General features: G+C 46.9%; 1 protein-coding gene, 1 non-coding gene and 1 pseudogene across 2 annotated transcripts; 1 reads left to right on the top strand and 2 right to left on the bottom strand.

Annotated features, from left to right (window-relative positions):
• Window positions 1-27,620: 27,620 nt before the first annotated feature.
• Window positions 27,621-27,715, top strand: LOC130491841 (U2 spliceosomal RNA; annotated as a pseudogene).
• A 66,301-nt stretch (window positions 27,716-94,016) lies between these two features.
• Window positions 94,017-231,158, bottom strand: AJAP1 (adherens junctions associated protein 1). The gene is made up of 6 exons (XM_056864895.1): window positions 231,105-231,158; window positions 174,430-175,127; window positions 125,389-125,476; window positions 118,116-118,358; window positions 112,897-113,027; window positions 94,017-94,182 (listed from the first exon to the last, which is right to left on the bottom strand). The coding sequence occupies exons 1-5, from the start codon at window positions 231,131-231,133 to the stop codon at window positions 112,955-112,957; spliced, it is 1,131 nt and encodes a 376-aa protein (XP_056720873.1). The 5' UTR covers window positions 231,134-231,158; the 3' UTR covers window positions 94,017-94,182; window positions 112,897-112,954.
• Window positions 211,259-211,330, bottom strand: TRNAE-CUC (transfer RNA glutamic acid (anticodon CUC)). The gene has a single exon. It is a non-coding gene; the product is annotated as a tRNA-Glu (tRNA).
• Window positions 231,159-288,358: the final 57,200 nt, after the last annotated feature.

Genomic DNA, 288,358 nt, shown 5'->3' with positions numbered 1-288,358 from the left:
GGCCTTTGTCTGAGCCAGCAGGGCTTTTCTTATGTTCTTATGGGATGACAACTTCATGCTATATAGCCAACCTCACTGAGGACGGATGGAGTCAATTGAGGGGAGAACAATAAATAAACCTTTTTGCAAGCAACAGCAAAAAAAAAAAAAAAAAAGTCGTGGAAGGGGGCAGACATCTCACTGCTGCTGTAAAAGTTCTCCCAAATGGTGAGTAGTTTGAGCTCAGCCATAAAAATAATAATAGATGTCATTTTGCATGAAAATCATGCTTGGTTGCTATTTTAGCACTTCTTCCTCAAAGCCATTAATGGGAACGGGGAATAGTCAGATTTCCCCTTCTTAATGCAAATATGATCTGCAATCCGATTCAAATGAAATTATAAGAAACAGAATCTGCAGCCATGGAGATAGATATGGTAATAATGCTCAGCATTTCGCTGTGAATTCCCTCTGTTGAAATTTGCTCCGTGCGCCATTTATTGCGCCGGGAAGCCGTTCGCTCCCAAGCCGTGCATGAGGCAGCTGGGTACTACTTGCCAAAAAATTGATAAAAATAGGTCTGCCACTGTTATAAACAAAACATATCTTGTAAGCAGCTGTGCTGCCAAGGAATGGGGCACACCGTGGATCAGGTCCGCAGGTGCCCTTTCAGAATAAGCATTCTTCTCCTAGATCCAGTATGGTGTAGTGGTGAAGGGCAGGGGTTTGGAGCAGTGGACTCTAATCTGGAGAACCAGGTTTGATTCCCCATTCCTCCACATGAAGGCAGATGCTAATCTGGTGAACCCAGTTGGTTTCTCCACTCCTACACATGAAGCCAGCCCACCTCAGGCTCCACCCCCAAAACCTCCAGCTGGTGGCAAAGAGGGACTTGACAACCCTATTTATACACTATTACTGCCCCCCCCCCCAAAAAGGCAGTCATTCCAATAGCAATGTTTTTCTTGAGTTTTGTTTTGTGGCCATCCCAAGCATGGATACTGCAAAAAAGAGCCTTGAGCGTTCACATCAGACCTTTCCACTTCAAGGCCTGATGCCAATACACCAACCGAAGCCATAACGGGACCTTGAGCAGATGTGGAATTTGATAGCGTTTCGGAAGGCGACAAGTCGAATCCTCGGAGTATCGCTTTCCCTGCAGTCCTCTCTCACCCTGCCTGGCATCTCAATCGTGCTTGCGAATAAATATGTGGGTCAAGTAACAGGCGGAGATCCAGATCTCTTCTCTCCTTGAGCGTGAGGGGGACACCGGAGCGCTAGAAAAGAGAGTGCCGGGGCGACAATCTGAAAACATCTTGTCACGGTGCCCCGGACCACCCTCGGAAAGTATCGCAGCAATGCAGAAACTGATTTGCCAAGTTGTCCAGGTCACTCGCCCCATGCTGTGGATGTGATTGAAATGTCTGCTGTGGATATCGCAAGGGGAAGACCAAGGAGAGTGGCCCAGAATGCTAATTCTTTTGGGTCAGCGCACACCGGGGTGCATCTTGTTCAGAGAGAACGCTCATAATTTTCATGTCTCTCTCTCTTTCTCCTATCTCTCTCATTTTTTTCCTCCAAGGATTCTTCTGTAAAAGGATATGTTCCACAGGTAACCTTTCTGAAAGTAATTGCCAAGCTGCTGTTTTTCACAGAGGTGGGACCCAGCAGGAAAGTCAGACAGCTGCTCACCCTAGAAAAGGAAATCCTTTTAGGGAGGTCAGCCTGCTCTTTGGGAAAAACGGACATTTATCCAAAACATATGTTCAGGGGTATCTGGCATGCTGGCCATAGAAGGAAGGAAGGAAGGAAAAGAAGAGTTGGCTTTTATACCCCATTTTTCTCTACCTTGAAGGAGTCTCAAAGTGGCTTACAATCGCCTTTCCTTCCCCTCCGCACAACAGACACCTTGGCCATTTATACATGGCTGTTTTCTTGCAGTCACCTCGCCGACTACTGGGGCTTTGCTTAGATTATCCTTGCATTTTCTGACCATCAGAGGTCGCCTCTCCTCCCACGTTCCTAGGCATTTTGCCCGCGTTTTCTGGATTTATGTTTAGCCAGCATCCAGGAAACCTGGGGGAAACGTGCGGAAACATGGGGGGGAGAGCGAGGCGACCTCTGACGGTCGGAAAATGCACGCATAATCCAAGCAAAGCCCTGAAGTAGTTGGCTAGGTGATCATGAGGAAACAGCCTATGGGTAAAGGGCCTTTGTGAGGTCGGCGGGGCTGAGAGAGTTCTGAAAGAACTGTGACTAGCCCAAGGTCACCCAGCAGGCTTCATGTGGAGGACTAAGGAAACCAACCCGGTTCTCCAGATTAGAGACCACCGCTCTTAACCGCTTCACCACAGTGGTTCTCACTGGTTTATAGCAGCATTTAAGGGTGGGAGGGGAAAAGACTAGAACTGTGCCAGATATGCTCCAGTTTTTTATTTGAAGTTGTAACTTGCAATGTCGGAGAGGTAGAAATGATTCCCAGGCAAAATATACACTGTGCACTATTGAAGGGTTAGTATTCCACAGTCTATTGTAAGCAGAATGGATACTGAGATTATCTTACATAGTGCTACTTTTTCTCCGCAAGCAAAATCCTCCAATTATGTTTACTTGGAAGTGAATCCAACTCAGCCAAAGTCCTACTTCTCCTTGCAATTTTCCTTTTGCTACTTTGTCTTACAATTGAATCATTTACTATTTTGTCTGTTCGAAGCTGAGCACAATATTCATGAAACAATTGTTAACTGACAATTCTTGTTTTGGGAATGGGGATTTTAAAATAACAGTATAGTCTTGAGAATTCTCTATGGTATTTTAACTCTCCCCATATTATGGCCAATGTGGCAGTTGTATTTTTGTACTTAAAAAAAACACGACAAATCAGATATGAATAGGCCTGTGATTATCAATAAACCCAAAACCGAAAATAAACCCCAAATTAGCCGTTTCAGCAATATTTGGGTTTTGTTTCCACCAAATACCAAAACCTGGGAATTACCCAAAGCCGAATAGTTGATTCCTGAAAAGCGGAATAGATATTCAGCTTTTTCAGGTTTTGGCTATTTGCCGTTGCTCAGATGCATGGCTCGGTGCTTTCTCCCATGTTTTTATCTTTGCCAGGTTTTGTTAGGTAGGGCTTTGTTAGGGCCCCTCTAAGCTAGGGTTGCCAGCTCCAGGTTGGAAAATATTTGGAGATTTTCAGGGCAGAGCTTGAAGAGGGTGAAGTTTGGGGAGGGGAGGGACTTCAATGGGATACAGTGTTTTAGAATCCACCTTCCAAAGTGAGCATTTTCTCCATGTGAACTGATCTTTATTGGATGGTGATCACTTGTAATCCCAGGAGATCTCCAGCTACTATCCTCTTTGGTGTTGCCATCTGGATTACAGTCATCAATGAATCTATAGATCGTCCACTGCTTCAGTTCTTACGAAAACTTCTAAATGCCCCTCGATGTGTTGCTGGCGTTACTCTTCGTTCCGAGTTTGGCCAAATGTCACTTGAAGCTAGGGCGTGGTTGGCCGCCTTTAAACTACACCTTAAACTGTGCTTTAGCACTGAGGGGTTCCTAGCTACTCTGAAGCATGACCCTTTTAAATCCTCATGGCAAAAAATCTTAGATGAGAAACTGGCGTTGTTGGGCTTTTCGCAGGATATGTTATCAGATCTTGGGAAAACTGAAGCTTTTGCCAAAATTAAAAAGCGCATTAAAGAGCTTGATTATAACAGCACTACTTTTCGTGCTCGTCGCGTCTGTTCATCCCAGTTCTTCGGAATACCCCCTCCACGTGGTCTGCCTGCCTATACATATTATCTAACAACTCCTCGTCTCTGTAGAGCTTTTTGCTTGGCTAGATTGAATGCTAACCCTTCTATGGTAATGCAGGGCAGATTTCTGAATATACCATACTCTGACAGGATCTGCCCTTGCTCTTCTGGCTCTATTGACTCATTAGCCCATGCCCTTTTGGAATGCCGCTTTTACGAGGAGCTTCGATCGCACTATATTTCCCCCCTTTTAATACACAAATCCAATGCCTCTGTGACTGACATAATGCCTTTTTTACTAAGTGATAGGGACCCCAAGGCTACATTGTCAGTGGCAAGATTTGTTTCAGTCCTTATATCCCTCCAACACTAGATATATGCTGCTCAAGATCAATTGATCAAGGAGCTTCTAAGGGATAAAAGGAAAGGGGGAAAAAAAGGACTATCTGGAGGTTGTCAACTTCCCAAGGCACTGGTGGGCAGCAAGAAGGAATGTCAGGAGGCCTCCCTGTCATCCTTGCCCATGAGTAGGGGAGGGGCCGTGGCTCAGTAGTAGAGCCTCTGCTTGGCATGCAGAAGGTCCCAGGTTCAATCCCTGGCATCCCCAGTTAAAAGGACTAGGCAAGTAGGTGATGTGAAAGATCTCTGCCTGAGACCCTGGAAAGCCACTGCCAGTCTGAGTAGACAATACTGACTTTGATGGACCAAGGGTCTGGATCAGTATAAGGCAGCTTCATGTGTTCATGTGTCAATGAAGCAGTGCACTCAGGGACCCTGGTGGAGTGGGACCCAAACTCAATCCTGTCCCTCAAGAACAAAGCCTGGTACAGTTATTGCAGTCCCACCTCTTCATCTGCGGAGCCCAGTTCTGGATTTCATTCCTTCCTCATGAGTAAACACAGCAGGATGTTTCCAATGGCCTTCTAGGGGCAGAGGCGGCCTCCATTGGCCATTGCCCCTGTTTACGCACCAGGCCGAACCATCTGCCAGGAAGGCAGCACGGTGTCCCAACCACCTTGGAACGAGCTTCCTGGAAGTGGGTGGGGGAGAATTGTCTTTGCGATGGCCAGGCAGCTGTCCTCCCCTGGGGTACGCATTAGAGATGCTCAAGCAAATTAGCCCAAAATAGAAAGTGGAACATATGGGTCTGTAGATAATGTTTCATTATAAATTATCACATTCTGCAGGGAGCTACGCCTGTTCTCTTCACACCAATGATGTGAAGAATGGGCTCCCCCCACCACCACCACTTCTGTGTATGCAGTTTTAGAAACAAAACACTTGAACTTCTTCACTAGTTCCTGTGACTGTTTTTTTAAATGGCTGGACACTATAGTCAGTTCCTAAACTGGTGTGTGGGGAGGAGGGGGAGAGAAATAGAAATGCCCCGATACTACAAATCTTAAAAGGTATAATATCTGCATTTGCCCCGAATTGCTTGCAGTGCATCTCCTGTTTGGCATACATCCTTTGTATTACCAACACTCGGTAGAATGCATTGCCAAGACTGTCAGCAGCATCTGTTTGAGAAGTGATTGCAAGAACCGATTGCAAGATTAGCTGGGTTTATGGACAGACACCAAAGGCATACCGAGACACTTAAGTAATAAGTTTCAACTCAAAACTCAACTCCCCCCTTTTTAGTATTTGCCTTTTAATATGGAAGACAGAAGCAAATTAGTGAGGCGGGGGAAATGCTGTGAAAAAGCCATTTAATCATGTGATAAAGCTATGTAATCATGCATATGGAAACATCCAAATTCATCTTGACTCATCCAAACAGAATACTAGATGATCAGCTCCCTGCTTGTGCCTGGTGTGGAGGATGTGAGCCAACCTGGTATTTGTTTCAACTGTAGAGTGTAGAGATGGAAGTCCCAACAGAAGGAAGAGGGAAAAACAGGATGAAGGAAAGAAACGTGAGATAAAGTAAGCTGTGCAGGGAAGCTGGGGCCGGCACTCACCCTCTTTATGTACACACATACTCAGCTACACCCCATCTGCAATCAGCTTGAAACAAATCCCACCATCTCTGGAGCATCCCATGAGGTGTCTCTCTGTCTGTCTGTCTCCCTGTCTGTCTGTCTCTCTCTCTGTCTATCTCTATCCATCTATCTATATCCATCCAGCCATCTATCTATCTACCTATCTATAATATCACACATGCATTCCCTGTGTTAAAATATCTTGGGCTACTTTAAATGAGTTTTTTTTTAATAGGCTGGGTAATTTGACTGCCTTAATTAAGAAAAAAAACCTTGGCATTCACACCATGAAGCTAATTGGCACCATCAAAGCACTGAATGATCCCTAATTTTCCTAGTTAGAGACACACCTGTTACCTGCGTCTCTGAGTAATATCCAGAGATTAAGAGGAAAGACTATATAAAAAAGTAGCAGCTGCTGCAATGTAAACAGGCAGAGGATGCTTGGAACGGCCCACCTTCCCCGCAGCCCCCGCCTGTGCGTAAAATCAGCCAGCCGGGTTTCCTAATATCTTCTTGCAGCTGCCAGAGAAAACGCTTAGAGGAAACACGAAAGAAAGGGGTCGCAACGGATAGAGATGAATGAGAGGTCGCTTATCTCATGGCAGGACGATCGACATTAGAACCCCGAGCACGTCACTGTGACCTACAAATTAATCCACATGTCTTTAAGTGTACAGCAGAACCGCAGGGTGTACCACCTGCTCTCCTGCCGTGGCTCCTTCTAGACGAGAGGATGTAGTTAGCAAATGGCGCAGACAAGTGAATCCAGGCACATATTCCAGGACAAGGCAAGAGCACCCTGGAAATCCAGCCCATGAACGTACCAGAGATGTTGTGGAGGAGAGGAGGAGGAGAAGAAGAGGAAGAGGAAGAAGAAGAAGAGTTGGTTTTTATATGCTGACTTTCTCTACCTCTTAAGGAAGAATCAAACTGACTTACAATCACCTTCCCGTCCCCTCCCCACAACAAACACCCTGTGAGGTAGGTGGGGCTGAGAGTGTTGTGACTACCCCAAGGTCACCCAGCTGGCTTCATGTGTAGGAGTGGGGAAACAAATCCAGTCCACCAGATTAGCCTCTGCCACTCATGTGGAGGAGTGGGGCAACCAACCCAGTTCACCAGATTAGCGTCCACCACTCATACGGAGGAGTGAGGAAAAATCCCGGTTCTCCAGATTAGACTCCACCACTCCAAACCACCACTCTTAACCACTATGCCACACTGGTAAGCAGGTTACCTCTGCTTGGGTCACTCACAGAGCCTTAGTTGGGTACACAAGATTCTATTCTATTTTTTTTTATTTTGTTCCAATTTCTAGCCTGCCTTCTAAATCCACAGCCAAGGCCAGGCTCAGGGTGGGTTACAACAGATTACTCACAATACCAAGATAAAAACAGTCAATCTCATGATTAAAAGAATTAAAACAATAACAATACAGTTCTGTATAATAAAATAAGTAGGGTTACTAGGTCCCTCTTCGCCACCGGCAGGAGGTTTTTTTGGGTGGAGCCTGAGTAGGGCAGTGTTTGGGGAGGGGAGGGACTTCAATGCCATAGAGTCCAATTGCCAAAGCGGCCATTTTCTCCAGGTGAGCTGATCTTTATTGGCTGGAGATCAGTTGTAATAGCAGGAGATCTCCAGCTAGTACCTGGAGGTTGGCAACCCTATTAGTAGATCTGTATTTTGGACTTGTATTGATACAGGGCATAAATGACAGTGCTTAGAACAGTGTGATTATATATGTGTTATACTTACCTGCACTGTACATAGTTCTCCCAAAGCAAAGCACTGGCCTATCAAGGTCAACATTGATCATGACGGGTAGCCGGGTTAGTCTGTCTGTAGCAGGAGAAACTAGCAAGAGTCCAGTAGTGCCTTTAACAACATTTCTGGCAGGGTAGGAGCTTGTCTGCCCTGACTGGCAGTGGCTTTCCCAGGTCTTTCCTGCCACCCACCACCAGATCTTTAGAGGTGATTTAGAGGGTGGTGAAAATGATGACATTGTCAACTGTCCAGCACTCAGTTGTTACACACATACGTGAGTCAGTTACAGTGGATCGCTCATTAGTCAAATGCTTATCAACATGATGCCATCAGCAGTGGAAGAAAGAGCCGCACAGCTACAAAAGAGAAGGCAATCAATCAATCTTTATTGTTACAGTCAAAAGACCAGCATATATACAAACTACCATTGTTATAAAAAGAGGAAAAACTGTATAAAATCAAAAACTAAAAACCCTGATTGAATAAATAAGCTCAGGATAACTATATAGCTGTCATAAGTGAATTATGCGAACTTCAGCTACGATATAAATTAGTACTGTGTATATAAGACAATTAATCCACCCCCTTACTTATGAGTGCATTTCTCTTCTCAGTGGCTAAAAAGCAGAATTTTGCCATTGCATGGGATATGGCTGCCTCCTTATCCTCAAGCAATAGTTTGACCCGGGCTAACTCCGTACACCCCTGAAAAAAAGATGCTTAAAATGAGAAAGTAGAGGGGAAATAGAGAAAGCAGAGGGGGAAGAAGAAGAAGAAGAAGAAGAGTTGGTTTTTATATGCCGACTTTCTCTACCACATAAGGGAGACTCAAACCGGCTTACAATCACTTTCCCTTCCCCTCCCCACAACAGACACCCTGTGAGGAAGGTGGGGTTGAGAGCGCTCTAATAGAGCTGTAACTTGCCCAAGGTCACCCAGCTGGCTTTGTGTGTAGGAGTGGGGAAACCAACCTGGTTCACCAGATTAGCCTCCGCCGCTCATGTGGAGGAGTGGGGAATCAAACCTGGTTCTCCAGATCAGACACCACTACTCCAAACCACTGCTCTTAACCACTACACCACGCTGGCTCCACAGAAGGCAGACCCAAGGGCTGTGTGAGGAGGTCCCGAGACACCCTCTCTGCCAACGGCATGTGGGAAAGAAAGCAGCTGGCTGATGGGAAAGGTAAAGGTGCTTCTGAACACTGACATGTTCCATTCGAGCCATGTGTTCATGGGCTGAAAAACTCTGAACCACTGTGCAGTTAGTGAAATGGAAGCTGCTGTTCTCTGCTATCGGTTTTCATGTAGAAACAATTTATTTCAGTGGGCATAGAAAGTTTCCCCAAATAACATATAGATTGTGAAAACAAGTGCCTTTTAAAAATCCACTCTGGCATTGTTGCATGCAGCCTGCCATTCATTGCCATTTCCCATCACCTTCCTGGCTCCTACTGCCCTCCTCCTTTCCTCTTCCCTTTTCTTCTCTCCCCCCCCCCTTTATATAGGTGAGGCCTTCCAGTCAGGGAGTGTCCAGTGAACAGAACAATACAACCCATTAGATGCAGCTACATGATGATGTCTCTAAGGGCAAGTGATGGCAATTGAGAGTACGGGTAAGTGAGGGCAATGTAAACAGATACACAATCGTTTTCACTAGCCGCGCTGCAAAATCCCTGAAAGCAGTGGCATATTTAATACAGTTGAAAATGTTTCTGAAAAAAACTGAGAATATCTTTCTGCTCTGCCCTAGTAAGACCAAAATCTAATTTCAGGACATCTGTTCTGCAGGTTTAAAAACCACCCTGGTAGTTATTTGTATTAGGGGAACAATCTGGATATTTTAAATCTGTATCAGAAGAATTCCATCGGAACAGGATGACCTAGATTGGATAACAGATGAGCATCCACTGGATTTTTTTCTGAGAACCCATAAACTTTGCAAATACACAGAACAAGAGGAGAGACACTTGTTATCTTTAGAATCACTTTTGAGGGGAAGCATGACAATTTGTAACTACATCACATCTGTCTTTTACTAGCCTTTGGGTGCTAATTCTGCTATTCATGCTAAGAAGTAGATGGCATACATGGCTGTATGATTATCGTGTCACCCTGTGCAGAGATACTCCAGTCGAATCCCAAAGACTTCAGTGAATGCCGACAGAGTGATGGCAAAGGAGGAATTTGAACCCAGTTACCCCAGATTCTAGTTCAACACCTAACCACTGCATTGCATTGACTTTCTAGCATGTATCTTAGTCATAAATAGCAATAAATAACCAAACAGCTGCCCTGATGACTGGGAAAGCTCAGTATGCCAGGTTCCTAGAGTTGTAATACTGCCTGCTCACTGTAGGGGCCGATATTGCACACCTGTAGAGAGCAACAGACCTGAGCATACACAGTCTAGAGTAGTCTGAATTACAATTGGATTGCAAATTGTGAGAAGCAAGCTTAAACACTGGAAAAAAATGATTGCGTTTTTATGCCTCAAATTGTTCCCCAAGTGTTTTGCAAACGTTTTGCACATTTCTCGCACTGCTTTTCTGTGACTCCCCTTTCTTCCCATCCCTCCATTTGTCCTCTGCCAAACCAACAGAAACAAAAACAGCTTTCGAAAGAGTTTTCCTTAGTTGTCTTAAGCATGTTATGAGGGTGAAGGGAAAGAACTATCTATTATACCAACTCTGCTCATTTTGTCTACCGGACAAACTGGGTGTTTTACACTAATTCTCAAATACGAATACAAAGAAGAAGAAGAAGAAGAAGAAGCAAGAGGAGGAGGAGGAGGAGGAGGAGGAGGAGGAGGAGGAAGAGAGTTGGTTTTTATATGCCAACTTTCTCTACCACTTAAGGGAGAATCAAACCAGCTTACAATCACCTTCCCTTCCCCTCCCCATGACAGACACCCTGTGAGGTAGGTGAGGCTGAGAGAGTGTAACTAGCCCAAGGTCACCCAGCTGGCTTCATGTGGAGGAGTGGGGAAACAAATCCACTTCACCAGATTAGCCTCCGCCTCTCATGTGGAGACGTGGGGAAACGAGCTCGCTTCTCCAGATTAGAGTCCACCGCTCCAAACCACTGCTCTTAACCACTACACCACGCTGGCTCTCAGCACATTCTTGCGTGGGTATCTGGGGACAGTACTTCAGTCCAGTAAGTTCTGAGAACTCGCCCATGTGCTAAATGCTGTGGACTGCATAGGAGCAACAACATGTGAAATGTAGCTATTTTAAACGCATGCTTGACCTATCCATGGTGACCCTGAGACATATGTAACGCTAAATTGTGAGGATGTGCCAACAGCAGATGCCAACTAACCAACTTGCTGGATGCCAAGGCTGTTCATAAACAACATATTTATTTCTTTAATTGCAAACAAATTATCAATGTGATCTTATGTGATGCTCAACTCGGCAAAAAACAAACACTGTGGATAAACTACATTTCATCTGTCTTCGCCTTATTTGCAAACAATGACATCATCCCAATCTAGGGTTGCCAACCTCCAGGAGGTGGCTGGAGGTCTCCTGCTATTATAACTGATCTCCAGACGATAGATCACCTGGAGAAAATGGCCGCTTTGGCAACTGGACTCTATGGCAATGAAGTCCCTCCCGTCCCTAAACCCCGCCCTCAGGCTCCGCCCCAAAAATCTCCAGGTATTTCCCAACCCAGAGCTGGCAATGCATTTGGGAAACCAGCATTGTGCAACTCTCTAGGACAGGTGTTTCGAACCCAATTGTTACGAGGGCCAGATATGACATAAATGTTACTTGGTTTGGCTCCCGCTACCAGGGTTGTCAGGTTCCTCTTCGCCTAAGGTTTTCAGAGAGGAGCCTGAGGGGGTGGGGTTTGGGGAGGAGCGGGACTTCAATGCCATAGAGTCCAATTGCCAAAGTGGCCATTTTCTCCAGGGGAACTGATCTCTATTGACTGGAGATCAGTTGTAATAGCAGGAGATCTCCAGCTGGAGGATGGCAACCCTACCTGCTACTCCAACTGAGCAAGGGTGAAGGCTGGCTTGGCAGGCAAACAGGTAAGTCTACCCCAGCCTCCCGCCATGAGTTCAAGCCCCCCGATGCCAAAACGCTGGTGCTTCTCATGTCTCTTGCTAAAACCAACCTGCTCACTCATTCCCAATGATGATTAATCAAAAGTTTGCGGCCGTAAATGTTCAAAGGCATGATGTATTGCTCTCGCTGCAATTTAATTATAGATTTGAAGACTTGGAAATGAACAGGAGAGGAAAGTGCCGGGATGACAATAGCACATCTTGCAGGAGCGCAGCTGTTTCTGGCTGAAGGAGAGGAGGCTCTTTCATCCCTCCCTCCTGACATTAAAGAAAATGGCCCTTTCTCTGATGATCTCCGGGACCTTGTAGAGCAATCAGCATCCAAAAGGCCACCAGCATCCCTCCTCCTTGTTGCCCCGGAGTTGCAACTCTTCTACATCTGGTTTGTCTGAATTAAGGTTGCCAGGTCCCCTCTTGGCCACTGTCACGGGATGGTAAGGTTGCCAACTCCAGTTTGGGAAATTCCTGGAAATTTGGGGGTGGAGCCTAGGGTTGCCAACCTCCTGGAGAATGGGCTGGAGAATTCTCTATGAATCCTGCCATAGGAACCCTTTTGGGGATACTGATACCTACATTTAGGAAATTTGGGCTGATGAAGCCAACTGGCGAAAATGTTTCCGGATAGAACGTTCCCTTCTATCTTAGCTACGTGATTCCCCGGGGCTACACCGGGATCTCCCGGTCCCCCAACCTTACCTAGCGCCAAGAGGCGAAGAACTCCAGCAGCCTTTGGGTGGACATTGTGATAAAGGACGCTTCTGTTGAATCATTACTGACGCTGCTGCGCTTTTTAGAGCGTCCTTCACAGATTTTGCACTTACCAACTTTTTTGGGATCTTCTTATTGCGTTCTCTTTTTGTTCATAGGCACTATTAAAGTCATACAATTTGTATTGTTTATAAAGTAATATTATCATATTATTGAATACTATTTGAGAATTTCATGAATTATTATAAGATCGTTGTTACATACTGAGCTTGTGTGTTGTTTCTTTTCTAACCTCCAGGTTGTAGCTGGAGATCTCCTGCTATTACAACTGATCTCCGGCTAGGGTTGCCAGGTCCCTCTTCACCACTGGCGGGAGGTTTTTTGGGCAGAGCCTGAGGAAGGTAGGGTTTGAGGAGGGCAGGGGCTTCAATGCCATAGAGTCCAATTGCCAAAGCGGCCATTTTCTCCAGGGGAACTGATCTCTAACGGCTGGAGATCAGTTGTAATAGCAGGAAATCTCCAGCTAGTACCTGGAGGTTGGCAACCCTATTTTTGGGGCTTTGGTAGGGTAGCCAGCTCTGGGTTGGGCAATACCTGGGGATTTGGGGGGTGGATCCTGAGGAGAGCCGGGTTTGGAGAGGGGGCAGACTTCAATGCCATAGATTCCAATTGCCAAGGCAGCCAGTTTCTCCAGGGGAACTGACCTCTGTCACTTGGAGATCAGTTGTAATAGCGGGAGATCTCCAGCCACCAACTGGAGGTTGGCACCCTAGCCTTTGGGGAAACTGGGAAGCCACCATATGACCCTGGATTCTGCTTTAGATGGACAACTGGTCTGATCCAGCATGGCGCTCTCTTTCATTCTAAACCAGGTGTGTAAAATCCTGTCCAAGCTAAGCTCTACAAAGCCAATTACCTTTAACTGGGGCCATCAAAAAGGTTTTTTAGGAGAGTAATAGGCAAGTCATGGCAATTTAAAGCGAGAAGGACACGACTTCGAAAGAAAAGCCAATCTCTCGCGTTTTCGTTTTAGTTCTCTGAAAACTAATTTTGCTTCCGTGTGAATTCTTTACATATTGCTCAGATTCAGGACCCTCCCAAGTCATGCTAAAATTAAATTATACTTCAGTGAAATTGAGCAGCAATTCACAATCAAACACCCACAACTGATGTGCAATGAAAACACTGACAGGGCAATCAAAGGCAACAGCAGCGGAAGAAATGGGAGGGGAGAAACAGAGAAACCCACACCGCTCAGTACGTTCAACTGACTTCAATCATAAGTTAAGTTGCAAACTTAAACGTCTGGGAAAATCTATTTGAATGGAATTCAGGCTTTTGGATTGGCCTGGAGGGGCTACCTTGGGAGGTGGTTCCCTAGCAATGGTATCACCACCAAGAAAGTCCGGTTGTAGGGCCCCATTCGGTGTGGCCAGCTTCCAGATGGGGCCTGGAGATCTTCCAAAATTACACCTGATCCGGACTGCAGAGATCAATTCCGTTGGAGAAAATGGCAGCTTCAGAGGGTTAACTCTATGGGATCACATCCCTACCGTGCTCACTTCCCACTCCAACTCTGACCTCCCTGGCACGGCCCCCAGCATGTCTCAGTGGTTGAGAGCGTTGGACTCTAATCTGGAGAACGGAGTTTGATTCCCAGCTCCTCCACATGAGCAGCGGACTCTAATCTGGAGAACCGGGTTTGATTCCCTGCTCCTCCACATGAAGCCTGCTGGGTGACCTTGGGCTAGACACACTTCTCTCTCTGAACTCTCTCAGCCCCACCTACCTCACAAGGTGTTTGCTGCGAGGAGGGGAAGGTGATCATAAGCAACTTTGAGACTCCTCTTGGTAGAGAAAACCAGGGTATAAAAAACCAACCCTCCTCCTCCTCACCACCAGGTGAAAGAAGGAAGGAAGGAAGGAAGGAAGGAAGGAAGGAAGGAAGGAAGGAAGGAAGGAAGGAAGGAAGGAAGGAAGGAAGGAAGGAAGGAAGGAAAAGGGAAAAATATTTCTCACTGGCTCCGGCTTTTTCCACTGGTCAAGTCTGGAGACCCAGGCACAGCATCCATGACATACATTTAAGGTTGCCAATCTCCAGGTTGTAGCTGGAGATGCTATTACAACTGATCTCCCGCCAATAGAGATCAGTTCCCCTGGAGAAAATGGCCACTTTCACCATTGGACTCTATGGCATTGAAGTCCCTCCCCTCCCCAAACCTCACCCTCCTCAGGCTCCACCCCAAAAACCTCCCGCTGATGGCTAAGAGAGACCTGGCAACCCTACTCTACCCCCATATCTCCAGGAATTTCCCAGCATGAAATTGGCAACTTGGTGTCCCTAATGGGTCAAACTTCTAAATGTCAGCAAAGCAGCAAGCAATTTTCCTTATACTGAGTCAGAAGAACATCGGTCCATCAAGGTCAATATTGTCTACTTCGACTTGCAAGGGATCTCCAGGGTCTCATTTTGCAGTCTTTCACATCATCTACTACTTGGATCCTCCTCTTCGTAGTAGTAATAGTAGTAGTATAGGTTTACAGGATTGGTAATTAGAATCCTTGCAAATCTGTTTTCACCAAGAAAAAATGTAGAAAGCCTGTTTTTTTTTCTTCAAAAAAAGGTTTTATTGTAAATAATCTGGGTTTTAATAACCCGCTCATTAGCACATCCAAACATGTCACAATGTTTGTTTTATCATTCCCTTGCAAACAGAAGAGGCAACACCTTCCATTGGCAAAACAAAGCCAAGTGGGGTGGAGAGAAAGAAAAATATGGTAATCTTTTTTGTTGTTTTTGTTTTAAATAATTGAGTTCACACTAAACAAATCATTAAGGCAGTTTGAAATTGTCTTCGGCAGAAACCTGTTTGTCGAAAGCTTTGGCATGGAGAAGAGTTGACAAATAACACTGACCCGAATGTTTTCAGAGGTTGCAAATTAATTCATTCAGATTTCATTGATTAAAAACTGTGGGTGTGGTCCAGCACCTCCCTGTAAGGTTGCCAGGTCCCTCTTCATGACCGGCGGGAAGTTTTGGGGGTGGAGCCTGAGGAGGGTGTGGTTTGGAAAGGGGAGGGACTTCAATGCCATAGAGTCCAATTGCCAAAGCAACCGTTTTCTCCTGGTGAACCGATCTCTATCGGCTGGAAATCAGTTGTAATAGCAGGAGATCTCCAGACACCACCTGGAAGTTGGCAGCCCTACCTCCCCATCCCTAGACAAAGAAGCATGTACAATTAGGGTTGCCATCCTCCAGGTGGTAGCTGGAGATCTCCTGGTGACAGAGATCAGTTCACCTGGAGAAAATGGCCGCTTTGGAAAGTGGACTCTATGGCATTGAAGCCTCTCCCCTCCCCAAACCCCGCCCTTCTCAGGCTCCACCCCAAAAATCTCCAGATATTTCCCAACCTGGACCTCACAACTCTATGTACAACGGATGACTTACAAAGTTGTCCATGAACTAGAGTTCTCTTCCCTCCCTTCTCCCTGCATTGGTGTGCATACATTACAACACACCAGTTATCACATTCAACGAGAGACCCATGTCCACTTCCCATATCACACAACTACCACTTTTCTCCCCAGAGGCCTGGTCTGTATGATCTTCCTGGTAAAGGGAGGGGGAAATGGCTTCTCTGTCCCTTGTTGATACTTCTCTGCTTCTCTGACTGCCAAGATACTGGCAAAGGGTAAGAATGAAATACAGGTGTGGGCATCTGGATTAGGTCATCACCAGCTACTACCAGAAAACTGAGTTCTGAGCCATCTGGATGACTTTTGCAACATCTGTGTATAGGTTTGCCAACCTATAGGTGGTGGCTGGATATCTCCCGCGATTACAGTTGATCTCCAGGTGACAGAGATCAGTTCACCTGAAAAAAACAGCCGCTTTGGATGGTGGACCCTATGGCATTATGACCAATTGAAGCCCTTCCTCTATTCAAGCTCCGCCCTCCTCAGGCTCCACCCCTAACATCTCCAGGTATTACCCAACCTGGAGCTGGCAAACCTATCTTGAGCCCTTCCTGAACTAGCTACCTTGACAGAGAAATTTAAGTCTCTGAAAGAAACACATTTAGTTCCCTCCTCCCTTCTCTAACATCTGGTCTACCCAACTTGTGTTCTGATACCCTGGTTGGGTGTGTTTTCCCCTACTCAGCTGGTGGCAACCAATTACATGAGCCAAGGAGATATGCAGTGCCATGGTATTACCACATGGGCTGCTGATTCTAGATGTTCGAGAGAGAGAAATTAAACACCTCATTTCTGGATTTTGTGGAGGCAGCTCCAGTCATGTGGAACCAGAGCTGAACTCAATGAGACTTGAATGCATTTAAGTGGCTGGGTCACAAAGGCGACATTCGCTGCAGACTAATAAATATTTACTGTCGGGTCTCCACTTCTCTCTGATGAACATTAGAAGAATGAGCTTGGAGATAACATTGCTGTTGATATATGCCCCAGAAAGCAAGCAGGGCCCAGATTTCCTGGAACTTCAATGGCTGCCGTCCTCAGAAATCCATCTTGTGTTTGCTAGAAAGAGATATATTTGCGTAGCTCAGACATTGGAGAAACCCAGATGGAAACAAATATGCAAACGGCATCCACCAACTCACCCCCTTCAATTAAAATAAGTGTGCAGGGAGAAGCCCTCCTAGAGTAGGGGAGGATATTGGGAAGAGATTCTACAGCAGCTGAGGATTTTAGGTAATGTTGATGGAGAAAACAAAGGGATATTTCTGCAATTTCTCACATCCAAAGTTCAAACTTCCAAATGACCCGGTCTTGTGTTTGAAGCGGAAGTGATGAATTGGGGATCCTCCAGTGGAGCGTTTCATACTCCCAAGCGTCGTGCAGACCTGTGCACCGTTTGCCACCATTTTTGGTTTATTCGAGTCATTTTTCTCTCCACCACATCAGCGATGCGTGTTGATAAAGCATTGCAAATGAGCCAACTGGATGTAATTGTGCATATAATGGGGAGAGCATAGAAATATTTTTCACCCCAAAATGCCTTGAGAAAGAGAAGTAGGGTCATGGATATGTTAAAGACCTGGATTCCATGCATCTATCCTAGGGTTGCCAAGCCTCTCTTTGCCACCAGCGGGAGGTTTTTTGGGAGGAGCCTGAGGAGGGAGGGGTTTGGGGAGGGGCTTCAATGCCATAGAGTCCAATTGCCAAAGTGGCCATTTTCTCCAGGGGAACTGATCTCTATCGGCTGGAGATCAGTTGTAATAGCAGAAGATCTCCAGCTAGTACCTCAAGGTTGGCAACCCTAATCCAAAGCAGAGGGGCATTTTTTGACACTGCTGAAAATGCCCCCCCCCCCAAATAGTAGCATTGGCTCGGGGCTGAGTATTTCTGAGTTGTCTGGGGAAGAATTTCAGCCTCCAACATGCTGAGCATTGCTAGTTACTGGAAATCACGTTGGGACACAACATTTAATTTCAGAATATTTATGGACTGATGTTCATCTTTCATTAGGCTGGAACCTTCTCTTTATCTTCTCCGTTCTTTCACAAATTGATATTATCTTCCCAGCCCAAGAAGGTTTGGCAGCTCCCCCTGCCTCCGATCCCTTCCCCCCCTCCCCAATTGGGCCACTTGATTTAGCTTTTCACGCAGAATCCATTTTCTCTCCTTGTTATGGCTTTTATTACTTTCATTTTCAGCATTCGCCTCCAAATGGCACGATCCATCTCGCACTCCTTAGTGCTTGAGATTCCAGATTTTAAATTAGCTGCTGTTTCCTTACCTGGAAACATTGCAGCCTCGGCATAATTTGTTTATGAATCAACCTGTCTTTTGTGTTTGCGGCTGTAATTCATTCATTAACGAGCCAGCCGGTCATTTCGTAGCTTGGGAGAGTTGGCCGAGATATTGCAATCAAACAATGGGCAAAATCCTGGCACTTCTTTCTGGCACCCTTCCTTTGGGACTCACTTCATTCAAAGTTGAACTCTTTCTCAATGGCAGGGGTCACTGTGGTAGAATTGCCAATGCCAACTGCCAGGTAGTACCAGGAGATCTCCTGCTAATACAACTGATCTCCAGCTGATAGAGATCAGATCACCTGGAGAAAAATGGCCTCTTTGGCATTGAAGTCCCTCCCCTCCCCAAACCCCGCCCTCCTCAGGTTCCACCCCAAAAATCTCCTGCCAGTGGTGAAGAGTGACCTGGCAACCCTACACTGTGGGCAAGGAGAAGATTTAGCCTTGTTCTGTAATGGTGCCCAGACTAGCCTGATCTCATCCGATCTCAGAAGCTAAGAACATAAGAAAAGCCATGCTGTCTAGCATAATTTACCCTAACTTGCAGCTTGGGTTCTGCAAAGCTTATTTTATTTGCCGCATTGCTGAATTCCTGTGTAAGCTAAACTTTGTAAGTAAACTTTGAAGTAAGTTAACGTTGAAGTTATTGGAGCAGGCTGGGATGGCTTGTCTTAACTTCCAGTAGCCAGGGCAGGTAAAAATGACCAGAACAAAGGCAAAGGTTGGGAGATTTCGAAGTGGGAGGAAGTCTGTCTCGCCTTTGATCTGGCCGCCATTTGCTTTTGAAATCGTTTTGCAAATGGGCTGGCTTGGTGTGGTGACTAAGAGAGCTGTGGGCAGGAAAGTCCCTGGTTCATGTGTCAACCCGACCGCGATGTCTCTCCGTGTTATCTTTGGTCGAGTCGTTCTGCCTCCAATCTGTTCTGCGGGAACAATGAGGCTAATACTGGCCCGTTTTGTAAAGTTGGTGCAAAGGTTTCTCAGGTTAAGTGCTTTGAACGCGCTGATAAATTGCTTTCGAGCGGGTTTTTTTGTTTTGTTTTTGCTCATTAATTTGGTTTGTTTGAATAAAAGTGCATTTGTTTCCAGCGACCCACCTCCCCACTACACACACACACACACACACACACAACAAAAAATGGGAAAAGAGATTCTGCTAGAATCTTGAGTGTGTTTGCCCAGAGCAGGTGGGCTCAGCTGTTTTGACAAAACCAGGGCCTCGAAAATCCTGGGGAAATGACAGGACAATCCGCTGGACTTCAGCGGCGTCAGCACAGTAGGGTCCAGATCGGCTGACTGTGCACGTCGCCTCCCCATCCTGGCCCGGTTGAGGCTGGCCAGAATTCGGAACAATCGGAAGGGCCAAAGAGAGGTTATCCATCCCCTGCTGGCTGGCCCTGCCTTCTCATGCCAATCCACCCCTTAAGAATATAGGAAAGGCCCTGCTGGATCAGACCAAGGCCCATCAAGTCCAGCCATCTGTTCACACAGTGGCCAACCAGGGGCCTCTAGGAAGCCCACAATTAAGACGACTGCAGCAGCATTGTCCTGCCTGTGTTCCACGGCACCTAAAATAACAGGCATGCTTCACTGATCCTGGAGAGAATAGGCATGCATCATGACCAGTATCCATTTTTACCAGTAGCCATTAACACTCCTCTCCTCCATGAACATGTCCACTCCCCTCTTAAAGCCTTCCAAGTTGGCAGCCATCACCACATCCTGGGGCAGGGAGTCCCACAATCCAACTATGTGTTGTGTAAAGAAATATTTCACTTTATCAGTTTTGAATCTCTCACTCTCCAGCTTCAGCAGATGACCCCACGTTCTAGCATTATGAGAGAGGGAGAAAAGCTTCTTCCTGTCCACTCTCTCCAAACCGTGCATGATTTTATAGACCTCTATCATGTCTCCCCTTAACCGCCTTCTTTCCAGGCTAAACGACCCTAAGCATTTTAACTGCTCCTCATAGGGCAGTTGCTCTAATCAACCCATACTAGTATTTGGATGGGAGACCTGCAAAAAATACTAAAGGCATGATGCTGAGCCGGACAATGGCAAACCACCTCTGAACATCTCTAGCCTTGAAAACTCTACAAGGTTGCCATAAATCAGCTGTGACTTGATGGTATTTTCCTCCACCACCACCGTAATGGTATCTCTCAGCTGGAGTTGCCAGCTCCAGGTTGGGAAATACCTGGAGATTTTGGGGGTAGAGTCTGAGGAGGGCAGGGTTTGGAGATGGGAGGGACTTCAATGCCATAGTCCAATTGCCAAAGCAGCCATTTTCTCCAGGGTAACTGATCTCTGTCGCCTGGAGATTAATTGTAATGCAGGAAATCTCCAGCAACGCTAACCTCAGTGGACTTCTTTACTTTCTCTGATACAAACAAATGACTAAAAGAAACTTGTGGCTTCCTAAAAGCTGACCATTTTTTTAATGCTAGCACAAACCTTTCTGGTCTAGAGCCCCCTTCATCAGATGCATGTAGTAGGGTTCTTGCCAGACAGATGTACACACATTGATGAAGTTATAAAGACAAAAGTCATCATCAGTGTCCAAGAGCCAAAGTAGTATCGTTTTTTAAAAAAAAAAATAGGGTTGAATGGCCTCAAGAATACCTGCATTTTGGCAAGCTGATGAAGGATATGAAATGTGGTTTTGGGATCGATCACACGTCCTTGCCTTGTGGACTACAGATGGCGTTGCTGCTTAGCAGAAGAACGTAGACTTTACCTGACAAACTGTGTGCCTGACTGATTTATCATGGAATTGTGGAATAGTCGCAGTTGCATTTACATTCCACATTGACGGCTGTATGCTGATTTGGTCTAGTGCGATTTAGCTAAGTCTAGCTTATGTATAATTGTGTAGTTGTGTATTTTGTGTATTTGGTGTGGGATTTAGATAAGTTTAGGCATGCGGTTAATGCCTGAATATATTGATTGATATAAGGAGTAAATAATTTATGCGGTACTAATAATTTGTTGAGAATTTGTATTGGTTGAACTTTGCATTGGTTATAGTATACTGAGTCTACGTGCTGATCTTTATTTAGCGTTAACTACCAGGTACTAGGTGGAGATCTGCTCTTATGGCTGATCTCCAGCCGATAATTAGTTCACCTGGAGAAAATGGCCGCTTTGGCAATTGGACTCTATGGCATTGAAGTCCCTCCCATCCCCAAACCCCGCCCTCCTCAAGCCTCACCCCAAGAACCTCCAGGTATTTCCCAACCCAGAACTGGCTACGCATTTGGGAACTCCCTCCTCAGTCTCCGCCCCAAAATCCTCCCACCGGTGGGAAAGAGGGACCTGGTAACCCTATGTAAAATGTTTAGAACTGGAGGGAGAAATTAAGTTCCCTGACTGTGTGCTGACTACTAGAGGGGAGGTAGGCAGACCACACTTGGATGCCACTTGGCTGTTTTTCAGTCCCTGATGCCTTGGATCACGACAGGATTTAAATTCACGTTCCCCGAATTTATTTTCACAGCTCCCTTCCACCAGTGCCCCACCAAGCATTCTCCCGCAGGAAACATTTTGATTGATAATAACAAACTTACCCTTCTGCTCATTAGGTAACAATTTTTGATATGCAAATGCTCCTTTAATATGCTGTAATAAAAATACCGTTAAATACTAATCCGATTGCTATTTATAAATGTATACATAATTAAAGAGAGATAATTCATGTAGACAGGGTTTGTTAAAATGTATTTTTTAAAAAATATATTGGAGTAATGAGAGGCAATTATGGTTGAATAGGAAAATGTCAGAAAAAAATATTGAAGTATCTATTTGCATTATTTAAATCTGAACAGTTGGATGAGAAATATTCTTGTCAGACACAGGCAAGAAAGGCATGTTGCAATCTTATTTATTTATTTATTATAGCTAGGGTTGCCACTGGTGGGGTTTTTTTGGGGTGGAGTCTTAGGAGGGCGGGGTTTGGGGAGGGGAGGGACTTCAATGCCATAGAGTCCAATGGCCAAAGCAGCCATTTTCTCCAGGGGAACTGATCTCTATCGGCTGGAGATCAGTTGTAATAGCAGGAGATCTCCAGCTACTACCTGGAGATTGTCAACCCTACTTATAGCTCGCCCTTCCCGGCAAAAGCCTGGCAGTTTGCACCAGTAGCAGGGCCGGATTTAGGTTTGATGAGGCCCTAAGCTATTGAAGGTAATGGGGCCCTTTATATGTCCAGCTGTCCTTTGTCAACAACAACTTGTCGCTGTTTTTTGTGTTGAATATATGCTATATGGTAATTTATGGACCTAATAGGTATCTAAAGCCATTTGCACATAACAAAATATGCAGGCGGGGCCCATTACTTACATCATAGGAGCCTACACAACACAAAACACTGTTGCTGTATGTAGGTTTTATTTTATTGGTTTTATCTTATATTTTGGAAATGTACATCCAGTTTTTTTTCCTTTAAATTTTTTTGGGGCCCCCAAGAGAGTGGGGCCTAAGCTATAGCTTGTTTAGCTTATACGTAAATCCGGCACTGACCAGTAGCCAGGAAGGAGTGATCCAAACATGGCAAAAGAACTCTCCCTGAACCAAACTAGAATTTTAGGAACATGTCTGTTCCTGGGTCATCAGATACCTGTAAAGCATTGGAGGTATTTGAACCCATATCTCCTAGATCCTAGTCCAACGTTCAAACCACTACAGGTTGTGAGCTCCCTAAAAGCCTGCTTCTGCTGTGTTTTTGCCCAGTTTCACACTAGGGACCTTTCGAGTGTATGGTGGTGAGCATGATAACTACTATGATACAGAAACAATCTAGAAACTAATATCTGAGATTAAGATTCCCAGGGTGAAAGCAGTTATGTCCATGAAGTGGTCTTACCCTACCAACCTTTCCATTGGTGAAAGAGAGAGGGGAGCTTTTGACCACTACTAGAGGTATGCGAGAGATAATGGGGCCTGTGAAGACGCAAAAGTCACCACCAGATGATGGAAAGGGGGAAGTGGAAGAGATCAAGCAGGAAAACTTGTTGAGTCCAACCTTGTATCTCTTGTTGCATAACAGTTATGGAATCTGCAATCACTCCAAAGTTCCCAATCCTAGCTTGAGTGAGAACGTAACCCAAGTGAGTGTCCTAGAAGATATAATGGCAGCTGAAGTGGAGGACAGCTCTCCTTAGCAGTCTTTGCAAATACCCAACCCTGAAACTATGTAATGTCACATAAAGTTGCCTTTGAACACATGAACACATGAAGCTGCCTTATACTGAATCAGACCCTCAGTCCATCAAAGTCAGTATTGTCTACTCAGACCGGCAGCAGCTCTCCAGGGTCTCAGGCTGAGGTCTTTCACATCACCTACTTGCCTAGTCCTTTTAACTGGAGATGCAGGGGATTGAACCTGGGCCCTTCTGCATGCCAAGCAGATGCCCTACCACTGAGCCACAGCCTTTCACAGAGTTGTATCTTTGGTCAATCAATTCCAGCGATATCTACTCTTCAGGATCTCATATCAGCTACTACCCTGATGGTTTTTAACTGGAGATGCTTCTGATGATCGATCTTAGGGTGTGAAAAGCATGAGGCTCTATTCTTGAGCCAAGGCCCCTCCCAAACTTGGCTACAAACTACATTGCAGCTATTTCCATGGTGACCTGAGGTTCCCAGATCTGGGTCAGTCTGTGAATCTCAACATCAGCCTGCGTATTCTTAGGTTTTAATCGGTGATGGATCCACCAGGGGATGGACTTCAAAATCTAGTTTAACATCTAAACTTTGTAAGCCACCCTAGTAACAGGCAAGATGATCAAGGACATAACTCAATAAAGAAGAAGAAGAAGAAGAAGAAGAAGAAGAAGAAGAAGAAGAAGAAGAAGATTTTATACCCCACTTTTCTCTACCTTTAGGGAGTATCAAAACAGCTTACAATTCCCTTCCCTTCCCCTCCCTACAACAGACAACTTGTGAGGTAGGTGGGGCTGAGAGAGTTCAGAGAGAACTGTGACTAGCACAAGGGCACCCAGCAGTGGAGGAGTGGAGAATCCATCCTGATTCTCCAAATTAGAGTGTTCCGCTCAAGTGGAGGAGTGTGGAATCAAACCCAGTTCTCCAGATTAGAATTCACCGCTCCAAACCACTGCTCTTAACCACTACACCATGCTGGCTCAAGATCAAGATAATGTAAAAGACCTCTACTTGAGACCCTGTAGAGCTGCTGCCAGTCTGAGTAGACAATACTGAACTTGATGGAATTCGCCGCTCTTAACCACTACACCATGCTAAATCCAGCTACATGGATCCAAACAGAACTAGTTCAGTTAGCCAAGCTTATGGAAAATTCAGCAATGTCCTTTTCTTTGAGGATATTTCACTTGCAAAGGGCCCAGCTGCCCTGGCATGAGCTTGGCCGGATGGTATATGGTGTGTTCTGATGGGATTTCCTGTGCCCGTGAACTGTGAAATGGGAAAGTAGCACAAATCGTCTATTACAAGGGTCATTAAGAACCACGGACCATTCGGGACCATCTGTTCTCTTGTGTTTGCTTCCCAAAGTTACAACTGCAAGCAGTACTCATGCAGGACACCTCTTCCCCCACTGACAGAATTGGCTTTATGGAAATCTCGTCCTTAAAACAGAGGGCCATCGATTAAGCTATGGTCAAGTGTTTACAGTATAGAGGCTTGGTAGGAAGAATGCCAACTGGAAACCAACTGGAGCCAGCGTGGTATAGTGGTTTAGAGTGGTGGTTTGGAGTGACAGACTCTAATCTGTGGAGAGCTGTGTTTGATTCCCCACATGAGCGGCGGATGCTAATCTGGTGAATTGGGTTCGATTCCCCACTCCTACACATGAAGCCATCTGGGTGACCTTGGGCTGGTCACAGTTCTCTTACTCTCTCAGCTCCACCTACCACACAAAGTATCTGTTGTGGGGAGGGGAAGGGGATTGTAAGCCGGTTTGATTCTTCCTTAAGTGGTAGAGAAAGTCGGGATATAAAAACCAACTCCTACTCCTCCTTCTTCTCCTCCTCCTCCTTCTCCTCCTCCTCCTTCTCCTCGGTTTGGACTGGGAGACATTTTATTGGAAGGACAAAAAAAGCAAAGTCTGCCATAAACAGACAGCAAACCCCTTTGAGAACGAGGCTGAAATGAGCAAGATCCACCCGTAATGGGATGCCACGTATGCCATGAATCCACAGTCAGAAAAGGGTGAGGAAGGAGCTGATCATCTCAGTGTGGAAGAAACTGCTGATTTCAGGAAGTGAGATCTCTCTCCCATGTCTTTATTTAAAATAGCTGCAGCCAAAACGACCTAATAGATAAAGGTGCTAGTAAACCAAGATGGGAGAGGACCAAGATATTTCCATATTAAAGAAATCAGTTGTCTCCCCCACCGACCAGGCACATGGAATACAAAAGTCTGCTAGAGCCATTGAAAACCAGGTGTGTCACATAGGCCTTTTATGCAGGGACATTTCCCTGCAGTTATCCCGCCGACTTCTTCAGGGCTTCCTTTCGATTATGCATGCCTTATCTGCCCATCAGAGGTCACCTCACTCTCCCCATGTGTTTTGCTCATTTTTTCCAGATGCTGTTTTAGCTAGAAGCCACCCTGCACCTGGCCTTTGGGCTGGGGAGGACGGGGTAGAAATGTAATAAAATAAATGCGAGCAAAACATGCGGGGAGAGCGAGGCAACCTCTGACGGGTGGATAAGGCATGCATAATTGAAAGGAAGCCCCAAAGCAGTCGGTGGGGTGAGCACGGGGAAATGTCCATAGAAGGCCATATGCTCAAGAGCAATGTGTAATTTCTTCACATGGTCCAGAAAAATAACATTTAGCACCAGGGGGAAAAACAGTAAAATGGGGGATTCAGTTTACTGTACTATTTGAGTTTGATACCTCTGATTTCAGGACAACTATTTTACAACCTCCATAATTTCACAGTTAAAAACTTGTGTACCAATAACATTCCCTGTTCTCCTATCAAGGACCATGGAAGGGTGCACCCGTCACTGTTATAAATGGCCCATGGCTTTTCAGCTGTCTGCTGTATTCATTTACTTTGCAATAACTTGTCCCGCACTGATATAAAAGCAAAACGGATGTTTGTTCTTTTGGCTAATGATGTACTAGAAAGACTCATTTGTCATTCAGAACAAACCTCGCCACCAGGAGCAGGAGAAATTGCAGGCTGTGCGCCACATTGTGCCTTAGTGTTCATGCATGTACACTGACAGGCACGCACGGACGTTAAAGATAAATTTATCTAATCTGCTCCTAGAGATGTAACTTCTAGAGACACAATGGAGGGGGCTGGAACTTGACTATTTTAACTTAACAGCTGGTACACTGTAAAAAAAAAAAAGCTTACCATAACATCCCTAAAATCTTGCTTGAAGACAGAACAGGGACAACAGTTGGTACCTGGAAATTGGGACAATCTCTGGCAAATAGACTTTGTTAGACTTATTCCATCTTTCTCAACACCATTGTTTAGTTTGTTTTGCTTTTTTTCCTGTGTGAACTGGAACCGAATAAATCCCAAAAGCATTCCCAACCAGTTAGCAAACCCTGATTAGTCGGGACACAATCCAAACTGGATCCCATTGAACAAAATCGTTGAATGATTTCACTCCCTTTGAAAAACATGTATTCTCCACTGCCTGGAATACCTATAAATAATGCCACCCACTTCTAGGTGGGAGATGGAAGAAAATACAACTTTTGAAAATTGTACCTCAAGACTGGAACGTGATCCTGTGGAGAACGTGTGCCTGCCTGCTCCTGAAAATAGCAGCTCCGTGTCACCTCCTCCTCCTCACTCCCCTATAGTGTACAAAATATGCCCCGATAGCCCCCTGAGGTTTCCTAGTCCTATGAGAAATTGCCAGTGAATTTCAGTGTTGGTATAGAAATGTCACATGGATGTTGCAGCGGAAGGCTAAGGCAGGTAGGCGGGGCTGCCATTTTCTGCAGAAGCGACGTGTCGTCCCTGTAATGTGTGGATCCATCCAAAGGTGTTGCTGAATTTGTCACCAAAGGCAAAACAGATGTCAACAGCTTCCCCAAAGAGTCCGCTCTGCTACCAAGCCTATTGGAGCACTTTCTCTTCTGCGTCGGATCTGTTAGTTTTTCCATGGATGATATAGCTGAATATCTTGTGACAGAGATAGTGGCTTTGGGATACTTCAACATCTGTCTGAAATTACTATCACCTGACAGATTTATTTATAAAACCACAAGAAAAGGAGAGGGGGGGGGAGCTGATTCAAATGCACTCTTTATCCACAGATCTTTATCTGTGGGGATCACCAATCATAACTGTTTCTGGGAGGGGCTAGGGAAGAGCTGCCCCAGAATGTGGACAACTTCTCTCGTCCTAAGGTATTATTGTTAAATTTTTCTTTTTTGTTAACTGCACTCCCTGTATAGAGCTCTATGTGTATTTGAGCTAACACCAAGTATGTGTATGTATGTATGTATATAGTCAATTTATTAATACGGTTGACTGACCAATCGTGTGACAATAAATCAAAATTTCCAGACACAATAGTTTTGCACCGCAGAATCAAAGACTGCCCGTCGCTTCTCGGCCTTTTGGCTAAGATCAAGTGTAGTATGCATGTATGCATGCATGCATGCATGTATGTATGTATTAGGGTTGCCAGGTCCCTCTTCACTATCGGCGGGATATTTTGGGGCGGAGCCTGAGGAGGGCGGGGTTTGGGAGGGGAGGGACTTCAATGCCATTGAGTTCAATGGCCGAAGCGGCCATTTCTCCAGGTGAACTGATCTCTATCGGCTGGAGATCAGTTGAATTAGCAAAAGATCTTCTGCTATTACCTGGCAGTTGGCAACCCTAGTATGTATGTATGTAGGTAGGTAGGTAGGTAGGTAGGTAGGTAGGTAGGTAGATAGATAGATAGATAGATAGATAGATAGATAGATAGATAGATAGATAGGTAGGTAGATAGGTAGGTAGGTAGACAGACAGACAGACAGACAGACAGACAGACAGACAGAAATATGTATGTATGTATGTATGTATGTATGTATATAGATATGACTATGCCTGTAATGTTGGAGCAGCACCTAATAGCCTATGCATTTAGATCAGGGAATTATTATTTTAAAGTATTAATAATATTAGACAGTTTTATCACATTTTTGGTATTGTTTCAGATTCTGCTGGTCTTTGACTGTAAATCAATTTGAATTTGACAACTCCTCTGCAGGGGCAACCTCAACTGCTCACACAGGATAAATTCTCAGAGAATAGGGTTGCCAGCTCCAGGTTGGGGAATACTTGGAGATTTTGGGGGTGCAGTCTGAGGAGGGTGGGGTTTGGAGGGGGAGGGACTACAATGCCATAGAGTCCAATTTAGGGTTGCCAACTACCAGTTAATAGCTGGAGATCTCCTGCCAATAGAGATCTCTGGAGATCTCCTGCCAATATTATAACTGATCTCCAGCCAATAGAGATCAGTTCACCTGGAGAAAATGGCCACTCTGGCCATTGCACTCTATGGCATTGAAGTCCCTCCCCATCTCAAACCCCGCCCTCCTCAGGCTCCGCCCCAAAAACCTCCCGCCGGTTTCGAAAAGGGACCTGGCAACCCTAGTCCAATTACCAAAGGGACCATTTTCTCCAGGGGAGCTGATCTCTATCGGCTGGCAATCAGTTGTAATAACAGGAGATCTCCTGCTAGTTCCTTTAGGTTGGCAACCCTATCAGAGAGCCACACTTCAGCTCAGGCCCAAAGGCAGATCCTCAGTCCCCGTAGGAAGACTCTTGGCTATTTATCTTCTCCCCCATTCTCTCCCACCTCCATCTCTTAGGGACCCCACCAGGCCTCCTACTTCCATGTTGCTAGGCAACACCTCATAGAGGCTTTCCACAAAAACCCTTCCTTTCTCCCACTCTCAGGAGAGCAGAATGCTTTAACCTGTGTTTTATTAAAGGCTTACATTCTCCACCAGCTAAACACTCGACATCCGAACACATTCTCTAGTGCGTCCATTTCTACTTGGTATGAGTCCTGAATCCTCCATTTTAGGCAGAATGTTGTCACAATTGTCCCTAACTGGACTGCGCGCGTGTGTAGAAAGTGAATGCTTTCTTGTTGCCCCTGCCAATGATACATTGTGAGTTTCCTTTCCTGTTCTCCTCTGTTTAAGACTCAATGGCCATTTATTCATGGAAGGTTTTGCATTGGCTTTGCCACTCTTTAGATGCACTTTTCCCCCATCCTTATTCTCAAAACTCAACAATAAGCCACCATGCAGAGTTTTGAGAATTCAGATGGGGAAAATGTGCATCTATAGAGTGACAAATCCAATGCAAAACCTTCCATGAATAAATGGCCAATGACTTAACTCCACTAGCTGTTGCTTCCTTAGTCTGCTAAGAATGTAAGATAAAGGAGATCTGGACTTCGCTCCCCATAGAGTCCATCTTTACTAGGGGACATCTTCACAAGGGTGCATAAATGCTTGAGAGTGAAAACATCCGATGGTGGATTTGGGCCTCTCAGCTTCTCTGGATGGGATGTTCAAGATACGAATCTCTGCTCTGTTCTGTATAGCACAGACTGGGCTGTCTTATCTCCAAGTTTCATGATCTCCAAGTTTCATGAACTACTGAGGCCTGCATCTCTTTTCTGGGGAAATGGGTGCTGAAGAACCCACCAGCCTTCTGACTAGTCTTGTTAACAGCAGAGATCTCTTCTGGTGTATTGTTACATCAACCTTCTAGCTATTGCAATGTCCTCTTATATCTATCAATCTTCTACATTTTTAATCCTGGCCTTCCTTCCTTCCTTCCTCCAAGGAGCAAAAAGTAACATAGATGGCTCTTTTTCTCAATTTCACCCTCAACCCTGTAAAGTAGGTTGGAGAGCCAGCGTGGTGTAGTGGTGAACAGGGGTGGGTTGGAGTGGTGGTCTCTGGTCTGGAGAACTGGGTTTGAATCCCCACTCCTCCACATGGGCAGCGGACGCTAAAATGGTGAACTGGGTTAGTTTCCCCACTCCTACACACGAAGCCAGCCGGGTGACCTCGGGCAAGTCATAGTTCTCTTAGAGCTCTCTCAGCCCCACCTACCTCACAGGGTCTCTGTTGTGAGGAGGGGAAGGGAAGGTGATTGTAAGATGGTTTGATTCTTCCTTCAGTGGTAGAGAAAGTCGGCATAAAAAACCAACTCTTCTTCTTAGGCTGAGAGAGCGGAAATGCCCCCTAGTCACCCAGCAAGCTTCTTCATCTGGGTCTCCCAGATCCTAATCCTACAGTTCAACTGCTACACAACACTGGTTGTTGATCACTGTGTGGCAGTTGCCCAGTAAAAGTACAACAACCAGCAAATCTCTTTTTTTGAAATGGCAAAGTGCAAATGGCACAGCGCAAGTGGTTTTTTGGGGGGGGAAATTCTACGCTAACGAATTGCAGAACTGAACCTTGATAATATTTGGTGCTGCTCCATTTAAAAACATGGTTGTGATTTTGTCTCTTCACTTCCCCCCACCCAATTTTTTAAAGTTTGAAAGCATTCATCATAGGTGGTGGCTCCCAGTGTGAAACATACCGCTTGGATGCGACTGGAACACTTCTGTTAAAGCAACGTTAAGTGGTAGCATCTGTCTTGGGTGCTGCCTCCTCTCTGGCTGCGAAGCATATGACTTTGGCCAAGTCTTGTAGGGATGACGGGTGGCGGCTGATCCATTGTGAAAAGAACAGCGATTAATACTGACCCGACCTCCCATGAATCTCTGTGCAGTGGATGCAGCTACAGACCTGACAACAGCCGGAAGGTAGGCAAAGTGTTTGACTGCTGACGCTAAGCAGGTTCATCTCTGTAAGCTGCCCAGATGGGAGGCCGAGTCTGAACGAAGAAGAAGATGAAGATGATGAAGATGATGATGAAGAAGAAGAAGAAGGAAAAGGAGGAGAAGGAGAAGAAAGAAGAGGAAGAGGAGGAGGAGGAAGAAGGAGAAGGAGGAGAAGAAGAATTGGTTTTTATATGCCTATTTTCTCTACTTTTTAAGGAGAATCAAACCCGCTTACAATCTCCTTCCCTTCCTTTCCCTGCAACAGACACCTTGTGAGGTAGGTGAGGCTGAGAGAGTTCGAAGAGAACTGTGACTAGCCCAAGGTCATCCAGCTGGCTTCATGTGGGGAAACCAACCCAGGTGAACTGATCTCTGTCACCTGGAGATCAGTTGTAATGCGGGGGATCTCCAGCCACCACCTGGAAGTTGGCAACCCTAGCTCACAGAAGACGTTAATTCCGTCCCTTCTGAGAATGTACTCTACCCACCTGCATGTAATTTTGCATACCAGAAAATTTGGGGACTCTAATGGCCTAGCAATTGTGTAGAGGGTTGAAGTCTTGGTTTATTTACTTTCTCTCTCAGTTTCTATTTGATTAAATGAGGTTTTTCTGTCAAACTGCATTTGAGCTGGTAACAAATGCATTGTTGGCTTTCTCTTATCCTTTCCTCTTTGTGTGTGTCTGTTACTTCTATTTAATTCAGCAGGATAATTAGAAATGAGCTATCTTGAACTCACTTGTCATCCATCAGTTTGCCAGTGTGTAGGAAAATGTTAAATGCAGCAGAGGATTCTTTCTTGACACCCAAGCTTTGACTGTTTGAAAACAACAGTCTGTTTGCTTTATTTTTTTTGATTACTGGGGGTGGTTCTTCTTCTTGATATGATCGAGAGTTCTCCACTTCTCAATAAGCCTGGCATTTATCCACCTGACATGGGGATTTACCCACCACTAACCCCAATTTTCTGTCCCCGAAGAATTAAAGAAAAGGAGAAAAAAATGGCCTTCAGATAGTGACTGTCTAGGAATTTCTCCTAGTCTCTGTTTTAAAGACCATAGAGATTACATGAAGATGCCTAGAGCAGCACCTTGAAGTGGCATTGCATCACTATGAACTCTGCTCCCTACCATGGCTAGTAGCCACCGGAAGACCTCTCCTCCACAGTTCTGTTGCATCTGCTTTTAAAGCTGTCTATGCCTGTGGCGATCACTACAATTTTGGGAATGTCCACTGCCACAGATATCTCGCCCAGATCTCACATGAGACATGAAAGCTCTGATTCAAAATTTTTAAGAAGACTAAATTTTAAAAAATCTCATGTGGGACAAATGTCCCAAATGGGTAGGGTTGCCAGCCTCCAGATGGGGCCCGGAGATTTCCATCTACAATTGATCTCCAGATGATACAGATCCATTCTTCTGGAGAAAATGGCTCCTTTGGAGGGTGGCCTCTATGGCATTGTACCCTGCTGAGGTCCCTCCCCTCCTCAAACCTTGCACTCCCCAGGCTCCACCCCCCACAAATCTCCAGGTGTTTCCCAACCCAGAGTGGGCAACCCTACAAATGAGGGAGCAGTGACTTACCCACCTCTGACTAAGGCCCTGCCTCTGGAAGATAAACTCACCATCTTCCCCTTAGCTCTCATCTTCCACTTCCTGCCTCTTGATTCAACTATCCCGACACCAACAGTATGATGACGAAGTCTCCAACTTCGACGCAGAGGGAAAGCCCAAGAGCGCCGGCTCCTTCTAATCATATATCTTTAGTTAAAATACAAGTTGGATCCACTTCGCCACGAACCTCTCCAAACAGAGGCGACCTTTGCACAAATCAGGAGCGACCTTTGTCAGTCTGATCATCCGTCACGTCCATCCCTTTCCCCGCTCCTGACAGAAACTTTCCCCAAACCGCGTTTAATATATGTGAGTTTTAAAGAGTCTCATTTTCAACCAGAGCAGCGGGAGACCCAGAGGATTCCAGCCTCTGCTAAGCGCCAACTGCAAATTGCCATAAGGGTAATATATATAGTGTAATATTTATGATTTTGTTGCGTTTTTCTCCCCCATGCTCTTTTCTAAACTCTTTGTGTTTTATGGCGCCTGGCTCTCTGGAAGTACTTTCTTGCCGCAAATCACTGTAGCCAGCTGCCTCGCTAATATTAGCGGATCAATGGGAGAAGAAATGCAAGCTTGCGGTATAAGTGCTATAAATGCAAAAGCCAGCCCTCAGTTATAGCATAACTGTGGGACAGAACCAAGAATGGCACTATGAAGACAGGGGATGACTTGCTTCTCAATAGTTAGAAACAGTAGAGTCAGGGCAAAGACAAAGTCCCCACCGGAGTTTCATAGAGTTGGAAGGGGTCTTATCAGCCATCGAGTCAAACTGCTCTCCTCCGTGAACATGTCCACTCCCCTCTTAAAGCCTTCCAAGTTGGCAGCCCTCACCACATCCTGGGGCAGGGAGTTCCACAATTTAACTATGTGTTGTGTGAAGAAATACTTCCTTTTATCCGTTTTGAATCTCTCACCCTCCAGCTTCAGCAGATGACCCCGCATTCTAATATTATGAGAGAGGGAGAAAAGCTTCTCCCTGTCCACTCTCTCCATACCATGCATAATTTTATATACCTCTTTCATGTCTCCCCTTAACCGCCTTCTTTCCAAGCTAAACAGCCCTAAGCGTTTTAATCGCTCCTCATAGGGTAGTTGCTCTAGTCCCCTGATCATTTTGGTTGCACTTTTCTGCATTAGCTTTAGTCTTGCCCTCTGGAACAGCAGACAACACACCTTTGTCCTTTCTCAAGTGACAGCCTTTCAGGTATTTGATGAGTTGAACTGATAAGAGGGGGAGGAAATGGGCGGATGCTCATGAGTGATTGGCAGGTTCCTAAGGCTATGATTCTACTTGGGCAACAATACCACGGGTTGAATCCAGACTGGTTTTTCCATGAGTGGGTACAAACTGTTCTTTCTTCTCCACCCCAGTGCAGCCCACTGATCTCCATGAAATGCTGCTCTGGTGAGATAGGAGAACCTAAAGGACAACATGACAGTATAGTGTAGTGTAGTATAGCCCATCTCATCAGATCTCAGAAGCTAAGCAGGGACAGTAGTTGAAAGGGAGTCCACCAAGGAAGACATCACAAAGGAAGGCAATGGCAAACCACCTCTGCTTAATCACTTGCCTTGAAACCGCTAACGTACATGTATTAATGTATTTAGATATTTATACGTCTTCTCCACATTCAGGGACAGCTGGAGCCATTCCAGAGTGCTGGTCCAGTCCAAGGGTATGAAGCCATTTAGGAAATGTTGCTCTTGAGATTCCTTTCAGTATTCACTAGGGCTGTTGGAAAAAAAAATTCGGTAAAATTTGGATTCGGCAAAATTTGGCCCATTTTGATTTGGGAAATGCCGAAGTTCGAACTCCCCCGATTCGGATCCGTGGAATTCGGCACTAAGTTTAGAGTTCGGGGAAAAATTCGGCCTAATAAAGCCATTAAAACCACATTTGAGCCTTTCCGCGGCTCCGGGGGGCATGTTTGGAGGTAGAGGTCCCAAACTTTCCGTGCAGCTTGAGGGGACCCTTCTTGCAAGAACCCCCAAGTTTTGTAAAGATTGGGTCAGGGGCTTCCGAGTTATGGGGCCCGGAAGGGGTCCCCCCATCTGCCCATTGGAATAAAGCCATTAAAAGGGATGTACTAAAACGAATGACAAGTCAGCACATTGGAAGCAATGGGAGAGGGTGCCCAGCCCATTGAAGATAATGGGAGATGGGAATGTCGGTTGACTTGCATTGACTCCACTGAAATACATTACAGGGGGTGTACTAAAACGAATGACAGGCTAGCCCATTCAAAACAGCAGGAGCTGCTGCACAGCCCATTGAAAACAATAGGAACCAGCTGGGGTAATGGTACGGCCCAACTGCCGAGGCAACCAGACCCTGGGCCGGGGTAATGGTATGGCCCAACTGCCGAGGCAACCAGACCCCCGGGCCGGGGTAATGGTATGGCCCAATGCAAATGTGTTTTTAAAGGCTGTATTCCAATGGGCAGGTGGGCGGGGGGACCCCTTCCAGGCCCCATAATTCAGCACCCCCTGACCCAATCTTCACAAAACCTGGGGGTTCTTGCAAGAAGGGTCCCCTCAAGCTACACTGAAAGTTTGGGACCTCTACCTCCAAACATGCCCCCCCAGAGCCGCGGAAAGGCGTGAATGTGCACAAGCACCCCCCCTCCCACGGGGATCTCTCGCACACACAAACAGACACTCTCTCTTTCTTGCCCCGGGCCGCGCAGCAGCTGGGTTCACGCACTCAACTGCGACTGATTGGCCAGAAGAAGACCCGGCTTGGTCACCATTGTCCACGGGAGAATGCTGCTAGTTGCTTACTAACTGACGGTTATGCTACTGATTTGGAGCCCCCGAATTTGCCAAATTTATTCAGCGATCGCCCCGAACTTGCCGAATTCAGCTCGTCGTTTTCCTGTCTTTTTTTGAATTTGGTTCCATCTGAACTGAAAACCACCGAATCGGGGGAAATTCGGCTGTTTTTTGGTTCAGGATGAACTGAATCGACAGCCCCAGTATTCACAGCATAACATACAGGGAATTTATGGAGGGAAAAAAAAAAAGAAATCCCACTTTCATTGGCTGCTTTTGCAGTTTATTTCCGGCAGCCAAACACCAGCTGTGAGGTGCCTGATTCATGTTAACTCCTAATTGAAAATGAAATGGTTATTCGCTTTAAATGCCACTTCTTCATATAAAAATGCTCCGAGCAGAGCCGCAAGTAAACCCATTAATGGCTTCAATTGTACTCAGCCCTTTGAAGAGCGGTGTGTGTGTGTGTGTGGGGGGCTTCTCCCTGGAATAGTCTTTTAATTCTACCCCTCCCAAATCTCCTTGCGCCATTGACGTGTCATGCAGTCATTTCCTAATTTTTTTTAACAACATTGCTTCCCAGAGTAAGAGTTCTTCTAGACCAGGGGTGCCAAACATATGGCCCATGGGCTGGATCTGGCCCTTTGAGAGCTCTTACCCGGCCCGTGAACCAGACGGGGCAGCCACCCCCCCTTGATCTGAGCTAATGAAGCATGGCTCAGCGCCCACCAAGTGACATTTATGGCATATCCGGCCCTCATAACAAATGAGTTCAACATCTCTGTTCTAGACCTTTTCTTTCTCAGATTGGTGTTTTTTATCAATTGCAAAGAATACTGTACACACAAGATGGGAGAGTACAAACCAACACCTGTAAATGGAGAGTTGGGTAATGTACATGGGACATAATCCTGCCTGGGATGGAGTGCTCTGGTTCCACCCCTACCTGCAAACTGGGAAAAGGTCAATTCAAGTCAAGCTGAACCTGGAAAAGTGCTGAATAGGACAACCACAATGGTTAAAGGATTGGAGAACCTCTGGGTTTTTTCAGTTTAGAAAGAAAAGGCCAACAGGAGACATCACAGAGGTCAATAAAATTATGCCCAGTGTGGAAAAAATTAAGATTTTAAGATCAATGCATTTCCTGGCATGCACTTGCTTCTTTTCCAAAGCAAAGAGCCAATCCTGGCTTTCCTCCACCTCATTTTTCCTCCACCTCATTTTTCCTCCACCTCCATCCAGAAAGTATTCTGGACTAGCCATGATTATCAAGAACCAGCATTTGAAGGCTCACTTGGCCATTTTTTCTTTCACCCCCCCCCCCCCCCATGTGTCTTTGTCTTCCAGGGTTTGGTATTGGCTTGCTGCATTGGTTTTGCTTTGAGTCTATCCTTTTCAATTGGTTTTGTTGGCCTTGCAAAATTGCATTCTTTGCACAAGCTGGTTTCTGTTGGTTTTTTGGGAGGATTCTCAGGTTCAGTATTGCCTTTGATTACAGATTGTATGCTGCACAGATTCTCTGATTTTACATTTGTTAGGCTTGTTACTGTGTTCCTATTTGGGTTTGCTGGACAATTGTCTGGATTGACATTGGGTTGGATTCTCGGATTGTACATTTGTTGTGTCAGGCTTGCCACATTGTCTTACAGTTCTGCCAGGGTTCCCTGGTTCTGTATTGGTTATTCAGGTTTCTTGGGTCTGTCTGCTTTGAGAGGCTTTTAGCCAGGGGTTGCTTTACTTGCTTTTGTGTTTGTGGCTAGACTTTGCCCTGGAGGAAGCATGGAATTCCCTCCCCTTCATAGAAAGCAATGGAGGATGGCTCCCCCAGCCATCCTTGTTCAGGGACTCATAGAATTGGACCTCTTGGTGCAACTTGGTTGAAACTGGGGGGTTATTTTTAGGACAGGCAACAGCATCTCTGCTGCAATTTTGGTACAATTTGGTAAACAACAACAACAAAACAGCCCCTCCAGCTCTCCAGAAATATTCCCCATAGGGAATAATGGAGCTAAATAATATTGGAAACCCCCCACCCCAAAAAAAACAAACCCAGATCCAAATACAAAACAGGTATTTGGAACCTGGAAAAACCAACATTTTTCCACTCCCTGAAAACTGCACATCCCTAATTGGCTTGAAAAATTCTCTTGGGCATTTAGATGATTAGAAATGTCCCAGTCTCTTAGAGTAACAGCCCATTCCTGAGCTGCGCCAGCAGTCTGACCCAAAGGCCTTTGGAAGCCGACGAAGGCCTCCGCTGGCGCAAGTGCCCACAACACCAGCGCCCGAAAGACACACGCGGCATTAGTGTCCCCAGCGCCGGCGTGCAGGCCCCAGCACCATGCAGGCCCGGACACCGGTCCCTAGCTGCCGCGGCAGTGTGGGCCCAGACACCGCCAGAGCTTCCCGCCAGCATCCAGACGCAGGCACAGGCCGCAGCTGCTACCCGAGAGGCGTTCCGATGCCCCGGGAGGCATTCCTGGGGCGTAACAGCGGTGCCCGGGGGCGGGGCCAATGTTGGTTGGCCTCCTGAGCCATTTTGGCTCAGGAACGCCCCCCTTTTTTGCTGAGATACGCCACCTTTTAGGTGGTGTATCTCTTGTGCAACCCTATGAGGGTTGTATGGTTTTTTTGCGCCACTGCGTTGCCTCCTAAACCCGGCGCAGGCATTCCTCTCAGGAATGCGCTGTAAGTGGGGCATTTCGGAATGGAGACTGTTAACCAAAGTGCAAAAACATGTATCATCTTTCCCAGCAAAATTACAGTGCAAACTCATGTAAAAGAGTTCCTTTGGAAGAAAAAAAGGCTCCCATTTCTAACAAGCATCGTTTGGTATGCATGTCCAGCTCACTGTAACCCTTGTTTCTTCCTTTGTGGTACACTAGAGAACATGGGGCCCAATTCACGCTGGATAATTCAACATTTGTTAATGGAGTGATGGCACAACGGTGTTCCCTTAACTGAACACAACTGCCGTTGATGCCGGAGGGATCAAGAAGAACCTGGGTCATTTATTACACATGTTCTCCACAGTCTAGACCATTATAGCTGGACTTTAAAGAATGTATGCTTGTGTTAGTCATAGAAATTCCCACTTCAAATGCAACCCAGGAGGTGAGTGAGCAAAGGAAGCAATTATTGTGGACTCTGCCTAAAATGGGGTTTGGTTTGGCTGATTGCATATTTCTTTTAAAGAAATGACCTGGAAGACCACAATGCATGGCTGGGAGGGACTGTTTCTCACTTCTGTTTCCACCTCTCCTGAGTAATCACCCTTCACCGGGCTATTTTATTTAGTGGGTAAATGGGCCTGTTGCCAAAGGCTCATCCCCATCAAGAGGGCCCTCTGATCTGGTGCTTGTAGAGCCATGGTTTAAATTGAATATCTGCCACCATTTGGCTGGTTTTCCCTTTAATGGGTTTTTCATTTAATGCCTACTGCTAGGACCTGATAGGATTCTACTGCCAGCCCCCCTCTTTCCCAGACTTAGAATCACAGAATCATAGAGTTGGAAGGGGCTATACAGGCCATCTAGTCCAACCCCCTGCTCAATGCAGGATCAGTCTAGAGCATCCCTGACAAGTGTTTGTCCAGCCTCTGCTTAAAGATTGCCAGTGAGGGGAAGCTCACCACCTCCCTAGGTAGCTGATTCCACTGTTGAACAACTCTTACCATAAAACATTTTTCCTAATATCCAGCCGGTACCTTTCTGCCCTCAGTTTAAACCAGGGATGGGGAACCCCTCTTGTCACCTGTCAGCTGTTGAGTGGCGAGAGGGGTTTTTAAAGTATGCCATGGCGTTCCTGCATGCCGCGGCACATGCACATGCATTTGGCAGCGCATGCAACACCGCACAACTGGGCTTCAACCTTCCCGCCTTCCCCCCCCCCCGCCAGAGTCCACAAAAGGCCTTCCAAAGCCTCCACCTAATCAACTCCCGTGCGCATGCTCCGCTGCCGGGAGCGGCTGGCTTCTTCTTCTTCCCTCCTTCCTCTCACCGCTCAACAGCTGACAGGTGGTGAGAGGTTGCCAACCTCCAGGTAGTAGCTGGAGATCTCCTGCTATTACAAGTGATCTCCAGCCGATAGAAATCAGTTCACCTGGAGAAATTGGCCGCTTTGGCAATTGGACTCTATGGCATTGAAGTCCCTCTCCTCTCCAAACCCTGCCCTCCTCAGGCTCTACCCCCAAAACATCCTACCGGTGTTGAAGAGGGACCTATCAACCCTAGTCTGTTGTGGGGAGGAGAAGGGAAGGTGATTGATTGTAAGCTGCTTTGAGACTCCTTTGAGAGCCAGTGTGGTGTTGAGAACCAGCGTGGTGTAGTGGTTAAGAGCAGTGGTTTGGAGTGGTGGATTCTGATCTGGAGAACCAGGTTTGATTCCCCACTCTTCCACATGAGCGGCGGAGGCTAAACTGGTGAACTGGATTGGTTTCCCCACTCCTACACACGAAGCCAGCTGGGTGACCTTGGGTAAGTTACAGTTCTCTTAGAGCTTTCTCAGCCTCACCTACCTCACAAGGTGTCTGTTGTGGGGAGGGGAAGGGAAGGTGATTGTAAGCCAGTTTGAGTCTCCCTTAAGTGGTAGAGAAAGTCGGCATATAAAAACCAACTCTTATTCTTCCTCCTTAAAGGTAGAGAAAAAAGCAGGGTATAAAAACCAACTCCTCGTCTTCTTATTCTGATCATTGGCCTCCTGAAGCTGTCATTTTACACAGATACCTGTGCGGCTGAGGTGTCATTTCACTAGGAGCCCACCCTCGGTTCACCCTCGAGAAACACCAGGAAGGACTCGCTGCCTGCTGCCCTAACACTGTAATTAAAACAAAGGAAAAGAGAGTCATAAAGTTGATCTATATGAAACACAAAGGAGCATCTGTTTGGTCTTTAACCAATGAACTTCCAGAAACAGAAGCGGTGTAATTAAGCACATAAATCAGTTGACTCAAGTTACAGAAAAGCCAAGGTGTGATGAAGGTCAAACGGCTTTTCTCCCCCGTCGGTTCGTGTGTGGCAAAACCGGGAGAGCAGCTGCAGATTTTATTAATTTACTTTGTGAGGACGTTCGTTAATAATTGAATATTTTTTTTCTCCCCCTTCTCCTGACCTCACAAACATTTCATGGCGTGTGTGTGTGTGTGCATGGTTGTTTGAATCATACATTCACTTCACCCCATCTTAGTGGCCCTGAGGGAATGCCAGGCCGAAGCCGCAATAACAATAAAAGACACTCCTGGCAGAGGTCTCCTTTTTGTGTCGCTCTTAGAGGTACAAGAATAATTTCAGAAGCTCAAACTAGGAAACAGAAGCAACCATTTGGCTTCCCAAGCCAGCTGCCAAGTATGGCGTAGTGATTAAGAGCGGTGGACTCTGATCTGGAGAACTGGGTTCAATTCCCCACTCCTCCACATGAGTGGTGGACTCTAATCTGGTGAACCGGGTTGGTTTCCCCACTCCTACGCATGAAGCCAGATGGGGGACCTTGGGCCAGTCACAATTCTCTTCAAGCTCTCTCAGCCTCACCTACCTCCTAAGGTGCCTGTTGTGGGGAGAGGAAGAAGATTATAAGCCGGTTTGATTCTCCTTTAAAAGGTAGAGAAAATTGCAATATAAAAACCAACTATTTCTCTTCTAGGCCTGGGGGCGGGGGGGGGGGATAACTAGCCCAGGGTCACCTAGTGAGCTACATGGCTGATTGGGGATTTGGAGCTGCCCAGATCACACATGAAGCTGCTTTATACTGAATCAGACCCTGAATCAGTATTGACTACTCAGACTGGCAGCAGCTCTCCAGGGTGTCAGGATGATGCCTTTCACATCATCTATTGCCAGATTCTTTAATTGGAGATGCCAAGGATTAAACCAGGGACCTTCTGCATGCAGAGCAAATGCACTGCTACTGAGCCATGGCTCCTCCACAGATTCTAGTCCAATACGGTAACCATTACACCACTGGCTCCCCCTTCTCTTTGTGCAACTCCCAGAAAGACAAAGGCCACAGACGCGGTTAGAGGGGTGGTCTTGGCTGTGACATTCTTAATGACCAGGCCTGTTGGGTGGGGAAGGTTAATTACTAATTTAAATGCCTCTTCAAGTCATAAGCCGCTCAGGACTTAATTCTTGTTTGTCCCTCCCCCTGCAGCTAATAGGGGGAAAAAATCAAGAGGATTAATAAGAAAACACAAACACAATAGAACCCTGTGCTGCCAAATCAATTGTTCTTAATCCCACATCTCCAGCCACCAGGGCGGTTCTAATGGGAAGAGTATTTGGAGACTTCTATATTCAGCTTATCCCAATTGCAACAGTAAGCAGATTACAGAGGGAAGGCATGCCTTGAAGGGTTCCATAGAGGTTTGCATGGAAATAAGGGGGGGGACCCCTAAAATAACAGTTCATACTAACCATGCTTTTATCAGATGAAACAGGCTTGTAGGCACACCATGACGTCATTTCTTTCCGTTTGTTTAAACTCCCCCCCCCCGCAACTTATGGTATGACCCCCAAATCGCAAATAATGGAAACAAATGCAGTGGAATTGGCATGGAAACAAGAATGGAGCGATAAAACACACATGCACGCGCACCTCAAGCCACCTTTTTTCAAGCTGCTAAAATCCATGGGCTTAGAAAGGAGTAACTCTGCTTAGGACTGCACTGGAAAAAAAGACTTTGGTAGGCATGGATGTTCCAGACAGAAGGGACTTCATCTTCCAGAGAAAAATAAACAGTGAGGGGAATGCATAGCTTTCCTGGGAGGCCTGATGTGCAAAGAAGAAGACAAAGAAGAAGCGTTGGCTTTTATACCAGGCTTTTCTCCAGTGAAAGGATTCTCAAAGCAGCTTACAATTGCCTTCCCTTCCCCTCCCCACAACAGGCACCTTGTGAGGCAGGTGGAGCTGAGAGAGTTCTGAGAGAACTGTGACTTGCCCAAGGTCACCCAGCAGGCTTCATTGGGAGGAGTGGGGAATCAAACCCGGTTCTCCAGATTACAGTCCTCTGCACTTAGCCACTACGCCACGTTGGCTCTTGGTAGGAGCCATTCACCCGTACTCAGGGGCATTGAAACTTTTGAAAGTCTCTAAAAGATGGCAGGCGAAACAGGAATTCCTCTCTTGATGTAAGAGTGCAGAGAAGAACATCTAGGAGAAGCACACCGCTAGCTTGGGGTCATCTGTTCTGACTAGCAGAGCTTCCAGGGTCATGGGCAGAGAAAGGTCTTTCCTGACTCCTACATATCGAAGAACCCTGACCTGGATGGTCCAGGCTAACCTGATCTCATTAGAACTTCTGCATGCCAAGCAGATGCTCTGCCATAGTCCCTCCCAACCTCCTGAAGTTGGCTTACCCTCAAACAACATAGGATTTTAAAGCAAAGATGCCACTGAAATGCATTATCACCTGGTTCCAAATACGAATTTCCATTGTGTCCCAACGGGCTATGTAGCAAATCAAGGACCCTTTCCCCTCAGAGATTCTCCTTGTTGGAACGGTGAACGTCGTGGCTGGTCCTATTCCCACAGAATGCTAGATGAGATGCAGCTCTCGAGGCATTTTCAGAGGCAGCCCCGCAGTGAGATCAACTGCCCTGCAGCTTTTTTCTAACATAGGGCTGGATCCTAAATCGAATTTATGAATTCTGACTCTTTATTACTCATGTTCCTTGATTCATCACAATGTTAACGAAATTAACACAATGGTGTTTGGTTTTTTTTTCTGTTGCCATCCACCTCTCTCCGTATTGTTAGTCACTCAACGTGACTCCCACATAAATGCCTGCTGAAAAGTATCTGTGTGACAGACGTATTTGGAAGGATCCCAGTGGGTAACTGTCTCAGATGAGCCCACCTTGCAGGGATGTTGTGAGGAGTGTCTGATCCTGCATTGAGCAGGGGATTGGACTAGATGGCCCCTACCTGTATGGCCCCTACCAACTCCATGATTCTATGAGTGGTGGCGGCAAATCTCCATGTATGTCATCCTGGGCCACTCGGTGAATGAATGGGGGTCCAGATAAGAATGGAAGGGGTTTTCCGAGAGTTACCAAACATTTTCCAGGGGATGATTCATTCTGCAAAGCAGTAAAACCATCCTGGGTTGCCCCAGTGGCTTCGTCCCTCTTTTGTAACACTGGAAAGAGGATTGCTCATTAGTTATCATATTGAAAAACTGTACCTGAGAATTATGGATTGTTTTACTAGTACTAAAATTTACTCTCCTGGGAGCCAAGGATAAAACTCGGAAGGGCCGTCACTTTTGTTATTGACCAGTTTATGGGAGAAAGGGGGGATGTAAATGCCAATCCATAAATTGCAGGCGCTCTCCTGCCACCAAGGACTTAATTACTTTGACAGCCCTCATCCTTTATCTAGGCTTTATTATAGCTGAGGTTTTCAAAATCTGGAGGGAGTTTGGTGGCGACTTTCTTTCATGTCAGGCACAAGAGACTTCAGTGACGTGAGCCAGGACAGCTTAAGCCCCAAGCCACAGAATTTCTTTAAAATTCAAAGACGCTCTGGAGAACTTAGCCAAACTGAGCTGAGTGGCCTCGCTTGACCCTGTTGCAAACATCTGTGATTTCCCCTTCCAATGTAAGTACCGCATCTTTGTAACTGCTGCTGTAACGTATGCCAGCAGTTGTCCCCTCTTGGGATGCTCGGGTACCCACCAGTTGGGTCCATGTCATGCTCATCTGTCATGAGCCGAGAACCGATGATTCAGCAAGCAGTTTGGGTTGCTCGTGGGCAGCTTGAGCATGTCCAGCTCAGCTCACAAGCAAGCGTGGCTGTCAAAAACAGGATGTTCACATGTCAGACATGTTTGCTGACAACAAGTCCTCAGAATCCCTAGTCTCCACAGCCCTGGATTATACCGCTTTCTTGACTTATTACAGTGTTGTTGTTGTTCTGAGAGCAATCTGATTTGTGGGCAGCAGTGTCTTGCTCTTATGGCAGTCTTTGGCCCCCATGCCTCCATGGCACCCCTTAATGGGAGGAGGGGTCCGACTGCTTACACCCCCCACACTCATCTGCCACTACCTCCAATTTGAAAAGGTACATTATTAAAAGAAAAGAAAAATGGTTTGGTTTTTTAAATGAGACTTATCACTAGTGTTTCTGTGTACCTTCTGTATCTGGCCCTGAACTCAGCAATTTTTAAAATTAGATTTCCCTGATTGTGCAGGTGCAAAAAAGCAGGTAATATAACCTTGCCAGTATCAGCCAGTTACAGGATATGCCTGACTTACACAAGCTCAAAGAGGGGATGGACTACAAAGCAATACAGGTCAGTTCACTTTAATTTCCCCATTGTGATAAAGGGGAATACAGGCCTCGGTTGTCAGTGGAAAAAAATTAGTTCACAGTAGGGTTGTGCAAAAAGAAAAAAAAGAATTCAATGAATTTTGGGTTGCTTGGGCCTAAATTTTTTCGGTAAACCTGAAATAAGCTGAATATCCATACCAATAAATGGGTATTTGGCTTTATTTCCTGATTTACTGAAAAAAATTGGGTCCATTATACTCTATGGGGATTTTTTTAAAGCTCCTGTGGGGGTATTTTTGGAGGTAGAGTCACCAAATTTGCAGCATAGCCTCAAGGGACTCTCCTTAGATAGACACTGAAGTTTGGTGAACTTTGGGACAAGGGGTCCAATTTTATGGGCCTGCAAAGGGGTCACCCTCATCCTCCAGGCATTTGTGACCCGAGCTGTCAATAGGTTTTCAGGTTCAGAAGGTCTGTGTTGCCAAGGTCTGGCAGAAAGAGCCGATTGGCAGGCTGATGTCTCAAAGTCTGGGGGCTCCGTTCGTATCTGGGGTGCATAACATGATGTCCATGCAAATTAGCTTTCAAACTGAGGGAAACAGCTTAAATGCAAGAGAGATCAGGCATGGAAAACATTTCTTTTGGAGGCAAATGACTTCCTGTGAACTGTCCTTTATTATAGTCATTAAAAAATCTGATTTGAAGAGATGGTCATGGTGCGGGGAAACGAAGCCACTATTTGGGGCGACCTTCAGTTTGAGAGCAGGTTTTCATTGGGAGTGAGGTGATATCGGAGCCAGCTGAAGTCATGACCTAGGCAGCTCTTGTAAAGGAGATTGCTCATCCACACAGGTGAGGATTCTTCTTCAGAACAAAGCCTGCTCAGCAGCTGTTGAAGCTAGCACTTTGTAGTTAGAGGGTATATCCCTCTGGATGGGTAAGCTCCGTCTTTTAAAATGACCCTTCCAGACTAAGGATGACAGGTAGTTTGGTCTGACCAAGTTGGCTCCTATTACAAAACCTGTACCTCAGAAGGCCCCCAACAAGATAGAAAAATGGGAGAAAGCACAGGGCTGTGCATCTGAGAAAAAGTAAATAGCCAACACCCGAAAAAGCCGAATATGTATTCAGCTTTTCAGGAATCGCCTATTCGGCTTCTGATCCCCAGGTTTTGGTATTAGGCTGAAACAAAACCCGAATATTATCAAAACGGCTAATTTCAGGTTTATTTTCAGTTCGAGTTTCTCAATATGCAAAGCCTTAGTTCACAGGCACAAGCAAAAGCAGTTGCAAGCTGCAATCATTTGGCTCTGGAGAGCAAGTGGCTACCGGGCATGTGCGAAGCTTCTTGAGAGGAACTCGAACAACTGCCATCAAGGCAATCTGATCAGGAACTCATGCCGCTAGGCATCAAGGGTGTCGGGCAAGGGAAGTGCACTTAGTGATCACATTCATGCGGAAGCTCGCAGCCAGCCTGGTCCTCTTGCGTGAGTAAGTTGTCAGAGGTTCGATGGAACACAATTCCCTTCCACCCCCCGTTAGGCATCGAGGGAAACAGCTCATTTTCAATTCTTTTCCATTCCGCACGGCTCATTGTCATTGGGATCCATTTGCCTCCTTTCCCTCCCTGCTGCCAATGCTTCTTTTGTTTCCTTCGCACATTTGCTACGCCATTTATACTCGATGCAAAAAATAACATTGGAAATGTGTTCATTTTAACAGCCAGAATTCAGTGCTAGGGAAATGATATGGGTGTGAAAATTAAGACTCACAGGTTTGTCTCCCGCAAGAAAGAAAAGAAATCAGAATTGGGAGATGGGAATCAAACCAGCTGTCTTTTGAAAGTTTCCCTGCACTTCAGCGCCTTGAGATGTTCATCGCCGTCTCATTTATTTCCTCTCCAAAATATGTCGACTAGGCCAGCATTCTGCTGTAGTCTGAGTGTCGTAGCAGCACCTGGAAAGCCTGTGTTCAAATCCCCACCCTGCTTGCTTCCAGTTACTCTTTGTCAACCTAAGCTACCTTGGAGGGTTGTTTTGAGGAACAAAATTGATCGCAACAAGTCCTCAGAGTGAACAGACTAAGGCGGTGCTGACAGTATCTAAGGGAGAGGTGTGAGGCAACAACCTCTCAGCCAGTGTGGTGTAGTGGTTAAGAGCGGCGGACTCCAATCTGGTGAACTGGGTTCGATTCCCTGCTCTTCCACATGAAGCCTGCTGGGTGACCTTGGGCTAGTCACAGTTTTCTCAGAAGTCTTTCGGCTCCACCTACCACACAAGGTGCCTGTTGTGGTGGTGGGGAGGCAATTGTAAGCCGCTTTGAGACTCCTTATGGTAAAGAAAAAGATGGGTATAAAAACTAACTCTTCTTCTTCTCCATTTGCAAGGACTGGTGAAGAGTAAAATGCATGTTCCTCTGAAAAGCTTTGGGTTGGGCAACTGGTAGGCTTCTTGCCTATATAATATTGCCAGCTTTGGCTTGGGAAGTTCCTGGAATTTGGAGGTGGAGTGTATGGATTGCATGGTTCTGGAAGTGGAGGGAACTCGGCAGGGTTCATCCAGCGTTCGCCATCCAATGGAGCCATTTCCTCCAGGGAAACTGATCTCTCTAGTCTGGAGATCAGTTGTAATTCAAGGAGGCCCCACTTAGAGGTTGGCAACCCGACTCCTTCTGGCAGCCTTATCTGTGGACTCAGAAATATTACATGGTGTGGTCTTCTGCGCAGGTAGGGTTGCCACCCGTCAGGTGGCACCTGGAGATCTCCTGCTATTACAAATTGACCTCCAGACTACAGAGATTAAACTCCCTGGACAAAATGGTGGCTTTGAAGGGTGGATTCTATGGCACTGTACCCCGCTGAGGTCCTTCCCCTCCCCAAACCCCACCATCCTCAGGCTTCACCCCCAAAATATCCCGGTATTTCCTAAACCAGAGCTGGCAACCCTATGCACAGGCCTGGAGTGGATTACAGAAGCCATTCAGATTTTGAAATCCTTTCCAAAGTTTGGGTGCTGTGGATTGCAACCACAGTGCTGTCCTCCAAAACATTTAGCATGGAATCAGGTGTTTCCACCCAACACCAGCCACCTTTGTTTTGTTTTTAATATTCTGGGGCATAATTGCTATAAATTTGAGATTTCCAAATATAACTTCCGTTTCTCTCCAGGCAAATGGCTTCTCAAAGGTATCCCCTGCTTCATTGAAATCCATATTTTGTTGCTCGCGCTCCCACAGAGCCCTTCGCCCCGACGACATTTTCTTGAATGATCCCTTCAACAACTTATTAAACACGGCGCTTCTCCTTTTGAAAAATCAGTAAAAGGCTTTGAACATTGATTTTTACCTTAAGGCAAGCATGTTACATTGGGGAAATGACTGTGTGCAGGGGGAAAAGGTTTTGATCTGTTTTCCTTTCCATTTTTTAAAAACAAGCCTCTGAAGTCACAAAGGCTGACATCTCGCTCATTAGATGTTTTTTTTTTCTCTTCCTCTCGAATACATTTGTTTAGAAGGACAGAGAAGGCGCACAAGGCACACCTGCAACCCAATTTCTTTGCTTGAAGAACTGGACCGTCTCAGCTGTTTGTCCCCTTTTGCATCTCGTCGCTGGCAACCTTTGATGCTTATCACTACTTGGGCATCGAGAAGGATAGACCTCCATCCTTTTTTAGCTGGAAAATTGAAATGGGCAGGTGGTAACTAGTTTCTACAACACCTACCTGGCACCATCTCTCTTCCTTCCTTGAATCTCATCAGATGCTGTTACTACAACCCACACACTGGCATCAACAGATATTGCTGTTTTGCTGCTAGGGGAGGACCCAAGTAGGAGGACTATAGTGGAAGAACTCCTAGCTAGGTCCCCAGGTGCTGCTACCACTTAACAGGTCCGTCAGGGGGGGGGATTAAGAGGGCTTGCTGGGGTCATGCCAATGCACAACATCACTTCCAGCAAAAAACAACAACAACCCGAAAGTGACAGCATCATGCTGGGGTGATGGTCTAGGATTCACATAAAACTCTATGGTAAACCATAGAGTTTTGAATGAATCCTAGAACATCACCTGATGTGATAACATCATTTCTGCTTCCTCACTGGAAGTGACATTGTGCATCAGCAGACTCTGGGAAGTTTAGGCCGACCCCCAAACTCTCCAGACCTGCTGGCGACCTTACTTATTGGGCTATTGCAAACATGACAATGGAATTAAGGCAAGCTAGAGTTGCCAACTCTGGTTTAGGAAATTCCTCGAGATTTGGGGGTGGGGCCTGGGGAGGAGGGTTTGTGGAGGGGACAGACCTCAGCAAGATATAATTCCATAGAATCAAATCCTCCAAAGCAGAATGTAGATAGTTGTAGTTCTGCCTAAGGTCACAGAATCAGGGTCAGCCCTGGTTAGTACTTGGATTGGAGCCCACCAAGAGGTCCAGGGTTGCTATGTGGACAATGGCAAGTCACCTCTGTTCATCCCTTGCCTTGAAAACCCTACAGGGTCACCATGAGATGGCTGCAACTTGACCGCACTTGCCAAGCCTTGATGGATCACCACCAAATTTTATTCTAGAACTAATGATGGTCATTCATCTTTGAGCAAATCCGTTGACTACCATTTCCCTATCACTGTAAGGGAACATCTCTACATTATAAATTCTATCATTATATAGGGTTGCCATGTGCCTGTGGCAAAACATTCACCAGTGCTTCCTGTCCCTTGCTAGCAGTCAATACACAATGGGGAAGAAAATGCAATGTCTCTTCCAGCTAGGATGTTCCCAATCTCTATGGTTTTTATCATAGAGTTCGGGAGAAATCCTAGAGCATGCTGCTGTTGGGCCAGGTCTGGCAATCCTGCATTATACACAAGAGGTCTGTGGTCCTGCGAGATGGAGAGAGCAGAAAACAAGACATAGGATGAAGATGTCTCCCAACTGGAATGGAATCTAGACTTTCCCTTTATGAACTCAGACACTACCACACCACACCTTCCAGAATGACAAGTGATCTCCAGACTACAGAGATCAGTTCCCCTGGAGAAAATGGCTGCTTCGAAGGATAGACTAACATCATCGTATCCCTACCTATCTACTTATCTATCTACTTATCTACCTATCTACTTGTCTGTCTGTCTGTCTGTCTGTCTGTCTATCTATCTAGTACTGCTCATACAGCTATAGCCTTGAGCAGAAAATCATATCCTACAGAGTAACTTCCCCTCCCCAATCTTCACCCTTCCCAGCCTCCGCCTCAAATCTCCAGGAATTTCCCAGTCAGGAGCTGACAACTCTAAGTCCCTTGTGCCACCCAAAGGAGCCTATCTCCACAAATCAACAGCAGCATTTGGCTGCTCAAGATCTAGCAGAGATTCACGCGGCCTTTTGGCAAGAAGAAATTTGTCATGCTATCTCCTCCCCCATCAGCAAGGAGAAGACAGACAGAGCGCCGATAACAAAAAAGGAGGCAGTCTGAAATCGGCAAGTTCCCACATGGCTAATGCCAGCAGGGAAAACACAAGTGGGTGGACAGACGCCCCCCCATGAAAAAAGCGTCAAAGCATTAATTAGTTTTCTCTCCCCGTACACACTCAAAACGGAGGCACGAGAACAAAAATTGGCAGGATCGAGAACTCCCGCTCAAAGCCTGTCTGAGCATAGCTCTGAATTAATAGTGGGAATTTTGTGACAGTAAGAGATTAGATGACATACCTAAAACACTGAAGAAGGGGGGGGGAGGGCTATCAGGGTGCTCGTTGTTATCAACCACGTATCTGCTGCCAAAAGGTGATGCGTAACTACCTCTCTGTGTTTGCAAGTCCCAGATCAGTTGTGAATGTTTATAATGAGTCTGTATGGTACTCCTTTGTGGGTTTGTGGTTAATAGGAAGATAAGGGCTCCTAACAGATACAAGCTTTCCCCTTTGCTTGCAGCTATTTAATTACTTGTTGGTAGAATGGATTTGCAGATACTGAACAAAGCGTGGGGGGGGGTAGGGAGGATTGGAAGAAATGTACTCTAGGTTTTTTTTGGGGGGTGTTCTTATTTTTCACTCGAACTTTATCTGATTCGTGCAGCTCAGAATCCACACATTGCACAAACAAGAAAAAAGGCCAGACATGGTGGGATGGGGTTATTTAGTGCTGACGTAAATGCGTTTGCTTCTCCAGTGTCAATCATTATAGGCAGATGAGTGGCGTCAACGTTTTTCAAATGTTTTTCTTGAGGACTGCTAGAGTTGCCGGTCCTTGGATTCTGGCCTGCAGAGGATAAATCTGCAAGGATATATGGATGGGGAGGGGTGAATTCCTCTTGGGCATGATCCAACGGACATTCGTCACTGTGACATTCCCTTGATTGCATTGGAACATGTGCTTATAACGGTATGCCAGATTTCCCAGCCTGAAACAGTCCAGGAGAAGGGGCATTCCATTAGATCTGTTGTGGAAACCCTTGTATATCAAGGGATCCCTAAGGGGCACACGAGATGGGTGGAAGAAGAATGATGTGGCCAGAAGAGAAGGTGACCTAAATCTCATAACACTGAGAACAGGCCAGTGAGCATCTTGGCCAGGCGTATCAGGAAAAAGGTGATAAGGAAACTAAAAACACGAACACATGAAGCTGCCCTAAACTGAAACAGACCAATGGTCCATAAAGTTCAGTATTGTCTACTCAGACTGGCAGCAGCTCTCCAGTGGAGGTCTTTTACATTATCTTGATCTTGAGCCAGTGTGGTGTAATGGTTAAAAGCAGTGGTTTGGAGCGGTGGACTCTAATCTGGAGAACCAGGTTTGATTCCCTACTCCTCCACATGAGCGGCCGATGCTAATCTGGTGAACCGGGTTTGTTTCCCCACACCTCCACATTAAGCCAGCTGGGTGACCTTGGGCTAGTCACACTCTCTCAGTCCCACCTACCTCACAGGGTGTCTGTTGTGGGGAGGGGAAGGGAAGGTGGTTGTAAGCTGGTTTGAGTCTTCCTTAAGTGGTAGAGAAAGTCGGCATATAAAAACCAATGCTGCTGTTTCTTCCTTTTCACAGGAGATGCTGGGGATTGAACCTGGGACCTTCTACAGGCCAAGCAGATGCTCAACCACTGAGCCATGGCCTCTGCCCTTGTCCAAATAACCTTGGTAAGTCAACAGCTTTTGTGCTGAAGCTTAATCACAGCATCTGGTGATTATCTATGGACCCTGTGTGTGTGTGGTCAAATCACAGCTGACTTATGGCAACCCCTTAGAGTTTTCAAGGTAAGAGATGTTCAGAGGTGGTTTGCCATTGCCTGCCTCTGTGTGGGCTGAGAGAGTTCTGAGAGAGCTGTGACTGGCCCAAGGTCACCCAGCAGGCTTCATGTGGAGGAGTGGGGAATCGAACCTGGCTCTCCAGATTAGAGTCTGATGTTCTTAACCGCTTTGTCATGCTGGCTCTGCTGTGGACCCTCCATGGTTGAATGTACTGGTCTCGTCAAGTGAGAAGATCCTAGTCTTCAAGTCCAGATCAGCAGCCTCGATGGGATCCAAGCTTACCTTCAGGGCCTTCAAGGTACTTATGCCCAGGGGGTATATCTGACTTGTTCATCACATCTGCTTTAAATCCCAGCTGTGAAAGCTAAAAAAAATCTAAGCGTGTCAGAAATTTCTGTAATGAAAATTGCTTGACAAATTGAAAATGGTAGTTGATGACTCCAGGGAGCCAACAAGCCAGGCATGACGGTTCCTCACCACCTCACCATCGATGCCCCTTCTGGGATTTGTGGACATTTTTCCAGGCCTCCAAAAATGGTAATCAATTAGACCCAAAATATGAATCAAATCCTACGCAGATAACCCCCCACCTCTTGAGCACAACAACTGCCTGTTTAGTCAGCTGGTTTCTGATTCTAGCGGCACTCTGGAGGGATAACTGCATTTGCAGTGAAGTGCAGGGGAAAGTGAAATTGCACAAAATGAATATTGATTCCAATTAAGGCATTTATCTCCCTGTGCTTTTCGACTCCGCGTCAAACGCAATTGTTGCTCAAGTATATTCCCCAGCAAACAAAATTACGCTCATCTGTATCGGACGGATTTTTATTTTTTTTTAAACCCACTTTTTAAAACCCCATCTTTTGTTACCAAGATAAAAACATTAAACTGGAACCTACCTGAGTAGGAGAGATCTTGTAACTTAACAAAAATGATAAGTCGAATAGCATTGAGTGCTACTGTGTTAAATTTTCATGAAGTTCAATTTTCAGTCTTCAAAGTAAGCTTTTGGAGGAGTGTGAAAGATCCATCTTCTTGGACTGTTGCTTTTTTCTGCCTTTCTTTACAGCCATTCAGGGATGATAACCAGATCTGGCTACACGATAGGGCCACTGGGGGCAAATAAAACCTTTTCATTGTGCTCACCGTGAAAGCAGAGGAGAGGGAATATTTTCTCCTTAGCCTGGCAACCAGCCAATGCTCCCTGTCTTACCACACTGTGCTGGCAGTTTACCTGCTTGCCAGTGCTGCGTGGCAAGCCTTTCACCATGTCCGAACTCTAATTTCACAGGCCTAATTAAGGCAGTGTACAAAAAGCGTTACTTTGCTCAGGATTAGGAATGCTGCTGAATTTTCTCAGTCCTAGCTCAAAAATCCCTCTTTTTGCAGTTTCAGCTCGAAAACCCCTCATTCAACTTTATTTTATCCTTATGGAAACTGTACACCAGCCTTTATTTTCAGTACCATTTTCTGTTCCCTCGCGTCCAGTTTTTCCCGTTCAAAATCAGGCAATTTACATTTCAGTGGCATCTTAACTGAGCATAAATGATGTCTAAAGTATGCAAAATGACTTCACACTGAGTCAAGCCATGTGTCCATCAAGGTCCGCATCATCTACTATGACTGGCAGCGGCTTGCTAGAGTCTTAGGCAAAGGTCTTTCACATCACTTACCACTTGATCCTTTTAACTGGATATACTACAGGCTGAACCTGAGGCCTGGGACCTCCTGCATACAAAGCAGATGCCATGGTTCTTTGGCTCTTCTCCTTGGCAAGTATTTGGATATAATCCAACTAAAAGTATACAGTTCCCAACCACAGGGAAAACATCCTGAACTTTCACTGGCAGCTAAGGCCTAAGCACAAGTGTTTGCCTCTAGGACAATCTTGTGGGTCATGGCGTTTGAGAGAAAACAGTCCTCACCATTGATGGCACTTCCTAAGAAGCTCCCCCAATGTTACTATACCATTAATAGGGTTGCCAGGTCCCACTTTGCCACCGGTGGAATGTTTTTGGGACGGAGCCTGAGGAGGGCGGGGTTTGGGGAGGGGAGGGACCTCAATGCCATAGAGTCCAATTGCCAAAGTGGCCATTTTCTCCAGGTGAACTGATCTCTGTCGGCTGGAGGTCAGCTGTAATAGCAGGAGATCGCTAGCTAGTACCTGGAGCTTGGCAACCCTAACCATTAACAAGTACTAAAAGCAAGACCTGAGAATGGATCACATGGCTGACAATATGCCGAGAAAATAGATCCAAAGTGAACATGATGGACTATGACCTGAGAACTCCGGGGCAAGGGGTGGGGAAGAGACCCATCTTGCTTCTGTCTCTTTGACATTAAGCAGTACAAGCTGTTGAAGCTTTTACTCCAAGCCAAAAGGGTATAAACGTCTGCGGTTTTTTACTATAGCTGTAAACAGTGAAGCAGCCTGAATAGCCCAGCCTAGCCCAAGGCTGTCAGAGCTTGGAAGCTAAGTAGGGTCAACTGTGTATAGTACTTGGATGGGAGACCACCAAGACCGACCAGGGTTGCTACACAAAGGAAGGCAATGGCAAACCACCTCTGATCATCTCTTGCCTGGAACGCCCGGTGGATGCGGTCGTCATGGGTTGGTTGCCATTTCAAAAGCACAAAGCCTTGTTATTTCCAAAACAAGGAAGAAACAAGGGTCTGCTAACAACTGTTAATATGCACTCCAGCTATAACCAGCTGAGGTTATAAAGAAATATAAGAAAAGAAACCACCCACGAGTGTGGGTTTTTTTCTTCCTGTTTTCAAAGTTATTTATTTAAATCTTAGCACTTACAACAGAGTAATAAAAAATAATCATGTAATTTAAAGCTAAAGGGAGGAAAAAAATCTTGTACATAGTGTTCTTAGAGACAAGTGCAGAAGACAAATATTCCCAAATTATTAAACAAGATTCAACCATTCGTAATAATTATCTGCTGCAGAAATTGATTCATTAGCTACGCTGCAATTGGACTCCAAATATCTCTTAACGTTATCAATTTAACTCATGATCCTCGGTAAGCTGTTAGCTTGACAAGAAGCATTACTACCCACACTTTTCACAATCATTTCTGTTTCGGAGGAGCTGTTTTTATTTCCCGGCATGTAGCAAAGACCCGACTTGCGGCTACCAATAGATTTAAAAGCAGTTCATGCAGCCTTTCAGGGACAGTCTATTTTCATGTATTTATTTAACATGCTTCTATACTAGGGTTGCCAGGTCCCCCTTCACCACCAGTGGGAGGTTTTTGGAGCAGAACCTGAGGAGGGTGGGGTTTGGAGAGGGGAGGGACTTCAATGCCATAAAGTCCAATTGTCAAAACGGCTATTTTCTCCAGGCGAACTGATCTCTATCGGCTGGAGATCAGTTGTAATAGCAGGAGATCTCCAGCTAGTACCTAGAGGTTGGCAACCCTACATGGGACCCTGACTGCTTTTGGGCCAACCTTGCCCCCTGTGTGCTGGTAAATGAGTGCCATCTGTTTTTTTTTTTAACTAGTGATTGATTCATTTTTAATTGTATGTTCTTCCTAGGTTTTTATGCTGCCTTTCTTGTTGTGACAGCTTTGATCAGGAGAAAGGTGGGATATAAGATTAAATATAAATTTAAAAATGGGAGAAGACAGTCCTTCAGAGATCCTGGTCCCACACCACATAGCCTAAGAGAGGGAACCAGAAGGAGACGGCTTGTATTCAGTGTTAATCAGACACCACTTCAGATCAAATGACTGTGGTGAGGGGAGAACACCTAGGGTTGCCAGCTCCCTCTTCGCCACTGGTGGGAGGTTTTTGGGGGGAGCCTGAGGAGGGTGGCATTTGGGGAGGGGAGAGGCGTCAATGGCATAGAGTCCAATTGCCAAAGCGGCCATTTTCTCCAGGTGAACTGATCTCTATCAGCTGGAAGGCTGGCAACCCTAAGAACAGCTTACCTCTGGGAACTCCAACACTTTTACATCTCAGTCTTGGAAAAGGGGACCCTCAGCCTCCTCTTCCCCTCTGTTTGCTCACTTTTTGCTTCCCAGGATTCACCACCAGCTGAACAGGGAGGGAGTCCTCCTCAGCCTCTGTCTGAGAAGAGTCATATAGCAGACAGTGCCCTGCCACTGATCTTGGCCATTCAGATTTCCATTCCAGCTCCAGGCATCTCTGTTTCTCCGGCATTGAGGATTCGGTCCCATACAGGCACAGTTTACCACACAAAACGACGAACAAGCCAACAATCGCATTGCTCGCTATTGTTTCCAAACGGAAAGCTTGCTGCTGACGTTGGCCCGCCCTCCTCCTCGATGGAAATCTGCCAGATGGCGGCCAAGTCTATCAACAGAGCTACAGCTGCCACTGTGAAAAATTAATTTTATTTCAAATTAGCACCATGTCCCATCTCTCTGCTTCCTGGGATGGAGACAGCAGCTGTGTGAAAGATCTGTGTGGAAGCACACCCGCCCCGTTGATGAAGACGTTAGAAACAATCTGTACCGAAAGAGGCAACGGGACTATTTTTCTGGAAAGGAAGCAGGTAAAAAGTGAGATAAAAAGCTGTGGGGATTCTTCTCGGCTAGCTTGATCACTGCCTTCCATTGAAAGCAAAGCTGAAGCTGATATTTGGGGTTCCGTGAATGTAAAAGTCTTTCATGTTAATGTTGAAGTCTGTAAAATGCATTCTGTTCAAGTGAAACCCATGATGCAGTGTAACTGGGAGGAAAAGATTTCTTCTAGACTTCTCGTCATCTGAATCTTCCTCTAGATTTTGGAGTTCTGAATTAACTGGTTTTATTTCCAAAGGAAAACGGATGGATTAGGAATCCTCCATTGTTCTCTTTAAAAAAAATCTAAATTTTGTACAGGGGGCTTTGCATGTGCAATGTGCCAAAGCTTTCAGTTCCATTCATTCATTTCCATTTTCACAACCTGCATTACCAACCTAGTGCACCAGAGATGGATTTATGCACAAGCTAAGTAAGCTACAGCTTAAGGGCCTTAGACTATGAGAGACTTGAAATACAACAAATCACTAAATTACCATTTTATTTTATTTTTGTTACGAGACCTTGACACTTTGCATAGCTTAGGGCCTCCTCATCTTTGTCTGGTCTTCATGCACATCGATAAAGCACTACTAGATCGCAATCTTGATGTGATCAGATCTTGCATGTATGGTTGTATCAAGATGCTTTTGCCATGACGTTTCACCAATGTGCAGGAGTACATGTGTGTATCAGCACAGTGCGCATCTGACATTTTCTCCCCTCCTTTTCCTTTTGTCGTTGCTGCGTTTGGAATGTGGCTGGGTGGAACTGAACATGGAAATGAGAAACAAACCCCAGAATAATGAAGTGCCACCACAAATGCCCTGAGAGACTATAAATTCCAGCCATGAGCAATGGTATGGTTTGTTAGACGCAAACAGGAGAATTACTTATGTTCTTCTTTCCATAAATAACTCCCGCTGCACTCCACCCCCCGCCCCCAGCAAATGTTTCTCGGTTGGCACCAACATCTCCCTGAGGACATAAATGTACGAGGGATTGTGCTCCATCAAGAACGGATGGTGTTTCCCCCCTAGTAGTTTTATATGTTTTCCCCAGCCTTGGCACTTAATTATTACTCATGACTTTTTCGGTGATCTAACGCTACAACGCCAGCCACAGGAATGAAAATAGACCTGAAGTCTGCCCTTTGTTGGAAATGAATTCTACCTTGATGTGCAGGATGGGCCTACTACCAATGTGATCCTCAGACATTTCGTTGTGGAGCATCCCTTCTTCAACACCATTTAGAAGGAAATTTGACATTCCAAATTCCCCTTGTAGACGGAGTGAAAGAGGAAAGAAGTGCAGTAAGAAGAAGAAGAGTTGGTTTTTATATGCCAACTTTCTCCACCACTTCAAGGAGAATCAAACTGGCTTACAATCACTTTCCCTCCCCCTCCCCACAACAGACACCCTGTGGGGTAGGTGGGGCTGAGAGAGTATGACTAGCCCAAGGTCACCTAGCTGGCTTCATGTGGAGGAGTAAGGAAACAAATCCAGATCACCAGATTAGCCTCCACCACTCATGTGGAGGAGTGGGGAATGAAACTCAGTTCTCCAGATCAGAGTCCACTGCTCCAAACCACCACTCTTAACCACTACACCATGCTGGGTCTCCAAGCATCAAGAACAGGAGCTGCTTATTTCTTGGGATAACTCAACCCCCCTGGTTCCACACCTTTCTTGTTCCAGAATTTCTCTTCAAACTGTATTTTGCTCCTCCTTATTTCCAGTTTGGCTAAGACAATTTCTAAAACCACTGATGGTATTGGCACATGGACAGTTTGCCACAGCTTTCATGGAGCCGGCTCATGTGCACTTTGCCATAGCTTTCCGTTTCTTCCATTCATTTGCCTCTTTTTTTCTGGCTTCATTTATGATGTGTACCTGCACATTGATAAACATAACACCGATGTGTTTGCACATATAATTGCATGAAGGTTATTTTGTGTGTGATGCTCACGTGCACATGTGTGTTTCTAAACCCTGGAAAATCACCTCTATGTCGAGCCCCAGCTCATCTTCGATGACCTTCCTGGGGGTGTTTTATTGACTGGATAGAGACAGCCTTGGCTCTCTCTGAAAATGTGCACTAAAGCATCTTTGAAAACTCTGGATTATCTCTAGGAATAGGCCTTAGTGGGCCTTTCCAAAGTGGTATATGATCTGTGGTCTAAATATCGCAACTAAAGAGTGAAGGGATTTCTTAATGAGCGTTATTGACTAAATTTCTATAAATGACTCCATATCCTAGTAAGCTACCATCTCACAGATAGTCATTTAACAAATAAAAATTCAGATAAGATGGATTCGTCTTTGATATTCCTTATACTAGAATTTCTAGAAATTGTTTTTAAGAACAAAGGTACTCTGCTGGTTTATTCTCACTGCTTTCTCCAGCATGACTGTTGGGGGAAAATGTTTCCCACCGTATTTCATGACCCCAGTAAACCATGCAGCTGTTGGCCTGTTCCGATGATGTATTTTTCTCTACAGTAAACATGCCCATGAAAAAATGATATGTCAGAGAACCAAAATTCACCAAGAAGATGGGCAAGCTACATTAAATAAAGGTAAGGGTCCCCTGTGCAAGCACCGGGTCATTACTGAGCCATGGGGTGACGTCACATCCCAACGTTTCCTAGGCAGACTTTGTTTACGGGGTGGTTTGCCAGTACCTTCTCTAGTCACCTACACTTTACCCCCAGCAAGCTGGGTACTCATTTGACCGACCTCGGAAGGATGGAAGGCTGAGTCAACCTTGAGCCGGCTACCCAAACTTCCGTCGGGATCGAACTCAGGTCGTGAGCAGAGCTTTTGACTGCAGTACTGCAGCTTACCACTCTGCGCCACGGGGCTCCTAAGCTACATTAAACAAAGCTTTAAATGGAGCTCAGCTGTATTTGTAGGTTATCATGTTCCTGTAAGAAAGGCCATGAAGTAAGTTGTCCTTCTTGTCTACAGTCCTTGTTGCATCGTATGGGTTGCATCCAGCACAAGGGTAGTGTGAGGCCTCTGAGCAAGGGCTCCATATCGTCTAGGCTTTTCTTTCCCCCTTGCATCCATTTCTGACCCTGGGAATATTTATTCCTGGGATCATGTGACCCATGTGGAGTAACAGCCATGCAGGTCTGGCTGCTGCAGTGGGGAGGGAGGGAAAATCTCTCCCTTCTTCCACCAGCAGAGCTCTGCTCCAACACGAAGCAGAAGGGAGTGTTTTTTCCCCTTCCCCTCTCCCTAGCGTCCATCACTAGCCCAGGCTAGCCTGATCTCATCAGATCTCAGAAGCTAAGCAGGGTCAGCCCTGGTTAGTATTTGGATGGGAGACCACCAAGGAATACCAGGGTTGCTGTGCAGAGGAAGGCACTGGCAAACCACCTCTGTTAGTCTCTTACCATGAAAACCCCAAAAGGGGTTGCCATAAGTCGTCTGCGACTTGACAGCACTTTACACACACACACAGTGTCCATCAGCATGGATATTAACCCCATGGGGGTCCCACAGACCCAGGAATAATCTTTCCTGGGGTAAGAAGTAGCTGTTCCGAGAAGGGGAAACCTGGGGACATTGATTACCATACCCCTTCCACCAACAGGTCACAGGCTCCAATCTTACATCTTCATGAGGGTCTCAGGACACTAAGCATGGCCTACACGAGATTGATCTGGAGTTGGACTTATAGTGGAAAGCAGGTAGCACGGTCACTGTCAGCACCTGGGAGAGCTCCCCAGGGAAGGCAGACATTGCTTGGAAAATAGCAAGAGCCTGCAATATCTTTCTAAAGTAGATTGAATGACTTCTGGAGCCCCACCACTCATGAAATTGCAGGGAAATGAAAGGAATTTGGAGCCAAGAATGGCAGCACCCTTAAAATGACAGAGTCTTCTCTCTGCGTCCTACAATGTGGATCCCATGTACAGCCCTGGGTGGTTGTGTTGGAGAATTAGACGCCTCGCTTGAAAAATATGAGCTGCTACTCCTATGTTCAAAGCCACTAACTCATCCTCCTTCTCTGTTGGTTTCTCTCTTCGCTCTCTGCACTGTTTACAACTTCACAGTTCTGCATTTGCTGGGGAATATGAAAACACGCATCACTGTGATTCTCTCTTTTCTCTCTCAGACAAAAGAGCTTAGTTGTCCGTCAGAGTTTATATAATTTCCCAAGTCAGAAAGCCAAGAAGGGAGCCACTGCAAAGGGCAATGGTACTTTTTGTGCCTTTATCATGCATCGAGCTATGTTTGAAAGCAACACCCGCCACTTAGGCAATCAGGCAATCATGAATAGTTAATACAGGGCCCCCTACTTGACCTGCCCTCCACTCTTGCTGTCTCTCATTTGCAATGCACAGAGGATTAAGCAAAAACCTCTGCCTTCGAGGCACATTAACTACAAGACGGAGAATCAAACACGAGCAGCTTTGAATGGGAACATTTTTCTCTCCTGTGAACAGGAAGAGTAGAATTTCATCACGATGGACCAATCTGCCGCTGCAGGCACCGGAACCCTTGCAACCCCACAGCACAAGCCGTCCCCAAATGTATCGATTTGGACTGTATAAAATGCCCTGATACAGTTTATACACGCAAATGAACATGGAGACATGATGCTGCCTTATTCGGAGGCAGATCATTGGTCTCATCAAGGTCATTATTGGGAGATCATATGTGTACATTAATGCCACTGAGTCACAACAGACTTATGAGAAGAAGAAGAGTTGGTTTGTATATGCTGACTTTATCACTTAAGAAGAATCAAACCGGCTTACAATCACCTTCCCTTCCCCTCCCCACAACAGACACCCTGTGAAGTAGGTGGGGCTGAGAGAGTGTAACTAGCCCAAGGTAGTTATGTGTAGGAGTGGGGAAACAAACCTAGTTCACCAGATGAACATCCGACTCTCATGTGGAGGAGAGGGGAATCAAACCCGGTTCTCCAGATCAGAGTCCACCTCTCCAAACCACGGCTCTTAACCACTATGCCACGCTGGCGACCCCTGCAAGGAGCTTTCAAAGCAAGTGAAAAGCAGAGGTGATTTGCCATTGCCTTCCTTATGGTGGAGATTGACATAGGGTTCAATGGAGCCCTCTTCCTTCCCTGGCAGTCTACCTGGCCCTTGGACATGAAACAGCCTAGTCGTTATTGGGGGACTATAGCCTGGTCATCTATGTTAGCTGCTTAGAGCCAAGAGTATGTCAGAATCTATACAGAAAATACAGTTGTCATGGTTCCTTCTCATTCTTCACAGTTATACACTGCATATGGCCATGGAGAGTGGCATTTAGGTATAAATAGCAAATACTCAGAGCAATCAACAAGGGAGCAACTATTGTCAGGGTAACAATAAGGAAACACTATTGTGGGACTAACAGTAAGGCTCCATTGTTGACTTGAGGCTCTGCTTTTGGTTTTCTGAGTCATCCAGCTTTCTAGACTCGATGAACCTTGATCCAATCCAGCAGGGCTCCTCTTAAGTATGTTATGTAATCAGTCAACAATCTTAATAAATCCTAAAGTTCTTAAGGTCTTCAGGGAGATGTTTTTGGAGTTAATGGAGGGGAGCAAATTATGACACCATTTAATAGAGTGATAAATTTTGCAGCCAATTTATCGCCTATAATACCAACATGAATATTAAGGTCCTGAGTGAGTCATGAATCTGTCAAATGTCAATAAAAATTATGCCAGAAAAATAATCTCATTAAGAGAGCCTAAATGAGCGCTTAGGGCGGGTCTATATATAACATCCAGAGGCAACATTTGTGGTGTGATCGACCAAATTAAAAGAGTCAAATTCTCTTAAACGGCGGCAATCAAAATTGGTGCAAACTCTGACTTTCCCAGCTTTGTCAAGACTTTGCCACTGGTTTCCCTGGAATGCCGGGAAGGACCTCAGGGGAGCCTCTGCTTCCAGCTCTCCTCTTAGCTGTGACCCATCCTGCTGGGAAGAAGAAGAGGTGGGGTAGTTAAGCTAGATGGACCTTTGGTCTGACCCATCAGGGTTGTCTTATGTTCTTACATAACTGAAAATGGTCTATGGCATGGTTGACCCCCGCAAGGTACTTCTCTGGCCATTAAACATGATGCTGCCTCATTGAAGAGGTTGTTTACCAGAAGCCTTTCCTTCTATCTTGTCCTCACCAGATGCCAAGTCTAGAAAGGTAACAGACAAGAGCTGCCAACCTCCAGGTGGACCTGCAGTACTCCCAGTATTCCTTTCCTTTCCCTAGATTTAACAGCCATTGGCTATTCATCTACCATTTCACACTTTTAAAAAGGGGGGGAATGAAATTTAATTTTTCCTTGACACTATATATAGAAAAGTTGCCACATCTCACACAATTGACTGATCTACTTGCCAGCAGATAACGCAGTATCTGCTTCTCAGAAAGTGTCCTTAGCTGCTTTATCCAGGGAGTGATATATTTATTTCATGCAGTATTATTTTGTGGACATGATAAAACAATGTGGGCTAGGGAGTCTGCTTGATCCGGACAAAAGGGGCATTTGCGTTCTTCTGCGATAATTTTATTGTATCGCCCTTGTGTCTCTCGGCTGAGTCTAAGGCATTACAACTCACCAATAAGAAAGCTCATCTAAATTTATGGATTTCTAACCAGCAGAAATCCTTCTGTTAAAGGGTATCTGGAAGAAGCGAGGTGAACGTTCACTATTTATGTCTGTATACACTAAGGACCAATCCTCATGTAAGATCTTATTTTGTGACTGGTACTCCCAGAATTATACCTGATCTCCAGACTACAGAGATCAGTTCCCCTGGAGAAAATAGCAGCTTCAGAGGGCAAGTTCTGTGGTATAACCATGGGTTCTAGGTCAAATCCCTCCCCAAATTCCCCTCTCGAAGGTAAAGGTCCCCTGTGCAAGCACAGGTCATTCCTGACCCATGGGGTGATGTCACATCCCGACGTTTCCTAGGCAGACTTTGTTTAGGGGGTGGTTTGCCAGTGCCTTCCCCAGTCATTTTCCTTTTACCCCCAGCAAGCTGGGTACTCATTTGACCGACCTCGGAAGGATGGAAGGCTGAGTCAACCTTGAGCAGGCTACCTGAAACCGACTTCTGTCGGGATCGAACTCAGGTCATGAGCAGAGCTTCAACTGCAGTACTGCAGCTTACCACTCTGCGCCACAGGGCTCCTCTCTCCAAGGTACAACACCCAAATCTCTAGGAATTTCCCAAGTCAAGGTTGACAGCCATAGGAGAGACATGAAGTGTTGTCTTTTCCAAGTTTTCCACAAATCAACAGTACTTTACAACCCCCCTGTGATAGCACAAGGGGTTTCTGGGGTGCTCCTGTTATGAAAGGAATGAAGGGACCCTTAATAGACATACAACGGCAAAGTCTGTGCAAAGGGAAAATGTCAAAAGCAAGGCTGGACTAAATTTACCAAGCGCGCTGCCATTAATCTTCGCACGACAGGTTTCTGTGGTCGCGTGTGGATGGATCTTGTCAGGTCACATCAATTTGCATTGACTGACATTGTGAAAGAAGTCCAGCCTGATGGATACGATGTGGCACGTCACTTTATGGAGAGACACGACAGCTGGGAAAGATGCGATTCTCCTCCCATCGACAGGCTCTGCTGTGTCTTCTGAGTTCAGGCACCATTCATGGCTCAAAGTAGGAGAGCAAGGTAAGCAAAGGGTGAAAGGGTGAGCAAGGTAAGCAAAAGCAGCAGCAGAAACTTTTGCATGCCACTTCAGCCCACTGTAGTATATTTCAACTGAACTGATGTGCTTAAGTGCCAGCAAGTTGCAACCGACTCATGGCAACTCCTGACTTTCAGAGCAAGTGAGAAGCAGAGGTGGTTTGCCATTGCCTTCCTCTGCAGGTACTTGGGAGACTCGGTGGTCTCCCAAGTACTGACTTAATGGTGGTAAATGACAGGTGGTAGCTGACTGAGGACTGACACAAAGATGCACTTTGGCATACATTGCAATCTTACAGAATTCACCAAGGACAACCACTGGTTTGGACAGCTTTTTTCCGAATTGCTCAGATTTATGGAGGAGGACCGGTCTGCAAATGGATCTCAGCATTGAGGACTTAATGCCCCAAGGTTCCAAGGCTGGGGTGCAGTTCCTTAGAAGAAAGTTATACTGGACACAGACCACAAAGGAAAATCTCTAGCTTTGCAGCTTGCTTGATGGCTTCTTCGAGGCATCTGGCTGGCCGCTAATGGAAACAGGATGCTGGTCTAGATGGATCTCTGGTTTGATTCAGCCAGGGAATTCTTCAGTCTTGGATTGTGTGGACTGGAAACAAATGAAACTGTCCTCCTTAAGTTGCCCCTTGCCCCCATGAGAAGAACTATATAAACATACCTTGATCTACAGCAAGAAGGGGGAAAAACTATTTGCATGATCCAGAGAATGTGTCTCTCACATTTGCACTGAGGCTAGAGAACAAGCAAGAATCGTTTACAACATTTATATTTTATAGCCAGGTAAATGAAGTACCGAAAGAGATCTCTCATGACCAGAGGGTACCTTCAGGGTAAAGATGGACTTTCAAATCGCCAAACACTTAAAACAAATTTGCAAGAGCCTTTAGCATCTATGTTGGAGTCATCGGTAATGCTTGTCTGTGGGTTCAATCCTGAAAGGTTCTTTTCCATCTCTGCCCCATCCCCTTGGCCAAAGACTTGAAGTGATTTCTTTAAGTCAAGATTGAGAAAGCAGTAGATCCAAGAGAGGGCTTCTCTGCTTGCCTTCCAGCCGAAATTCAGGATTTTTGGAATTTTGTTAACTGGTTGTGAGCAAGCATGATCTGCCTCTAGTATCAAAACAAGAGAAAAGCTATTCTATATGCAAACTTTTACATTTATTCTAAACAGTTCTTCAGGGGCACACCATAGCACAATAATCTGGGTTAAATTGCTCTAAAAATGTTTGAAAGAACAAACAAACGAGTGAGTGAATGGCTATCTGAAGCACCATCTCCTTCTGCACCATCCTAACTACTAGTTAAGATATATTTTTTAGCAGGGAAGGGCTGAAGAAGAGGAAGAGTTGGTTTTTATATTCCGACTTTCTGTACCACTTAAGAATGTATCAAGCTGGCTTACAATCACCTTCCCTTCCCCACAATAGACACCCTGTGAGGTAGGTGGGGATGAGAGAGCTCTAAGAGAGCTGTGACTCGCCCAAGGTCACCCAGCTGGCTTCATGTGTAGGAGTGGAGAAACCAACCTAGTTCACCAGATTAGAGTCCACTGCTCGTGTGGAGGAGTGGGGAATCAAACCCGGTTCTCCAGACTAGCCTCCGCCGCTCATGGGGAGGAGTGGGGACTCAAACGCGGTTCTCCAGTTCAGAGTCCCCCGCTCCAAACCACCGCTCTTAAACACCACGCCACGCTGGCTCTCATTTGGTTTGCACGCCAAAGGTCTCAGATTCAATCCCGGGCACGTTGAGTTAAAAGGTCCAGGCAGTACGTGATGTGTAAGGCCTCCACTTGAGATCCTGGAGAGCTGCTGCCAATCTGAGTGGACAGAACCGATTTTGATGGACCAATGGTCTGTTTCAGAATAAGGCAGCTTCATGTACTTAGGTGTTCATCTTAACCCTCGCTCTACTTTCCCCACCCATGGAGACGACAAGGCTAGCAGCCAAATGCAGGGCTTTTATGGGGAGTTGCCTCCTTTGTGGGATCCATTCCTTCAAAAATGTTTGCTTCACATTTTTCTACTGTCTTTGAAGCTCCAGATCGCTAATTTCATTTGTTCAGCCTTGACCTGATTTCTCCTAATCTGTTTTCACTCCGCACCGTCTAACCCGTGTTGAGATTTTTATCAGTTTTGCTTTTATTTGACTGGGTCTTTGTATAAATAAAAGACACAACTTCTTTATATGCTTGCTTTAGACTAGTACTGCAGTATTTTAAGCCATGATGTATGATTATATTGAATTGCTGTTTATCATTTTCTGTTCTTAAGTTGTTAATTGTTTGAAGGATTTTGTTTTAGCTGTTAATTGTTTGGGTGGTTTAAAAAAAAAAGTTGTTAATTTTTCGGGAGTGTTTTATTGTTCTGCTGTTTTAATCAGTATTGTTTGGAGTGGGTTTCAAGAGAGGCAGCCAAGTAAAAATCCCCCAAAAGTTAAAAAAAATTGACAGCGAAGAGACTTTTAAAACAGATCAGTAGCTTCGTGAACGCATAGTTTTACTTCTAGAACAGCCTTCCTGTGAGAAGAATTTTTTGACCCGAAAGATGTTCATTTAAAGGTGCATTCTGGAAATTAATATCATAATTTGTTAATTCTTTTTTTTTTTAACAATTCTGTAGGAGGGCAATTGCTGTCCTGCAGCACTGAGAAATCAGTGTTTCAAAACCCATTCTGTAAGTGTGCAATTAATTAATTCCGCTCTTTTTGATTGGGTTTTAAATGCCAGAAGTTTTTCTTCTTCTTTATCACAGGAGCACAATTGTACAATTGCTCTCCTGCACTTTTATTTAAACCAGGAGTCCCCAACGGCAGCTTTGGAGGATGGACTCTGTGACACAATACCCGACTGATGTCCCGCTCCAGGCTCCACCCCTCCCAAATGTCCAAATATTTCCCAACCCAGAGCTGTCAATCCTACAGATAACCAACTAGACCCTTCTTCCAGCTGGTGGGGACAGTAGCGTTCTTCTCTTCCAGCTCCGATGAGCACCTGGCCAAAGCCTTCTCCTGATACTTCACTTAAGGGCCAGTGGTCCATCTAGTCCAGCATCCTGTCTCACACAGGGGCCAACCAGTTATCCTAGACAGACAAGAGGGCATGGAGGCTATGGCCTTCCCCTAGTGCTGACTTCCAGCACTGGCATTTAGAGGCTTCCTGATGGGAAGAGTGGAGCTCTCCTGTTCCAGCTCTGGTGAGCACTTGGCCAAAGCCTTCTCCTGATACTTCACTTAAGGGCCAGTGGTCCATCTAGAATGGTGAGAAATTTATTGGTATGTGGCCATAGGCCTTCACAAAACATCACCCACAAAGTAATACAATATTTAAAAAAGACATGTACACGAAAATAAAACCTAGTAGGGTTAACATGGATACGAAGCACCAAAAACAACATCATTTGTGGGATTCTGCTCTAGAGCTAACTATCTTAGCTCTTATTTTCCTTGCTGCCAGAGCAAACAATGATGTTCTATGAGAAATATACTCATTGGAGTCAGGCAGCAAGAATATGATTTTCTCGTTTTCTGAGTGGGGGCTTGTACCCACTAGTAGCCCATCCAAAAACTTAGTCCTGGGCTGTGCATAGAGTGGGCAATGGAGTAAATAATGGGGTAAATCCTCCTGCACATGGGGATTGCAGATACACAAGCATTGATCCTTGGGGATTTGTTTGTACCGCCCATCTAAAACAGCCGTTGGCATGGTTTCAAAGCGTAGAGCAGAAAACGCTGCTCTAAGGTTATAATTTGAAATCTTAGCTAGATACTGGGCTCTAAGGTGGTCACTTTTAAGTAATTTGAACCATGGTGCAGACTGTGCCTTCTGAATTAACGCCCTGTCAAACAGGGCATCCCACCTAAAGACCCAGTCTCTTAATTGTGTATTCGCTGCTGAAGTTCTTAGAAGGTAATCGGGGATGGAGTACTGGGTTAATAGTTTGTTTATAAAACCTGATCGTGCTGGGTCCCTTGAGAGCATGACATCAAAGGACAGTTTGCTAAATGAGTTTGATCTGTCCACTCTATTTTTTAAAAATAGTTTTAGAACCTCAAGATGGATGCGGGCCCTAAGAGATGGTAAGATCTAGTCCAGCATTCTGTCTCACACAGGGGCCAACCAGTTATCCTAGACAGACAACAACAGGGCATAGAGGCTATGGCCTTCCCTGTTCCAGCTCCGATGAGCACTTGGCCAAAGCCATCTCCTGATACTTCACTTAATGGCCAGTGGTCCATCTAGTCCAGCATCCTGTCTCACACAGAGGCCAACCAGTTATCCTAGACAGACAACAACAGGGCATAGAGGTCATTGCCTCCCAGTAGTGCCGACTCCCAGCACTGGCATTTAGAGGCTGCCTGGTGGGAAGAGTGGAGCGTTTCTCTTCCAGCTCCAATGAGCACTTGGCCAAGGCCATCTCCTGATACTTCACTTAAGGGCCAGTGGTCCATCTAGTCCAGCATCCACAGGGGCTAGCCAGTTATCCTAGACAGACAACAACAGAGCATAGAGGCTATGGTCTTCCCCTAGTGCTGACTCCCAGAACTAGCATTTAGAGGCTGCCTGGTGGGGAGAGTGGAGTTCTCCTCTTCCAGCTCCGATGAGCACTTGGCCAGTGGTCCATCTAGTCCAGCATCCTGTCTCACACAGAGGGCAACCAGTTATCCTGGAGAGACAAAAACAGGGCTTAGAGGCTATGGCCTTCTCCTAGTGCTGACTCTTAGCACTGGCATTTAGAGCAGGGGTGTCAAACATAAGTCCTGTGGGCTGGATTTGGCCCCTTGAGAGCTCTTATCCAACCCACAAGCCAGGTGAGGCAGCCACCTCCCCCCAACTCTCGAACTAGGTTGGCGAGGCATGGCCCGGCCTGACCAAGGGGCATTTATGTAAGACCCGGCCCTCGTAATAATTCACATCCCTGATTTAGAGGCTTCCTGGTGAGGAGAAGGGTGCTCTCCTCTTCCAGCACTGGTGAGCACTTGGCCAAAGCAATCTCCTGATACTTAAGGCCCATTGAGGGGGTTATATATGACCATTAAGAAGCATCACCATTCCTTGTGGCAGGAGCTCTCGTTCCTTCAAGCATGCCACTTTTAGAATAGAGTCGAGCTTGCAGTATCCGTACCATCCCGAACCATCAAGCTGACCGTGGTATATTCAAGTTGGCTGCAGCTCTTCATGGTCTTAGACAGAAAGGGACCTTCCCTACAGCTAGTACCCACTATCCTTGAACTAGAGATGCCAGGGATTGAAACGGAGACCTTCTGCACACAAGGCATTGGTGCTACCAATGGGCCGCAGCTTCCAGAGGTTTTAACGTTGGGCCAACCATTGGACAAAAGAACATCTAGGTCAGGTTGCACCTTCCTATCATCTAGCGCTTCACCTGTCTACTCTGGTATTCATCCATCCTTTCAAGGACTCATCAGCATTGCAAATTGAAAAAGATGTGCTGACTCGCACACTGACGCAACGTCTCTAATTGTACTAAAACACTTTTGACTTCCCTCGTAAATTCCTGCAGGTGTTTCCCCTGATCTTCTGGGCCTTCCAAATCGACTTCAACATTTTGCTCCAGGCAAAACTGAGCGACATTCCTAATTCAAACAAATCTCTCCCTGACTGACAAGGCTTGCTGGAGTCAGCAACCCTCCCAGCTAGTAGCAGAAGAAGGAATCAACCCACAAGGTGGGGGTCCAGAAGCAAGCAAAACATCTGTTCCCAGATGCAGGGCGATGACACAGAGTGGCACAACCAGTGAAACCTGGTCTACACTACATGGTAGTGGTTAAGAGAGTCGAACTAGGACTAGGAAACCCAGCTTTGAATCCCCACTTTGCCATGGAAGCTTGCTAGGAAGCTTGGGCCAGCCACACATTCACTGGCTAACCTACCTCACAGGGCTGTTGTGAGGATAATATGGAGAAGGGGTGAATCTTGTCAGACACTTGGGGTCCCCATTGGGGAGAAAAGTGGGGTATATATGAAGTAAAGCCAGCATGGTGTAGAGGTTAAGAGCAGTGGTTTGGAGTGGTGGATTCTGAACTGGAGAACCAGGTCGGATTCCCCACAACTCCACATGAGTGGCAAAGGCTAATCCAATGAACTGGATTTGTTTCCCCACTCCTCCACATGAAGCCAGCTGGGTGACCTTGGGCTAGTCACACTCTCTCAGCCCCACCTACCTCACGGGGTGTCTGTTGTGGGGAGGAAAAGGGAAGGTGATTGTAAGCCGGTTTGAGTCTCCCTTAACTGGTAGAGAAAATCGGCATATAAAAACCAACTCTCCTGGGCACAGATACAGACTGAAATGTCATATTTTCCCCACCGGTTTTCCCCCTTTTACTTTTCTGTACCCCCCAGATTAATAATAATAATAATAATAATAATAATAATAATAATAATAATAATAATAATAATAATAATAATAATAATAAACAAACAACCTTCTTATAAAAATAAATAATAAAAAACCTTGCTCAACCTCCACTGGCTAGCCATCACTGCCCATTTATTAGGCAAAGGATGGTCCATCGCTTGCCATTCTGCTCCATTATTCCCACTTCAGCATTTGGAACAGATTGTCACGGCTTCCAATGGGATAGCAGCTCTGCAGCTTACAAAGCATCTGTGCCGTTCTCCTCCTTGATGCATCGTTGAATTGCTAGCCCCTTGGGGGCTGGTGATAAAACCTAGAAATCTGCACCGGTGGCCAGAGTTTCCAGGTGCAGTACAAATAAATAGTAAATAATCATAAAAGCTCTTTGCATTGCCAAGAGAAGACTAGCAGACTGGTAGAATGAGAGCCGTTTCTCTGCTCCGTTGAACATAAGCATGCGGTTATAGCAGCAACCCTTCTGGTTTGACATGTCAATGGGCCCCATAGGAAGTATTCATCTTTGGATTATTGGCAAGGTTGGGGGAAGTTAATCATATCAACAGGAGCTTGCGTCATTCCCAAGCAATCTCTCACGGGATCCCGCTACACCACCGGGAAGAAATCCAGGAGGAGACTTAAGTGGATCACGGAGGTATAAGGAAAGGAAAAGAAGATGGAAAATCAACACCCACAATGGCAGAAGGCCAGCTAAATGGAAAGTGATCTCTGTGCCCAAAGAAGGGGGAAAGAGGAGTCATCATTCACCAGTATTCTCCCCACTCTCCCAAGTGGTAGGGACCATTCCTCCAAACCTCTGCGAGCTGAGACAGATGCTTTCTTTTCTGAATTAAAATTGGCAGCACACTTCAGAAGAAGAAGAATTGGTTTTTATACCTCACTTTTCTCTACAGAAAGGAGTCTCAAAGCGGCTTACAATCACCTTCCCCCCTTCACAACAGGCACCTTATAAGGTAGGTGGGGCTGAGAGAGCTCCGAGAGAACTGTTACCGGCCCAAGGTCACCTAGCAGGCTGCATGTGTAGGAGGGTAAAAACCCACCCGGTTCACCAGATTTGAGTCTGCCTCTCATGTGGAGGAGTGGGGAATCAAACCCGGTTCTCCAAATTAAAGTCCGCTGCTCTTAACCACTACACCACGCTGGCTCTCTGTTAAACAATTCACTCATCTGTGTGTGATCCTGATAAGGTTCTCAACATCCCTGGTCTCTAATGGCATTTTCCTTCTTTCCACTGTGCCTCCTCCCTAGTAATTCAACAAGGTGGGGAAAGGAAGGAGACAGACATACTTGTGAGTTCCACTTTTCCACCATGCACATGCATTTAGCTCAAGGTTAATAGATAATGCAAGTCTTGATAATCCTATAAATTGCCTCTATTTGGGTTTTTTAAGTGGTCTTTTCTTCAGGTGGTCCACAACCCCCTTAACTTGTTCTGGGGCACATTTGCACCATAGTCTAGATGGGCGCAGGCTCCCTGCCCTTCCTCCATGCTCTCTCACAGCAGAACATAGCTGTTTTTCACCACAAATGTGTTAAGCACTTGCTCCATCATGCTATTATCTGTGCCTAATTTGCCATCCTGTCCCCTAACATTCAATTTCCCCCTTCGCTGATCACACACACTTTAATAGCCCTTGCAAACTTTTTTCTCCGAGATTGTAAGGGAAATTGTCCGATTTATATCTGGATCCGCAGTCCTCCTTCATCGCCAGCCTCCCATTCACTCTGGGCTTGCTAACCAGCCAATAGTTCACTTTTTGTCCGAGAATAAGATCCAATGCCACTTACAAAAAACAACAACAACAACACCAATTCATAACAGAACATATGAACACATTAAGCTGCCTCATACTGAGTCAGACTTTTTGGTTCATTAAGATCAGTACTGTCTATTCAAACTGGTTGCGGCTCTCCAGCATCTTAGTTCTTTGTTAGGGTTGTGCATATTGATATACCCAAACCAAAAATAAACCTGAAATTAGCCATTTTGGCAATATTTGGGTTTCAGGTAGACCTAATACCAAAACCTGTGAATCTGCCCGAAGCCGAATAGGCAATTCCTAAAAAAAGCTGAATAGCCAAAAAAGCCAAATAAAAAGCCTCTTGCTGAGGTTGCCATAAGTCGGTTGCAACTGGATGGCACTCATATACATATAGAAATAAGAGACAGACAATACACCAGCCGACACCCCTATCACTAATTACCAATCCCTCCAACCCACTTTGACGGTCAGCTAGGTGAAGGAGGGCTGGGTTGCGGCGCGGACATCTCCAGTTCGCTAGGCTCTCTCTTCCCCGGCTCCAGGCTGTTCCTCCGGCAGTGTCTCTGCTGCTGCCACCGCCCGCCCCCCTCTGCACGCTGTCCAGGGCAGGTGTCCCCCCCTGCCCCCTTCCTAGATCTGGCCCTGTGCGCATGTCCCAGTCACAGGGCTCAGCCAGGGACAAAAGGAAGAATACAGCAGCCAAATTCTACAAAAGGTGCCATGAGCAGAATACATTATGTTCCATTTGGCAAATTATGCAAATGTCATTTGATTGATTATTTGATTGGGAACACTGCTGATGGGCTGTCACCGTTTATCGCCTCCCGAAGATATGTGAGGAGCTCTTGTATAAGTGGAAAATTGACATTTATCTCTGCTTGCTGAGCTGACTCATCGCATTCATTCAATCATACCTTGCGGGGGGGGGACGACCCCTACCTTAGATGTCCATTAACTTAAAATATGAAAGGGTTCCTAAGAGTAGAAAATGTACAGAAGCTCAGCAGAGAAAATGGTTACCAAGACAATGTTAAAGCAACAGCCATAGTTACTGCATACTCCTTGACACTCCTACTCTTCTTAAGTACCAGTCAAAGTTTCTGCAAGTCCCTGGTAAATCTTTGACAGGGACTTTGTCCAACCAGAAGTTTAGCCCATGTTGTCCTCAGTTGCATCCCTGCACGCAAAAAGGTTCCTCCCAATCACTGCATTGACTCAGGGACTTGGGAGGGCTTTCTCAATGAAGCATGTATACTTAAATTATCTCAAGCTGCTTAATACTAGGACAAAAGCTTTACGGCCGCAGAAGCCCAGGTTTTGCCCGTTCTGGGAATAGATAGACCAGCTGCCCTGCTGAAGGGACAGAGTCTTCAAATTCCCCTGTACAGAAAAGAGTAGGAGAGAGAGCTCTAAGAGTGTTGAAAAATAGGCTTCTCCTTGGAATGTCATGCTCAAAATTGAGCCACATTTCACAAAACAAACATTGCTTTCATCAGGGAGGTATTGTTTATGTGGCCTTGGGACTATAATGTCCCATGGTACACAATGCAAGTCAGGAAAAATTATGCATGTGCAAGAATCAGTCTTCATGCCGTCTTACAACTGTAATACGTATGCTGCTGTGTGACCATTGGTGGAGTACAGTATATGCAAAATCATCCAAGGCTTATAACTGAAGTGCACCTATTGAGACAAGTGAAAATGGATTTTTCTTAGCTGCGATGCTAAGAGATCTGGTAGCAGGATATCTTCCAAGGGAAATGCAGATCCCTATTCAAAGCAGAGAAGACATATTGTCCCCCAAAAAATTTAAAAAAAAAAAAAACTATTCATTTTTTCCCTTTCCAAATCAGAAATAGTGTAATGTTAAAATTATTTAAACAAACAAAAAACGGCCAAAGGGCATTCTGCCATAAAGTCCACCTTCCAACGTGGCCATTTTGCCCAGATGGATAGATCTCTGTCACACGGAGATCAGTTGTAATAGCAGGAGATCTCCAGCCACCATCTGGAGATTCGCAACACTATTTGTTCAACTCTAATCTTCATCTGGGGGGGGGGGGGTCCTGCCTGCCTTCAGCTTCCTAGGCAGTGGGAGGGGCAGTAATGGGAAAATGTATTTCAGCAGAGATGTGCCTGACAGGGACGTTGTCCAATCAGAACAATCAGCACATGCTGGGGTTGATTTTGCATTTCTTATTCCTGCCCCGTCTCCATTTCACTTTCGCTGTTACTTCCTGGCTTTGCAAGTAAAGCTCAAGCTATAAAGCTGCAAAGGTCCAGAAAACGAAAGTAGTCAGCAAGCAGCTCATGACAACGCCACTTTTGTTTATACTTCAATAAGGTGGGTGGTTAATGCTAGCTTTTGTGCATGGGTGTGTGTGTGTGTGTGTGTGTGTGTGTGTGTGAAGGAACAAAAGGACAGAGAAATTAAAGTCTCCTTCAAATAGCATATTGACAGAACCTTAAAAGCTGGCAATTATTCTCCCCTTGGTATCGCTGAAAACAAAACATTCACTGTGCTTATCGAGTGTCGACGCTGCTTCACTTTTTGCTCTTTGGGCATATTTACACTTTGTCCGTGGGCTTTATTCAGTTAAAAGATGTGGGGGGACCCACAACAAAAGCCAAAGTGTGCCACACTTTGGAGTATCCTTCGAGGAACCAGTGAATTAACCTGATGATGTATTAGGCAGAGAATTAATATGGAAACATAAAAGTTGATTGGATTTGGGGCTGAAGGAAAGACTGTGAAACGGCCGTCCCCCCCATCTTTTTCCCATTAATTGTGTTATTGGGATTACTCTGATTATATACCATTTACTGGATTATTTTAAGAACTTGTCAATATCAAGAAGAATATACACCAAGAAGACTTCTGTTGCATTTGAGAGTGTTTGGTGCCAAGGCTTGGGTGGATATACCCAAGCTTCCTGTCCTTTGGCTTCAAAGGCCTTAAGCTCCACCCACCCCTCTCAAGCCAACTGGTTTTGTCTTGTAAGGAACCAATGCCTGATTCTCAGAGCAGCTTGAAGCTTAACTGAGCTTCTTAAATAGAGATCAGTTTTATACGTGCATCTGAATGAGATGTTAGATTGGACTACACCGGTAAAGGTGTTGGGGGGGGCATGTTGAAAAGAAATTAAGGAGGGTCTGTGGCTCACTGTTAGAGCTCCTGCTTTGCATACAAGAGGTCCCAAGTTCAATCCTCGGTATCCCCACGTAAAGGGATTGCAGGTTGTAGGTAATAAGAAACACCTGACTGATGGATAGGGTTGCCAGGTCCCTCTTCACCACCAGTGAGAGGTTTTTGGGGTGGAGCCTCTGGAGGGCGGGGTTTGGGGAGGGACTTCAGTGCCATAGAGTCCAATTGCCAAAGCAAAGGTGAGCTGATCTCTATCAGCTGGAGGTCAGTTGTAATATCAGGTGATCTCCAGCTAGTACCTGGAGGTTGGCAACCCTAGGAATGGGGGAGGGAAAAGGCAGTGGGAGGGGCCAAAATGATTTGGTCATTAATTTATCGACTGCTTTCCTCTCTTGCTTTTGTTAACAGACCCATTGAGAGTGCTTTGTTTTTGCTTTCACTTGGTAGCAAAGGATACCCTTTAATAAAAGCACTCGTTCCCATAAAAGAGGGAGACTGCTCAGTCTTCACACAGGCCATGTCCACGGAAACATATACTTGAGTCTGAGACACAAGACACCGAGTGAACGCGTGGTGTGCTTCCTGCTTGGAAACCATTCCAGCCGCGTGGTATTTATCTAGCGCGGACTCCCAGCTGTTCACTGTTAGATGCAAAACTGGTACCCACGCCTGGAAGATTCTGTCTCGACTCCCTGCACACTTTTTCTCCCCCTCCTTGTCTGGCTGAATTATGAACATGGAGCCTGCAATCAATCACTGTCTCCTCGACCCCACGACAAGGGGAGAGAGGAAAGATTGGTTTGGTGACAGGGAGGCCTTTATCAAGGGGGAAATGAGCTGGGAATTCAAGAAGGCCTGCGGGTCATGCGTGCAGCCTTCCCCATCCTGTGGGTGAAGAACTGTAGGTGCGGGAAGATATCCTCATTTGATATTTAGACTCCTTTCTTCCAGTGGACTGGATAGACGGAGTTAAGAGAGGGCTGCCACCAAGCACATTTTAAAGTAAATGTTCATATGACTTTTGATTTGATTTGATTAAATGTATTCTCCGCTCTGACCCCAGCTGAAGCTGAGCCCAGGGCGGCTCACAACATTTAAAATACATTACGGTAAAGTATAAAATGATAAAAATATAATATCTCCCAATAAAATCCCAATTCTAAAACTAGTTGGCGCGCAGGTTGCCGACAGGTCTGTGGAAGCATTTGGGTGGGGAAATACCTGGAGATTTAGAGGTGGTGCCTGAGGAGGGTGGGGTTTGGGGAGAGGAGTGACTTCAATGCCATAGAGTTCAATTCCCAAAGCAGCTATTTTCTCCAGGGTTAACTGATCTCTATTGCCTGGAGATCAGATGAAACAGAAGGAGATCTCCAGCCACCACTTGGAAGTTGGCAGCCCTAGACATCACATAGCTTGTCAATGTTTCATCCAGGTGACATCAGCTTGTCAGGCAATGCTCAAGACTTCTCCCAAATCTCTATGGCAATGCCACAGAATTTGCGGGGAAATTCCAGAGCATTGGCTGACGCTCTGATGTCAAGTCTGGGTAGGGTTGCCAGTTCCCTCTTCACCTCCTATGGGAGGTTTTTGGGGTGGAGCCTGAGGAGAGCAGGGTTTGGGGAGGGGAGGGACCGGTGCCATAGAGCCCAATTGCCAAAGCGGCCCTTTTCTCCAGGTGAACTGATCTCTATTGGCTGGAGATCAGTTGTAATAGCAGGAGATCTCCAGCTAGTACCTGGAGGTTGCAAGGCTAGAAAAATCTCACCAGTGCTGCAAATGTGTGGAAACTAGGCAAAGAGATACAGCATTAAACATGACTGTATTGTCATGCAATTTAAATACAATAAACAAAAGTGTAATGATACTGAAACACACAACTACAAATACTATTACAACATGTGAAATTCTGATCTATCTATATAATTAAACCTATTACTACAAAAAGTCTATTGTCTAAGCTTGGTCAAACCGACTGTAAAAGTCCATTTATAGTGTGTGTGGGGGAAATCCTCTTAACTCGGTTATATCTGTCCTTGAGCAGTGCTCTCCACTGATGCGGGTATCCTTTCGATGTTGACTCCACTCCGAGAGGAATGGCAAGGCAAAAAAGGAGATCTCCAGCTAGTACCTGGAGGCTAAGCAACCAAAATAAACACCTCTGTACTACTACCACAGGTAAGGAATTAAATACAGGAAAGGCTGATGATATCGAAGCAATCACAATATTAAATCAATCTCAAAATTATCACAATGAGGTGTATTAAGTGCAGTGACTAACATACAACACACAAATCTATATACAATACTCTGTTAACAATCCTGAAAGGTACAAGTCTCAAAAGTTCAACTATGAGCAATCTTCATAGAAGAATGACAAGAGAGTTTGATACAAATAGTCCCATATAGGTACAAGTATCCAAAGTTGCAGAAAAATCTTCATAGAAGAGTAGCAAGGGGGACGATCGTTTTTGTTCTTCTTCAGCCTCGTTTAGTTAAGATCAGTTTGTATGTATTCTCGTATCATTTCTTTTCTCCCATAAGGGATGAGAAACGCAGCTATGCCAAATATATATTATAATGTTCCCATCAGGGATACTTCATTTCCAAGCATAGTTGCACAGATGCTTGTTTCTGTCTTGACATTAGGAAGAATTTTCTAACTGTTAGAGTGGTTCCTCAGTGGAACAGGCTTCCTCGGGAGGTGGTAAGCTCTCCTTCCCTGGAGGTTTTTAAGAAGAGGTTAGATGGTCATTTGTCACTCAGCAATGCTGATTCTGTGACCTTAGGCAGATGATGAGAGGGAAGGCATCATGGCCATCTTCTGGACATGGTGTGTGTGGGGGGAGATAGTTGTGAATATCCTGCATTGTGCGAGGGTTGGACTAGATGACCCTGGTGGTCCCTTCCAACTCTATAATTCTATGATTCTATGTCATAGAATCATAGAATCATAGAGTTGGAAGGGACCACCAGGGCCATCAAGTCCAACCCCCTGCAAAATGCAGGGAATTCACAACTACCTCCCCCCTCCACACCCCTAGTGACCAGAAGATGTCCAAGATGCCCTCCCTCTCATCATTTGCCTAAGGTCACAGAATCAGCATTGCTGACAGATGGCCATCTAACCTCTTCTTAAAAACCTCCAGGGAAGGAGAGCTCACCACCTCCCGAGGAAGCCTGTTCCACTGAGGAACTGCTCTAACTGTTAGAAAATTCTTCCTAATGTCTAGACGGAAACTCTTTTGATTTAGTTTCAACCCATTGGTTTTGGTCCGATCTTCTGTGGCAACAGAAAACAACCCGGCACCCTCCTCTATATGACAGCCCTTCAAGTACTTGAACATGGTTATCATATCCCCTCTCAGTCTTCTCCTCTTCAGGCTAAACATACCCAGCTCCTTCAACCTTTCCTCTCATAGGACTTCGTCTCCAGACCCCCTCACCATCTTTGTTGCCCTTCTCTGGACACGTTCCAGCTTGTCTACATCTTTCTTAAATTGTGGTGCCCAAAACTGAACACAGTACTCTAGTTGAGGTCTAACCAGAGCAGAGTATGTCCACCCTTTCCCTGCCCCCAAAGTTCTGGGGGTTGCTGGATGGCAGCCTAGCCACCCTAGTCTAACTAGATGCCCTTTAAATATCAGTTTAAGCTCCAGCAAATACACAGTTGATACGATTTCCTTTTCATGCCTTGCAAAGCTTCAAGTGCCCATTTCCACACATTCCACAGGACATTTTCCTCCTGGCCTTTTGACAACTCTAGAAGCTTGGCATCTCTCAGCGCAGTTTTCTGTGCAGGCTAGGATAAACCAGACCAGAAACAGTGCCAGCTGAGACTGGAGCCAGGGTGCTCATGCCCAGAAGAAGTGGCAGCCAGCAGGGCTGCCTCTAATGTGCCCTACCCTAGAATGAAATTATCAACAACAGGCAGAACAGCCATTTAAGAACAGTTTAAGCCTTTAACCCATTCTGGGTGCCTCGTGCTTCATTTTGTACAGCGGCGTAGTAGAGGGCTATAGAGACATGCCCCTTCTTTCTTCCCTTGCATTCATGGCTCATTACCAATGCTGATTTCTCCACACCCATCTCTCCCCTGGACATCACAGTCTCTTCTGCATACCACACCTAAACCCATCACGTCTGCTATTCAAATTTACATACTGTTAACATCTACATACTAATGCTTGTCTGAATTCACTCTCCTCTACTTAAAGACAGATGGATTCACATTCTAGCTGTATCTGAAGAAGTGAGCTGTGGCTCACGAAAGCTCATACCCTACCAGAAAATATTTTTGTTAGTCTTTAAGGTGCTACTGGACTCTTGCCCTTTTCTATTACCAATATTGTGTGTATATAGAATTTATGTTTAGTTGTGTTTAAGTTTTTGTTTGCACTTCACTATTGTCTTCACTTTATTGTAATACACTGTTTTGATACTTTTGCATATAGAGTTACGTGCTGTCTTTTCTTTAGCATTACATACTATACAGTACAAGTGATCATTGTATTGGACCAGTACCTGGAGGATGGCAACCCTATCTTGCCACCTCCCTCTTAGCCTTGTTATTATTTTAAGGGGGGGTGGTTAGGGTTGCCAGCCCATGGTTTTTGCACTTCCTGGGAGACTTCGGAGGTGGAGACTCATCGGAACAGCATCCCATAATGTGATGACATCATTTTTGGCCTCATAACTAGAAGTGACATCACCATGTCGCCAGCCTCTCTTCGAGTGAATGCTAGAGCGTTCCGTGACATGGATATGTCACTTCAGCGTGGTGTAGCCAGCGTGGTGTAGAGGTTAAGAGTGGTAGACTCTAATCTGGAGAACCAGGTCTTAATCTCCAAAATCGATTCCGGTCTAGGCAGGCAGTACAGTTCTTCTATATGTGATATTTGGCACGTGGAGGTCACCAAATGAACCTGATCAGCAAAAGGTTCTGAACACACAAAGCAAAGTAACAGTTCCATGGAATGCATAATGAATTTATGGAACTCACTGCCCTATGATGTAGCAGGGGCCATTAGCCAAGAAGGCGTTAAAAAGGAAGTAACCAAAATTCATAAGAGGATAAGTCTATCAACATGTAGAAGCCTTGATGGCTAAGCTTTACATTCAGTATACTTTAGAGTACCAGATGCTGAGAGTAAAAATAATAAAGAATAGTTTATTATTTTTGACAGCCCTTTGACTGATGCCTTTGTGCACCATGTAGTCTTAGCAGAGAAGTCCGGTTGTTGGAAACAGTTGTGACCTTGATGGACTCTTGGTCTGATCCAGTAAGATAATTTTTACGTCCTTCTGTGAAAGAATGTTGGAAGCGACTGTTTCCCCCGCAGATCCTTTTGTCCCCGACCAATAAATTCCATGTAAAATAATTTGAGTCTGGCTTGGCGTAGGGTTTTTTTTTTCCTTGTATTTTTAATAGCAACATTGGGATACTAAATATACACAGGGAAAGAGGTTTGCCTTTACAATGCTTTCCAAATACATAGCGCTGAAATACAGAACCCTGATTGACTGATTTTATTTTAAAAGAGAGAAAACTCAGAATCAAAAATAGTTGCATTTGCCTGGGATCGCCATTTGCCGCTCTCTTTGCCTTCCCCATTTCCCCCCATCCGTCGCACAGATGTAACATTTCCAGAATGATTTCCCTCCCTCCCTTGGATCAGTAACTGGATGAAGAAGGACAGCCTTATGGTAAGAAAAGCGACAGCTTTAAAAATAAATCAAGCTTACTTCCAGAGATGCAGAGAGGAAAGGGAACATGTTCTGTCGGGTGGCAGAAGGTTTCTGAAAGACCAACACCAAAAGTAGACACAGGGAGAAGGATTCTGTAGAGCTACCGGCATAAAACATTAGTTTCAAGACATCCAGAGCTGGAGAGGAGGTCGTTGTATCTTGAGATGCCACTGATGTGAAATGAAAGGAAAAAATGAGGAGATGACAGAGGTTGCAGCCCTTTTAGATGTTACAGCCATGGTTTCCAGGCGCCCACAAATAGGAGCACACACTACCCACAAAGCTCCTGATATGTACAATTATCATTACGTGTGAATAGAAGGGGGGTTAGGGTCGCCAAGTCCCTCTTCATACCTGGAGATTTTGGGGGTGGAGCCTGAGGAGGGCGGTGTTTGAAGAGGGGAGGGATTCAATGCCATAGAGTCTAATTGCCAAAGTGGCCATTTTCTTAATGTGAACTGATCTCTATTGGCTGGAGATCGGTTGTAATACCAGGAGATTGCCAAATAGCACCTGCAGCTTGGCAACCCTACAAACACCAAGTGGGCCAGCACTGGAAAAAGGTCACCATCTTTCTTCCTCTGTCTCTTGTTTGCTCCACTTGCTCTTTCATGCCATCTCCTGCAGCAGGAGCAGAGTTATGTACATGTCCACCATGACTCTTTCCAAGGTTGCCCATCTCTTCATTTCAGGCTGCCAGCCAGGCAAGATGCTTGATGGTGTCAGATGCAGTAGAATCAAGAACTGTACATGAAGGCAGATGCCTTCTATACGATCCCAGAGCCACACATGTGGTTTATGCGCCTTTGCATCCATCCTTTATTTTAACACTCAAGAAAAATAGAATATTATCCCAGGAAATGAGGGGAGGGGGATTTTGGTTAGAGGGGTTTTGTACCACTTCCTTGTGCAAAAAAGACACACATCAGAGAAGGGATTTTGCTGAAATGTTCTACCAATGGTGCTATACGGAGAAGAGTTTTTTTTTTAAATGGGGAGCATCCAGAAATGTCTGACATGGGATTGAATTCAGCCAGCTTTTTTATCCAATCTCGTCCAGTGACCCTCCTTACTATAGCCCCTGTCCCCAGTGGCTCTTGTACATGCAGGTCTCATGATCCTCAGTATAACTTAAAAAAAAATATATTTAAAGGGGACCCCACCTTCATTTTTCACCAAAAGAAAAGCTGGTTGCATCCAATCCATGGTACTAATGACAACTCTGCCACCTTCATCTGATACTTCAATCTACACAAGGTATAAAGAGTGGCTTTGACTTGGCTTCAGTGAAGTCACAGGCACTAGCCAATAGACAATCGTAACAGTCACACACAAAAGAAGTCGAATTCCTGTGTCCTTTCTGGGAGGAGAAATTGGGTTTTCCTTCTTCTGCTTCAAGCACACAAAACACCTCTAAAACTGGTACGATGAGAATGTTGAAAAGCAATGTCTTGTGGGAATGGATGTTGCCATCTTACCATTAACCCCACTCTGAAAATGTTGCATCTGTACACCACCTATGTAGCAGGACAAAAGATATGTTTTCAAAAGAAAGGTACAACACTAATCAAAGTCATTATTTCCAACCTGTGGGAGATCAAGCAGCTTCACATGGGTGTGGGCATCTCTCTATGTACCTATATAGGCGCATATGCAATATGTGGCATTGCACTTCTAATTGAAACAAAAGTCAGACTTACTCCAGAATGCAAAATGATAATTAAAAACAGCGGGTTCCTCCTTTTTGGCACCTCTCCCACACAATCCAGCCCAGCGTTAAGCACATAGATTAACACTGTGTTAGACTGTGATCACAAGAACGGAATTGTTGTTAAAAAAATAACCTTGTAAAGTTTATTATATATAATCTAGGAAATTAAAAACCCGCCTAAATATCCCACAAAAGCAGAAATAAAATGACTTTGTTAAGAAACAGAGCTGAAATTAAACATCCAATTTTGGGACATATTTTTAGAAGTTTATCATTTGGATTTTGAAATTGCTTCCTTGCTTGAATGAATGGGGGTAATATAAATTTGACAAATCCTGCAGTCAGATACTATCAGTTATTTGCTACATATTGCACACTATCAAATATCAAATAGCGTTTGGAGAACACTCACGATCAAAACTGGCATTGGAGAAGTTTCTAGGAGAACTGGAGTGGGAGGAAGATTGATGTCAGCTCTAGCCAGTGTTGGATATTTTGTGCAGGTCACTATATTATTGTATCTTGTAACCTCGTGTGTGTGTGTGTGTGTGTGTGTGTGTGTGTGTGTGTGTAAAGTGCCGTCAAGTCGCACCCGACTCATGGCGACCCCTTATGGGGTTTTCAAGGCAAGAGACTAACAGAGGTGGTTTGCCAGTGCCTTCCTCTGTATAGCAACCCTGGAATTCCTTGGTGGTCTCCAATCCAAAATACTAACCAGGGCTGACCCTGCTTAGCTTCTGAGATCTGACGAGATCAGGCTAGCCTGGGCCATCCAGGCCAGGGCTGTAACTTCACTGCCAGTGTGTTTTATTTTTCTTTATCAACCACTTTGAACAATGCATTTGGAAAGGCAGTATCCTCATTGTTAAAATAGATAATAAAATAACGAATTGTAATCACCCATTCATAGCACCATTAATAAAGCGATCAGAATGGAATGATCATTTTTTAAAATATCTATGTCTAGAGATGCTGCGTTCGTTCTTAAAAGGACTGGAGTGACTTGTTTTTTCAAGAAGGTATTTGATTGACTCGAGTGGTGCTTGAAAGCATCACTTTGCATCAGGAACTGAGCAGCAGAGAGAATTGATTTTATTTTGCCATGCAGCATGGGGAACATGTGCATAGAGGATGTTCCTGTGCACAGATTCCCTTGCTGGTCTCAGATCTTTGTGTATAGGCTGGTTGTGGATGCAACACCCACAATGCGATTTGCATTTGGACATCAGGTATCTATTTCAGCCCTCATAACTTCCCCTGAAAATCTCTCCTCTCTCTTCTCCCTCTCCCTCTCCCTCTCCCTCTCCCTCTCCCTCTCCCTCTCCCTCTCCCTCTCCCTCTCCCTCCCTCCCTCCCTCTCTCTCTCTCTCTCTCTCTCTCTCTCTCTCTCTCTTCCCTGACTGCAACCTACTAATTTCAGGTGAAATTTTTGACAATAGAAGTATACTGCTCTGGTATTCTTCCACAAAAAGTCCTTAGACATTACGAGGTTTCCACTTATTTTGGGCACAGTTCAAATACAAACAGTTGTTTTTTTAACGGGGGTCAGCCCTTGGGAGGAGGAACTATGTTCTTGCTAGTCTACCTTCCAATTCTGAGGTGTTTACACAGCCCAGAGTGTGAGTAAAATGTGTGAGGTGAATGGAGGGGCCGTGGCTCAGTGGTAGAGCATCTGCTTTGCATGCAGGTCTAAGATTCGATCCATGGCATCTCCAGTTTAAAAGATAAGGTGGTAAATGATGTGAAAGGCCTTCACCTGAGACCCTGGAGGGCCTATGAATTAAGGACCTCCAAAACATTATATCGTTAACAGCCCTGCTCAGGTCTTGCAAATGGAGGGCTGTGGCTTCCTTGATGGAGTCAGTCCATCTCGTGTTGGCTTTTCCTGTTGCCTTTTCCTAGCGTTATCGTCTTTTCCAGTGAGTCTTGTCTTCTCACGATGGGATCAAAGTATGATAGCCTCACTTTAACTTCTAGGGAGAGTTCAGGGCTGAATAGGGACATAGGATTCTTATCTCGCTACAGATGCTAATTGTCTGTCCCCAGCATTTCCCCCCTGCTTTAATCAAGCTGATTACACTTTGCATTGTACCTTTGCATCCTGACTCCCTTCTTTGCAACACCCCTCCCATCTTCTGACTGGGATAGAAGGGCTCAGGGATCTCCATTCCTGCTCATATCTGACGAAGGGAGCTCTGATTCTCCAAAGCTCATATCCCGAAAGTCTTGTCAGCCCCTAAACTGCTACTGGACTCGATTCTAGCTCTTCTCCAGCAGACCAACACGGCCCCCCTCCCAAAACTGTGCCTCCATCGACGCAGATCTCCCAGGTATCAATATTCAAAACCATGTCGGAAGGAGGGTTTGGAAACTTTATATAATAATATCTTTATGATGTTCAAACTTCCATGAGGAATACATTGGAAATACCCACAAGAACTACACAGTGCAGCCGACAGGTACAAAGAAATAGAAAATCCAGGGGAGAAAGTACAACGGGTAACGAGGTCTTCACACAGCCAAAGGCCAGGTCTTGGGATCATAAATGAGAACCAAATCACAAATACTTCGCAATGGCAAGTGTGGAAAGCAACCCTTTGTGGCCTGCACCGTTTACATTGGTTAAAAAATTGGGGGGGGAGGGGGGAATAAAGTGAGAGGACAGATTACACCAACGTAACCACCCCAAAATATCACATCGATCAGCGTGCAAATTTTGGTTTAACTGCTTGCTTCGGAAAAGAGTAATAAGTAAATTAAAAAGAGAGAATGAGAGACAGTGTTCCTTAGTTGGCGACGGGAGCCTCTGCCCCAAGCACCAACAATGCTATTGGGGGCTGGATCCAGCCCTCGTCAATGTTTTGTTCGGCCTAAGGTTGCCAACTACGGGTTGTGAAATTCCTGGAGATTTAGAGGTGGAGTGCAGGGATGGCCGGGTTTGGGGGGGAGGGACTTCAGTGAGGGACAGTGCCATAGAGTCCAGCCTCCAAAGCTGCCATTTTTTCCCCAGGGGAACTGAGCTCTGCAGTCTGGAGATGAGTTGCAATTCCGGGAGATCTCCAGGCCCCACCTGGAGGTTGGCAACTCTATTTTTGCCTGCCTTTTGGAAACCCCATTGCATTGAACTGGGCTACCACTTTCTGAGCCCTAATTCCAATGCTAACTTCTCCATTTGAAACTACTGTACACAGGAATTGGACTGAACTGTCAAAGCAGGTGGGATAACAGAGTTTTTGTAGTTTGAGAATATGCAATTTTAATGTTTGCACGAAAGCTTTTTTTCCCCAAGAAGGGCATTGTGGGGTCAATCACAAATAAGTTATCCAAGAGCAACTGGCTAATCCCTGGGAGCAACTGGGGGCCAGGACAGGTGCGCCATAACCATACCAGGGCACGACATCACTTCTGGTGCCAGAAGTGACATCATCACGCTGAGGACAGTACTCTAGGATTCACCCCAAACACTAGATTTTTTGACTAAATTGTACAGCATTGCTCCCCATCTAATAACGTCACTTCTAGTGTGGTGCCAGAAGTAACATCATATGCTGGTGCATTGCTGGCACCATTTTTCATCCATTTTTTCCCACTGGCCTGATAAGTACTGGTGGGAGATGGGAGAAATACCAGCAAGATCTACCACTATAGCACTAACTGACGGTGCTCCATGTTAGGCTATATTGAAAGAGGGGGGACTCTTCAAACCCGAAACTCATTGGCCACAATCTGACCTAGTGTTCACTCATAATTTTGTGTTGGATTGTGAACTTTGTATGTGGCTGAAAAAGAGAACTGGGGGAGGGATAGTGGACCGACAGAAGAAGAAGAAGAAGAAGAAGAAGAAGAAGAAGAAGAAGAAGAAGAAGAAGAAGAAGAAGAAGAGTTGGTTTTTATATGCTGACTTTCTCTACCACTTAAGGAAGAATCAAACCACCTTGCAATCACCTTCCCTTCCCCTCCCCACAACAGACACCCTGTGAGGTAGGTGAGGCTGAGAAACTGTGACTAGCCCAAGGTCACCCAACTGGCTTCATGTGTAGGAGTGGGGAATCAAACATGTTTTCCGGGAACCATGTGCATTGCTGCCTGAGCTCACAGGTGGAAGGATGGAATAAAAACAGAAAGATGAAAACATGTTCATGGTAGACATAAATTGGGTTTCCAGAATGGCCCCCTCCAGGGATCCAGCTCCAGCCACTTCTAAGTATGCCTCATGCACAACAGCTAATGGGTCGCAAAGGGAATCCCCACATTTTCAACCATCTCAAAAGCCACAGCTCAAAGGAATTGGGATGCATATCGCGACACACTAAAAGGTGTTTCTCTGCAGACACATTGGCTGAAAGCATGGAAGACCAAATGGACATCTCCCTTGCTGAACCAGGATGAATGGGCATGAAGGCGCGATTTATCTGCACAGTGGCAGAAAGCTCTCCAGCCAAACAACATCCTCACAGCACATGGGAAGAAAGTCCATTGTCTTTGGGGTGGGAGCAAGTCTTGGCTTCACTTGTTTTCACTGGCTTGCAAGGGAAAGGGGCATCACATCTCATTCCCTTCAACTGGATCGATGGCGTTGTGCTTCCTGCGTTCACGGTGCTGGGCCACAGGCTGCTTAAAGAGCTGGCAGAGTGAAGGACTGAAAGATGAGTCACCTCCGGACCAAGCCTGAGGGGATAAAGGGCTGTGGCTTAGTGGCAGAGCATCTGCCTGGCACACAGAAACCCCCAGGTTCAATTCTCAGCATCTCCTGTTAAAAGGATCAGGTAGCAGGCAATGTGAAAGCCCTGAAGAGCTGCTGCCGATCAGAGTAGACAATACTGACCTCGATGGACCAAAGGTCTGGCACAGTATAAGGCAGCTTCATGGGTGTTCATGTGGAAATCCCAGAAGGAAGGTAGGCAAACCCAGGAAGACAAAAGCAATACCAGCAAAACCCTACTGATAAACTGATCGGGTCACCTTGGTGTCATCTTGGCTTGCTCTCTGTATAAAAAGGTAAAGATCCCCTGTGCAAGCACCGGGTCATTCGTGACCCATGGGGTGACATCACATCCCGACATTTACTAGGCAGACTTTGTTTTAAGGGGTGGTTTGCCGGTGCCTTCCCCAGTCGTCTTCCCTTTACCCCCAGCAAGCCGGGTACTCATTTTTACCCACCTGAGAAGGATGGAAGGCTGAGTCAACCTTGAGCTGGCTACCTGAAACCAACTTCCGTAGGGATCGAACTCAGGTTGTGAGCAGAGCTTGGACTGCAGTACTGCAGCTTACCACTCTGCACCACGGGGCTCCTAGCTCTCTGTATAGGATGGCTGAGCCCAGATCTCAAAGCTTGCCTGTTCTAGCTTCTTTGACTCCCGATCTCCATCATGATCAGTCACTAGACAGAAACATGAACAGATTCCACAGTGACGTAAGACTTTAAGGTGTCTTACAAAACACAGAACATCCACCAAATATTTGAAGATTAAAAAAAAAAGAGTGTATCAGTAAACTCGATAATTTTGGTATTGACTAACCCCCCCACCACCACCCAAAAGATCCAGATATACTATTTCTGTTGAAGCAATTTGCATTTGGAAATCTTTGGTGCTCCTACAGGGTCTCTTAAGACTCCAGACTTCTCTTAAAAATTGGCGGATTTTGTTCAGCTGGCTACTTCTGTGAGTTCTACCAAGATTCAGTTCAATGATGTGTGGGTGACGTTCTTTTATATGTTGGTACTGAAAAATGCTATTATCCAAAATAGAAAGGATGCTCCTAGGAACATCCTTACTCTTTCATCTGGATATTTCCCCCCAAAAAAGCCTGAAACAATCCATTTTTGGAAAGGGAATAAGGCTGTATCACCACGAACGTGTTCTTTTGGTAAAGGGGAGGGCTCAACATTCTCTGGTTGTGTTCCCCAGCCCTTGCAGGAAAAATACAAATCCCAGGATTCCTTGGGGTGTGGAAACCACCAAATCAGTTTGAACATGATGACATAGATCTTCTCCAATGCTCCTGGAAAAAATGTTGAGGATCTTGGAAGCCAGGGCTCAAACTGACACATAAGATTGCGTCTTTCCATCCTTTAATGAATGGAAGATGTCATGTTTGTTCGCCGTGGCTCACTGGAGCTAACAGAATTCTGGACACTGATCAATTTCAATCCAACCCCCACACTCAAATTGCTCCTCCGTCTCCTTTCTATGTCACTGCAGCTGGGTGGAAATTGGAATTATCTTTCTCTCTCTCTATTGAATGGCTCTAATTGTATCAATGCTGGTAATGCTTCCCTTTTGGGTGTAATCTAACTTCGGAAGTTCCTTTATTTCTTGTAGTATCAGAAACTGTACTGGGGAGATATTTCTTTTTAGCCACAGCTAGGCAGGGTCCGAGAGCAGCTGTGCTTAAATCCCTGGCTATAGTTTCCAGTTTAGGGACCCAAAAACCAATTGCTGAAGCTGGAAGCTCCAGCTTTGGACTGGATGTCAGTACCTGAAAACCCAGGGCAGAGGACCAGACTCCCTAATAGGCTGACGCAGGGCAGATGACTGGGCTCCCTAATAGGCAGATGCAGGGCAGAAGACCAGGCTCCCTGGTAGTTATAAAAGGCCTAAGAAATCCAGAAGACCCAGAATAAATGGGTCTCTCTCATTGAGGACAGCATCTGGTAATCATCCCTGCTTCTAACCTAATAACACTAGTAAAATGTTGGTTGTTATGGTGTGGGGAGTGAGCATATGGGTATTAGCTTCTGGGGGGAAAAACTCCTAACCTGGGGAGGGGGAGGAAGACCTTGTCACTGAAGATCAGGGAGAGCAGGCAGATGCCCTGCCCTACCTGCCACGGTGCTTCCAAAGGCTGTGTTTGCCTTTTCCCACTGAAATGAATGGGAGCCATTCAGTTACATGGGAGGAAGTAACTGGGGATGGGGCTAAACCGGATGCCTGCCCTGTTGATCCCCACCGAAGAAGCAAGCTCGTTCACATCTGCATAGCCCAGCCCCTTCATTTGCATAGCCCCCGCCCTGGGCTACACCTCTTTTATCACTGTAGTACAGAAGGGCCCAGTTTTAGCTCATGAACAATACATGTCATTGTATGGCCTGCCGACACATTTGCCAACTTCCAGGTGGGGGCTGGATATCTCCTGGCGTCCGCTTCCCTGGAGGAAACGGCCACTTTGGAAGGTGGACTCCGTGGCATTATGCCCCAAACCCAGCCCTTCCTAGGCTCCACCCCTAAAATCTCCAGGTATTTCCCAAATGGGAGTTTGCAATCCTACCTGCCGAGGTCGCACAGGCTGGCTCTTCCTGGCAAGCCAGCAAATGGCGCGGTGGGATGAGAGCTCTCTGAATTGCAGCCTCAAAGGAGGTTGCTGCTAACAATGCCAAAATCTGATGCTATTAACCATGCCAAAATCTGCGGGTTGCCGGCGCCATTAATACATGGAGGCTTGTTAAAGCCAGATTTGGGGAGATTGCCCAGCACAGGAGTTTCTTACTGCACTGGCAAATTCTTTCCTGACATAGAAGGGAAGGGATTTCTATTAGAATCATAGAGTTGGAAGGTACCACCAGGGTCATCTAGTCCAACCCCCTGCACAATGCAGGAAATTCACAACTACCTCCCCGCCCCCAGTGACCCCCTACTCCATGCCCAGAAGATGGCCAAGATGCCCTCCCTCTCATGAACTGCCTAAGTTCAAAGAATCAGCATTGCTGACAGATGGCCACCTAGCCTCTGCTTAAAAACCTCCGGGGAAGGAGAGCTCACTACCTCCCGAGGAAGCCTGCTCCACTGAGTAATGTAGTCCCACCCCTCCACGTGACAGCGTACATGACCACATGGTTGGGATGGGGTGGAGTGGGAGGGCTGACGACTCTCTACGATCCCTGCAGCTAGAAACAACAAATCCTCCAGCAGAGCTGAGGGTGCTAGTCAGAGGCAAAGGAAGATGGCCGGGTTCCTGTGTATTCATTCGCTCTGCACCAGAGAGACTGCAGCTCCCCTGCATGCCTGCGTGGCAAGCTTAGCGCCGCCAACATTTCCCATTCTGATGTTGCGTCAGGAAGTCAACGGTTGAAACATCACCTTTTTCAGGAACATAACTGGATTTTCTCAGCCCCACCAATGTCTGTACTTACAGGCGAAATTAACAGATTGCAACAACATGTGGTATGTAATGCAACTCTACTAGTAGTAACATTTGAGTCACAGGAGCCCAGTCCATTTTCTTTTGCATCCGGTCCTCTGGCTACCATCTCACACATCCTGGTTTGCTCGCCTTTCTCCATGGGGCCGAGACGGCTCTGGTGTTTGAAATGCCTAAATCTGAGGGACCGTTTCTGCCCCGTGGGACATCCCAAAAGATCTGGAAGCAAGTTCTCCGGGAGGCACAGAGCAAGAATAGAGTAGGGAAGTTAAAATGGCTCGTGAGCCATCCAAGAGCGGCCCCGGCGGCACTACAAATTGGCATCACGGGACCGCTTGGTTGGGAGACTTACCAGACTCCGAGGGGAGGGGAAGGGAGGCTGAAAGGGTGTCATGCAATGTCGTTTTCGTTCCCTCTCCCCCAAATTGATGGCACCACATTACATAAGGTTGCCAAGTCCAGGTTGGGAAATACCTGGAGATTTTGGGGGCGGAGCCTAGGAAGGGCGGGGTTTGGAGAGGGGAGGGACTTCAGTGCCATAGAGTCCAATTGCCAAAGCGGTCGTTTTCTCAAGGGGAACTGATCTCTATCGGCTGGAGTTCAGTTGTAATAGCGGGAGTTGTCCAGCTAGTACCTGGAGGTTAGTACAGGAGCGACACAGCAAGTAATCAAAGTGCAAAATTATTCTATTAGACAGCTACCATTGTGTATATGACTGTGAGGAACATGGAGACTATCCTGAGTTTTTGAATACAGTCATGAATTATTGAAGTTGGAATAAGATTGATATTTTAGGGGACTGAGGAAGAATTGGATATAAGAATTTTGAAACGGCCGTATCCCCTTTCTACTTGAACTTCAGGATCACACCAACTTTATACCATTGGAAACAATATATGCAAGAACTTGATATCATTGAAGAAATATATGCAAGAACTTTTTTGCTTTGACCATATAGACATAGGATATTGATGTATAGATTGTAGAACATTTGTATTATGTGATGTTATTTTGGTAGCTCACTAATAGATTAATTTTGCACTTTGATTACTTGCTGTGTCGCTCCTGAACTTATTTCCTTACTGTATAGGACTAGTACAGTGGTGTCTGTTTTTTCTGTCAGTTCCTGGAGGTTCGCAACCCTAGACATTGTGCAGTACATGGCACCATTTCCCCCCTCCCCATTTTCTCCTACTGCCCATTTAAACAGAAGTGGGAGAACAGGAAGGACTGGCATGGGCCTTCCCGCTGGAAATGGGTAAGTGGCACCCCTCTGCTTGGCTCTGACCTGCCAAGTCGCATGCCAGCTCACACGTTGCCTCCTTCTGAACTGCCAACGTTGGGTGAGCTGGCACCCTCCATGGGCATCGCTGACATGGCCTGAGCCAAGTCGCCCCTGCAGTGCTGGCAGAGTAGCTGAAGCCTGGCTCTAGTCGCTGCTGGCCCTGTCAATTAAAAGGCCGCCCTGACTCTTATGCAGAAAGAGTGCCAGCCGCGGGACTAGGGCTGCCAAGCCCCCGGTGGGGCAGGTGTTTCCCTGCCCCCAGGTCCCATTTTCCCGGTGCCACTCTGAGCAACAACCAGAGAAAAAATAAGGGAAAAAAGCAGCCACATCCACTTACCGGAAGCTCATACAGGAAATGACAAAGGATAGCTCTAGGAATTAATAGACACTGTATGGTTTTACCATAGAGTCTCCGGCAATTCCTAGGACTACCGTTGTCACTTCCTATATGATCTTCTGGAAAGTACAGGAATTTGTATTGGTTTTTTAGAAAAATCTTCTCCTTCTATGCATGTCTAGGGTTGCCAGGTCCCTCTTTGCTACCGGTGGGAGGTTTTGGGGGTGGAGCCTGAGGAGGGCAAGGTTTGGGAAGGGGAGGGACTTCAATGCCATAGAGTCCAATTGCCAAAGCAGCCATTTTATCGAGGTGAACTGGTCTCTACCGGCTGGAGATCAGTCATAACAGCAGGAGATCCCCAGCTAGTACGTGGAGGTTGGCAACTCTAGCTGTGTCCTCCCTAACGCTCCTTACGTGGAGCACCAGGGGGACCGGGAGTGCATCCTAGAACACGCCTATTGCAGGGGAAGATTGGCAGTGATAGGGAAGCTTGTCTGCAAGGGGCTTCTCCTTCAGGAACCCCTGCTCAGTTTCCACGGCTCCCCAGAATGCAATCTGAAAAGAACTTGTTGGGAGGACTGCGGTTATCTGAACCAGCCACACTTGTACGCAACCCCCTTGCGTTCCCGTCAGATCCACCGGGGATGAAAACGCAGCATGCTCCGCGCTGGATCGGCACCAGCTGTCGAGAGCAGGGCCACGCCCAGGGTTGCCAAGTCCCTCGACACCACCGGCGGGAGGTTTTTGGGGTGGAGCCTGAGGAGGGCGGGGTTTGAGGAGGGGAGGGACTTCAATGCCAAAGAGCCCAATGGCCAAAGCGGCCCTTTTCCACAGGGGGACTGATCTCCATCAGCCGAAGAGCAGATGTAACAGCAGGAGACCTCCAGCTACTACCTGGAGGTTGGCAAGCTTAGCCACGCCCATCATCCCCAAATATTTCTAACTCGATTCCCTAGGGGAAAAGGATTTCCAAATGTGTGCCTGTGTGTGTGTGTGTGTGTGTGAGACAACTAATTTCTGAAATGGAAAACACCCATTTGTTTAAGTCCATACTAAGCGTGTTAATGAAGTCATATGTATAGCCCACAACACCCATGGTCTTTGTTTCTTAAAAAAAGAACGGAACATTTACGAGTTTCAAAAATTTGCTACCGTACAAAAAGTGTTTGTGTGTTCATATATATATCTATATATATATATATATAATTTTATATATATGTATAGTAACCAGAAATACTGACTTTATTAGAAGAGGTACCCCTACCCCCCGGTTTCGGTTTTGACATGAAATCCACTTAGCTTCGGTTTCTCGAGCAGTCTTCCCCCAGGTTCATGGCACATAATGGTATTATTGGCAAAGGTTCAGAAAAACAATCACAGTCCGTATGTCCCAGACGTCCGCAGCGGCTGCGACCGACTCTCTTCGCTCTTCTTTCTCTCTTGACTTGCATGTTGATTTTGTTCCGAATCTCCCCCCACCCCACCCTACCCCGCCCGCACACTTCTCCCACGAAAAATAATGCACTCTTTGAAAATGCAGTCGCTTGTCGGGGCAAGTCCCTTCTTCTTATATAAAAATATATTTGGCTGTTCTTTGAGTCTTCCGTCGGTAAACATTAAAAGTAGGTATGGATTACCCATTATTTTTTTTATTATTTTTTTACAGGTTCACCAGTGGAATCCTGTTTAGGATAAAAGAGAGAGAAAATAATTACCGTAAGTAATATACCATCTGAATCTATAAACTATTTTAAAAAAATATCTCAGTCGCATGCTGTTTTTAAGGTCATTGCTTAGTGTTTTTTTTTGGGGAGGGGGTGTATTTTCTATCTTTTAAATGTATGCACATAAAGAAAAAAATGCACACACACCCCAAAAAAACACAACCAGATGCATAAGAAAAAGAAAAGACAGAAATATTTCATTCTTCTGTTGCTTTTTAATATATTTAAATAAAAAGGTGAAATTACAAAGTTCTGGGCATGCACAAAGCAAAAGAACACACCGTTTAAAAAGGATTGTTCTCTAGCTTTGTCTTTGTCTTTGGAAGATCACAGCAGGGGCCAAGACGTTTGACACAGTTGTGCAAATGAAATGGCCAAAGTTGCTAGCCTGTACATTTTGCCAACTTCGTCACCGGCCCTCGGGTGCCTGTGCAATTCCTTCCTGGCATAACAAAAGAAAACCCAGAAGAAGCTCTCTCCTAATTTGCAGCATAAAGCTTCCCTGCCTGGTCTCCTGGAGATCTTTGTTCAGCACTGGACAACAAGCAGATGAACGCTTACAGGCCTGGTTAAAAAAAAATCCAACACATCCCCAACAAAGTATCCATTATTATGCCGGATTAGGGTTGCCAGGTCCCTCTTCACCACCTGTGGGAGGTTTTTGGGGGTGGAGCCTGAGGAGGGCGGGGTTTGGGAAGGGGAAGGGCTTCAATGTCATAGAGTCCAATGGCCAAAGTGGCCATTTTCTACAGGTGAACTAATCTCTATCAGCTGGAGGTCAGCTGTAATAGCAGGAGATCTCCAGCTAGTACCTGGAGGTTGGTAACCCTATGCCGGGTGGAGCATTCTGCATTGGAGAGACCCCGTGAGGTGGTGTTTGTAGTTTCTCTCTGTATGCTCTGAACAGAAGGACACATTCCACCATCCTCTATGGGATACCTGATGATGAGGCCAGGACACCCCCAAGGATAGGAAAGTATTGTTCCATTGCCACAGTATTCACAAGTGTCCCCCCCCCCATAGGAGTCTTTCATTGACACAGGAGTGCATTCAGGGGTATCTTTAAAGCCCGCTTAGACCTGCCCTTATCCGTGTGGATGAGTGTATGGGTTATGTCTCCCATACTCTCGAGTGAAGCCCAGATTGTGGTTCATCACATCATCTCATAAAATGGAAGTCACTGAGGAATGGAGATGTCCCATTTCCATATAAACCGACCTCCGAACTCAGATTCTTGCCCTGGGTTCTATTGGTTGTTGTGATTCTAATCTGTGATGGAACTTTTTTTAAAGAGAGGAGAAACTGGCTGTTCTGTAGAAGGTAGATGATGGATGGATGTTGGAAGGAAGGAATGAAGCGATGGATGGATGGATGGATGGATGGATGGATGGATGGAGAGAGAGAGAGAGAAAGAGAGAGAGAGATCTTTATATGATATCAAAGCAGAATGGGTTGGGAAGATCATGGCGATGCATGGTCCTGATTGGTAGCTCAAATAAGAGATTATGGGAACCAGTTAGAGAAGATATAATCCCTAGCAGCAACAGCATTTCTGTATCTTATCAGATCACCAACACTTATCAAGACCAATGGGGGTCGATCTTTTTAGCCCTCCCTGTTTCGCTCCTTCAGCCACCCCCACTTGTCAATCGGATGTAGCCAGATCAGCTTCTGGGGCTCTTCAGTAAGCCTCCTGGGAAAACCAGGCAAGATTTGACCCATGAGTCCAACATGCTTGTGTAAGGGGGCTGGCCTCCATCTGTCCAGAGGTCAATCCATGCTGGTTTCATAGAACTACCACTGAATCTAAAAGGCTTCCTGGAGCACCGGGCTTCATTTGGTTTGGCTGGAACCCCTGGGACATCACTCTGAGAAGGCTAGAAATTGAGAAGTTCTGATTGAGGTACATTTGCTTTAGGGATCCTGGAATCCATAAGGACATATAAAGCAAATGCAAAGCTTGCAAGAATTTGTCTCAACATACCATGAGGGGATTTGAAGATTTAAGAGAGAGCATGTTCTAACAAGCAGGCTCTCTCTTCTGGCATGTGAGGCTTGAGGTAGCATTCAACGTGCAACTCTTGACATCACTCCATTACTCAGCACATGGTGATTTTGCAGCAGTGAAATGTGTAAAAATTGCCATCTTGTGCAGTTTCAATTTGCCTTGGGGCCATGTAGAGAAGGGTTTAACCCTTCAGCCTCCATTAGGTTTCACTATTGAAACCCAGCTCCCCCTTCCTGCTGTTAGCATCAGGACTGTGTTTATCAATAAACCAGAACCGAAAATAAGCTCCCAAAAGGCATTTCGGTAATTTTCAGGTTTGGGTTTACTGAATTTCAAAATCTGGGAGGGAGGCCAAAGCCAAAGTGGCCATTCCCGTGAAAAAAATGGTAATTTTCCGGCTTTTTCTCTCTCCCCGGGCTTTGTGAAGCTCCTGGGGGGCATTTTTGAGGTAGAGTCCTTGAACTTGCATGGTAGCTTGCAGGGACTCTCCTTGCAAGAACCCCCAAGTTTGGTGATGATTGGGTTGGGGGGTCCGAAGTTATGGGGTCTGGAAGAGGTCGCCCCCTCCTCCCTCCATACACAAGCAGGAAGGTAAGAGTCAGATTCTCTGTTTGTTTGCTAATCTGCTAATGCTTGGAGGAGGGAGTGGGCGACCTCTCCAGAGCCCATAACACCAGACCCCCTGACCCAATCTTCACTAAACTTTGGGGTTCATGCAAGGAGAGTCCTTAAAAGCTACCCTGAAAATTTGGGACCTCCACCCCCTAAAATACCTCCACACGAGCTTTGCAAAAAATCCCCTTTGTTTGCTATTGCAGGAACTTTCAATCAGTCTACTTCCGCAGGATTGTGTCTATGTAGCGACAGTAGGCTGATTGAAAGTTCCCACAATAGCAAAAAAAAGGGTTTTTTTTGCAAAGCTCTACCTCAAAAAATGCCCCCCCAAGGCTGAATTTTTTAGGGAAACTTGAAAATAAACCGAATCCCCATATTTGGGAATTCTGGTTCCCTGAAACTAATCGGGCACAATAAACCCAAACCCGAATTTTACCAGATTTTTTTTTTGCACACCCCTAGTTGGCATCCATCAGTTTTAGCTGTTTTACTGTCTGCTTCTAGCCTGTTCTATGAATATCATTTTAGGATGCTGTATTGTTTTATGCTGTTTTCCTGTCTTGAGTTATTTTTAATGCTGCGTTTGGCTTTATTGTATTATTTTCATTGTGAGCCACCTTGAGCAGGCCACTGGAACATCCGGTGGCATATACACTTTCCAAATGAATAAATACATATTAAAGCAAATGCTATTTTTTAAAAAAAATTTCCCTTGAATATGCTAATAACAAAAGACAGGACCACAGTATGAGTTAGTCAAACTAATGGTGGTTCAATGGTTAAGCCCTGTTCTCTGTATTGTCCCAAGGCAAACTGAAGCAGCATAAGATTGCAATTTTCATTTTACAGACCTGCAGAGATGTGAGATCTTTATTATGTGTGAACATTGAACAGCAGTGCCATGAACTCGGTCTCTGGCCTGACGCCATCCCCTCACTGAACAGAAGTGGACCGGTTCTGGAACTCTCTCGCTAAAGAGCGGCCCGGTCCCCATTTGGGTTTCTCATCTCACAAATGTACCCGCTCCAAGCCCACTGTATATGTGTGAATCCGGGAAAGGCAGGGTCTTTTAGTAATGCTCTGAATACTTCACATTTAATTTAGATTAAAGGAGACAAGGTTGTGTATTAGCAAAACAGTAAATCATCATTAGACGTACATCTTGCTGAGGATTAGCTGACAGGCAGGAGATAAGCACCCCGTGTTACAGCTAAACCTTAATTACATTTTTAAGTTAATTGGTGTCCGTGCCAAACACAAGAACTATCACATGGAAATCAAGGGGATTTCCCCTTCCTTCCACTCTGCAGCCCACAGATTATTCTGGGAACGGTGATGGCTTCTCAGACTTCTACAGGTCAGGGATCCTTCACATGAACACATGAAGCTGCCTTATACTGAATCAGAGCCTCGGTCCATCCAAGTCAGTATTGTCTACTCAGACCAGCAGCAGCTCTCCAGGGTCTCAGGCAGGGGTCTTTCACATCTCCTCCTTGCCTAGTCCCTTTAGCTGGAAATGAGAGGGGTTGAACCTGGGACCTTCTGCATGCCAAGCAGATGCTCTACCACTGAGCCACAGCCCCTCCCCTTCCTTTTCTCGTGCTTCCCTGTCCTGCTTTGACAGGGAGGTGGAGCATGCTACCTGCAGGGCACGGAAGAATGCAAACAGACTCCAGATGTGTGTCTGTGCAAAAAAACAACAACCCAGCTACTACCTGGAGGTTGGCAATCCTTCTGCAGCATCATGCATAGTGTCATGTCACTTCTGATTAAAAAAACCAGAAGCGACATAGGGTAGCTCTAGGAATTGCCAGAAACTCTATAGTCATAGTGATTCCTAGAGCAATAGAGTTTCCAGCAATCCCTAGAGCTACCCGTGTCACTTCTGGTTTTCTTTACTGGAAGTGACATGGCACCACAGCCAGCATCATGCTACCCCTGTCCCCACCCACAGCCTTTCCACCGGTTTGCCAGTCACTGCCTGGCAACCTTATGTCAATCCCAACATCTCCACTTAAAAGGATCAGGTAGTAGGCGATGAGAAAGATCTCTTGAACACATGAACACATGGAGCTGCCTTATACTGAATCAGACCCTCGGTCCATCAAAGTCAGTATTGTCTACTCAGACTGGCAGCGGCTCTCCAGGGTCTCAGGCAGGGGTCTTTCCCATCACCTACTTGCCTAGTCCCTTTAACTGGAGATGCCGGGGATTGAACCTGGGACCTTCTGCATGCCGAGCAGACGCTCTACCACTGAGCCACGGCCCCTCTCCTGAGACCTTGGAGACCGGCTGCCAGTCAGTCACCACTGACCTTGCTAGACCAAGGGTATGACTCAGCAGAAGGCTGCCTCGTGTACGTTAAGTGTTTCAGTCTATCATATCCGACCGGCAGGCAGACTGCAGGGGGAAATGGACTGTGAGGGGCCATCTGTCTTTCAAGGTAGCTCATTTGGTCATCGCTGACATCCTCATTGAGGAAAATGTCCAAGGAACTCTAGGATTCCCTGGCACCATGGTTGGAAAGCCACCGCTCGGAAACACAGCATTGCCCACAGGCTATTTGGTTTCTACGTTCCCTGTTCCCCCCTGCCACCCATGTACTGCTCTGAAGTCTTAATTAAATGCATTCTTCCTGATACTTAATCTCTGGCCCCACAGCGGGTATGCACCGTGATCCTGCCTATTCCCCCCTCCCCGAGATGAACAGTTTTACAGTGACTCATTAGCCCTTAATATGAAAACAGACAGCATTTGCTAGAGTCAGGCATAGGGTTGCCAGGTCCCTCTTTGCTATTAGCGGGAAATTTTGGGGGCGGAGCCTGAGGAGGGCAGGGTTTGGGGAGGGGAGGGACTTCAATGCCACAGAGTCCAATTGCCAAAGCAGCCTTTTTCTCCAGGGGAACTGATCTCCATCGGCTGGAGATCAGTTGTAATAGCAGGAGATCTCCCGCTACTACCTGGAGGATGGCAACCCTAGTCAGGCAGAATGAGGCCAGAAAATCAGCTGCCTTCGTCTGCTCCCCCAGTAGGCACAGATCGTTTCTGTGCTAGGCCAGGCTCGTAGCTATTTCTGATGCCCTACAACGCTGCCGCCACATGCACCCCTTTTAGACGATTTGGTCCGATCCAGCTACCTATATACCAACAGAGAGCAACCCACACGCACACACCCCTCTGAGTGCAAACACTACCTGGTAATGATTCGGTAGCAAAAACACCGAGGCGAGGAAATATATTATTATGCCTGTGTGTTTTTTCCCCCCTTGCACGGCCTCGATTTGCAAACTAGGTCAGTCCTTGATGTGCCTCGTGGAATCTTCGGTGACCTCATTCCACGTCTTCAGAGTCAAAGAGGGAAGAGGAACAGACCCCAGGATGGGAGCCCCAGGAGAAATTAATCATGGGAGGCCCTCAGAACTCATCTTGGCTCTTGTGTGCCCCCCCTGTCATCCCAAATGCATATATCAGGGAGCACATAGAATCACGGAAATCGTAGAAGCATAGAGTTGGAAGGGCCCTCCAGGGTCATCTAGACAAACCCCCTGCACAATGCAGGAAATAACAACTACCTCCCCCCCACACACACGCACACACAGGGTTGCCAATGTGTGTGTGTGTGGGGGGGGCTGAGGTGAGGCAAAGATTTATATTTATATTAAAGTATAATCTGGGAATATACCCAGACACTTGAATTATTGGAACTTATGTCCTTTGGGGTGGCTGAAGAAGATTGGAAACCGGCAAAAGTAACCGGCATCCTGTTCTGCCCTTTAATCTACAAGGACATTCAAAGAGAAATTATCTCTACATTAAAGAAGACAACAACTCAAGGACTTTGCTGTTGAAAAACACTTTTATTTAATTTTTCATTTGTTGCTGTATGAATCTTAAAAAAATATTTGTACTCTGTTGCACTTCAAAAATTGCAACTACTATATTATGAATTGCCCTGACCTGGATGGCCCAGGCTAGCCTGATCTCGTCAGATCTCAGAAGCTAAGCAGGGTCAGCCCTGGTTAGTATTTGGATGGGAGACCACCAAGGATTACCAGGGTTGATGTGCAGAGGAAGGCACTGGCAAACCACCTCTGTAGTCTCTTGCCCTGAAAACCCCAAAAGGGGTCGCCATAAGTCGGCTGCGACTTGAAGGCACTTTACACACACACATATTATGAATTAATAATATGGTACAATTGTAACTATATGGCTGTGAATATATGAAGTATAATATATCACAATATAGACTTTTCTAACTATAACTGGAGCCTACAACTGTGCTTTGTGATTACTACCACCTGGCACTTGGCAACCCTACACACACACACTGCCTGTGACTCCTACTCCATGCCCAGAAGATGGCAAAAAAAAAAAAATCTTCGAAGGAACCCTAGCCAATTTGGCCAGGAGGAACATTGCTTCCTGACCCCAAAGTGGCGATCGGCATTTCCCTGGGCATGTAATAAAGGGCCACGAAAGGTGAGCGCTGACTCACCCATTCCTGCCCTCCCTCTCATGATCTGCCTATGTTCACCTACATCCCTCCATGTCCCTCTTAGAGAAACAAAACCAGCCCTTGCTGTATGTTTCCTCTAAGAGAACGACTGTTCTTCCAGAACACGGTCAGCAGGGTCGAAAAGCACCCGCACCCCGTTTTAACACGTTTGGGCAACGCCCGCAAAAAATATTCCATCTCTTCATTTCTCCTGCTGTCTCTCTTTCTCTCCCTCTGTTGCCCTGATAAGCCCTGAGGCATAACACACAATTCTATAGCAATGTGTTAAATATTATTAAAGCGCTAATCTTCCTCGTGAAGCAATGGTATAGATTCCGTACAGCGTGTCTATAGATTTCATATACACTTTCTCAGGGGTGTGATGAAAATAAATCAATGGACCATTTTTTTAATATATATTTTGGCAGAACCAGCGGGGAGTGAGAAGTTCATGATTGGGAATTTTATTTTTTTTATTTCAAAAAGAGTATGCTGAATTAACTAGAAATTTGGTCTCCGTGGTGGGATATTTGATAAAAAATCCTAATGGCTAACAACAGATGGTCTATAGATTTTCCACAGAGGCCAATGTTCTAGCAGAGCTTCATTTGCTGAGCTCTTCGTTAATATTTTGCAATGACAGACCTATCCAGTCATAACCTATGGGATTGGTGATCTCTGTAATGTAGCTGTTAAACGGCATGAGGGAGTTCTCCGTTTTCATGGCTTTGTGGCAAGGACCAATGAACTCCGCTGGCAGATTTTTTGCAGCTCAGAAAATCATGCCCAATATCAGAGGAAACCTGGGGGGGGGGATCTTTAACCAGCATAAGGAGAGGGGTTATTTTTCATCTTTGTCTTTTCCCATCAAGTCACAGCTGACTTATAGTGACCCCTTAGGGTTTTCAAGGCAAGAGATGTTCAGAGGTGGTTTTGCCATTTCCTGCTTCTGTGTAGCTACTCTGGACTTCCTTGGTGGTGTCCCATCCAAGTACTAACCAGGGCCAACCCTACTTAGCTTCCAAAGTCTGATGAGATCAGGCTAACCTGGGCATAAGGAGTGACGGTATAACAAAACAAACATTAAGTGCAAGCGCTGTAATGCTATAGTGCTCATCTTTGTTTTTTTTCCCATCAAGTCACAGCTGACTTATGGTGACCTCTTGGGTTTTTTAGGGCAAGAGACGTTCAGAGAAGGTTTGTCATTGCCTGCCTCTGCATAGAGACCCTGGACTTCCTTGGTGGTCTCCCATCCAAGTACTAACCAGGGCCGACCCTGCTTAGCCTCCAAGATCTGATGACATCAGGCTAGCCTGGGCATAAAGAGTTATAGTATAACAAAGCAAACATAAGTGCAAGCGCTCTAATGCTATAGTGCTCAACTTTGGTTTTTTTCCATCAAGTCACAGCTGACTTATGGTGACCCCTTGGGGTTTTTAGGGCAAGAGATGTTCAATTATGGTTTGCCATTGCCTGCCTCTGCATAGCAACCCTGGACTTCCTTGGTGGTCTGCCATCCAAGTAACAACTAGGGCCAACCCTGCTTAGCTGCCAAGGTCTGATGAGATCAGGCTAGCCTGGGCATAAGAAATGACGGTATAACAAAACAAACACATGTGCATGCGCTGGAATGCTGCAGTGCTTGTGCTTGTCCGAAGAGCTCTTTGCACTGCAAGATTGCAGGAATTGTCCAAACTGTCAAGAAAGAAGGGAAGTTGTTCAAAGCTTGTTGTTCAAAGCTTGCAAGTAGCCACATTGGCTCACAGACAGACTCTAAAAGTTATCTGATAGCTTTTCTTGGGACCGACTAAAGCATCGTAAAAAGGTGTGCATCACAAAAAAACAATGTGCAAACTTTGAAATCTTCTAGGACTCTTCATGGGGCTGGATGTACAGTACAAAAAAAGAAGGGGAAATAGAGGAAATAAGTGGCTTTTAAGGATGATGGCAAAGCCTAAAGACTCCAGTCACAGCCATCTGTTGGAAAACCGGCCGTGGTTTCGATAGTGCTAGAAAAGTTGAAGGCAGCAGGAGAAGAGGACCCAAGATAAGATGGACTGACGCAACAAAGGAAGCCACGGCTTTCAGTTTGCAAGACCTGAGCAAGGCTGTTAACGATAGGACGTTTTGGAGGACATTGACTCATAGGGTCGCCATGAGTTGGAAGCGACTTGACGGCACTTAACACTCACATACAGATTTGTGTAGCTGGTGCTGGGTCCAAAGCAGATTTTCAAGTTGTATCAAGATTCTAGGGCAAAACCTGCACAACGAAGAATTTGGTTTTGATTTTACCTGCGCAGCCAATCAGGTCAATGGATAACTTGATTTTATATTTGAATTGTTATACGTGTCTGAATTTTTATTCCCATCTCCTCCCAAATCAGCATTGTTCTGACAGCAGTCTCCATTAACAGTCCTTAAAGGGCTGTCATATAGAGGATGGTGCCGAGTTGTTTTCTGTTGCCCCAGAAGGTCGGACCAGAACTAATGGGTTGAAGTTAAATCAAAAGAGTTTCCATCTAGACATTAGGAAGAATTTTCTAACAGTTCGAGCGGTTCCTCAGTGGAACAGGCTTCCTTAGAAGGTAGTAAGTGCTCCTTCCCTGGAGGTTTTTAAGCAGAGGCTAGATGGCCATCTGTCAGCAATGCTGATTCTATGACCTTAGGCAGTTCATGAGAGGGAGGGCATCTTGACCATCTTCTGGGAATGGAGTAAGGGTCACTGGGTGTGTGTGGGGGAGGTAGTTGTGAAATTCCTGCATTGTGCAGGTGGTTGGACTGGATGACCCTGATGGTCCCTTCCAACCCTATGACTCTATGATTAATTTTATTGGTGGTGGGAGAATGAATCCTTAGAAACAGAAAAATAAAGCACTGTTTCCTTCGTGGAAAACATTTCAACCCACATCTCTGAGTATGATTTTTTGATGCTTCTGTATATAGTTTGGTCAATATATGTTTGTGTTTTCCTCTACGTGTTTGATATTGTAAGCTGATATTAATAATAGAATCTTTTTAAAAAAAGATTCGAGGACAAAGGAGAAGGTATTCTCCCTTTGTGAATCTGACAGGCAGCTGCTGGTCAAACTGCTTAAATAATATCTACAGGACATCACGCATTCTGCACTGGTGAGAATTTATTTGCATTTAATGCCTTTCCATCTCTCTTCTTTCCGCAAGCAAACTCAAAGCAGCTAAGTGTTCAGATCTGTGCATCACAGAGGAGGAAGGGGACATATTGCAAAGGAGGATTCCAAGGAGTTCGGCAAAGATGATGAAAGAGATCCCTAGTAAGTCTGCATATATACTTGCAGAGGAGAAGGTTCGAGCAAGGAGCCCCAGTGATTGCCTTTCACTCCACGCTTGCATTCAGTCTAACCAACTGCTTCCGACAAGTTCACGTTTCATCCCAGTGGCCAAGAAACAGCCACGTGGAGCCTCCACAAAGGCCGTTAACGTTTTTAGTCTCTTTTTCTGTTCTAATCTAATTACCTTTTTTGTACTGCACAGTGGCTGGGCATAATGTCAAACGGGCAATTCTGAGCAAGTCACAGTTAGCGGAGACTGGGAAATTTCCCTTAGAGTGGATCCGTGATTCATTACGACAGGGGGTGGGGGACTGAAGACTGACCAATTAACTCGTTTGAATGCTTGGCTTAGATCTGGCATGGCTGCCCTACAGTGAAATGCCGAGTTATTTCTAATCGCTTTTTTCCTAGCATGGCAGCCTGCAAAGGCCACCTTCAAAGATGGGAAAGAACTGAAACCAGCTATGGGGGCGGAAAAGGGAGACTGCTAAAGTATTTCTAGCATGCTTGGATGTTCAGGTGCTGCAACTTAATTGGCTTGTTTATTTACCACAACCTTTTAGACTGACTGGTAGACCTCTATGCAGATAATCGGAGAGGCATTCTTGTTGTCCACTCCTCAACTACAGAATGCCCCCACGAGAGACAGAATTACACCCCCCAGCCCTCTGTTTGCATGTCTTCTGGAAGCACTGAAGGAGATTTTAATCATAGTGGCTTACAGAAGAGACAAATAACGAGACGCAGAGTAGCAACATCATATAGTTAAGTCTGAATTTGGCCCCAGAGCATGGATCAAAACATCCGCACAAAGAGGCCAAGAACAGAAAGGGGATACGTTTCGATAAACCTGAAGAAATCCCTAGGTTTGCTGAAAAATCCACATAGAAAAAAATGGGGGTTAATGCCCACACATGGAGAATCGAGGAATATGCCTTTTTAAAAGACCATGCTCAGCTTTAAGTGGCTGCTCAGACTCTGCATACAACCAGGTGTTTTTTTTTTAAAGTAAGAAGTAGCCCAGGATACAGAGAGAAAGCAGGGGCAGGAGTGTTGGGGGTCAAGGGACCGAGAAGCTGGCAGCAGGGAGGAGCCGGTGGAGGAGGCAGTGACTAAATTATGGCAGAAGGAAGAGGAGACAGTAGCAGGTGGCAAGCAATAGGAGAGGAAGTGGGGACCAGCAGTAGATGGGATTTCCCCTCCTGTAGGAGTTCCTTGCAGGACCCCCTCTTGTATAATTAACATTCATGCCCAGAGCCCTTGATAGGGATGCCAGGTTCCTCTTCGCCACTGGTGGGAGGTTTTTGAAGTGGAGCCTGAGGAGGGCGGGGTTTAGGGAGGGGAGGGACTTCAATGCCACAGAGTTCAAATGCCAAAGCAGCTATTTTCTCCAGTGAACTGATATCTATTGGCTGGAGATCAGTTGTAATAGCAGGAGATCTCCAGCTAGTACCTGGAGGTTGGCAACCCTAGCCCTTGGGATGGGGTGGGTTTAGGGATGCGATCAAAATTCGTTAGCCAGTGTGGTGTAATGGTTAAGAGCAATGGACTCGAATCTGGAGAACAGGGTTTGATTTCCCACTCTTCCACATGAGCGGCAGACTCTAATCTGGTGAACTGGGTTGGTTTCTCCACTCCTACACTTGAAGCCTGCTGGATGACCTTGGGCTAGTCACATTTCTCTTCAAACTCTCTCAGCCTCACCTACCTCACAAAGTGTCTGTTGTGGGGAGAGGAAGGGAAGGCGATTGTAAGCTGGTTTGATTCTCCGTTAATTCTGAGCACAAAATCATGAATGTAGTAAATTTCATCTCAAGAAGATTATTATGAGAGAAGAGGATCTGAGACTGACCAATTTGATTGCAGGTTTGGGTGGAAAAACTATCTTGCCTCTTCTCAGAGATGCTTCTGACAAATGCCTAAAAAGAGGGAGCACCTGTCACAAGGCTGTGACATCATTAGGATGACAGGATGTCTTCCCCCTGCCCCCAACCTTAATTTCCCTCCGAAGAAGTGAAGCAAGACTGTGACTTTATTAGATTCTGATACCCTGGATTATCCTCATCAATTTGATAGCATTTGAGCTGTGCAAACGGCTTCAGAAATACATATTTAGGACAATTTCACATACCAGTACCTCTATCCTGTTTTAAAAAATCGGATTTATTTATTTAGATTCACACCGGTTGACGCGTTCCAAAAGCTGGAGGCGGATTTTTTTTTTAAAAAAAATAATCTATTCAAATATTATTGAAAATGTATCCTTGATCCTAAAACCCGAAATGGCCAAATCAAACAGGGAGACTGTACAGAGCTTCTTGCCAGCCAAGTCCGGCTGTGCCTGGGGTGGGTTTCCATGCGTGTTTTTAAGCCACTGTTTCTCAAATCCAATTTTTTTATAACCACCCAAACAAAAGGCGATCATCAGTTCTTGTAGGTTATCCGGGCTGTGTGACCGTGGTCTTGTTATTTTCTTTCCTGACGTTTCGCCAGCAGCTGTGGCAGGCATCTTCAGAGGAGTAACACTGAAGGACAGCGTCTCTCAGTGTCAAAGTGTGTTGGAAGAGTAATATATATAGTCAGAAGGGGGTTGGGTTTGAGCTGAGTCATTGTCCTGCAAAAGAATCAAAGGTAATGTGCTGATCATTGTCCTGTAAGTATCAAGATAATGTGCTAATGAGGGTGTGGTATGTTAATGTGGAGCCATTGTATCCTGAAGTGATCTGTTAACATGTGGAATCCGAAGCTAATCTGCATGGCTATTGTGGACTGTAGTCTTTGTTAGTCTGGAGTTTTTGGGGACAGGAAGCTAAGCCTTATTCATTCTTAAACTTTCTTCTTTTCTGTTAAAGTTGTGCTGATGTTTATGAATTTCAATGGCTTCTCTGTGCAATCGGAAAAAATAGTGGGTAGAATTGTCATGTATTTCAGTGTCTTGGAATAAGACCCTGTGTCCTGTTTGTGTCAGTCCATGTTCAGACACTGCTGATTTCTCAGGTTGGCCAAGTCTGCAGTATTTTTCATGTTCTTTTATTCTTGTTTGTATGCTGCGTTGTGTGGTCCCGATGTAAACTTGTCCTGAACTGCAAGGTATACGATATACTCCTGCAGAGATGAGGGGGTCTCTTTTGTCTTTTGCTGATCGTAGCATCTGTTGTATTTTCTTGGTGGGTTTAAACACTGTTTGTAGGTTATGTTTTTTCAAACGTTTCTCCATCCTATCAGTGACTCCTTTAATAAAAGGCGATCAGCTTGTCGTCTTTTGCTCCCTGTTTCACAGGTTTAAAAGACTCATTAATCACTAGCATGAAGTTAATTTAACACAACCGGGGGGACCCACAAGGGCTTGCAGGGAGGCATCTCATGTTCCCTTCCTCAACTATTTCCTCTTTCCCTTCCCCGAAAGCCCTTATATCAGGGGTGGGGAACCTTTTTTCTGCCAAGGGGCCATTTGGATATTTATAATATCATTCATGGGCCATACAAAATGATCAACTTAAAAATTAGCCTGCTATATTTGGTCAAACATTTAGCCAACATTTAACATTCCTGCATTGTGCAGGGGGTTGGACTAGATGGCCCTGGTGGTCCCTTCCAACTCTATGATTCTATTCTATGAATAGGGCTCCCTCTGCAAGATTGGTTGATTTATACCCTATTGAAACCTCTGGTAAGTGGCTTTTCCTGATTACCTTTTGGTCCTTTCTGAAAGCGAATGGCTAAATTTTTATGGAGAACAGCCTGGGAGAGTTCAGCAGCGGTCACTATGAATGTCGGTCATTCTACACACACACACCCTGTCGCTGCGTTTCGCTGGAGTGCGCAATTTGCTCTCATTGTTTACCGCCTATTTGGCTTTGGGTTATCTACACAGCTAGATGGTGCTATTAGGGTAACTGGGCCATTCTAGCGGAGGAAGTGAAAGGTTTTGTCTCTGAGAGCCACCTTTGTAGATAACAATTAACAACCTTTTGTTATCTACCAGGAGCTTTCCCTAAGCACTGGAGGCTCTGTATGTATCTCAGCCATCTTTTTACACCCCTATAAAGTAAGCCAAGATGGGGAACCTGTGATAGAGTGAATAGCAGGAGACGGCTCCGAGTGTCTGCCACATAGTTTCTCCATGGCCTGGTGGGAAAGGGTTAACACAGTGTCTTGGGTGGTCCTAGCAGCTCCATAGCTAACGACTCTTCTGCAAGGCAGGGTGAAAAGGTTCCTTTTCTCAGCAAAACAAACTCACATCTGCCTTGAATAGAGGCTATTCCTGTCCACGGGAGGGGGTGGATTGCCAGTCTTAGATCCTTCTGAGCTAGAAATATGCCAGGACCCACGAAGGGCCAGACCAAACTATTTCGCGGGCCTTATACGGCCCCCAGGCCTGATGTTCCCCACCCCTGCCTTATATCCTCTCCCTTTTTCTTGACTTTTTCCTCTACTTAATCCCTGGGAAAAGTCTGGCTGAGTTGGGTGCCAGCTGCCGTGCCAGGCCCAATTGCATGGTGGGGAACCCCCCAAGGACTTGCAGGGGGTATCTCATAGAATCATAGAGTTGGAAGGGACCACCAGGGTCATCTAGTCCAACCCTCTGCACAATGTAGGAAATTCACAACTACCTCCCCGCCCCACACACACCCAGTGACTCCTACTCGATGACAAGAAGATGGCCAAGATGCCCTCCCTCTCATGATCTGCCTAATGTCACAGAATCAGCATTGCTGACAGATGGCCATCTATCCTTTGCTTAAAAACCTCCAGGGAAGGAGAGCTCACCACCTCCCAAGGAGGCCTGTTCCACAGAGGAACCGCTCTAACTGTTAGAAAATTCTTCCTAATGCCTAGATGGAAACTCTTTTGATTTAATTATCACCCATTGGTTCTGGTCCAACCTTCTGGAGCAACAGAAAACAACTTGGCACCATCCTCTATATATCTCATTTTCCCCTTCCTCAGTTTCCCTGCTCCTGGTGACTTCACCACTTAGAGACACCGATCATCACCCCCTGAACCTGTCTCCGAACATCTCCCGCTGGTTGTCAAGAGGGACCTGGCAACCCTATCTCAACAAGACCCTTCCTTCCTTCTTTCCAAGTACTAAAAACAGACAGGATACACCTTGCTGATAACAGGGGCTAAGAAAGACCCTTTGAACCCAACACTTTGCATTTATATACCAATTCCAAATGCTTCCAAATGCTTTGCATATATTATCCTGTTGCTGTCCTTACAAAAATCCTGCAAGGTCGACCAGTTTGCTTATCCCACTGTCACAAGTAGGGAAGGAAATATTACTGACCTAAGGCCAGTGGGTGAGAGAAGAGACTAGGGCTTCTTGGTCACTGGTACTGCGTCACACTACCTGAATCCTGTTCTTCTGCCAAAGAGTCTCCCCCTCCCCTCATCTACCTTACTGGAGTCTGAAATGATATCGCTGCAGCAGAGAGATGAAGGAGAAGCAAGTGGGTTGCGAAGAATAGAGAAGGGTTTCCTATGATGTTGGAAAAGAGAATGGAATGTTCACGGGGGAAGGGGATATATATATTTTTCTCCTTGCCTTTGTGCCTTCACCGTAATTTATAGTTGGGTTACCAACCTCCAAGGAGCCCCGTGGCGCAGAGTGTTAAGCTGCAGTCCTGCAGTCAAAAGCTCTGCTCACAACCTGAGTTCGATCCCGAAGGAAATCGGTTCCAGGTAGCCGGCTCAAGGTTGACTCAGCCTTCCATCCTTCTGAGGTCGGTGAAATGAGTACCCAGCTCGCTGGGGGTAAAGGGAAGATGACTGGGGAAGGCAGTGGCAAACCACCCCATAAACAAAGTCTGCCTTGGAAACGTTGGGATGTGACGTCACCCCACGGGTCAGGAATGATCCAGTGCTTGCACAGGGGACCTTTACCTTTACCTTACCAACCTCCAAGTGGGGCCTCAAGTTCCCTCAGAATTACAGTTGATCTGCAGACTGCTGAGATCAGTTCCCTTGGGAAAAAATGGCAGCCTCTGAAGGCAGACAGTAGAGTCGCCAACTCTGGCTTAGTACATTCCGGGAGATTTGACGGTGGAGCCTGGGGAGGGTAGAGTTTGGGGAAGGGAGGGAGTTCAGCTAGGGTTGCCGGGTGGGAGGTTTCGGCGGGCCATTGCTTGCCAGTCCACCCGCTTGCTCTGGAGCGGCGATTGTGTGCGTGTGTGGTTGTGTGCACACATGATGACTCAAACCAATTTGGAGGTTTGAGTGCTAAAGCGGCCGCAGCGATGTGGCGCTTCCGGAAATAAATCCGGAAGTGACGTCATTGCGTGGGGGCGGCCGCGCACATGCGGCCGCCCCCGCCCCGCCCCCTGAAACCTCCCGCCGATCGAGAGGTTGGACCTGGCAACCCTAAGTTCAGCCAGGATGTGCTGTCACAGTGTCTGCCCTATGAAGCTGACGTTTCCTTCAGGGGAACTGATCTCTGTAGTCTGAAGATCAGCCGTAATTCTGGGAGAACTCCATGCCCCACCAGGAGGATGGTAACCCTAGGCAGGTTCTATGGTATACCATAGAGTCTAGGAGAAATGGAAGGCCTAGAGCAGAGGTGTCGATTGAACTCAATTGTTACGAGGGCCGGATATGACATAAAGGTCACTTGGTCAGGCCGGGCCATGCCTCGCCAGCCCAGATCGAGAATGGGGGTGTGTGGTTGCTGCGGCATCTTGCGAGTAGGATAAGAGCTCTCCAGGGGCCAGATCCAGCCCATGGGCCTTATGTTTGACACCCCTGGCCTAGAGTCACATCACATCTCCAAAATGCCCCCTCCTTTCCCCAGGAACCACCCCTAAGGAATTTACCAAGCAGGATTTGGCAGCCCCAATTACACCATCTGCTTTTTAAAGTATTGTTACCTACCTCATACAAAGGCACGCATGCGCATGTGTGGTTCTTTCTTTTTTTTTTAACCAGGCCTCTCTCTTTAGACAAAAGGAGACATTTGATGGCTAATTACCGTATTAATTATTAATCCCCCCCTTCTAATCAACTCAAAGCAGCTTGAAGGAATAGCAGAACAGAAGAGAACAAGAAGAAATATCAAAGTCAACCAGTGCAATCGCTTAAATGAATAGGAAATCATAGTTCGTCGGGCATTAAATCACTGCGCAATCCATTCCAGCCCTGATGTGAGGGATGAGGGTCTGGTATAACTGTGATAATCCACATGGACATTCAGGGGAGGAATGCTCGGTAGCATCTGTGGAAAGTAGGCAAGGCCCTTATTGAGAGCTGCCAGCTCCAAGTTGGGAAATTCCTAGAGATTTGGGGGTAGACCCCGAGGAAGGCATGGTGTGGTAGGGTTGCCAGGTCCCTCTTCGCCGCCAGAGGGAGGTATTTGGGGCGGAGCCTGAGAAGGGCAGGGTTTGGGGATGGGAGGGACTTCAATGCCATAGAGTCCAAGGGTCAAAGCAGCCATTTTCTCCAGGTGAACTGATCTCTATCGGCTGGAGATCAGTTGTAATAACAGGAGATCTCCAGCTGCTACCTGGAGGTTGGCAACCCTATGGTTTGGCGAAGGGAGAGGCATCAGCTGGGTATAATGGCATTGAGTCCATCCTCCAAAAGAAGGCATTTTCTTCAGGGGAACTGATCTCTATCATCTGGAGATCAGTTGTAATTATGGGAGATCTCCAGGTAGGATTGCCAATCTCCAGTTGGTGGCTGGAGATCTCCCGCTATTACAACTGATGTCCAGGTGACAGAGATCTGTCCCCTGGAGAAAAATGGCTGCTTTGGCAATTGGACTCTATGGCATTGAAGTCTCTCCCCTCTCCAAACGTCGCCCTTCTCGGGTTGCCAGGTCCCTCTTCACTACCGGTGGGAGGTATTTGGGGTGGACCGTGAGGAGGGTGGGGTTTGGGGAGGGGAGGGACTTCAATGCCATAGAGTCCAATTGCCAAAGCAGCCATTTTCTCCAGGTGAACTGATCTCTATCGGCTGGAGATAAGCTGTAACAGCAGGAGATCTCCAGCTATTACCTGGAGGATGGCAACCCTATGCCCTCCTCAGGCTCCACCTCCAAAATCTCCAGGTATTTCCCAACCCGCAGCTCATAACCCTATCTGCAAACGTCACCTGGAGGCTGGCATCCCTACTGGTGCCAGCTGAGCTTGTGCATGCACACGAGGGCGATCTTGTCTCACAAACGTGCTCCCTAGGCAGATGGATCAGGGATTTGGGATTTTTTTCCTTTATTAAAAAAAAAGGGCTGAAGAGAAGGTACGTACCAGGAAATAGAACATGGCGTCTGCCCTGCCCCCAAGAAGTAAAACAGACTTCAGCCGGTCAGCAGGAGATTTCAAACCATTTCTCAGACACAAAGGCCACAGGAATTAGATGCCGATCGGAAGAGGAGGGTCTGCAGCGAGCAGAAAAAGGGACTTGCACGGGCCCATACGTGACATACAGGAAGCAAGCCTGCCTAGGTAGGCCTGCAGCCAAAAACCAGCTTTTATCATAGTGTATTTTGAGAGAGGGGGGAAATGAAGGTTAAAATAATGCTTTGCATGGGTGTATTGGTTTCTGCGCGAAAGGACTTGGTAAAGAGGAAAGAGGAACGGACCCCTCCCTGCCCCGATAAAATAAACTGTATTGGTGTATTAACAACAACAACAAAAACACTGAGATGTCTCGAATATAGGCCAAACTACAGGAAAGAAAGAAAGGAAGGAAGGAAGGAAGGAAGGAAGGAAGGAAGGAAGGAAGGAAGGAAGGAAGGAAGGAAGGAAGGAAGGAAGGAAGGAAGGAAGGAAGGAAGGAAGAAAGAAAGAAAGAAAGAAAGAAAGAAAGAAAGAAAGAAAGAAAGAAAGAAAGAAAGAAAGAAAGAAAGAAAGAAAGAAAGAAAGAAAGAAGAGATAGAGGAAGGAAGGAAGGAAGGAAGGAAGGAAGGAAGGAAGGAAGGAAGGAAGGAAGGAAGGAAGAAAGAAAGAAAGAAAGAAAGAAAGAAAGAAAGAAAGAAAGAAAGAAGAGATAGAGGAAGGAAGGAAGGAAGGAAGGAAGGAAGGAAGGAAGGAAGGAAGGAAGAAAGAAAGAAAGAAAGAAAGAAAGAAAGAAAGAAAGAAAGAAAGAAAGAAAGAAAGAAAGAAAGAAAGAAGAGATAGAGGAAGGAAGGAAGGAAGGAAGGAAGGAAGGAAGAAAGAAAGAAAGAAAGAAAGAAAGAAAGAAAGAAAGAAAGAAAGAAAGAAAGAAAGAAAGAAAGAAAGAAAGAAAGAAGGAAGGAAGGAAGGGAGAGATAGAGAAAGGAAGGAAGGAAGGAAGGAAGGAAGGAAGGAAGGAAGGAAGGAAGAAAGAAAGAAAAAGAAAGAAAGAAAGAAAGAAAGAAAGAAAGAAAGAAAGAAAGAAAGAAAGAAAGAAAGAAAGAAAGAAAGAAAGAAAGAAAGAAAGAAAGATTTCTCACTTGCTCCGGATTTTTCCACTTATCAAGTCTGGAGACCCAGGCACAGCATCCATGACATACACTTAAGGTTGCCAACCTCCAGGTACCAGCTGGCGATCTCCTGCTATTACAACTGATCTCCCGCCAATACAGATCAGTTCACCTGGAGAAAATGGCCGCTTGGGTAATTGGACTCTATGGCAATGAAGTCCCTCCCCTCCCCAAACTGCTTCCTCCTCAGGCTTCGCCCCCAAAATCTCCAGGTATTTCCCAACCCGGAACTGACAACCCTAGTTTGCAACCAAGTGTCAGGTTGCCAGCGCTAGGTTGGGAAACTCCTGGATATTTAGGGGTGGAGCGTGGGAAAGGTGGGGTTTAGTGATGGGAGGGACCTCAGTGGGGTATAATGCCACAAATGGGAGGGACCTCAGTGGGGTATAATGCCCTCCAAAGCTGCCATTTTCTCCAGGGGAACTCATCTCTGTAGTCTGGAGATCAATTGAAATCCTGGGAGATCTCTAGATCCCACCTGGAGGTTGGAAACCCTAGCTGAGAGGCTGTAGTACCCTACAGTTTTCATCAGTCCCAAAGCCTAATTTCCTTGGGGATAAATCTGGAAGGGTTGTGCGGAGACCAATAATGCCCAGCAAAGCATCACCTTAAGGCAAAAATCATATTTAAAAAAAAAAAAAAATTAGCAATGGACCCTGTCCAGCCAACGCGCACCTGCCAAGGAACAATACAGAAAGAGGAGCAAACACGGAAAAACAGCAACGTGGACGAGTTCTCCACAGTTCACAGAAAGGACGGGGACGCACACTTAACATATGTCTTTCAAATCGCCACCCCATGGCTGCCCCGGCATTGGTTGGCTGGGGCTCATGGTCAAAGATCACAAGCACAGACATTCAATGAAATGGTTTGAAAATCCTGGCCAATTATCGGTCTCCCAGGAAGCCCACCAGACATGGCCCTGAGCCAGCAGCCATAGCAGCCCCTCACAGATTTCCAGAGATTGCATTTTTTGAATGGTTTACTAACACCCCTGTTTTTGTGTGTGTTTTGGAGGTGGGGAGGGAGGGAAATTCTGCAGATACAGTGTCCTGTTTTCCTCATGCAGGTTAGTTCCAAAGTTTGGACCAGAACTAAAAGTTGGGTCACTAGGCTTGCGTTGGAAGATGCTGTTTTCTTTTTCTCGCATGCAGGCAGTTCTGGTTGAAAAATCACTGCACTGGCCATCAGTGAGAATTGTCCAGGTCTTCCCAAATTTTGCAAGATAGAGCTTCCTTGAGAGAGGGGGGGAATGGTCTCAGCATTTCCAAAACATGCAAACTTAACTAGCAATGACTCTTAACTCTTATATGCCAACTTTCTGTGCCACTTACGGACGAATCAAACCAGCTTACAATGACCTTCTCTTCCCCTTCCCACAACAGACACCCTGTGAGATAGGTGGGGTTGAGACAGCTCAATGCCATAGAGTCCAATTGCCAAAGCGGCCATTTCCTCCTGGTGAGCTGATCTCTATCTGCTAGAAATCACTTGTAATAGCAGGAGATCTCCAGCTAGTACCTCAAGGATGGCAGCCCTAGGCAGGTGAGGCTGAGAGAGCTCTAAGAGAGCTGTGACTAGCCCAAGGCCACTCAGCTGGCTTCATGTGTAGGAGTGGGGAAACCAACCCGGTTCACCAGATTAGAGTCCACTGCTCATGTGGAGGAGTGGGGAATCAAACCCAGTTCTTCAGATTAGTCCACCGCTCCAAACCACCACTCTTAATCACTACACTGTGCTGGCTCACACTGTAGTAATCAAGAAACCCACGTTACTTAGGACTTCAGATTTTATCAGTGAGATCTAATTGACACTTAGGGGTGCCAGCTCTTGGCTGGGAAATTCCTGGAGATTTCAGGGTGCACCCTAGGGTGGGCAGGGTTTGGGGAGGGGAGGAATCTCAATAGGGTTCCTCCAAATCAGTAACTTTCTCCAGGGGAACTGACCTTTGTGGTGTGCAGATCAGTTGTAATTCTGCGCCAATCATACTTCAAAGCTAGTCCGTAAATTGGACCTGAAAGCATGGAGAACGCTAAGGGACAGACATGGGGAAGCTGATAAACTGAAAGAAAGAGGACAGGGCTTCCTAAGTGATTCTTGGCATGAGCAATTAGTAGTGCTTCAATTAGAGAAGAACACAACCCATGGGATCTCAACCATAAGGCTTAGCCAAGGCACCCAAAATCAGGGCTAGGGGATGGTTCTAGAGAGGATCTAGTGGCTCCCTGGAGTACCAGCTGTCCTGAACTTAGGGAATCGTGATTGAAACACACACATACACATGGGTGCACAACACTAACAAAAACCTCAGAGCCCCCATGCAAACCGGCCCTTTGGAAGCAGACTGATATTTCATGGTGAACGAAAGCTACTTTGGCGAGAAGCAGCCTTTCATCGGACACATTTTCCATACAGACAACAGATAACGCAGATCCGTGGCCCCAAATCTCACCCGGACGTCTCTCCGGCCCTCCCCTATACAGAGGGTGATGCAATTTCAAGCCAGGCAGGACTCGGAAGAGTTTGTTTGTTTGCTTGTTACATGCACTCCCTTCTCACATTGATCAAATGGCGAAACTCAGCTTAGTTAAGACTTGCTGGACCAAACCTCTAGAGTAGGGTTGCCAGGTCCTTCTTTGCCACTGGCGGGAATTTTTTGGGGCTCAGACTGAGGAGGGTGGGGTTTGGGGAGGGGAGAGAGTTCAATGGTATTTCCCAACCTGGAGTTGGGAAATACCTGGAGATTTTTGTGGCAGTTTGGGGAAGGGAGGGACTTCAATGCCATAGAGTCCAATTGCCAAAGCGGCCATTTTCTCCAGGGGAACTGATCTCTATCGGCTGGAGATCAGTTGTAATAACGGGAGATCAGCTAGTATCTGGAGGTTGGCAACTCTACTCTAGAGTGAGATTTAGATAGGGAAGGTGGGAGGGAATCAGGTGACCACAGAGATCTTCAGCCAGGGAAGAAACAGGTCAGTGGTGAATCCCCCCCATTAAAATTTAGGCAACGTGTTAGAAGGTGGTATTTCCTCCCACCAAGGTCAAGTTCTGCAGAAAGAAATGGGTGTGGCCCACAGGGTGGTTGCCAAACTAAGGGTTAGGCCCATCATTACCACCACTCGAGGGTCACACAGAAAGGGTCACCTAGGGTTTGCCAGAAGTCTGAGTTGTATGAGATGGAATGGGAGGTGGGGAGGGGAGGTCTGTCCTCTGCTTGTTGGATCACTCATGGGATCCCCAAAAGCTGGTCTGAAGTTCCAGGAAGGACTTCCCCAACTTCACACCGAACTGCTCCTTTTTGAAGACTTGCCTTGTCTTTTGGAAATTCGATTTCAGTGGAGCGGCTGAGAGGGCATTTTCATGGTGGATTTAGAGTTGCCAATTTTCATGGTAGATTTAGAGTTGCCAATTGGTGAATTCCTGGAAATTTGGGTGTGAAGCATGGGGAGGGTGGGGGGAGAGGGAGGTTGGGAGGGGAGGGACCTCAGCGGGGTAAAATGTCATAGAGTCCACCCTCCAAAGAAGCCATTTTCCCCCCAATGGATTTGGAGATCAGTCATAATTCCAGGAGATCTCCAGGCCCCACCTGGAGGTTGGCAACCCTAATTGCCCGACCATTCTCCAAACAATGCCAAGCCTGAGAAAGGGGGGGGACGGGCCGATCACTGGACTCTTTTCACATAATCGGCAAACACGCATACAACAAGATGATCACATATGCTGAGAACTGTAATGTGGGTGCGTCTACACAATTACTGCCCAGGATATCATGATGACTTTCAACCCTAAATACATAAAAGACATGGGGTAGCAATCAATAAACTTCAGATCGTACACTATATTCCCCTTCTCCTTTAATTTTGCACCCTCTTGTACAGGCAAACACAATGTCTAAGCCACCTAGAACATACCCAGGGGGCAGATACATAAACAGAGACCAATCTCAGGGTCAGCAACAAAACCTCTTCAGCGTAAAAGGATTCAACTGCAGCCTGCAAGACCAAGCTGCGACGCCCTTACCTATTTCCGTTGAAGGATGTCTTATAATCCCCCGGAGGAAGTATCGTCTCCTCGGTATAGACTGGAACGGGCGTCCGAACGCACTCATGGGAGCACTGTAGCGTTTCGTTGTAGGCCGTGAATATGTCCAAGTTACTGGGCACTCTGGCCGGAGTGAAGTCCGTCAGGTTCTGACAACTCTCCTCCTGCTGGTTGATCTTGCGCTGGTGGCTGTTTCTCCTGGTATTCCCGCTTTGCGCGCAACTGGAAGGGAAGAGGAGGAGGGAAGTTAGAGCTGCGATGGCCGACCTGCGGCAGGTAGAGACTTCATGAGAGAGGGCTTCCTGGCAATTAGCCCCATTCCTCACCACCGCTTCAGAAGTCAGAGTGAATGGGGCGGGGGAGAGAAAGGAATTCTCTGGTGTAATGCCAGCGCATGACATAGAGTCGCCAACCTCCAGGAGATCTCCTGCTGTTGCAACTGATCTCCAGCCGATAGAGGTCAGTTCACCTGGGGAAAATGGCCGATTTGGCCATTGGACTCTATGGCATTGAAGTCCCTCCCCTCCCCAAACCCCACCCTCCTCAGGCTCCACCCCAAAAATGTCCAGGTATTTCCCAACTTGGGGATGACAACCTCGAGTTGCCAACCACCAGGTACTAGCCGGAGGTTTCCATTATAATTGATCTCCAGCCGATAGAAATCAGTTCCCCTGGAGAAAATGGCTGCTTTGCCAATTGGACTCTATGGCACTGAAGTCCCTCCCCTCCCCAAAGCCCGCCCTCCGCAGGCTCCGCCCCCAAAACCTCCCGCCGGCTACAAAGAGGGACCCTACGGCAACCGTGGCGTGACATCGCTTCTGGCCTGAAGACAGTTTTATGGATACTTTTCAGATTGCTCGGTGGCTCCTTTACTCCGCTTTTATGCCCGTGGCGTGTTTCGAGTGGCTTGTTCTTAATACTGTTAATATTGTTGATTGATGTTGTTGTTGTTTTGTGATATTGTTTTTACTTATGAGCGACCTCGAGCAGCTCTCTGGAGATGTGGCTCTTAAATTCCCCAAATAAATAAATAAATAAACAAACAAACAAACAAATAAAATCTCATTCCATTGCAAAGCATTGCCCCTTTAATGAGGATTGCTCCGACTTCAGGATATATATATATGGTTGGGAGAGGAAACAATTCAGATTCCCGTGAGAGGAAACTTTATTATCCCCCACTAATTATACCTGTGATTTCAAATTTAATTATCCTTCTCAAGTATCCGAGAAACATTGCCCTCAATCAAGCCATCAGGCGTGAGCTATATTTTATGCATGTATTTATTTATCTAGCATAATCAAATTTGAATTTTAAATGGGGGCTTTTTTATAATGAAGGGGAAATTGCTGATGTTAAGTGGGAAGTCCATGCGTGCGAGAAGAATTCGGAGCTTTGTGTTCGCAGCAGGATTTCAGCACGTTTTGTAGCCTCCAGTTCTCCCCCCTTTTTTATCCAGGAAGAAGAAGAGTTGGTTTTTATATGCCGACTTTCTCTGTCACTTAAGGGAGAATCAAACCGGCTTACAATCCCCTTCCCTTCCCCTCCCCACAACAGACACCCTGGGAGGTAGGTGGGGCTGAGAGAGAGTGACTTGCCCAAGGTCACCCAGCTGGCTTCATGTGTAGGAGTGGGGAAACCAATCCAGTTCACCAGATTAGCCTCCGCCGCTCATGTGGAGGAGTGGGGAATCAAACCCGGTTCTCCAGATTAGAGTCCACCGCTCCAAGCTGATCCCTGGTCTTCTTGCATTACCTTTGTGCCATGGAACTGCTTAACTTATAGGAGAAGCCCTTGACCAAGTTTGAGAAGCCCTGGGCAAGCAGTATAAGGATGTGAACGTATATAGGGGTGGGAAGAAATTACAATCCCCGGCAGGAAATGATATCACCAAGCACAGGGGCATTATTTCCTGTTAAGGAGAATTACAAGCCTCTCTGGTCTCAAAGTGCTCTTTGCTGCGGATAACCCCTGCCTGTTAAGGTTAAGGGGTTTCCCCCTTTTTTGGAATGGGGAGGACAGCCATCCACGGACACTCCCTCCCATTAGGGTTGCCAACCTCCAGGTTGCTTGGAAATTAGCACGGGATTATGGTACACAAATGCACATAAACAGGTAGTAAATAACAAATGTGTAATAAGTGCTGAAAAACAAGACAAGTGCAGAACATGAAAAATAAGCAACTAAGTATATACAAATTCACAGGTAAATATGAAACAGTCCTTGATATGTATCTGAAGGTAACATATTAAAAAAAGGGGGAGAACTGAGGGCTACAAAACATATTTAAATAATATGTTTAAATGTAGGATGTATTTTGGGGCTGAAGAAACTTATGTGTAATGGCAGTCTCCCATATCTTTGGATTTAAACCAATATTGGATATCCTGTGGAATTGATTATCTTGAAATCCAGAAGAGGACTGTTACCTTCAGATACATATCAAGGACTGTTTCATACTTACCTGTGAATTTGTATATACTTAGTTGCTTATTTTTCATGTTCTGCACTTGTCTTGTTTTTCAGCACTTATTACACACTTGTTATTTACTACCTGTTTATGTGCATTTGTGTACCAAAATCCCGTGCTAATTCCCAAACCTATTGGTACAGGCACGGAGGTGCCCTATTTTTTGTTGCTCAACCTCCAGGTTGTGGCTGGAGATCTCCTGCTATTACAACTGATCTCCAGCCGATAGAGAGATCAGCTGGAGATCAGCTGTAATAGCAGGAGATCTCCAGCTACTACCTGGAGGTTTGAATTCAAAACCAAAGCACAAGCAAAGTCAACCCAAAATAAGGCTACTATAATATAATATTGCTGTTTAGAAAAAATATATTGGAATCTCACGAACACAACCGCAGTTGAGAAATCAAGAATTTTACAAACTGGTCTATTATAGACCCAATGGTGCACTAGGAGTTACAAAGTAGTAAATATAGGCGTGAACGCTCAAATCATCTCAAGTCCATACATATAAAGTGCAACTATCAAGCAACGGAATCAAGTATAGTTCCATTTCATGTAAGACTTTCTCAAGCTTCTAGTCCTTCCGTGCAAGGTTCATTCATGAGACGAAGGAGTGTACCTTCCCTGTATGCGTTCACGCCTATATTTACTACTTTGTAACGCCTAGTGCGCCATTATATTGGGTCTATAATAGACCAGTTTGTAAAATTCTTGATTTCTCAACTGCGGTTGTGTGTGTGAGATCCCAATATATTTTTCTAAACAGCAATATTGTATCATAGTAGCCTTATTTTGGGTTGCCTTTGCTTGCGCTTTGGTTTTGAATTCAGAACTCCTGAGTAGCACTTGTTGCCGGTTTTTGACAAGTACCTGGAGGTTGGCAACCCTAGCCTGAGGACGGGTAACAAAGATGTTTCTTCCGATCTTTCTCCCAGAAAGCACCTGGATGACTGCAAGCCTGAGTAATGTGTGTAATTAACCTGCAGTGTTCAAAATATGAAAATTAGGCCACCTGGCTTTAGGGAACCGGTCTTTGGCAACCCTTGCGGTGAAGCTGATTAGGAGGCAGGAGGACAGAGGGAACATATTATTTGTCTTTTTGGTGGCCCACGGCATCTATAAAACTCTCCTCCAACATGACAGTTCAAAGGAATCAATTTTCTTCCTATCAGTTTTCTTCATTGTCCAACTTTCATACCCATACATAGTAATGGGGGGAATACTATGGCATGAAGTGACTTGATCTTGGTTGCCAGTATCACACCCTTATATTTAAAGGGTTGCTAATTCCACCCCCCTCCACACACACAATCTGCAGCAGTTTGGGGTAAGCCTAGCAGCTCCTCCTACTGGCTGCTTGCTAGCATGGCAAGCATCTCCAAACAGGAAGAATTGGTCCGCTGTCCTCCATAGCAGAACTGCCTTTAGAAACGGAATCTTGTTTTGTTCTTGTTTTGAAAGAGCTGCTTTCATTCTGCTCTAATTCCATTTAAAGGTTGGAACGTCAGGCCCACTGTGTTACGGGATTAAAAGACTAATCGTTCCCATTTATAGAACCGTCCCTGTTCATCGAAATAGGAACGTTACCTAATGTGATTAAAAGTTATAATCGTCCCCTGGAATTTTGAAAAGTTAGTTGCATTGTTTCACAACAGCGAAGTAATTTCCTTTTGTAATCGACATCGGTATGAAGCCTGCTCACGATTAAAGCGTTTCGTTGTTGTTGCAATGAAGTTAATGCTTTAAAAGATGTTTGATTGTCTAAATGTTTTGCTGTCAGCTGAACCGGGGAGCCTGATCTCTGATCCCCTTGCCTTCTTTTCCCCTACTTTCCTCTCCTTGCTCATGTCCTTATGAGCATATGTAGTTGATCCAAGCATATCAAGGTCAGCATTGTCTGCTTTGCCTGGCAGCAGCTCTCCAGATCCACAGGTGGTAGGGTTGCCAGGTCCCTCTTCACCATCAATGGGAGGTTTTTGGGGCGGAGCCTGAGGAGGGCGGGGTTTAGGGAGCGGAGGGACTTTGATGCCATAGAGTCCAATTGCTAAAGCGGTCTGTTTCTCCAGGTGAACTGATCTCTGTCGGCTGGAGATCAGTTGTAATAGCAGGAGATCTCCAGTTAGTCCCTGGAGTTTGGCAACCCTAACAGGTAGACATCTTTTTTATCACCTACTACCTGTCTCTTTTCATCTCCAGATGCCAGGATTGAACCTGGGACCTTCCGCATGCCAAGCATATACTCTAGCACAAAGCCACCGCCCCTTCCCAAATAATGAACACACATGAGCATGCCTTATCTTGAGACAAACTATTTTTTAAAAGTTATTTTACTGGTGTTATTTATAGTTCATCTTTCTCGCTTGGACTCAAGGTGGATTGCACAGAGTGAGTCAATGTAATCCACAGGGTAGGACATTCCGTAAACAATACAGTAGGGTAAGGGTTGTAAAACCCATCAGAAATCTAAACACAGAACTGACATTGGTATTTCCAGGTCAGTATCATCTATTCTGACTGACAGCAGCTTTCTGGGGTCTCACCCACCACCTATGACCGGACCGCTTTAACTGGTGATGCCTGGGATTGAACCTGGGACCTTCTGCATGCCAAGCAGATGCTCTGTCACTTGCCCACAGCCCCTCCTGCTCCTGTAGGCTAGGATGAGAGCCAACCATTTTTTATCCACTGCATTTTTATCGCTGTTCCTTCGAGGAACTCAGGGGGACAAATCTGGTTCTCCTTTCCCACATTTTATCTTCACAACAGCCTTGGGAAGTAGGCTAGGCTGCGGAAACAGCTCCAGCAGCCACGGACCACTGGGAGTGAGCTGGTGAGCATAACCTCTGCTTCTGAGCCATTAGGGTTGCCCACTCCAGGTTGGGAAATACCTGGAGATTTTGGGGGCAGAGCCTGAGGAGGACGGGGTTTGGAGAGGGGAGGGACTTCAATGCCATCGAGTCCAATGGCCAAAGTGGCCATTTTCTCCAGTGGTACCAATCTCTAACGGCTGGAGATCAGTTGTAATAGTGGGAGATCTCCAACTATCACCTGGAGGTTGGCAACCCCATGAATTGTAGCCCCATGAATTGTAGCTTGGCCTGCCTGATACCTGGGCAGTGTGTCCACTAGTTTTAGCTATTAGGGCCTTTGTGGCCGCACGAGCCGCAACTGGTATCACGTGGGTATTTCTGCTCATCTACAGGGAACGACTCTGAAGGCTCTGGCATTTTGAAAACTGCTAGCGCAGCTTTCTTAGGGATATTGAATTAGGGACTCCGCTGAGAAATGCCTTCGCAAAAGCAGAAGGTGTTTGGGAAATGCACGCTGGCTTCCAAATGAGCTTTGCTCTTTAATCCTTTTGGACAAAGCGGAGCGGGGATCTTTCCGAAACCCCTTTCCAATTTTCTCGCCGACTCTGTATCTGATCGGGCCCAATCGCCAGGAGGGGAGTCTCAGAACCACCCGGGCAAACGCTGCTGCAAAAATGCCTCGGATTGGAAGCGATTATTCAGCATGCTCAAGCTGACCCGAGACCTGTAAGCTGCCTGGGAGACAAGCAAAGCCACCCGGCCCTCTTTGCTCCCCGACTTCCCCCCAGAGCTGCCGGAGTATTATTACAGCTAGCAAAGCTGACCTCAAAGTAGGTCAATTTGACTAAAAAAACAGGGAAAGGCAGGAATGCCCAGAGCGGAGAAGTAACCTATTTAACTATATGCAGAGCTGATGCAAACGAAGAAAGGAGAGACGATGACCGGCCGAGCACAGGGAGTCTTGGAAACTCTGAGCAAGGGAAAAGGGCTGCTCCTTTTAAGAGTCTCAGAGCATGGGTGCTAAGCCCATGCGTAGGGTTGCCAACCTCCAGGTACTAGCTGGAGATCTCCCGCTATTAACACTGATCACCAGCCAATAGAGATCAGTTCCCCTGGAGAAAATGGCCGCTTTGGCCATTGGACTCTATGGCATTGAAGTCCCTCCCCTCCCCAAACACCACCCTCCTCAGGCACTGCCCCAAAAACCTCCCGCCGGTGGCTAAGAGGGACCTGGCAACCCTACCCATGTGCAGTCTAAGCCCATTCATTCTAACCCCCGTTTTGGTGCTGTGCATGTGTGTCCAGAGATCAGTAGCATAAAAGGGGAAAGATGCAAATGGAATACAAGAAGAAGAAGATGAAGAGATGGTTTTTATAAGCCAATTTTCTCTACCTTTTAAGGAGAATCAAAGCAGCTTACAATCTCCTTCCCTTCCTCTCTCCACAACAGGCACTTTGTGAGGTAGGTGTGGCTGAGAAAGCTTGAAGAGAACTGTGACTAGCCCAAGGTCACCCAGCTGGCTTCATGTGGAGGAGCAGGGAAACCAAACTGATTCACCAGATTAGCGTCCACCGCTCATGTGGAGGAGTGGGGAATCCAACCCGGTTCTCCAGATTAGAGTCCGCCACTCTTAACCACTACACCACGGTGGCTCTCAAGAAGGGGGACCTCGGACTAACTGCCCCTATTCCAATTCCAAAACTGGTTTTAGAAATTCTCCTAATTCTACCAGAAATTCTGAGAAGACTGGAACTCAAAGCAAAAGAAAATGATAGATAAATTTAAAAAATGGAACAAGGAGAAATCCTCCCAACTCTAATACTAAATTAATTAATGACAACCTCTTCTGGGATTTGCTGCTCATAAAGTTTGTGGTCTCTTTTGCATCCAAAAAGAAACCCAACATCCTTGTTGACCAAGGCACAATCCCCACCACCGCCAGATATTGGCAACCACACCCTGATCCTTACCAATTTTTTAAGACGAGCGTCGTTATCAGAGCAGCTATGACCATGATGAGAGAGACTGTGATGGTGATAATCTGATGGACGGCCAGACCTGTAGAGGAAATAAAAATAAAGGATGGAGATGTATATTGGGAACAAAAACAAATCCTGGGTATGCTGTGAGAGAACCAGCCTTGCTCACTGCAAGCCATTAGACCCAAAGTGGAGTGAGATATCCCATCAGGAATCATCAGGAGTATATCACACCAGAGTTCCAGTATCTACTCTGGCTATTTGTTTCCAAGCTCAGTAAGAAATGCTGGTGATCCAAAGAGCCCTGATCCACTGGTGGTCCATGTGCCTCCCACCTTATGCTCCATTAAAATAATAGAATCATAGAGTTGGAAGAGACAACCAGGGACATCTAGTCCAACCCCTTGCACAATGCGGGAAATTCAGAACTACCTCCCACCCCACACCACCAGTGACCCCTACTCCATGCTCAGAAGATGGCCAAGGTGCCCTCCCTCTCATCACCTGCCTAAGGTCATAGAATCAGCATTGCTGACAGATGGCCATCTAACCTCTTCTTAAAAACCTCCAAGGAAGGAGAGCTTACCACCTCCCAAGGAAGCTGTTCCACTGAGGAACCGCTCTAATTGTTAGAAAATTCTTCCCAATGTCTAAACGGAAACTCTTTTGATTTAATTTCAGCCCATTGGTTCTGGTCCGACCTTCTGGGGCAACAGAAAACAACTCGGCACCTTCCTCCATATGACCGCCCTTCAAGTACATGAAGATGGTTATCGTATCCCCTGTCAGTCTTCTCCCCTTCAGGCTAAACATACCCAATTGGGAATGCTCTGTAAAATGCACCATCTACGCGCCAGACCAGAAATACAATGATGTGCAGAGGAGGCAGTCTCAGCGACTGCCTTGGAATCACTTTCCCTTGAAGCTGTATAAGACAAAAGCCTTTTTTTAAAGAATTCAAAACTGATTTATTAAGGGCCTCAGGATGGGGAAGAATTAGCATACAGTGTTCCAAGCTCGGAGTCATTCCTATGGGGTGGCTACAAGCCCATTGCAATGAACAATAAATGGTTGCCTCTGTGATCACAATGAATAGCTGCTGCTCCTCCATGAATCCGACCAATGCCTTTCAAAAGCCTCCTAAACTACTTTAACTCATTCTATCTTGTGGTACTGAATTGTACCAAGTAATTGTGTGTAGCCACCAAGATTAAGTTAATTCATGCCATCATATTTCCTGTTACTATGTATGGGTGTGAAAGCTGGACATTGAAGAAAGCTGATAGGAAGAAAATAGATTCCTTTGAAATGTGGTGTTGGAGGAGAGGGTTACGGATTCCGTGGACGGCCAAAAAAACAAACCAGTGGGTTCTAGATCAAATCAAGCCTGAACTGACCCTAGAAGCTAAAATGACTAAACTTAGGCTATTGTATTTTGGTCACGTCATGAGACAACAAGAGTCACTGGAAAAGACAGTCATTCTAGGAAAAGTTGAGGGCAGCAGGAAAAGAGGAAGACTCAACAAGAGATGGATGGACTCAATAAAGGAAGCCACAGCCCTCAGTAAGCTCAATAAGTTCGGCGTACTTGCCATCCCCAGTCCGGGATTTCTTGTCTTTGCCATCTCCAGTCCAGGATTTCTTGTTACCTTTGGGGAGTTGATGCCTTTTGAACTTTGTACTCAGGCACACCCCGAATTTCTGTATGAACTTATTGCGCTGACAATTGCTTGATTCCCTTTGAATATGGAATAGAAGAATGTTATAAGCACCCAAGGATTGAGTAGTTATCAACCTGTTGAGGTGTCTAAAGAAAAATTATAATAAAAGTATGTAAATCGGTAGATATAGTTGTATATGTATTAGAATTTGTAGAGCCCCATGCTTGCTGTTGTTTGCAGTTTCTACTATAGCAGCATAGGTTTTTTGTTTGTTAAATTACCTGGAGGTTGGCAACCCTACTTTGTATGTGTAATGGGTTTGGTGTTCCTCACTGTTTCAGTTTCACATTAGTCCCCCAGTGCTATCCTGCATTGTGATTAAGGCTGCCAACTCCAGGATGGGAAATTCCTGGAGTTTTGGTGGTGGAGCTTGAGTAGGGGGGGAGTGAAGGACCTCAACAAGGTATAACGCTTCAGAGTCCACTCTCCAACTCAGCCATTTTCTCCAAGGGAACTGCAGATCTCTAGTCTGCAGATCTGTTTTAATTCCGGCAGATCTCCAGGCCCCGCCTGGAGGCTGGCAACCTCAATCAAGATCCTAATAACAGGAAAAATGGAGGAAAACTCATCCCTTTCTCTCCATGTACCGGCTTTGCAAGGAAGGATCTTCCCTGCCCATAAAACAGGGCCTCTTTGCCTTCTCTGCCTGTTGGGAAGATCCCGTGGGTTATGGCTACAATCTCGTAGAATGTCACGCAAATGTCACCCATAACATTACCTAAAACTCATCTTGCTGACAGCAGAAGCAGCTGTGTCCCAATTGCAGGCAGCTATTAGACAAGAATCATCTCTCGGCTTGTGTTGGGAGGGGATAGTTTTCTGATGGGTCACCCCACGCAGAGCTTTACCCATATCCTGTGAGGTCAATGGGTATCTGAGGATAATCCAGAGATAGTTCCTAGGTTCAATGCATGCATGAACCTTGCTTATGAATTATCAGAAGTGCCAGGAATCTCTCAGGGCATTCTCAACTTCCAGACCCTCCAGCTTCTTTTCTTTTGATTTGTTTTCCCAAAGTAGAGCCCGAGAATATGTTAAACACTGTATTTGTAACCAGAAATTACCAAGACAATCCCACATTGTGCGATTATGGGAGGGTATGCATTGCACCTCTAAAATATTTAGGAGGAGGCACCATGGGGCACACGTTCTGAACACAGAATTTCCCAGATTTTAAAGTCCCATCTCTAATTAAATGGATCTGAAATTTCAGGGTTGGGAAGAATCTCTGCACGAGTTCTTGGAAGTTTCCATCAGTCCGAGCTGACAATATCAAGCTAGTTGGGTCAATGGTCTGACTCGGTAGCAGGCATCTAAGTGTTTCCAAAAGATGGAGCCCTCTCAGAGGCAGGTAAGACTGGGCTATGCCACAAGGCTACGAAGCTGCAGCTGAAGCTGCAGCTGTTGGCCGCTGGTGGCTGTTGTGACAGGTCTTGACTTCCGAGGATAGATGAGAAGTGTCCTCCGCGTGCCGCTCAGGCGAAGAAGTGTCATAATAGCAGCTATTGTGTCGCTTGCGTCTTCCTTTGTCTTGAAGCGGTGGGCCAGCATCGGCAGCCGTCATTCACATTGATTAACTCCATTCAGGCCGTCAGGGATCTAACTTGTTCTGCTGAACACAGAAAACCGTGGCGACGTAGGTCCCGATGAATGTTAGAGCTGGGCCGAATCTTCCAGCAGGTTCGCAAGAACATAATAACATAAGAAAGGCCGTGCTGGATCAGACCAAGGTCCATCATGTCCAGCAGTCTGTTCATACAGTGGCCAACCAGGTGCCGCTAGGAAGCCCACAAGCAAGACGACTGCAGCAGCACCATCCTGCCTGTGTTCCACCGAACCCAAAATAATAGGCATGCTCCTCTGATACTAGAGAGAATAGGTATGCAGCATGACTAGTACCCATTTTTACTAGTAGCCATGAATACCCCTCTCCTCCATGCACATGTCCACTCCCCTCTTAAAGCCTTCCAAGTTGGCTTGGAATTGTTAGTTCCAAACTAGCAATTTCAGTGGAGGGTTTTTCCTACTCTGGAAAAGGCTATTGTGCGAATATTTGTCTAGTTTCGAGACCATTTGGTATCATTGTTACCCTTGTCTGCTGGTGCTTCCGCGACATTTTCCTTCTGACTACTGCTTCTTCCATCTTCTTGGTTTAGCCACATGGGTAGTCCCATTCCATCAGGGCTAGGGTTGCCAATCTCCAGGTGGGGCCTGGATTTCTCCTGGAATTACGACTGACCTCCAGACTAAAGAGATCAGTTCCCCTGGAGAAAATGGCTGCTTTGGAGAGTGGACTTTGTGGTATTATACCATGCTGAGGTCTCTCATACCCTGCCCTCCCCAGACTCCACCTCACAAATTTCCAGGCATTTCCCAACCGGTGTTGGCTACCCTAATCAAGGCTCACTCCCTGATAACACTGTAACAACCCATAGCCAATCAGGGCTGGTCAAGTGAGGGCAACAGTGAAGGCAAGCGAGGGCAATAACACCGAGGGAAAATGTAAAGGAATAAGCAAATGTATTTGCAACAGGCCTGCATCACTGAAAAGAAAGCATTTTTTTCAGGAAAACGCCAAAAATGTCCCCTAAGCCATGAGCTGCAAATTCATTGCAGCTCCTGATAAAGCAAAGACAGAGAGAGAGAGAGAGAGAGAGAGAGAGAGAGAGAGAGAGAGAAGGATTCTGGGACTTGGGCCACATTCTTTGTAGTCCGGCTGTTCATTCTAGCTTTCCTCCTTCATTCTCGATGCCGGTTGTGATTACTCCCTGGCAACAGCAATGCTGTAAGGGAACCTCAGTGAACAACGGCAACTTGTTGGCATCCCCTGAATGGGGCAGGCCTAAATTCAATGCCCTCTGAGGCGGAAGCCCAAGTCTGCAGTCTACAATTCCACCATCCCAATTGTCTCCACGCGCTCAGCCTTGGCCCAGTCATTCATCACGGTTAATAAAAGCGTTGGCAAAAGCCCACCTGCATGTGTGCCCACCCCGCCAAGCCCAAGGATTGGTTGGCCGTGCTGAGAGTGGGCATGGCCCTTTGTGCAACTGCAGGAGATGCCAACTGAGGAGAGAAGTGGGAGTGTGTTGGGGGGTTAAGAAGAAGAAGAAGAGTTGGTTTTTATATGCCGACTTTCTCTACCACTTAAGGGAGACTCAAACCGGCTTACAATCGCCTTCCTTTCCCCTCCCCACAACAGACACCCTGTGAGGTGGGTGGGGCTGAGAGAGCACAAACAGAGTTGTAACTTGCCCAAGGTCACCCAGCTGGCTTTGTGTGTAGGAGTGGGGAAACTAACCCAGTTCACCAGGTTAGCCTCCACAGCTCATGTGGAGGAGTGGGGAATCAAACCCGGTTCTCCAGATCAGAGTCCACCTCTCTTAACCACTACACCAACATTGTGAAATCTTCCCCTGTGCTCATATATCCCACAAAGCCATTGGCATAGTTGCCAAATTCATCTTGGGAATTTTTTTTGAGATGGGGGGTTGGTGCTTGGAGAGGGAAGAGTTTGGAGGGAGAAGGGAACTTGGCGAAGATGTGAGGCCATAGAGTCTGGCCTCCAAAGATGCCGTTTCTTTTAGGAGAACTGGTGTCTGTACCGTGCAAATCAGTTGTAATTCCGGGAGAACGCCAGACCTCCACCTTGGCTGATAACCCTCACACTCAGAATAGACAGGACTAGAAACCTGCATTCAGTCTGTGCAGACTTTGCATTAACATAAATAGGCAAAGTTCTGTGCCAAAATCAGCCAAATGCTGCACCCAGAAACAGTTGGAGGCTGCAACCTGAACCTAATGCATCTAATATCAGTTATGAGCTGCAAACCTTTTTTAAAAAAAGGAAATCTAAAATTGACCACTGTGTATGTGTGTGTGTAAAGTGCTGTCAAGTTGCTCTGACTTTTGACAACCCCAGCAAGGGATTTTCAAGGTAAGAGAGGAACAGAGGTGGTTTGCCATTGCCTTCCTCTGCAAAGTCTGCCTTTGAGGCCTCCCTTCTAAGTACCGACCCTGCTTAGTTTCCAAGATCTGACGAGATCGGGTTATACCATGCTGTCTTTCCTCCCTACTGAATTCCCTACCCAGTAGCATTTTTTCTCCCCCTCAACCCATGTGTGGAATCAAGACCTATATACATCTTGTGGCACCTTTGTCCTTCCTTCCTTCCTTCCATTCATTCATTCCGTTTGTTCGCTCGTTCGTTCATTCATTCATTCATTCATTCATTCATTCATTATCTTTATTTACAGATGTCTTTTGGCCATCAATAAAAACAAATGAAAGTAACTTACAGTTTTTTTAAAAAAATCCAGTATAACAACAACCAAGTAAGACAATCAAAAGCAAAGCATTGGAATAAGAAATAAATACGTTTCTAGCCCTTATGACATGCTTCAAAGCACACAGCTGATTCATGCTACAATTTCAGAAGCCAGAGGAACTTCTGCAGAAGGACCGTAGTCGTTTCAGGGGGGAAGGGCAAAGATTTGGCACCCGGATTGTTTCTTTCCCACAGCTAGCAAAAGCAGCCTATGGAAGCAACCCTATGCAGGTGTACTGGGAAGTCAGTCCCCAGAAAGCATTCTCAGGATTGCAACCGACGTTATGCAAATAGAAAACTGCCGGATAAATGTTGCAAAATAAGAGCAGAAATTTGAGTGCCGTGTTTTTATTATTATTATTAGCGTAAAATAGAATCTCACAATGAAAAAGAATTCATACAATTCATACACAGAAGCGAAGAGGAAAAAATATGTGAGACCCCTGAAAATGCCAACCGGCTGAGACGCTTTTTCGGAAAAGCCACGGGTTCTTCTGCCGAGACATACTCTTAAGTATCAATCAAAGGCTCAAGGAGACGGACACTGACAATCTCATATAATGAAACCAAGGTCACCTTTGTCAGCTTGATTCACTAAGACGGCCGCTGCCAAGCTCCCCGGGTAATGATAGCCTGCAGCCCAGCCTTTATTTTCTAACTCTCCTTCGGGGTTGTTTTGTTAGCGCCGACAGACCCGAGGAATCAATCGGAGCTGCGAGGATGCTGCCAGGTAGAGACTCGACCCCTGCTGCGAAGAGGCATCAGGGGATAGAACAACAGGAGAAAATAAAAAGAGCCAGACTAGAGAATCCACCATGATCACAGGGGGGGGGGGGCGGTAGAGATGCTGCTGAGCTTGGAACTATGAGCTTGGGTAGCTTCAGGATACAAGTCTTCAGGATGGAAGGCTGAGTCAACCTCGAGCTGACTACCTAAAACCGGCTTCCGTCGGGATCGAACAAGTCGTGAGCAGAGCTTGGATTGCAGTACTGCAGCTTACCACTCTGCGCCACGGGGCTCTCCCCTTAGTGGTCTCTTTTCTAAACTGAAGTGTCCCAAACTCTTCAGCCTTTCCTCATAGGGAAGGTGCTCCAACCCCCTAATCATCTTGGTTGCCCTCTTCTGTACTTTTCCCAGCTCTGCGATGTCCTTTTTGAGATACAGTGACCAGAATACACAGTATTCCAAATGAGACCGCACCATAGATCTATACAGGAATCTATAATCCCTGTATAATATAACACCATGATATAATATTACAATATTATTATAATATTATAATAATATAATACCATGATGAACTCGGATTGGGGAATGACCTGGGCTCCACTGCCACAAAGCGTGGCGATGGTCACACATGAACACATGAAGCTGCCTTATACTGAATCAGGTCCTTGGTCTATCAATGTCAGTCTTGTCTACTCAGACCGGCAGCAGCTCTCCAGGGTCTCAGGCTGAGGTCTTTCCCATCACCTACTTGCCTGGTTCCTCTAACTGGAGATGCCGGGGATGGGACCTGGGACCTTCTGCATGCCAAGCAGAGGCTCTGCCACTGAGCCACGGCCCCTCCGCTGCTTTTGCGGCGCGCGCGCACAAGGCGTTGGTGCATTGCTTGCTTTCTCAAAGCAAATTCCCATCTAAGCCCAAAGCAGGGAGAACATCTCTCTCGCCAATTGACTAAAACAACAACAACATCCCAGCTGGTTATTTTTTTTTTCATCTGCTTCTAGGCCGCTTGCCAAAATTTGGGAATTGTTGCCAAACATTTTTTTTTTTTGAGCAACAGCATCCATTTCAGCAGCAGCTGGCCCCTGATTGGGCCCAGACTCCCCTCCCCCCATGCCAACATGCCTTACCTGGCCCTGCCTGAGCCCTCCCTGCCCTGAGATGGGGTGACGTCCATCAGCTTAGACAGCGTTCAAAGGGGGGAGGGGTTGGCAGACAGAGGGAGGAGAGATCCATAGGGGCCATTAGCCACAAGTCGGGTTGCCAACCTCCAGGTAGTAGCTGGAGCTCTCCTGCTATTACAACTGACCTCCAGCCAACAGAGATCAGTTCACCTGGAAAAAAAAGGGCCGCTTTGGCAATTGGGCTCTATGGCATTGAAGTCCCTCCCCTCACCACACCCCTCCCTCCTCAGGCTCCGCCCTAAAAATCTCCAGGTAACATGGAACCTTCACCTTTAGAGCAGCGATGCCACCACGTTCACCACTGCTTTTGTAGGGTTGCCAACTCTGAGTTGGGAAATTACTTGAGATTTGTAGGTGGAACCGGGGAGGGAGGGACCTCAGCAGGGAGTCCACCGTTCAGCCATTTTCTCCCAGGGAAATGATTTCTCTCATCTGGAGAACTATTGTAGTTCCAGAAGAAGAAGAGTTGGTTTTTATATGCCAACTCTCTCTACCTTTTAAGGAGAATCAAACCGGCTTACAATCTCCTTCCCTTCCTCTCCCCACAACAGACGCCTTGTGAGGTAGGCAGAGTTGAGAGAGTTCAGAGAGAACTGTGACTGGCCCAAGGTCACCCAGCTGGCTTCATGTGTAGGAGTGAGGAAACAAATCCAGTTCACCAGATTTGCCTCCGCCACTCATGTGGAGGAGTGGGGAATCGAACCTGGTTCTCCAGATTAGAGTCTGCTGCTCATGTAGAGGAGTGGGGAATCAAAACCGTTTCTCCAGATTAGAATCTGCCGCTCCTAACCACTACACCATGCTGGCTCTTGCTCCTAACCACTACACCATGCTGCAAGATCTCCAAGCATCACCTTGAGCTTGGCAACTAGGGTTCCCAAACTCCAGGTTGGGAAATTCCTGGAGATTTTGGAGTGGAGACTAGGAGGGTGAGGTTGGGCAAGGGGGGGGGGAACCTCAGTGGGGTATAATACCATACAGTCCACTCTGCAAATGTTCCATTTTCTTCTAGGGAGCTGATCTCTGTCACCTGGAGATCAGTTGTAATTCCAGGCTGGCAGTTTTACCTGCTTGCAAACTTCTTTGAAGTGCTGCGGTAGCCACTAGGGTTGCCAGGTCCCTTTTCACCACCAACAGAGTTTTTTGGGGTGGAGCCTGAGGAGGGCAGGGTTTGTGGAGGGGAGGGACTTCAATGCCAAAGCGGCCATTTTCTCCAGGGGAACTGATCTCTGTCGGCTGGAGATCAGTTGTAATAGCAGGAGATCTCCAGTTCGTACCTGGAGGTTGGCAACCCTAGTAGCCACTGCTGGAAACCAAACTGTGTTATGTTGCTGGTGCAGGACCGTCTGCTCTTCACGAAGGTCTTTCTTGAGCATCCTGGCAGTTCTGCCTTCTTCCCCCACCCCACCGTGCTTCTGAAAATACTGGCTTTTTTACAGCGCCACACTTTGGATTTTATTACCCTAATTGAACATCCTGCAGGCACAGCCAGCCAGATCAGAGACTGTCCATAAAACCCTCAATTTGTTTCCAAATCCAGAGGGTGGGGGGACACGGTACATTCTGTCTCCATCTTGAGTCTTTTAAAGTTTGGCTGCTTGTTCAAAGCAACCTGGAGCCAAAAGGGCACAGTATGCAGCACAGAAAATGGGGGGGGGGGGTCTGGAAGCCTTCCTTCACACCCTTCACTCAGCTGCTTTTCCCCAGTCCAAGATACAAACTTGGGTTTCCATTGGGTCTGGAGCCTGAGCCAGGAGGGCATGGGGATGGGGAGGACACCAATAAATGGTGGTTTAAAGGGACTTTCTCCTTCTTAAAATCTTTCCAACGCAGCCTCCCAACAAAGGAAGGTGTACAGTGCCATAGAGTCCACCCTCTAAAAGCATACCCTTTCTCCAGGAGGTCTGATCTCTGCAGTCTGGAGATCAACTGTAATTCCACTGTCATCACCTGTAATTCCAGGGGATCCCCAGGTCCCACCTGGAGCTTGGCATCCTGAGCTGGAAGATTTCAGGGCAGTTGAGGGCTAGGGGCAGCTGGCTGCAGGATGGGTGGTGGTGGTGGGTTCTCCAGTGTGGGTACTGGGGCAGCTGACAGTTCCCTCTGAACTCTCTCAGCCCCACCTACCTCACAGGGTGTCTGTTGTGGGGAGAGGAAGGGAAGGAGATTGTAAGCCGGTTTGATTCTCCTTAAAAGGTAGAGAAAGTCAGCATATAAAAACAAATTCTTCTTCCCTTAAGCGGAGGAGAAAGCTGGCATATCAAAACCAACTCTTGTTTTCTTCTTCTTCCTCTTCCTCTTCTTCTCCCTCCCCTGTTTACTCTTTCACCACCTCTCTAGCTCCGACTTAAAACCAAAGAAGCCTTTTATTCATATGGTTAAAGATATACTGGTGAGTAGGTGGGTGGAATCCATAATTGTCTTCTAATATGCCATCACCCATTCCAAGTGACCTTTGCAAGCTGCAGTGTGCAAAAATGTCAGAACATGCCTCCCAGAGCACCTCAGTGTTCGTGCCCTTGCACCGACACGCCTTTGCATGGTAGACAAGATGCGTCCCTGTTCGAGAGTCAACATCTAGTGACCTGCAAGAGGGGGCTGAAACCCAGAGGAAAGCAGCGACAGCAACTTCCGAGGATAAACGTTTTCATGGGATTCCAGCCTCCTGTTGTCCCCCCACCTCAAGCCAAACAGGAACAAATTAGCCAGTGATTTACCAGGGAGAAATACAAGAACAGTGGTCAAATTCCAGTGGGGGGGGGGAAGCTGTGTTAGTTTGCGGCGGTTAAATATCACAACAGATGCTGTAATGAATGTGCTAGTTTTTAAGGTACTGCAGGACTCTTTTGTCATTAAGAAATCTAGACTGCATTATCTTTAGAGGGATCAGGAGGAAGAAGAAGAAGAAGAAGAGTTGCTTTTTATATCCCGATTTTCTTTACCTTTTAAGGAGTCTCAGACAGGCACCTTGTAAGGTAGGTGATGCTGAGAGAGCTCCGAGTGAACTGTGACCAGCCCAAGGTCACCCGGCTGGCTTCATGTGGAGGAGTCGGGAAACCAACCCAGTTCTCCAGATTAGAGTCCACCACTCCTAACCACTACACCATGCTGGCATGCCAGTGTGGTGAGAGAGGGAGAGAGACTAACCCAAGGTCACCCAGTAAACATACCAGAGCTGGGACTCAAGCATAGGTCTCCTACCTCCTAGTCAGACACTCTAACCACTACGCACAAAAATTACAGAGGTCAACCATATTCTAAGCTTCTCAAGGTGGCTCCAACTCAGTTTGCAAGAAATTTGAAAACAGGAGAGCATTTAGAGTATGTGATAAGTCTAATCATGGACACGGCGTGGAGTTGTTTTCTGTTGCCCCAGAAGGTCGGACCAGAACCAATGGGTTGAAATTAGATCCAAACAGCTGCCGTCTAAACATTAGGAAGAACTTTCTAACAGTTAGAGTGGTTCCTCAGTGGAACAGGCTTCCTCGGGAGGTGGTGAGCTCTCCTTCCCTGGAGATTTTTAAGCAGAGGCTAGATGGCCATCTGTCAGCAATGCTGATTCTATTACCTTAGGCAGTTCATGAGAGGGAGGGCATCTTGGCCATCTTCTGGGCATGGAGGAGGGGTAACTGGGGGTGGGTGGGGAGGTAGTTGTGAATTTCCTGTATTGTGAAGGGGGTTGGACTAGATGACCCTGGTGATCCCTTCCAACTCTATGATTCTACGATCTTTGCAGAAGACAGAGAATGGAAAGGGAGCAGTTTACCAGGGCATTTAAGGTGAATAGCAGTGAACACCTTGCAAGCCAACTCAATTTGCAAGAACGGAAACTTTCTGTAAACAGTTTCACACATTTAAGAACTAGCTGTCATAGCATCTAACAGAGGTGGCTGCAACAACCCCTTTCAGTTTCCAAATAGGATGTTTCCTGCGTCGTCGTGCAAGGAAAACAGAACAGAACAGAAGGAGGCCCCTCCAAAATGACTGAAGGCTGTTTAAAGAATATAAAAGCCAATCAAAGTCGCGAGGCTTGGATCCGAAACCTGGCTTCTCTTCATGTCTTTCTTCATCCAGGGTCATCAGTGTACCTCTGTGGTGAAGCCCTTTCCTACGTAGGGTTGCCAACCTACAGGTAATAGCTGGTAATCTCCTGCTATTACAACTGATCTCCAACCGATAAGAGACCTGTTCACCTGGAGAAAATGGCCGCTTCGGCAACTGGATTCTATGGCATTGAAGTCCCTTCCCTGCCCAAACCCTGCCCTCCTCAGGCTCTGCCCCAAAAATCTCCTGCCAGTGGCAAAGAGGGACCTGGCAACCCTATTCCTAGGGTATTAAATTCTTTCTGGCTCATTTAAAGATGCTGTTGTAGAGTTGCCAGGTCCCTCTTCGCCACCAGTGGAAGGTTTTTGGGGCGGAGCCTGAGGAGGGCAGGGTTTGGGGAGGGACTTCAATGCCATAGAGTCCAATTGCCAAAGCGGTCATTTTCTCCAGGTGAACTGTTCCCTATCAGCTGGAGGTCGGTTGCCAGCCCAGGAACACAGGCAGGATGCTGCTGTCGTCATCTTGTTTGGGGGCTTCCTAGAGGCCCCTGGTTGGCCACTGTGTGAACAGACTGCTGGACTTGATGGGCCTTGGTCTGATCCAGCAGGGCCTTTCTTATGTTCTTATGTTGGGTTGCCAACTTCCAGGTGTGGCCTGGAGTTCACCTGGAATTACAGTTGATCTCCAGACCACAGAGATTGATTCCTTAGGAGAAAATAGCCGATTCAGAGGGTGGACTCTAGGGCACTATACCCCACTGAGGTACCTCCCCTCCCCATGCCCCGCTCTTTCCAAGCTCTACCTCCATATCTCCAGGAATTTTATAACTCAGAGTTGGCAATCCTAGGTTTGAACTAGTAGAGCACAATGGACACAATTATCTTTGAAGAATACTTGAAATATGGTGGGTTACAGGTTCGCTTATAGGCACTGACGATTATTTGTACACCTCTGAGAAACCATGTAACTCTAACTTTGCAGAACGTATTTCATGTACCCCTGACATCCCTATGTCAGTTCCATCCTCCCCTTTTACCAGGCTGCACTCCAAAAACTACTTTTCCAGGTCACAGATCCTGAACGCCACACATTTTGAACACATGAAGCTGCCCTATACTGAATCAGACCCCTGGTCCATCAAAGTCAGTATTGTCTACTCAGACTGGCAGTGGCTCTCCAAAGTCTCAGACAGAGGTCTTTCACATCACCTACTTGCCTAGTCCCTTTAACTGGAGATGCTGGGGGTTGAACTTGGGACCTTCTGCATGCCAAGCTGATGTTCTGCCACTGAGCCATGCCCCCTTTCCATGGCTCTCCAGGGTCTCAGGCAGAGGTCTTTCCCATCACCTGCTTGCCTAGTCCCTTTAACTGGAGATGCCGGGGATTGAACCTGGGACCTTCTGAATGCCAAGCAGATGCTCTACCACTGAGCCATGGCCCCTCTCCATGGCTCTCCAGGGTCTCAGGCAGAGGTCTTTCACATCACCTACTTGCCTAGTCTCTTTAACTGGAGATGCCAGGGATTGAATCTGGGACCTTCTGCATGCCAAGCTGATGCCCTACCACTGAGCCACAGCCTTTTGTAAGACAAGAGACAGAATCAAAAAGCAGACACATTTCCTGCAGTTCCAAAAGTCTACCGAGAAGCAGGCACATCAGGAGGACTAAAGCATGGGTGCATTTTCAGAGAAGGAAAGCGGTTTGCGGTTTCTGTGGATTTGGCAACAGGGCTTTCCCACAGCTGGCATGATGCTTGCTGGCATTTCCTCCACTCACCCAGGGTCCAGCACAGCAGACGTCCAGACAGGGCACCAAAAACAAAACAAAAAACATTGCTCTCATCTGAGGACTCAGTGAGATAGAGTCGAAGCTAAATCCAGACTGAACAGGCTTTCTCCCTTCTCTAAATAACTTGAATAACTGGGTGGGCATCAACATGGAAATGTTATGCTGGAATGTGCTTTTAGCATTCCAGGCAACATAGAGTGCAACCACAAGGCACTGCTCCCAAAAAAAAAAAAAAAAAGGTTTGGCAGAGCACCGATCGGATGCATTCCAGAGTGGATTGTGGAATCTGAAATGGCTCCTTCAATCCGAAGCATGCCCAGAGCCTCACAGGACTTTTTAACCCTGGTAGCAACCGTCCCAGCCTTTCGGTCCCCTTTTTCCATACAGCCCCCAACACTGTTGTTTTTTTCATCCTCTCAACTACCCCCCTCAGCAACAGGGATGGGTTAAAAAGAGGTCCATATGCTTCCCAGACTGATCATAGCGAAGGGCCGTGGGGAGGGGCTGATCATGGGGAGGGGCCGAGGCTCAGTGGTAGAGCATCTGCTTGGCTTGCAGAAGGTCCCAGGTTCAATCCCTGGCATCTCCAGTTAAAGGGACTAGGCAAGTAGGTGATGGGAAAGACCTCTTCCTGAGACCCTGGAGAGCTATGGAGAGGGGCAGTGGCTCAGTTGTAGAACATCTGCTTGGCTTGCAGAAAGTCCCAGGTTCAATCCCTGGCATCTCCAGTTAAAGGGACTAGGAAAGTAGATGATGTGAAAGACCTCTACCTGAGTCCCTGGAGAGCCTCTGCCGGTCTGAGTTGAGAATACTGATTTTGATGGACCGAGGGTTTGATCCAGTATTAGGCAGCTTCATGTGTTCATGTGAAGAGACAATGCCTCTAGACAGAGGTAGGCTCTGCCAAATTTCAGTCTTGGAGGGCTAGGTGGCGGAGAGCCCTGAATGCAATCTAGGGGTGCTCTCTTCCCGGTGGGTCCATTAGTTATCCCAGAATTACATATCTCCAGACTATAGAAATCAGTTCCCCTGGAGAAAATGGCAGGTTTGGAGGGTAGATTCTGTTGCGTCACATCCCTCCTGAGCTCACCTCAAATCCCACCTCAAATCCCACCCACCCCAGGCTTCATCCCCAAACCTCCAGGAATTGTCCAATAAATAGTGCTTACTTAGAAATTGAAACCAATGGCATTTTCTCATCATTAGCTAAACCACAGTTTCCAATCCTGGCTCAACGGACCCTAGCTAACCACAGGTAGTGGAGGGCCTTAAATTCAGATATTGACATTAACCATAGTTTAATTAAACCATGTTTTTGTGTGATGTCTGAACCGACCCAATGAGTACATCCCCCGAGTCAAAGACCATCAGCGCCATCCTAAGCAGAGTTATACTCTTCAAAGCTCATTGACTTCAGTAGAAGGGTATAATTCTGTTTAGGATGGCTATGCAAATGTCCCTATGTGTACCAAAGTTACCCACCAAGAAAAGAACTAGGTTGGGATCTTTGATGCCTATTTTACTAGCTTTCTGCATGCAGAGAGATCCCCCCCCATGGAGTAACACTGAAACATCGAAAAATGTGCCCTCTCACCTATAATTATGGTTGCCAACTGCCAGATAACGGAAGGAGATCGCCTGCTAATTCAACTGATCTCCAGCTGATAGAGATCAGATCACCTGGAGAAAAATGGCCGCTTTGGCAATTGAACTCTATGGCATTGAAGTCCCTCCCCTCCCCAAATTCTGCCCTCTTCAGGCTACGCCCCCAAAATCTCCCGCCGGTTGCGAAGAGGGACCTGGCAACCCTACCTACAATTTCTGGTACAATCCAGGAATTATCCTGCCATGTTGTTTTAGGGCTTCTAGAACAACCCTTAGACACAAAAAATAAAGATGCTACAACTGCCCAGTGGACTCTAATCTGGAGAACTGGATTTGATTCCCCGCTTGCTAATCTGGTGAACTGGTTTTGTTTCCCCACTCCTACACATGAAGCCAGCTGGGTGACCTTGGGCTAGTCACAGCTCTCTTAGAGCTCTCTCAGCCCCACCTACCTAGGGTTGCCAACCTTCAGGTACTAGCTGGAGATCTCCTGCTATTACAATGGATCTCCAGCCGATAGAAATCCATTCACCAGGAGGAAATGGCCGCTTTGGCAATTGGACTCTATGGAAATGAAGTCTTTCCCCTTCCCAAACCCTGCCTTCCTCAGGCACCACCCCAAAAACCTCCCAGGGACCTGGCAACCCTACACCTGTCTCACAGGGTGTCTGTTGCGGGGAGGGGAAGGAAGGTGATTGTAAGCCGGTTTGATTCTTCCCTAAGTGGTAGAGAAAGTTGGCATACAAAAACCAACTCTTCTTCTTCTAAACAGAGATGTGCAAATCTTTACTGCTGCAGATATTTCTGCTTTACCAAAAACCCGCATTGTATGTTGCCCCAAATGTGGACATACAAAGTTGTGAATGAAGGATTTTTTCAAATGGCTGTTTTGCATGTTATTTAGGATGCAGATGTAATTGTACATTGTCCCCCTTTTCAATGTAAAGAGATTTTGGGTTCATTACGCACAATTCCTCATTCAAAGTCCAACTATTACAGATCAGTCATCATCTGGAGTAATAGCCTTAATTGCGCAAAAACTGCTCCGGTGCCCAGAAATGTACTGTTTTGTTCAGGACGTTTACCCACAATTCAGAATATACAACTGTCACTCCTGGAAATGAAAATTATGGATATTTGCAGCATTCGAAGAAGAATGAAAATTATGGATATTTGCAGCAGCAGCAGCAGCAGCAGCAGCAGCAGCAGCAGCAGCAGCAGCAGAAGAAGAAGAAGAAGAAGAAGAAGAAGAAGAAGAAGAAGAAGAAGAAGAAGAAGAGATTTGGGAAGAAGAGTCCTCATTGGGGTATAATGCCAAAGAGTCTACTCTCCAAAGCAGCCATTTTCTCCAGGGGAAGTTATCTCTGAAGATCAGTTGTAATTCTAGAAGATCCCCAGGCCCCACCTGGAGATTGGCAACCCTAATACGTCTGCAGCTATTCTTAACATGCCAGTTCTTAGGAAATAAATGAGGTGTCCAATTGGGAGCTTTGTCTAGAGACATGGCCAACCTAAGATGCTGGTTTGAAGATACTGTCACTGTCTCTGAACTCTCAAAGTGATGGGCGGTGTCTCCGGATAAACCTTTATCAAGCAAAGAACTTTCCAGACACCTTTTGCCTTTATTCAGCACCCGGCTGGTACAGCTCAGTCGCCGCGCTGTGTCAAATCCACTGCTGTAATTTACTCCCAGGAGTGAAACGGCCAAAGAGCCTCATCTGTAAACAGCGAAAGACGTCCAGGCCGACTCTGGTCCCAGCCATCTCGCACCAACTGTGGTTTTAATACAGGCAGCAGCAGGGAGAAGGCAGTTATCTCTGCGGTTCATTAGAGTCTCCATAGACTGAGAAAAGTTTGGTGAAATTGCTCTGTTGCTTTGCAAGCAGGGAGCAAAACGGACACCCGCTTGGCAGCCAGGAGCTATTTTGTCCCCGTTGCGGCTCCGCAGAGATCCTGTACGGCAACTCCAGAGGGACGAGGCTATTATGCATCAGGAGCGGCTTTTCTCCCCCCCCCCCACCAACTGCTGTTCATTAAAAGAAACTCATTAAAACAGCAACCATCCCAGAAGGCTGAAGGCATCTGGTCTGGGTTATGGAGCAAGTCAACTTCCTGCGGACTCGTTAATGGACCAAGAGCTTGCGATCCGGTAGGTCTCCGAGCTCGGAGGGAGCCGCTTCCCTTGGCTGCACTGCTGTGCCACAGAAGAACGCGTACCAATTCCACAAATATGCGAACAGGGCAACAATCACTGCAAAAGAACATAAGAAAAGCCATGCTGGAACAGACCAAGGCCCATCAACTCCAGCAGTCTGTTCACACAGTGGCCAACCAGGTGCCTCTAGGAAGCCCACAAACAAGATGACTGCCGCAGCATTGTCCTGCCTGTGTTCCACAACACCTAATACAATAGGCATGCTCCTCTGTTCCTGGAGAGCATAGGAATGTATCATGACTAGTATCCATTTTGACCAGTAGCCACGGATACCCCTCTTCTCCATGAACATGTCCACTCCCCTCTTCAAGCCTTCCAAGTTGGCAGCCATTAAGAGCCATGCTGGATCAGACCCAGGCCCATCAAGTCCAACAGTCTGTTCACACAGTGGCCAACCAGGTGCCTCTAGGAAGCCCACAAACAAGACAACTGCAGCAGCACCATCCTGCCTGTGTTCCACAGCCCCAATATAATAGGCATGCTCATCTGATCCTGGAGAGAATAGGTATGCATCATGACTTGTCTCCTTTTTTCATTTCCCCTACATATGGTTGCCCGCTCCGGCTCGGGAAAGTGCTGGAGATTTGGGGTTGGCGTAGGGTTGCCAGCTCCGGGTTGTAAAATACCTGGAGACTTTGGGGGCAGAGCCTGAGGAGGGCGGGGTTTGCCCACCTTCCAAGGCAGCCATTTTCTCCAGGTGAACTGATCTCTGTCGTCTGGAGATCAGTTGTAATCCTCGGAGGTCTCTAGCCAACACTTGGAGGTTGGCAACCGTAAGGTGGTGCTTGGGGAGGGAAGAGTTTGGGGAGCTTAGCAGGCATATTTATTTATTCAAAATATTTATTCCACTTCTCCTGGAGAAAATGGTGACTTTGGAAGGTGAACTGCATGGCATTATACCCTTCCAAGGTCCCTCCCTACCCTAAACCCCACTCTCCCAGGCTCCCCCCTCAAACCTCCACGTATTTCCAAACCTGGAGTTGGCAACCCTAGACCAACTTGGGAATCCCAAGCTCACCTGGAGTTTTTTCTATACCACCTAGTTCCCCCCCTGGTGCTGGGGTTGCCAACCTCCAGGTATGAGCTGGAGATCTCATATAATCAAAGAATCATAGAGTTGGAAGGGACCACCAGGGTCATCTAGTCCAACCCCCTGCTCAATGCAAGAATTTCACAACTACCTCCCCCACACACACCCAGCGACCCCTACTCCATGCCCAGAAGATGGCCAAGATGCCCTCCCTCTCATAAGCTGCCTCTCATGAACTGCCTAAGGGCATAGAATCAGTGTTGCTAACAGATGGCCATCTAGTCTCTGCTTAAAAACCTCCAGGGAAGGAGCACTTACATTTCCTCCCCCCCCCCACACACACACAGTTGCCAACCTCCAGGTTAGGGTTGCCAACCTCCAGGTACTAGCTGGAGATCTCCTGCTATTACAACTCATCTCCGGCTGATAGAGATCAGTTCCCCTGGAGAAAATGGAAGCTTTGCCAATTGGGCTCTATGGCATTGAAGTCCCTCCCTCCCCAAACCCTGCCCTCCTCAGGCTCCGCCCCCAAAACCTCCTGCCAGTGGCAAAGAGAGACCTGGAAACCCTACCTGGATCCCCACCTCCAGAGGTCCTGGCTACTTGGCCCCTTTCGTAACTGTCAGAAGAACATTTTTTTTTACCATAGAGGATTTCCTCAAGTAATTACAGTACGAGTGGCAAGAGACCCGTGAAGCTACTTGGCTTCATTTTATGTCTGGATGAGTTACGGGCTCCTGTCCTGCTTCATTTTTGCCGTATCAAATTGACAAGGCAGTAAAAGTAATGGAGACTTCAGGAGCAACTTTTACAAGGTACTTCCTTCTCCTCTTAAAAAGTACCATCAAACCCTCCATTTAGTAACTCGCTAAAGGCTTTTTTTTTTGGGGTAGATGGCAAATCCATTAAACTCACCAATGGGTTTTTCTTCCACCCAGGAATGAAAAAGCACTTTTAGAAGTCCCCTGACACTGGGAAAATCACAGGAAAAATCAGGATGCAGCAAAACAGAAGTGAACAATAAGATGACACAAACAAGAATGGTTCAATTTGGGTTAAAGAGACATTTAAACCGAATTGCATGCTGATATTACTTCTTAAAACCGGAACTGGTGTCATGATATGCTCTAGGATTTACAAAAAAAACCTCTATGGTAAAACCATAGAGCTTTTGCAAATCCTAGAGGGTCCGTGACATCATTTCCAGTGTTTACCAGAAGTGATGTCAGCACACCAGTGTGATGCCAGTGCATGCTCCAGCCCCCCTCCATTTCCTCCCACCAGCACTTCAGGTGCCAGCAGGCAAAAGAAAAGGTTGCCAGGAGATAGGGTTGCCAACCTCCAGCTATCAGCTGGAGATCTCCTGCTATTACAACTGATCTCCAGCCGACAGAGTTAGTTCACTTGGCGAAAATGGCTGCTTGGGCAATTGGACTCTATGGCATTGAAGTCCCTCCCCTCCCCAAACCCCGCCCTCCTCACGCTCCACCCCCAAAATCTCCAGGTATTTTCCAACCCTGAGCTGGCAGCCCTCCCAATTGGAAACCTTAGTTCTTCTGCAAATAAAGATCGGCTTCATAACATTTGAGTGGGTTAGTTAAACTAGGTCCTCCAAAGGAGACCATGTTTGAAAGGTTGACGTATCTGACTCCCGTATGCTTCCAGAATATTAATTCAATGTGTCTTCCTAGCCTTGCGCCAGAAGGGGACTTCCTTGTCAGGAAAGCTCTGTTCTGCTTCTTTAAACCGCATTATATTCACGGACTCACAACCTGTCAGTTTGACTCTCAGTGAGCAAAGCCCCGACCACTGAGTCGGAAATGGCAGGGCAGCCCTCCATATGCCGCCATTTTGCCCTGAGACATCTGCAGGCCAAATCAGCAAGCATCATTGCATAAGCAATCAGATATTTACCAGAATGGCCTTCAGACTGGATTAAGCTATCTTTACTCAGGAAAAAGGATTCCAGTTTTGCTCTCAGTTCCTAGCAGAAATTATTGATCTTGGACTTGCAAAAGGGAACAGGAGGTATGCACATTTCTTGGTGGCATTTATTTATTTTGGGTATTTATACCCCGTTTTTCTCCTCAATGGGAACCCAAAAGGGCTTACAACATCTTCCTCCCCTCCATTTTATTTTCACAACAGCAACCCTGGAAGGTGAAGGCCATCGTAGGGTTGCCAACCTCCAGGTGGTAGCTGGAGATCTCCCACTTTACGACTAATCTCCAGCCGTTAAGAGATCAGTTCACCTGGAGACAATGGCCCTTTGGCAATTAGACTCTATGGCACTGAAGTCTCCTCCCCTCCCCAAACCCCGCCCTCCTCAGGCTCCACCCCCAAAATCTCCAGGTATTTCCCAACCCGGAGCTGACAACCTTGACGTTCACCCATGGCATAGTGGAGATTCAAGCCTGGGCATCCTAGATGCTTGTCTGGCTCTCTAACCCAGGGGTCCCAACTTGGGGCCTGTGAACACCATGGTACCCACCAACTACTTTCTTGGCTCCCACCAAGTGTTTTTAGAAGTGGGTAGGTACACTTGGGGCTCTTACCCAACAGGGCTTCTGATTGGCCCCTGGAGAACTGATTGGCAGTGCAGATTAAAAATAATATTATTTCAGAGGCAGTTACCACCAGTGTTAAGGAGCCCTGTGGCGCAGAGTGTTAAGCTGCAGTACTGCAGTCAAAAGCTCTGCTCACGGCCTGAGTTTGATCCTGACGGGAGTCGTTTTCAGGTAGCCGGCTCAAGGTCGACTCAGCCTTCCATCCTTCCGAGGTCGGTAAAATGAGTACCCAGCTTGCTGGGGGTCAAGGGAAGACGACTGGGGAAGGCACTGGCAAACCACCCCATAAACAAAGTCTGCCTAGTAAACGTCAGGATGTGATGTCACCCCATGGGTCAGGAATGACCCGGTGCTTGCACAGGGGACCTTTGCCTTTACCTTTTACCACCAGTGTTGGTTTTATTCTCTCTCACTACTCTTTCCCAGTGTATTTTTTTAAAATTACCCTTCTTCTCCTTAACACGAGGGCTTCCTCTGAGTGTATGGTTCCGCCTAGGGTTGCCAACTCCGGGTTGTGAAATAGCCGAAGAATTTGAGGGCGGCGCCTGAGGAGGGTGGGGTTTGAAGAGGGGAGGGACTTCAATGCCATAGGGTCCAATTGCCAAAGCAGCCATTTTCTCCAGGGGAACTGATCTCTGTCACCTGGAGATCTGTTGTAATAGCAGGAGATCTCCAGCCACCACCTGGATGTCGGCATCCCTAGTCCCTTCGGACATACTCTTTCTTGCCATTATCTGCAGCAACCATTTCGTAGTTGTGCCCACCGCCATGTGTCAGAATTCCAAAGGTGTCCACATGCTCAAAAAAGGTTGAAGGTCCCTTTTCCAAGCACCACAGCACCCTGTCATCAAGGTACTTAGACAAACACACAAGCCAGCCCGACTTGAATTCGACCCACTGGACTCTGGACAGCAGTCTGGGTATCTCTGCAGCAACTTATACACTTAAGAGAGAAAACCCAATTAACAGAGGAGGATCGGTGTGTTGAGCTTCAGGACCAAAGAATCTCCCGGCTTCCAGTCCATAAGATTGGGGAAGGGCCGTAGCTCAGTGGTAGAGCATCTGCTTGGCATGAAGACAGTCCCAGGTTCAATCCCTGGCATCTCCAGTTAAAGGGACTAGGCAAGTAGGTGATGTGAAAGACCTCAGCATGAGACCCTGGAGAGCCGCTGCCGGTCTGAGTAGACAATACTGACTTTGATGGACCAAGAGTCTGATTCAGTATAAGGTAGCTTAATGTGTTCATGTGTCCCCAGCATCTCCAGTTAAAGGGACTAGGCATGTAGGTGATGTGAAAGACCTCTGCCTGAGACCCTGGAGAGCCGCTACCAGTCTGAGTAGACAGTACTGACTTTGATGGACCATGGGTCTGATTCAGTATAAGGCAGCTTCATGTGTTCATGTGGCTATGTGATTGTGGCTATGTGAGTCACTCACTATGATTTTGTTGATGGACTTCATCGTTATGGTGTTCATCATCCTCAATCCTGCACTGTGACATTGTTTACAAACAGTACTGGATGCCCTGAGCCGACTGTATTAAATGGCTAGAGAGGGCAAATGGGGTTGAGAACAGTGAGAGAGAAGAAAAAAGGCACTGAGAAGAAAAACCAGGTGCAAAAAGGTGCCAGACGGTATGGAATCAATGAAAATATGTTCTCGCTAAGCATCAAAACCCAGAAAAAACAAGTTTTTCAACACTCACGAAAAAACAGGTAAGCTATTCTAGCAGAGCCCTGCAATTTACCTCCTTTTGTACACAACACACAAATGCACAGAGAAACCACAGCTTCGTCACATACATAGGTGGCTTTAAGACACAACCGACTTGGTCTTTGAAGGCCAGTGAGAAACAGGGGTGGATTGCCACTGACTTCCTCTGCAGAGCCTTTCCTGGTGGTCTCCCATTCAAGTAACCACCCTCCTTAGCTGCCAAAGTTATGATGAGCTCAGACTATACCATGCTGCCTTCCTTTCCTCCTTCCTCCTTAACCAGTTCCAGAAGAAGAAGAAGAGGAGGAGGAGGAGGAGGAAGAGGAGTTGGTTTTTATAGGCCAACTTTCTCTCCCACTTAAGGGAGACTCAAACCGTCTTACAATAACCTTCCCTTCCCCTCCCCACAGCAGACACCCTGTGAAGTAGGTGGGGCTGAGAGAGCGCTAACAGAGCTGTGACTAGCCCAAGGTCACCCAGCTGGCTTCATGTGTAGGAGTGGGGAACCAACCTGGTTCACCAGATTAGTGTCCGCCGCTCATGTGGAGGAGTGGGGAATCAAACCCAGCTCTCCAGATTAGAGTCCATGGCTCCAAACCACCGCTCTTAACCACTACACCATGCAGGTTCTCTTAAGAAGAAATATGGGATCTTGCTGTTGACAAGAGATGGACCACATGACCCTCAACCCCCTTGGAAATCTGGAGTTCTCCAACAAGTATAAAGCCCGAACTGAACTTGATTTCAGCAGCCATGAGCAGTATTTACAAGTACCTACCCTGATAATTTCATGCACTGTTTTTCCCACTAGCTTTTGGAGAAACAGATTGGATGCTTCTGTAATGAAGACCCCAATATGGTCTTTGTTAAAAAGGATGTAACACAAAGACACAGAAAGGAACCTTGTCGGTATCTTTTCCACAGGATCATGCAGATGGCACGCTTCATCAGAGAAACAGCCACATGGTCCTCATCACAACAAATTGGGATGATGTTCCTGTTCTGAAGGAACAGTGTGTGCTATCGTTTCAAAGCTGCTCTGGCACAAGACATGTGTCATTTTGAGATTTGCTACCAAGCGTTTGGTTAATGTAAACTTTGAAGCCAAAACAATTGAGGATTACTCTTCGGGGAAACCCTTGAAGCTTTTGGAGATAAGCCAGAACATTTTTGGTAAGCCTGTGTGGAACACCTACAGGAAGCGACTGTGGCTTGGTGGTAGAACATCTGCTTGGCATGCAGAAGGTTCCAAGTTCAATCCCAAGCATCTCAGCTAGAAGAAGAAGAGGAAGAGTTGGTTTTTATATGCCGACTTTCTCTACCACTTAAGGGAGACTCAAACCGGCTTACCATCACCTTCCCCTCCCCACAACAGACACCCTGTGAGGTAGGTGGGGCTGAGAGTGTGTGTCTAGCCCAAGGTCACCCAGCTGGCTTAGTGTGGAGGAGTGGGGAAACAAATCCAGTTCACCCAATTAGCCTCCACCGCTCATGTGGAGGAATGGGGAATCAAACCCAGTTCTCTAGATCAGAGTCCACCGCTCCAAACCACTGCTCTTAACCACTACCCCATGCTTGCTCTGGAACAGGAAGTAGCTGATGTGGAAGACCTCTCTACCCAAACCTCTGAAAAACTACTGCCAGAGTAGGCAAATGCTGACCTTGATAGACCAAGGGTCTCATTTGTGTTCAACTGCTTGGAGGGGCGGTTGTGCAATAAAACAGACAATTTGAATGATGGTCTGAAGAACAGGGCAGCCCCCAACGACTTGGTGGTGGAAAGTGCCAACAAGTCGCAGCCAACTTATGGTGACCCTGTAGGGTTATCAAGGCAAGAGATGAACAGAGACGGGTTGCCGTTGCCTGCCTCTGCGTAGCCACTGTATACTTCCTTGGTGGTCTCCCATCCAAGGGCTAACCAGGGCGGACTCTGCTTAGCTTCTGAGATTTGACAAGATTAGGACAGTCTGGGCCATCCAAGGACGCAGAAGCCACAGGTCCTGGGTTGGACCACATGGGTTAACAGTTAACTCGAATGTGAGCTGGAGGAAAAGACAGAGAATTGGGTAAATGATTCTGAAGAGCGCACTGATTCGCAAGAGTGCTTCATTACATCTTAATTACCAGGCGATAGATTGCCTCCGGAAATTATACCCGACCGACCATATCATCACTGGAACACCTCGAGGATGTCACTTTTCAAGCACAGAGGCAGAAGTGCCGTCAACTCTCCAAATGTCAGGACCCTGATAATCACAGAGGGAAGACGGAAGCATTCTCTATTTACCTGTCAAACCTGATGGACAGAACATGCTATTCCCGGAGGGGTGCAGGATGTGAAGGCTAAAAGACATAATCCTTGAACAGTTTACGGCTTCCCACGTAACAATGAATTTAACAAACTCGGTCTCCAAAAATTCGGTCTGCGAAAATGTGTGTATGTGCAATGAAAGATCTCCCTCTTTTCAATTATATTTCCCTTTTTTAGAATATGTTTGCCCATTTATTTCTATTGCCCTCGCCGTCATATGCCCTCCCTCGTCCTCTGTGATGTCATCACACAGCCAAATATAACTGCAGCCGCCATGACACTTATCCCCATTCACTGACTCAACACTGATTGGTTGGAGGGGGCATCACCCACGTGACTAATCCAGGAAAGAAAGAACGGCCCGGGAAAACAAAGAAATCACACGGGATCAAACGCAGGTCAATATTCACTGCAATATTCTGGAAATTATATATTTCGCAGGAAAGAAAGACTAGTTCAGAGGCAGCTAACTCGGAGAACCAGAATGGTGTGATGACTCAGGTGTCAGACTAGGACCTGGAAGGCCCCAGGTGTGGATTACCATTCTGATATGAAGCTTACTGGTGACTTTGAGCCCGTCACACTCTCTGTTGTCCAAAAGTCAATGTTTTTTTTTAACAATTCCCAAATAAAGTATGTATGCACTCTTTCAGCCTAACCTACCTAACAGGTAGGGTTGACAGGCCCAGGAGGGTTGGGGAGTGGGGACATGGGGATGCATCGTCAGCTACTTCACTATGTCACTTTCAGGAAAAACTCGGGAGTGATGTAGGGTAGATCTAGGAATCACCATAGAGTTCCCAGCGATCCCTACAGCTACTATATGTCACTTCCAGATTTTTCCCAGAAGTGACGTGGTGGAGCTGTGGCCATTGCTTTAAAAAAAATTCCCCTGTTGCTGCTCAGAGCAGCTGTGGGCAATTCGGGCTGCCGGGGGAAGGACTCCCACAATAGCAAGAGGTATGGCAGCCTAACTCGCAGGGTTGTTGTGAAGGTAAAGTTGAGAGGGGAGACGTGTGCTTCTCTGTTCTCCTTGGAGGAAAGGAGTCAATGTCCTAAAGAAAGAAGTAACCTCCAACATGTGTCTATCAGACGCCACAGCCTTTTGGGGCGGGGTCTCCACCTCAGGGATCCAACTGAGTCTTCAATTAGTAGGGTTTCCAGTAGGATTACCAGAGGGAGGTTTTTGGGGCGGAGCCTGGGGAGGGCAGAGTTTGGGGAGGGGAGGGACTTCAATGCCATAGACTCCAATTGCCCAAGCTACCATTTTCTCCAGGTGAACTGATCTCTATCGGCTGGAGATCCATTGTAATGGCAGGAGATCTCCAGCTACTACCTGGAGGGTGGCAACCCTAGTTGTCAGCTCCAGGTTGAGAAATATCTGGAGATTTGGGGGGGTGGAGCCTGAAGAGGGTATGGTTTGGAGACGGAGGGACTTCAGTGCCGTGGAGTCCACTTACCAAAGCTGCCCTTTTCTCCAGGTGAACTGATCTGTATCGGCCGGAGACCAGTCGTAATGGCAACCCTACCAATGAGCTGGCAGGGCTTCTGGGGCTCAGCTTGGTCCCCCTATTTCTGACCAAGTACCTTCTCCACATCCCCCCTCCACGCCCACTCCTTGTGTTTGCTGACACGCCAGCATCTTCACAGGTAGAAGCGGTGGGGGGAGGCGCAAAGGTTGCCTCCCCCTGTGCTAATTTCCACCTGAAAATTAAAAACGTAAGCAGCAAGCCTCTCTAATTACTGCACCGCAGGGCACGGCTGCTCCGTACACTCGGCAGCTTCATGAACGTTCTGGGGGCCACGCTCGCCACCGGTGTAATTCATTGCGGATGAAAATTGATTTGGGACTAGGGTTTCGCTGAGCCGTGGCCATAAAAGCTAGTGTTGCGATAGCAGGATGTGGGAAGCCGGAGCTCCTAATTAAAAACAAAGAAAACCTCAGTTCCCCCAAGGCCTCTTTTTCAAAAGTGTTGGGTTAGGAAAACCAGACTTGGTGCTTTTCCCCAAGAATGAAAATAAAAAAGCCGACTCTGATGTGCAATGCCTTGCTAGACGCTGTTTCTTTGTGTCAAGCTGGGGTCAAAGGCACTGGATTTTTTTAAAAAGTTGGCCATTCTGGATTTTGCTCAGTTTCTTTACTGCAGAGCTATTTGGGGGGAGCGTCCAAATAGGGCCACCGTCAGGGCTGCTCCATGTGGCAGCAGAAGAAAAATTATATATTTCACTTTTTTAAAAGAATATGTTTGCCAATTTTTTTCTATTCCATTTATTTCTATATCTATTTTTTTCCCTCCTGTTGGTGCTCAGAGCAGCTGTGGGCAGAGTGGTAAGTTGCAGTCCTGCAGTCAAAAGCTCTGCTCACGACCTGAGTTCAATCCCGACAGAAGTCGGTTTCAGGTAGCCGGCTCAAGGTTGACTCAGCCTTCCATCCTTCCGAGGTTGGTCAAATGAGTACCCAGATTGCTGGGGGTAAAGGGAAGATGACTGGGGAAGGCACTGGCAAACCACCCCGTAAACACAAGTCTGCCTAGTAAACATGCCGATGACGTCACTTCTGATTTATGCGGAAGTGCCGGCATCGCACTGGGGGGGTCGCTCTAGCACTCACAAAAAAAAACTCTGTGGCTTCTCCACTCCCCCACATGAAGCCTGCTGGGTGACCTTGGGCTAGTCACAGTTCTCTCCGAACTCTCCCAGCCCACCTACCTCACAATGTGTCTGTTGAGAGGAGGGGAAGGGAAGGCGATTGTAACTGCTTAAGGTAAAAAAAAAAGCGGGATATAAAAAATGACTCTTCTTCTTCCATGACAGAGTGGAGATTTGAACCTGGGTCTTACAGGGCCTCGTCCCAAATCTGACCATTACACCACAGTGACTCTTGGCCTGAGATTCAGTGACTCTGCCAATGACCTCCTCCTGGATTCAAGTAGAGTTGCCAGGTCCCTCTTCGCCACCGGCGGGAGGTTTTTTTGGGGGGTTGGGGGAGCTTGAAAAGGACGGGGTTTAGGGAGGGGAGGGACTTCAATGCCATAGAGTCCAATGGCCAAAGCAGCCATTTTCTCCTGGAGAACTGATCCCTGTTGCCTGCAGATCAGTTGTAATAGCAGGAGATCTCCAGCCACCACCTGGAGGCTGGCAACCCTAGCCATGGTGCCCCCAGGCACCTCATTGGGGACTCCTGCCATACATTCCATTTGAAACTCCTCCCCCTTTTCCCCTCTCCACAGGCACTGCCCCCAAACTATGGTTGCCAGCTCTAGGTTGGGAAATACCTGGAGATTTTTGGGGTGGAGCCTGAGGAAAGCGGGGTTTGGGGAGGGGAGGGACTTCAATGCCATAGAGCCCAATTGCCGAAGTGGCTATTTCCTCCACATGAACTGATCTCTATCGGCTTGTAATAATGGGAGATCTCCAGCTAGTACCTGGAGGTTGGCAACCCTATTCACAAGAAGGTCAGAATTAAACCTAACATTACTTGGCTCACGCCAGATCAATGGAACCCTTTGCTTTTAAAATCCTACTAGCAAGGAACTGGTTTGAAGTTACTGAGCAAAACCCCACTGTTTCTTGCCAGGCTGACTGCCATGCAAATAATGAAGGATCCTGTGGGAACTGGCCTTTGTGACTTGCGTTGGGGGGGGGGGTGTTAATGATGGATCATTACCGAGAGGACTCCTTTGCACGCCCTGCTCCTCCCTTTCCCAAATGCCTCAAGCATATTCGCTGCGCTGGGAAGCAGGGAGTAAAAGTTCATCCCTGCCAGAGCAGTGTCCAGGGCTCCAGCAGCCGCAAGACGAGTGTAATTCACTCTAACAGAAGATGTCAAAATAATCAGAAAGGTTGCAATTGAAAGAGCAGGTGCTTCAGGGACCCTTGGGCTTCACCATGTTTGAACAAATTCATTTGGTGTTAGACGGGGCCTCCCTAGGCCTCTTTCGCTTCTTCCCCCAGACCTCTCTCCTGCTCCTTCCGTGATTTTCATGCTATTTTTTTTTTGCTAAGTCGCAGCTGACTTAGGGCACCCCTGTAGGATTTTCAAGACAAAACATGTTCCGAGGCGGCTTTGCCATCGCCTGCCTCTCTGGCACGACCCTGGTAGTCCTTGGCGGTCTCCCGTCCAAATGCTAGTCAGGGTCGAGGCGGAGAGTGTGTGACTGGCAGGGTTGCCACAGGTCCCTCTTTGCCACTGGTGGGAGGTTTTGGTGGCAGAGCCTGAGGAGGGCAGGGTTTGGGGAGGGGGCTTCAATGCCATAGAGTCCAATTGCCATTTTCTCCAGGTGAACTGACCTCTGTAGGCTGGAGATCAGTTGTACTAGCAGGAGATCTCCAGCTTGCACCTGGAGATTGGCAACCCTAGTGACTGGCCGAGGGTTGCCAGTTCTGGGTTGGGAATTTCCTGGAGATTTGGGGGGTGGAGCCTGAGGAGGGCAAGGTTTGGAGAGGGGAGAGACTTCAACGGGGTATAATGCCATGGAGTCCGCCTTCCAACGCCACTATTTTCTCCAAGTGAACTGATCTCTGTCACCTGGAGATCAGTCGTAATCCCAGGAGATTTCCAGCCACCACCTGGAGGTTGTGTAGCTTTCAGCAAAGCAGCCAGCCAGGCGCCTAGAGAGACGAGACATTTTGACTAATTATTCTACCATTACTTTGTAAGGAACATTGATATATAAGAAGCTGACGGATGAAGAAGCTGCCTCACAGCAGTGAAAGCGCAAAAGTACATCCGGATGGCGTTTCCATCTTTTCCTATGCTTCATTTAAGTTCCTTGAATACTTTGAAGATAGAAATCATATCTACCATAAGAGAAAAATATTTACTGTAATACCAACTTATTGTGATACTGTTGTAGCATCGCATTCAGCTACAATCTTGTTGTTTTTCGTCTTGTATAGTTTTGTGTCACATTGTATCTTCACTTGTTCTTGGTGATTGATGTTTGCTTAGCACTTTACACTTGTTAGTAGTGAATAATATATTTTGTTGAATTATAGTGAGCCTCGTACTATTCTTTGATACAGCTTGACTATTTAGTATTAGTGCTTATTTTCTCTTGTTACCGCCTGGAGGCTGGCAACCCTGGACTGGCCCAAGGTCACCCAGCGAGTTTCCATGGCAAAGGGTCTAGTCCGACACCTTAACCACTACACCACACTGGCTCTCTTTTCATGCTATCCATGGGGATTTTTGAAAGTATTCCACGAGCCATCAGCCCTCTCTTCCACACCTTTCAAATTGTGAGGGAAGGGGGATTCCAAAGCAATGCCATGCCTCTTTCTCTAAATCCCCAAGGTCAAAGCCTGCTACGTACCTTGCCGTGACGCAAAACCCCCAGCCCCAATAGCAAGAGCCTTAAAAATGTGTCCCTACCTGGAGGTGAATCAAGGGGAAAATGAGTCAGTTGACCAGTCAATAAATGGCCCGCTCTTTTACAGTTAACTCAAGCATGAAAAGAGCTATCTTAAGCCTCCGATGGAGGTTTCAATCAGTGGAGTATACAGCCTTTTAAAAGCGGCAGAATCAATAGGCTTTCTAACCAGCACTGAACAGAGTTATTCTTCCTTTCCTCTTTTCCCCTCTTTTCTGCACATTTGGCCACTCCACTACTGATGGGCGAGAGCAGAGAGAACAAGCTTTTAACATGCCACTTACATTAAAACTGATCATGAGGGTCCCATCACAGTGGGGATGGATGCCGTATCCCCACCCCTGGGGTGTTTTTCCTGGGTTTAGGTACATTCAGCATAGCAGGTGCCTCTTTGGCTACCAGCGGAAGGTTTTTGAAGGCAGAGCCTGAGGAGGGCAGGGTTTGGGGAGGGGAGGGACTTCCATGCCACAGTCCAATTGCCAAAGCAGGGGAACTGATCTCTGTCGGCTGGAGATCCGTTGTAATAGCAGGAGATCTCCAGCTAGTACCTGGAGGCTGGCAACCCTAGCAATCAGACGTCAGTTGGCTCTATCTGCAGTCTGGAAAATTAACTCTCATCATCTCCTACTAATGGTATCATGCGAGAAGGGACTCTGCTGAAGGGCAGTCCGTGCCACGGCAATTATCAGCAGTCATTCGGTGACGGCTCAAACAGAAACGCAGTGTGCTCCCCGCCTCCTCCATGCGCTACTCAGAGCCGTCAGATATCACAAGTAGGGTTTCCAGGTCCCTCTTTGCCACTGGTGGGAGGTTTTTTTTTGGGGGGGGGAGCCTGAAGAGGACAGGGTTTGGGGACGGGAGGGACTTCAATGCCATAGAGTCCCCAAACCCCGCCCTCCTCAGGCTCCGCCCCCCCAAATCTCCAGGTCTTTCCCAGCCCAGAGCTGCCAACCCTAAGCATTGCTCACCTGTGATAGTCTCACTATTGAATTCCTACCCAAAGCCTAGGAAAGCGTGGTGTAGTGGTTAAGAGTGGTGGTTTGGAGCGGCGGACTCTGATCTGGAGAACCAGGTTTGATTCCCCACTCCTCCACATGAGTGGTGGAGGCTAATCTGGTGAACTGGATTTGTTTCCCCACCCCTCCACACTAAGCCAGCTGGGTGACCTTGGGCTAGACACAGCTCCCTCAGCCCCACCTTCCTCACAGGGTGTCTGTTGTGGGGAGGGGAAGAGAAGGTGATTGTAAGCAGGTTTGATTCTTCCTTAAGAGGTAGAGAAAGTCGGCATATAAAAAAACCCAACTCTTCTTCTCTCTTCCTTCCGGGGATCCTGTCTCCCTCTTTCCTTTCTAGTACCTTCTTCCAGCACTTGATTTCAGCACATTGCAGGACTGATTATGTCAATTAGGCAGTAACACCTGTGCTGGCTTCTGCAACACTAATCAGCCCAGCCAGACGGCTTTCATGGTCGGGGCCATTACTTTTCCCGTTGCCCAACGGGGGGTGAAAGATGACACCCCATTGCTTTTATTAATAATAATAATCAGACCAGGACAGCAATGGATCTTTTTTTTAACTGATTTTTTTCTCAGAATCTGAATCGTAGGCAGTCTTTTTTGATCAAACCTTTGCAAAAAAAAAAAAGGGGGGGGGTAAACATGTGTTTCTTGCAACTAGGATATATAAAAGGACCGGCATACTCATCTGCTCTCGTGGCTAAGAAAATGTTAGAATCATAGAGTTGGAAGGGACCACCAGGGTCATCTAGTCCAACCCCCTGCACAATACAGGAAATTCACAACTACCTCCCCACCCACCCCCAGTGACCCCTCCTCCATGCCCAGAAGATGGCCAAGATGCCCTCCCTCTCATGATCGGCCTAAGGTCATAGCATCAGCATTGCTGACAGAAGGCCATCTAGCCTCTGCTTAAAACCATCCAGGGAAGGAGAGCTTACCACCTCCCGAGGAAGCCTGTTCTGCTGAGGAACCGCTCTAGCTGTTAGAAAATTTTTCCTAATGTCTAGATGGGAACTCTTTCGATTTAATTTCAATCTGTTGGTTCTGGTCTGACCTTCTGGGGCAACAGAAAACAATTCCTCTCCAGGCTAAACATACTCAATTTCCTCTCGATGATGATTACAACCCCCCCCCCCAAAAAAAAGAAAGAAGTGATTCTTTGGAAAGCCAAATATATGCCAGGATGATCATGCAGAGAATGTCATCAGCGCATCAGGAAGCCACATCATCACGGCAGAGGAAGGAAGGGACACACCTGGCACAAATTTTCCGAGAAGTGAAACGAAAGAACCTCCAGCTGCTCCTGACCCTGCCTACTCTACCTGATTATTCCTTCTAGGATTTGGCTCAACAGCAAGACTTGTCAGGCAAAGAAATGTTTAGCCTGAAGAGGAGAAGATGGAGAGGGGATATGATGACCATCTTCAAGTACTTGAAGGGCTGTCCTATAGAGGAGGGTGCCGAGTTGTCCCTCCCCCAGAAGAGCATGATGCGAAATCTATCCAAATAAGCTTCCAAGAAGGACATCTTCTTAGCCTTCCGGTACAACTTCATACCACCTGACATTCCATGTTATCTTTGGGATATCTTTTTTTTGAAGCTTTTGATCTCACCTTGCGTGCATCAAAAAAGAAAGAAAAGAAAATTCAAGCTTTAAAAACAGCCGCCCAGCCTGATATGGATATTTCTCTTTGGTTATTGTTACACTAAATTTAACAAGATGAACACAGTGAATTTTAATACTCAATCAACCAGATTAAGAGGGACTGAAGCGTCGCCTCATCTTCGTTGCTGAGCATATGGTATCTCCGGGTGGAACGCAAAGCCTTTTGCATCCGAGAACAGCATTTTATGGGATGTGTGCAGCCTGCCACACCTTTATTAGAACCAGAGATCAGAAGTAAAAGATCTGGCTAGCTATTCCAAATTGTCTGCCAAATGGAAAGAGGGCTTTAAAGACGGGCTGTAGCTAAATGGGTGGATGAGTTCTGTCCTCATCACCCTTTATCAGCAGACTCTGCTTAGAGCTGATCCAAAACTACAACTCATTTTTCAGGATCGTTTCCTGCAGCACCAAACAGAATCCCACCCTACCTCTTTCTTTTGAGCATCACAACAATGATACTTATTCATTTAAGTTGATTGAAAAACATATTCATTTAAATTGCTTCCTGTTTGACGAGGAAGAGGAGTTGGTTTTTCGATGCCGACTTTCTCTACCACTTAAGGGAGACTCAAACCGGCTTACAGTCACCTTCCCTGCCCCTCCCCACAACAGACACCTTGTGAGGTGGGTGGGGCTGAGAGAGCTCTTAATAGAACTGTGACTACCCCGAGGTCACCCAGCTGGCTTCGTGTGTAGGAGCAGGGAAACAAATCCAGTTCACCAGATTAGCCTCCGCTGCTCATGTGGAGGAGTGGGGAATCAAGCCCGGTTCTCCAGATCAGAGTCCACCCCTCCAAACCACTGGTCTTAACCACTACACGATTGAACTCATTTGTACCTACTGACACAGTACCCTAAATCCAATTGGCTATGAAATATGGGGACATCTGTAAAGTGATCCCTTACTGGGTGAGATCATCCATGTGACTTTCCTGGAATCACTGTTTCTTGCTTCAATGGGAATAATGGCAACATATGAATGAAAACTGGGAATAGGCCCGTATAGATGGAGACAATGCAATAGTTTTCATATGTTGTTAATATTTGTGCGATGAAAATCTTAATGCATTTTATAGGGGAAAGGTCATTTCCAATAACAAATATAAAAGGAATGTGCCCCTTTGTCCTCTCCTGTTACCCAATATTTCCACTTGTAACAGGTTTCCTTGACTTTGACTTTAATTAGATGCCCCCCTTTCCTGTGGTGGTACCAGCGTCATCAAACCGTTCTCGGTGGAATTGTGTGAATGTCAGCAATTGAAGGAATCCAAAAAGGTTCTGTATTGAAAAGGACAAAGGAGACGGAAAACACGTCCTTGGAAGCACATACGCAAAACAGCAACATTTAAAACAAAAAACAAAAAACGGGCTCCATCCTTAGGCTTTGATTGATCTCAGCTAGAGAGCAACCTATGAATAGCTACAGAGATCAAAGGCTATCATCTTTTCTTCGTTTGTTTTTATGCAGTACACAGTGCAGCATGTTTAAAACTGGTATAGGGAACCGAATGTTGAAGACTGGGCCAGCAAGCTAACTGGTTGACCTTGGGCTAAACTAGAACTAGTGCCACAAACAGACCGAAGGTAGACCTCACATTCTTTGACCAAGGCAGCTTCGAGTCCAGTATAGGGTTGCCAACCACCAGTTACTAGGATGTTCAATTAGGGTAATAAAATCCAAAGTGTGGCGCTGTAAAAAAACCAGTGTTTTCAGAAGAGCTGTGGGGTGGGGTGGGGGAAGAAGGCAGAACTGCCAGGATGCTCAAGGAAGACCTTCGTGAAGAGCAGACGGTCCTGTTTAAGTGTGGTGTTGCACCAGCAGCCTAGCAGAGTTTGGTTTCCAGCAGTGGCTACTAGGGTTGCCAATGTCCAGGTACAAGCTGGAAATCTCCCGCTATTACAACTGATCTCCAGCCGACAGAGGCCAGTTCCCCTGGAGAAAATGGCTGCTTTGGCAATTGGACTCTATGGCATTGAAGTCCCTCCCCTCCCCAAACCCCGCCCTCCTCAGGCTCCACCCCAAAACCACCCACTGGTTGCAAAGAGGGACCTGGCAGTAGCACCTTACAGTCCAACAACATTGTTGGTAAGGAGGGTTGGCAGCTCTGCTTTGGAAATATCTGGAGATTTGGGGGGGTGGAGCCTGGAGAGGGCAGGATTTGAGCAGGGGAGTGACCTCAGTAAGGTATAATGCCATAGAGTCCGCCCTCCACAACAGCCATTTTCTCCAGGGAAACTGATCTTGGTCGCCTGGAGATCAATTGTAATAGCGGGAGGGGTGGAAACCCTAATGATAAGGAATAGGGTTGCCAGCTCCAGGTTGGGAAATACTTGGAGATTTTGGGGGAGGAGCCTGAGGAGAATGGGGTTTGGGGAGGGGAGGGACCACAGTGGGGTATAATGCCATAGAGTCCACCTTCCAAAGCGGCCATTTCCTCCAGGTGAACTGATCTCTGATGGCTGGAGATCAGTTGTAATAGCAGGACAGCCAGTGTGGTGTAGTGGCTAAGAGCGGAGGTTTGGAGCGGTGGAGTCTGGAGAACCAGGTTTGATTCCCCACTCCTTAGGGTTGCCAACTGCCAGGTAGTAGCAGGAGATCTCCTGCTAATTCAACTGATCTCCAGCCGATAGAGATCACATTACCTGGAGAAAAATGGCCGCTTTGGCAATTGAACTCTATGACATTGAAGTCCCTCCCCTCCCCAAACCCCACCCTCCTCAGGCTCCAACCCAAAAATCTCCTGCCGATGGCAAAGAGGGACCTGGCAACCCTACCACTCCTCCACATGAGCGGCGGAGGCTAATCTGGTGAACTGGATTTGTTTCCCTACTCCTACACACGAAGCCAGCTGGGTGACCTTAGGCTAGTCACACTCTCTCATTCCCACCTACCTCTCAGGGTGTATGTTGTAAGGAGGGGAAGGTGATTGTAAGCCGGTTGGCATATAAAAACCAACTCTTCTTCTTCTCCAGCTAGTACCTGGAGGTTACAACCAAAAAAAACCCACAGACCTATTCAATTGAATGCAAAATTTCAATATCAATATCAAATGCTATTGATATTGACATTTAGCATCCAATTGAATAAGTCTGTGGGGTTTTTTTGGTTGTAACTAACTAGTACACAGAAGTGTCTATTTTTGCTAAGTACCTGGAGGTTGGCAACCCTACCAATCAGACATCAGTTGGCCCTATCTGCAGTCCAGAAAATTAACTCTCATCATCTCCTACTAATGGTATCAAGCGAGAAGGGACGCTGCTGAAAGCCAGTTCGTGCCAGGGCAATTATCAGCGGTCATTTGGTGATGGTTCAAACAGAAACGCAGTGCGCTCCCCCCCCTCCTCCATGTGCTACTCAGAGCCGTCAGATATCATTATTGAACAGCGGGATTATCTTTCTCCTCAAACTTAACCCTTGGATCAAGCAATAATTAGCCGGCTCTCGTGGTATTTGCCTACAGAAGACGGGGAGGGGGGTGACAGAAAAGGGAGTCAGGAGAGGCTGAAGACCCATTTGCAGAATCGCAGCGAGGAGTCTTTTTTTACTATAGAAGATATAGATTGAGTATCCCTTATCCGGAAATCCGATATCCAAAATATTCCAAAATCCAAAACTGAACGCTCACAAAGGGTAATACAATGGCATGTGTGCAGGCTGGATGTGCCAACAGCAGGTTCTCCACGATGCCCCACATGCACAAAATTATTAAAAATATTGTATAAAATTACCTTCAGGCTAGGTGTATAGGGTCTATAAAAACATAAATAAATTTTGTGTTTAGACTTGTGTCCCATCCCCAAGGTATTTCATTATGTATATGCAAATGTTTCAAAATGTAAAAAAAATCCGAAATCTGAAACGCTTCTGGTCCCAATCATTTCAGATAAGGGATACTCAACCTGGATCATAGAAGCTTAGTTTTACACTTCTCAAAACTGAATTTGTGTCTGCAGAGATAACATGCCTCTTCTTCACAGAAAAAATGCTATAAAATAGACATACAGAGAAGGGGGGGATAATATTTGAGAAGGGGGGAATAATATTCCTAGTTGTGGAAAGCAGGAGAAAACCTTTGGGGAAACGTAAAAAAAAGATTAATCCCCGTCAAGAGTCCATGGGTGACAACGGGGAACGTATAATCGGGCCTCCGTTCGCACTCCGAGGAACTCGGTCGGCGCTTCCTTCACAGGCAATTGCGCTCGCCTGACAGCTCTTCCAGGCCGGCTGCGTTTATCCACTCTCCCATAACCTGTCTTGCACTTCTCCGAAAGAAATGAGGTGCTCTTTTGGTTACAGATAGCCCGGCAGAATGTCACGGACCCCATCGCGTGGTGTTAACAGCCCGAAACAAAGATCGCCCACTGCGGCGTGCGTGGAAGGGAAGTCTGGGAATTAAAGGGGATCTCGGATTCAAACGACGGGTTTGTTTCAAGAATGGGAGAGATTTCTCTACGGGATCTGTTTTAACACCAAAGTCATCCTAGACAGGATGGGAGAAAATCAGCAGAGATGGAGGGACAGACAGACGGAAGGAGGGAGGGTTGCCAACCTCCAGGTAATGAATCTCAAATAAACACCCTATGCTGTGATGAGAGTAACTCAAAACAAGAAAACAGCACGTCGCTCAAAATTATTCAATATATTACCAACATACAGCAAGGACAAAACCTAACTCTAAATTTCCCAATTTACTGAATTTATATTGAATAATTTTGAGCGACGTGCTGTGTCTTGTCTTGAGTTAACCTCCAGGTTAACTCTCCTGCTGTTACAACTGATCTCCAGTCAAGATCTGGGAGACCCTGGTTCAAATCCCCACTCTGCCATAGAAGCTGGCTGGATGACCTTAGGCCAGTCACACAAACACACCTCGAACTACCTCACAGGATTGCTGTGAGGAGAAAATGGAGAAGGAGAGAATGTTGTAAAGCCTCTTGAGGTCCCCACTGGGGAGAAAAGAGGGGAATGAATGAATGAATGAATGAATGAATGAATGAATGAATGAAATCTTAGACAAACTTGAAATCCTTCAAAGCTCTTTCTCTCGGAGGAGAAACAACTTGAGGGAGGCTGCTTTTGAGCGGACAACCAACCAGAGGTGGAAATGTTAAGCAATCTCTGTCTACCCTGAATCTGCCTTGTTTGAGCTGATTTTAAAACTGGTTTGTGGGGTGGGGGGAACAAAATTCTATGCAACATGTAGTTTGAGCCTTAATTTTCAGATAACACGATTTACATACATGTTCCATCCGGTCAAACTGCACACATCTCCCACTCAGAATTATTTTTAAGACCTGGGCAAAGAACGCCACTTGAGCGCCACACAACTGCTACGTTTTTAAATGACCCTAAATCCCTCCTGCTGAAGTGCCTGGTTGTCTCATAGAGTCCAATAAAGACAACTAGGAGGAGGTTAAAAGAAGAACAGTTCTTTATTTAGCTAAACAGAGACCCTGGGATGAAATAACCCACAAATAAGATGCAGAGTTACTCACCAAAGAAACAAAGGAAGCTTACTATCGTTTATGCATTCGCATGGGGTAGGCCCATGTCTGCTGACAAGCAGATTGATGCACAAAAGCACCAATGAACATTAGGTGTCTACCCCACTCTAATTAGAATAGCCTATAGATATTGCCCGAAGGCGTCTCTAGGTCTTGTGATCTTGGAAGTGGAAAACACATTCCTAAGGATGAAGGTAATTTAGAGCTCTCTACTGGTGAAAGGCCGTACCAGGCACAGAGAGCATGATTTGTTGGTTCATGGCTCCCGGATGCCAACTTCCCCAAAGCTTCCATGTGTGTGTATATGAGTACATAGTATTTTATACCAGCACTTATATCTGGGCATTACACTGCCCTCACCCCCCACGTCAAATAAAAATAAGAACAAAACAAGGACAATAGCCTACCAGGGGTGAGAGCTATAAAACTGGGTCTTTCCCTGAGAAACAGGGATCCTTAAGGTTCACAACATGATGAATAAACACTAGCTCTTAATTTGCTAAATTCAAAATAAACCAGAGCAGAACCTTTCCCCATTGTGGCTATTTCTGGCTCATTAGAAATAACACTGGGACACAGACCCAATTTTTTTTCCCTTCAAGAGCCAACTGCAGCATTGGAGAAGCATTTTAAATTATGGAAGGGGGACAGGAGGCGAACATCTTAACCCCTCCCCGGAGACTCTCTCCCCCCCTAAAGCCAACTCTGGTGCTGCAAATTAGCATTTTGAAAACCACAGACGCTCCACGTACAGGGGTCTTTTGCATCAATTCTGAATTAGCCATTTCTCATAATCCTGGAAAGGCTGCCTTCCCAAGCAAGGTTCTGGGGGATTTGCTGAGAGTGCATGAACACACAGCCATATGCCTTATGCATAGCATTGCCAGGTCCCTCTTTGCAACTGGCGGGAGGTTTAGGGGGTGGAGCCTGAGGAGGGTGGGGTTTGGGGAGGGGAGGGACTTCAATGCCATAGAGTCCAATTGCCAAAGGGGCCATTTTCTCCACGGGAACTGATAGGGTTGCCAGGTCCCCCTTTCCCACCGAGGAGGTTTTGGGGGCAGAGCCTGAGGAGGGCGGGGTTTAGGGAGGGGAGGGACTTCAATGCCATAGAGTCCAATTGCCAAAGCTGCCATTTTCTCCTGGTGAACTGATCTTTATCAGCTGGAGATCAGTTGTAACAGCAGGATATGCCCAGTTATTACCTGGAGGTTAGGAAATCAGCACAGAAGCGAATGTTATAACAAGGTACAAAACGTGTACTGAATGCTACACAAACATACAATGAACAATACTATCACAAGCTACTACTAATACTATACCTATCCTAAACTGATATATAACAAAAATAAGAGTTCTTATATAATAATCCAATACAATACAAAGTTAATAATAACCCCACAGGTAAACTTTGAATGTCCAATGCTGATGCAACTTATTGTTCTTATTTTCATCCACAGCGATCCTTCCAAGAGGTATCACAAAAGTAGAGACATCATCCAGAAGGGGATACGGCCGTTTCAAATTCTTCAACAGTACCACTTCTGATCAATACAAAATCCCAAAGTTCCTTCTAGTCTCCAGGTTTCAAGTCACCATCATCACGTAAGATAACACTCCATCTTCCTACATTAGAATAGCTCTCTGAGTTCCCATCTTGTTATAACATTCGCTTCTGTGCTGATTTCCTAATCCCAGTGATATATGAGCAGTGGTGTCTACTTTCCACCAACCATTACCTGGAGGTTGACAATCCTACTTATGCATTGGAAGGAAGGAAGGAAGGAAGGAAGGAAGGAAGGAAGGAAGGAAGGAAGGAAGGAAGGAAGGAAGGAAGGAAGGAAGGAAGGAAGGGAGTTGGTTTTTATACGCTTACTTTATCTTTTAGCAGTCTCAGCCCGGCTTCCCTTCCCCTCCCCACAAGAGGTAGGTGAGGCTGAGAGCGTTCGGAGAGAACTGTGACTAGCCCAAGGTCACCCAGCAGGCTTCATGTGTAGGACTGGGGAAACCAACCTGATTCACCAGTTTAGAGTCCCCTCTCCAAACCCCACCCTCCCAGGCTCCACCCCCAAAATCTCCAGGTATTTCCCAACCTAGACCTGGCAACCCTACCCACCAGGTTTCATGTGGAGGAGTGGGGAATCGAACCCAGTTCTCCAGATTAGAATCTGCTGCTCTTCACCACTACACCACGCTGGCTCTTCCTAGAAGCTACTTCTTCTTAATTACCATTTTCGCAACAACGGTCATAAACAGCGAATCTAGAAACTAAGCATTCAGGCTCCTGATTAGTACAGGTCTTGTGCAAAGACACTGCAGAAGGACCTCGGAATATGATTGAAACAATAGAGTAGGAGAGATTTCCTTTCTTGTTAAAATCAAGTAGTCCCACCCAGTTTCCAAAAGCTGAAGAAATCACTCACTCCTAACCCCAACAGATTTATTTTAAACAAAGGTAAGAGTAAAACTCTCCACCCTCACAGAAGCCCACCTCACGTTTCGGCAAGCTTTCAGTGTGCCTACTGACTAGAAAAGTTCAATCCCAGACTGGGGACTCGCACAGTGATACAACAAGCAGCCTCTTGGTGAGATCTGCCAAACCGCCACTCAGAAGAAACTGAACGCTCCATTCACAACTGATAAAGAGTCGGGACACCCAGAGAAAGCTGCCTCAAAGGAGAGAAAGCCAGAGCAGTAACTCATCCAGAGACGTAGTGGGATGCCTCTTCTGCAGGTGGATCCTTCCGATTTGCCGGAATCTCTAGTTTGTTTCTTATGCCACTACCAATACTGCAGAGTACACTTGTGGTGCACTAACAGAATAAAAGGTAGAAGATGTAACATCAGCAGACCGAAGTCAAGATTGTAAATAATGCATTATCTATTGGCTGTAAGACTTAGAAAGTTTTACTAAAATAAGGCTTTTTTTAAAAAAAAAAAGCAAGGAAGGAAGAAAGAAAAGCCTTGTCATTTTCTCAGGGTCAGGGAGAAAAGTCTAGCAACTTGTGTCTTTCTCTCTGCTCTTAGCTGCCGAGAAGGGCTCTGTAAAACTTGCCCTTTCTGGTTTATTCCCAAGGATACATGGGTGTTTTCTCAGCATTAATGTGTGTGGGTGGATCCCGTTCCACTTCAAGCTCACGTCGAAACATGTTGCTAATAGCAACGGAGCTTGGGGGAAAACCTACATCGCCACGGTTCACATGGCGGGGGGAAAAACATGCGCCTCCCGCAGGAGAAGGGGTGGCCACAGCTGGCAGCTGGGAGCCTTTGTCAGGAGCACGGTCCTTTTGCCCTTCCCCCAAACCTCCCCGACTCAACCAGAACTGCAACAGGAAACCTCCCCGTCTGAACTGCTCAAGTCTGAAAAGATGAGGCTGAACCGGTTGGACTATCCTTTCCAGTCCCGCTCGCCTTCACCCTTCAGACAGCCCACAGTGACCCAACCTGGCTGCAAATGCTTCTGGGTGCAAATGCTTCTGAGCCAGCACGGTGCAGTGGTTAAGAGCGGTGGTTTAGAGCTAGGATAGCCAGGTCCCTCTTCGCCCCTGGTGGGGGGTTTTGGGGGCAGAGCCTTAGGAGGGCGTTGTTTGGGGAGGGAATTCAATGCAATAGAGTCCAATTGCCAAAGCAGCCACTTTCTCCAGGCGAACTGATCTCTATCGGCCGGAGTTCAGTTGTAATAGCAGGAGATCTCCAGCTAGTACCGGAGGTTGGCAACCCTATCTGGAGCAGTAGACTCTAAATTGGAGAACCAGGTTTGAGTCCCCATTCCTCCACACAAGCGGTGGAGGCTAATCTGGTGAACTGGGTTGGTTTCCCCACTCCGACACATGAAGCCAGCTGGGTGACCTTGGGCTAGTCACAGCTGTTTCAGCCTAACCTACCTCACAGGGTGTCTGTTGTGGGGAGGGGAAGGTTTGATAAGCCAGTTTGATTCTTCCAGCATGCCTGTTTTTCACCATCACCTCTTTGATGACTTCGGGTCTTCGTGTTGATTATGCCTACCATTTCCAACCGTCCGAGGCCACCTCGCTGTCCCCCTGTGTTTCCCTGCATTTTCAAATTCAAGATAAAACAGGTCCTTGAAAACACGGGCAAAATGCGGGGAAACGCAGAGGGAGAGCGAGGCGACCTCTGAGGATCGGAAACGGCATGCATGGTCCAAACAAAGACCTGAAGTCCTCAGAGGGGTGACGGCGAGGGAAACAGCCGTAAATAAAAGACCCTTGACTCCATTTGATTGTGGAGGCCAGCAGTTCTCCAGGGCAGTGGCCCACCGGGAATGTTCCCAGAGAGTTAAATGGCCAGTCCACCCCTGGATATGATGTCGCCACTTGATGTCACCACAATGTTTAGTTGGTTAAAAACTAGCCCTCTCATGTTTCGTAGCGCTATTACTTTTGGAGGGAGAGATGAGGAGGAGACGCAGGGTTGCCGACTGCAGTGGCAGCCATGTGGTTCCTGTAGTGTCTAGTTCTGGCCTGAGAGATAGGAACAAGTTAATATGTCCTCTTTCCAAAGATGAGTCCATTAGAGAAATTAACCTGGCTCCAGATTAGAATGCAAAATCTCGTAACTCCTTTCTCTGTGTCTTTTTAAAAAGATGAGTATCTTTCTTGCCGTACGAGCCGCAACCAACGTTCTGTGGATTTAATTTGCTCAAAGCGCACCCAGCAGCCTCCCAATTTAACTTTAGAAATCGCAACCATAATTTGCAGTAAATGGAAAGTCCACTTCCTCCTCCATATCTGCTGAGCAAATGACAGCAGTGGGGAGCGTTGCAAGGAATGAGCCCGGCGCTTAAATTTGATTATGCCGACGCGGCACAGTTTTACTTCGTTTACAGACAAGCCCCCATTAAACCTCCAAGGAACAACCTCGCATTAAAAAAAAAAATGATCAGGAAGAGACCCAATTGGTTCATTTGCTAAACATTTTCTTGGAACTCCTGTTTTACTCCACAGTCAACTGTGATCTTTTCCTTGACTGGTGAACTGCTCTCAACAAAGGTCTCTATGGCCATTTATGCATGGGTACTTTCACTCACTTTCGCCTCCCATCTGTCTCGGTTGTTCCTTGGAGTTATGCATAGGATTGACAAGTGCCCGGTGGTGGCGGGTAAAATACCGCCAATCCACTGGGCTGCCCGCCGACCAGCTGAGGGCCGGCGGGCACCGCGGGCACGCTCACATGCACAACGAGCCTATGTCGCTTCTGGGTTTACCCAGAATGTGGATGTGGATGCTCTAGCAACTTTTTTTTGTTTCCATAGAGTTTCGGCCGAGATTGATAGAGCGTCCGCATCACTTCCGAGTAAACTGGAAGTGACGAAGATGCGCGGGCACGTGGGTGCATCTTACCAGGCACGCACCACATGCTCCAAAACACGCCCATGGACCAACAGGACCTGGTAAGCCTAGTTATGCATGAGTTGTCCCTCCATTCGAGATGACCTCACTGCCAGACCTCACAAAACCTGGGACTCCCCATCTCTCTGTTAACCCGATTCTTCCCTCTCCCCTGAGCTCAGCCCGCTTAAAATCCCCATGCATAAGGCAAAGCTTGGGACACAGAAGCTTGGTTTCTCTCAAAGCAAGTAAACCGCCAATTACAAAACAGCATATCAAGGGGCAGGGATTTGAATACTCCCTGCTTCCTCAGAGTTCTTTCTGAGCAGAAGGCTTTTAAAACCAAGGCTTGGGTCCCCACCCCACCCCGTTCCTTTCAAATGGTTCCGGCTTTTGTTCTTAAAATTCCCTTAAAATGCTTTTTTATGTGGCAATTGGGTTTTTTTTGGGGGGGGACTTTTCTCTCACTACAGCCAATTATAAAGCATCATTTCAAGGGGCAGAGATTCAAATACTCCCTCATTTGAGCTTGGAGACTGCTGGTGCATAGACTCCCAACAGGAAAGTGTGGGTCCAGCAAGCAACGAACCACAGGTAAAACTCCTAGGCATACCTATGGGGATTGGGGAGATCACTTAGGAGATGAGAAGTGGTTTTAGAATCATAGAATCATAGAGTTGGAAGGAACCACCAGGGTCATCTAGTCCAACCCCCTACACAATGCAGGAAATTCCAAATTACCCCCCCCACACACACACACACACAGTGACCCCCTACATACCCAGAAGATGGCCAAGGTACCCTCCCTCTCATGATCTGCCTAAGGTCATAGACACAGCATTGCTGACAGATGGCCATCTAGCCTCTGCTTAAAAACCTCCAGGGAAGGAAAGCTCACCACCTCCAGAAGAAGCCTGTTCCACTGAGGACCTGTTAGAAAATTCTTCCTAATGTCTAGATGGAAACTCTTTTGATTTAATTTCAACCATGTTTGGGACTTTTGTTTTGGGCTGAGGAGAATCTGGGGTTGGTTTGGGTTGGGTAGGTTCTCCAAAGGCAGGAAAGGGGTGGTGGGATACACAGCAGAACCACACCCGACTGAGAGAACATAATAGCATAACAAAGGCCCTGCTGGATCAGACCAAGGCCCATCAAGTCCAGCAGTCTGTTCACACAGTGGCCAACCAGGTGCCTCTAGGAAGCCCACAAACAAGACAGCTGCAGCAGCACCATCCTGCCTGTGTTCCACCGCACCCATAGGCATACTCCTCTGATACTAGAGAGAATAGGTATGCAGCATGACTAGTATCCATTCTAACAGCCATGAATACCCCTGTCCTCCATGAATATGTCCACTCCCCTCTTAAAGAGAGGGACTGTTAGAATTTATCAGTGGAGGTGATTTTCCCTTGAGCAGGCAGAGCCTTGGATGGGGGTACAGGGCTTGGAAGTAGGATTGATTTGAGGATAGGCAGGGGAATGGGACAGGGTAGCATATTATAAGGCAAAGTTGTGGCTTTCAAACTGTTCTGGAGAATCCTGGAGTTCCTTGCAAGTTCAATAGGGGTTCCTCGATTAGAAGGTGTGTGTGTGTGTGTGTGTGTGTGCGCACGCACGCGTGTGTGTGTGTGTGTGCAAAGTGCCGTCAAGTCACAGCCAACTTACGGTGGTCCCATAGAGTTTTCAAGGCAAGTGATAGGGTTGCCAGCTCCAAGTTAGGAAATACCTGGAGATTTTGGGGGCAGATCCTGAGGAGGGAAGGGTTTGGGGGGCGGAGGGCCTTCAGTGGGGTACAGTGCCCTAGAGTCCACCTTCCAAAGCCGCCATTTTCTCCAGGTGAACTGATCTCTGTCAGCAGGAGATCTCCAGCCACCACCTGGAGGCTGGCAACCACATTCGTACTCCACCTTAACCCCCTGCTCAGATTCTAACTGCAGCTACCCAGGCTACTGGAAAAAAGACTTGCAGAGAATATATCACTGGCTCTACTTGCATTTTCGCTCATTTGGGACAGACAGTTTACAAGCTCAGGAACTGCACAGTTCCCTGGAGCTGGGGGCGGGGGGGAAATCCGCCTCCAGGAGTTTTGTACAGGTCTCTTCGAGTTGCAGTTCAAATCCCAGCCTGGGACTAAAAGCAGAGCAACGTTATTCATTTCCGTGCCATTTGCTTAAGCGTTTGCTGAAAGGTTCTCCCTCATTGGGCATGCAAACTTTGACAGCCAAACTTTAAAATGCTCCAGAATGCGGCTGGTTGCTGTCTAGGCATCTACGAGCATTCCTGTAAAGAGAAGGCAGCTATGACAGATGGGATTCGGAAGGTCTTTCCTCAAACCGTTGGCCCCCTTGCCCACTCTGCTATGTGCTCACAAGTCATGCTGTTGGCATGCTTGAAAGTTAACTGCAGAATAGAGCTGGGCAGGCCAGTGTAGGGATGCTGGCCTCCAGGCGGGATAGGGTTGCCAAGTGCCAGGTGGTGGCGGGCAAGCCCCCTCCAATCCACCAGCTGAAAGTCGGCGAGCAACGCATGCATGCATGCCTGCCCACCGCGCCACATCACTTCCAGTTTACACCCGGAAACACCGCATCGCAAGGGACCTTTTACTATTCAAACTTTCAGTTTGAGTGGTAAAGGCCCCTTGCGATGTGGCAACTCCAAGTATAAACCGGAAGTGACGCGATCGCGTCGGCACGGCTACGTGCGTGTGCGATCTTGCTCACCTCTGCCCCAAAAACCTCCCGTTGGAGGAGAGGAGGGTCCTGGTAAGCCTAAGGTGGGACCTGGGGATCTCCACCCCCAAACCTCCAGGAATTTCCCAACACAGAGTTGGCATCCATATTAGGAAGGCATATTCCACTAATATTCCAAAATGAAAGTATGCCTTCCACTGTAAGCTTGAACATATGAACACATGAAGCTGCCTTCTACTGAATTAGACCCTTGGTCCATCAAATTCAGTATTGTCTACCCAGACTGGCAGCGGCTCTCCAGGGTCTTAGGTAGCAGTCTTTCACATCACCTACTTGCCTAGTCCCTTTAACTGTAGATGTTGGGGATTAAACCTGGGACCTTCTGCACGCCCAGCAGGTGCTCTACCACTGAGCCATGCCCCCTCCCCTGCTTGAGCAGGTATGGAACCTTTCCTCACAAAGAGATATTTCTTTGCTGTTCTTTCACAGTCTCTGGGACATGCATACAAGAATTGAGAACCTTCCCCACAAGTATTCACAGAGAGCTGTTGTTGTTGTGTTTTATGGCTTGGATTCACTTTGGAAACCAAGTTTGGGCTGCATGGCACAGTGAAGACATAATAGATTACTCAAAAAATAATAAGAGAGCCCCCCCACGTAGTCATCCAACCATATCCAATATGGTCACAGATTCGTTGTGGATGAATATATGTTTCAAATTAACACAGAGAAATGAAAAGGATCCTCACTTTGTCCTGGTTCTATTTCCCACCAAAATAGGTTGTAATAATGCACTGTGAAATTTGCGAGAGGCGCTCAGCTCTCGTTGATAAAAATAACCCAACAGTTAAATTTATTTTCATTACTGAAACTGCCATGGAATAGGCTTTTCCATGATCAACTATTGTGTAGCTGGTTGTACAAGCTTCAAATTGTCCCCACGAAACTATTATGTTGCTGGAATTATATTGACAATAAGTTGCCATGAAGATGTTTTATGAGATTTTAATACATAATTGTCTTATACCAATTGGCTTCGTCATTCATGGGTTTCCTACCAGGTGGTGCATCTCTCCTTCTGACCACCATTACCTAAAGGTCCAGCCTGCCTATCTATCTGTCTGTTGGTTGGTCTGTCTGTCTGTGTATCTATATATCAAAACCTTTATTAGCATAAACAACATCCGCAAAGAGTGTAATCATACAATTTCACTCAACAGAGTTTACCTGTTCCTGTTTACAATAACGTTCATGAATCCACATTGCTTGTTGCAAAAACTTGACTACATGGTCAATTGTGGCCATATCCTGGGTAGACAAAGGAAAAGCTGCCTTGCACTCAACCAGATGCCACTCCCTGTCTGTCTGTCTGTCTGTCGGTCCGTCCATCCATCCATCCATCCATCCATCCATCCATCCATCTATCTACTGGAATGGAATCTAGACTTTCCCTGTATGAACTCAGACCCTACCACACCACACCTTCCAGAATGACAAGTGATCTCCAGACTACAGAGATCAGTTCCCTTGGAGAAAATGGCTGCCTCAAAGGATAGACTAACATCATCTGTCTGTCTGTCTGTCTGTCTGTCTGTCTGTCTGTCTGTCTGTCTGTCTGTCTATCTATCTATCTATCTATCTATCTATCTATCTATCACTGCTCATACCACTATAGCCTTGAGCAGAAAATAAATGAATAAAATAATGCCTTACTGAGTACTATGGTATTTAACTATTGCCCCTATAAATTTTGCAACAGACGATCCGATAACAGCCATGTTGCTTGCACCCTCGTACAGCCAGATTCCTCAATGGACATTTCCATATTTTAAAATAAAGGAGTAATTAAACTGGCCCTCAGCTCTTTAAATACGGGACACTCCATGAATACATGCTCAATAGTTTCAACTTTGTCATGTGAGCATCTACATGTTCTGTTTGAGTATGGCGCTTTTTAAATATCTGCCCTCCAAACCGCCGAAGGAAGGGCATTCATTCTTGCCAAAGGAAAAGCTCTTCCGAGCTTTGGTATTGTCAGGCGACAGAAATACTTCGGCAGTTGCGTCGGAAGGGCAACACCCCGACAGGACGCCGCGCACACCCTACGGGAAGTACAGGCTGTCTTTTCTTTCCCCCTCCCAGTTGCTAAGCATCGACAATTCGAATGGAACATTAACCCGCCTACACGGAAATATATTTATATCTACCTGAAGTCTCCCCCGGTAGCTTAGGCGGAGGAGCGTCAACATCTTTTCCATTGCCACCGGGAGTGGCGGGCGGTTCCATTGTGCTAACCCTAGTACCGGGGTTGTTCTTGTGTGTGCCGGTCCCTGGCCCGGGCCCTTTGGGCGGTACTGTTGTGGAAGCAGCAGTGGTGGTGGTGGTAACAATGGTGGTGGTAGTGATGGTTGGCGTACTCCTTTTGGTGCTGGTGTGAGGGAGCGTATCCGCGTCCACGGACTCCAAAGGGCTCGTCGACCCCCACACAATCACCCCGTTCTCCACAGTGGGGTTGACGATTCCCGGGACATTCCTTTTCCTCCGTTTCAAATAAGTCTGATACTCTGCCAAGGAAGGGTTGGATTCCACAAAGTGCTTGGGCCGGCCGCTTTTCCAGAGGAGGTCCACGGCTTTGTGCAGCCTTTTGGAACGAGAAGTTGGCGTTTGTCCCTTAGACTGTTCCAAATAGGGGAACGGGCGGCTCCCTGGAAGCCCACGAATCCTCGCTTGCTGCCCGCCTTTAAGGTGCCACAAAGAACTAGGGGGGAATCCGTACAAGTTAGCGGGTCTCTGCAAGAGCTGGAGCCGATGCCCTTGGCTCAACGATTCGCAGGAAGTGAAATCCATGGCAAGTCGAAACATGGCTATTAAAATCCAAGCATGGCTTCGTACGGGGCAACCTGACCTGCAGATGGACACAGGACCGTGTTAGACAAACCATAACATAAACAGTTGGTGAAGCAAACAAGTGAACATAAGAATATAAGAAAAGCCATGATGGATCAGATCAAGGCCCATCAAGTCCAGCAGTCTGTTCACACAGTGGCCAACCAGGTACCTCTAGGAAGCCCACCAACAAGATGACTGCAGCAGCATTATCCTGCCTGTGTTCCACAGCACCTAATATATTTGGCATGCTCCTCTGATCCTGGAGAGAAGAGGTATGCATCATGACTAGTACCCATTTTTACTAGTACCCTTGAATACTTCTCTCTTCCATGAACATGTCCACTCCCCTCTTAAAGCCTTCCAAGTTGGCATCACCCCATCCTGGGGTAGGGAGTTCCACAATTTAACTATGTGTTGCGTGAAGAAATACTTCCTTTTACCAGTTTTGAATCTGTCACCCTCCAGCTTCAGCAGATGACCCACCATTCTAGTATTATGAGAGAGGGAGAAAAGAGCATTAATAGATCCTGATGTTAACCCTATAAGGGTTTCCTTTCTCACCTTTGCGGTTCCAGACCAAGCTCCCTGCCTCCCACCCCACCACAAATCTCCTTTCTCTTACGTTTGACCTTCTTTTGTTGGGATCAGCCAGCACTCAACAGGGAACCTCCTGGGTTGTACATTGGTGACCTCTTGCAGTGAGTCTCCAAAGGCTGAACATAAAAGGGCAGTATTGTCCTCCCAGGTCCCAGCATGGTTTCACCACCTCAGGAAGCCCACTGACTACTTCTTGGCATATAAATACTTCCAGGTAATGTCTAACATCCATTGAGCATTTCCCTGGTTCTCCTTAGCAACAACCGGGCTGACTCATAACCCAATACCGTAATCTAGACCTCCTGAGATAAACCTGCTCCGCCGTCCAACAGGCTATAAAACTTTGCCCTTAAATGAAATGAAAGAGAGCTAGACGAGGCAGGAGAATCGCTGCACTGGGGCCTGCTGACTGGGCATGACGCACAAGCAGATCTGGCATGATCAAAAGGACCATCACAAGCAGCCCTAGGACTTCCAGGAACCTGACAGTGTTCTATGGAACCACAAATTTCTTTTATGAAAATGCAGTCCCAGCACCATTATCCAGGAAACTAGAGATTAACTGTTTCCATTCCATTTATCTCTGGAGCAGTAACACAACTCCCTTATATGAGGTTCATAAGAAATGGTGTGGTGGAAGTGAAACGAGCCACAGTCTATTCTCCACCAGCTAATCTGCAATGTTTGATCATCCTGAGCCTCGTCCTTGGGGGGGGGGGTAAGATACTGCGGACTCATTAGAAGAGGGAGCTGCTCCTTGTTGCTCTACAGTGCCACCACTGGGGATGGGCCGATGGTGGTACTGCAACCAACTCAGCAAGGTTTTTTTTCTCAGCGAGTTTTCTGTTGCCCCAGAAGGTCGGACCAGAACCAATGGGTTGAAATTAAATCAAAAGAGTTTCCGTCTAGACATTAGGAAGAATTTTCTAACAGAGCGGTTCCTCAGTGGAACAGGCTTCCTCGGGAGGTGGTGAGCGCTCCTTCCCTGGAGGTTTTTAAGCAGAGGCTAGATGGCCATCTGTCAGCAATGCTGATGCTATGAACTTAGGCAGTTCATGAGAGGGGGGGCATCTTGGCCATCTTCTGAGCATGGAGTAGGGCTCACTGGGGTGTGGGGGGGGGTAGTTTTGAATTTCTTGCATTGTGCAGAGGGTTGGACTAGATGACCCTGGTGGTCCCTTCCAACTCTATGATTCTATGATTATGTGACACAAGGGACCAACGCAATCCCACGTGTACCTAAAAAGCCTCTGACAAGTGCCCAGCATTGCCCCCATCAGACCCACCTGCTCTTCCTGACCCCTCATCATCAAACCCTCCACCCCACATGTCACCGTTTGGTAATGTCAAGGGGAGAGGAGGAGAGGGCAGGGCTTGGGGAAGGCGTTGCATGGACCTCAAGATGTTACTTCCAGGGAATAACCTGTGATAATGTCACTGGGTCAGTGTGATGCTCTAGGATTTCCTGGGGGCATCCTAGAATGTCACATCAATGCAGTGACATCACTTCAGGTTGTCTGCCAGCAGTAGGGTTGCCAACTTCCAGTAGTTGGACATCTCCTGCTATTACAACTCCTCCCCAGCCGATAGAGATCAGATCACCTGGAGAAAAGGGCCGCTCTGGCAACTGGACTCTAGGGCTTTGAAGTCCCTCCCCTCCCCAAACCCCACCCTCTGCAGGCTCCACCCCAAAAACCTCCTGCCAGTGGCGAAGAGGGACCTGGCAACCTGGCACTCCCCTAACACCCTTGGCTGCAAATTTTATCCCCAGCACCCTCCTGGTGGCCTGCACTGCCCGCATTGATGAAATGGAAAGAAGCCATTGCTACAGCAGGCAGTGGAAGTCATCAGTCAAGAAACCTCTCTGCCTCCCCCACCAAGTGCATCGCTTCCTAGCCCCGAAGATTCAGCCGTTTGGAGCGGAGCGCTGTAGGAGCACCGCGCAACCAACTGGGAACCCCCAAAGGGCCTGCTCACATCCCCCAAGCTTTGTGTTTGACATCCCTCGCTCTGCTTTCTGAGCAAAAGCAATTGAGAGTCAACACAGGGATGCATTCCCATCTGCCACACATCAGCAGGTAACTCCCAGACGCCGCTGGGGAGAAGGCAGGAGTTCAGGTTTCCAAGGAGCACATGAAAGTGAGACTCTCCCTTAATAAAAACCCTTGGCCTGGCTGTCATGTATAATGGCATGTCAGACTCAATCTCCAGCACCGGCTGATTCTTTTAATACAATTTGAAATTTCCTCTCCCAGGAGAAAGAGGTAGCGATGTGCAGGAGCCATAGGGTTGCCAGGTCCCTTTTCGCCACCGGTGGGAGGTTTTTGGGGTGGAGCCTGAGGAGGGCGGAGTCTGGAGGAGGGGAGGGACTTCAATGCCATAGAGTCCAATTGCCAAAGTGGCCATTTTCTCCAGGGGAACTGGTCTCTATCGGCTAGAGATCAGTTGTAATAGCAAGACATCTTCTGGAGGTTGGCAACCCTATTCCTTAGCCAGACATCTGAACTAAGGTTAATGATATTTAGGTGACACTAATAACTGGTTTGTCTTGACCTGGATGGCCCATGCTACTCCGCTTGTATTAGATCTCAGAAGCTAAGCAGGGTTGGCTCTGGTTAGTGCTTGGATGGAAGACCACCACAGAAGTCCAGGGTTGCAATGCAGAAACAAGAAATGGCAAACCACCTCTATTCATGACTTGCCTTGAAAACCCTACAGGGTCGCCATAAGTTGGCTGCGACTTGATGATGCTTTCCACCACCAATAACTGACTTTGATTCCCACCAATACCTGACTTTGATTTCCATGTGGGGGTTTTGTCATGACCTGGATGGTTTTGTCCTGACCTGGGGGTTCCTTGAGCATTTCAATTAGCCTCACATTTCATGATTCCCACATGTTGGTCAGACATGGAAGCACAAGACCAGAAGACCCAACCAACAAATGAAAATCCCAGATGATCCCGTGGTTCTAAGGCAAGAAGACCTATGGGCCATGAAGGTCAGATAGGGTTGCCAACCTCTGGGTACTAGCTGGAGATCTCCTGCTATTACAACTGATCTCCAGCCAAAAGAGATCAGTTCACCTGGAGGAAATGGCCGCTTTGGCAATTTGACTTTATGGCATTGAAATCCCTCCCCAAATCCCGCCCTCCTCAGGCTCTGCCCCAAAATCCTTTACCGGTGGTGAAGAGGGACCTGGCAACCCTAAGAATGGAGGACCTGTGGAAAGTATCTCAGATGACATCAACATCTTCTCTCTCTCTCTCTCTCTCTCTCTCTCTCTCTCTCTCTCTGTGTGTGTGTGTGTGAGAGAGAGAGAGGTGCAGATAACAGCAGAATGTCTTTTGGAATAAAACAGCAATGTGTGGGAGTTCTGGTTGTCTAGGCAACACACTACTAAATTGTTTGGAGACAGCAAAAGGAAATGCTGTGCTCCCCAGGAGCCAGCTTCCAGTGGCATGAAGAAAAGGAAGCCCTTTGGGCATCAATAGCTGTGCTATATCCTTGGTCCATCTATCTTGGTCCATCTCCAGGATCTCAGGCAGAGGTAGGTCTTTCCCAGAACCTGTTACCTGAGATCCTTTGATTATCATTGTCAGGGATTATCATTGCCAGGGATTGAATCGCATGTGCTCTGTCAGTGAGCTACGGTCCTTACTTGTCAGATACATAGGGTTGCCAACCTCCAGGTACTAGCTGGAGGTCTCCTGCTAGTACAACTGATCTCCAGCCGACAGAGATCAGTTCACCTGGAGAAAAATGGCCGCTTTGGCAATTGGACTCTATGACATTGAAGTCCCTCCCCTCCCCAAACCCTGCCCTCCTCAGGCTCCACCCCAAAAACATCCTATTAGTGACGAAGAGGGATATAACACTTCACAGGGACTCTTCAATAAAGAGACCAGGGCTCAGTCACAATGCTTACTGGGAGCACACTGCAATTTGCATAGAGGGAAGGGGACCATATGGACAGCTGCCCTGGCCTTCATGCCCTGGCCCCTTCTACGAGGATGAAGAAACAAACCAATCAGCACATATGCGCTGCCACATGGAACAACCACCCTGCGGGTTGTGCTATCTGCACAGTGAGTGGAAGTCTACAGGCCCCCTCATGCGCCATGCAAATGGCAGGCCTTGTTAAAAATGTGTGAAACTAGGGCTGCCTGCCAACCTCCAGGTGGTTGCTGGAAAAATAGACACCACTGTGCAAGTAACACAAAGTTTTGGAAATTAGCACAGACAAGAAAAATGTAACGAAGTGCAAAAGGTATATTAATATGCTACACAATTATACAATGAAAAGGATTCTAACACACTATTATAACAACTACGTCTATCCTAAACTAAAGTGCAATGATTCATCACAATGGACATGAAAGTCTTACTAGTACAAGGTTCAAGTCTCCATACAGGTAAGATGGTAGAATATTCACTGTAATGAGATATAGTGCTGATATAACAATATATTCTTATTTTCTAGGATCCTTCATCAAGGTATCTGAACAGGAGAAATATCATCCGGAAGGGGATACGGCCGTTTCGGAGTCTTCAACAGTCCCACTTCTGATCAATGCAGATTTTCACAATTCATTCTCATCTTCAAATGTCAGAGTCTCAGCATCACATAAGGTCATGTTCCATCTTACTACTTTCGGATAGCTTTCTGAGTCCCCTGGGAATATGTTGTTATTGAATATATTATATTACTGAATATATTATATTACTGAATATATTATATTATTATATTCCCTGGGAACTCAGAAAGCTATCCTAAAGTAGGAAGATGGAACATGACCTTATGTGACTCTGACATTTGAAGATGAGAATGAATTGTGAAAATCTGCATTGATCAGAAGCGGGACTGTTGAAGACTCCGAAATGGCCGTATCCCCTTCTGGATGAAATTTCTCTTCTTCAGATACCTTGATGAAGGATCCTAGAAAATAAGAAGAATATATTGTTATATCAGCACTATATCTCATTACAGTAAATATTCTACCATCTTACCTGTATGGAGACTTGAACCTTGTACTATTGAGACTTTCATGTCCATTGTGATGAATCATTGCACTTTAGTTTAGGATAGATGTAGTTGTTATAATAGTGTGTTAGAATCCTTTTCATTGTATAATTGTGTAGCATATTAATATACCTTTTGCACTTCGTTACGTTTTTCGTGTCTGTGCTAATTTCCAAAACCTCCAGGTGGTGGCTGGAGATCTCCCGGTATTACAACTGCTCTCCAGGCGACAGAGATCAGTTCCCCTGGAGAAAACGGCCGCTTTGGCACTTGGACTCTATGGCATTGAAGTCCCTCCCCTCTCCAAACCCCACCCTCCTCAGGCTCCACCCCCAAAATCTCCAGGTATTTCCCAACCCGGAGCTGGCGACCCTAGACTCACCGCTATGAGTTCTCCCACTGGGAACCCTTCACATTTTGGAATCATGACGAAACAACATTTTAAAATACATAGGCACTCTGAGCCTTGCAGTCCATTGCCTGTCTTTCCGCTAGGACTCTCATTGGTAAAGTCTATTCTTGGCCTTTGCACTTGAAAAATAAAAGCAGGAGAATTAACCTAGAAGTGCTCTCTTCTGGCTCAGGGCCTTTTACCCTCTCCGTATACACACACAACACCAACACACAAAGGCGTTGCTTTTTCGACGGCGTATCATGAAACTAGGTGTTTTCCCTGCAACGCATTAGCGATAGAGCAGGCCATCAACCCGAGGCTTTTTCGGCGAGAGCATTTAGTGGCAATAACTATAATCAGCGAGATTCAGGGTCCCTCGCCACGCAGGAGGGATATTTACTTATTTTACTGTGGATTTTCCCTTTTGAAAAGAAGCGCACCGCGCCCCCCTTCGAGTTGGGAGAGAGTTCCTTTCTTTCCTTCCCTAAGCCTCAAATGTTCCCTTTTTTCCCCTCCCCACGGATAACTACTCTCCAGAATGCTTGAGCGGGGTTGAGGTGGCACTCGAAATATAATGAACCTCCTGGCATAAGATTTTTTCCTGCCCTCTCGGAAAGCCCGACCACAGGGTAATAGCAGAACAAATTGGTTGCATGTCTGTTTCTGTAAGAGCTAAAAAGCACCACCCAGCTGGGGCCTTTTCGGCCCATTTAGTTACTTACTTAGTTACTTGAAATGCTTTTTAACTTTCTGCCAAGTATCAGGACCCCGAGGGAAGCAACAACAGAGCACAAAAATGATATTTGTATCCATTTTAAATAAATCAGAAAAAGCACGATTGAAAAAAATGAAACCATTCCCTCAAAGGACAGTTACCAAATTGCACCGTCCATTCATCAAATTGACTTCCTTTTGCAAACACATCCTGGTAGGAAGGCTGCCAGCTCCAACCTGGAAAATTCCTAGGGATCTGGAGGCAGAGCCTGGGGAGGGGAGGATTTAGGGAGGGGAGTGGTTATTATAGTTATTGCCACTAAATGCTCTCACCGAAAAAGGCTCGGGTTGATTGCCTGCTCTATCGCTAATGTGTTGCACGGAAAACACCTAGTTTCATGATTAGCCGTCGAAAAAGCAACGCCTTATGTAGTTACTGAAGTGCTGTCCTCTACTGCCATCTTGCCCTGACCTGGATGGCCCAGGCTAGCCTGATCTCGTCAGATCTCAGAAGCTAAGCAGGGTCGGCCCTGGTTAGTATTTGGATGGGAGACCGCCAAGGAATACCAGGGTTGTTGTGCAGAGGAAGGCACTGGCAAACCACCTCTGTTAGTCTCTTGCCATGAAAACCCCCCAAAAGGAGTCGCCATAAGTCAGCTGTGACTTGACGGCACTATTCACACACACACAAGTTTCACAGTAGTAAGCACGAAGTATGGTAGCACAGATATAATGCACAAACTGTCATCCTAGATAATGTACCATTTCAACTTTTCTTCAGTGCACACTATGAGAAGAATCCAATGGATATTGATATGGTATAGTTTGTCTTATCTCGCTGATGACAGTGCACACTGAAGAAAAGTTGAAACGGTACATTAACTAGGATTCCTTTTGAATGTGATACAATGTTTTGCCTATACTCACTTTTGTATACCTGTTTGAGTATAGAGGCGTTTATTTTCTATTATAACTGCCAGGTAATAGCAGAAGAAAGAGCCCCGTGGTGCAGAGTGGTAAGCTGCAGTACTGCAGTCCAAGCTCTGCTCACGACCTAAGTTCGATCCCAAAGGAAGTTGGTTACAGGTGGCCGGCTCAAGGTTGACTCACCCTTCCATCCTTCTGAGGTCGGTTAAATGAGGACCCAGCTTGCTGGGGGGTAAAGGGAAGATGACTGGGGAAGGCACTGGCAAACCACCCTGCAAACAAAGTCTGCCTAGGAAACGTCGGGATGTGACGTCACCCCATGGGTCAGGAATGACCTGGTGCTTGCGCAGGGGACCTTTACCGTTAATACCAGAAGATCTCCTGCTATTACAACTGATCTCCAGCCGATAGAGATCAGTTCACCTGGAGAAAATGGTCACTTTGGCAATTGGGCTCTATGGCATTGAAGTCCCTCCCCTCCCCAAACCCTGCCTTCCCCAGGCTCCGCCCCCAAAACCAAACCGGTTCTACAGATTAGAGTCCGCTGCTCTTAACCACTACACCACACTTGCTCTCAACTGTCCTGACTTATTCTAGTGACATCTAGTGTAGGCACATATCCTGTTCATAGCCTGATGCTAATCTGATGTCATCACTCAGATGGTTGAGTTTGAAAGGAGGAAGCAGTCAGAGAGGAAAGGTAACTCAGAAGTAGAAACAAGCAGAGGAAATGATGGTGCCCAACATGAGTTTTAAAGGCTGAATATTTACATATTCTGGTTGGGGGGGGTAAATTTATTACCCTTCCGTAGTATACAGCTCCTGCCACAGTATTTCAATTTCAATTTCTCTTTCAATTCAATTTATTTACAGTCAAAGACCAGCAAAATCTGATATAATACCCCCCCAAAAAAGTTAAAACTATCAGATATTATTACTACAGTAAAATGATAACCCCCTGATCTAAAATGATAAATCCCTGATCTAAATACATGGCTAATAAATGCTACTCCCAACACTACAGTCATAAACATATCCACATACATATACCTACTTACGTACAGATATACATATTGTATATATGTATATATACTACAGTATATCTTTTCTACTCCAAATCAAAAATGGCAGGTTAATGGCAGAGCCCCAGAAGTGACTGCATGTATTCATATATTTCTTGGTGAAATACCCATGCACGGAGTACTTTGCTATGCAAATGAATGTGAATTGCAATGTCAATTTTCCAGCAAAGCAAACAAAATTGGAGGAAGAAGGGATCTCGGCAGGCTGCCTTAATTAGCCAGAAAAGGTTATTTCACCAGGCGAACTTCCACTCTGAAAACAGTGTGCGCTGCAACACTTCAACAAAAACGGAATTTGCAAGTGTAATGTCCTCAGGCTGTAGCTTGATCACATAAAGTGTGACGCCACTTGATAAGGTGACTCCACCGCTCTCTTCCCTCGTTCGATGTCAGAAGCCACTGGAGGCTTAAGAAGTTCACTCTCCAAAGTAACCACTTTCTCTTGTTTCCCGTTCATTGATCGTCCTGATCGGTTCCCGCGACGGATGAGCAGATTCCAGCAGTTCGGTCTCCTTTAGGGTTTGAGCTCTCTCCTATCCTGGAGGGTGTGACCTAAATAGCTTGCGTTAATGTTTGCAAAGGACAAACGTCTGGGCTTTAAGACATGATCCGGGCGCTAATAGAACAATCTCAAAGTGCCAAGATTGCATTTCAGACTCAGGTCATTTATGCATGGTCGCTTTAACCTCCTTTATTCCCTGTTTCAGCCAGGATCAAATTTTTCTGTATGCACATTACCCCATTCCTTGTCAGCTCAACCCTGTTTCAACTAAAAATGAACCTGGCTTTTCCCATTCCTCTTCTGGCCCAAATTTAATCGTTCATCCTGGCTCATTCCAGAATCACTGAGCGAGCATACAACATTCTCGGGTTGAGCAAGTTCGCCCCACCTTTTTCCAAACCCCTCTTCAAGGCAGCATGCGGATAGCCCAACAGGGGAAGCACAGAAGATTGGCTTCTCTCACAGCCAATCATGAAGCAGTGTGTAAAGAGGCAGGGATTCAAGTGCTTCCTGCTACCTCGGAGCTCTTTCTGAGCAAAAGAAAGGCTTTTTAAAAGTGAGGCTTGGATTCCCCCCCCCCCCTTCTTTCAGATTGCTCCGTTTTTTGTTCTTAGTTCTTAAAATGCTTTTTTATGCGGCAGTTGGGTTTGGGGGGAAGGAAATCTCTTGCGAGGAAAGCCAGTTACAAAGCAGCATTTAAAGGGGTGGGACTTGATTTGAACTTGGGAGACTGCTTGTCTGTATTCATGCTTCCATAAGCACACAGTTTCGTCCCTGATCATTCCAGCCAATTCATACAGTTTCTCCCAACCCGGGTTACTTTGATCCTGGCTGAAACAGGGAATGAAGGAGGTTAAAGCGATCGTGCCTAAATGACCTGAGACTTGGCCAGATCAAAAGTCCCTTGGAACGGGGGGGCATCCTATGAGCAGTACAGAGGGGGGCCTTATTTCGATTGCAAAATCCAATCTGACTGGATTTTGCAGCTCTCCCTAGTTCGTTTAAGAATTTGCATCCTGCTTTGAAAGAGGGTGTTGCAAGGGAGGCCCGCCCCCAACTGCGACCCCTGTAATCGTGTCCCCCAAAAGACCCTCTGATATAACTGCCAGAGGCTTGGATAAAATAATCCAGGTTGATATTAAAACAGGGTTCCCTAAACTAGCAGGGATTTCCTCTGGACGCTCCCAGTTTCCTGGAATGCCCCAAAGGGCACATTGATTAAAGGCCTACTGTCCTCAGCCTCCAGAAGATTCATCACTAGGGTTGCAAGCTCCGGGTTGGGAAATACCTGGAGCCAATTACGAAGCAGCATTTCAAGGGGCAGGGATACAAATACTTCCCGATTTGAGCTTGGAGACTGCTGGTGCATAGACTCCCGACAGGAAAGTGTGAGTCCAGCGAGCAACGAACCTCAGGTCAAACTCACATGCGTAAACAGCCTATATCAGCCCTTCCACATTTCAGCAGAACACTGCTCCTGAATCCTCCAGAAAGCCCCTCCACATTAGCCAGCCTAAATGAGCCTCTTCTTATTAAAAGGGCCAGACACGCAGCACCGCACACTCCGCTGACCGTGCGATTTTACAAAGAATTCGCCGGGCACCCGGGCTTAGCAGACAGAAGCATCTGCTGTTCTGCGGCACCGACCTGCATTGAGATTCTCTGGACCGCATCCTGCTGACCTCTCCTTGGCGGAAGGAAGACTGCCAACCTAACAAGGCTTAGAGAAAAAGGGAGGGGAATCGCAGCATGTGCCGCCCTCCTGCCATTCCGGAGGTTCCTCTGCCTTCTTTGATTTGCGCTTGGCTGGTCCGAAAGCAGAGGGGTTGCAATCGGCCGGGAGCAGCGGCCACCGGGCAAGGGAAAAAAGCTTCTTGTCAGAAAGGCGGCCGTCCTGGGGAGGCGCCTGGATTGTAATTCCCTGGCTAACACTCTTCGGAGGCTCCAAAGCCCAGGCTCCCTTGGTGGAACCCAGACAGGCTGGGAAAGGTTCCATCTCTCCAAAGCCAAAGCCGTCTCCAGCTCCCAACCATGCAGGCAGCATGAAGCCAAGCGGGTTGTCAGTCAGTCAGTCTGGGCAATTATTTGCGCAGGAAATACTCGGGCTGGCTCACGCACGCTGTGAGATTCTTCCAGGGGTGCGCAACCACTACTGAGAACAGTTTCTTTTTTAAAAAATGTGAAGCTCTTTTGAACATTGGAAGCGCTATAGAAATAGGTACATGAAGCGGCTTTCTAGGGAGCCTGCCCATAGGTTCATCAATAGGGTTGCCAACCTCCAGGTGGTGGAAAAGATCCAAACAGCACTACAAGGTAAAATAAACGCAAGATAAATTTATAAAGGTGCAGGTAAGTGCAAGGAGTGAACATATGTACGAAAATTAAGGGGAACACAATCAGGGTTTTTTTTAAACAATTAGCATAAATAGTCCAGCAAGATTGTCCAATTGTACTATTTATGCTAATTGTTTAAAAAAAAACCTGATTGTGTTTCCCTTAATTTTTGTACATATGTTCACTCCTTGCACTTACCTGCACCTTTATAAATTTATCTTGCGTTTATTTTACCTTGTAGTGCTGTTTGGATCTTTTCCATCATCTATACAGCACTGAGCCTTCATTCTCTCCAACCTCCAGGTGGTGGCAGAAGATCTCCTGCTCTTACAACTGATCTCCAGCCAATAGAGATCAGTTCACCTGGAGAAAAATGGCTGCCGTGGCAATTGGACTCTATGGCATTGAAGTCCCTCCCCTCCCCAAACCCCGCCTTCATCAGGCTCTGCCCCAAAAATCTCCCGCTGGTGGCGAAGACGGACCTGCCAATCAAAATTCAAAAATACCCTTTCCCCACCACCCACCATAAAAAGTGACCCATCACCAGACTTCCGGAGAAGTGTCTGAACAGTTTAAAAATTACGATATTAACAATAACATAAAAGTATAAATCTTATTTCTATAACTCATTAACTAAAGTACTAAAATCCATTTTTGCCAGTTTATCCCAATATGTGATAGCCTTCATCCATGTTTTTTTTTTATTCTTCCATATCTTTTCCATGTAGGAATTCTGTTAGTTTGGCCAACCTGGTTTATCAGATTAGAGTCCACCACTCATGCGGAGGAATGGGGAATCAAACCTGGTTCTCCACATTAGAGTCCACTGCTCTTAACCACTACACCACACTAATTTAACAGGGCAAAGATTCCATTACCACTTCGATCACAGCATTGCATAAGACCGAGACCCCATCTGGTCCATCTCTTCTTTAGAAAACATTAAGGTTTCAGAGAGCATCGGATTAATGGAAGAGGACATGAGGAAATGAGAGAAGCGGTCGGAGGCTGGCCATCCGTAAAAAAAGAAAAAGAAAAGATGAAGGCAAAACAATGCACCCAACCCAGCTGCAAAATTGTGTTTGGCTGGGGCAGGGAATGGATGATATAATCGAGAAGACATAACCCATATGGTGAACAGTGGGGTGGAAATGAGGGCAGCAGGGGGCAGGTCTGACTGGAGCTCCAGCAATCTGGCTTTCCAAGTCCATCTTCATTAGCGGATATCCATCACTACGCACATTTCCACTCCAGAGGGAGACCTAAGTGATGGAGCAGTCACAGGGTCAACAGCGAAACACGCTGGGAGGGAGTACTGAAGGTATGGTGTGAGTGGGAATTTGAAGGTGCAGCCCAGAGCATCTTGGCAAAGACTTCTATGTCACAAAAGGGAATCATGGTATGCAACTCTCTCCAGTGCACTGAAAAATGTTGACGGTATTCCGTTGGAGGACAAAAAAGGAATAATCTGAGCAGGACCTGCATTAAGCAGGAGGTTGGACTAGATGGCCTGTATGGCCCCTTCCAACCCTGTGAGAGCCAGCATGGTGTAGTGGTTAAGGGCGGTGGTTTGGAGCGGTGGACTCGGATCTGGAGAACTGGGTTTGATTCCCCACTCCTCCACATGAGCGGTGGAGGCTAATCTGGTGAACTGGATTTGTTTCCCCATCCCTACACATGAAGCCAGCTGGGTGACCTTGGGCTAGTCACAGCTCTCTCAGCTCCTCCTACATCACAGAGTGTCTGTTGTGGGGAGGGGAAGGCGATTGTAAGCTGGTTTGATTTTTCCTTAAGTGATAGAAAATGGACCCCTGATTACTTACCATTAGGGTTCTGTCTACTCAGAGGTAAGGAGGGCGTTCTTCTCCTGCCTACCCTGACTACAAGAAGGGGAATCACCTGTCTATCCAGATGCCCTCCCTTTCAGAGTGAGAAAGTCAGCATATAAAAACCAACTCTTCTTCTTCTTCTTCTTCTTCTCCTTCTCCTTCTTCAGAGCTGTTTGATGAACAGCATTTCAGTGGTAGGGCTTGTGTGTTCTTGAATGCTGATATAATGGTTCTTCCTTTCTGTGACTGCCTTAGGCAATGCATTGATACTGCAGGGAGAATCAAGGTTATGTCCTTGTTCCCGATGATTTATTTCCTTTGCAACATTTTACAAGTCCAGGAACTGCGTACAACCCAATAAAAACAAACTACCCCCAGAAGTGTGAGGGCAACCAGCGCTTACTCAAATGGGAGCCAGTGAAAAAGAAAGTTTGCTGAACTCCAGCCAACTGTAGAGTCTTTGTGAAATTTTTTGCCCTTAGCATGGGTACCATTGTGAATTATGGGAGCATAAAGTTAGGATGTCATGGGCATTTGTGCCAAGAGTTTCTGGGAAAGTAGAGTCTCTTTTGTACAGGGCCAATTTCTTTCTTGATAGCCACCCAGTTTCACATTGGTGCCTAGTGTGGCTTGAGAATGTTGCCAACTCTATGTTGGGAAACTCCTGGAGATTTTGGGGGTGGAGCCTAGGGAGGGGACCGAGCTCACCAGGGTATAACTCCATAGATTTCACCTTCCAAAGCAACCATTTTCTCCATGATCTCTGTAGTCTGGAGATCAGTTGTAACTCCAGAAGATCTCCAGGCACCACCTGGAGGTTGGCAATCTGACCCTTACCCGTTATTGTCACCCACCTGAAGGGGCCATGGCTCAGTGACAGAGCGTCTGCTTTGCATGCAGGAGGTCCCAGGTTCCATACTGAGAAGCTCCAGTTTTTTTAAAAAAATAATCAACCTGCCTAGCAATCCTGGACTTCCTCGGTGGTCTCCCATCCTAGTACTAACCAGGACTGACCCTTGTTAGCTTCCAAGATCTGATGAGATTGGCCTAGGCTAGGCTATGACAATCTTTAAAAAAGTAAAGGTCCCCTGTGCAAGCACCATGGTGCAGAATGGTAAGCTGCAGTGCTGCAGTCCAAGCTCTGCTCACGACCTGAGTTCGATCCCGACGGAAGTTGATTGCAGGTAGCCGGCTCAAGATGGACTCAGCCTTCCAAGGTCGGTAAAACAAGTGCCCAGCTTGCTGGGGGTAAAGAGAAGACAACTGGGGGAGGCACTGGCAAACCACCCTGTAAAACAAAGTCTGCCTAGAAAATTTCGGGATCTGACGTCACCCCCATGGGTCAGGAATGACAATCTTACAATGGGATTAACGAACCTAACCCTATCAATAGACCTGACCGTTGTCAGATTTTCATTGCAAAGAGGATTATTTGTGTGGTAACCTCTCTGAATTTCCTATACCAAGCAGTTGTATGTAACGGTTACATACAACTTGTGGGGCAGGAATGCCCCCTTTTCAAATCTCAGTCAGCCACAAACTTACTGTGCGGCCTTGAGGCAAGGCACACCACAGGAACACATAAAGCTGCCTTGTACCGAGTTAGAATAGAATCATAGAATCATAGAGTTGGAAGGGACCACCAGGGTCATCAAGTCCAACCCCCTGCACAATGCAGGAAACTCACAACTACCTCTCCCATACACCTAGTGACCAGAAGATGGCCAAGATGCCCTCCCTCTCATCATCTGCCTAAGGTCACAGAATCAGCATTGCTGACAGATGGCCATCTAACCTCTTCTTAAAAACCTCCAGGGAAGGAACGCTTACTACCTCCCGAGGAAGCCTGTTCCACCGAGGAACCGCTCTAACTGTTAGAAAATTAATCCTAATGTCTTGACGGAAACTCTTTTGATTTAATTTCAACCCGTTGGTTCTGGTCCGACCTTTTTGGGCAACAGAAAACAACTCGGCACCATCCTCAATATGACAGCCCCTCAAGTACTTGAAGATGGTTATCATATCCCCTCTCAGTCTTCTCCTCTTTAGGCTAAGCATACCCAGCCCCTTCAACCTTTCCTCATAGGACTTGGTCTCCAGACCCCTCACCATCTTTGTTGCCCTCCTCTGGGCACATTCCAGGTTGTCTACATCTTTTTTCCCATGATGGAGTTGGTCCATCATGGTCAGTATTGTCTGCTCTGACTGGCAGCAGCTCTCCAGAGTCTCAGTCGGAGGTCTTTCACCTCACCACCTGTTCCTTTTTTTAAAAAACTGGAGATTGAACATGAGGGAAGGAAGGCAGCATGGTACAGCCCAATCTTGTCAGATCTGAGAAGCTAAGCAGAGTCAGCCCTGGTTAGTGTTTGGATGGGAGACCACCAAGGAAGCCCAGGGTTGCTGTGCAGAGGAAGGCAATGGCAAACCACCCTTGCTCTTCTCTTGCCTTGAAAATAGGGTTGCCATCTTCAAAGAGGTGGCTGAAGATCTGTTATTACAACTGATCTCCAGCCGATAGAGATCACTTCACTTTGAAGCTGGATTTCACTGTGTGAAAGAGCGAAATTACTGTTAAAGTGCATTGAAAGAGGATTGAAAGTGCATTATTCGGCATGTGTGAAAGTGCTACAGAGAAAATGGCCGCTTTGGCATTTGGACTCTATGGCATTGAAGTCCCTCCCCTCTCCAAACCCCGCCCTCCTCAGTCTTCGCCCCCAAAAATCTCCAGGTATTTCCCAACCTGAAGCTGGCAACCCTACTTGAAAACCCCATAGAAGGTCACCATACAACTTGATGGCACTTTAAACCCACACAAGTACACACACAGATTGAACATGGGAACTTGTGCATGGCAATTCTACCATTTGGCCACCTCCCCCCACCCCCACCCACACACCCATCTGTAATGGAGGAGTTATAATCCTGTCTCCCTTCTATGGATGTCTTCAGGGCTACCCAAGATAATATATGTGGCATTTCTGGGCTCGAAGGGCGGGTGGGGGGGTGAGAAAGCATTATGTAAATATTAAATATGAGAGCTGTCAAAGGGAATATTGGAATTCAGCTGGGAAGAGATGAGTTGATGCCTCTGCCGAGCCCTGATGCTCACTAGGGAGTCTTGGGCAAGGCCTTCTGACTCAGCCTAAACTATCCGCAGGGTTGCTGGGAACATAAACCTGCTTTGCTTGCTATATGAATGTGCCCAGAGAACGTATCTTCAGCCTCTTCAGCAACCCCTGCTCTTAAGCCAATATCTAGGGTTGCCAGGTCCCCCTTTGCCACCGGTGGGAGGTTTTAGGGGCAGAGACTGAGGAGGGTGGGGTTTGGGGAGGGGCCGTTTTCTCCAGGTGACCAGATCTCTGTCGGATGGAGATCAGTTGTAATAGAGGGAGATCTCCAGCTAGTACCTGGAGGTTGGCAACCCTACCAATATCTGTCCTCTTGTAAAAGAGCATTCAGATGTTATCAACAACCTACATGCATGGTGAAGTGGTTAAGAGCGGCGGACTCTAATCTGGAGAACTGGGTTTGATTCCCCACTCCTCCACATGCGCGGCGGAGGCTAATCTGGTGAACCAGGTTGGTTTCCCCACTCCTACACATGAAGCCAGCTGGGTGGCCTTGGGCCAGTCACAGTTCTCTCAGAACTGTCTCAGCCCCGCCTACCTCATAAGGTGTCTGTTGTGGGGAGGGGAAGGCAATTGTAAGCCGCTTTGAGACTTCTTAAAGGTAGAGAAAAACGGGGTATAAAAACCAACTCTTCTTCTTAACAAGGAGGAAATTGCACATGCAGACGTGTTTCGAATCCTGTTTTCAATTGTCATCAATGGGGACATTGGAAGGGGCAGTGGGAAGATCAGATCGTGCTTTGATCCAATTCCATTCATCTTGAGTGCTCATATTTGTTCTTAAGAACATAAGATGAGTGCAGATGGATCAGATCAAAACATCCATCCAATGCAGGCCAACCAGATGCCTCTGAGAAGTCCACAAGCAAAGCATTATGACCACAGTTTTCTCATATATGCACACTGCCACCCTTTCCAACAACATTCAGAGGTGCACCGATTCTTTAAATGACTAACATTGGCTAAATTGCACTGGCTGCTTTTTGCACCTGCACAATCAGCAGCATCTCATTGAGAACTGAGCAAGAGGAGCTGGTTCGTAAATAAAAAGAACTTTAAAAAAAAAAGAGGAGCTGGTTCGTGGACAGACACTGAAGGCACACAGAGACTCTAAGTAATAAGTCTCATCTCAAAAATATCAAAATGATTTCTTCCCCCCTCCCCTTAACTACGTGGAGTTTTTTTTAATGTTGGAGATGGCAGCAGCAGATGGGTAGCCAGGGTGGAAGTCTCATCCCATGATAAAATAGTCGTGATCATGCAAACGGACACATCCAGATTCTTTTGAGTGCATTAAACCAGCTCGCTGGATTATTAGATCCCTGCTCCCAACCAGTGAGCAGGATGTGAGTGGAACCAGCAGGTGCTGGAGCATAATTAATCGCTACGTCTCACAGCAATGAATTCTGTAAGTTAATTATGTGCGGGGCTAAGAAAGGCTTCCTTCTCAGATATTAGTTTTTATGTATTACAATGTTTTAATTGTATTAGCTTTTCCAGGTGACCCGCTGACAGAATGTTTGCATTTGAAAATCAGCATTATAAATATAATTTCAGATTGAGGGAATGGTGCAGAGGGAAGGCTTAAGCTCTCTCTTCTTATGCCTCATGGTCCTGAGCTAAATCGTACTCACATACACTGGGGAATCACAGAACATTAGGGAGGGGAGGTGCTGTGGCTCAGTGGTAGAGCATCTGCTTGGCATGCAGAAGGTCCCATGTTCAATCCCCGGCATCTCCAGTTAAAGGGACCAGGCAAGTAGGTGATGTGAGAGATCTCAGACTGAGACCCTGGAGAGCCGCTGCCGGTCTGAGTAGATAATACTGACTTTGATGGACCAAGGGTCTGATTCAGTATAAGGCAGCCTCATGTATTCATGTAGAACATGTCTGCTCAGACGTTGTCCTGGTAGCCACAAAGACTTTATAATGTGCATGAATAGATTCTTAGTGCATGAATAGATTCTTTGGGTGAAGTGGATGGAAGGAAGGAAGGAAGGAAGGAAGGAAGGAAGGAAGGAAGGAAGGAAAGAAAGAAAGAAAGAAAGAAAGAAAGAAAGAAAGAAAGAAAGAAAGAAAGAAAGAAAGAAAGAAAGAAAGAAAGAAGGAAGGAAGGAAGGAAGGAAGCATACCTATTCTCTCCAGGATCAGAGGAGCATGTCTATTATCTTGGGTGCTGTGGAACACAGGCAGGATGGTGCTGCTGCAGTCGTCTTGTTTGGGGGCTTCCTAGAGGCACCTGGTTGGCCACTGTGTGAACAGACTGCTGGACTTGATGGGCTTTGGTCTGATCCTGCAGGGCTTTTCTTATGTTATTATGAAGGAATGAGGGAAGTGAAACAAGCAAGTAAACATGCCTAAGAGCCTTCTGTCTTCTAGATCTAACAAAGTGGATTCTACACCACAAAAGCGGATGGTGAAATAAAATCTTGTTAGTTTTGAGTTATCACGAGGCACTGTGGCTCAGTGGTAGAGCATCTGCTTGGCATGCACAAGGTCCCAGGTTCAATCCCCGACATCTCCAGTTAAAAAGGAACCAGGTAGATGATGTGAAATACCTGTACCTGAGATCCTGGAGAGCCACTGCTAGTCTAAGTAGACAAAACTAAATTTGAAGGACTAAGGGGTTTGATTCAGCATAAGGCAGCTTCATATGTTCACATGTGTCCACACGACTCCTGATTATTTTTGCTGCAGAAGACTCTCATGGCTATGAGGAGCAGTTAAAATGCTTAGGGTTGTTTAGCTTGATGGCTTTAAGAGGGGAGTGGACATGTTCATGGAGGAGAGAGCTATCCATGGCCACTAGTCAAAATGAATACTAGTCATGATGCATGTCTATTCTCTCCAGGATCAGAGGCTTATTAGATTAGGTGCTGTGGAACACAAGCAGGATAATAATGCTGCTGCAGTTGTCTTTCTTGTGGGCTTCCTAGAGGCACCTGGTTGGCCACTGTGTGAACTGATGGCTGGACTTGATGGTCCTTGGTCTGATCCAGCATGGCTTTTCTAATGTTCTTATGTTCTTAATTCTGGACCTTGTTCAGATGTTGGACTGCTTGGGTGAAGTGAGAATCAGATCCAGGTGATCATTGGGGAAGCTTTTGTAGACAGCATCATCCATGTGCCTAGCATGTCACATGGTAATGAACATCGCCCAGGGAATGGCCAATGGAAACACCAACAGAGAGGGAAAGGGAAGGGCTGGGAAAGTTTCTTCATAAGAACATAAGAAAAGCCCTGCTGGATCAGACCGAGGTCCATGAAGTCCAGCAGTCTGTTCACACAGTGGCCAACCAGGTGCCTCTAGGAAGCCCCCAAACAAGACAACTGCAGCAGCATTACCCTGCCTGTGTTCCACAGCACCTAATATATTTGATTAAAAGCTGCAAACCACACACACACATACACTACGTGGGCCAGTCACCAGTGGTTGTGGGTTATTGACGTGAGTAGGCTTCCTTTACAAAGCTGATGCTGATGCAATATCCCTCTTCTAACCAACGCTTAGGGAGCGCCTCCCCCTTCTAGAATGGTTGTCATGAAAAAAAGTCATTAAGGAGAAGTCGTTAAAGAGATCTCTTCTTTCTTTCCCCATGCCCCCCCCTCCTCTCTTCTCTATCTTCCTTCCATTTAATCAGCCAGGCTCGCTGGCCCACAGTTGATAGGTTTGAATAAGGAGAGTTAACAGACAGTGAAATAGCTTCCTCTTCGTCAATGCTGGGAGGGTAGCAAGAGGGTGTCAGTTCTCCCCTTGATTGTCAGGTGACAGAAGTAAAGGAGAACAAAGGAGACACCACGTGCTTCTGCACAGAGTACGGGCCAAAGGATGGTCCTCCCATAGGGACCTCCTTGTCCTTTGAGACTGAACAGCCGCAGAAGGTCTAGGGTTGCCAGGCCCCTCTTTGCCACCAGCGGGAAGATTTTGGGGTGGAGCCCGAGCAGGGCAAAGTTTGGGGAGGGTCTTCAACACCATCGAGTCCAATTGCCAAAGCGGCCATTTTCTCCAGGTGAACTGCTCTCTATTAGCTGGAGATCAGTTGTAATAGCAGGAGATCTCCAGCTAGTACCTGGAGGTCGTCAACCCTAAGAAGGTGTACTGATGATTTTTTTCATCCATTACAATTGTGGTCACCGTAGAGCCAGGACAGTGTTGCCTGTTTATAACCCATCAGGGATCCTTGTCTGATTCTCCCAACACACACACACACACACACACACACACACCACCTTTGAGAAATTGCCAAATGCACTACATGGACACCCGTACGCATGAGAAGAAGAGTTGGTTTTGACATGCCAATTTTCTCTACCTTTTAAAAGGAGAATCAAGCTGGCTTACAATTGCCTTCCCTTCCTCTCCCCACAATGGACATTTTGTGAGGTAGGTGAGGCTGAGAGAGCTTGAAGAGAAATGTGACTAGTCCAAGGTTACCCGGATGGCTTCATGTGTAGGAGTAAGGAAACCAACCCGTTTCACCAGAGGAGGAGGAGGAGGAGGAGGAGGAGGAGGAGGAGGAGGAGGAGGAGGAGAAGAAGAAGAAGAAGAAGAAGAAGAAGAAGAAGAAGAAGCAGGCCACTGCTTGAAATGCACAAGATTAGGAATGGTTGATCCCCACCCCCTCGGAGACAGGCCCCAGTTCTATTATTTGGCCATTGTTTTGATCCATCGCCGGGGCTCTGGATTGTCTGCACCACCACATCAGAGGAGCCTTGCTGTTCGGCCCAGCTCCCCCACAGACAGCCCTCGCTTTACAGTTTCATCCTCTGGAAATCACAGAGCAGGAATGGCCCGGCTTTAGAACTCGGCTTTCGCTGCATCAGCTCCTCTTTTATTCTGGCGCTCGCAGGCAAAGAAGGAGGGGAGAGCAATTTGGCAGCGGCCACCCGCTGGGCCCAGAACACCGGAAAGAGCTTGGGAAACCAGAGGGAGTGAGCTGTCTCCCTGCGAGAGAAGAAGCAAGCGCGCCGAAGGAGAACTGCAGGATGCTCAGGCCTACAGTTGAAATTGTAACCAGAGAGCGCTAATGTGTCTTGGAGTCTCATGGGTTATATATTTTAGATGCAGGGCTGTGACACCTAAAACTGTAACTGTGGAACTCTCTGTCAAGTGAGACTTGTGCCCTGCGGGGCCTGGCTCAGTCCTCCATGCCTTGCAAGACAGAGATGTTTTGCCAGTAGGGTTGCCAGGTCCCTCTTCGCCACTGGTGGGATGTTTTGGGGGCAGAGCCTGAGGAGGGCAGGGTTTGGGGAGGGGAGGGACTTCAATGCCATAGAGTCCAATTGTGGCAATTTTCTCCAGGTGAACTGATCTATGTCGGCTGGAGATCAGTTGTAAAAGCAGGAGATCTCCGGCTAGTACCTGGAGGTTGGCAACCCTATGAAGAAGTCCCTATGGGCTGAAACATGTATTGGTCTCCATATGAGCAGCAGACACTAATCTGGTGAACTGGATTGGTTTCCCCGATACAACATATGAAGCCATCTGGGTGACCTTGGGCTACCCTCAGTTCTATCAGAACTCTCTCAGCCCCACCTACCTCTCAAGGTGCCTGTCGTGGGGAGAGGAAGGGAAGGAGATTGTAAACCGGTTTGATTCTCCTTAAAAGGTAGAGAAATCGGCATATAAAAACCAACTCTTCTTCTTCCTCATCCTCTTCCTCTTTTCATTTCTTGTAGGAAAAGTCATTCCACAGCATGTTCCGCCCTGGGAATACTCTCAGTAACAAACATGCATGTCTGTATCATATGTAAAACCAATGGCTCTCTGGTAGGATCTGTTCACAGAAACAGGAAACACACACACACAAACACACATACCACGACTATCAGAGTTCCTGAGCACAGTCTGTTTTTTTAAAAAAGTGATCCTGGCTAACTTATTACTTATCCAGGATGAATCTCCTCCTCCTCCTCCACCTCCTACTTTGACAATGATGAGTAGGGTTGCCAACCTCCAGGTGGGGCCTGGAGATCTCCCAGAATGATAACTGATCTCCAGAATAGAAAGATTAGTCCCTAGAGTTGCCAGGTCCCTCTTCACCACCGACGAGAGGTTTTTGGGACGGAGCCTGAGGAGGGTGGGTGGGGTTTGGGGAGGGACTTCAATGCCATAGAGTCCAATGGCCAAAGCAGCCATTTTCTCCAGGTGAACTGATCTCTATCGGCTGGAGATCAGTTGTGATAGAGGGAGATTTCCAACTAGTACCTGGAGGTTAGCAACCCTATTAGTCCCCCTGGAGAAAATGGCTGATTTGGAGGGTGGACTCTGTGACATTAGACCCCGCTGTGGTCTCTCCCCTCCCCAAACCCTCCCCTCTCCAGTCTCCACTCCCTAATCTCCAAACGCTCCCCATCCCAGAGCTGGCAACGCTAAAACTGAGGCCTGGGAGGATTTCACACGCTGCCCGTGCTTCGAAAGAAGCCTGGCTTCCAGAGGAGTTTTCCCCCCAAACACTGCAGGCATTATCACAGTGAGAGCAAACAGAAGGGGTTTTCATCCAGCAGTCGGCCACGTCCCCTCCCCAACACTCAAGAGCTTGTCTGGTTGAGACAAAGGGATCTTGTGCGGGCGGAAATGAGCACCTGCTTCATGGGCTGAATTCACCCTGCCCGCTCGCAGGCCCTCCTTGCAAACACGCTCCCCCCCCCCCATCAGAGCCTTCCATCACAAGGAAGTTTGTCAAACATTAAAAAATGAATGTTGCCGACTATATATTTTCCAGGGATCACCGATAGCCGGAATAAATTCACTTCCAAAGAATTTCTCCTAGAATCCTCCTCTAGGGTTGCCAAGATTCTTGACCGTCCATGCTAAAATTACAGCGACAGTGAGACTTTTTACTGATCCACCGACATGGATGTTGACGGTCTTTCCTACTTCACTCTTAATTTGCATTGTTGGATATTGAGTTCTTTCGAACCACTCATAGAGTCTAATTGTATTATTGGTCATGTATGTACTGTACGTACAGTGTCTTGTTCTATATTGCATCGTTTGTTACTTTGGTGTGCAATTGATTTGTATATATTATAACCTTGTGCATTTTTTGCAATATGTTGTGAGCCGGCTACTGGTTTTTTTGCGAGAACCTCCAGGTACTAGCTGGAGATCTCCTGCTGTGACAACTGATCTCCAGCCGATAGAGATCAGGTCACCTGGAGGAGGGAATTCAACAGCTCTTTGCCTCATTTTAGCTGGAGATATTGGATGTGTAAACTGGCAATGGACCCTAGGGCTAGAAGCTATGCTGGGGCCACACACAGAGGAGCTTTATGAAGTGGAACTGATGAAGGACATCGAAACAGAGTAACTCGAGAACCGTCTTCCTTCTGAATATGTCTGACTTCCTTCTGAATACATCTGACCACTCCCTGGAATGACAACCTGAGTTGTTGGGGACTACGTTTACGAATCTTGAACCCGTGCTCAGTGAGAACTATTGAGTTCCATTATAAGATTATTTAATCTGAACTGATTGATTGTGATATTTTGTTGTTATCGGTTAAGTTGTTGCTGAATTTGTGATTTTGTATGATAATATTAGATTATAGTTTTGTGATTATTGAATGCCTATCTGTGTTGGATTTTTGTGTGACTACAACCTCCAGGTACTAGCTGGAGATCTCCTGCTATTACAATTGGTCTCCAGCAGATAGAGAGAAGTTCACCTGGAGACAACGGCAGCTTTGGCCATTGGGCTCTATGGCACTGAAGTCCCTTCCCTCTGCAAACCCCACCCTCCTCAGGCTCCACCCCAAAAACCTCCCGCTGGGGGTGAAGAGGGACCTAGCAACCCTATTCCTGACTTTGGTGTTGCATCTGCCATGGCTTATCCAGGCACGTGTGAACCAGACCCCACAGTATAGTAATTAAGTGTAGAACAACCAAGGGTTAAGCGTTAGGGATAAGTGGATTCCCTCTATTCCAGTCCTGTATTATTGTTTGAGGGGAGGGGCTGTGGCTCAGGGGTAGAGCATCTGCTTGGCATGCAGAAGGTCCCAGTTTCAATCCCTGGCATCTCCACTTAAAGGGACTAGGCAAGTGGGTGATGGGAAAGACCTCTGCCTGAGACCCTGGAGAGCCGCTGCCGGTCTTAGTAGACAATGCTGACTTTGATGGACCAAGGGTCTGATTCAGTATAAGGCAGCTTCATGTGTTCATGTGTTCATGTGAATTCCAATTCTCCCCCCTGCCACCCTACCTTCCTTCTAATTTAATATGTTTATTTCTAAAATGATTGCCTGAATTGCACAAATTGATCTCAGAATTCATTTCCTTCCGTTCATCTCCATCTCTCTCTTTTTATATATATAGCACTTATGCTCATTGGTATCCTTGATGGGGAAAAAGAAGGCTGGCAAACAGAAGGAAAGGAAGACTGAGTCCAATTGAGCGTGCACAGCAGTCTGTACCAAATCTGGCCCTCGAAAATAAGAGAAGAGCAGCTTGCTAACGCAGAAACAAAAACTGGGTCGAATCCAGGGAGAAATCCAGATGGGGAACATTCTTAAACACCGGAATATGCACACCTGTCAGAACAAGACCAAAGCAGCTGAGCTTTCATGCGGCGTGAAGCATTTGGTCTCCGGCAGCCCCAAATCCCGGCACGCACACAAAGACACCCATCCCGAGACCAACCACGCCTGTGCGTTTGCACGAGAGGGTTTGGCTGGGCATGTTATTACAACTGTGCCATTTTTATCCCCCGAGCAGAATCAATTCGGTGCGTCTGAAAACACACAGCGTCACTCATGCGTGCCCTTGCAGGGGTTCCTAGAGGAGAGGAACCAGATTCCTCTCCGTCTTGTAGCTGCGGCATCTGATTGCTCTGTCCTTGGATAGTCTGCCCGGAAGGCTTGCTAGGCAAGGAGAAAGCCCAGACAAAAGTGACTTTCAGCAAAGGGGGCTGCCGGCTTCCCGCTCACCCCTTGATTGGCTCGCCAGCCTTACATAATTGTTTTTGCTTTTAAGCAGCAGGAGATGCAACCTTTAGAACGATGGTTGTTTTTTTTTTTTTTTTTTAGAAAAGGCTCCCAATAATCGTGCGAGCTTAAACCGAGGGCAAGCAGAGACATTAATGCAAATGTTGGCCAACAGCCCAGAGAATGCCCGGCACATGCAAATAATCACACGTTTTGGATTTATGGGCTGCAAAGGAGTAAAGCAAGAAAGCGCCGCTCTGGGCTAGAGCCATGTACATTCTGTCTTGTTTAAAAGAACCCCGAACAGCTATGGCTAGGGTTGCCAGCTGCAGGTGGGGAAATTCTGCTGAAGCTCCAGGTGGGGGAATACTGCTAAAGCTGGAGGGCGAGAGATTCAGAACAGATAAAAGGAAGCATTTCTTCACACAACGCATAGTTAAATTGTGGCACTACCTGCCCCAGGATGTGGTGATGGCTGCCAACTTGGAAGGCTTTAAGAGGGGAGTGGACATGTTCATGGAGGAGAGGGCTACCCATGGCTACTAGTCGAAATGAATACTAGTCATGATGCATCCCTATTCTCTCCAGGATCAGAGGAGCATGCCTATTATCTTAGGTGCTGTGGAAAACAGGCAGGACAATGCTGCTGTTGTCCTGTTTGTGGGCTTCCTAGAGGCACCTGGTTGGCCACTGTGTGAACAGGCTGCTGGACTTGATGCACTTGGTCTGATCCAGCATGGCCTTTCATATGTTCTTATGAGATTTTGGGGGTGGAGCCTGTGGGGACAGGGTTTTGGAAGGAGAGGGATTTCAATGGGGTATAATGCTACAGAGTCCACCTTTGAAAGCAGCCATTTCCTCCAGGTGAACAGATCACTATCATCTGGAGATCACTTGTAATAGCGGGAGATCTCCAGCTGCCATCTGGAGGTTGGCAACCCTCCCTATGGCCCAGAACATGGGCCAGGGAACGCCACATTTTCTACTGCTTATACAAAATACACAAGCCCTCATCTTCCAAACCCAACAGATACCTGAACCTCTGATACGGGCTGTATCCCAATGCTGGTATCCATCTATTCCAGGAGTGAACGGAAATGCATATATTTCATTGGATATTTATGCCCAAAGTCCTCAAGTAGAGATATTTTCCAGCAACTTGGAACCATCACACAGGCAATAGGGCTATACTTTAGTGAAAGGGTGCTGAAAAATGCTTTAATAAAGGGAAAGAGACTGTGGCCTGTCCTATCGTGTATAGCGCATACTATCTGTTAATGTATGTACAATCCTATTATGTAATTTCTGCATCATTTAACTTGTCAGGTTAATACTTATGCTTTGTTTCAGCTTGGTTTGCAGGTTTCTGCTAATCCTATTCCATTGCTTGCTGGATGCCCCATCCTGTTGACTGTATCCACTTAGATTGTGTAATTCGCGTCTCAGTGACATTAACACAGGAAACGTGTTAACTCTGGGTTGGGAAATTCCTGGAAATTTAAGGGGTGGATCTGGGGAGGGTGGTGTTTGGGGAGGGGAGGGGGCTCAGTAGTCTACCCTCCAAAGCAGCCCTTCTCCCCCCTCCCCCCGGGAATTGGCCTCTGTCATCTGGGGAGAAGCGGCAATTCTGGGAGATCTCCGGGCCCCACCTGGAGTTTGGAAACCCTGTTTGGCAGACCAACAGGAGGTGATATATGGTGCGTTATAGGTAGGGTTGCCAACCTCCAGGTAGTAGCTGGAGATCTCCTGCTATTTCAGCTGTTCTCCAGCAGACAGAGATCAGTTCAACCGGAGAAAAGGGCCACTTTGGCCTTTGGACTCTGTGGCATTGAAGCCCCTCCCCAAACCCTGCCCTTTTTAGGCTCCACCCCCAAAAAGCAGTGGCAAAGAAGGACCTGGCAACCCTAATTATAGGCATCCTCAGAAATGACACCTCTCTCCAAAAGCTCTTCCAATTCCTGAGGGGGGGAAATTACAGTTTGCAGCCTTAGTTACACGGATGTTTATTTTCTGTACTCTTTCCAAATATAAGGGGATTTTTTTCCCCCTGGAAAACACCAGCTGCTTGGGGAGGAGACTCTTTCTAAACTCAGATAATTAAAAACTTCCTTTCATTTACTGCAATGTTCATGGCTTCTATTTTCAACTCTCTTTTCCCTCCCTTTCCCCCCCCCTCACCAAACACATTTAGAGTGAAGCAGCCTGATCTCTTACACAAGGGTAATAGGGTTGCCACCCGCCTCTTGGGGGGCAGAGGATCTCCTGCCCTCAGCTTACTACGTGTAACTTTTCTAATAGAATCTTTTTGCATTTTGTAACTACATTGTCGTGTCGCTCCTGTGCTTACCACCTGGAGGTTGGCAACCCTAGTTAAAACCCTGTTGGTCTGAGGCTGACATCAGTCCATGGAGCCCTGCCACCCATACGGTCCTGCTGCTCAGGCCAGCATCCTATTATCCACTGCCTCTGGAAGGTAACCATGTGCTCCTGAAGTCAGGTATTCCCCCCCTGGAATGTAACAGCCGGCTGCAGAGGTAACACTGGATTTGGCCTGTGTTCAGGAAGGGCCTCAGGGACTTTCTTGCATTACTCTCTCACTCCTTTTCTGGAATTAAGCTGCTGAGCCACTCAAGTTCATTGCCGTATTGATCCGCCTAACCTGACTCAGAGGCATTTTCCTTCACAAGTGACTGGGGTGTAAATTACAGATTACGGACCAACGGCTCGTCGACAGGCTCTGAGTTCTAGCGCTCTCCTCAGCCTACAGAATTTACTTGAGTGGTGTAGTGGTTGAGAGTGGTGGTTTGGAGCGGTGGACTCTAATCTGGAGAGCCGGGTTCGATTCCCCACTCCTCCCCATGAGCGGCGGAGGCTAATCTGGCGAACTGGATTTGTTTCTTCACTCCTCCACATGAAGCCAGCTGAGTGACCTTGGGCTGGTCACACTCTCTCAGCCCCACCTACCTCACAGGGTGTCTGTTGTGGGGAGGGGAAGGGAAGGAGATTGTAAGCCGGTTTGATTCTTCCTTAAGTGGTAGAGAAAGTTGGCATATAAAAACCAACTCTTCTTCTTCTTCTAAATGAGGGGATCCTGAGGTTCACACTGGGCTGGAAACCTCCCCTTCAGATTTATCACAGGCCCTGGTTTTACTTGGCAGTCTCCCAACCAAGAACTGTGGTGTGTGTAAAGTGCTGTGAAGTCACAGCCAACTTACAGCAACTCAGTAGGGTTTTCAAGGCAAGAGACTAACAGAGGTGGTTTGCCATTGCCTTCCTCAGCATAGCAACCCTGGTATTCCTTGGTGGCTTCCCATCCAACTGGACTGACCCTGCTTAGCTTCTGAGCTCTAATGAGATCAGTAGGGTTGCCAACCTCAAGGTACTAGCCAGAGATCTCCTGCTATTACAACTGATCTCCAGCCGAGAGAGATCATTTCACCTTAAAACGACTTGTAAACTGTACATACTTCTCTATGGAGGAAGGGGGCACCCCTTCCAGACCCCATCAAATTTGCCCCCCTGACCCAATCTTCACCAAACTTTGGCGTTCATGCAAGGAGAGTCCTGTCAAGCTACCCTGAAAATTTGGGAACTCTACCTTCAAAAACGCCCCCACAGGAGCTTCGAGATAAATCCCCATAGACTTCAATTGGCCCAATTTTTTCAGTAAACCCGGAAATAAACCAAATGCTGAAATTTACCAGTATGGATATTCGGCTTATTCCAAGTTTACCAAAAAAAAATTTGGGCCCAGTAAACCCGAACCCGAAATTTACCCTCCCCCCCAAAAATTTGCACAACCCTACCCAAGGCAGAGAACTTAGCAAGGTTCTTCAGCGTGAAGATCCAATGTGGGCAGACAAGCTTCCTTGAAGCTTTCCCATTAAAACTAGGGTTGCCAGCTCTGGGTTGGAAAATGCCTGCAGATCCTGGGGGTGGAGCCTGAGGAGGCAGGGTTTGGGGAGGGGAGGGACTTCGATGCCATAGAGTCCAATGGCCAAAGTGGCCATTTTCTCCAGAGGAACTGATCTCTATTGGCTGGAGATCAGTTGTAATAGCAGGAGATCTCCAGCTATTACCTGGAGGTCGGCAACCCTAATGACAACTCAGTTCTGCAGTGGGCAGTAACTAGACTGTGGCCATGTGGACCAACAGTGAAGCCCAGGAGGCCAAGTTGGTATCCCAGAATGCACCTGAGAATATCCCCCAGAATCCTCTGCAACACAAAAAGGTTCCCAACAGGCACACCAGGGTTCATTTGCAAACAAATCAAAGCGGAAAGGCGTACATTTGGAAAACACTGCCCTAAACATCGCTTAAGTTCTGTTTAGGAAAGTGTGAAATGCTCAGAGTCATTTCTCAAACCTCCCATGAAAACAATTTTATCTTCATTTCTCCTTTCTCTGGGACTTTACGACAAAGGCCTCTACGACGGCTGTCAGGACTTCAAATTGGTGTCCTGACAGTATTGTATTAATATTAATTTTGGAAGGGAGGTTTTACTGCCCCTCTCCACACACACCTCTTGATGAACAAAACAGACATTGCCAGCTTTTAGTGCCTCGGCATCCTTGAGGCTGACGCTGATAGATGTCTCTTGCTTGAGGAAGGAGCGTTTTCCCTGGAGCCAGCCGATGAAAAATGAGCCGGCTCTCTCTGACAGGTCGCTCTGCCCTCCTTGAGAAGCCCTCTGCCTTCTGTCACATGTTGATCGTCTGCCGAATCAATTCAGGAGCCAACCTGATTTTGGGGGAAGGAACTGTCCAGCTCTGTTTGTTGTGTCCAAAATAGAAGAAGAAGAAGAGGAAGAAGAAGAAGAAGAAGAAGAAGAAGAGTTGGTTTTTATATGCCAACTTTCTCTGTCACTTAAGGACGAATCAAACCAGCTTACAATGACCTTCTCTTCCCCTTCCCACAACAGACACCCTGTGAGATAGGTGGGGCTGAGAGAGTTCTGAGAGAACTGTGACTAGCCCAAGGTCACCCAGCTGGCTTCATGTGGAGGAGTGGGGAAACAAATCCAGTTCACCAGATTAGCCTCCACCGTTCATGTGGAGGAGTGGGGAATCAAACTCGGTTCTCCACATCAGAGTCCGCAACTCCAAACCACCTCTCTAAACCACTACACCACACTGGCCTTTAGCAGGCAGGAGCTCAGTCGGAGTGACAGTTTGACCGTGAGGGCTTTGGGAGCTTGCTTTCCATAGACTCAAAATTCTACGGCAGGGGAAATTAGCCTGTAGAAAACACCATGTTTTGCCTAAACCCAAAATCCAGACAAATTGAGGCAAAATGTCTGACATGGGCAGCACTAAACACTCTTCAACTTTGATTTTTTTCTTGCCAAAAACAGCAACTGGAAAGTGCACATGTAACAATTTGATTGTGTGAATGTTTACTCTTTTTTTGCTCCTATTTAGTGCTGTTGGATCACTTGGCTGCTCTTTTTCCTGTTCACTGCTTCTTTCTCCACCCAGACTAGGCACATGGGGAATCCCAGCCAATCAGGGACCACACAGTCAAAGACATGACATCATTAGGCTGCAGAAACAATTCAATTTGTCTACATAGTGACATCACTGAGGACAAATGAAGTCAAGTAGGCAGGGAGGGGGTGTAGGGTAAGTCAACATTTTCCCGAGTAGAGCCAAAAATCCTCAAAAAGGAGGCAGTTTTAATGCTGGAGAACTTGTCTGTGAAAAATAGGCAGGAGATTTGGCTCAGCCATAAGGATGCTGAGGAAAGTTAAATAGTTGTGCTAAGGCAAGTGAAATTTCCCTGTAGGATTTTGTCCAATCTTGAACCGCCGCATAACTTAGCCAGAGGTTTCTTCCTGAGCTATGCATTCAAGAAAGCCCATTTTGATAACACTGGTGAAATTTCGGGGGCAGCTTTTGACATCCTTAACCTGAATGAAATGCAGGAGATATTCCTGAGTTGTGTCCAGCTCTCTCCCCAGACTGACTTTTTTTGACTGAGTTAAGATTATGCAGTAAGCTGATAGGAAGAAAGTAGATTCTTTTGAAATGTGGTGTTGGAGGAGAGTGTTACGGATACCCTGGACCGCCAAAAAAAACAAATCAGTGGGTTTTAGATCAAATCAAGCCTGAACTGACCCTAGAAGCTAAAATGACCTAAACTGAGGCTGTCGTACTTTGGACATATTATGAGAAGCCAAGAGACACTGGAAAAGACAAACATGCTAGGAAAAGTTGAAGGCAGCAGGAAAAGAGGAAGACCCAACAAGAGATGGATTGACTCTATAAAGGAAGTCACGGCCCTCAGTTTGCAAGATCTGAGCAAGGCTGTTAAGGATAGGACACTTTGGAGGACATCGATTCACAGGGTCGCCATGAGTCGGAAGCGACTTGACGGCACTTAACACACACACAAAGATTATGCACAAGCTTGCCACCCCTTGTATACTGACATCGTGTTCAAATTGCAAGATCAGAGAGTCCACGACCCAGCTGATGTGCCACCCAGTCAAACCAACAAGCTTTTATCGTAAGGACAATGAAACTTCACCAAGGTGATACAAAGACCTTATTTTCTGGAAACGTTCCATGGTACAGGACTGAACTTCAGGTTAACCTCACCATCCACGTTCTATCAGCATTAAAAAATTTCAATCATGTGCACACTGGCAGCATTATGAGACATGGAGACTATTTTATAAGTATGTCAAGGCTCATGGTTAACAACGAGAAAGTGGAAGATGAGATGTCAGATAAAAATGTAATTTTAATTTTATTTATAGATAATCATTAGCCCTGTATACACAGTAACCAGACATAGATAATGATTATTCTCTTTATATGTTACTTATATAGTCAGCCCAAGTGATGAAAAATAATGGTAACGTTATCTGTCTGTCCGGCATTAGAATTATTATCTTCAGTTTTTCTGTTACCATACGTTTGATGTTCCCATTTTTTCCCTTCCCCGTTTTCCTTCTGTACCCATTATATAATTAAAAAAAAATTAAAAAGAGAGAAAAGAAGAAGACATCTGTGCAGCCCTGAAGCTTGCACTTCCAGTATCCTGGAAAAAATGAGATCCAGGTGTATCATACCTTACTTTCTTCATGGCCTTTGATCTGTGGGAGCAACACACAATCTAACTTTCAACCAGGCTTCATTTTGGTAGGAAAATAGTAAAGTCTAGCTCAAAAAGCCTGCATGTTTTTATATCAGCAAATGCTGGCCCATTAAAATACTGTTTTGGAAACCTTGCAGTGTGCTTCAAAACGTCAAGGATTTCATGGGCTCAATGTTCTCCAACAAGGGAAGTGGACTGCCTAGGGAATGCACGGCCAGTTGGCAGACTTCACCCCGATTCTTCCCTGAAGCTTCTTTCCGGTCGGCTGGCCAGCTATCATGATGGTGGGAGGTGCCATCAAGTTACAGCCGATTTGAGAGCCAGCGTGGTGTAGTGGTTAAGAGTGATGGACCCTAATCTGGAGAACCGGGGTTGATTCCCCACTCCTCCACATGAGCGGTGGACTCTAATCTGGAGAACCGGGCTTGATTCCCCACTCCTCCACGTGAGTGGTGGACTCTAATCTGACGAACTGGGTTTGATACCCCACTTCTCTACATGAAGCCTGCTGGGTGACCTTGGGCTAGTCACAGTTCTCTCCGAACTCTCTCAGCCCCATCTATTTCACAAGGTATCTTGTCTGTTCTGGGGAGGGGAAGGGAAGGTGATTGTAAGCCACTTTGAGAGCCATTAAAGGTAGAGAAAAGGGGGTATAAAAACCAACTCTTCTTCTCCTTCTTCTTCTTCTACCCCATAGGGTTTCAATGCAGGAGCTGAACAAAGCTGGTTTGCCATTGCCTGCCTCTGCACAGCAACCTTGAACTTCCTTGGTGGTCTCCCATCCCAATAGCAACCAGGGCTTAGCTTCTGATAACTGGTGAGATCAGGCTAGCTTGATGCATCCGAGGCCAGGGCACCAGCTATCCTAGCTGGCAAATTCATTGCTGCCTGGCCAACATCACCAGAAAACCAACAAGGGTCTCTCCGCATGAGCTGGCCAATGGGAACAAATGTCTATATTCCAGTATGCCATTCCTCTAGTATTTGCACACCCCTTTTTTTCCTGGAAGAGGGGGGAAGTGTGTTGCTCTGTTTATCCTTAGTTCAGCATTGAAAACCGTGCAATGCAAAAACATCTTGCTGAATTGCAGCTGTGCCAAAGATCTTGCTTGAAAATTCCTGGTTTAGGCCAATCCTCCAAAGCCCATTTTACAACTCAGGGGTTTTTCAGAGTCTCAGGTATTCCCCAGTGGAAATCCAGGGAAGGGGGGTGGAACCTTCAGCTGGCTCCGAATCTCAGGAATGAAACAGAGGCAGTTTCGTGATGTTCTGTGCCTTGGGGGTTATATAATTTAATTAGTCTTCCAAACCCCGCAGGGGATCACATGTCAGCCATTATCTCCTTCCTGCTGATCAAGTGGGGTGTCACGGGTATTTGAAGGTGTCCCCAAGGCATGACAAGCAAATTTGTTTCCCAACCAGGAGTGGAAGGCCAAAATTGGCAGATTTTAAAGAGTGAAGAGATGTCAAGAAGGAAGGGGGTAGCCTGAAGCAAATGGCTTCCAAAAGATCCTGCCCCGTGGTCATGCAGCATGCCTCTTTGGTTACCTGCGGATCTCTCTAAGTCATTAATTCCCCTGTGAATCCCCTGACACCGCCCACTGAAGAGGCTATCTGTTGCATCTCTGCATGATCCCAGCTTCTCCCTTTTCAATCAACCCCTGTTTGATAGTGGGTATTTGTGATGCATCTCTGCATTCGGCGTTTCCATACCGTTCAATCGCTCCTGATGCAGAGATGCCTGTGGCACCTGTGCATGAGTGATTGATCTGGGTTGGCCTCATTCCAACCAGGAGGCACATTGTGATCTGCAAGAACTGGTTTCCCAAACGGACAATCGCTGAAATAAATCAGAGTTCTGTTCGACGTCCAAACAGGGCCTTAGAATGGCAAACTCTCTATACAGAGGGACAAGAGAATGAGCCCCTCCTGATGAACAGATTAGGACATTTTATGGGGTGTGTGTATGTGCGACTGTCACTTAGAGGAGGTCAGGGAGCTGTTCCTTTTGGCAGCAGAGGATAGGACTCGCAATAATGGGTTTAAATTACGGGCGGAAAGGTACTGGCTGAATATTAGGGAGGAAAGTTTTACAGTAAGAGTTGTTCGGCAGTGGAATCAGCTACCTAGGGAGGCAGTGAGCTCCCCCCTCACTGGCAGTCTTTACGCAGCAGTTGGACAAACACTTGTCAGGTGCTCTAGGCTGATCCTGCATTAAGCAGGGGGTTGGACTAGATGGCCTTTATGGTTCCTTCCAACTCTATAATTCTATGCTGCTATGAGATCTCCAGCTCCCCCCCCCCAAAAAAAAACCTGGAAGTTGGCGACCTTAAGCAGCTCTCAAGAACATAGGAGCTGGGAAAAGGGGAAAAGTTGGCAACCTTGGTCCCTGATTGCTAGGCAAGTAAATGCAAGAGAGGATAGCCTGGCTTGAGCTGCCTCATTCTGTTCAGGGCTGAAGCCGGCAGCCGCCTCCTGGTGTTGTGTGGGTTTTTTTTTCCCCAAGCAAAGATCATCTCTGTTACGGCAGCAGAATAAAGGTGAACATGAGTCACCAATGCTCTTCTTTCTTTTCCTCTTGTTTCCCCCCGCCCCCTATTTGTCAGAAGCCTCAAAAATATTGTGCCGGTTTGTTGGGCACACAACTTTGGGGAATCTAATTGCTTTGTGAGTCAGACTTGCTGGTGTTATCTGCATCTCATTAACAGCAGTCAAAGGAAGAAATTAAAATGGGAGCTAACGCTTTCTCCACCAAATGAAAGGTTTTAGCAGAATGGAATAATAATAATTTAAAAAGGCTCTGCAGCAACCATTGATCTTAGACAATATAGCTCCACCCCTTTTGCTCTACCTATCGGATGATGAAGAAGAAGAAGAAGAGGAAGAGGAAGAAGAATGGGGAAACAAATCCAGTTCACCAGATTAGCCTCCGCCACTCATGTGGAGGAGTGGAGAATCAAACCCGGTTCTCCAGATCAGACTCCACTGCTCTAAACCACTGCTGTTAACCACTACACCATGCTGGCTCCTCTGCCAATCCACATCTGCCTTCTATGAGTTATCACAAGCAGGGGACCCACAAGGACTTATAGGGGATGGAGAAATCCCTGTTCTCCCAACTGGCCCTGGCTCAGCTGATACTCCAGTCTGCCTGCCTCCGAACACTCACACTTCCCTTCCTTCCCCTCGTCAACTATTTATCCCTTTCGCCTTGGCTGGGGGGGAAAGCAGATATTTGAAGGAGGGAAATTCACTCTCTCGCCTCCCCCCCTTGACTCAACCGAGAGGGCTTGGTCCATGCATGTGGGGGTATCCAACACATAGTTACATTGTGGAACTCCCTGCCCCAGGATGTGGTGATGGCAGCCAACTTGGTAAAGAAAGTCGGCCTAAAACCAACTCCTTCTTCTTCATCATCATTGCCTGCCTCTCCATAGCAGCTCTGGACTCCCTTGAGGAACACAGGAACACATGAAGCTGCCTTGTACTGAATCATCAGACCCTTGGTCCATCAAAGACAGTATTGTCTGCTCAAACCGGCAATGGCTCTCCAGAGGTCTTTCACATCACCTATTTGCCCAGTCCCTTTAACTGGAGATGCCGGGGCTTGAACCTGGGACCTTCTGCATGAGAAGCAGATGTTCTACCACTGAGCCACAGCCCCTCCTATCCAAGTACTAACCAGGGCCAACCTTGCTTAACTTACGTGATCTGATGAGATTAGGCGAGATCTCCTGCTATTACTGCTGATCTCCAGGTGAAAGAGATCAGTTCACCTGGAGAAAATGGCCACTTTGGAGAGGGAACTCTATGGCATAATACCCCCACTGAAGTCCCTCCCCTCCCCACATCCCGCCTACCTCAGGCTCCACTCCCAAAAGCTCCAGGTATTTCCCAATTTGAAGCTGACAGCCCTATTTTACCTACAGTATTTCGGGTTACTACAGTTACCCAATCTGCCCATTGCAACTCTGAAATGGGGGTCTTTCTTTCTTGAAGGAGTTCACCCCCCAAAAAAAATGTTTTGAGTTTTAGATATGTAAGAGCTGTGGGGGTAGTTGGAAAATAATTTGCAATGGTATACTTCATCATACTCTGTCCAGTAAATCTACCTGGCTAGCAAGAACCCCCTGGTCACCTTGAGGGCAGTTGGAGGGGAGGGCCCATGGCTCAGTGGTGGAGCCTCTGCTTGGCATGCAGAAGGTCCCAGGCTCAATACCCGGCATCTCCAGTTAAAGGGACTAGGCAAGTAGGTGATGTGAAAGACTTCTGCCTGAGACCCTGGAGAGTCACTGCCGGTCTGAATAGACAAGACTGACTTTGATGGACCAAGGATCTGATTCAGTATAAGGCAGCGTCATGTGTGTTCATGTGTTCATCCCAGAATGGAACTGTTCCAGGCGGAAACGGTCTTCTAAGGAGATGCACTTCAGTTTCCTTGTTGATAGAGCTATAAACTACCGCCCATGAGCCAGTTCTAGACAACTCTCTTCCTTAAATCCCACTCCTGTGGCAGAGATGGATTCTCTGCTAAAGCGCTTGGCGGAGGGCAACAGCTGATTGCAGAGAGACTGAGGCTAAATTCCATAAAACTCCTATTTTTATTTGCCTATAATAAAAAGCCTCCAAAAGTGGATGCAGTTACAGCCTGGCAGGCCCGCCTGGAACGCCTGGCAAAGACATATGCTTGCGTGGCATTTGTGCGCTGGCTCGGTTTAAACCCTCGCGTGCTGCAGAGAGAAGCAATGGCTGGGTTTATTAGGAACCGGGAAAGCTTTGCTCTTTATTTCCATGGAAATGTTTTGCTGGTATCACACCTTTGGGATGCCGACCGACCCAAATGGAAATGCAGTTTTCGCAGTCCGAATCCCCGTCGGATGCAGCGGTCATTTTCAACGAATGGGTCATGACCCTCAGATGGGTCATGGATAGGGTTGCCAACCTCCAGGTAGTCCAAAATCCAACACAGAAAGACAAAATTAGCTATAAACTCTATATTCTTGCTTTTCATAATTGCCCATGTACCAAAGAATCTAAACATAACCTGTAATGTGCAATACAAATCTTGTTGTTATCACATGTACAAGTCCACAGACAGTGTTAATATTCCATACACTTCTATTCAAAGATTATGACTCAACCAGGGGAGGGGCTGTAGCTCAATGGCAGAGCATCTGCTTGGCATGCAGAAGGTCCCAGGTTCAATCCCCAGCATCTCCAGTTAAAGGGACTAGGCCAGGAGGTGATGTGAAAGACCTCTGCTTGAGACCGCTGCTGATCAGAGTAGACAATACTGACTTTGATGGCCCAAGGGTCTGATTCAGTATAAGGCAGCTTCATGTGTTCATGTGTTCAGTTCATCTGTGTCTTTGCAGGAGAGTGTAACGGCGAATCTGGAAGACGATGCCTCTAGAGATCACTTCGTTTCAAACTTCTTCAGTTCCACTTTAAGGAACTCTTCTTTATAATTGTAAATTATAACACTGTTGTGGACTTGTACATGGACTCTTGGATGTGATAACAACAAGATTTGTATTGCACATTATAGGTTATGTTTAGATTCTTTGGTACATGAACAATTATAAAAAGCAAGAATATAGAGATTATAGCTAATTTTGTCTTTCTGTGTTGGATTTTGGATCTGCTTCAGTATATTACACAGAGGCACCATATTTTTACCCAACCTCCAGGTGGTGGCTGGAGATCTCCAGCTGTTACAACTCATCTCCAGCCAACAGAGATCAGTTCCCCTGGAGAAAAGGGTCGCTTTGGCAATTGGACTCTATGGCACTGAAGTTCCTACCCTCTCCAAACCCCGCCCTCCTCAAGCTCCGCCTCCCAACTCTCCAGCTATTTCCCAACCTGGAGCTGGCAACCCTAGTCACAGAGCCCCATTGGCTGGCTCATAACACCCTTTAGAGCTGCCTTTGGGGATCTGCTTTTTAGACAGACCGGCTGCTAGTGCGCATGTGTGGAGAGCAAATGTGCCCTCTCTTGTCATTAGGGTTGCCAGCTCCAGGATGGGAAATACCTGACAATCCTAGAGGGACGTGGGGAGTGACTGGCAGTGTTCTGGCATGATGACACCACTTCTTTCATGACCAGGAGAGGCCACCATGTCACCCGTGATGCCACGGCGTTCAATCAGAACGGATTCCCTTGATGGTCTCTCTTCAAGCCCCCCCCCCAAAAAAAAAACAGGTTACCGGTACTCTCTCGCAGGTTCGCAGCCTGGTGCTGGCAACCCTATTGATGTGTCACTAGCTGAATATGCCTTAATAGCACATCTCTCCCATCTTTTATTTCACACATCTGACAATGTTTTCAAATCTGTGCCTGCTTGAGTCACTTCTCCACGATGGCAAATAAGCTGTTTTGACATCCAGAAGTGGAAAATCACAGCTATCCCTGCTGAACCCCGGCCCGTTGTTTTATTGTCTGCTGCTTAATTGGCTTCATCGGCTGTTTTCATCGTTCATTTGGCGGTTGTGCTTTGTGGTGATTTTTATTGCCTCTTTCGCCTTTTTCGGAAGCCACCCTAAACATCAATCTTCTTGGGAAAGATGGAGCGGCAACAGTTGAAATACATACACTGACTTTTAAAGGGGCGTCTAAAATCGTAAGGATGTGTCTGAACTTGTTGAAAGTGTATATTTAGAACCACTGAGTGGGGAGAATCAGAATTTTTAATACTTGGTTTCCCCCCATGGGTAGGGTTGCCAACTCCAGGTTGGAAATACCTAGAGATTTTAGGGTGGTGCCTGAGAGAGTGGGATTTTGGTAGGGGAGGGCCCTCGGTACGGTATAATGCCATACAATCCACCTTCCAAAGCAGCCATTTTCACCTGGAGAAGAAGAATAAATGTTTAAAATAAATCATAAATAAACAAGCAATGTATGTAGCCTGGAGAGCAGTTGTAATTCTGGGAGATCTCCAGGCCTCACCTAGAGGTTGGCAACCCTACCAATGGGCCAAATAGCACCATCCAAACTGTTTCAGGATGAAAAAAATGGCTTGTGATGGGAAGGATGAAGGACTTTCTCCACATGTGCCACAGTTCTGATCCAAATCAGGAGAGCCAGTGTGGTGTAGTGGTTAAGAGCAGTGGTTGAAAGCGGTGGACTCTGATTTGGAGAACAGGTTTGATTCCCCACTCTTCCACATGAGCGGCGGAGGCTAATCTGGTGAACGGGATTTGTTTCCCCACTCCTACACATGAAGCCAGCTCGGTGACCTTGGGCTAGTCACATCTCTCTTAGAGGTCTCCCAGCCTCATCTACCTCACAGGGTGTCTGTCGTGGAGAGGGAAGGTGATTGTAAGCTAGTTTGATTCTTCCTTAAGTAGGGCTGCCAGCCTCCAGGAACTAGCTGGAGATCTCCTGCTATTACAACTGATCTCCAGCTGATACAGATCAGTTCACCTGGAGAAAATGACCGCTTTGGCCATTGGACTCTATGGCATTGAGTCTCTCCCCTCTCCAAACCCCACCCTCCTCAGGCTCCACCCCCAAAACCTCCCGCCAGTGGTGAAGAGGGACCTGGTAACCCTATCCTTAAGTGGTAGAAAAGTCGTCATATAAAAAACCACCTCTTCTCTTCTTCAAATTGGACATTGCGGGTTTAAGAACTGAGGGGATCCGGCAAGTCCAGCTTGACTTTTAGATAGGGTGGGGACCCCAGACCCACTGTAATGTGTGCATCGCCCAGAATCGGATTCAGAAGGGGGGCTGGCCGGTCACGCCGGAGTCCATAAAAAGCGCCTTTTACAACAAAGGAATTAAAGCCTGGAAAGAATGCTGAGGAACGGCCTCCTCTCCCCCGCTGCCCCACACCGAAACCAAAAAGGTGCCTGGCCCCCTACAGCCTTCCACTGCAGCTCATTGGAATTTTGAGCTATCAGCTTCCCTCACAAAGGACACAATGCAGTTGGCGATAAGATCGGCTGTCCATAAAATTACAGCTTGCCTGCCGAGCAGCGTGAGCTGCAGTTTCTTCCCCAGATCTCTCTGTGGCTCTGGCATTTTGCAGATCAAAGCTGGAAGCAAATATTAGGGCTGAAACCATGTAAGGTTGCAGTTTGTGTGTGTGTGTGTGTTGTGAGACATGCCGGTGGCTGCAATATTCTTAGACAACAATTATCTGCAATGGTACAACTGAGCCCACAGCCAATCCTGGTCCAAATAGCCAAATCCACCTAGATTTCTCCTGGAGGTGGGCAAAAGCTCAGGGTTCAATTAGAATCATAGAATCCTAGCGTTGGAAGGGACCACCAAGGTCATCTAATCCAACCCCCTGCACAATGCAGGAAATTCACAACTACCTCCCCCACACACACCCTCAGTGACCCAGTGGCTCATACTCCATGCCCAGAAGATGGCCAAGATGCCCTCAATCTCATGATCTGCCTAAGGCCATTGCTCACATGGCTCACCAAGTCACCAGACACCATATGGAAAACCATATGGGTGCAGTGCCTCAGTTTCCCTTGTGGCACATCCATGGTGCAATGAATATGGTCAAAGTTCTCAATGTATGTCAAGGGATCTTTTCAGGGGAGAGGTTAAATTGGATTGGCGCTATCTCCACAGTAGAATCAGAGAATCATAGAGTTGGAAGAGGCCATACAGGCCATCTAGTCCAACCCTCTACTTAATGCAGGATCAGCAGAAAGCATCCCTGACAAGTGCTTGTCCAGCTTCTGCTTAAAGACTGCCAGAAAGGGGGAGCTCACCACCTCCCTAGGTAGCTGATTCCAATGCCGAAAAACTTTTACTGCAAAACAATTTTTTCCTAATATCCAGCTGGAACCTTTCTGACCGCAATTTAAACCCATTATTGCGAGTCCTCTCCTCTGCTGCCAACAGGAACGGCTCCCTGTCCTCCTCTAAGTGGCAGCCCTTCAAATACTTCAAGAGAGCAATCATGTCCCCCCTCAACCTCCTCTTCTCCAGACTAAACATTCCCAGGTCCCTCAACCTTTCCTCATTAGGCTTCGTCTCCAGGCCCCTGGTCATCCTTGTATCTCTCCTTGCTAGTCCTTTCGACACACAAAATAGGTTCCTAGTGCAAAACCTCTCCTCCAAAAACAGGCCTCTGATCATCTCTGCCCTCAGTGTTACTTGCCGGATATATTTAACTGTATTGGGCTGGATGCACAAAGGCGATGAGAAGGTGTCATTCTGCCTGGCCCACTGCCCCCACTAAGCCTCTGAGCAAACTGAGCTTTATGTTGTTAACACTGTTTTTGGCTCCAGTCCTAGCTATACTACCCCAACGTTGTTACGCTACTGTCTCCACATAGGTCCATGAGAGCTATTGGTGCCTCTAGGAGAAGAATGGGGAATGTGAGAACTGCCTTCTGGGGATGGTGAAGTAATTAGTCTAACTGCCTTCTGGGGATGGTGTAGGAATTGGTCTAACTGCAGGATCTTTGCCTTAAAAGAATTCCAGAAGTGTGCCCAGAAGCCCTTTGGGTCCAAGAGAAGCAGGCATTTACAGGCCCCTTGGATACAGCCCGCTTACCTGTGGTGAGGATGACCCAGCTCTAGATGACCAGCAGTGGGGATACATTTTTTAAAAATTGTATTTTTTCAGATTCAGATTTCAGGAAGGGCATAAATACCATTATCTGGGGGTATGCTGTTTCTGCAATACCATTTTGGGATTTGGATTCTAGAATTATTTGGACTCCATTTGTCTGGGACGCTCTAGGCTGATCCTGCATTAAACAGGGGACTGGACTAGATGGCCTGTATGGCCCATTCCAACTCTATGATTCTATTCCCTATAATGCACTTTTTCCAGGGAGGCTGGAGTAGCTTTTCCCCCACCAAATGACACTAAACCCATGAGGATACTTAGTGTTGCCGGTCTGCTGAAGACCTCCAAGTTTCAAGCAAATTTGACCAAGGAGTTCAATCCTACGGACCCCTGAACAAGGTGCCCCCAACCATCCGACTTGTCTCCATTGTTTCCTATGGGGAGGAATTCAAGGAAGCCAACAGCCAAACACACAAGAGCAACCATTTGCAAAAAGCCTCCAAGTGCAAACAGAGCCAACAAGCCCAACCGACCCATTGTCAAACCAGAGAATCCCAGCAGAACCACAGGCCAATGTGACACATCCACCAGAACCAATGTCAAACCAAAGAATCTAAGCCAAAACTGTTGACAGTGTACGCTAAGCACACAGTGAAGAGCAGTGTCACTGATTAAAGTTAAAGTTGCTTTTATTGAAGGAACTACATTTAGGATAGGAAAGCTAAGAGACAGAGCCTCTAGCTTGTTAACTGACTAAGGAGGGAGGGAGGGAGGGAGGGAGGGAGGGAGGGAGGGAGGGAGAGAGAGAGAGAGAGAGAGAGAGAGAGAGAGAGAGAGAGAGAGAGAGAGAGAGAGAGAGAGAGAGAGAGAGAGAGAGAGAGAGAGAGAGAGAGTGTTCCGAGAAGAAGGAGGAAATTGCCCTAAGAATATCAGTCTAAGGACAGACAAGAGGTGTGGAAGGAGGGGTGGAAAGGTGTCTAACTTCACGGCCCTATCTAGCTGACCAGTTGCCCGCCCCCCGCGGGGTCTTCTTCTCAGTTCCTTTGCACACCAGACATTGCAACTCTTCCAACAAAAACAACCTCGTGTCTTTAAAATTCCTAATCCCGCACCTGCAGTTAACTGTTTTTTAAAACAATTTTCTTCAGAAACCTTCAGAATTTTCTTCAGCAATTTTCTTCAGAACCTGCCGCAACAATTATTTAAAAAAAAAAAAAAACTTAACAGGAACACCCCAAAACTCCACAAAACGACTCCCCCGAAAACACAGAAACATGTTTAAAGCAACTATAGAAGAATGACTGTAAAACCAGAAATGGATGAAAGCAAAAAAGAAAAGAAAAAGAAAAACTTTTAAAAACAGGAACAATGTGGACAATCCCCCTTTCAAAAGCACAAACCCGTTAATTAAAAAAGCAACATGACATGGAGTCCAGCTGCATGCCTTCTATCCTCTTTGCCCATGCTCAGAAAGCCATGGAGGGATGAGAGTATCATCACGACTGGGCAAACAGTTTGCACTCCCCCTAATGTCTGATCCTATTGCCTGGGAGAGCTGTCTCCCTCTCACATCCTTCCAGTTGCTTGGGAATCCTATAAGCATGTGGAAAAACATAAGAAAAACAGCCCTGAGAGCCTTAAATTTTGGCCCCGAACATTCCCCAATGTCCCCGAATATTTTCAGATTTTTTGGGACCTGGTTAATCAGTTTCCTGAAAAACCCTTAATACCCTCTGTATGTTAAGTGCCGTCAAGTCGCTTCCGACTCATGGCGACCCTGTGAATCAATGTCGTCCAAAACGTCCTATCCTTAACAGCTTTGCTCAGATCTTGCAAACTGAAGGCCGTGGCTTTCTTTATAGAGTCAATCCATCTCATGTTGGGTCTTCCTCTTTTCCTGCTGCTTTCAACTTTTCCTAGCAAGATTGTCTTTTCCACTGACTCTCGTCTTCTCATAATGTGACCAAAGTACAGCAGCCTCAGTTTAGTCATTTTAGCTTCTAGGGTCAGTTCAGGCTTGATTTGATCTAGAACCCACTAATTTATGTTTATTTTTTGGCCGTCCAGGGTATCCGTAACACTCTCCTCCAACACCACATTTCAAAGGCATCTTCTTTCTTCCTGTCAGCTTTCTTCATTGTCCAGCTTTCACACCCATACATAGTAATAGGGAATACAATGGCATGAATTAACTTGATCTTGGTTGCCAACGACACATCCCTCTACCCAAATATTCCCCGAAAAAATATAGTAAGGTATTTGGGGGATATATATTTGGACCTGACATATCCGAGTGCATCTCTCTACCAGGCAGCCTCATCTGTGAACGAGAAGAGCTGTGTTGGGCTCCGTTCCCCCTCCCCCATTTAGACTATCCCAAGTGCTTAAAAAATGACTTTAGCAGATGTGCGGGCAGATGGCTAGTAAAAGCTTCTGTGGGCTTATTTGCATAGTTGGTTTATAGAATATGATGAGGATGTTAATCACTTCCAAAAATGCCTTCCCATAGCAGGGAAAGCACTTTACCATTCCTACGTGGTATATCTTCCCAACAAACTTGAACACATGAACACATGAAGCTGCCTTCTACTGAATCAGACCCTTGGTCCATCAAAATCAGTCTTGTCTCCTCAGCCTGGCAGCAGCTCTCCAGGGTCTCAGGTGGGGTTTCACATCACCTACTTGCCTGGTCCCTTTAACTGGAGATGCTGGGGATTGAACCTGGGATCTTCTGCATGCCAAGCAGATGCTCTACCACTGAGCCATGGCCCTTTGAGAGAGAGCAGTGAGATCACAGGGCCCCTCCCTCAACCTGCCTGGAACCAACCACCATTTTCCCATCTGGGAACCCTCTCCTGCAGCAGCGGTTATTACAAAGCAGAATTGTGTAGCGGTTAGAGGGGCACTCAGAGATTGAGCTGTAAATCCCCACCTGACAGGGTTGTTGTGAGGATTCTTTATCGATTCAGGTTTTATACCCCTCTTTCCTCCCAAATGTTGCCACAAAGCTGATTCCAACTTCACTTCCGCTTTATCCTTGAAGCGACAACCCTGTGAGGCAGGTTAGTAGGGTTGCCAGGTGGCTCGTCCCAGCGGGCAATTGGCCGCTAATCTACCGGCCTGCAAGGAGTGGGAATCACGCGCCCGCGCAGCCAAAGGTGATGCAATTGCATCACTTCCGGGTTTATCCCTGGAAGTGCCACATTACTACGGGACACTTGGGGGCTTGAGTGCTAAAGCATCCCGTCGCAATGTGGCACTTCTGGGGTAAACCCGGAAGTGATGTAATTGCATCGCAAGTGGCCACGCAGGGGATCGCCACCCCCGGCCCCACCCCGAAAACCTCCCGCTGGTGGAGAGGGGGGAGGACCTGGCAACCCTACAGCTTAGGTTGAGAGAGAGAGTGAGTAGTCGAAGACTCCCATGCACGGTCCTAATCCATTATGCGCTGCAATGTGCTTGAGTGTTTTGCTGATCGAGTGCCATCTCCCATATAAAGACACGAGCACTGTCATCTCCGCAGCAACTTATGTGACCCTTGTCTCTCGTATCCTTGGGGAAAGAACTGTAGCAACTGCCTGCTTTAATCAGACGGCGGCTCGACGAGACATGCTGCTGCCCTTAGCAGATGGGTAGCCAGGCCAATGGATCCGATATCTTCTGTGTATACAGGCGCACAACAATCCACGGTGTAATTGTTATTGACACGGATGAGTAGGAACGCATTCTTGCAAGAGGCCGCTGCCTGGAAAAATCCCTGCATCAGCGGGCCAAAACGGAAAGCACATGTTGCAAGGTCTGGGAGCTAGTTTCGTGGTAGGGGGAGGGAAGTGGTCCAGTGTGGGGGGGGGATTGAACAGCACTCCACTCTGGCATGCATAACGCAGCCACCGCTTGACCGCTGGAGGAGAGAAGAGAAAACTGCACAGCCAGCGTTTCTCCGGAGATCGAGAAAAAGGGAATCTCTCAGTAGCAGTCTCAGCTTTCTCTGCCCAGGGGCTGGGCGCTTCTGAATAAAAGATAGTGAGGGGAAATGCAGCCGGCTAAGCCACTGAGTCAGCTTCCCATCCGTCACCTCATCTCATCGAGCGCATATGTGCGCATACAACGTGAAGCAAGAGTGTGCTGATTCTAAGAATTATTGCAGGGAATTATTCATGCTACAAGGAGTGGGTGGGGGGTGGGGGGGTTGCTCCTGAAGCTCTGAACGTCTCCTCTCTTGTCAGCTGTGTAATTGTGGTCTCCTTAAAAGCGGGAGCTCCAGCGAAGAAAAACTGGTTCAATTGTGCGCCCTGAAAAGTGCTCCAAGCAGTAAAGCTGGAGGAATGGGGATTTCAGACATCGGCACGCTGTAGCGGTTAAAATGTCGGACTATGGTACTGGGAGACCCCGGTTCGAATCTCAGCTCTGTCATGGAAGCTTACTGAGTGGCCATGGGCCAGTGACTCTCTTGCAGCCTGACCTACCTTGCAGGGTTGTTATTACAAAGATAAAATGGATGAGGGGGGACAATGTCGTAAACCATTTTGATTCCCATTGGCAAGTAGGGCAAGATATGAATCTCTAAACAAAAATAATAAGACTAGCCTCTCTCTCATCCAGCGTGGTGTAGTGGTTAACTGTTTTGTAGTAGCCAGCATGGTGTAGAGGTTAAGAGCGGTGGTTTGAAGTGGTGGAGTCCGATCTGGAGAACCGGGTTTGATTCCCCACGCCTCCACATGAGCGGCGGAGGCTAATCTGGTGAACCGGGTTGGTTTCCCCACTCCTACACCTGAAGCCAGCTGGGTGACCTTGGGCTAGTCACAGCACTTAGAGCTCTCTCAGCCTCCCCTTCCCAAAAGCCTCCCACCGATGGCGAAGAGGGACCTGGCAACCATAACGGGGTGCCATAGATTCCCCTATCTGAAGCTGCCATTTCCTCCTGGGCAACTCATCTCTCTAATCTTGACAGCAGTTGTAATTCCAGAAGAACTCCAGGCTCCACTCGGAGGTTGGCAACCCTGCTTGTGAGTTGTTTTATCTCTTGTTGTTGTTTTTTGTCTTGGGAAACTGCCTGCAATTGATTTTATGATAATGTTGTATGTGTCTGTTTTAGTTTCTTGAGTACTTTCTTTTTTTTATGAAACGGTGCAGAAATGATGGTGTTATTATTATTATTTACCAGAAATGCAAATGATTGCTGATATTATATCACTCACGACCATCCTACCACTGTGTTTCAGTGTGCGGAACTGATTGAATCCACTTACAGCGCATTCCTGAAAGGAACACCTGCGCTGGGCTTAGGAGGCAATCCAGTGGCATTGCCTCCTAAGGAGGTTTCGGCTGGGCCGAAACCTCTACCCTGCGCCAAAAATCCGTGCAACGGGAGATACACCAGCAAAAAGCTGGCATATCTTCACAATAACGAAAACGGGCGTTCCCAAGCCGAAACGGCTCAGGAGGCCGACTAACATTGGCCCCGTCCTCTGGCCGGCGCACCTCCTAGGACGCCGGAATGTCCCTGGAATGCCTTCCGGGGCACTGGAACGCCACCCAGGGTGCCGCCGCGGCCTCTGCCGGCTGCTGGAGGCCGGCGGGAGGCTGCGGCGGTGGCCAGGGACCAGCAGCTGGGCCTGCACACCAGTGTTGGGGCCACTCATGCTGGCGTGTGCTGTCCGGCCGCTGGCGTTGTGGGCCCCTGCGCCGGCGGAGGCCTTAGTTGGCCTCCAAAGGCCTTTCAGTCAAGCCGCCGGCGCATTTCAGGCATGCGCTGTTAATGCAACTTCCAAAATATATCCATGAAGAATAAACTACCCCTAGTCATAGCGTTCATGGGCCTTAGCATGAGAATTTTCTCAACTAACCCAGCCATATTTAGCTTGTTCGTGCAAAACTCGAATACAACAAAGCCAGAGAGAGGCAATCCAATGCTCTGGATATGAGTGTTGGTCTTGTACAGAGGAAGCCTGACTTCAAATTCCCACTCAGCCAAGGAACTTACTAGCCAGGACAAATTGCTCCTTCTCAACCTAATCTACGCCACAAGGGTCTCGTGTGGCTTCCTCTGGGTTGCCACCCTCCAGGTGGTGGCAGGAGACCTCCCGCTATTACAACTGACCTCCAGCCAACAGAGATCAGTTCCCCTGGAGAAAATGGCCACTTTGGCAATTGGGACTCTATGGAATTGATGTACCTCCCCTCCCCAAACCCCGCCCTCCTCAGACTCTGCCCCCAAAATCTCCAAGTGGTTCCCAACCTGGAGCTGGCAACTCTAGATGACCCCCAAGGTATACCATTGGGATCATTTCAAAGAAATGGTGGGAAACAAGTGTGGCAGAGAAAGAGACAGACACACGGTGTGGTATAGTTTGGTCGCCAACATGCAGGTGGTGCCCAGAGATCTCCCAGGAGGATTACAACTGATCTCCAAACTACAGAGGTCAGTTCTCCCAGAGAAAATGGCTGCTTTGGAGGGTGAACTCTATGCCATTGTATCCTACTGGGGTCCCTCCCCTCCACAAACCCTTGCCTCCACTTCCAAATCTCCAGGAATTTCCCAACCCCAAGTTGGCAACCCTATGTATAGTGGTCATGGTTAGACTACAACTAGGATACCACCCCAGTTTCTAGTCCTCACGCAGCCAGGCACTCTCTCTGTTGGCATATCCTACCTCCCAAGCTCACTACGAGGATAAAGTGGAGGAAAGGAGAATCCTGTTTCTCACATTGGGGACCTTCAAACAAGTATAATCTGGGATCAATAAAGAAAAGTGAGTGTATTTCTACAGGACAAATTTTCGCTGATTCCAAGCCATCTTGACTACTAGGGGTTCTCCCAAGACCCAGAGTTTGTTATTAAACCCACCCCCAACTAGAGTGGCCATCCTCCAGGCGGGGCCAGGAGATCTCCAGACATAGAATCATAGAACGATAGCATTGGAAGGGACCACCAGGGTCATCTAGTCCAACCCCCTGCACATTGCAGGAAATTCACAACTACCTCTCCCCCCTATCCCCAGTGACCCCCTATTCCATGCCCAGAAGATGGCCAAGATGCCCTCCCTCTCAACACCTGCTTAAAGTCAGAGAATCAGCACTGCTGACAGATGGCCATCGAGATCAGTTCCCTCAGAGAAAATGGCTGGACTGTAAGGCATCATACCCTGCTGAGGTCCCTCCCCTTTCCAAACCACACTCTCTCCAGGCTCCACCTCCACATCTCCAGGAATTTCCCAACCCAGAGTTGGTAACCCTACCCCCAACACGCACACACTGTCTCCCTGTCCACCCTGTCCACCAGCAAGGGATTGGGGGTAGGGTTGCCAGATCCAGGATGGGAAACCCCTGGGGATTTGGGGATGGGGCCTGGGGAGGACAGGGACCTCAGTGGCGTACAATGCCGTAGAATCCACCCTCCAAAGCATCCATTTTCTCCAGGAGAACTGATCTATGTAGTCTGGAGATGAGCTGTAATTCCAGGGGATCCCCACATACCACCAGGTAGTTGCCCTCCCTACACGCACCTAACCTATCTGCAGAATGACAAAGGAACAGTCAATAAAATCTGGGTTGCTCTGACTAAAAGGCCAGTGAAACTGGTATATGTTTGCAGTGTAGATGTGCCCTAGGAGGAAAGATGACATACTGCTCTGAGAGGAGACGGAACACGGAGGTAATCAAAGGCTGTAAAATGATGAGAATGGTAAAAAAAAAAAAAACCTCATTTCTGCCTCTCTCTGTTTCTCCATTTCTCTCCCTCTCTCTCTCCTGCTGCTTTCATAATGCATTCTTAGCAACACCAAACAAACATTCGAGCAACGGAAATCTGGCCCCAAGGTACCATCCCATTAGCTCTACAATAATGAATAATATTTGGGGTGGTTTATGTTCTTGTTCTGTTTTTCCTAATAAGTTTCATCAGGGGGCTCGTTCCTCGGCAGCCACAGGGGGCTCGGAACTGCCATTAATACGCCAGGGAATCTCAATTCTGATGTATCCCCATGCCTCAAGGATGTTACAACTTTTAAGAACACCTTCAAACACTAAGTACCATGAGAAATGTGTACATATCATAAATGTCTCGGTGTATAGGCTCTGACATGGCTAGATCATAGAATCATAGAGTTGGAAGGGACCACCAGGGTCATCTAGTCCAACCCCCTGCACAATGCAGGAAATTTACAACTACCGCCCACACACACACCCAGTGACCCCCTACTCCATGCCCAGAGATGGCCAAGATGCCCTCCCTCTCACTATCTGCCTAAGAATTAGCATTGCTGACAGATGGCCATATAACCTCTTCTTAAAAACCTCCAGGGAAGGAGAGCTTACCACCTCCTGAAGAAGCCTGTTCCACTGAGGAACCGCTCTAACTGTTAGAAAATTCTTCCTAATGTCTTCCTAATGTCTAGACGGAAACTCAAATATATAATCAATTATATTGGCCATCTTCTGGCCATGGAGTAGGGGTCACTGGGGTGTGGGGAGAGGTAGTTGTGAATTTCCTGCATTGTGCAGGGGGTTGGACTAGATGACCCTGGTGGTCCCTTCCAACTCTATGATACAATGATTTCTACTGTATGTATACTGCTATACATACTTCTAACGGCTTCCAGTGGCAATGTACTCAGGCCTCCAGAATTTAGATCGCTAGTCAGCCCCCCCAACCCCACGGCCCATCCTTTTTAAGAAGGAGTAATCGGATTCACATCTGAATGGCGCTTCACCACACATTTCTATTAAGGCCCTTTGTTACTGGCTGTTTGATTTCCAATCCCTTTCTGAATCATCCATGTCATGGGATCTGCTTTTTTCCACCATATATCACAGCTTGGGTGTTTACAAGCATGTATGAACAGGCTCATGGCCTCCCAATAAAGTGAACACACACGAAAGCTGAGAAAGCTGCAACACAGACCCATGAGACTCCAGTTCACGTGAGCAGATGAAATTAACTCCTACAAATCTAGCCAGGGCCTAGGGTTGCCAACCTCCAGGTAGGTCCTGGCAATCTCCTGGAATGCAACTGATCTCCAGACTACAGAGGTCAGTTCCCCTGGAGAAAAAAGGCCACTTTGGAGGGTTGGCTATATACCCTCTCTCATAAGACTAGAATACGGGGACATCTGCTGAAAGTGGAGGGTGAGAGATTCAAAACTGATCAAAGGAAGTATTTCTTCACACAACGCAGAGTTAAATTGTGGAACTCCCTGCCCCAGGATGTGGGGATGGCTGCCAACCTGGAAGGTTTGAAGTGGGGAGTGGACATGTTCATGGAGGAGAGGGCTATCCATGGCTACTAGTCCAAATGAATACTAATCTGCATTGGTCAGACCTCACTTGGAATACTGTGTCCAGTTTTGGGCTCCACAATTTAAGAAGGATGTTGACAAGTTGGAGAGTGTCCAGAGGAGGGTGACCAGAATGGTCTAAGGTCTGGAATCCATGCCCTATGAGGAGAGACTTAGGGAGTTGGGTTTGTTTAGTTTGGAGAAGAGAAGGTTGAGGGGAGACATGATAGTCATGTTTAAATATTTGAAGGGATGTCCTGTTGATGAGGTAACTAGCTTGTTCTCTTTTGCTCAAGAGACTAGGACACGGAGTAATGGATTTAAACTAATAGAAAAGCGATTCTACCTAAACATTAGAAAGAATTTTCTGACGGTGAGGGCTGTTCGACGGTGGAATGTGCTGCCTCGGAGGGTGGTGGAGTCCCCGTCTTTGGAGATCTTTAAGCAGAGGCTAGATGGCCATCTGTCAGGAGTGCTTTGGTTGTGGGATCCTGCATGGCAGGGGGAGGGTTGGGGTCCCTGGGGATGTGAGGGGAGGTAGTTGTTAATTTCCTGCATTGTGCAGTGGGTTGGACTAGATGACCCTGGTGGACCCTTCTAACTCTTTGATTTTATGATTATAATCATGATGCATGCCTATTATTTCCAGTATCAGAGGAGCATGCCTATTGTATTAGGTGCTGTGGAACACAGGCAGGATGGTGCTGCTGCACTCATCTTGTTTGTGGGCTTCCTAGAGGCACCTGGTTGGCCACTGTGTGAACAGACTGCTGGACTTGATGGGCCTTTGTATGATCCAGCATGGCCTTTCTTATGTTCTTATGCTCGTACATACCCCAAAGAAGTCCTTTCCCTGCCCTCCCCAGGATGCATCCCCAAATCTCCAGGAATTCCCCAACCCAGAATTGGCAACTCTATAGGGCACACCAGAGGAGTATTTTCATGTTCTGGATCAGTTAAGGCATGCAGAAATTGGCACGGTGACTGCAATTTCCTGGGCACAGTCAGGGCTACACATGAATACCTTCTTTTTAAAAAACCAAATGCCAGTGATCAGAAGGGACAGCGGGAGCTCGATGCAGTGTCTGTCCCGCTGCTACCCTTTGGCTTGATTTCAGCTCCGTGTGTATTCTGTTGGGGGAGAGCCAATACCCTCTACTTGTGACCTCCTAGACTCCACCACAATTGACCCCTACTGTCTGTATCACAGCTGCAATTTCCTGCTCCTAAAAAAAAGCAGGGACAGCAAACATCTGAACAAACACGCAGGCTTATCCCGTATTCTGTGCACCCAGCTGCAGCCACCAAAGGCAGACACACAAATCTCACAACATCACAAAGAAAACACTGCTGTCCGCTGTGGAATAACTTTGCCCTCTAATGTCATGCGATCATTTGCTAAGAAAGAACAGGCAGGTATTTCTTCCACTTTGTGCACCATTTCGACATTGAAAGGAACGCTTTTTCAGTGTACTGATGATAGATGTCATACGTCTAGGGTTGCCAAACTCCAGGTACCAGCTGGAGATCTCTTGCTATTCCAACTGATCTCCAGCCGATAGAGGTCAGTTCACCTGGATAAAAGGGCCACTTTGGCAATTGGACTCGATGGCGTTGAAGTCACTCCTCAGGCTCTGCCCCCAAAACCTCCCGTCGGTGCGGAAGAGGCAACCCTATATACGTTGGGCTGCCTTTTCATTCTTTTTTGCCAGTTGTTTTTATTTATCCAGGAACATCGTCCTGAATTATTGTTAAGCCTTCTGATTGAGATGAGAAAATGACTTACTCCGACTGCCCCCACATCTAAGAGAAACTGCTCCCTCGTGAACTCTTCATATGTGAAGGTTTGGGGGAAAGGAGTTCTGAACAACACGCACACCCCTTCCAGCAGCCGAGGGACAAAAAAATCAAACATCAGTGTTATATGACTTTGCAGCAACCATTTTTTGGAAAAGTCACCTAATACCTCTACACCAGCACTCTTAAAGAAGGGACACAATTAGCTTCAGCATCTGGAGATGATTTCTTGCTCTGTCACTCCTAGCCACAAGAGGACCGCGAAGCACATCCCACACTGGGCTAAGAGAACCGCGGACAGATTCCACCACAGCAAGGCTTCCTACTTTCCGCGCGTCTACGCACGAGATTTGCAAACAGCCCCAAACCCAAAGCGCCCTCCAGTGTGAGGAGAAACAAGCACAAAGGAGCAAGAAAGGTGAGCCTGATGGTTCAGGAGAGGCCCGTAGAGCAGCCCCAAAGGAGCTTCTTCACATTACAGGGCCCTGCACACCGCACATTAGTCTCACGCGTGCCGAGCAATTCACCTTTCCTAGCCAGAGGACAGATGGGCCGAAAACGAGAGCCAACTGGCTCAACCCATCCCATGAAGGAGGAAAACGGCCTCGAGGATCTTAATGCAAACAACATCCCTTGCAGCAAGCAGGATCGGTACGGTTTAGCACAGCATCACACGCGGAAGGTCCTGGGGTCGATCCCTGCCATGTCCAGTTCGAAGGGTCTTAAGTAGCCAAGTGTTGAGCAAGACTTTGCAGAACTGCAGTTAGTACAGTATACCAAGCTAGATGGCCCCATTGTCTGATTTAATATAAGGCAGTTCCTTGTAACAATAATCTTCAGTCATGCCCGTTTCTGATGCTGGGAAGTAGGAGGAGAGTGTGTGAGAGAGCAAGATTTCAGGAGGCCATACCAAGGCATCAAATTCGACATAAGGCTTCATTCATTCATCCATTCATTCATCAGTTTCATGGATCACACCAGGGTTCAAGGGAAGGCCATAACATGATTCTGAACCTCTAAAATGCCAGGGAGTCTGTCAACCGTCAAGAACCAGTTCCAGAATTATCTGGGAATCAACAGCCATCACTCATCCATGCTCAAATCAGCATCCCCCTTAAGTCAGCTTGGGTTTTTTTTTTTTTAACTCCTTGAGTTCCACAAGATCAGTTCAAATGGGGTTTGAACCCTGAATACACATTGCCCAAGTACACATCCCTCGGTACTGGAGGAAGGCAGAGAAATGAAGGCAGGACGTAACCTGCTGGAACAGTCCTTTGCCCCTTTTGCCTGAACACATGGTGTGTCCATCACCCCCACACTCCGAAAGACAACAAATGGGGCCTGCTCCTCTCTCGTCGCAAAACATTCAAACACTTGCAAGGGCTTCATCTTCTTCTGTGGAAGAGGGAGTTATTTTGTTCACAGGTGGAAGCCAAAAAAAAAAAAAAAAAAAGCACACACACCCTACTTTGGTTCCACATTTCCTTTCTCCACAAACCGGGAGTTTGCTGCATCCCAGTGGAGAACATGAAGAACAGCTCTGCCTTCACTATCCACCCCCCCCCCCCGCGCACACACACTTTCCGTCTTGTAGCGACATCTGATCTTCAAGGAACAGCAAACCCCTCCGCCCACAAGTCAAGCTACCAAACTGAGAGCATGTCGAAGTGACATTTATACATGCGTGTTCTTCCCGAAGCCAAAGGCGTAGGCTGGAGGAGCTCAGCATCCCCCCCCCCAGTATGCTCGTTCCCAGCCAGTAGGTGGAGAGATCACACAGTCCTTAACAAAAGCAAAAATCCTAATAATTTTAAGATGCACCACAATGAAGTCTCATCCTTTATTATTATTTTTTAAAATCGACTTTCTACCCTTTCGCGTTCCCCTGATTCAAGCGCACGAGATGCAAACGGCAGGCACATGTTTTTCCGTGTGTGCGAGAGGGCTGTTGCATAAAACTCCCCATGCAACTTAAAGAGTTACATTCGCACTTGCCTGTACATGTCGATCTATTAACCAATGGCAGGCAAGTTTGCACAGGCTGAAAGGCACATGCCACACTGATGCGCGGATACCGCTCCTCGGCAAATCTTCCAGGAGCTGACCAGCATGTCTGCAGCCGGCTGGAATCCGGTCTGTCCTCCCCTTACCTTTCCCCGAAAGGCTGCAATCCCCTGCACACTTTCTTGGGAGTAGGTCCAGGGTAAACATGCCTCCGGCTCGAAGCCTGGAGGGGGGAGAGAACCGATCTGTACCAACGCACTCACCTAGGGAGCGACTCTCGACCCACATAAAAGCACACGCCTGGGCAAAAGCGCTGTGCAGTCTGGTTGGACTGACCCCAATACGAGATCGGAGGGAGGGGGGATACCAAGGCAGCCTGAACTTGAAGGGCAGGATCCTGGGCAGACCCAGCGGGGCCCAGTCCGGTTTGGAAGGAGGTTGGCCAAGGTCCTTCCTCCAGCATCTCTCCCTTCCAGAACCAGCAAAAGCGAGTCTCCTTGGTACCACTGAGCCTGTTTAACCCAAGCGCGAAAGAAGCGAGTTCGATCCCGCTTTAGGGGTCTGGGGTGTGGGCAGCCGGACCCCCACCCGTCCTCTCTTTTGCGAGCAGAAGTTAAGCAGAAGGTCATCTGCATGGTGCATCCCCACCAACTCTTCAGGAGAAACCTTGGGAACCAGGGACCGGTCGGAGCGTCCCTCGACCTCCCCAATTCCCCCTGCACGAATGCATGAATGCCCCCCGCCCACGTCCGACTTACAGCTTTCTCCCCAGCACCCCCATCTCAAAGGATAACCCCTCCCCCCACGCCGAGATCTCTTACCTGGTAACTAAAAACCGATGTATCCACATTGTCACGTCTTGGATCCCAGGAGGGGGGGGGATCAGATGCTCACAGCCCCGCCATGTGTGCTACTGGGGGGGGGGGGTACATGGGGGAGCGCAGTCCTGGGGGGGCGATGGAGAGGAGGCTCCTTCGCTTTGGCACAAGTCGGGGGTGGGGGGTAGGTCGGAGGGAGCGGGGCTCGAAGAGTTGGCAGGGGACCCAAGCGGGGGTTCCCGATCCCAGCCCCTGCAGGGGAGGGCTACCACCGTCCCCCCATGGCGGCCCCCCCAAAGTGGGTGCGCGAGTTGGGAGGAGGGAGGGAGGGAGGCGGGAGGGCCGGGGCTCCCCCCGAGTCCTCCCCCGGCCGGGGGGGGGGCTCCCTACGCTGCTCCCCCTCCGAGAGACCCCCGGGGACCCATGGATCTCCCCTCCTCCAAGAGCCCGGCGGCGGTGATGGAGGTCCTGGCCCGGGCTCCGGCCGGCTGGGAGCTCCCCGGGCAGCGCGGGTTGACCTGGGCTCCGTCCGTCCGCTCGCTCCGCTGCAGCGCGATGCTGCCGCCGAGTCGCTCCTCCGCTCCGCCGCCGCCGCCGCCGCCGCGTGGTCCAGCCCTGCCTGACGTCACCCCCGGAGCCGGGGGGGGGACGTTCGAACCCCGGTCTCGGCCTTCCCCCCCCCCCCAATTGGCCGGGAGAGCGAGGAGGGGGAGGCGGGGAGGGGGCGGCAGTGCGCCGTAAAGGTTAGAGCGGCGCGCGCTAGAGCGCAGAGCCATCGGCTCCCCCGTTCCGGTTGTTGGTGGTTAGGGCTCGGAGGTAGACTGCCCCTATGCCTGGAGGTTCTGTTGTGGCAAAACCCGGGGGTTCGGGGGGGGGGGAGAGACCCAAGACCCTTGTTTCAAGAAACAGTTATTTATGGAGTCAATGCAAGTCAACCGACACTCTTTCCCCCCATTATCTTCAATGGGCTGTGCAGCCTCTCCCATTGCTTCTAATGGGCTGACTTGTCATTCGTTTTCGTACATCCCATTTATTTGGAGCAGCTGCGACCCAGAGGCCCTAACGGGCGGAAATCTCTGAGCCCCGATGGTACCGAGGGAGAGAGATTTCTCCAAATTCTAGATAGGACAACCCATCGACATTCAGGGTGAAGCTGGTAGCGCTACAGACATAAGGGCGAAAACGCACGGCCGCTTGAGCCTCCTTTCTTCCCTGTTCCAGCCAGGATCCAGCCAGGATCGAACGCACGAAGGTGCGTTCGATCCTGGCTGGATCCTGGCTGGAACAGGGAAGAAAGGAGGCTCAAGCGGCCGTGCGTTTTCGCCCTATAGAGGCGGCAGTAAAGTAACAGTTTCACCCAGTTCTTCTTATGGTCCACTGTAACCCTCCGTGGCTCTTGCCCCAGTTACTAGCACACAGACACACAGAGATACCCTGCCCAGCAACAAGCTATTGCGTTGCTGTCCTAATACATTTACAGAAAGGAAAAGAGATTATTACAAATTGCTAAATCAGTCGATCTTCCATAGTCAGGGGAAGTCTACCTTGCTGTCTCAGTTCCATAAGACCATAAGAAAAGCCATGCTTAGGGTTGCCAGGTCCCTCTTCGCCACCGGTGGGAGGTTTTTGGGGCGGAGCCTGAGGAGGGCGGGGTTTGGGGAGGGGAGGGACTTCAATGCCACTGAGTCCAATGGCCAAAGTGGCCATTATCTCCAGGGGAACAGATCTCGATCTGCTGGAGATCAGTTGTAATGGCAAGAGATTTCCAGCAGGTACCTGGAGGTTGGCAACCCTATCCATGCTGGGTCAGACCAAGGCCCATCAATTCCAGCAGTAGGGTTGCCAAGTCCCTCTTCGCCACCAGCGGGAGGTTTTTGGGGAGGAGCCTGAAGAGGGCGGGATTTGGGGAGGGACTTCAGTGCCATAGAGTCCAATGGCCAAAGCAGTCATTTTTTCCAGGGGAACTGATCTCTGTCGGCTGGAGATCAGTTGTAATAGCAGGAGCCCTCCAGCTACTACCTGGAGGTTGGCAACCCTATCCAGCAGCCTGTTCACACAGTGGCCAACCAGGTGCCTCTACGAAGCCCACAAGCAAGACGACTGCAGCAGCATTATCCTGCCTGTGTGCCAAAGCACTTAATCTATTAGGCATGCTCCTCTGATCCTGGAGAGAATAGGTATGCATCAAGACTAGTATCCATTTTGACTAGTAGCCATGAATACCCCTCTCCTCCATGAACACGTCCACTCCCCTCGTAAAGCCTTCCAAGTTCAAGTTCCCTTGAACAAACATGGCTAGTAGATCTATAGCTTTTAAAATATATATAATGGCTGGTGGATATTACTACATCTTGTGGCGGTGAGTTCCATTAGTTAATGCTCCGCACCATGAAGAGGGGGTGTACTGTCTTTTGTACTATACAAATCTGGGCCAGGTGTTCAAGGGATTCAGTTTCCCAGCAGCCCTGAAAGAGAGATCCCCGTGACTAAAGAGGCCATCGCTTTTGAGAGCAGGTTCCCTTGAACACAGTGGGTCTGACATTTACATAAATGTACACAGATCTGGGCAGTAAGGGAGGGGCAGTGCTGGGTAGTGGGTAGAGTGCTGGACTGAAATGGACTTCTGAGCCCGGAAATTCATTGGGGCTGCCATTAGGGTTGCCAATCTCCAGGTGGTGGCTGGGGACCTCCAGCTATTACATCTGATCTCTGGATGACAGAGATCAGTTCTGCTGGAGAAAACGGCCACTTTGGAAGGTTGGCTCTATGGCATTACACCCCACGGAAATATTTCCCTTCCTCAAACCCCGTCCTCCTCAGACTCCACCTCCAAAATCTCCAGATATTTCTCAAGCCAGAGCTGGCGACCCTGGCTGCCATCCTTAGCACTCCTACCTTGAGATTTATGCTCGACTACACATGGTTAAGGTAGCAGGATGGATGGCCCTGGGCCTCCCTCCCCTCAGCTCAGCCCACCTCACAGGGTTGTTGTAAGGATGGTTTTGGAGAACAGCCAGCGGGGTGTAGTGGTTAAGAGCAGTGGTTTTGAACATTGGAGTCAGATCTGGAGAACCAGGTTTGGTTCCCAACTCCTTCACATGAGCGGCGGAGGCTAATCTGGTGAACTGGATTTGTTTCCCCACTCCTACACACGAAGCCAGCTTGGTGACCTTGGGCAAGTCACGCTCTCTCAGCCTCATCTACCTCACAGGGTGTCTGTTGTGGGGAGGGGAAGGGAAGGTGATTGTAAGCCGGTTTGATTCTTCCTTAAGAAAGTTGGCATATAAAAACCAACTCTTCTTCGTCTGTTAATGTGATGGAGAAAAGGGCAGAGAAGAAAGGGCAGAGAAGAGGCGGAGAAGCCGCAGTCATTTCCTTTCTCCTTATTATCCGGTCAAAGGACCTCTTTCAAGAATACAATGCAGCCATTAAAACAAATAGCTTGTTGCATTTGCACATGTTTAGTTAACCAAATGCCTTTGTCATCTAAAATCTAGTGTCAATGGTCACATTAAAAAGTAGCCACTTTCCCAATAATATCAAGCATGTCTCCCGCAAGAAAAAGAATAACTAGATCTTCCACTGGTCAGCCTAGGAGAGATGCCCAGAGTGGTAGGATTCCTGCAGATTGAACTCTCTGGGGCAATCTACGGGACCGCCTCTCCTGGTATGTTCCCCAGAGAAGCTTACGTTCATGTAATACTGACTTGCTGGTGATCCCTGGCCCAAGGAGTATCCGGCTGGCCTCGAGCAGGGCCAGGGCTTTTTCGGCCCTGGCCAATGCCTGTGGAATAGCTTCCCTAATGAGATCAGGGCCCTGCGGGGCCTTCAGGAGTTCCCCAGGGCCTGCAAGACGGAGCTATTCCGCCAGGCTTATGGTTGAGGCTGGCGATGGTTCTCATTATAACTCCTGGCCTCCCTAGTCCTCCCCCCCCTTTTGCTGCTGCTGAGCACCACCCCTTCTATACTACCTTAGGGTGTGGTTAGATTAATTTTATTACAAATTTCTGTCTCTTGAGTTTTGGCGCCCTTGAGGGGCATTATTGGGCAATTTTAAATTGTATTGTAAACTATTTTAATGGGTTATTGCTTTATTGTGTTTTTAGACTGTGTAAGCCGCTCAGAGCCTGACCTTCGGGTTGGGGAGAGCGGGGTAGAAATGTAATAATAATTAATAATAATAATAATAATAATAATAATGCAGGGTTGGAGGGAAAAAAACCAGATCTGCACTGGATGGATCATGATATTTAGTGGTGAGACTGGGTGCTAGGGTTGCCAACTTCCAGTGTTTGGGGGAGGGAACACAGGGACTTAATTAGTAGAGTTACCAACTGCCAGGTACTAGCTGGAGATCTCTTGCTGTTACAACTGATCTCCAGCCAATAGAGATCAGTTCCCCTGGAGAAAATGGCTGCTTTGGCAATTGGACTCTATGGCATTGAAGTCCCTCTCCTCCCCAAACCCCGCCCTCCTCAGGCTTCGCCTCAAAAACCTCCCGCCGGTGGCAAAGAAGGACCTGACGACCCTAATTTCAACTCCTGCTGGTTGCTGGTGGGGAAGGGAGACCTGGCAACCCTACTGGGGTGGGGTGGGGTGGGGGGTTGAGTTGCATGTACTTGTTCACATAGCAGATGAGGCTCTGGGACACCCAGATTCGAATCCTGGATAAGGGTTGAACCCCCCCAGGACTGGCATAGAATTGCGTACAAACCCCTGCAAGGTGGAACAAGATGGACTGAAAAGGGATCAAACTACAAGGGCCCAGGGATCATGGGTTATAATGCCTGGAGTTCCCAACCATGGCCAGCTGTTCTGTTTCAGAATTATAACCCCTGATCCCTGGGCCATTGCTCGGACTGTGGACTTCTCTGCCCCAGAAAGTATGTCTGGGGCACTTGCTCTGACTTTCCAGTACTTTGCTAAAACTTTCCTGGTTTTCCGGGCATTCAGTAAGTTCTTGCCCTGTTATCAAAGACATTTTCTAATCTCACTTTTCCTCTAACGGGGCTCAGGGTGGCAAACGTGGTTTCCCCTCCATAGAAGAAGGAGAAGGAGAAGGAGTTGGTTTTTCTATGCCGACTTTCTCTACCACTTAAGGAAGAATCAAAGCAGTTTACAATCACCTTCCCTTTCCCTCCCCTCAACAGGCACCCTGTGAGGTACGTGGGGCTGAGAGAGCTGAGAGAACTGTGACTAGCCCAAGGTCACCTGGCTGGCTTTATGTGGAGGAATGGGGAAATCAACCTTGTTCACCAATTTCGAGTCTGCAGCTCATGGGGAGGAGTGGGGAATTAAACCTGGTTCTCCAGATTAGAGTCCCCCACTCCTAACCATTGCTCTTAACCACTACAACAACCCTGCAAGGTAGGTTAAGTTGGTCCAAGGTTCATGAGCTTCATGAAGGGATGAGGATTTGAATCTTGGTCTCCCAGGGCCTAGCTCAACAAGCTAACCACTACACCGCACTTCTCCTGCTGCTGCTGTCGGTAGTGGTAATTTCCCCTGGCTATTTTTTTCATAGATTTTTATCTCTGTTCTGTTATGTCTCTTGGTACTGCTGTTGTTCGGTTCTTATTTCATTATGGTACATTTCTAAATTGGAATAACTGGAGTCCTGTGGCGTCTTAAAAATTAACAGATCTGCTATCGCAGAAGCATTTTTGCAAAAAATAAAACGTTATTTGTTGCAATGGGCTATAACTGGTTGCTTCCTCTGGTATTTGCACATTGTTGTACTTTTTAACCATCTCGGGTGCCATCTATGCAGGAAATCAGGAGGTAAGCTTCCTAAATATATGAAGTGATCTAAGTTAAGGAGTTGCCACCACATCCTGTGGCAGTGAGTTCCACATACATGTTGCATGAAGAATGGAGCAACTGCCAATCTATTAGGCGACCCTGAGTGGTAGTATTATAAGAGAGGGCAAAAGAAGAAGAAACCTCTCTTTTTCATGCCATTCACAATTTAGCAAAGTTTTCTCATGTCTGTCCCACCTTACATTCATTTATTTTTTTCCGCACTAAAACAATTCTTCGGCTTGTTCTCATAAGGAAGGCGATCCAACTCTTTGGCTTTTTCTGTAAACTAAAGGAAAAGAGGCCCAAATGGGAGCGCGGTGATTAGGGTTGGTCTTAGATTCGGGAGAGCCGAGTTCAAATCCTCACATATGTGCGAACCTCGCTGGGTGTCCTTGGGCCAGCCACTGTCTCCTAGCCGAATCCACCTCAAAGGGCTGTTGTGAAGAATAAAGAGCTCCTAGATATGCCACCCAGAAAATTTTATATATATATATATATATATATATATATATATATATATATATATATATATATATATATTTCCAGGTTAATGACATAATATAACATAAAATTAAAGATGGGAAGAAGGCTTGGAAAGGAAATAATTCACCTGTTTGGTGCTTCTATTCTGCTGCCTCTTTAAAATTGTGCGCTGCTAAGGCTTCCAAAAGCCGGTATTTGGGGGGGGGGGAGAGTTTGGGATTGGGTTGAATGATGGGGTTGCCATGGCAACTGGGAGGAATGTTCTCAGCCGGGTCCCCAGAGATGAGGCAGTAGCGAGGGAGTGGGGCGGCAGATCTGGCGGGAGCCGGCAGGGTGGGCCCCGCTCTGGAGTGGTGGGCAGCCGTCTCCCTTCCCATGGCCCAGAAGGCGAATCCGTTTCGGCGCTTGAGTCACATTTACAAGTATGGTCACAAGTCTTTGGGGAGGGAGCGTAAATAGTAATACCACCAGCCTGTTTTGGAAGGGTGTTGAAAACTCAGCAGGAAGAGATGCGGGAACGCTTGGGGGTGGGCAAGAGAAGAGGGCGGTCACCTGAACTCACCCCGGCCGTCGTATCTAAGCTGGCCTCTCCCCTGTTGAACGGCATCAGTTTTTTTTTTAAGTTTGAGCTGTCATGGCGCTAACCAGCCTTGCCCACATCCACCGCTTGGTCGCCTGGGGCGAGTAAAGAATATTTACAAGAGACTAGGCAGTGAGCCCTGACCTGGATAGCCCCGGACTAGCCTGATCTCATAAAATCTCAGAAGCAGGGTCGGCCCTGGCTGGTATTTGGATGGGAGACCACCAAGGAATACCAGGGTTGTGACGGGGGGAGGCAGGCAATGGCAAACCACCCCTGAAAGTCTCTTGCCTTGAAAACCCCACCAAGAGTTGCCATACGTCCGCTGTGACTTGACGGCAAAAAAAATAAGGCAGTGAAGATAGGGTTGCGAGGTCCCTCTTTGCCACCGGCGGGAGGTTTTTGGGGCGGAGCCTGAGGAGGGTGGGGTTTGGGGAGGGGAGGGGCTTCAGTGCCACAGAGACCAATTGCCAAAGTGGCCATTTTCTCCAGGGGAACTGATCTCTGTCAGCTGGAGCTCTCCAGCCACTACCTGGAGGATGGCAACCTTAATCACTTACTACCTTTTCCCATTCGATTGGAGATGTCAGGGATTGCACCTGGGTGCCAGACAGATGGCCTACAACGCAGCCACTCCTCCTTCCCTGGTGACTTTTGCAGATCCTTGGGAGGTAGAAATGCAGCCGGCCAAGCATGGGCTGGTTTTTATTGATAACACATGGGAGCATCTTTTCTATTCATTGAAATCCTCAAAGCGGCACGCAAGGGAAAGCAACATACGAGGAAGCATTTGGTTTAAAAATAACGCCGAAGGCACACAGAAAGGCATTCTGGGAAGAGCTTCTCTTGAAGGATTTTTGCCTATCACGTGACTGCGAGAGGCACAGAACTCTGCCGGCGGCAGGGAGGAGAGACTTGTAATGCCCCCTAGAAACTCCAAGCTGGGCCGGAGGATTCTTGCAGGCTGGTAGCCACGGGCAGGCCAGCTTTTTGGCTCGAGTGTCAAAAGAAAGGAAACGCTGACCCGGAAAGATGTTGCCATGCTGGCCGAAAAAGGGGAAGGGAGAAGTACATGGCCAGACATGTGCTGGGGGCAAGCCAACCTTCAGATACACTGCCAGTATTTCAGGGGCTTGCCTCAGACCCAGATAGTGGCTGATGGATCCAAGAGACAATGACAGGCATCAGCTGTGCCTGTCACCTTCTCTCACATCACTCCCTGCATCTTGGGGGCTCACCTTGGTGGAGTGGTGAAGAGCGGCGAACTCTAATCTGGAGAGCTGGGTTTGATTCCCCACTCCAACGCATGACGCCTGCTGGTGACCTCAGGCCAGTCACCGTTTTTCTCAGAACTCTCTCAGCCTCACCTCCCTCACAAGGTGTCTGTTGGGGGGAGAGGAAAAGAAGACGATTGTAAGCTGGTTTGATTCTCCTTGGCTCAGTGGTAGATCATCTGCTTGGCATGCAGAAGGTCCCAGGTTCAATCCCCGGTATCTCCAGTTAAAGAACCAGGTGATGGGAAAGAAAGCCTGAGACCCAGGAGAGCTGCTGCCGGTCTGAGTAGACAATACTGACTTTGATGGACCCAAGGTCTGATTCAGTCTAAGACAGCTTCATGTGGTCTTCTTCTTCTTCTTCTTCTTCTTCTTCTTCTTCTTCTTCTTCTTCTTCTTCTACAGTATATGCCAATTTTCTCTACCACTTAAGGGAGAATCAAACCAGCTTACAATCATCTTCCCTTCCCCTCCCCACAACAGACACCCTGTGAGGTAGGTGGGGCTGAGAGAGGTGTGACTAGCCCAAGGTCACCCAGCTGGCTTCACGTGTAGGAGTGAGAAAACAAATCCAGCTCACCAGATTAGCCTTCACCACTCATGTGGAGGAGTGGGGAATCAAACCTGGTTCCCCAGATCAGACTCCACTGCTCCAAACCACCGCTCTTAACCACGGCACCATGCTGGCTCTTAGGAATTGGATCCCAGTGAAATTGTATGGTATGGTATAGCCCAGTCTTGTCAGCACATGAGAGGGAGGGTATCTTGGCCATCTTCTGGGCATGGAGTAGGTGTCACTGGGGGTGTGGAGGGGGAGGTAGTTGTGAATGTCCTGTGTTGTGCAGGGGGTGGATTAGATGACCCTGGTGGTCCCTTCCAACTCTATGATTCTATATCTTGGGACCTAACCAGGGTCGGTACTTGGATGGGGGGCGACCAAGGAAGATTTTGCAGGGGAAGGCCATGGCAAAGCACCTTTGCTTCTCACTTGCCTTGAAAGCCCCTTACTGGGGTTGCCATAAGTCGGTTGCAACTTAACAACACTTATATATGTAGTACATTGCTTACTGGATCTCCCACCCAGTTTGGTGCATTGACTTACATGGTGCAATCTGCCTGTCTCTGTGAAAAGGCAGACTCACTCACTCACACTCACTCTCTCTCTCTCTCTCTCTCTCTCTCTCTCTCTCTCTCTCTCTCTCTCTCTCTCTCTCTCTCTCTCTCTCTCTCTCTCTCTCTCTCTCTGTGTGTGTGTGTGTGTGTGTGTGTGTGTGTGTGTGTGTGTGTGTGTGTGTGTGTGTAAGTGGTGTCAAGTCACTTCCAACTCATGGCGACCCTATGAATCAATGTCCTCCAAAACATCCTATTGTTAACAGCCTTGCTCAGGTGTTGCAAACAGAGGGCCGTGGCTTCCTTGATAGAGAGTCTTCCTCTTTTTCTGCTGCCTTCGACTTTTCCTAGCATTACTGTCTTTTTCAGTGACTCTTGTCTTCTCATAATGGGACCAAAGTACGATAGGCAAACTACAAATAACTTAAATAAACTAAACAAAGATTCTCAGCATCTGAGTAGGTCTCTAGTTTGCATGTGCCTGTTCTTCAGGCGGAGGTCAGGGCAGCATCCATGATCCCTGGCCATCTCTCCTGCTGGCCTCCGCAGATGTGCCTTTCTCGACGGGGTTGCAGCGCAGACGGCCACGCAAGCCTCGCAGCTGAGCCAGGAATCAGATCCCGGTCTTCTGCAGCCCGTATCCGAAACTGTCTCTGCTGCATCTGTTCAAATGTGAGATCCAACTGAGAGGGTTGTTTATTTCCCCAGGAGGAAGGGATGTAGCACATTCAAGAGACTGTAGGCTTTGGCGAGTGGCTATCTTTTGGGGGAGGGCGTGATTGGCTCTCACAGAAGACGAGATTTGGGAAGACAGCTTGCTTTGCCGGCGTGTAGACAGCCTGGCGTACTACCCCTTATCATTTAATTCAATACCGTGCAAGCGCTGACGGGAGAGGGGACAGCAGCCCTCCGCTAGTTGTAACCGATTGCTGCCTGTACATGCAAATACCAGGAGAAATATGTCCCTGGGCAAGCGAGCGCCTGGGTTTGTGGAACAAACGAATGACCCTTTCTCAACTGTAGATTCTAGGAAGGGTTTGGAGCTGGGGAGGGGTATGGACTGTGCCTCTCCTTTAACTCACCTGCTTTATTATGCCTCAGAGATGTCAGAGCAATGGGATTGTCAGAGTTTGGGATTGTAGACGCCTGAGAGCTTCGTTGTGTTCAGCCTGTCTGAGAAAGCAACACTACCTGCTTTTTCTCAGAGAACGAGAATTTCATCTTGCACAGAAGACACCATTCCAGAAAGCTGGAGGTCTGGAACCCAGTTCAGGAACTGTTCCCATTGTGGAATAGACTCCTGACCCTCTGGAGACCAGCCCAACCTAAAATGGATCGATGATTGTTGGAGCCGCAGCATTGGCCCGGAGATACTTCCTTCCTCCCAGAAAGGGGCTAATTAATCATCTCCAGTTTAGGGACTGTGGATTCATGTGCGGAAATTCAGCACACAAATCAGTCCATTCGGTTCCAGAACCGATTTGGGTGAGTCGGCTCATTGCTGTATGCTATAAAACTCACTTTTGTGTCTTACACATGGGTTGTTTGTTCTGGCTCAGATACTAGAGGGTAACGGGATATTTCCTGCCTCCCCACAGCATCGGGGTGCTTTTGTGCTGCTTCAGAGTTTTCCTGGTTTTTGCCTGGTAACTATCACCTCAAGTGGTGATTTGAATATAGGTCATAGCAAGTTAGAGCGAGAGCCGGTGTGGTGTAGTGGTTACGAGCGGCAGACTCTAATCTGGAGAACCGAGTTCGATCCCCCACTCCTACACATGAAGCCTGCTTGGTGGTCTTGGGTTAGTCTCAGTTCTCTCAGAACTCTCGCAGCCCCACCTAGCTTACAGGGTGCCTGTTGTGTGGAGGGGAAGGGTAGGTGATTGTAAGCCAGTTTGATTCTTCCTTAAGTGGTAGGAGAAAGTTGGCATATAAAAACCAACTCTTCTTCTTCTTCTTCTTCTTCTTCTTCTATAAAGGTTGTATCTCTGGTACCTGGCATTAAAGTTTATGGTACATGTGGCCCAGCCCAACGAAGTGACATTTATGTCATATCCAGGCCTCGTAACAAATGAGTTCGACACCCTGGGTTACAGTATATATGGTATCATGCCATAGACTCCACCCTCCAAAGCAGCCATTTTCTCGGAGGGAATGGATGTCTATGTTCTGGAGATGATTTGTAATTCCAGGAGATCTCCAGGTCCCACCTGGAAGTTGGCAACGTTCACTCTCTCTTCCCAACCTACCTCACAAGGTTGTTCTCAGGATTTAATGGTGAGAGACAGCCATGCATAAGAACATAAGAAAGGCCCTGCTGGATCAGACCAAGGCCCATCAAGTCCAGCAGTCCATTCACACAGTGACCAATAGGGTTGCCAGATCCCTCTTCACCTTCGGCGGAAGGTTTTTGGGATAGACCCTGAGGTGGACGGAGTTTTGGGAGGGGAGGGACTTAAGTGCCATAGAGTCCAATGGCCAAAGCGGCCATTTGCTCCAGGGGAACCGATCTCTATCAGCTGGAGATCAGTTATAATAGCAGGAGATCTTCTGCTATTACCTGGAAGTTAGCAAACCAAAAACAGCAACAAACTGCAAAGAATTCTCATTTGTGCTGCATAAGGCATATAACAATACAAACAGAATCTGTTACATTAGTGGAAAATGTCCACAATTACATATGTAGCCACAACGAGAGGATCGTACAGTCCTAGGGTAATTAAACTAGGAAAGTGTCCGTCTCTTCATCACCTTACCTCTTGAAGAGACGGACACTTTCCTATGTAATTGTGAACATTTTCCACTAATGTAACAGATTCTGTTTGTATCGTTATATGCCTTATGCAGCATAAATGAGAATTCTTTGCAGTTTGTTGCAGTTTTTGGTTTGCTAATTATCTTACAGCACGCTAACTTTGGTTTACCACATTACCTGGAAGTTGTCAGCCCTAGTGACCAACCAGGTGCCTCTAGGAAGCCCACAAAGAAGATGACTGCAGCATTATCCTGCCTGTGTTCCACAGCACCTGATATGATAGGCATGCTCCTCTGATCCTGGAGAGAATAGTTACGCATCATGACTAGTATCCATTTTGACTAGCAGCCATGGATAGCCATGAACATGTCCACTCCCCTCTTAAAGCCTTCCAAGTTGGCCGCCATCACCGCATCCTGGAGCAGGGAGTTCCACAGTTTAACTATGCTCCTAAGCTCTTTGGGGGAAGAGCGGGAGGAAAAAAACACACTCCGGATGCCCGGTTTTCAGCAGAACACCTCTGGGGAAGTGGGAACCATTCATCGCCGAACTCCAAAGCCTGAGTGCTCCTCTTCCAATCTCCAGCAGGCTTCGTACGCCCGCTCCCTCAGCAGGATCTTTCCCTGTCGGTACCTCGCAGCTCGCCTCCTCTCGCCAAGTCTGCAAGCCTTCCTTCTGTCGGCGCTCCTGGCATGGATCCGCACCTCCTCACGCTCCAGCTTGTGTGCTGTTCATTAGGCCCAGCTGTTTCCTTGAATCGCCTAAGGCGCTTTTCCTCAGTTTGTGCATTGGGAGGGGGGCACATCAGGACGGCGGCGGCTTCCAAATAGAACCGCTGAGCCTCTATTTCTTTGCACCCCCCCGCCTCATCCCCCCGAACCCACCCCGGAGTCCCCTGCCCCTCGCTGATCCTTGTTCATTTGCAAGTTCCAAAACGAGATCCGTTTACAAAGGAAAAAGCTGGTACAAAAAGCTACCACACCAGCTTCCTCCTCAAAGCCTGACCTTCCTGGGGGTGATGCGTCCCATCTGCAAGCCCTTGTGAGCCATCAGCCCTAGGGTTGCCAACCTCCAGGTACTAGCTGGAGATCTCCTGCTAGAGTTGCCAGGTCCCTCTTAGCCGTCGGTGGGAGGTTTTTGGGGTGGAGCCTGAGGAGGGCAAGGTTTGGGGAGGAGAGGGACTTCAATGCCATAGAGTCCGATTGCCAAAGCGGCCATTTTCTCCAGGGAAATTGATCTCTATCGGCTGGAGATTAGTTGTAATAGCAGGAGATCTCCAGCTAGTACCTGGAGACTGTAACCAAATTAAACAGTTGTGGCTTATATTACTTTTACAAACTATTCTTAGAACAAAAGGGCAATATACATAATCACCATTCACCAGTATATTTTACTGTGTCCATATCACAAGTTTCTATATTATTTTTCCAGACAGCGTGACTCCTTTTACAGGTAAATATACATATATTCAATCTTCATTCATGTAAAAAACAATAATTCAGTCCTTGTGGCAAAAAGGATAAGGTCCGCTTTGGTGGTAAAACAGGTTGCCGGTAAGTGCCTGTTTCAGAATCTTCATCAGCCACCCCAAATTTTGCAGAGAGCCTCTTGTAGCTAAATCCAGCATCTGAGAGTACCTGGAGGTTGGCAACCCTATCTCCTGCTATGCCAAATGATCTCCAGCCAATAGAGATTAGTTCACCTGGAGAAAATGGACACTTTGGCAATTGGACTCTATGGCATTGAATTCCCTCCTTGCCCCAAACCCCGTCCTCCTCAGGCCCTGCCCCAAAAACCTCCCACCAGTGCCGAAGGGAAACCTGGCAAACCTGACCAGACCAGACCACCAATGGGTCTCTCTGAGATTTATCACACAATTAGGCTAAGGCACGTTCCCCTTCCCCCAAATCAATGATTTGAGGCAAGCTGTACTCTTGGTCTCTGAAACAGTTTACTTTGGGAAGAAGAAGAAGAAGAGTTGGTTTTTATATCCCGACTTTCTCTACCTTTTAAGGAGAATCAAACCAGCTTACAATCCCCTTCCTCTCCCCACAACAGACACCTTGTGAGGTAGGTGGGGCTGAGAGAGTTCTGAGAGAACTGTGACTGGCCCAGGTCACCCAGGAGGCTTCATGTGGAGGAGTGGGGAATCGACCCGGTTCACCAAATTACAGTCCTCCGCTCGTGTCGAGGAGTGGGGAATCAAACCTGGTTCTCCAGATTAGTGTCCACCGCGCTTAACCACTACACCACATTGGCTCTCTGTAGGCTGCTGCAGAAAATCAACTTTCTACTTTCTCAGATAGATCAGCACGGCTTGGAAGCTGTTATGGGGGAGGGACACCCCACTCAGTGTCACATCTCTCTGTGTGTGTTTTTTACAGAGACCCACACACAACCAACAGTATTCAATGGCTAAACACCCTTAGCTGTGTTAAATGTAGGAACAGGGCAGAGCCAATGAGAAGCTGTGTCAGCCATTGTGCCTGACCTGATGCCCTCACCAAGCCTCAAAGCGAGCTGGAATCCAACTGTTCTTCTATCCTCTGGAAAGCAGCACCAACAATCCATACTGTGGGGAAATATATGTAATTCAGCATGTGAGATTTCACCATGCACTGCCCACACAGCTTTCTTGTCATTTTCTTATAAAATGAAACCGGAGGTTTACAGTAGACTGAGTTTTGCTCCATTTGACATATAATCTTCTCCATTGATGAAATTGAAAAGGAACTCTTTCAAAGCTAGCTTCGCACCTTTGCAGGCTGGAGACTTTAAACAAAGAAAACAGAAAGGAAGCTGCTATTCTCAGGGTGCTAAATTTTGTCAGTTCTTGGCTTTATGCGCTGCAGTCACAGAACACAATCCTTCCGCCTCTTACCCGGTGATATCAGAATACAGAAAGGAATCTTTCCACCTCAATAACACCAAGAATTAGCACATGAGCTAATTCTGGCCAGAGCAGAGGGTGCTTCTGAGCATGCACAGATTCTCCCTTTCTATAATCATAGAAATTTGGCAGATTAACAGCTGGAATCCCCCACAAACCTGTTCTTGGCACTGTGCACGTGTGATGTTCTAAAGCATCATGCTATGGCCAGGCGTAACACATGCAGGGTTGCCAACCTCCAGGTACTAGCTGGAGATCTCCTGCTATTACAACTGATCTTCAGCCGATAGAGACCGTCCGGTTCACCTGGAGAAAATGGACACTTTGGCAATTGGAGTCTATGACATTGAAGTCCCTCCCTTCCCCGAACCCCATCCTCCTCAGGCTCCGCCCCAAAAACCACCCACCGGTGGCAAAGAGGGACCTGGCAACCCTAAACACACGTCCTTCCTCTAACTAACAGATTTTTAAGGAGAAAATGATTTTGAGTAATCCTGTCTGACCCTATCTTAGGGACGCAGCAAATGTCCCTCCAGAGAACCACGCTTTTTTTCCTTTGGGCAGATTTCTCTTTTGGCCGTGAATAACCAGTTCTGTAATGTGTACCACTGTGTCACTCCCCCTTTATAACCTTTTGTCGAATGTGGGTGCTAAGTAAAGTTGCCAGCCATGCTTTACAATCCCTAGATCATGCCCTTGACGGAAGCATCTGCTAATTTGCCCGTGGGTGGAAGGAAAGATGCTGTCCTGGATACCGTTACCAAGGAGTATCTCAGGACTGCCTTGGCAATAGCAAGAGGCGAGGCTTAACTATTTCCTTTCTGCCCGGGGAGGAATTACCATCATCTGGCATAAGGTTTCCAAAAGGCTGTGGCCCTTTAAAAAAAATGGTGCTAGAATTTTGGTATAACATTATATCAAATATGCATACCAGATTCTCTGAATTCCCAGCTTTCATTTCTTTTTCAAAGTTAGTCTCCAGCCTCTAACATTGAGGATATATGCCTTTCCCTTTATATCTCTGCAATGGAGAGGGTTGCTAACCGCCAGGTACTAGTTGGAGACCTCCTGCTATTGCAACTGATCTCCAGCCAAGTTGCCAGGTCCGTCTTCACCACCAGCAGGAGTTTTTTTGGGGCAGAGCTGAGGAGGGCGGGGTTTGGGGAAGGGAGGGACTTCAATGCCATAGAGTCCAATTGCCATTTTCTCCATGTAAACTTTTCTGTATTGGCTGGAGATCAGTTGTAATAGCAGGAGATCTCCAGCCAGTACCTGGAGGTTGGCAACCCTAGTAGCCGCTCTAGGACTTCTTCTATGGTATACCATACAGTCCACCCTCCAACACTGCATTTCCTCCAGGGGAACTGATCTCTATTGCCTGGAGATCAGTTGCAATTGTGGGAGATCTCCAGCCACCACCTGGAGGTTGGCAACCCTACTGATCAAAGGAAGACAAACAATCTAAATCAGGGCACTGACTCGCAAGGAGCAGCCTTCAGGGAAGAAGAGAAGCTTCAAAGGTCGTTCCGGAGAACATCCATCTTGTTGTAGTCTCTATTTCTTGTTTGAAAATATTTCTAGGGAGGGTTGCCAACCTCCAGGTACTAGCTGGAGATCTCCTGCTGTTACAACTGATCTCCAGCTGATAGAGATCAGTTCATCTGGAGAAAATGGCTGCTTTGGCAATTGGACTCTATAGCATTGAAGTCCCTCCCCAAACCCCGCCCTCCTCAGGCTACGCCCTTAAAATCACCCACTGGTGGTGAAGAGGGACCTGGCAACCCTATTTCTAGGCCACGTTTCCAAATGCCTAACGCGGCCTCGCGAATCACTCGCTTTGGCTCAAGCGCAGCTTGCCCACGTGCCTTCTGTCCCCCCCACCCCACCCCGCCCAGGCTGAAGCCTGAATATGTAAAGAATTAGACAGTCCGAAAAATGTCAGAAGTCCCCGATGCTCCTTTCCTCCCGAGGAGCATCAGTGTATGGAAAGGCTGTCCCAGAACCGCGCAAGGAAGAGGGGGCAAAGCCCAGCAGCCTGCCCACCTGCATTAGGGGTGGCCTGCCGTCAACGTGCCGCTTTCACTGCCAACAGCGCCACTCGGCCTATATTAGGACAGCCGTGACATACCACGAGAAGAAAACTCTTCTGGAGAATGCTTTGGCGCCTCTGCCACCCTGAGGGCTAGTAACCTGGTTGTTCCTTTGCTTTTTTTTGGGGGGGGGGGTGTGTTTAATTCAAAAAGCGACATTGTCACTTATTGTTCCTACTAGGTTCGCCAACCTCCAGGTGGGGGGCCTGGAGATCCCCTGGGATTACAGCTTGTCTCCAGACTACAGAGATGACTCCCTCTGGTGAAAAGGTGGACTCTATAGTATTCTACCTGGCTGAGGTCCCTCCCCTCCCTAAATCCCGCCCTCTGTAAACCCCACCCCCCAGTCCCCATAATTAGGGCTGCCAAGTCCGTCTTTGCCACCGGCAGGAGGTTTTTGGGGTGGAGCATGAGGAGGGCAGGGTTTGGGATGGGGAGGGGACTTCAATGCTATAGAGTCCAATTGCCAAAGCGGCCATTTTCTCCAGGCGAACTGATCTCTTTTGGCTGGAGATCAGTTGTAATAGCAGGAGATCTCCAGCTATTTAGGAATCTATGCACCAGCAGTCTCCAAGCTCAGATCAAGAAGCATTTGAGTCCCCGCCCCTTGAAATGCTGCTTTGTAATTGGCAGTAGTGCTTACTGTGAGAGAAAAGTCCGTTCCCCCCGAAACCCAATTGTGGTTTAAAAAAGCATTTTAAAAAACAGAGCTCTCTAAAAGGAATGGGAAAGGGGGGACCCAAGCCTCATTTCTAAAATCCTTTCTTCTGCTCAGAAAGAACTCCGAGGAAGAATTTTAATACCCACCCCTTGACACACTGCTTTGTAATTGACTGTAGTGCTGTCTGTGAGAGAAACCAAGCTTCCGTGTCCCACACTTTGCCTAATGCATGGGGATTTCTCCTGGGCTGAGCTCAGGGGAGATGGAAGAATTGGGTTAATAAAGGAACGGGAAATCCTGGGATTTGTGAGGGCTGGCAGCAAGGTGATCTCTAATGGACAGAAAACTCATGCATAACTTCTAGGAACAACTAAAACAGATGGGGGCGAATGTGAGTGAAATTACCCATGCATAAATGACCTGAGTGTAACTGAGAAAGGGAACAAATAAACCCCATTCAAGTAAATCAGCATTCTTTTTATCGGCAGGCTGCTAAGCCAAGGGTTAAAGGTAGCTTCTTCTATTCAACGAGAGAGATGCTTGCTGCTTCTTGGTGCTGCTGTAGGAAAGTGGGATTTCCAGGAATGAAAGCAGCCCTTGATCCAGGGAATATCTTCACAGTGAATCACAGCACACTTACAGGGGTGTCCTTGAGAGCCAGCATGGTGCAGTGGTTAAGAGCGGTGGTTTGGAGCGGTAGACTCTGATCTGGAGAACCAGATTTGATTCCCCACTCCTCCACATGAGCAGCGGAGGCTAATCTGGTGAACTGGGTTTGTTTCCCCACTCCTACACATGAAGGCAGCTGGGTGACCTTGGGCTAGTCACAGCTCTCTCGGCCCCACCTACCTTGCAGGGTGTCTGTTGTGCGGAGGGGAAGGGAAGGTGATTGTAAGCCGGTTTGATTCTTCCTTAAGTGGTAGAGAAAGTCGGCATATAAAAACCAACCTTCTTCTTCTTCTTCTTTTCTAGCTGGTATTTATTGCCAACAAACTCTCTTCAAAAGGGAACCTTGCAGGAGGCAAGAGTAAAGAGTTATCTCCTGATTTAAATCCGGAAGAAGAAAAAGTACTATCCAACTCTTTCAGGTTGGGGAAGGAAAGGCAGTATGGTTTTAAATAATGCAGGACACCAAGAATTCTGAATAAGAATAGTCTGTCTGCGGTCAGCCAGAATGGTTAGAAGGACCCTAGAGACATATAAAGGAGCAATCTGTGCCTATAGAAATACTGTGATATGTTGCATAGAACTCAAACCTTTGCTTAGGGAAGGGCCAGTCTTCAGAATACCAAAGTATGAAAGATCATGTGAAAGGGCCAATGTGGTGTAGTAGTTATGAGTGGTGGTTTTGGGTGGTGGACTCTGATCTGGGGAACAGGGTGTGATTCCCCACTCCTCCACATAAGCGGCAGAGGCTAATCTAGGGAACTAGATTTGTTTCCCCGCTCCTACACAGGAAGCCAGCTGGGTGACCTTGGGCTAGTCACACACTCTCAGCCCCACCTACCTCACAGGGTGTCTGTTGGGGGGAGGGGAAGAGAAGATGATTGTAAGCCGGTTTGATTCTTCCTTAAGTGCCAGAGAAAGTTGGCATATAAAAACCAGCTCTTCTTCTGCTTCTTCTGCTTCTTCTTCTTCTGTCTTGAGGCACATCAATTCAATTTTGCAAAGCAAGACCAAAGATTCCCTGCACCGAGGAGGAAAACCTGTCTCCTCTACTTCTACCGTCAGCCGTTTTTAGCCGGTTTCCTTCCCCCTCCCCCTAGCGCCATGCCTGGGGCTCCTATTATTTGATGGTACTATTTATCAACGCGCAGCAGATGTATTACCTTCCGCTCTCAAATATGAAGCGTTCTGGTCTAATCATTGCTTTATTTCATCTCTCGGCGAGGAGAAAAGGGACTCTGCCATTCAGGCATTCCAATTTGCTCGGGATGGAATATTCCCGCATTACCACCGACTAAGTAATTGAACTCCGCACGCACTTTCTTCCCTGTGACAATTATTTTATTTTTTTTAAAAGCCTGTGAAAATGAAGATTGCCTTCGGTACCAGATCATTTGCTCAAAATAGAGATCCCAACAGTTCAGCAGCACACACTTCTGCATAGCTGGTGTGTGTGTGTGGGGAGGAGGGGAAGGGTATCTTAGTAGGCAAGTGCATGATTTGTATGCACGTAGGCCTGGGAGTTGGGGTTGCCAGCCTCCAGGTGGGGGCTGGAGTTCTCCTGGAATCACAGCCAGTCTCCAGTCAGTTCCCCTGGAGGAAACGGCAGCTGCCGTGGGTGGACTCTACCGCATCACATCCTTGCTGAGCTCTTTACCACAGAGATTAGGGGACGTTCCTAGAGCGTTACCTGGAAGTGATATCACATTCTCCCGAAATGACACCCTCCCCATGATCTGCCCCTAAATCTCCAGAAATTTCCCAGATCAGAGCCGGACATAGGTTTCACTCCTCTGAGCATCACCAGCCCCAAAAAGGGCTCTGGGGGGGGGGAGTTTTACCACATTGGGGAAACTTACATGTAGCTCATCAGTTCATGTAAATTTCCCCAATGGCAGCTCTGGATTCTGCTGTGTGGTATAGTGGTTAGGAGCAGTGGACTCTAATCTGGTTTGATTCCCCACTCCTACACATGACGCCTGCTGGTGACCTTGTGCCAGTCACAGTTCTCTTAGAACTCTCTCAGTCCCACCTACCTCACAAGGTGTCTGTTGTGGGGAGAGGAAGGGAAGGTGATTGTAAGCCGGTCTAATTCTCCTTAAAAGGTACAGAAAGTTGGCATATAAAAACGAACTCTTCTTCCAGCTGGGAAATGACTGGGGGTAGGAAAGTCCCTTCTCCCTGCACACTGAAATCCCAGCCTGAATCAAGGCCCTTCATGTCTAAAAATCTAGATTTCATCCATGAACTCCCCGCACAGGAAGGGGAAGACCCAGGGCAGACACCTATGTACACTAAGACATATAGTTTGGCCTTTGCATATCGGTTCAAAACCCCGATGAATATCCACAAGTGTTTGGCTCCGTAATCATATTGGAAGTGAGAAAAAAAGAAAAGAAAAAAAACACCCCTGAATCCAGACTGTCTTTCTTTTGAATGCAAATGTCAGTTTCCTCTCCTGCCCTGCCCAAAGGCATCGCATGTGTGTGTTTTAGATATTGTTTCTTCCCCTCTTGAGACATCTGCCGGAATGAACGTATCGATTCCTTATGAAATTAATTTAGCAGAGGATGCCTATCTGTGCATTCAGTATGACAGATGGAAGGGGATTCGAACGGATGACAGGCATTTCTCTTTGCTCACAGTAAAATTTTGGGGAAGGGAACCTGGGAATATCTCTCTCTCTCTCTCTCTCTCTCTCTCCCTGTGCTATCGAGACAGGGAATGTGCATCTGCCGTCAGCTCGCAAGACTTTGATTTATGCCACAACTAACGCATCAGGGTTAATAACACAACTTCCTGCGTTGCTGAGATGTTTATTACTTCGCTGTCTTGCTGATGGCCAATTGCGAGCCAAACTAATAGGGACAACAGAGCAGCAAAGAGGAGACTTGCTGGGTTGCTAGAATATTACCCAGCTCAAGAAATAATACTTTTCATTCCTTTTTTCCAAAGCAACTGCACTTTTTAAAAAAACAAAACCCCATTATCAAAGCCATGACCAGCTTGGAACAAGCCCAAATCCTGACTCTCATAAATATACAGCTGGAGTATTAGGGTTGCCAGGTCCCTCTTCGCCACCAGCGGGAGGTTTTTGGGGCAGAGCCTGATGAGGGCAGGGTTTGGGGAGGGGAGGGACTTCAGTGCCATAGAGTCCAATGGCCAAAGCGGCCATTTTCTCCAGGGGAATTGATCTCTATCAGCTGGACATCAGTTGTAATAGCAGGAGATCTCCTGCTTGCACCTGGAGGTTGGCAACCTTATGGATTATTACAGTGCTTTTTAGGTAGGCCTGCCCTTGAAGGCCATCCAGTAAGTCACTAGATAGGAAGTTTATTGAGTCGAGTGAAGTCTGGGGAAGGAGAGCTGAATTCGATCAGTGGCAGGAAGAGGGGAGTGCTTAACATTTTACGTGCAAGCAATTTTTCCAATAGAAAAAACAGCTTTCAGGGAAAGGTTGACACCTGATGCATATAGATTGTGATGGGTAGCCATGTTATTCTGTCTGTAGCAGTAGAAAAGAGCAAGAGTCCAGTAGCACCTAAAGACTAACAAAATTTCAGGCCGGGTGTGAGCTTCCATGAGTCACAACTCACTTCTTCGGTTACAGCTAGAATGTGAATTAGGGTTGCTGCCAGGTCCCTCTTTGCCACCTGCGAGAGGTTTTTGGGGTGAAGCCTGAGGAGAGCGGGGTTTGGGGAGGGACTTCAATGCCATAGAGTCCAATTGCCAAAGCGACCATTTTCTTCAGGGGAACTGATCTCTATCGGCTGGAGATCAGTTGTAATAGAAGGAGATCTCCAGCTAGTACCTGGTGGTTGGCAACCCTAATGTGAGTCCATCCATCTATTACTCTTCTCTACTTAAGGATAGATGGACTCACGTTCTAGCTGTGTCTGAAGAAGGGAGCTGTGACTCACGGAAGCTCATACCCTACCCGAAATTTTGTTAGTCTTTAAGGTACTGCTGGACTCTTGCTCTTTTCTACTGATGCATATGATTGCCAGCTGGCATAACTGATTTTTCCTCCTTCCTGGTAACCAAATGAAGTTGTTTTCATATAATGGAAGGGAAATGAGAAAGAGTGGTTGTTTAGGAACTTCTTAGGCAAAGGAATTCCTGTGCTGTGACTTTAAGACCTTTGTGGCACTTGGCTTGTAGCAGAATTTAGCTTTCGTTTTTAGCCCAGAGAGACAGATGCTGTTTATATTAATTAATGTTTTCTGTTGATATGATTGTTGGCATTTTCTGTAGTTTTTTTTCTACCTATTGGTGCCTCCATTCTCTTCCCTCCACCTTCTGAGCTCTCAACTCTGTCCATGAGCCTATGAGCTCTTCTAGTTAAGCTAGAATGAAGGAAAAGTGGAATGCAGTGAAAAAGACAAATTCCAGAATAATACAGGAACAGAATGAATGTGGGAAATTGGCTCCCCCTTGCTGAGATACTCATACTGATATTTTGTTCACAGTGTAAAATCAAGCAGCATTTATGTGAGCATATTTGCATCCATGTAGCTGAGGTTCTTTTTTTCTGTTTTTTTTTCTTTTTATTTAAAAACCTTTGTTATGCCACCTTTTCGCCCAAATAGAGTTCCCAAGGCAATGGATATGAAACCATCTGAACGTTAAAACAGCATTTATATATATAATAGTTCAATAAAAAACATATAAACTCACTACACAAAAGCCAGAGAGGAGGGCCAATTATAGTTCTCAGGGTATGCCAAACAAAACAAAAAAGTCTTTGCCCACTGGCAGAAGAGAACAATAAAGGGAGACAAATGAATCTCCCAAGGGAGGGAGTTCCGGAGTTTGGGCACCACAACCAATAAGGCTCTTCCTCGGGTCCCTGCCCGTCTAGCCTCAGATGTTGGCAGCATCCAAAGCAAGAACTCTAAAGATGACCAGAGTAGACAGGTAGGTTCATATGGGAAAAAGTGGCCCTTAAGGTATGCTGACCATCATCCATATAGGCATCACAGCCAACCAGTAGCTGCTGTTGATGCATATTCCGAACATATCAGACTTTTGGAGATGATGGAAATTGTCAATTTCTCAGGTTTCTGACTCTGTTTGAGAGATCACAAAAACTACAGTTCCTATCAACACCACTAAGAAGTCATGCTAGAGGAGATTAGAATGAGTAATTTACAGAAAGTATAGGTTGGGGGAAGAGGGAGATAGGTTAAAGAGCCATTAACCACAGCAGTATTCCTCTTGCAAAAGTAAGGTTTATTGCTTGGATAGGGTGAAGCCACTGAAAAGGTAGGCAGGTAGGGTTGCCAGGTCCCTCTTCACCACTGGCGGGAGGTTTTTGGGGTGGAGCCTGAGGAGGGCGGGGTTTGGGGAGGGGAGGGACTTCAATGCCGTGGACTCCAATTGCCAAAGCGGCCATTTTCTCCAGGTGAACTGATCTCTATCGGCTGGAGACCAGTTGTAATAGCAGGAGATCTCCAGCTAGTACCTGGAGGTTGGCAACCCTAGAGGCAGGCAGTGCGGGGGAGGGGCAGGACTCACATGCATTTTCCAGTGTTCAATAGGAGTGCTAGCAAAACTGTGAGCTGTTTAAGGTTGTGTGCTGGGTGATTGCTAGTCACTAGCTAGATCACCTGTGGACATTCCATGACACCGAAACAGCTCAGTCAATAAGGACCCCCTAAAATCTGGGGACTATACCGGCTGATAGTAGTGTTTGACATCATCTCTGCCTTACACAACTCAGCATCAGCCACCAACCCCATAGCCTCGTTTTTCCCTTGCTGTAGAGCTGTTCCTCTTGGTCAGCAACGGATGCTGCATCCCGAACTCTGGAAAAGCTCAATTTCTCATCTTTTCTTTGCACGATAGCAGGAGGCCCAGCCGTGAAGAGAACAGCCTCTCCCCAAATCCACTTCTCCAGATGATGGACTCCAATCGTGCCGCTTTTATCAGATAACAGGGCCGATCTATAAAGCATGTCACTGCAGGTTAAACTGTACGAGAAAAGCATTTTCTTCTCTCTTGGAGATCCTTGCTATTGATACCAAGGCTTCAACTGTTAGCAATCTCACACAGCAAAAGGGGGGGCGCACCCCACTTGCTTTGATCCATCCCTTATTTGTATTTACACAAGACTGGTTGCATCCGGACATGGACAAAGGGATGGATTGCAATGCACATTGTGCATTTGTATACGCATGCATTGTGTAAGCATCTCAGCAAACTCTTGCAAATACCCATTTCCAAGAGTTCAATAGGAACATTTGCAAAAAATAAAAATAAAAAAATTAAGAAGTTCCAAGATGCAAGAGGCCCTGCAAATGTAGGGCTGTGGCCCAGTGGTAGAGCATCTGATTTTTATGTAGAAGGTCCCATGTGTTTGTGCCTGGGGTTGCCAACCTCCAGGTACTAGCTGGAGATCTCCTGCTACTACCACTGATCTCCAGCCGATAGAGATCAGTTCCCCTGGAGAAAATGGCCACGTTGGCAATTGGACTCTACGGCATTGAAGTCACTCCCCTCCCCAAACCCCACCCTCCTGAGGCTCCACCCCAAAAACCTCCCACCAGTGGTGAAGAGGGACCTGGCAACCCTAGGGTGGAGCCTGAGGAGGGTGGGATTTGGGGAAGGGAGGGACTTCAGTAGGGTCTAATGCCTGAGTCCACCTTCCAAAGCAGCCATTTCCTCCCTCATAGGCTTGTTGTTGTGAATATAAAATAGAGGAGAGGACACACATGAACACACATGATGCTGCCTTATACTGAATCAGACCCTCGGTCCATCCAAATCAGTATTGTCTACTCAGACCGGCAGCGGCTGTCCAGGGTCTCAGGCAGAGGTCTTTCAAATCACTTTCTTGCCTAGTCCCTTTAACTGAAGATGCTAGGGATTGAATTTGGGACCTTCTGCATGCCAAGCAGATGCTCTACCCCTGAGCCACGGCCCTTCCCCACGAGAATGTCAGAAGCGGCTTTGGGTCCCCATTGGGGAGAAAGACAAGATATAAATGAAGTAAGTAAATATCACTTCCCAGATTTTGCCCACACACACACATGATTTCTAGGGTTATGTCAACCCTCCACTGGCTGAAATGTCAATTGGAAGCAGAATCTTGAAATACTCGAAAAAGTTTTGCATTTTATCAAGCGCCCAAAATCGTTCCTGTATTGTAAATGTTCTCACACTCCTGTCTGGCAGCTCTCCCTGTTCCCCATCTACTATTTGCCCAACCTGCCTGACAGAAAGGAAAATACTAACAAAATACCGGTAGGTGGTTTCAGTACTTGTCTCAGTCCTGCAGGGCTTGTGTTTTAGTGCTCCAGCGTTATCTGCTCTTTCCTGCCTGACTCCCAACGCTGAGCGTTTCTTGTCAATTGAGTGCTCTACATTTGGTAGCTAATATTCAAGCATTCTTGCTCTACCCCCACTGGGACCTGGAGTTCAATACAGTAACTGTACCTCGATTCAACTCTTGATTGGCCAGGAACAGACATAATCTTAGCAAGCCACCTAAATTCTGAGCATGTATCTGTAGCTACCTTAAGAGCCAGAGTGGTGTAGTGATTAAGAGCGGCGGACTCTGATCTGGAGAACCAGGTTTGATTCCCCACTCCTCCATATGAGCGGCAGACTCTAATCTGGTGAATCTGGGTGACCTTGGGCTGGTCACAGTTCTCTCAGACCTCTCTCAGCCCCACCTACCTCACAAGGTGCCTGTTATGGGAAGGGGAAGGGGAAGGGAAGATGAGACTCCTTAAAGGCACAGAAAAGCAGGGTATTTAAAAAAAAAATCTTCTTCTACCTTGACAGCGGCCAGTAAATTCAGAGCATGTATCCATGGCTACTTCACCAGTGACCAGTAAATTCTGAACATGTAACTGTGGCTTCCTCGCCTGTGGCCAGTAAATTGTGAGCATGTATCAGTGGCTACTTTACCAGTGACCAGTAAATTCTGAGCATGTATCTGTGGCTTCCTCGCCAGTGACCAGAAAATTCTGAGCATTAATCTGTGGCTACCTCGGCAGTGGCATGTAAATTCTGAGCATGTATCAGTGGCTACCTCGCCAGTGACCATCCTGAATGCTGTGACTGGTGCAGATGCAAAGACACATAAAATACTGAACACGTCACCGATATGGAGCCCTCGACTTAAGAGAACACAAACACTGCAAGCAGCTCTAGTTCAATTTTCAAATGTGCTTCCGAAAATTGAATTGCCGCTAATGATTTCTAATCCTGCATTCCTGCAGAGCCTGGGTGGAATGGAGCCGCGGAGACCAACCGCGATGCTTCTCCTGGAGCCAAAGGACCGGGCCTCGTTGGATTTAATTTTTCTTTAACCAACCAAATCATTGCATCCTTCCAAGGTGGAGGATGAGCCTGAATGGCCTCGAAAGGTTTATGTTTCAGGTGATTAATTTGAAACATTTGTTACAGAAAAGTCGATAAGACATTGCAACCTAATGTGGTTAATACACCAGAACACTGTACTCCTTGTGTGGCCGCGAGAAATCGATCCCTGACACCGGGTGACCCTCGACACGGTGTAATGAATGGCTGTTCTACAGACGAGAGGCACAATTACAAGGGAAGCCGTGCCCGTGCATAGATGTGTGAGCCGAGCAAAGGAACAGACCATTGAGACCTAAACTGGATGTGTCACAGATGTGCCTAGAAAAATATGAAGCCACTGTGTCAAATGCAGCTGTGATACATCCTCGATGATCTGGTGACCAGAGGAGGGTGGCTTTAATACAGCACCGATCCTCTCCTCTTTAAGGTCAACAAATGGGTAATGACATCTTCCTGAAAGATGAAAGAGAAGAAGAAGAATGCTGACTTTCTCTACCTTTTAAGGAGAATCAAACTGGCTTACAATCTCCTTCCACACAGGGTTGTTGTAAGGGAAGAAGAAGAAGAAGAAGAAGAAGAAGAAGAAGAAGAAGAAGAAGAAGAAGAAGAAGAAGAAGAAGAAGAAGAAGAAGAAGAAGAAGAAGAAGAAACATATCCAGTTCACCAGATTAGCCTCCGCTGCCCATGTGGAGGAGTAGGGATTGGGGAATCAAACCCGGTTCTCCAGATCAGATTCCACCACTCCAAACCACCGCTCTTAACCACTAAACCACTACAAGAAGAAGATTTTTATATGCCAACTTTTTCTACCTCTTAAGGAGAATCAAGGTCCACTATGCAACATGGGATGAGTTCAATAATTGAATAGCTCACCAGCAAAAAGGAACGGCCTGCTTCAAAGTCCTTTTCAAGCCGTTTCTTCCTCAGTTGCAACTAGCGGAGTAAAACTGACAAGAGCTCCTTATATGCATTCTCTTGTGGAGCCAGTAGTGCAACAGTATCTAGGAGCACTCAATGCACAAAGCTGAAATAAAGCATGTAGCACATAAAAATATTTCCCTACACAGACAAAATGTTGTATAGTGGACCTTGCGAACATGATGTACAGTGGACTTCTTTTTGGCATATTGCCTCTGTAAGAATTGTTATGGGCACAAAGTATGTTTGAAAGCATGTATTGTAAAATTAACACTGCATTGACTATAGATATATAATGTATTCTTATCGATAGTTCACTGTGTTTATTGTGTGTATATTCAACATCTGTCCCAAGTATTGTTATTAGTTATTCTACATTGATATCTGGCACAAATTTTGAAGAAAATATTGTTGACTTAAGATATACCTTTAATAGCATAATTGGCCACCATGCTGTTGTTTTCTTTTTCTGCTATCAGAACCTGGAGGTTGGGAACCCTACCTGTTCTCCTCTTTTACCTGCACTAGCAGACTGCAAAACCTGCCCTGCTGGTACTGTCTTGAATAAAGAAGCCTTCAAAAAACGCTTCTCAGAATTTCCTCTGTGCGGGCACACGTCCAAAACACTGTCCTCCATGCATATCTTCCTGCTGGCTGTAGTAATATCAAGGGCAAGGGGACAGCCAGGCTAAGGGGACATTTAAAGAGAGTCAGAGTGGTGTAGTGGTTAAGAGTGGTGGTTTGGAGCAGTGGACTCTGATCTGGAGAACCGGATTTGATTCCCCACTCCTCCACATGAGCAGTGGATGCTAATCTGGTGAACCGAGTTGGTTTCCCCACTCCTACCCATGAAGCCAGCTGGGTGACTTTGGGCTAGTCACAGCTCTCTTTGAGCTCTCTCAGCCCCACCTACCTCACAGGGTGTCTTTTGTGGGGAGGGGAAGGGAAGGTGATTGTAAACCGGTTTGAGTCTCCCTTAACTGGTAGAGAAAGTCAGCATATAAAAACCAACTCTTCTTCTTCTAAATTGTGCTTTAGGAGATTCCCAAGTATCGCAGCACCATTTTGGATCACACATGGAAGGTCCTGTAGGTAATAGCTTCAGCAACACCCCCCACTCAGCTACAAGGGTAAAGTCATCGAATGTAAAGCCATTACACTAGGCTTGACTTGGGGAGAGTCCATGGATCTGTGGTAAAGCATCTGTTTGGCATGCAGAAGACCCTAGGTTCAATCCTCAACAACTCCAGTTTTTTTAAAAAATATATCAGTTAATAGGTGATGTGGAAGACCCTAGAGAGTTGCCGCTAGCCAAAAGAGACAATACTGGCCTTGATAGACAAGTGGTCTGATTCAGTATAAGGCATCTTTATGTGTCCATGGGACTCCTTGGGCAAAATTACCAACCCAAAAGAACTACAAAACCCATGGTCCAAAGTGACTGTGAGCTCAGCAGGCACACAAATATCCAGGCTTCGGACTCAAGTGAGAGAGCGATGATTTCAAAGGAATGGTAGCACAGGACTAGAAATATTGAATTCTGCTAGGCAGACAAATCAGGGCCAGGAAAAATCTGTTAAGTCCCCCACTGTGAGTTTTGCACCAACCTAAGCGCTTTCCGTTTGAGATTTTGTACACGTGCACAGGCATATATCTGCAGAGAAGGACAATACATAATGCTAACAAGACATACCCTGTCCGAGGTCTCTCAGTGGTCTTGAAATAAACCAGACAGCCTTTGGTGTCTGGGGAGAAAAATAATATCTATGACCTTCTTCTTCCAAGGAACAATATCCTTGGGTTTTGCAGACCTGTGATAGATGTATCTATGTATTAGGAACCATTTATATAGTCTGGTCAGGCTTTTTTCCCCCTTTTAAAAATACATGCATCCTAAGAGGGACCAAAGTATGGAACCAGGACAGGCATTAAGAGAGAGAGAGAGAGAGAGAGAGAGAGAGAGAGAGAGAGAGAGAGAGAGAGAGAGAGAGAGAGAGAGAGAGAGAGAGAGAGAGAGAGAGAGAGAGAGAACCCCACTAAATTAGACCAAAGGTTCATCCGGTCTAGTGTTCTCTTTCCAACAGACAATTACTGCACACTCTCAATAATCTTACAAAACAGGGCCAGAGGCATCAGATTCCTGTTGCTCTTCATCCTAGCATATGGTACCCAGAGATAACTTGATTTGCAAACCGAAGGGTGGGACACTTGACAACTTCCTCAGGAGGAGGAGGAGGAGGAGGAGGAGGAGGAGGAGGAGGAGGAGGAGGAGGAAGAAGAAGAAGAAGAGTTGGTTTTTATATGCCGATTTTCTTTACCACTTAAGGGAGACTTAACCCGGCTTACAATCACCTTCCCTTCCCCTCCCTACAACAGACACCCGGTGAGGTAATTGGGGCTGACAGAGCTGTAACTTGCCCAAGGTAACCCAGCTGGGTTCTTGTGTAGGAATGGGGAAACAAATCCAGTTCACCAGATTAGCCTCCGCCGCTCATGTGGAGGAGTGGGGAATCAAACCCTTTGCCCTTTGCCATCAGGGACAACAGCACCAAATGCCTGTCATTTAATAGAACGTGTGGTGCTCGTATGCTGGCTTGAGAAGCCTGCAACATCCGTCACAGAGAAGAATGAGTTCTGGCTTGCTCAACAGAGCTTTGCATTCAAGCCTGTCATTCCTGAGAGGTATGCACATCCAATAAAGACTGGCTGTTTTAGATTTGCCCTTAAACCAGATCAGAGAATCCTTTCCACATTGCTGACTTTTGCATCAGCCGAAGATTCTTGAGATACATCTTGAGGCACGGGGCAATTTGCTTTCTGCCAGCTGTGTGAGTTTCCCAGTGGCCCGTCACTACTGGAAACAGGACGCTGGGTCACATTGATCTTCTTCCCGTTCTGCTGCCCGCACTAGATGATGGCAGGTGCAGAGGAGAGTGACGAGGATGATCAGGGGCCTGGAGACCAAGTCTTATGAGGAAAGGCTGTTGGGAATGTTTAGTCTGGAGAAGAGGAAGTTGAGGGGGACATGATTGCTCTCTTGAAGTATTTGAAGGGCTGTCACTTAGAGGAGGGCAGGGAGCTGTTCCTGTTGGCAGCAGAGGATAGGACTCACAATAATGGGTTTAAACTGTGGCAGGAAATGTACTGGCTGGATATTAGGAAATTAATAGCAAGTCTATTTTGTATTTGTTTTTATCCTATACTGTTCAACTATGCAAATTTGCTTTATTTGATGGTCTATGACGGCAAATTAATTATTGATTGGTTGATATTAGAAAAAAAATTTGCAGTAAGAGTTGTTCAACAGTGGAATCAGCTACCTAGGGAGGTGGTGAGCTCCCCCTCATTGGCAATCTTTAAGCAGAGGCTGGACAAGCACTTGTCAGGGATGCTCTATGCTGACCCTGCATTGAGCAGGGGCTGGACTAGATGGCCTCTATGGACCCTTCCAATTCTCTATGACTTGAGCAGGGCCAGGGATCTCCTGACCCATCTCAGACCATGTGCGACAAGGCCTATAAATGTGCCAGAGCATCGCATGGAATCCTCCCAGCCAAGCAGTTCCATTTCCAAGCAGGGCTCTGTCCAGGACGGAGCCCCTTTCAAATGTAAGGCCAATTTGGAATGCCGCAGAATTTGCCAGCATTTCCTATGAACTGTTGTGTAAGCAGCTTTCGGGGCAAAGAGAAATGGGGAAAGCAGAGCCGCAAGGACAAATGACAAAGGAACTTCTGTTAAGGAGGTGAACGGCTTGAAATACAGCCAGGAATTTTCAGTTGCATAAATATATTTCTGATCATTGCGGCTAAATCATTCCGATTGTCCCATAAATAAAAGGAGAAGGGCATTGCACATGTTGTAGACTTCTCTACCTTTGCTTAGAACAATTGCTTTTCTTGTCGGAAAAGAATGTTGGTGATCTTGTTTGTTACTCATGGGTGCTCTGTGCAGACTTCCCTTTCTGTGTGTTTGTGGGTTTCTCTCCCCTCTTTTGGCAATAGGCATGGGGGATCCCCCCCCTTGCAAATCTAGTTCTGCCTCATTTGATATTTGAAGTGCTTGTTTCAGGGAAGGTTGCTAAGTCTTCATTATCACAGCACTCTTATGCTGAGACCAGCTCTATCTCTGATTGGTGGCAGTTAAGTATCCGGCTTTCCCCCCACACTGCAACCTGAGACTCTGTAACTGAAAAGGCCAAAGATTGGACCCAGATTTCTCCTGGAGGTGGGCAAAAGCTCAGGGTTCAATTAGAATCATAGAATCATAGAGTTGGAAGGGACCACCAGGGTTATCTAGTCCAACCCCCTGCACAATGCAGGAAATTCACAACTACTCCCCCCCTTCACACCCCCAGTGACCCCTACTCCATGCCCAGAAGATGGCCAGAGTGCCCTCCCTCTCATCATATGCCTAAGGTCATAGAATCAGCATTGCTGACAGATGGCCATCTAACCTCTTCTTTAAAACCTCCAGGGAAGGGGAGCTCACCACTTCCCGAGGAAGCCTGTTCCACTGAGGAGCCACTCTGTTAGAAAATTCTTCCTGGTGTCTAGATGGAAACTGTTTTGATTTAATTTCAACTCGTTTGGTTCTGGTCTGACTTTCTGGGGCAACAGAAAACAACTTGGCATCATCTTGTTACTAAACCACTGAGCAATGGGCTGGGGTTTTAAGCTCCCTTTGCCCTGGTGCATTTCCTGAGCAGGGATCTTCCAAGTCACCTCAAAGTGGCTCCAGCATGCATCTAAGGATCAGAAAGGCACCAGATCTCACCTCTATGATGATCTCAGTCCATACTCCTGATAGCTCTCAGCCTCAGAACTCCCAACCCATCTGTAGCATGGAAATCACAATACAAAACTTACAAGACCCCAAAATATTGTCGAAGGCTTTCACGGTCAGAGTTCATTAGTTCTTGTAGGTTATCCGGGCTGTGTAACTGTGGTCTTGGTATTTTCTTTCCTGACGTTTCGCCAGCAGCTGTGGCAGGCATTTTCAGAGGAATAACACTGAAGGACAGTGTTACAAGACCCCCTTTCTATTTCCAGAAAGGAAATCACAATATCCACCCTTACATGATTGTTGTTGAAGGATTATGGAATGGGGGGATGGATATGAGGTGCTTTGAATGTTTTAAAAAACAGCACCAATGGAAAACATTATGGTTGCTTCCATGCTGAGAGCCAGCATGGTGTAGTGGTTAAGAGTGGTGGTTTGGAGCAGTGGACTCTGATCTGGAGAACCGGGTTTGATTCTCCACTCCTCCACATGAGCGGTGGAGGTTAATCTGGTGAACTAGGTTGGTTTCCCCATTCCTACACATGAAGCCAGCTGGGTGACCTTGGACTAGTCACACTCTCTCAGCCCCACCTACCTCACAGGGTGTCTGTTGTGGGGAGGTGAAGGGAAGGTGATTGTAAGCCGGTTGAGTCTTCCTTAAGTGGCAGAGAAAGTCGGCATATAAAAACCACCACCACCACCACTACTTCTTCTTCATCATCTTCATCCTCCATGCGACTGATGAAGAAAGGAGTCCAAGTGTCAGTCCTTGAGATTCCACAAGACTCTTCGTTGCCTTGGTGGCTATCGCTTAGCTGCCACGATGGAATTCATTCTGCGTAACTGAACGGTGTTTTGCTGCTCTTGGGATTCAGCACCATGGAGAGATCCCAGTTCCCCACCAATCCTTCTGGCAAAGAACCATAGACATGAATGCAGCTCAGCTACCACAAATGACACCCCGGTGTTTGGTCCTGTCCCCACAAGAATGTCTGCAATCATTTACCCTGTGCCCTGATATAATCATAACATGAGTTTTCCCAGCCCCATAAGTACCTGGGAATTGGGAAAGGCATGATGTTAGGATTCAAGGCTGTTGAGGAGGAATGAGGGAGGGTCAAGAGAGTCATTATAGAATGGATAGGATTTGGGACTTATATCAGGAGATCTGGCTTCAGATCCTAGCTCAGCTACGGAGCTCACTAGGAGAACTTCTTCAGCCCAACCTACCTCGCAGGATTGTTCTGAGGTTAAAAGTGCAAACATACAATGCCCTGAATTCTTTGGAGATGGATCACAATGGGTAGCCATGTTAGTCTGACAATAGCAGTAGAAGAGAGCAAGGGTCCAGTAGCATCTTAAAGACTAACAAAAGTTTGTTCAGGGTATGAACTTTCATGAGCCATAGCTCACTTTTTAAGATACAGCTAGAATGATTAGTGGTACTGGACTCTTGCTCTTTTACTACTGAATTCCTTGGTAAGAGGAGGTTACAGATGTGATTAAGAAAAGTGGACATGGAACATTTTCAATGGCAACCCTGTGTGAAATGGAGCATATTGTCCCACACAACAAGGAATTGTTAATTTACTTTATACCCTGCCCTTCTCCCCAATGAATCTTCTGGGCATGGAGTATAGGTCACTGGGGGTGTGAGGGGGGGTAGTTTGGAATTTTCTGCATTATGCAGGGGGTTGGGCTAGATGACCCTGGTGGTCCCTTCCAACTGTGTGAGTCTATGATTCTCTTCTCCTCCATTTTATCCTCATAACAACCCTGCGGTGTACATAAACACATGAAGCTGCCTTCTACTAAATCAGACTAATGGTCTCTCTCTCTGTGTGTGTGTGTGAGTGTGTAAAGTGCCTTCAAGTCGCAGCCGACTTATGGCAACCCCTTTTGGGGTTTTCATGGCAAGAGACTAACAGAGGTGGTTTGCCAGTGCTTTCCTCTGGTATTCCTTGGTGGTCTCCCATCCAAATACTATTGGTCTACCAAGGTCAAAACTGTCTACTCAGACCAAGAGTGGCTGTCCAGGGTTTCAAGCAGAGGTCTTTCACATCAGGTACTGCCTGGTCCTTTCAACTGGAGATGCTGGGGATTGAACATGGGACCTTCTGCATGCCAAGCAGATACTCTACCAACGAGCCATGGCCCATCCCCAAGGTAGGTAAGGCTGAAGGTGTGTGACTGGCCCAAGGTCATTGAGGTAGCTACCAAGGAACAGTGGGGATTAGAATCTGGGTCTCCTAGATCAGGGGTGTCAAACTAATTTGTTACGAGGACCGGATATGACATAATGCCAGTCCATATCAGGACGGGAGGGGGGGCAGGGTTGGATGCCTTGGCTGGCTCACAGACTGAATAAGAGCTCTCAAGGGGGTGGATCCAGCCCCTGGGCCATATGTTTGACCCCCTTGTCCTAGATCCTAGTTCGATGATATATTACATCACACTGGATTGGATCCTGGCGCCCTTCCAACCATTCCACAGTATGTCACAGTGTCTCTCAGACGCAAAATTCCTGTGATTTTCCAGTACCTCCGAAATTTTATTTTCAGGCAGGGGGATATTGCTGCATAGGCCAGGATTAATACATATTACAACCTTTTCCACCTACTCAATAAATGCGTTGGGTTTTTCTCCTCTTACTTTCTGGCTTTACAATTGTTTCCTCCAAACACCCTGCTGCAGAAATCAAACATGGTTTGTTTAGATGTTTCTAGCAGTTAAGTGCTCCGTGCAGAAACACGGGAAAGAAATGGGATTTTTCCAAAGCTCCGAGCCCTTTAAGAGCTAATGAGCTTGGGTTGTTGTTAGAATATATGAGTTTTCTGTCGTGCGGCTCTGGCTGCGGGGCTATTTGGTTCTCATCAGCTCTGATTTTTTCTTGCCTACATGTTCTTAAACTCTGCTTTATTGCAAAACGAGGCTCGGCTGCTCCTGTGGATATGATTTTTGCCATTGGGATGCCAGAAGCCATAGAGAGAGCTCTGCTTCTTCGTTTTTGTTTGTTTGTTTGTTTTTCGTTTCAGATAGAGCTTCATCTCTCAAGCAGGAACGCTGCTGTCAATTACAACACCTGCCCACCAACCTTTCCCTCTCTGGGTGACTCAATGAGAATACGCAGAAGCTCGTATGGAAAGAAAGAACTGGAAAGCACAGCAGCAAAAAGAGCCAGGTTGTCGAAAAGATGGACGAGGAACAGGAGGAAAGGGGCTGTGAACACAAGCGAACAGCATGTACTGGCCCACCTAGTCTGGGTGTTGTGATCTCTGCTCCAGCCGTATGTCTCATAAGCAGGGAATGGAGGCCTTCCCCTATTGTAGGTAGGGTTGCCAGGTCCCTCTTCGCCACCGGTGGGACGTTTTTGGGGCCGAGCCTGAGGAGGGCGGGGTTTGGGGAGGGGAGGGACGTCAATGCCATAGAGGCCAATTGCCAAAGCGGCCATTTTCTCCAGGGGAACTGGTCTTTATCGGCTGGAGATCAGTTGTAATAGCAGGAGATCTCCAGCTAGTACCTGGAGGTTCCACCCAAAGAAAAAACACCAATGCTGTAATGAATGTAGTCATAAATAAAAACACAGCACACTGGCTCAGTAGCAACAATCTATTACATAATACTAACACTACTTAACTATCTATGGATACTACTAACAACTACTTATACTATCTGCATGCACATACACATACAAACATGCAATTAGACAAAGCTGCCTTAGAAAAGCCTTCAATGATGCAGTCTTTCAACCACAGTCCAAGCTACTAGAGTCCAAATAAATATGTAGGCATCTTTTTTAGACATGGAGTCACTTAGTAGACAAGACAGGTTCTTCAGATGTGAGGTCATTTAGTAGATAAGACAAGAAATGCATCCACCCGTTCTGATCCACTATTTAATAAAGCAACCAATAAATATATTTTTATTATATATTGTGCACAATTGTATTTAAAAAACACAGGGCCTAATATACAGGCTTCCTAAAAAGCACAAACATAGTTACAAATATTACCATCCCCTAACAGTTGATCTTAGTACATAAAGTGACCAAGTTGCCCGCAGGCTCGAAAAGGCTGGGGATCCCTGTCCTATTGCTTCTCCCCTGAAGGGCTGCCAGGAGCCACCCCAGGCCTCTGGACAAAGATCTCCTCTCAAACATCGAGAGCAGCCCAAAACTAAGAAGGAAAAGAAGACAGAGCTATAAACGGTATGCAGAGAGAGTGAGGAATGTGGGGGGACACGCGATGGGCTCAGTGGGGTTTATTTCTGCCTCATTATTCCTTCTCAGCATGACAACCCAGAGAGACAGAGGGAGAAAGAGACAGCCCCACAACACAGAACATACGCTTTGGGGAAGGGAGGGAAGGAAATCATCAGCGCTTAAAGGCACGCAGTAGGGAGGGGTGTCTAAGAATGCAGAGTCTCCCCCTTTAACCCTTTGCTCGATTGTAAAAGGCACACGTGAATACATGAAGCTGCCTTATACTGAATCAGACCCTTGGTCCATCAAAGTCAGTATTGTCTACTCAGACCGGCAGCGGCTCTCCAGGGTCCCAGGCAGAGATCTTTCACATCACCTACTTGCCTAGTCCCTTTAACAGGAGATGCCGGGGACTGAACCTGGGACCTTCTGCATGCCAAGCAGAGACTCTACCACTGAGCCACGGCCCTTCTCCAAGTGTTGCCTTGCTGTGACAATTTCATATCAGGTTTCCAGTCAAGCAAAGGGTTGAAGAGAATGCTTTTAGATTCCCCGCCAGACCAAGCATCATTAGCTTTCCCTGGTTCCTGCATGGTAGCAAATTGAGGCAGGATGACTGACTGTCTGGCTTCTTGGGGCCATCCCCAAAGAAGACCCCTGAGCTTTCCGTCCCCTTGGTCTTTCCCCCTCTGCAGCCCTGTTATTTTGGATTTGATCAAGTCATCCCTTGGGAAGCTGTCGGGCTGGGCTGGAGAAAACAGAATATGTTCTTACCACCTCACCTGGAGTAGTAATGGCAGAGTGTTTGCCTTTTTCCCTCAATGCAGCAGGCATGTAGTGGGCTTCCTGGGAAGGAAATTCAACTTGGGCCAATCAAGCAATTATGCAAAATTGCCTACTTTGCATAGCTCATACCGGCCAAAAATATCAGCTGTCCTTGGCAAAGAATTTGAGTGGTCCGAGTGCAGAATTCATCAAGGACAATTTTGGATGTTTTGCAGAACAGCGAGTTTTCATTAGGACTTGGGTGTTTTGCATTCAAACGGGGAGCCATTTTTGGGAGAGCCTTCTTCCGATGGGGCGGCATCTGACAGTAAGCTGGAAACTTCTGCTGGTTTAAACTGTGGCTACCCATTTGTTGTTCAGTGGAAGCCATTCTGAACTTTCTTGAAACAGCTTTACAGGTTACCAATTTGTTTCCGGGTTTATTCAAGGTAGGGTTGTCAACCTCCAGGTACGAGCTGGAGATCTCCTGCTATTACAACTGATCTCTAGCTGATAGAGATCGGTTCCCCTGGAGAAAATGGCTGCTTTGGCAATTGGACTATATGGAAAAGGGACTCCAAGTCCCTCCCCTCCCCAGACCCTGCCCCCCTCAGGCTCTGCCCCCAAAACCTCCCATTTCTGGGCTTTATTCAAGGTGCTGGGTTTGTTTCCTTGCTCTACAAGGTCCAGTGACCTTCCTTCCTTTCTTCCAACTATTTGAAGGTCTTCCTTTACCCCAATGTGGTAACTACATCAAAAACAACCATAACAATACAATGAGAGAGAGAGAGAGAGAGAGAGAGAGAGAGAGAGAGAGAGAGAGAGAGAGAGAGAGAGAGGTACAGTGGTTGGAGTTTAGACAGGATCTGTGAGACCCAGCTTCTAATTCTTCATCTGCCTGGGGCTGGAGATCTCCTGCTATTACAACTGATCTCCAGCCGACAGAGATCAGTTCCCCTGGAGAAAAGGGCCACTTTGGCCATTGGACTCTATGGCATTGAAGCCCCTCCACAAACCCCGCCCTCCTCAAGTTCCGCCCCCAAAACCTCCCACCAGTGGCAAAGAGGGACCTGGCAACCCTAGTCACAATGGAGAATCTTACCTTTCCAATACTACCTTCCATAAACTCAGAACAGCTTTCAGAGCTCTGTGCTTCCAAACGATGCCAACAGCCATGTTAACAGTTCGGAAGCTGTTGTTCGGTGTTTGTGTCCCCCTGGAGCCTTAGAACTGGAGGACCTGCCCCTATGTGGTTTATTTTATCCGCTTTACCCGGAGCCCAGATCTACATTTCTGGCGGCAGTCTTAGCTAGCTTTCACCTGGGTGCCACGGTGGAGAAAATTGTTTTCTTTTTGGCTGATGTCGATCCATACATTACTCATGCGTTTGCATTGGCTGCCCTGAAAATACAACCCGAAGTCGCGCTCGATGCCTAACCTATCCTGGCTTGATTTGTGTTTGGGGGCCAGGCTCTCTTTATTTGGTTGACTTTCCCTATTGTTTTTATTGTTCGGGGTTTTTTAATCTTTCTATTTTATGTATTCCAATTCCACGCCCCCCCTCCCAAGACTGTAACAGCCTTTGCTAGGGTTGCCAACCTCCAGGTAGTAGCAGGAGATCTCCCATTGTTACGACCGATCTCCAGCCGATAGTGATCAGTTCACCTGGAGAAAACGGCCGCTTTGGCAATTGGACTCTATGGCATTGAAGTCCCTCCCCTCCCCAGACCCCACCCTCCTCAGGCTCCGCCCCAAAAACCTCCCGCTGGTGGTGAAGAGGGAGCTGGCAACCCTAGCCTTTGCCCATATGCAATAATTTTTACTTGTGTGACTTGTGTATAGCCTAATATATATCCTGTTTTAGCCACAAAAACACTTTTGAACTCCAGGAACAATACCTACCCTGCCCCCAAAGCCATAAACAATTCAGTCTTGTAGCTTTGCTGGAAAGTGAGCAAGGAGGAAAAGATTACTTGACTCTCCCTGGAGGTTGTTCCAGAGGAGTGTGTCAGGCACTAAGTTCTGGGCCCAGGTGGGGTTGCCAAATACCTGCTGAGAGTGGATGATAAGTAGGGTTGCCAACCTCCAGGTGGTGGCTGGAGATCTCCCGCTATTACAACTGATCTCCAGCCGACAGAGATCAGTTCACCTGGAGAAAATGGCGGTTTTGGCAATTGGACTCTATGGCATTGAAGTCGCTCCCCTCTCCAAACCCCTCCGTCCTCAGACTCCACCCCCAGAATCTCCAGGTATTTCCCAATTTGGAGCTGGCAACCACAGAAACAAGGTTGCCAATCTCCAGGTGGGGCCTGGAGTTCTCCCAGAATTACAACTGATCTCTAGTCTACAAAGATCTGTTCCCCTGGAGAAAACACCAACTTCAGAGGGCAGACTCAATGGTATACAATAAATTCCGGGCAGGAAGCATTGCCCTCGCTCTGTTTGGGGATTGTGACATCGTCACACAATCAATTCTGATTGGTTATGTAACTTCCTGGTATCATCACATTTGAAACAGGCTTCCTGATTGGCTGGGTTCACAGCCACCCAAAAGAAGGCTGGTTTAGAAATACCTGATGTCATTCATTGGTAAAAACAGGCTGTGAACAACTGCAGAAAAAAATGAGTACGGGACTTTGGCTCAATATTTCAGGGTCCCGAAAGCCCCACCCTTCCTCACTCACTATCAATAGGTGATGCTGCCCCAGTAACATCCCACATCAGTTAATAGGAACATTAGAACGGCCCAATTTCCTTCCAAGACAGCAGGCTTTGTATTGTCTCCGACGCAGGCCAGTAGCTGGCTTGGTACCAGGTCAACATAGAACGCCTTTTGTCTGAAAGTCCCTGTGACTTGACATTTCCCTGTCCTTTGCCCTGCTGTGACCCTTTGTGCATTCCAAAAGTGGATTCAGGATGTTGCGCATGAGAACCATCCTGACTGCTCCGCTCCCTGAGAGAGTGTCAGACTTCACCCGCAGGTCAGATGACAGAGCAATCAATGCCCTTTTCAGGGTTTCCCGGTGAGACAAGAAAACACATCATTTTCTCAGACTTTCGAGCCTGTGAAGCGCTGGAAGGTCTTAAGGTGAATGATAAGGGCAGGCAGAGGTCACACGCAACTTCTTCTGCTCACTTGTCCACAGATCCATAGGACTGCATAAGAAGAGAAGAAGGTGGAGGCAGACAAACATTAAATTTGGGGGGTATGTAGCATGAGAACCATTCTACGGTGCATTACAAAGAACAATTTCAGGAGAGTAGCCATGCTGGTCTGCAGCAGAAGAGCAACATTCGAGTGCTGTAGCACCTCAAAGACCAACATGATTTCCAAGGTGTAAGCTTTTGAGTGTCAAAGCTTTTTTTAACAGATATCTGATGAAAAGACCTTCGACTCTCAGATGCTTACATCCTGGAAGTCTTGTTAGGTTGTTTATGAGTGGGAGTTTCACCTGAGGTTCATTACTCGCTGTACCCACACTTTCCTGTTGGGAGTCTATGCACATGCAGTCGCCAAGCTCAAATCAGGACGTATTTGAATCCCTGCCCCCTTGAAATGTTGCTTTGTAATTGGCTGTAGTGAGATAAAAGTTCCCTCCCCATCAAACCCAATTGCTGCATGAAAAAGCATTTTAAGGACAAAAAACAAAAAAACGGAGTAATCTGAAAAAGGGGAGGAGAAATCCAAGCCTCGGTTTTAAAAAGCTTTTCTTCTGCTCAGAAAGAGCTCCAAGGAAGCAGGAAGTATTGGAATCCCCGCCTCTGGACACACTGCTTTGTAATTGACTGTAAGTGAAACTAAGCTTGCGTGTCCCGCACTTTGCCTTCTGCACTGGGATTTCACCCAGGCTGGGGTCAGGGGAGAGGGAAGAATCGGGTTAACAGAGGAACAGGAAGGTCCTGGATTTGTGAGGGCTGGCAGCGAGGTCACCTCTGATGGGGGGGAACTCATTCATAACTCCAAGGAACAACCAAGGCAGATGGGGGGTGAACGAGAGTGAAAGTACCCATGCATAAATGACCTTAGTCTTTGAGGTGCTATGGAACTTGAGTCTTGATCTACAAAGAATGAAGTAGTGGAATGAAGTGAGAACTGTAAGCCACCTTGAGCTCCGTAAGGAAGAAAGGCTGCTGATAAATGTGATAGATAGATAGATAGATAGACAGACAGACAGACAGACAGACAGACAGACAGACAGACAGACAGACAGACAGACAGTCCAGTAAGTTTGGAAACTCATCTAGATTTGGAATTCCTCATTGGGAGCAACAAGTAAGGAATGTTAAGGAAAGCTTCAAAATATGTAATAAGAGAAATGTTGAGGGAAGCCTTAAAAATATGGAATAAGACAAATTCCACAGACGCCCCCGCTCTGACAACCCATGAGGAAACCAAGACTGGGACATGATTGTTCCTTCCATGCTTCTCAGCTGTGCTTCCAATAGGAGAAGAATCCGAACCTAGATTTTGAATGTTCAAAACCAGCACTTTTTCTGACACACCAAGTCAACGGAAAGGCTCAGAATGAATCATGCCAGTTATGCTACAGAAACGGCTGGTCCTCTCGTTAAAGTCAAGGCAGAATATTTATTGCAGGCCCATAAGAACAAAGGTGTTCATTTGCCAAAGCTTTTAAAGCACATGGGGAATGCTGCGAGAGCTTGACAACTCTTCAGCGCTGAATTGCTCATGCAGGTAACGGCTCTCGCGTCGGAATGAGATCTACGCCCAGGACAGATTGCCCCCTGCTGCAACAGATGATCTCTGTATATTCTTCAAGTGAGGTTAATACCTTCAAAGCTCTCTGAAAGCTTGCCTCAACCTACCTTTTGGTCCTTATTTCCCATTATGTGCTAGCCCATGACATTTGTTCTACCAAATCTTTACGAACCTCAAGGGGGTGCCTGGACTTCTCCAAGAATGACAACTGATCTCCAGATCACAGAGGTCAGTTGAAATGGCTACATCAGAGGGTAGACTCCGTGGCACCATATCTCCATGGTATCATGAGCACCTTCCCCTCCCCAAATTTCACCCTCCTCCCCCACACATATCCAGAAATTTGCCAAGGTGGAGTTGGCAACCTTATCCTTGAACACAAGAATACATGAAGTTGCCTTATACTGAACCAGACCCTTGGTCCATCAGTATTGTTTACTCAGACCGGCAGCAGCTCTCCAGTGTCTCAGATAGAGGTTTTTCACATCACCTACTTGCCTAGTCCCTTTAACTGGAGATGCCAGGGATTGAACCTGGGACCTTCTGCATGCCAAGCAGAGGCTCTACCATTGAGCCACATCCTTGTGACAGCTTTCTCTTCTCTCGTGCCCTCTGGGTCTGAAGCGAATTCCACAACATCTCCATGAGGGCCACCTCTCTCTTCCTGAAGCTAAAACCATTTCTCCACGGTACCGAAAAGACAGTCCAAACAAATGCATGAATGTATTGATGTATTGCATATATATCCCGAATGGTTTTGAAAATGGAGGTTGGTATACATGTCCTATCATTCCATCAAGCCAAAATAAAATTGTACACTGGCCAAAAGCTGAGCTGGGAGCACCACATATGCAACCCAGGTAAGCAAGAGAAGAGCATCCTGTTATCCCATCACATTTTTTTCTTTCTCAAGGGCAGGGGGTTCCCGGAGAAAGCACAGAGAACATCCGTAGGGGATTCACAGTGTTTCACTGATCCATCCCAAAGCAATTATCCAGTCACTCCTTACGTCTTTGACTGTTTCAGGTGACATGAGCCCTCCTTGCTGAAGGCAGCACTTTGTGTTTGACACCTGTCAAGGTAGGAACATTGCTTTGGGATGGTCTTGTCTCTGCTAGAGCAAAAGGTCTACAGCCGGGAACTGATCCATTGTATCTCAATTGTGACCTTCCTCCAAAAAACTCAGGGTGGGGTACGTATTTCCACTCTCCTCCATTTTATCCTCACCACCTTGAGGACAGCCAATGCATGAACATGAATGGGATTGCCATAATCCAGCTGCAACTCGATGGAACGTTCCACCTCCAGCATGGTGTAGTGGTTAAGAGCGGTGGTTTGGAGTGGTGGACTCTGATCCAGAGAACCCCACCTACCTCACAGGGTGTCTGTTGTGGGGAGGGGAAGGGAAGGGAAGGTAATTGTAAACCAGTTTGATTCTTCCTTAAGTGGTGGAGAAAGTCAGCATATAAAAACGAACTCTTCTTGTTCTTCTTCTTCTCTCAGCTGAGCCTGAAAGGCCATCGAAAGCAGCCCACCCATTCTCAGCATCTTGACAATTCTTCATCTGTTCCCTGTCATTGGAAACAGGCACCTGTTCAATTTGGTTATGAGATGTCCTAGAACCTGGCCCCTTTTTGTCTCCAAACCCCCCTCAAGGATAGACCACCAAGATCCATCCTACAACAATTTTGAGGAATGACTGTCTGGCTGGTCTCTGCCTTCCCTTTGTGATCTTTCATTGTTAATATTTCACAAGGTCATTCACTCTCTTAATAGCTAATGGTTGCCTCCGGCACTGGGGTTGAGTAATTTTCTTCTCTGTCCACCTCTCTGTACTCATCTGTGTCACACGCATGCCCTGAGCAACCTCTAAAAGGGGAGATTTTTAGAAACCTTAAAGTAGAACACGATGTAGCAAGATGCCTGTGAGAGCAGCTATCCAGGGATCTTCTTTTCGTCTCTCCCCTTATGCAGAGATAATTATCCCAAGTTCATATGGTTAATCAATGATGACAAGTTAATTGATCCAAATGTTCTCCTTCTCCCACAGTGTGTTCTGGCTTCTCCAGAGGATGTTGGTAGGGTTGCCAGGTCCCTCTTCACCATTGGCGAGAGGTTTTGGGGGCAGAGCCTGAGGAGGGCGGGGTTTGGGGAGGGGAGGGACTTCAATGCCATAGAGTCGAATCGCCAAAGTGGCCGTTTTCTCCAGGTGAACTGATCTCTATCAGCTGGAGATCAGTTGTAATAGCAGGAGATCTCCAGCTAGTACCTGGAGGTTGGCAACCCTAGACGTTGGCCTCTCTCTGCACACTGAGCTGCCCAATGGCCACCTCTTTTGTGCCCCTCCCTGCCCTTTGTGTAATTCAGATAAGGCAACACAAATAATACACGGAGGTTTGGCATATGAGCTTACTGGTTCTGATAACCACTATCTGATCCCAACGAGATGCGGCAGGACCAGCCGTAATGAACTGGCTCTTGCTTTCGCCATTATCTCACTTTGGTTTGGCCTTCCGGGCCTCTAATCGAAGGATCATTTCATTTTGTACTTCCTTGTTCCATTAAACGCTTTGCCTCTTCGAAGCCCTCGGACAGGAGGAGTTCAGAAAGACCGTGGGTCCCTCCCAAAGTTTGCTCTGCTTTAAGCCACAGCTGCTTACATTTCAGTCATGCTGCTCTCTCGGGTTGCCAGCTCTGGGTTGAGAAATTCCTGGAGAGTATGGGGGTGGAGCCTGGGGAAGGCAGGGTTTGGGGAGGAGAGGGGTATGATACTATACAGACCTCCTTCCAAAGCACCCAGGGGAACAGATCTCTGTAACCTGGAGACAGGGTTGCCAACCTCAAGGTGGTGACTGGAGATCTCCCACTGTTACAACTAATCTCCAGGCAATCAGAGATCAGTTCCCCTGGAGAAAAATGGCCACTTTGGAAGGTGGACTGTAAGCTCTCTCCAAGCTCTCAGGTAGAAGTCTTTCCCAGTACCAGATCCTTTCAGCTTGAGATGCTGGGGATTGAACCTGAGACCTTCTGCATGCCAAGCAGGTGCTCCATGACTGAGCTATGGCCAGCATGGTGTAGTGGTTAAGAGCGGTGGACTCTAATCTGGAGAACCGGGTTTGATTCCCCACTCCTCTACATGAGCAGTGGACCGGGTTGGTTTCCCCACTCCTACACATGAAGCCAGCTGGGGCTAGTCGCAGTTCTATCTGAACTCTCTCAGCCTCACCTACCTCAAAAGGTGTCTGTTGTGGGGAGAGGAAGGGAAGAAGATTGTAAGCAGGTTTGATTCTCCTTAAAAGGTAGAGAAAGTCAGCATATAAATACCAACTCTTCTTCTTCTTCTTCTTCTTCTACCTTGAATTATGCTTTTTGCCAACTTTCCCAGAAGAGACGTTAGGCTACCCTGGTCTGTTATTTCCTGGCTCCTCTCTTGGGTCTCTGTTTTATAATACAGTGTTGTTTGTGCTACTTCCTAATCTTTCAGTCAGGAACATAGGGTTACCCATCTCCAGATGGGATCTGGAGTTCTCCCAGAATTATAAGGTAGAGAAAGTTGGCATATAAAAATCAATGCTTCTTCTTCTTCACATGAAGCCTGTTGGGTGACCTTGGTCTAGTCAGAGTTCTCTCCAATCTCTCAGCCCCACCTACCTCACAAGGTGTCTGTTGTGGGTAGAGGAATGGAAGAAGACTGTGAGCTGGTTTGATTCTACTTAAAAGGTAGAGAAAGTTAGCATATAAAAGCCAACTCTTCTTCTTTTTTCCTTGATTTATTAGGCCTATGTCATGATGAACTTCGGTACCGTTGCTGGTGCAAAACATACGCTCTGTCACGGAGCAGAAGCCTTCCCACAAGAGGCTCATCCTGCGTTCTGCACACATGTGCACTTCACATTTGATGGAGTTTGGGTACGTTTTGTAGTCAAGTATCTAGCAACTGAAAATCAAGTGAGAATTGGTCCCCGGCTGCTAAAGATGAAATATGGGCAACTCATAACCCAAGTCCCCGAGGTCCGAATCCAGCGTTCCAGCTGCTGAACCCCAGGAGTTAAATACATTTCTCTGGGGGTTTTTTTTCTCTCTCCAAAAAAAGGGTCGGCGGAAATCAAGCAGAACATCATTTCACCTGCCAGAGAGCAAGAATAAATCAGATTTCAGAAAGGGTGGGGAGTGAATTACATTCAGAGAAAGCCAAGTAATAAAAATGATGTTTAAATGTGCCTGGGAAAAGTAATTACATTTCCTTTGGTGGTTTTTACCCTTTTCGGTTCCTTTGGGGGGAACAGAATCATGAGACACAAAAAAGAGAAAGGAAACAAAAACTAGAGTGGTTAAACTTACTCACCTCGAAACGCCAGCAAATGATATGGGTGGAATAAGCATTCGGAGAAACAAGTCTGTTTTCAAAGAATAGAGGTTTATTACAGGCTCCACAGTCAAATTTGCCACCACACCTCTGCAGTAATGCGTCGTTGCTGTGCCCATTTTACAGAAGGAAAGGCAAAACTGAGGGCAGCTGGTAGAGTCGGTTGGCTTTACAGGCAGATGGTGGTGGTACCGCCAAGCTCCTTCACGACCCATAGTCAAATGTAAGTAAATATGACTCATAGAGCCAATAGGATTAAATAACACTGTGGGCCAATGAGAAAAAGAAGAACAGTTGGTTTTTATATGCCGACTTTCTCTACCACTTAAGGGTAGGGTTGCCAACCTCCAGGTACCAGCTGGAGATCTCCTGCTATTACAACTCCTCTCCAGCCGATAGAGATCAGTTCACCTGGAGAAAACGGCTGCTTTGGCAATTGGACTCTTTGGCATTGAAGTCCCTCCCCTTTCCAAACCCCACCCTCCTCAGGCTCTGCCCTAAAAACCTCCCACCAGTGGCAAAGAGGGACCTGGCAACCCTACTTAAGGGAGACTCAAACCTGCTTACAATCACCTTCCCTTCACCTCCCCACAACAGACACCCTGTGAGGTAGTTGGGGCTGAGAGAGCTCTAACAGAGCTGCAACTTGCCCAAGGTCACCCAGCTGGCTTCGTGTGTAGGAGTGGGGAAACAAATCCAGTTCACCAGATTAACCTCCGCCGCTCACGGGGAGGTGTAGGGAATGAACAACATTTAGCCAAATATTATATCATTGTAAAAGTGCACAAGCCATTGCTTGGAGGCCCATTCCACAGGGGTTGCTGGGTTGGGAATAGCGTTGCCAACCTCCAGGTGGTAGCTGGAGATCTCCCACCATTACAACTGACCTCCAGGTGACATAGATCAGTTCCCCTGGAGAAAATGGCTGCTTTGGCAATTGGACTCTATGGCATTGAAGTCCTACACTTCTCCAAACCCCGCCCTCCTCAGGCTCCACCCCAAAAACCTCCTGCCAGTGGCAAAGAGGGTCCTGGCAACCCTAGGCACAGGGCCACCATGAGTTAACAAGAGGACGCCCAACCTCTTCCTATATGAACTTATGAACATATGAAGCTCCCTTATACTGAATCAGTCCATCGGTCCATCAAGGTCAGTATTGTCTACTTGGACTGGCAGCAGCTCTCCAGGGTCTCACACAGATGTCTTTCACATCACCTACTACTTGGTCCTTTCAACTGAAGATGACTGGGATTGAACCTGGGACCTTCTGCATGCCAAACAGATGCTCTACCACAGAGTCACCCTTCCTAGCTTTCTTGGTTCCTGTGCCTAGCTTCCTGCATTCTTCCCACCTTGGATGTATGGCCATGCTGGACAAGTTAAGATTTTCTTGTCGAGACTGCAGAAAGTGTAAAATCTGTTTCCCACAAAGTATTTGGGCCTGATAACTAATAGATACAAAGGGGGGGGAGAGAGAGAGATAGGCAGGCAGGCAGACACTGCAGATCTTTATTTGAATACAGTTAAACATAACAGTGATCATTCTGGTACTGCAATAAGAACATAAGGAAGGCCATACTGGATCAGGCCAAGGGCCATCAATTCCAGTAGTCTGTTCACACAGTGGCCAACCAGGTGCCTCTAGGAAGCCCACAAACAAGACGACTTGCAGCAGCATTATCCTGCCTGTGTTTCACAGCACCTAATATAATCGGCATGCTCCTCTGATCCCGGAGTGAATAGATATGCATCATGACTAGTATCCATTTTAACTAGTAGCCATGAATAGCCCTCTCCTCCATGAACATGTCCACTCCAAAGCCTTCCAAGTTGGCAGCCATCACCACATCTTGGGGCAGGGAGTTCCACAATTTAACAATGAGTTGTGTGAAGAAATACTTCCTTTTATCAGTTTGGAATCACTCACCCTCCAGCTTCAGCAAATGACCCTGCGTTCTAGTATTATGAGAGAGGGAGAAAAGCTTCTCCCTGTCCGCTCACTTGACGGTCCACGCTCTCCAATATTATTTGTGATCAAAAGCAGCCTCTTGCCAGCAAGTGAAATGCATTCTACCTCTTACACCCACACACTCACCCACCCACACACACACAATCAATTCTTCCCTGTATTCCAAAGGCTTTAAACACAAAAGAAGAGATCCGTCTCGTTTGATTGTCACCCGAGTTTCAAAGTCAATTTGCTGTATCAAACTTGCAAGGACAATGTGGGGAAGGAAAGAGAAAGAATTAAAGTCATTTTAATGACATCAGTGTACTTTGTGGGGTTTTCTCCCCCTTCCAAGAATAAAAAAAGAACACAAATGCCCAAATCTACACTTGGCTTTTGATGAGAACTTTTCATCCCAAGCCAAAAGTTTGTTACGCAAGTATTCCAACCGGGGCGGCATCTGCAGACTATTGAATGTTCCACTATTGTTGTGCTATAGCAATCATGACAGATGTCATGTCCACATGGCAACTTAAAACCCATTTGGCACTAAGTTTCCAGTACCAGTACCGTGGACTGCCAAGAAAACAAAGCAGTGGGTTAAAGATCGAATCAAGCCTGAACTGACCCTGGAAGCTAAAATGACTAAACTGAGGCTGTCATACTTTGGTCACATTTCGAGAAGATGACAGTCACTGGAGAAGACAATCATGCTAGGAAAAGTGGAAGGCAGCAGGAAAAGAGGAAGATCCAACACAAGATGGATTGACTCTATAAAGGAAGCCACAGCCCTCAGTTTGTAAGATCTGAGCAAGGCTCTCAAAGATAGGATGTTTTGGAGGACATTGATTCATAGGTTCGCCATGAGTCAGAAGTGACTTGACAGCACTTAACACACACACACCTAGTGTTCATTTGCAACTGGATTGTCTTGACTGCACTAGAAAACCTAGATGCAAATGGTTGCTATAGCCTATCATGGTACCATATCCAACAGATCCGGATCAGGAGCTTGAAGACACTGGTGTGGCTGGAGTCTAAGGTTGCCAGGTCCTTCTTTGCAACCAGTGGGAGGTTTTTGGGGCAGAGCCGAGGAGGGCAGGGTTTGGGGAGGGGAGGGACTTCAATGCCATAGAGTCCAATTGCCAAAGTGGCCACTTTCTCCAGGTGGACTGATCTCTATCGGCTGGAGATCAGTTGTAGCAACAGGAGATCTCCAGCTAGTACCTGGAGGTTGGCAACCCTACTGGAGACACACAGCCCCATGACAGGTGAGACCATCACTGAAAGAGGTGCTATAGTTCCTTCTTCTTGCAATGAAGAAAACAGGAATAGCTCCACTGTGTCGGACTCAGTTCTTGCTCACCCAACATTCTGTGGCTGAGCATGAAAACGTACCCTGCCCAGCAGAAGATGATTGTAGTAGAGCCTTCTTATGGGAATACTATAGATCTTCAGCTCAGGGGGTTGCACCTTTTCCCCAGTTGTCTCCCAGCGTGGTGTCATGGTTAAGTGCAGTGGACTCTAATCCGAAGAAGCAGGTTTGAGTCCCGACTCCTCCAGTTGAGCGGCGTACTCTAATCTGGTACTTTTCATTCCATGAACATTTGTAGCTAGGCGACCTTGGCCTAGTCACGGCTCTCTTTGAGCACTCTCGGCCTCACCTACCTCACAAGGTGTCTGTTGTAGGGAGAAGAAGGGGATTGTCCAGACGCAGACGTCTCAGCATATGCTCCGGTTTGGCTCACTTGCACATGAGTGACCTAGCTAATCAGGAAGCATACTGAGAAGAGAATGGCGTCACGTTGCAGCATAGCCCATCAGACAACATCATTGAGTGTGAGGGTGACATACATGCATAAAAAAACATCTTGCAAGGAGTGCAAAAAAACCGCTACGAAGAGTAATTTTTTCTCTGCTGTATTAAAAATGTTCTTGGAAAACCTGTGAGGAGTGCTGGTTCAGCGTTAACAGAATCCATAAATGCATTTCCATAAGAAGTTTTGGGTCCTGGTTTATCTTTGCCAGAGAGTGTGTATATTTCCTGTAAGGCTTTGGATGCAGCTGTTGGGAGTTCTGTGTACCTAGTTGCCCAAGGTCATGCTGCAGAATGGGGTTTGTAGTCTTTTTTGCCCAGAAGAACGTTACATAAGGAGAACGGATGAGGAAAAAAGAGATATCAAGGACTAGGGGAAAGTAAATAGGATTCTTTGGCATTGCTGTGCAAATTAATACTGGGGGAAAAACAGATGGGTTTTGATGAGATTAGACAAGATGGTTTGGCTCAGAGAGGATGTTTTAAAAAAATATTGTGAGACATTCCAGAAGGTGCATTGCGGTAGAGATGAAGACACAGTGTCATTTTTGATATGAGAATATATGATGGGTAGGATGAAGGCGGTGCAGTTTTCAGAAGGGCTGGCGGAAGAAGAAGAAGAGTTGGTTTTTATATGCTGACTTTCTCTACCACTTAAGGGAGACTCAAACCAGCTTACAATCACTTTCCCTTCCCCTCTTCACAACAGACACCCCATGAGGTGGGTGGGGCTGAGAGAGCTCTAACAGAGCTGTGACTTGCCCAAGGTCCCCCAGCAGGCTTCATGTGGAGGAGTGAGGAAACAAATCCAGTTCACCACATTAGCCTCTTCCAGGTGGTGGCTGGAGATCTCCCGCTATTATGAGTGATCTCCAGGCAATAGAAATCAGTTCCCCTGGAGAAAATGGCTGCTTTGGCAATTGGACTCTATGGCATCGAAGTCCTTCCCCTCCCCAAACCCCGCCCTCCTCAGGCTCCACTCCAAAACCTCCCGCCGGTTGTGAAGATGGACCTGGCAACCCTAGTGTGTGTGGGAGTGCCGTCAAGTCACAGCTGACTTATGGCGGCCCCGTAGGGTTTTCAAGGCAAGAGACATTCGGAGGTGGTTTGCCTTTGCCTGCCTCCACACGGGCTGAGAGTGTTCTGAGAGAACTGTGACTGACCCAGGGTCACCCAGCAGGCTTCATGTGGAGGAGTGGGGAATCGAACCCAGTTCTCCAGATTAGATTACCCCACACTGAACCACTGCACCACGCTGGCTCTCTGTAGATGAGCTTTAGTAAATGATCAAGTCTGGGATCATTGTAGCTCTAATGCAGAAAGTTAGGTCTTGCTAGTCCGCCTGCTGGCTGGGATCTGAAACCAGCAGGAGGTTTTTGGGGTGGAGCCTGAGAAGGGCAGGGTTTGGGGAGGGGAGGGACTTCAGTGCCATAGATTCCAATTGCCAAAGTGGCCATTTTCTCCAGGTGAACTGATCTCTATCAGTTGGAGATCAGTTGTAACAGCAGGACCGTGTGGCATTGAAGTCCCTCCCCTCCTCAAACTCCTCCCTCCTCAGGCTCCGCCCCTAAAACCTCCCGCCAGTGGTGAAGAAGGACCTGTCCACCCTATGAGTGCAAACAAATCGAAAATGTCTGCAGACCTCCAAAATGGGAACCGTGCCGACTTTATTGGGTCGCGCCTTTATCCCATAGAATATCCTGGGTTGCGTGCATTTGCCAAGTTTGTGGTAATAATTTATTGTTGAAGTTTCTCTACTTCATCGGGCTGCTGTGACAGAGGCTGAGTGAAAAGCCAGGAGAGCTGCTTGTAACCTCAATTACCTACGGATAATGAGGCCCTGTGCACCTCTCAGGTACTCGGCTCCGTTCAGGATGCTCAGCGTTAAAAGAGCCAATTTGTTCCCATTAAAAGTAGACAATTGGGTCCTTCGGTCCCTGCATGTTTCTGAACATCAGCTTCTTCTTGAAGGGTGACACATATCAGCCGCTCTTCTCGTCTGCTGATGGGGCACGTCGCAGCTCAGGACTATTGTTGTCATTACCTCGTAGAAAAGCTACTCCGAGTCCCAAATGAGATATTTTTGGAGACATTTGGATGGCCGCCAAAAGAAGCGGGTTCTGCGTCCCCTTCCTCCTATCCAACCTGCTCACTTTTTAATAACAGAAAAATAAGGATAGTGCTAAATTGGATGGAGGCTGAGAATAGGAGTCTTTAAGGTGCTACTAGGAGCCCCGTGGCGCAGAGTGGTAACCTGCAGTTCTGCAGTCCAAGCTCTGCTCACGACCTGAGTTCGATCCCGATGGAAGTCGGTTTCAGGGAGCCGGCTCAAGGTTGACTCAGCCTTCCATCCTTCCAAGGTCGGTAAAATGAGTTCCCAGCTTGCTGGAGGTAAAGGGAAGATGACTGGGGAAGGCACTGGCAAGCCACCCCGTAAACAAAGGACATTTATGCATGGGAGGTTTTGCCTTGGGTCAGCCGCTCTCTAGAAGCACATTTTCCCAATCCGAATTCTCAAAACTCAAAAATAAGTCCCCATGCAGAGTTTTGAGAATTTGGATCAGAAAAATGTGCATCTTGAGCGCCAAATCCAAGGCAAAACCTCCTGTGCATAAATGTCCAAAGTCTGCCTAGTAAATGTCGGGATGTGACATCACACTATGGGTCAGGAATGACCCGGTGCTTGCACAGGGGCCCTTTACCTTTAAGGTGCTACTGGACTCCTACTCTTCTCTATTGGATGGGTGCTGCTCTTCCATTTGAAAAGCCCAGTTTCTGACATGGGTTAGAATCATAGCATCCTAGAATCATAGAGTTGGAAGGGGCCATGCAGGTCATCTAGTCCAACTCCCTGATGAATGCAGGATCAGCCTAGAGCATCCCTGACAAGTGTTCGTCCGACTGCTGCTGGAAGATTCCCAGCGAGGGGGAGCTCACCACCTCCCGCCACTGCACTACTTTTAATGTTAAAAAAAAAATCCTAATGTCCAGCCGGTACCTTTCCACCTGTAATTTATACCCATTATTGCAAGTCCTGCCCTCTGCTGCCAACAGGACAGCTTCCTGCTCTCCTCTGAGTGACAGCCTTTCAAACACTGGTTCTCCCTGCTTGAGATGAAACCGCCATTGTCTACCTCTCACATGCCATACTAATGACATTCAATTAGTGTTAAAATTGGCACCTGTTTTGGCTTCAACTGCATAATATGATGGATAAATGAAGTATAAATGACATGAAAATGCTGCTTAAAAAAAAAAAAAAACCAAGCAAATCGGAAACCCCAGCTACAAATGTTCATGGAATGAAAAGTATCACAACAGCCACTTAACAAGGGTAGATTTCTACATCCATACTCAATCTAAGCATAGGGCTGCAGGTCAGGGGTAGAGCATCCGTTTGGCAAGCAAAAAGTCTCAGGTTCAGTCCCCAGCATCTCCTGTTTTAAAAGGAGGAGGCAGCAGGTGATGTGAAAGGCCTCGACTAGAGTCCCTGGAGAGCCGCTGCCAGTCAGAGCTGAGAATGCCGACCTTGATAGACCAAAGGTCTGACTCAGTGGAAGGGAGCTTTCTGTGTGAAATGATGTCAAAATGTTGTGGGTTTCCATCACCCTTGCTCCAATTCACTGACTCGTGCTCGAGGAGGTTGGGTAACTCACAAAGTGATGGTGTTATTCCCCACATTTTGTGTTACTTTACGGGGGAGAAAGAGAGGATCTTGGGGGTACTTGTTTTGGAAGGAGTCTCACATGTGCTGCCATGTCTCACGTGTGCGGGAGACCAAGTCCTATGAGGAAAGGTTGAAGGAGCTGGGTATGTTTAGCCTGAACAGGAGAAGACTGAGAGGGGATATGATAGCCATCTTCAAGTACTTGAAAGGCTGTCATATAGAGGATGGTGCCAAGTTGTTTTCTGTTGCCCCAGAAGGTCGGACCAGAATCAACGGGTTGAAATTACATCAAAAGAGTTTCCGTCTAGACATTAGGAAGAATTTTCTAAAAGTTAGAGCGGTTCCTCAGTGGAACAGGCTTCCTCGGGAGGTGGTAAGCTCTCCTTCCCTGGAGGTTTTTAAGAAGAAGTTAGATGGCCATCTGTCAGCAGTGCTGATTCTATTACCTTAAGCAGATGATGAGAGGGAGGGCATCTTGGCCATCTTCTGGGCATGGAGTAGGGGTCACTGGGGGAGGTAGTTGTGTATTTCCTGCATTGTGCAGGGGGTTGGACTAGATGGCCCTGGTGGTTCCTTCCAACTCTATGATTCTATGTCAACTATGGGCCTGAACTTGTAATACCAGAAATGGCTCATCAGTTGATCAAAACTCACACACACACACACACAAAAAACCCTTTGCAATTTCCATGTCCCACGTGCATTGACTTGCTGATGGCTGGCGGCTGGAGAGGTGATGAAGGTCACTAGCACCATCTAATATTTTGCATTTATGAAGTGCTTTTGAATGCAAAATACTCTGTGTGAAGCAGATTTGCCCAGCTTGTGAATACAAGATGACCTTTGTGGGTGAGACTAAAGTTCTCTCTGGTTCAGAGTTCTGCTATCCGTGATGGTTATTAGATGTAGTGTTATTAAAGAGAAAAAATACCATAAACCTCACTGTTTTCAACTTCTGTAATCTGCCTTGATTTGCAATGAAAGAGGCAGCGTATAAACGATGTCAATCAACCAATTAACCAATCTTCTGAATTTATGGGATGGTACAATTACATTATCAATTCTTTAAGAAAAAATCAGAATTCAGTCCTCACCTTCTAAACCTGCAGGTATGCATCTTTAAATGGCTTGTTTTGGGTCAGACTAGAAGAAGGGGGGGGGAAGCTAAATGTGAAAGTGGATTATAAAAAGAAAAACATAAATTACAGTGTCTCTAAAGCCAACCCAAATACCACCCTAAATTAATAAGCTACACCTACAGTTAAGCTTTCAGGAATGACCTTCTATTTGCAGCTAATGATTTTTTTTAAGGTTAACATTTTTTTGCTAGCTGAGCCATATATTATTTAATTGATGGCAGAATTACTATGTTCCCATAAATTAAGTCTGAAAGAGACATTTGTTAACTGATCTTACTTGGAATATTGTAGCTGTAATATTTCTCTCTCTCTCCTGTCTTCTTGTCCAAGGTCAGTTCAACTTTATGTTTTGTGTCCCCATGTTTCTGCAAATGGGGTATGCATCAGGAGTAATCTTGCATGTAATTTGCTTTTTAATTTATCATTGCGCTCAGATTTACAATGGGACAACAAGCTTTTAACAGCAATTTCAGAGTGATACATCTTGACACAGAGAATTGACTGGGGTAGAATCGTGAAGGTATGTGCTGATTGATGGCAACTGAGGGTCCTAAGTGAAAGTGTTTGAATGGCTGGCAATTAAAGGTCTGACATTTGTCATTTTGCCTCCCGTCCCTGATAACAACACTCAATATGTGTGTGGTTCACAAGACTGAGGTCCATGCCTATAGGATGAGCTATTCACATTCACCACAACCCCTAGCCTATTCTGTGTCAAAGAAAGGCAAAGTTCAAATTCTGAAACCCATATAACTTCAGCTTTAAAAAAGTTTTGTTGACATTGCCCTCACTTGCCCGCACTCTCACTGGGCCCTCAATGAAAAAACTCTTCTTCTTCTTCTTCTTCTTCTTCTTCTTCTTCTTCTTCTTCTTCTTCTGCTTCTGCTTCTGCTTCTGCTTCTGCTTCTTCTGCTTCTGCTGCTGCTGCTGCTTCTTCTTCTGCTTCTGCTTCTTCTGTTTCTGCTTCTTCTTCTGCTTCTTCTGCTTCTTCTTCTTCTTCTTCGCCATTTTGTGGTTGCGCCCACCACCCTGTGTCAGGATTCCAAAGGCCACCCGGGCTCCAAAAGGTTGGGGACCCCTGGGTTAGTGGGAGAAACGGCAGCTGGCGGTGTTGAGAGAGAAAAGGGTACTGAACTAGCAGTTGCCAGGAGACAAAATGGCACCAACGATCAAAAAGCAAATATTCACACATTTATTTTAACTCTACCGAAAATGGTTAGTTTCCACTCCAAAAATGAAAGTGGGCCATATCCGAGACTGCTGTGATCACTGGAAATGTTAGCAACAAAACCAAGAAAGCTACTCATCCATTTCTTTATTTTAAGGATTTTAAAGCCTGCCTTTCCACGATCCACGCAAAATCCATTAAAACTCTAATAGTTTGGACCCTCAGTCTGAAGCGATGGTCCCAAACAAGCGACGGTCCCAAACAAGGAAGAACCACAACTCTGAGAATGATTTATAATTGCTGGGATTCCTTCAGAACATGGTTCCTTGTCAACAGTTGATTTCTTATTTCATGTTTTTCTTTATTGTTCTAAACCCCCTGTCGCCAGGGAGAAATTTCTTGTGAAATGGTTGTTAAAATATTCAGCCACCTCTGACACCCCCAAATTAAGATGGTTCCTGAGTGGCTTTTTTTTTTCTTTGCCGTTGGTTTTAATTGTTTTTGTTTTTAGTTCTTTTAACATTTCTCTTGGTGCATGGCTTATGGGCTGCTAAAAGGTTAAGGTAGTCCCCTGTGCAAACACCGGGTCATTCCTGACCCGTCGGGTAACGCGTCACATCACAACGTTTACTAGGCAGATTATGTTGAAGGGGTGGTTTGCCATTGCCTTCCCCAGTCATCTACACTTTACCCCCAGCAAGCTGGGTGCTCATTTTACCGACCTCGGAAGGATGGAAGGCTGAGTCAACCTTGAGCCGGCTACCTGAAACTGACTTCCATCGGGATCAGACTCAGGTCGTGAGCAGACCTCAACCTTGAATAAAGGCTGTCAACCCCGAATAAAGGCAAAAAAAAATAGCTTGGACCCTCCGTCTGAAGTGATGGTCCCAAACTGTGGAAGAACCAAGCCTCTGAGAATGTGTAGAGTGTTTTCCAGTTTAATCGCTTGCGCTGCCATTAGTTGGCTCTCTCATTCAACCATCTCTTCTGAAAACACTAGTCATGCTGCCACCCACTGGCTGTCCCAGGCAGCCAACACACATTATTTCTGAGTCTCCCATACAAGAGAAAGAGGGGGGCCTAATAAAACAAAATGAAAGCAAAGAAACAATTGGTGCAAGGGAAATATTT

This window comes from Euleptes europaea, chromosome 19 (genome assembly GCF_029931775.1).
Source record: "Euleptes europaea isolate rEulEur1 chromosome 19, rEulEur1.hap1, whole genome shotgun sequence".
NCBI lineage: Eukaryota > Metazoa > Chordata > Lepidosauria > Squamata > Sphaerodactylidae > Euleptes > Euleptes europaea.
Note: the sequence above shows the minus strand (reverse complement) of the source record. Positions and strands in the feature narration are given on the sequence as shown.

What these genes read in the sequence shown, in the direction of transcription:
- AJAP1 (XM_056864895.1), bottom strand. Translation starts at nt 231,133, where the DNA reads ATGTGGATACATCGGTTTTTAGTTACCAG. An exon ending in GCTACCGGGGGAGACTTCAG is followed by an intron (nt 125,477 to 174,429) that starts GTAGATATAAAT and finishes TTTCCTCTACAG; the next exon opens with GTCTGGCCGTCCATCAGATT. An exon ending in ACATCCTTCAACGGAAATAG is followed by an intron (nt 113,028 to 118,115) that starts GTAAGGGCGTCG and finishes TGCTCGCTGCAG; the next exon opens with ACCCTCCTCTTCCGATCGGC.